General features: G+C 34.5%; 1 protein-coding gene and 1 pseudogene across 1 annotated transcript; both read right to left on the bottom strand.

The window, feature by feature from the left end:
• Positions 1-50,058: 50,058 nt before the first annotated feature.
• LOC129502274 (V-type proton ATPase subunit E 1-like) lies at positions 50,059-64,921 on the bottom strand. The gene is given in 4 exon segments (XM_055313806.1): positions 50,059-50,785; positions 57,636-57,696; positions 60,070-60,169; positions 64,886-64,921. Coding segments are annotated over 4 exon segments (924 nt in total).
• Positions 64,922-69,798: 4,877 nt separating this feature from the next.
• Positions 69,799-242,543, bottom strand: LOC129502275 (TAR DNA-binding protein 43-like; annotated as a pseudogene).
• Between the last annotated feature and the right edge of the window lie 7,960 nt (positions 242,544-250,503).

Raw genomic sequence — 250,503 nt, forward strand, 5'->3', positions numbered from 1 at the left:
GTCTTAAAGTCTGTCTTCTTCCACTGTTACAGAACTCCCACCTCCCATTGATTAATGCATTAATTTTCTATTGCTGCTGTTACAAATCCATATACTTAGTATCTTACAACAACACAAATTTATTCCTCATATAGTTCTGGAGTATGGATGGCCAACATCACTTAAAATCAGGTTTTTATGGAAAGACTCTAAGAAGACTACTGTTTTCTTGCCATTTTAAGATTCTTATGGCCCCATGGATCTCTTGGCTTATCGCCCTTTCTCCATGTCACTATAGCCTCTTCTGTCATCTCATCTCCTACTGACACTCTGTTCCTTCTCACCCTTATATAAAGACCGCTTTCATTATATTAGGGCCATCTGGAAAATTCAGAATGATCTTCTGATCTCAAAATCTTTAACTTAATCATTTCTGCAACTATGATTTGCAATATAAGGGTACATTTACATGTTCCAGGGATTAGGACATAGACATCTTGAGGAGGGGCATTATTCAGCCTAAGACAGTGTTTCATAGCATACCTCTTCCTATTCTATCACTTTAAAGATTACTGGGTCCTTATGTTTATGGTGTGTATCTTAATTAGATTATTTGGTATATTTTAACATGATATTATTGTGATATATTTTTAATATACAACTTAATTTTCATGTTCTATTATTATACTTGTTTTGTGTTATTTTTTTCTTCTTTGCTTTTTTTAGGAATACTTGTTTTTATTACTCTCTTTTCCTTCTATAGCGTGTTAACATTCTTCATAGCTCATTTAGTGATTATCTAGAAATTATGACATGCCCCATTTAGTTGCTAAAGTCTAAAATCAATGAAGATATCAAACATTTATTGAAAAGTACATGATCTTAGAACACATTAACTCCATTTTTTCCTAAAGCTGCATGTTATTTTATGTATTTTTTATTTCTATTCATATTTTAGCCTCGACAAAAACTTATTTTATATAGTCTATAACAATTTATATTTTGTGAATATCCACTCTGTCTCTTTATAGTCATTGCTCTCTATATTTCCATCTGATATTGTTTTCCTTTCCTCTCTGTTTTTTCAACTGCAGATTTGCGACTGAGTAATTCCATTTAGGGCTAGAAAATATTTTTAATTTTGCTTCATCTCTAAAAGATGGGTTTCTGCTCATATGGCTTCTGTGTGGGCACTTATTTCCATTCAGCAGTTTGATGACATTGTACTACCGTCTTCTGCCTTTAGATCTATATTTGAGTAATCAATCATCAGTTTCATCATGGCTTTTAAAAATAATATGATTTTATTTCCTGGATTTCTTATAAGATTTCTCTTAATTAGATTTATTATTATGTGCCTTGGGGTAGTTTTCCTTTGTATTTATTCAGTTGGTTTAAAAAAAAAAAAACTCTCCTAAAATCAGTTACTTATTGTGTTTTCAGTGTTTGAATATTCTGAGCTTTTACCTCTTATTATTCATTTCCCGTCAGATTCACTATCTTCTCTTCTTCTTGAACTCCAGATATATGATTTTATACATTCTTAGTATGGTAGTTAAGAACAAAGACTTAGCAATCATGTGTATTGAATTTGAGCCTGGGCTCTTCACTTACTAGTTCTGATAGTAAATAATCAATCATTCACCTGTCAGTTTCCTCATTTTTAAATGGAAGATCATGATTCCACTCACACTATTTGCTGAGTAAATATTAAATGAGAAATATGTGTAAAGTATTTATGACATACCTTTTGTTTCTTGTATAGCATACTTTCCTATTGTTTTCGGTATACCAAATAGGCTAAGAATAAAATAAATTGTTCTAATGCATCTTTTCATTTGGTGCCTTCTTTTTATTCTTTGTTCTGTGGAACACATGGTTACATTATCATTGCACTTTATCTGAACTGCTGGTCAAATACCTCAATATAAATTAACCTTTTTCTAAGAAGTGAGCTTATAAACTATGATTACACTTGCCAGACTTTACTTATCAGTGCAATAAGTCAAAGCAGGAAATCAGAAAAATACTGGGAAATTATAAAAAGGCTATCAGAGAGTGCATTTTGCAATGGTCCAGTGCATTTTCTCTACCCAATTTTGCTGACTGTTGGTCTGAAGGATCCTTAGGCACTTAATAGGCAAGACCAATTAACCACTACTATCAACGACAAGAGGATTTAAACAAAGCTGCTATAGAATAATACTATTATTGAATACTACTATAAAAACTGCACAAAATAACAATTAATAATTAGGGGTATTGTTTATTTCTATATTTATATTAACGAATTCATTTTGTATTCATATCAAATAACTCATTTAAAAATGTATGTTTGCTAAATTCAACTAAAAATTAGTATCTCTGATTAAATATGTGTATGATTATTATCTTTCAAAAACGAATATACTCTTTTAATTCCATGACTACTATTTTAGTCATTAAGCTATATATTCATTTTACATGTCTGTAAATAAAAACTGGTGTAGCATTTCTATTTTGGTGTTGCAGTGATAATTGGAGTGTAATGGAAAGATATATATATATATATATATATATATATATACACACACACACTAAGTTATCTATTGATTCTCTACAGATTTTAAAAAACATTTGCTTCTCCCTATTCTGTGTCTAATTTTTTTTATTTATTTATTTTTATTTATGATAGTCACAGAGAGAATGAGAGAGAGAGAGAGGCAGAGACATACGCAGAGAGAGAAGCAGGCTCCATGCACCGGGAGCCTGACGTGGGATTCGATCCCGGGTCTTCAGGATCGCACCCTGGGCCAAAGGCAGGCGCTAAACCACTGCGCCACCCAGGGATCCCTATTCTGTGTCTAAGTATAAAAACATACATAAGAATTTTGACATAAAGTATATTGCTTAGATTACCTTTGAAAAATAACTTTTTATGTGTTTTCCTTTCTAGTGACCATCAAAAATTTCAAAAAGGAAAAAAAAAGTTTTCAAAAAAATATGCATGGTGGATTTTATATATTTAAAACCAAATAAACAAACAGAATACCTCTGGGAGTAATCTCCCTAGATAGATTACTATAAGAGCACAAGAAAAACAAGCAGTTTTCAGCCAAGTATTTTGCTTTGATTAAAATGTCTTCTTCTGTCAGAGAGAATTACCAGCCAATATCACTGATGAACATTGGTGCAAATCCTCAACAAAATACTAGCAAACCAAAGCCAACAATATGTTAAAAAATCATTCACCACAATCAAGTGGGAGTTATTCCTGGTTTACAAAGGTAGTTCGATATTCACAAATTAATCAATTTGATACATTACATCAATAAAAGAAAGTTGTAAGAATCAGATGGTCATTCAATAGACACAGAAAAAAACATTTGAGCAAGTACAAAATTCATTCATGATAAAAACCCTTGCCAACAAAGTAGGGTTGGAGGAAATACCCCAACATAATAAAGGCCATATGTGAAAAATCCACAGCTAACATCATCCCTACTGGGAAAAAAAACTGAGAGCTTTTCGTCGAAGGTCAGGAATAAGACAAGGATGTACACTCTCAGCACTTTCATTTAACATAGTACTAGAAGTCCTAACCACAGCAATCACAGGAATCAGATAACAAAAAGAAATAAAATGTATCCAAATCAGCAAGGAAGAAGTATAACTTACACTATTTGTAGATAAAATGATACTATATACAGAAAACCCAAAAGGTTTCACAAAAAACTGCTAGAACTGAAAAATGAATTCAGTAAAGTTGCAGAATACATCAGTGTACAAAAATGTTTTGCATTTCTATACACTAATAATGAAGCAGCAGAAAGAGAAATTAAGAAAACAATCCCATTTACAATGGCACCAAAAATAAGATATCTAGAAATAAACCTAACCAAAAAGGTGAAAGACTTATACTCTGAAAAGTATAAAACACTGATGAAAGAAATTGAAGATGACACAAAGAAATGGAAAGACATTCCATGCTTATGGACTGGAAGAATAAATATTGTTAAAATGTACCAGTCAAAGCAATCTATAGATGTAATTAATGTAATCCCTATCAATATATCAACAGCGTTTTGGACAGAACTAGAACAAACAATCCTAAAACTTGTATGAAACCACAAAACACTCGAAATAGCCAAAACAGCTGTGAAAAAGAAAAGAATAGCTGAATGCATCACAATTCTGGACTTTAATTTATATTACAAAGCTGTCGTCATCAAGACAGTATGGTACTGGAACAAAAATAGGACGATAGACAGAATAGAAAACTCAGAAGAGAACCCAGAATTACATAATCAGTAGTCTTTGAAAAAAGAAAGAATACCCAATGAGAAAAAGTTTTGTTAATGGTACTGAGAAAACTGGACAGCAACATGCAAAAGAATGACTTTTTTTTTCATTTATAAGATTCTTTTACACTATACAGAAAAGTAAATTCAAAATGGATTGAACACCTAAATGTGAAACTATAAAAGTTTCACTCAAGAAGAGATCATAGGCAGTAACATCTCTAACATCAGCCATAGCAACTTTTTTTCTAGATTGGTCCCCTGATGCAAGGGAAACAAAAACAAAAGTAAACTGTTGGGAATACATCAAAATAAAATACTTCTGCACAACAAAGGAAACAATCAACAAAACTAACAGAAAACCTGCGTTTGGAAGAAGGTATTTGCAAATGAGGTATTTGATAAAGGGTCAGTATCTAAAATATATAAATAACTTATAAAACTCAACAGTAAAAAACAAACAAAAATCCAGTTTAATAATGGGCAGAAGACATGAATAGACATTTCTTCAAAAAAGACATCCAGATTGCCAACAGACACATGAAAAGATGCTCATCATGACTTATCACCAGGGAAATGCAACTCAAATGAGATATCAATGCAAATAAAAAATGAGATATCATCATCTCACCTGTCAAAATGGCTAAAATAAAAAACACAAGAAACAACAAGTGCTGGCAAGGATGTGGAGAAAAAGGAACCCTTGTGCACTGTTGGCAAGAATGAGAAGTGGTGCAGACACTGTGGAACAGAGTACGGAGGTTCCTCAGAAAGTTAAAAATAGAACTGCCCTATGATCCAGCAATTGACTACTGGGTATTTACCTAAGGAACACAAAAACATTAATTCAAAGGGAGACATGCATCCCTATGTTTATAGCAGCATTATTTACAACAGCCAAGATATGGAAAAAGCCCAAGTGTCCATCAATTGATGAATGGATAAAGATATTATATATTATATATAGTGGGTAATATATAATATACATATAATTATATTATATGTAATATATTATATATAATTATATATAATATATATATAGCAGCTAGTAAGTCTATTTGACTTTTGTGTCAACTTAAAATAGCCAGCTTTACTTCAACAGTAATAAAATTATATTATAGAAAACATAATTCTATTTTATTCATCAATGTTCAGAAACTGCAGAAAAAGTAAGGTACTTTCTATGTAAGCTAGGCTTATCTTGTGTTTTTATTTTAATTATAGTATAGTTAACATACAGTGTTGTCTTAGTTTTGGGTGTACAATATAGTGATTTGGCAATCCCATACATTATCCAGTGCTCATGACTACAGGTGCACCCCATCACCTATTTAACCCATCCCCCCACTATCTCCTCTCTGGTAACCATCAATTTCTGCTCTATTGTTAAGAGTCTGTTTCTTGGCTTCAATCTCTCTCTCTCTCTCTCTCTCTCTCTCTCTTTTTTATCTGCTCATTTGTTTTGTTTCTTAAATTCTACATATGAGTAAAATCATGTGGTATTTGTTTTTCTCTGACTGACTTAATTGATTTAGCATTACACTGTTTAGCGCTAGCCATCTCATCGCAAATCTCAAGATTTTATTCTTTTTTATGGCTGAATAATATTCCATTCCATATTCCAATATTCCATTATATACCTATATATAATACCTGATATATATATATATATATATATATATATATATATATATATATATACACATACCACATCTTCTTCTTTAACCATTCATCTATCAGTGGACACTTGGTCCTTGGTCTGGTTCTATGTTTGGTGACTGCAAGTAATCCTACAACAAACACAGGGAAGCATACATATTTTTCAATAGATATTTTTGAATTCTTTGGGTAAATAGTAGTAGAATCACTGGATCACATCATGGTATCTCTACTTTTAATTTTTTGAAAAACTTCTCTAGTGTTTTCCACAGTGGCTACACCAATTTGCATTCCCCACTAAAAATGCAAGATACTTTCTCTTGCTCCACATCTTTGCCAATACTTATTGACTCTTGTGTGTTTTATTTTAGCCATTCTGACAGGTGTGAAGTGATATTTCACAGTACTTTTGATTTACATTCTCTAATGATGACTTACGCTGAGCAACGTCTCTCTAGATATATCTCCCAAGATAAGGGAAACAAAAGTAAAAATAAACTACTGGGACTTCATCAAAATAAAAAGCTTATGCACAACAAAAGAAACAATCAACAAAACTAAATTTCAACCTACTGAATGGAAGAAGATATTTGCAAATGACATATCTGATAAAGGGTTAGTATCTAAAATATATAAAGTACTTATACAAATAAATCCCCTCAAAAAACAAACAATTATGGGGATCCCTGGGTGGCTCAGCAGTTTAGCGCCTGCCTTTGGCCCAGGGTGTAATCCTGGAGTCCCGGGATCGAGTCCCACATCGGGCTCCCTGCATGAGGCCTGCTTCTCCCTCTGCCTGTGTCTCTACTTCTCTCTCTCTGTGTGTATCTCTTATGAATAAATAAATAAAATATTTAAAAAAATAAAAATAAAAAAAACAAACAATTCAATTTAAAATGGGCAGAAGAAACAGAGACATTCCTCCAAAGAAGATGTCTAGATGGCCAACACACACACAAAAAAATGCTCAAAATCACTCACCATCAGAGAGTCTTAAAATTCTTAATATCTATTATTTCATTGAATTTGGATTCAACAATTCTTAGATTACCATTGAGGCTGGGCATTTATTTATATGTTTAATTTTCCCTGTCTTTTTATGTGGGAAAAAGTGGTTTCTGTTTTTTTTCTCATTTTCATTTGGATTATTGACATTTTTTTCTAACCTAAATTTTATTATTTAATTTTTTATTAAATAAATTATCTCCTTTATAATTTTATGAATTGAAAATATTTCCCGTGTTAGCATTTGAGTTTATATTTTGGTAAGCATTTTATAATATATATAAGTTTAATATTGTGAGAAAAGGATAGGAAAATATATCCTACTCCTAAGAAATAATCGTATCATTTTCACCTTACATTCTATATTTTTAGATTCAAAATGAATTTATTCAAGTTCATGAACTTGCTAAGCATTTATTAAATTAGAATATTCTATGCTATCATTTCTAATTTGGATATCAGCATATTAGATATATTTTCTCATGAAAATTATTTTGTAACATTTATAGGTTTCATTAAATTATTCCACTACACTCTATAGAGATGGAATGTGAATATGTTGGCCGCCATCCATGAGGCACTTTAAAGTATAATATACTCAACCTTTTTCTTCCATTTTTATTATTAAGCTATTTATAATGAGTAACATATAGCCCTATAACTTAATTGTATAACTTAATTGAGTAACATATAACCCTATAACTTAATTTTCATTGAAAAATGTTTACATGATGCTAATAATTCACTATGACTCAGAATGTAACAAATATATTTGAGAGGATTTTTAAGGTAACAACTGTGCTAGCTCCTCGAAAAAATATTGAGTTTTCTAAGAAACAAAAAATTCTGATGATGCTTTATCTAAACTATCTGAAATAGCTTTTGTTAAACTCCTGATTAGTATGCCCATTAGCTGACCTCCATTATATGAAAAAAAAGGAGAAAACAAACAAAAAAACCCCACAATATTCAATCAGTTATTTGAAATATCCTAGCTTAGCCACCTTTTGAGGTACAGTAATTTTTATTCTTCTCAACAGACTGTTACCTAAAAATGCATTGGAAAACCACTATTTAGGTCTGGAAAAGTAAAACTGAAAAAAACCTTAAGTAAAGAAATTTTCTTTTTTTCAGCTTTATATATATATGTGTGTGTATATATACACACACACACACATATATATATCATATATCATATCTCAATATAACAATTATATATCTCATATACACACATTATATGTATTATACAAATATGATATACGCATTAGATCCCCCAAGCTGCCTCATCTTATGATTAGAAGTTTATACCCTTTGACCAACATCTCATTTCCTCCACCCACCCCCAAGCTCTTGATAAACAGCATTCCAGTCTCACTGATTTGAGTTCAGCTTGTTAGATTCTATATATAAGTGATACTATACAATATTTGCCTTTCTCTATCTGCTTAATACACTTAGCTTAATATCCTCAAGGTCCATTCATGCTGTTGAAAATAGTAGGATAGGCAAGAGATTTTCTAGTATTTTAATCCCCACATCTAGACCATGTGAGCCCACAAATATTTGTCAGAATAATGAATGAATGCTTACTTACCTCAAGTGACTTCTTTATTATAAGTTCTTTTATGAAACTTCTTAAGAAAATAATATCTCTATCTTCTGGAGAGGAGGTACCTTAAAAAGTTAGGAGATTGACCAATTGATAGATAGATAAATGATAGACAGATATAGATGAGTACAAGAAGCAAACATCTTTGTGGTTTATAAATGGAAGGAAAGTCCATGAAGAGTTGAATATAAAACATTACAGCTCACAAAATAGAAAATTATTGTGGTCCAAAATAGTAATCCTAATAAAGGATCTGTGAACTTGTTTCCATCTTGGTAGAGATAATTACTCTTCCATGCTTAAATTTGGATATGAAGTGGCTCATAATTTTAAGTAAAAGCAGTAACTACAAAATCCAAGACTAGATGTTGGCTCTTTGTTTATATAAGCCTGGAAATGAAATCTTTGTACAATTCAGAGCCCAGAGCCTTGCTGCTTGTGAGACTAGCTAAAAACTGTGAACAATAAAAAGTCAACTCCTAGACAATGTTTATACCCTATATGAACAAACATCTCTGGAAGAAGATCCTAGAAGACAGTGAACTTTCACGTAAAAATTTCAAAACACACAAGAAAGGTAAGCACTTATAGACATACACACACACACATGCATAAACAGGTCAAACAAAATAGGGGGAGAAAAAATTAGATTACCTTAAAAAATGAAAAACATTCTAATTCTATAAGGAACTGCCAAGTATAAAGAACTGTAGAGATAGTTCTCAAAAGGAATAATTTAGGGTTTTCCCTCCCAAATATCAAGTCATTAAGTATGGTGATAATTTGTTACACTGTAATAAGTAATTTATACACAAAGATTCCAGTCCTTGTTCTAAATTATACCTCTTAATCATGATTCTGGTTCACTAGTAGCTCAATGTTCCTGGATGAAGTTATTTGATTTAAATTTCATTTCTCTTTATACAACTGTTATATTTAAAATGGATTCTAGGGGGGCTGGGTGGCTCAGTCAGTTAAGTGCCTGCCTTCAGCTCAGGTCATGATCCCAGGGTCCTGGGATGGAATTCTGGGTTGGGCTCCCTGCTCAATGGGAAGTCTTCTTCTCCCTGTGCCTCTCATTACTTGTGTACTTTCTCTCTCTCTCCCTCTCTCACTCTTTCTCTCTCTCTCATAAATAAATAAAATATTTTAAAAAAAAGTGACTTCCAAATAAAAAAAATGGAAATCAGTACACTATATCCTTTCTTGTGGCCAATAAAATTTTTTTGTAAGATTTTACTTATTTATTTGAAAGAAAGAGAAAGAGCAGTGTGCACAAAGAGGGGAGAGGGGCAGATGGAGAGAGAGAAGCAGAATCCCTACTGAACAGGGAGCCTAAGGCAGGCCTGGGTCCCAAGACCCCGAGATCATGACCTGAACTGAAGGCAGATGCTTAACCGACTCATCCACCCTGGCACCTTGGACAAAAGAACTTTATGACGTCTTAATGGAATTGACCTTAAATAATTAATGACATTTTGAAATAACCATGTAAAATATTTTTTATTTAATAAAAATTCACCTGGTTGCAATTATTTCTAAAGAAGCAGTGCAGTCCCACTTCAAAAGACAATTCTTTCCTAACTGCTTTTCGTTTATATAAATCACAATTTCCCAAATAATAAAATGATTTTTCTAAGTCATAAAATGGTACACCATCTTGCCAATAGTTATATCAATGTCTTATTATATTTTGCATATGAAAGAAATTTCTTAGGTTTCTATTTCTGTTGATATCCACCATAATTAAAAGTGTATTTTAATTCAAGCTAGGACGTAATTTTGAATTAATAAAAAGTAAAGAGAAAGTAATGCAGTAACAAAACATGCATATATATTATGCTTAAATACTTCCATATGTTATTTACTAATCCTTGTTTATGAGTTATTTTTAAAGCTACATATGCCATAAATACTTTTAGACTCTGAAACATTAACCATGTTTTGTTATAATTCTTATAACTAAATATTGTAGACTGACTATACAAACATCCAGCATGTAGCATGATTTCTCAGTTGTTCCCATTTTGGTGACTAGAGAGGTGTTATTATTTATTAATATGTCCCTACAGCCTCTGTTAATACCAATGTATGAATTTGTGAGCTCCATATTTGATATCTGGGTAATACAGGAATAAAAATAGTTTCTGTGTAAGTTAAACCTTTGTCTTGGCAGTATTGGGATGGAGATCTTACCAAAGAATTAAACACCTCTAGTCTCTGCAGTGATGACCAGTCCTCAATAATCTATAATAAAAAAACGGGAATATTGAGGAGGAAACCTATATCTATTTCAAGCTTATATCTACTTCTAATAAGTCAATAATATGAATTCTTAAAAGCTCATCTTATTATATTTCACTAATTATTTTAATTATTTTAAAAAATGTGGTTACCTGCCTGAGACCAAGATTTCCAAACACTTACCTTAAAAGAGGAACAGAATTACAAATTGCATTTGTTTATATGGAACAATCTATAAAGATAGAAATAACTGCAAACAACAACAACAAAAACAAAAACAAAATCATAAAAACAGAAGGACAAAAGTGCTTGGGTAGTCAACCAGTTAAATGAATGATTTCCTAAATTTAACACTAAAATGTTTTATTTGTATTTATTTATTTTTAAGATTTTATTTATTTATTAGAGAGAGAGAGAGCATGTACAGAGGGAGGAGCAGAGGGAGGGGGACAAGCAGACTGCATGCTGAGTACAGAGCCTGACTTGAGGCTAGATCTCAGGACCCCAAGATCATGATGTCAGCTGAAATCAAGAGTTGGAAGCCTAACTGACTGAGATTTCCAGGTATCCCTAAATGTTTTATTTTTAATCAATGCAACTCCTTGTTGTGAAAGAATATTTTTTATGCTGCTAGAAGTACCCATGTTACAATTTATATTTTATGGAAATAAACTGCTTGTTCTTAAAAATATATAAAAGTAGGTAGTCTAAAATAGTGTTTGGTCTTTTTCATTAGATCCATAGATGATATAGTTGAAGAATAATAAATGATAGATAGATGATAGATAGGTAGATGATGATGATGATAGATGATAGATAGGTAGGTAGGTAGATAGATAGATGATAGATGATAGATAGATAGATAGATAGATAGATAGATAGATAGATAATCAGGGTGCCTGCATAATTTATCATTAAGTATAAGAAACATTATCTTTAAAAATCTCTCAGACTATTTTTAGTTTTATTTTTTAATTCTAAAATTGTGTGAATAAGATGGCAGACCTTGGTGAAAACTGGTCTTCTTTGAATAGCCATAGCATTTCAAAGAGTTGAAAAAACCTCTTCCAAAAAAATGTGGCCATTCAAACTTTCCCTCTTCATCCCAGTGACAAACTGGGAACATCCATCTGACAATGCTGTCTTTTTGTTCTCCATAATGCTGGTTACAATTCACTTCAGAAAGACATGAAGAACTTCCTTCGCAATAGCTGCAGTGAGAGAGGGTTGTGCCTTTTATCTGTCTTTTTTTTTTTTTTTGCAAGATAAATGGAGCAGGTGTAGAGGAATTAATGAAGCAACTGCCAAATTGCAGGGGTCATTGGTGTGTTGAAAGCTATAAATTAGCCAGGTCTTGTGGGAAATTACCCTCTACCTCTATTGAGGTTCTGCCATTTCTAAATTCAAGTTCAAGACAAGAGAAAAAGCAATTTGAAAGTGGAAAAGGAAAAGTGCAAAAAAAAAAAGTGCTAGTTAGGTCTCATTATTCAGGGTGAAACTAAGTGAAAACCGCATACTAGAATATCTCTAAATATTAACTTTACAGTGAACTCTAACAGCATAAATAGAGTTAAATTTCATTTATTCTATTTAAGAAAATATAATTTGTGCTTTATTAAACCCATATTTCTATTGGTAGGAGCAATTTAAAAGTACTAGGAGTACTACATACACCAGGGCTCACAAAGATATCGATTTGTTGAACTCATATTAAATTCAGTGTTTTTCAGGGAACTGTTATAAGACTAATGATTAAAAGGAATTTGAATTAAATATGAAATCACAGGTTGTATTTCACTCAGTTTCTGCCTCAGACTCTGACTTTCTTATTGTTAAATGAAACATCAAAGACAAAGTGTTTTATTTTTAAAATGCATTTGCTATAATAGGATAAAAGCTAAAAGGAAAAAAAATTGAAAATTTTTTGAAATAGTCTTAAAATTTCATTAATATTGTTTCAAAGTTACAAAGAAGCAAAACACGACTCTAATGTAGTTGTGATGCAAGGAAAATAACTTGGCTTGTACAACAGGCAGACTTGCAAATTATGTTAATTCTTAATATCCTGCTCTCAAAAGAATCTACATTTTACTTAGAATGTACGTAAGTCCTTGTAAAGTTCTTTTAAAATGTAATATTATACAAAACAGGCAAAGATAGAAAATAGTTTTGTCTGGAAAATGAAGCAAAAAGTAGAAAAAAATATGTATATATCCAATGTGTCTTTATTTAGATGTCAGACATGTATAGCTTGATAATTATTTTTCTTAATTAACGTCACACTACCCTTGTCCATGAAAGCTTGCTCTACTTTTCTTTTGTTATTTATTTACTGTTGTCCACATTACCATTTCTCTTTCCTCCAAAGTATATGCTTCAATGTGTTCAATAAGCATTTTAGAATATATCTGTATCATTATAAAATATATAGGATTTTTAATTTTAGTTTACAATGTTGGAAGACATTTTTCATTTTTTTCTGTTTTTTCCCACCCAGCATTTTTATATGGTGTTATGTAATTTACCCAGCATTATACAATGTATGTACCATTATGTACTCCAACCATGTTGCACTTCCTATAAATTAATTGCTTATAATTGTTGAAATGTTGGGCAATGTTTTGTGTGCATTAATCACATTGTACCTATACTTCCTCCTACCTTGAGGATGCACATTGTTTCCAATAATCAATTGCATATAACTACATAAAAGGTAAATCACCAGAAATGTTCCTTATGGACCAGAGCAAGCATTTTCGTTCATATATGTGAATATTTGCCTTAGTTCATTACATTCTTCTGAGGGTGACCTCAGGAATGTCTATATTGTTCTACAGACTTGCAAGCAATATATTGGACAATTGTTTCCCAAAATAGCAATGGATTTATTCACTTTACAGATTTCCCCACTAATGAATTTCCTGTTCATTAACTATCCCTAATTCTTTAATATTTACTTTAAGTATACTGAGGACAACTTTTGTAGTCTAGAGATAAATTCATTTTCAGATTTAGATGGTGTAGGTGTAAATCTCTTCTCATACTGTTATCTTTCCCTTACTCGGGAGAGTTGTTTGCTGAACAGAAATTCTTAATTTGTATGCATGTAGTCAATTCATAATTCTGCTTATTTAGATGTCCAAGAATGAATTTATCCTTTTCCAACTGGTGTGTGGTATCATTTTTATCGTATTACAATTTCTTATATGTACATGCTTCTAGTACTAAGCTTTCAAAACAGGTTTGTTTGTTAATGTCACTGTCAGGATTATATTGTTTTTACTATGACCTTGTGATAACCTCATTTCATCATTATAAAACCTGACTTACATACAACCACATCTATCTTACCACAAAGCACTATTTTCATAATATAAGCCTGAAAAATCCCAATTCATGTCCACAGTAGGACAGCCCAATGTGGGTGGTAAAGCAAGCATTAATCCTCTTTGATAGTCTTACTTTGAATCTAGAAACTCTAACACCAATTATTCCCTTGCTGATGCTTATCAACCCTACTGTATTTCTGTAGTCACTTTCTTTTTTGTTTCCTAATTCACACTCTTCTCTTCAAATGCCTGCTCCTTGAATCTTTCTCTCCAAGTGACATTGCTTTCACTGACAAAATTAAAAGAAGTAGAGAAAAAAAAAAGTTGCACATGACCTCACCAGCCTTCTATTATCACAGACTTATTTGTTGAATTACACTCATTTTCTCAGATTTGGATATTCCTGCTCATCAAGATGTCATCCTCAGTTCCTGTCTCTTCTAGTGCTCATGCAGGTGATTTAAAGTATCATTTACATGCTGGGGCACCTGGGTGGTTTAGTAGGCTAAGCATGTGACTCTTGATTTTGGCTCAGGTCATGATCTCAGGGTCATAGGATCCAGACCCTCCAGGGCTCTGCACACAGTGGAAAGTCTGCTTATGGATTTTCTCCCTCTCCCTTCCCCTGCTCATGTGCTTGCTCTCTCTCTCTCTCTCTCTCTCTCTCCCTCTCTTTCTGTCTCTGTCGGTCTCTCTGTCTCTCTTAAATAAATAAATAAATCTTTAAAAAATAAAGGATAATTTATTTACTGGCTACTCCCTGATTTAAAGAGCTGCCCAGGTTGCTTTCGTCTCTGCAGATATGCACATCCAAGTGTCTTTCTCAATAATCTCCATTTAGACAAAATGTCAAAAGTGGAAGTCTCCTTCTTCCCACAGAAGCCAGCTCCATCAGCATTCTTTGCAGAAAACCACACTTTTATTCAGTCAGTAACTGTTAGAGTGATTAACAAAACTCATTCCTTCTCAATAATTTGTCCTAATTTCTATTGTGGTAGATGAGAACATGTTATCCATTCTAGCCATTAGCATGTGTGTAACATTGATGTATGTTATAGTAAGTCCTTGACTGAAAATAAATACCACTTAGATTCATCTGTACCCCTTTGTGCTCTGGTGGCTGGTGTGGAGACAATCCCAGACCATGTGTAAGAGGCAGAGGAATATTATGGAAGGAGCTGGGATCCCTACTTTATTGCTGGGATGATATTCTCCTGATCAAAAAAATTCACGGTAGATTGATGGAGCACCTGGGTGGTGCCATGGGTTAAGCATCCAGCTCTTGGTCTGGGCTCAGGTCATGATCTCTGGGTTATGAGATCGAGCTCTGTGTGGGCTCTACACACAGTGCAGAGTTTGCATAAGAATCTCTCTCCCGGGGATCCCTGGGTGGCGCAGCGGTTTGGCGCTTGCCTTTGGCCCAGGGCGCTATCCTGGAGACCCGGGATCGAGTCCCACGTCAGGCTCCCAGTGCATGGAGCCTGCTTCTCCCTCTGCCTGTGTCTCTGCCTCTCTCTCTCTCACTGTGTGACTATCATAAATAAATAAAAATTTAAAAAAAAAAAAGAATCTCTCTCCCTCCCTCTCTGCCCCTCCTCCCACCCTTTACTCCTCCACCTGTGGGCACGCTCTCTCTCTCTCTCACTTTATAAAATAAATAAATAAAACCTCTAAAAATACACAGAAGATTGATATGTGTGCAGGAAATGTACAAGTGCTAAGTCTTTCACATTTTAAGAGTTTATTTGTTCAGAAAATAAAATGATAATAAGCCTAAATATCTTGAACCATTTGAAATCTTCATATTGCATATTTGTTCATCAACTGCATTTGTAATTTGACCATCTTTTCAATATCTCTGTTGCAGTCTTTTATCCTGTTCTAAGTCCCTGTCATCTCCTAACACGATTGTAACATTAGCTGTAGAAATATTTCCCTTGGAAACACATTTACATCTTTGTCTACTGTCATTTTGTTTTAAAATGATCCTGCTAAAACTTAAATCAGATAATGCCACACTATTGCTCAAAACCATACAGTGGATTCCCTTCTGAGAATAGCAACATAGATTTATATGCACTTTCTCTTCTTCATTACCTCTTTGATCTGTCCTTCCACTTTTTCATCCCCCCCACTCCACTGGCTACTTTGTAGGTCCTCAATGTGTCAAGTGAAGTCACATATTTTACTTTTACTTTAGCTATTCCTTCTGCTTGAAAGGCTTTTAACCCAAGATATATGCAAAGTTTTCTCATTCCATTCATCCAGGCACTTGTTCAAATCATTTGGACAAGCATATAACAATGCATTTGTCTCTTTTATTTTTGTGATTTCCATTTCATGACAAATAACCTGTTTTTAGTTTTATGCACTTATAAACAATGCATGTCTGTGAGTATATTTGAAACTCTTCCAATACAGTATTTACCTAAGTTATATATCTTGTGTTAGGATTGAATTGCTGAGTCATGCGATACGAGATGGTTAAAATATGCCGGGTGGTACTAATTTATAGAACCACTAACAGTGGACAAATGTTACAGGAGGTCGAAAGCCCGCAGAACCTAAAGTTGTCCAATTTTACTTTTTTATTTTTAATTATTTTCTAATAATTTAATGAATGGGTTTTAATTTTCAGTGCCTTGAGGGACACCTGGGTAGCTCAGCGGTTAAGTGTCTGCCTTCAAGCCCAGGATGTGATCCTGGAGACCTGAGATTGAGTCCCATATCCGGCTTCTTGCATGGAGCCTGCTTCTCCCTCTGCCTCTGCCTGTGTCTCTGCTTCTCTCTGTGTGTGTCTCTTGTGAATAAATAAATAAAATCTTAAAAAAAAAATGTTAGTGTCTTGATCACTAACACATTTGGACAACTTTTTCACACTTTTATGGACCATTTGCCACAATCTGTTTATTAGCTATCTATTCAAATCTTTATTTTCTTCTGTGATTTTCTTCTTTTCTTTTTTTTTTTCTGGATTATATGACTTACTTTTTTATTAGTTCCTTATGCATTGTATCAGTTAAAAATATTTCCCTTCAAACTGACGAGTCTTTCACAATTTTTTCCCTTTCTTGTAGTAATGCATGTTAATGATCATAAGTACTTAGGTTATCAATTTGTATATTTTTCAGTTTTTGTACTCTGATTAAAATTTTTAAGGTACTCCATTTTGATCTGATGGTTATGTTGAAAATAACAATAATATGGAGCAAGAATCAAATATCTTGTTAAAACCACATAGGAGTAGTTTAGAATACCTTCTTTTTTATTTTTGAACAGTCTCATGAAGGGTTTATTACATTTATCAGCATAACATTTATAATATCTTTTATCTTTAAATTTCTTCAGCAACTTTAAATGTGCCATATTCTCATCCTCAATGTTTAAGAATATTTTTCCAGTGTCTCTTCCTTCCCATCATTTCTCTTAAGACGACAGTGATCGTGTTATTGTTGCTTATTTGAGAAAAATGTATTTTTAAGTTTTAGCTATTTTTATGATTTTTTAAAAAAATCTTTGATTTTCAGGAATTTTGTTAAGATATACCAAAGTGTGACTTTCTTTGGATTTATCCTGTAGTAGGTTCACTCATATTGAATTAGTTGTTTTTCACATGTTTTACTTAATCATGTCTTTGAATTTTCACTGGCATTTCTACTCTTTTTTTTTCTATTGTATTTTTTCTCTTGTTTCTTCAGTATTTATTTATTTATTTATTTATTTATTTATTTATTTATTTATTTATATTTATAGTGTGCTAATTATGTTTTTGTGTGTTGACTTGATGTTAATTCTGTACCTTTAGCTTAATTTCAGACATTGAATTTTCCCAATCTAGAATATGGTTATGATTATTTTTAAAATGTCAAATTTTTTCATGATTCTTTTATCTATTTTAGTCACAATTTCATATCTCTTTTTCACTGTATTAGGCACAGTTTATCCATTTTTTTCTGCTAAGTCAAAATTCTTGACCATTTTCACATTTTCTGTTATTGTTAATTTTCTCGAAAACATCTGTCATATTTTGTTCTATTCTAATGTCAATTTTTATGGTATGCTAAACCGTATATTTAAAGTCAATGTAGAGAATCTACATCTTGTGTTCTTTCACCAGGGAAGATTCTCTCACTTCTCTGTTATGCCAATAGTGCAAGTATATCCTTTCGATCCAAACACAGACAGTAATGGATGGAAACTTGAGGATATTTGGCATATGTCTGCTTCATTTCTTTTCCTTGAGCATGTGCTCTTAGGACTTTTGATTGAGACTTTATCTGGTTTTTGTGGCCTCACTCCTGAAAGACGTTACAATAAATATTCATCTTAATTCTTAAACATTTCCCCAGTTTCTGTTTCCAGTCTCCTACCCAGTGTAGAACAAATCTCTAGAATACATCTGGAGGCAAAGACTAGCTATATGCTTTGTTCCTTGAGCATAGTGAAAATGCAGGGAATTTTACTCTGCCTTCAAAAAGACTGAAACTCACTTTAAGTTGCTGGCTCCTTGAGCATTCCCAGAACTCAAATATTTTGTGGAGGGATATAGGCATAGAGTTGATCATCCTCAAGGGTTAAGGTTTCGGTTACCAAAAAAAAATTGTTTTTGTTTCCTCCAGCACTCTTTGTCTGCCTTTGACGACCTCAATCCTTCCCTGAAGCCCAGAATTAGATGAGGCATCCAGCTTAATAAACAAAATAAAAACAATGCTAGTGAACATCAGCTTAACTCAGATAGACTCTAATGTCTCTTGAGTGAGGTAATAATTCTTAAGATAAAATAAAATAAAATATTAATATGCTGTGAAACCAATACCAATTCAACTAAAATAGTACTTGGATAAATGGAAATTATTATTAAATTTCCTCTCAGTTTGACTCAGGATTTGGCACTAAATTAATTAATACTAATTTTAAATATGTATTTTTCTTATTTTGATATTTAGTGATCAGTGACTATGGGCTGCTAATATCCGTATTCTCTTTCTGATTAACAAATATAAAGCAAAATGCTTTAATTTCATTCTCCTCTTGTCAGTACACTTACAATTGTTATTTTAATTTTAGTTTAATTTTCTTAAACATCAAAATGATTCCTACTGTAAATTTACAAACTGGTTATTTATGATCCCTGGACAATCTACTTCCTATATTTCTTCTTCAATCTGACCTTTCACATGAAATAACTTTCCTTGTTTATTTTATTTCATTATTTAACTCACTAATGAATTTATTTTTACTTAATGATTTTGTTGACAGCAAACTCTTCCTGTGATAAAAATGTCTATTTTTGTAATATTATTAAAATATGTTTATATTGAAAACAAATTCTAACTAGGAATTTTTGTACTGTTATTACAGAAAACAAAATTCCACTGTTTTCTGGATTTTATTTTTGATTTTGAGAAGTTAGTAATAATTTATCTTTAAACATAAACTTTTTTTTCATCTTTAACAACCTTCTATACTCTTTTATAGTCACTTTAAACCTTTATATAGGTACCTTTGATTACCTTATTTGAGATTTATATCTCGTGTATTTAAATTGAAGTTTTTCATCTGCTCTGAAGCATTTTTTCTTCTAGGGTTGCCTCCTTCCCATTATTTCAATCTCCTTTCTGTAAGTCCAAAAAGACATATGTTAGACTTTTTTTTACTATCTCATTCCTTATGAGCTTCCATTTATATATCCTTTGCCTCGTGTCTTAGAAGCAATTTGGGTAATGTCTTTATTTTCATTCCTGGATCTCTTAAGACCTCTTTATCATTCTTGATTATGAAATTGAATTTTTTAAATATTTGTATTTTATGAGGTAAAATGTATACATTGTAAACGTACAAATCTTAAGTGTAAAATTAAATAAGTTGAAGTAAATCTATGCACTCATTTATGCACAACCATAATCAAGATGCCAACCTCTTTTATCATCTGAAAATCCCCTTTATGTGTTTGTCAGTGATTCTTTACCCTCCATACACAAACATAATCTCATTTTTGGCTATGAACTAACTTGACCAATTTCTAAATTATCTAATAATTAATTTAAATTGTCTTTTTTTATTAAGTAATTTTAAATTAATGCAAGTATGGTCAGATGACCTTGGCTTAATTATTCTGTTGTTATTTTATCTATTATTTTGTAATATAATTTATAATTTTCAAATTTAGTATTTTCTGCTTCACATTACCATATCTGAACATTTTATTTTATTTTATTATTTTTTTAGATTTTATTTATTTATTTATTCATAAGAGACACACAGAGAGAGACAGAGACATGCAGAGGGAGACTTCCTATGGGAGCCTGATAGGGACTCAGTCCCAATCGCAATCTGAGCCAAAGACAGATGCTTAATCACTGAGCCACTGAGCCACTCAGGTGTCCCTATATCTGAACATTTTGAATCATGACTACTTTTTACTTCTATTCTGTTTGGTTATTTTATTTATTTATTTATTTATTTATTATTTATTTATTTATTTATTTATTTATTTATTTATTTATTTATTATAGGTAGCCAGTATATATGTCTAGTAATATTTCTCCAAGAAGATATATTGCCGTGGAGTTGGTAACTGGTACTTACTATGTGCCCAAGGGCAGAAGCTAAAATCTAGACTATAGCTTGTGGCTCTTCCCTCTCTACTGAATGTGTTGTATTGAGGTGGTAGGGTGTGCAATTCAGACTACAAGATTCTTTTTTTTTTTTTTTAAGATTTTTTATTTATTTATTCCTGAGACAAACAGAGAGAGAGGTAGAGATACAGGCAGAGGGAGAAGCAGGCTCTATGCAGGGAGCCCGATGAGGGACTCGATCCTGGGTCTCCAAGATCACGCCCTGAGCTGAAGGGCATGAGCTCAACCACTGAGCCACCGAGGCATCCCCAGAGCACAGGCTTCTGATGTTAGTCAGGGCTCCATACTCTTTTTTTTTGTTGTTCCCAGACATTCGAAAGTGTTATCCTTTACTTGAGAGTCTCTACCGGTAGCACTAAGACCCTTTTCCTTTCCAAAAGTTCTCACTTTAATATTCTAATCTTTAAGATTTGAAGGCAGAAATAAAAGAAATGCTTAGAGGTCATCTGAGTGGCTCATGTTGGTTAACTGTCTACCTTCATTTCAGGTCATGATCACAGGGTCCTGGGATTGAGTCCTGCATCGGGTTCCCTGCTTCGCAGGGTGTCTGCTTCTCCCTCTCCCTCTGTCTGCTGCTTCCTCTGCTTCTGCTCTCTCTCTGTCTCTCTCAAATAAATAAAAAATAAATAAATAAATAAATAAATAATAAATACATTCTGAAGAAGAAAGAAGAAGAAGAAGAAGAAGAAGAAGAAGAAGAAGAAGAAGAAGAAGAAGAAGAAGAAGGAGAAGAAGAAGGCTTAAGTTCTATTAGGCATTACCAAATCTCCTATGCACCCTTTACCCCCAGAAGGGCCCAAGTCCCTAGAGCTCTGCCTTTATTTCTCCCTTAAACTAGGCTTGGGCAGGCAAATATTTTTACTATCTGTACTTACTCCCTGGATCTCAACCCTTACCTGTCCCAGAGTCTTTCAAACTTACCCTACCACTACCCCAGTGCCATTTGTTTTAATTAGCCATAAGAAAGTCATAAGAAGGTTCTCAATTATTTTTCAGATCTTTGTAATTTTGATTTCCCAGACTTAGGTTAAGGAGGAAAAGCCAGCAACCTATGTTAGTCTGCCAGTGTCAGAAATGATTTAAATCATATTTATGTAGCAAATTATATACTATTTACCATAGAACATGAAAATAGTAAGTTTGATATGGCTTTGTAAATGTTTTAATTCTAAATCTCAGAGAATCAATAGATGTCCGTGATAACTAGTAAATGGAGAAGAAATTTCATTTAGAAACTTTATTCTCTATCATTTTTTAAATGAGTAATGCAAACCAGCTATGAAGACCTAAGTTTTCAATAACTTTGCAAAAAGGGGTAATTGTACTAAGTCTAAATGTACTAAGAATATATAATTCACTACTACGTCTGTATTCATTTTAAAAATGACTAGTAATTCTAAAATATATTTCTAAGTGGTTCTTTATGTTTACTTCATGTTAACTTTCCATGTAATTTTACATTAATTACATTATTCAATAGTGACTTCCCTAGTGAATTATGTTTCACAAAGTATCAATTCCAAAATAGTTGTTTTTTGAATTAATAAATACCAAAAAATAACTTTTGCCATTATTCTCCAAATGTGAGAAGATTCAGTGAAATAATTGCACTACAAAATAATGACTGAGAGACACCTAGGTAGCTCAGTCAATTAAGTGTCTGCCTTCAGCTCAGGTCATGATCCCAGCATCAGGCTCCCTACTTAACGGAAAGTTTGCTTCTCCCTCTTCTGCTGTTCCCCCTGCTTGTCCGCTCTCTCTCTGACAAATAAATAAATAAAATCTTTAAAAAAGATAATGACTGCAACTTTGTTTTTCATGTCCTAAAGTAAGTTTTTTAATCTGTTTCTTAGTAATTTAGTTATTCTGGAGATTTAAACATCACCTCTGAATATTCTAAGACTTATTTGTTTAGGTTTTATAGCAGTGTCCGTAATTGTTTCATGGTTTGCATATTTTCATATTTAAATATAATTCTCTATTATTTTTATCTAAAATTGGAAGTATCCAAGCAGCAACACTCTTTATAGAGAATGATCCCTGAGAGAATTTTACTGATTGAGTTTTGTTTTAAAAAGATGAGATATACTAAGATTTCAGTTCTATATTATTTTCTTGTTGAAGAAACTTTCCTTACTCAATGATGCAGAAAATATTTAGTATTCTCTCAAATTCATAGACTCCTGTTGAGTTATAAATAAATTGGATCTATCCTAGAAGATTAATATTCATATTTTTATTTTTCATAAATGTGCTTTTCTTATTAATCTCTTCATTTCAGCAGATATCTCCATGAATACTAAGTTGACAGCTTTTGTCTTGATAATATTTATAGCTGCTAATGATAGGTCAGGATGGAGTATCCCTAACAAAATAAACTAATGAAAGAGTTCTCAAAAGTATATGATTCTGACACAAGTATTAAAAAAAAAAAAAAGGGAAGTGCTACAGAAGGGGGGGTGTAGGAAATACTGTGTTACAGTGAAGTAAATTTCTTTCTGCATTTGTTAATAGATATGTCACATTTTCAATTGAAAATGTCTGTTTTGAGTGTTCTAAACTTCTTTACAATACCTCATAAGTCTAGTTCTAATACATACTTTGAGAAATGCTAATACGATGGCAATGAAAAATTTCAGGAAAATGTGGTCTTTACCATAATAAAGAAGGAAAATATTAAAGACAAACACAGTGAAATATCTTGATATAAAGAGTATTTTCTGTTCTGAAATGTGGACAGCAAATAAGAAGCCTTAATTCTGATATTAGTGTGTCACTCTTTAGGGATAAAATCGTGAGTCACACTGATAGTTAATCTGGGCCATGAGGAATATATACACACACACACACATATATATATATACACATATATATACATCTATATATACACACACATATATATAGTAACTATAATAAATATATTAGGTTACATTTGTCTAGTCTTTTTTTATGTACTTGTCTGCTTAAGAACCCTATAGGAATGCTAAATAAAGATTCCCAAAGTCTATTTCTTTACATTTTGCTTGAGAACACCTGGGTAGAGTTGAAGCATTTGTACTTTTAAATTTCTACGTTATTTGAGTGACCAACAAATTTGAGAACTAATGGTACAAGTCAAGAGTAAAGAAAAATACAGCTCCAAGGTCAAATCTGGGCCACAGTCATTTTATTTTATTATTTTATTTTATTTTATTTTATTTTATTTTATTTTATTTATTTATTTTATTAATTTATTTTATTTTTAAGATTTTATTTATTTATTCATGAGAGAGAGAGAGAGGAGAGAGAGAGACAGGCAGAGGGAGAAGCAGGCTCCAACGCAGGGAGCCCAATGTGGGACTCCATCCCGGAACTCCAGGATCACGCCCTGGGCTGAAGGCAGGCGCTAAACCGCTGAGCCACCCACCACCCAGGGATCCCCCACAATCTATTTTAGGTAAGAATGATTTTCATTGCTAAGGTACTATATAAAAAATAAATACATGAAACAGAAGAGTATGTGACAGACTATACATAGCTGGCAAAACTTAAAATATTTATTCTCTGGCCCATTACAGAAAGTTTTCTGGCCTCTTGTCCAGATCTTTTTTTTTTTTTTTAATAATAGCTTTGCTGAAATATAATTTACATACCACAAATTCGCTCTTTTAAAGTACACACGATGGTATTCAGTATATTCACAGAATTGTGTAATCGTCACTACTGGCTAATTTTAGAATATTTTCACAGCCTCGAAAAAAAATCTCCTCCTCATTGGCAGTCATTCCCCATTCTTACCTTTATCCATCCCCAGGCAATCACTAATCTACTTTCTGAGTCTATCAATTGGTCTATTCTGGACATTTCATATAAATGGAATGGCACCACATGTATACTCGTGTGACTGGCTTCTTTCAATTAGCCTAATGTTTTCAAGTTCCATTCATGTTGTAGAATATATCACTATTTCATTTCTTTTATTATTAAGTACTATTCCATGGTATTGGCGTGTTATATTTTGCTGATTCATTTTTCAGTGTATGGACATTTGGATTGTTTCCACAATTTTTGGCAATTTTAATAGTGCAGCTATAAACATTCTTGTACAACATTTTGTGTGGACATATGTTTTCAATTTGATAGAATGTATATATATATATGAGTGGAATTGTCAAATCATCTGATAACTGTATATTTAGCATTTCGTGAAACTATCAAACTGCTTTCCAGAGTGACTGCACTATTTTACCATCTCTTTCACAATGTATTATGATTCCAATTTTCCACATTGTTCTAAATATTCATTATTTTCTGTCTTTTTAATTTTGCCATCCTAGTGGATATGAAGTGGTCTCTCAGGATTTTGAATTTATTTTCCATAAGACTAATGTTGTTGAATTTTTTTTTCATGTGCTTATTTGCCATTTGTATTATCTTCTTTGATGATGTGTCTATTCAAATATTTTGCCCATTTTTATTTTTTTGCCTATTTTTAAAATTAAGTTTTATTTCTTTATTTTTGAGTCATTCATTATATATTCTAGATACAAGTGCTTTGTCAAATATATAATTTCTAAATATTTTCTCCCATTTTGTGTGAACTGTCTTCTCATTTTCTTGATGGTGTCCTTGTAGGATAAAAGCTTTAAATCCAATGAAGGTTAATTTATCTCTTTTTTATTTGTGTTTTTGGTGTAATATCTAAATGATCATTGTTTTATCCTTTACTATTTTTTTTCTTCTAAGATTTTATAGTTTTAACTCCCACATTTAGGTCTACACTACATTTTGAATAAATTTTGCGTATGGTATGAAGTAAAGTTTTAGTTTCTTTTTTTTTTTTTTTTTTTTTGCATGAAGATTTGCTGGCACCATTTGTGATTTCAATCATTTTAAAGAAATGAAAAGCTACCACCTGGTGCTGTTACATTTCAATACTCATGAAAAATTTTGTGTATAAACACATTTTCTGATTTAGCATAAATAGCAGTCATCAATCTAGATAAGTTAGTATATTTCATAGTCATTGAGTCAGAAATATCACATAGCAAACCCACAACTGATAATGCACAAATATTTCCCATAACAAACTCACTTAGGAGTTTCTCTGCTGTGACTAATTCTAAACAAAAACAAAAATGCATTAATAGGAATGTATCAAAGTTATTGTATTTATATATGCCAAAGTTACATATCACAGTAGGGATGCCTAAAACTGTGGCAGCTGTTGTGTATATATTAAAGGTAAACTTCAACTTCTTTAATAAAAATAATAGAACTCCAAAGGAAACAACAAGAAAAATGAACATATTCAATTTGGGCAAGGACAAAAAAAAAACAAAAACACTTGATGTAAGTAAGCTATGCTATTGTAGCCATGTTCTCATTCTTCCTTTTGATCCATCACAAATAATTTGATATATTTCTACTGTAGATCACTTTCACCTATTTGAAATGTCTTGTTATTGCTTGTGGTTCATTAAGGAGCTTATATTCTATGCAAATATAGTTTGTGTTAGTTTATCTTAGACTAATTTGAGAGTTTGAGTTTGCTAGTGAATACAGGATACAATCACTTCACAGCACCAACTGTAATGGTTTGAATTGCAACATATTTATATATATATATAAATATATATATTAATATATATAAAATATATATAATATGTAACACATATATAAAGATATATATAATATATAAAATATATATAAATGGTTTGAACTGTAACATTATATGCATATAAAGAATGCATTATGTATATATATAGATATAGATATATAAAGAATGTAAGGGCTTTTATTTGCTGTCTAATGCCAGCTTTTATTATTTTCCTGTAGTTTATTAAGAACTTATAAAAAAGCATTTTGAAACCCCACTGTGTGAAGTTATCACTTTTTTGAAGGTAAACATTTGAAAGATTTCATAAATGTTAGTTTGACACAATTTCTCTTGCAGTGAAAAAACTCACTCTCATGGTGGTAATATCATAATTTCAATTTAGTGATTCCATTTCATGTATCATGAAAACAAAGGTTAAATAATGCAATAATTTTCAAAATAACCTAGTGAGTTATTAATATATTAATTATAACAAGCAGAATATACCATAGGTCCAAGGTTATAGAGTGAAAGGGAAATCAGGTTGTGAACTGAGGTTGTCAGAATCCAAATTCTTAATTCCTACATCAGAAGCTGATAGTGGAAAAAAAAAAGATGATAGTGAAAAGTCAAAATGTATAACTTCATTTAACCAGAAGGAGCTCATTTATTTTGTACTCTATATAGCAAGGGTTTTAAAAGTGGGTTTTTTCTTCTATTTCATTTTCCAATTTCTTTTTTTTTAAGATTATATTTATTTATGAGACAGAGAGAGAGAGAGAGAGTGCATGAGTGCATGAAAAGAGAGAGCAGCAGAGGAAGAGGGTGAAGTAGGCTTCCTGCTGAGCAGGAAGCAGGATTGGGGGCTTGATCCCAAGATTCTGGGATCTTGACTTGAACAGAAAGCTCAACTGACTAAGCCACCCAGGTGCCCCTCATTTTCCAATTTCTAATTAAAAAAACTTTGCATCTTCACTTAATCACAATCATCAGTGTTACTGAAGAATGATCTCTCTATGGTCATTTGTATTCAAGCTTTGGAATAAACTTAATGCCAGAATATGCCATCACCTGAGGTATGCTCCAGATAAACGCTGTAAGAGAGGAACAGGGTTGGAGCCTGAGCTCAGGGAAAATGCCTTGGGAACTGCTATTTAGACTGCACACATACCAAGGCAGCAACAAAGAATGTGAGAAGAATGAGGGAAAAGGAGCCTCTGCCATGCCATCCAGCTAAATACCAGTTGGGTAAAACACAAATCATCCATGCATAACAAACAAAAAATCTTATAAAATTCTAAAAAGAACAAAAGAGGAGAATATCAATGGAAGATCATTTTTAGAAAAGGAAAATTAAAATAAATAGTATGGAAAAATACTGTTTCTCATGTTTTATCTTTGAAGTGTCATGAAAACAGATCTCAAAATGTATCAACAGAATGAATGTCACTGATGTAAATTTTCAAGTGGTATAAAATAATAATTATCATTCCCATTTTTATTCTATGGCATTATCCTTAGCACACATATTGCTGTGCAATATTCTAGTCCTGTTCCTATGCATCAGCTATGATGCATCTATTTATGATCTTTATAAATAGATCCATGTGTGTGTGTACCTTAATATCTACAATTTCACTGTTGATAGTTCCTTTCAATTTTTTAATTGCTTAAAAATGGTAATGAATATTTTATCTATATACATGCAGTCATGCTGTTTTTCATAGATTATTTTTTTTAAGATTTTATTTATTTATTTTAGAGAAAGCAAACAGAAGGGTGGTGCAGGAAGGGGCAGAGGGAGAGGGAGAAGTAGACTCCCCACTGAGCAGGAAGCCTAATGGGGAGGGAATGGGAGGGGCTTAATTCCAGGACTCTGAGATCATGACAGGTGCCGAGGACAGATGCTTAATCAACTGGGCCACCCAGGCACCCCTGTTTTTCTTAGATTCCTAAAAGGGATTAATTTAGAATGAGATTTCTGTGTTCTCATTGTCATTAATTCAATTGCCAAATCTGTGTCGTAGGATTTTTGAAATGTTTGATTATATTGTGCTCTAGAAAATTAGGACATCTAAATGAAAAGAAAAACACTATTTTATTTTTTTTAAGATTTTATTTATTAATTTGAGAGAGAGCATGCATGAGCAAGGGAGGAGAGGCAGAGGAAGAAGGATAAGCTGACTCCCCACTGAGCAGGAAGTCCTCTGCAGGGCTTCATCCCAGGACCCTGAGATCATGATGTGAGCAAAAATCAAGAGTGGAAGGCTTAGCCAACTGAACTACCCAGGTTCCCTGAGAACACTACTTTAAAAGTTTTCTAACCTCTGTGATTAATGAAACAAAAGTGATTTCACTTTTCAAATTGAAACACAAATAAAGCCATGTATTAATCCAAATGTGTAATACTGCATGTTCTCTGTGATTATGACATGAGGTATATGGCTGTTTGTGTCTGTGTGCACGTGTATGTGTATATGTGAACAAAAAGAAAATCACTTTGATAATTGGGGCACATGATTTTTTCTTCAGAGACTTAATATATCATCTATTCCCAAATACTATATTTGTTCTATTGCAAGTGTTTCCTACAAAATGAAATATCATTTTGAAGTCAAAAATAAAAGTTAATTTGGAATCAATAACAATAGAACAATCACTTTGCTTGACCAAATACCTTTTTAGAATTAATGTTAGAATTTCATTGGACACTTAGTTAGTCAGGGTCAGGATCCTCAGTAAGAATATGGGGAACCAAGACAGCTAAGATAAAACCATACTAGCGTCCTCTTTTATAATTTAGATGAGACTGCATTAGCACCCTGTCTAGCAGCAACTACAGTCATGACTTTTGCAAAACATTCCAAAACAAAACAGTTAACCATAGGGTGGCTCAGCAGTTGAGTATCTGCCTTTGACTCAGGGCGTGATCCTGGAGTCTCTGGATCCAGTCCCACATCGGGCTCCTTGTATGGAGCCTGCTTCTCCCTCTGCCTCTGTCTCTGCCCCACTCTCTGTGTCTCTCATGAATAAATAAATAAAATCTTAAAAAAAAAAAACAGTTAACCATAAAACACTGGTCACTATCACAAGTTTAGGCAGTTAGTCTCCATTTATCAGTGCAAAAGACCATCAGCACAATAACCCGCTAGGTATACTGGGGCATGGTCCAAGCCCTGATTAGCACACCTTAGTAGCCAATCCAGAGGGGACTCACACTTAGGATGCTCAAGACAGTTCTACAAAAGAACTTATAAAAAAAAACCCATCTTTGAATGTCAAAATGGCAATGCTCTGGGGGCTCCTCTGTCTCTCAGAGCTTTGTACTAACACTCAATAAACTTTGCTCTGCTGCTCACTGCTCTTTGTCTGGTCTACCTCTTCATTCTTCCAAGTAGGGTGATCAAGAATGCCAGGGATTAAGGGAACAAAAATCCTGTAACATTAGCATATAGCAAGAATAAATGTCATCCTTTCTGAGCAGAAAATTTCTACCTTCTGTTCTTGTCTTTTCTTAGATCAAGTATACATGATAAATAGACATTCATTTATACTGAAATAAAAATAGCATAATTATCTATTCTTTTTCTGCAGCCAAACTGGAGAAGATATTGATAATGCCATACTTACCCAGCTATCTTTAAGTGATGTCTTGTATTATTAAATGTTTGATTTAGTTAAATAAGTCGAGTGGTTTTCTCTTGATGTTCCTTTCCAGATACTGGCATTAAAATGTGAGAAAATTATTCTGTAGAGGTTTATAAAATGAATCTAAAACTTCTTAAATTCAATTTAAGAAAGGAAAGGATTAAAGTGTGGTTTATTTAAGTCTCAGCACATTTGAAAATAAAATTAACAAATTCATATTTGCATTTGGATACTTCACTTGACTTTCAAAAAAATAAAAACATAGTGCTTCCAAAGTTACAAACTTCATGTAAAGAGTAGCAATTTGTGAAAGTAAAAACTCCTAAGGTAAAATTAATCATGACCTCAGAAAAACCAAGTCTCACTGATAAGGACTGAGATTGCTGAAGGCAGATACACAGTTGTGAGGTAGGGCCAACCCTCCAGAGATATATGTACAAAAGTGACTCTTTTTCTAAAGATTAACAGATATAGTCATATGGCTCCCTGATACAAGCTAAAGGAAGTCAGCTGGGAGAATTATGGAGAAACTTCTTCACTAACTAAAAATAAAAGGTATACAAGTCTTTTTTCTTTGCTGTATGCAATTCTTTTTTTTTTTAAGATTTTATTTAATTATTTATGAGAGACACAGAGAGAGGCAGAGACAGAAGCAGGCTCCATGCAGGGAGCCCGACATGGGACTGGATCCCAGGTCTCCAGGATCACGCCCTGGGCTGAAGGCGGCGCTAAACTGCTGGCCCACCGGGGCTGCCCTGCTCTATGCAATTCTATATTCACACAGTGACTGGGAATACAGTCACCATATAACAATTAAGTGAAGGACAAGAAAATATGGCATTTTCTTTCCCCAATGGTTGAGTCTGGTTTATAGTTTTGCTTTCTTAGCTAAAAATAATTCATTCATTTCTAGGGAGTTATGGCCTAAAGCTTTCCAAGTAACCATGCTAGATACAGCTTAATACCCCAAATATTCTTTGTGTAGTCAAACAGTGACAAGGGTGTGATGGGTTACTGCTTTCTAAATCATTAGCTTTTTTATATGAAGAGGAAAAATATTATGTAAAGAGTGGAAATATGATAAGAGATAATAAGTTGTTTGGAATACATAATAACTTTTTAAATAGAAGAACAGATAGGAATGCTTGTAGTAGAATGTTCTTTTATAGGAACATATGAATATTTCTGATACCATACTCTTTTATTATTAAATACCAAGTAATTCAATTATGAATTTATATGCATTTCATCTGAAGAGTCTTTAAAAGATCTAAAAATACACATGTCATATTTAGTTCTTGAATTGTTTGTACTACATTTGGTTGATGTACTTTCAGAATTATTAATAAGAAATATAACTGACACATTTTTAGCACATACTAAATCAAAAAGGGTCAGTCCATACTAGATAGTCATTACCAAGTTTTTCTCAATTTTATTATTACTATAAGTCTCAAGTGCTGATTGCTTTGACTTGTGGAAGACAGAACACTATATAATAGCATTTTCAAGATATGAAAATCAAATAAAAAGTTAAATCCAATTTGAAAATAAAGAATAGCACATTAGTCTTAGTATTGATAAGATATTTGTTGCACATTTGATGGATACCTGGCTTAATTTTTTTTTTCTTTAAACACATAATTTCTCTGTAAAGTAGTCAATAAAATTTTGGGAAGTCCTATAACAATCAGAAAATTTTTCAATCAAGAAAAATACCTATGGCAATAATAAAAATATATTTGGTTAGATGATAAGTAAATATTTGTACTCTTTTATAATTATTACAAGTATATTAATGTATGTTTTAAATATGTGAAGAATAATCTAAAAGCATTTCTCAAGATGCTTAGGCATGAAAAGGAAAAAATATTTGCCACAGGTGATGATTTTCTTTCTTGATATACTTCCTTCAGTTGATTTGCACTATACTGTGTACATTTTTCTGTTCCTTCTCAGTCTTTTTTTGTGGCTCTTCCTCACATCATTGACCACATAACACCCAAGTGCTCCGAAGAACAGTTCGCCAAACTCTCTCATTTCTATCTACTCTCGCTCCATTGATGATTTTACCACATCTAGAGGCTTTAATTACTCTCCACACATGACAATTTCCAAATTTATCTCTATTGTATGCTACTCATGTATCTCACTGTCTACTCAATATTTTCATTTCAATACATAGTTGCCAACTCAGCAAATCCAACTCACTTTCTCAGGACAGTTACTTCTCTTCTCCTGGTTTCCCTCACCTCAGTTAATCAAACTTCAATTGTTCTAGTTTGTTAGGCTAAAATATTAGAGTTATCATTGACTCCTTTCTCCCCCATCTAAAATGCAATGGTTCCAGTAATCTTCTTGAGACTATCTATGATAGACAGAATTGTTCATAATACTATTACAGTATTAAGATAAAATTAGTATGTTAGTCACAGCTCCCACTGTGACTGTATTTGGAGACAAGATCTTTTGGGAGACACGTAAGATTAAATAAGGTGATGAGCATGGAGCTTTCATCTGGTAAGTGTGATATAACAAGAAGAAGAGACACCAGAGAATAGCAAGAGAGTGGAGCTCGATCTCTCTCTCTCTCTCTGACTCTGCATGTATGTGTGTGTGTGTGTGTGTGTGTGTGTGTGTGTGTGTGTAGCAGCACAGAAAGAAGGTCAGAGAGAAGAAAGCTATCTATAAGTTAGGAAGAGAGCCTTACCAGCCTTAAACTTTTGTCCTCCAGAAGTGTAAGAAAACAGATGTCCATTGCTAAAGCCACCTATCACAGTCTGAGATATTGTGTTATGGCAGCCCGAACAGACTAACACATTATTTTTTACAAATCTCACCATTTGTTACCTCTTTGTCTGCCTCTAGTCCACCCTATGCCGCTATCATCTCTTGCCTGTATTATTGCAGTTACCTCACATCTGGTCTCTCTACTCTGTTTTACCATAGTATCCACAATTGTACCTGAAAGTGGAAGTTGCTCTGGTTCATGCTCTCCCACTGCTTTCAAAATAAGAGTATCAGCCAAAGTTCTTAAACTAATTTGGCCTCCTTTTGCTTCTGGGAACTCAGGTACTACTACTGCCTACATCACTCATGCTGTCTTAGTCAAATGGCCTCATAATAGATCCTTGAATATGCCAGCTGTCCTCCTACATCTGGGCTTTGCATCAGTTGCTCCATTTTGGGGGAGAAATCTTCCTGAAATTATCCATGAGGGTTTTCCTCCAACTGTCTTTCAATCTTTGTTCAAACAGCACTTTTTCCCTGAGATCTTACCTGACACTCTTTTGGTTTGACCTCTCCCCACACTCACTGTTACTCCCTCTATCTTTTTCCTGCTTCTCTCTCCCTCCATAGCACTTACTCCTATCTAGGGCACTATACATATTACTTATTTGCTTCTTTACTGTAAATTGTATGTTTCCCCCTCCCCCATTAGAATGTAAAGTCTATCAGTGATAGTTTCTCTATCTCTGCCATAACAAAGTACCACAAAATTATCAACTTAAAACAACACTAATTTATGATCTCAGTTTCAATAGAGCAGAGGTCCAGGCACAGCATAGCTCAGCTGGGTTCTAGTTCAGAGTTTTACTGAGCTGACACCAAGGTGTTGGTAGGGCTGCATTTTTGTTTTTTGTTTTTTGTTTTGGTTTCCTGGTTTGCTGTTTCTGAGGGCTCTGGGGAAGAATAGGTTTCTAAACACATTCAGGTTGTTGGCAGGTTTCAGCTTAATGGGTTTGTCAGACTGAGGTTCTTTTTCTTGGCTCAGCAGAGAGTGAGTCTCCACTTGTCAAAGCCACCCACCTACTCTGACTCATTGCCACTTTCATCTTCCACGCCATTATGGATGGTTGGATTTTCATCATACTTCTATTCTTTTTTTTTAATAAAGATTTTATTTATTTATTCATGAGAGATAGAGTGAAAGGCAGAGACTTAGACAGAGGGAGAAGCAGACCCCATGCAGAATCCTGATGTGGGACTTGATCCTGGGACCCGGGGATCACGCCCTGAGCCAAAGGCAGACGCTCAACCCCTGAGCCACCCAGGGGTCACTATACTTCTATTCTTTCTGACCTCTCTTTCTACTTCCTATTTCCTACTTCAAACCAGAGAAAATTCTCTGCTTTTAAGAGTTTATGTGATTAGTGAGACAATCCCCCAATAATAGGGGATAATCTCCCCGATCTAAGATCCATAACTTTAATCACATCTGCAAAGTCCCTTTTGCCCTGCAGTGTAACATATTAAGAAGTTCTAAGGACTTTAAAAAAAAAAAAAAAAAAGGAGAAGATCTAAGGACTAATCTCTGGACACATTTGAAGGCCATCCTTCTGCCTCGCTCAGCTTATCGATTTCAAAGTATGTGCATATACCTTTCTTTCACAATGCCTGGTGGTGTTTCAGTGCAAATTAATATGCATTTGACAAATTGTTGAAGAGTCAACTCTTGAAAAATCTTCAGTTTAACATTGAGAGATCAATTTAACATATTCTGGTAGTGCCTAAAATAACATTGAAAACTAAATAGCTACATTCTTTCTAACTTGCTACCCAAATATTTTTGATTCATTTTAGTGCTATCATTTGTCTTAGAAGTTCCAAGAATTATAAGTAAATTTAGTGTTTGGCATTGTTTTCCAAGGAATTTATAATCTAGTATAAGGCATAAAGTAAGATAAGAAATAACTATGAAACAATAGTGATATAACATGTCATGCAGAGATTTATGTATTTTGCATATTATGAGAACATATGGTCACAATGATGGGAAGAATTTGAGAAAGTTTTATCAAGAACTGTGACTTGAAGAATTAATATAATTTCAATAACATGTGATACCTAGACAAGATACCAATAAAATACAACAAGCATGTAGACACAAGAAAGGACATTGTTTGAGGGACAATAAGCAGAATCTGTGATTATTTTTCTTCTGAAAATAAATGACATAAATGGAGACAGAAAAAAAGGGAAGACTGGAAATGATCACATTAATAACATCAATTTGTTGAGTATCTATGAAGACCATGCACTCTTCAATGAACAGGTTACACAATGGGGAACCAAAATAAGATCCAATGGGTGGAAACAAAAAGAAACAAATGTATATATGTTAATGGCAAGTGTTATATAGAAAAAAATAAATCCTGGCAAAAAAGTTGGCAGTATCAGAACTGTTGTGCTAGTTTATTTAGGGTGATTAGGGAAGGAATTTCAAAGAACAAACCATTTAAAGGTATATCTGAAGCAATGTGAAAGACTAAACCATGCTGGTCCCTGAAGGAATGGCCTTCCAGGGGAAGAAAGAGAATGTGCTTAGGTCTGAGATAAGATGGGTCAGGAGCAGGTTAATTTATTTGAGAACCAAAAAAGGTTCATATTCCAGGAACATATGTTGGTGAGAAGAGAGGCAGGAGATGCTCTCATAAAGACATCTGCAGCCTTGTGATGAAGAGCCTTGACTGAAAGAGAGAAGAATTCTGATGAGTTTTATAAATGGGTTACCACTGAGTCACATAGAAATGATTTGGAGCTATCTTTTAAGATGACTGTGAAAACAATAAACAGTGTGAAGTTGAGCTGGAAGAGATCACCAGCAGAAGACATGTTAGAGGCCTACTATAATAATCTGATGGAAAAGCAGATTATTATAATAATCTGATGGAAAAGCAGATTACATTTGTACTGCAGACCTGGTAAAGTGAAGCAGAACAGGACATGAGACAGGTTAAAAAAAATAAAATTAAAAAATTAAAAAAAAAGAAGATAGGAAGAAACAAGAATAAAATCTGGTACGTAATTTCCAAAATTAAGTAAAATAGAAGTAAATTAGGATTGAGCCCTCATTAAAAATATGTGAATTGCAGTTTGGATGTTGTATCTGACACCACTTAGGGAATACCTCGGATTTTTGCCTGTATCCCAACTCTCCTTGGCTTGATTCATACAGAAGCAGCTGCAGCAACAAACTCACTTTAGCACCTACAAAATCTACCACCTGACAATGTTGCTTATCTTCTTGAACCTCCCCCCCTTAAGACCCCTGTCCTGAGATGGCGACTTCAATCATCTCCTACTCTCTTCATTAAATGAATTAAAAAGTAAATTAACTATTAGAACACCAACCTCATACCACAGATGATTTGAAAGGTGTATATAGAAAAAAATAAAAGTAAATGAAGAGCAGAACAAGGCACAGATTAGGAGTCACATACCTGAAGAGACAGAGGTAGAGATTAGGATGGATATGGATGAGTTCCATATTTGAGTCTTAGTCCACTGGAAGCCTAAGTGAAAAATACTAATAAAATCAATAACATTATTATTATTGTTCTTAGAGTAAGAACTCTATGTTCCTCTGAGGAAACTAAGCTTTCCTGTAATTATTTCTGTTTTTTTTTTTTATGGGCCTATTCATCTGTGATAATGAATGGTATAATATGCAGTGGCCTCAACCACATTCCCTCAACAAATTTAACTGTGGGTCTTAGAATCTAATCTTTACAGGTCTTTTGAAGAAAGATGAGACTATGATACAAATGTCAAACAGATAAATTTGGAGGATAGGAGTCAAGGAAAGTAAACAAATAATCTACCATAATGCTGATATAAAATCCAAAAGCAAATAGTAAATAACATGAAAGTTTGCAGCTCTCTGATACTCCAGCTTATTCCTTTCTAGGGAATGGATTGACTATAAGGGATCAATATGACGTTTGCTATTGGCAGGTTGGGCATGCAACATTTGGTCTAGTTTTTTTTTAAGATTTTATTTATTTTTTTTAAAGATTTTATTTATTTATTTATTTATTTATTTATTTATTTATTTATTTATTTATTTATGAGAGACATACTGAGAGAGAGGGGCAGAGACACAGGCAGAAGGAGAAGCAGGCTCCATGCAGGGACCCCGATGGGGGACTCAACCCCGGGACTCCAGGCCACGCCCTGGGTCGAAGGCAGTCGCTAAACTGCTGAACCACCCAGGGATGCCCAACATTTGGTCTAGTTTAGGGAGATCTGAGAGGATGTTAGGAATACCAAAAATTCTTGTGTAAAATCATATTTCATTTTTTGGAGGACTGATAGACAATCCTACTCAAATACATCTGCTTTCATATTGGTAAATTTGTCCTCACCCAACATTATTGGGTCCTTTTTCAAGGACACCTAAAATCCATTCTCACAAATATTTCTTACATCTGTAGACATAAACTAGCGAGATTATCAATTTGTTTGTCTATTTCTATGCTTATCATTTTTTTTTTGCTTTGTAATCCTTTTCTCTGGGCTCGTTTTTCCTCTTGCTAATATACATCCTTCAGTATTTCTTCTACTTAGTGCTGGGAGTGGTTCGTTTTTTACTGTTTTTATGTTGGAGTTTATTTTAATATTTCTTTTATAATTGCCAAGTTTTGATATTTCTTATTATTAATGTCCATTAGTATTCCTACAACACAAATAGATCTGAATTTTGTTTTTATAGTCTTTTTTAAGACTTTGTTGATTTATTCATGAGAGACACATAGGCAGAGGGAGAGCAGGCTCTGTGTTGGGCAGGGAGCCTGATGCAGGGCTCAATCCCAGGACCCCGAGATCACACCCGGAGCAAGGCAGACACTCAACCACTGAGCCACTCAGGCATACCTAGTTTTTATAATCTTAATTGAGAATGTATCCTTTCTCTAAAACAACACTTTCACACCAATTTTAGTTCTTATTAACTAACAAATCAAATTAGAACAATCTTTGACCGTAAATTCAGAAAACTAGTTACTTTAAGCACCCACCCAATCTTTTTTTTTTATTTAAAGGAAGTTAAATTTTGATTTCCAGACAGATATGTTTTTTTTTATTTTATTTATTTACTTATTTTAGAAAGAGAGAGAGAGAGCAGGGGAGGGGCAGAGGAAGAGGGAAAGAGAAAATCTTAAGCAGGTTCAATGCCCAGCACAGAGCCTGATGTGGGTGCTCAATCTCATGACCCCTGTAATCATGACCTGAGCCAAAATCCAGAATCAGACACTTAACTGACTAAGCCATTCAGGCACCCAAATATTTTTTCTTTTTTTCTATCATTGCAATGTATTTGAAAATAGGGGTGAGGTTAAAAGCATAAACTCACAAAATTCATTCTGTGCTGTAAGTGTATTGCTAATACACTAATATTCTTGTACACTCTCCAACATGATGCTGCTAAAAAGAGCTCAATATTTTCTTTTTGCAATGTTTTATCATTTTATTCAATATCAAAGATAATATTTTTAAATGATTGGAAAATAAACATATTTTAAAGATGAAGATTTCAAACGGAAATATGTAAGGGGAATGCTTTGTTTAGGGGAGTGATTTCCTACCATGCAATTTCATTCAATATTAATGCCAAGACATTCCCTTCTACACTGCTTTTTCTCTTTTGTGTGTCAAGTACTTAAACGTTTCATTTGGCAAGTGTGAGTATTTGAGTGACTAGGTTATTAAAATGTATATGAACTTATGACAGTTCAAATGGGTTTCATCCAGGTTCTGGGGCATTGACAGACATTATTATGGTAGAAAATTTAAAATCAAATTACTGGAAACTATTGATGGAAGGTTTATACCCCACAGCTAACAGGGGTTTAATGATAGACCATTACTTATATTTTAGGGCGCTGTCCATACAAGGTGCTTATAGGATTTTAGATATAGTCTTCTTGTCGCTGGTTCTAACCTCCAGGGTCAAACCTCATCCTCTCCTTCCTAAGTGTACCTAAGAAGCTCTTCATTTATCTCCCAGGAACCAAGAAGTCTAGCTCATTTTATATTATAATTTTAATTCTGACTATGACAAAAATTCAATGCCTATTTCTTTTAGTTCTTTCCTTTTGATTCTCAGGAATTTCTTTTGCAAAGAATTTCTTTTGCAAAGAAATCAAAATTATAAACAGCGATTGTTTTAGCTTGAATGATTTGTCTTCAGTAATGTGAACATCACTGACTGATTTGCTCTAACTCAAGAGTCCATATTTGTCCCTCCATGCCAAGCTATTTTTTTTGCCTCAAGCTATATGGTCTGTAAAAGATGACAGTTTAATATCTCAAGTTGTAATCTATCTTCACAATTATTTTGAATATATAATATTCATAACATGCAGCTTCTATTTTATATATAAACTCTATGGATGATTAAGAAGTTTTGTTATATACTTCTCATTCTTCCTGTAGAAGATGAAACTCTCATCAGTGACTTAGAGACTGAAATTCTGAATATAGCATAAATATGCATTTTACAAACAATGGAGTAAATTTCAAAAATCAAAGTGAGAGTGCTCTTACGTAGTCATTTAACTTATCACACTGCATAAACTACAACTAAAGCATAGATATAGAACATCTTTTCTTTAAAATTAGATCAAATGCATCAGCATTTTTGCAGATTCAGCAAAGATGCTAGCATTTACTAGACTCAGCTGATAAGCCACATGCAGCTACTTTACATTTTGGAGGATTTCCAATATCACTACTAACCTAAATGACATTTGAGGTGGTGGCACTTAATGAGGTACATGCAATAGAGTACTTAACTCATGACATCTACCAGGCAGAAAATATTTTATTAGCTGATCTTGTTCTATGAATATAAATTGATTTTCCCCCATGGTTAGGAAAATTGGCTCTTCAACTATACTTAAAGGTAGAGTTAACTGGGTCCATCTAGCAAATTAGAGTAGGTTTCTTTGCATAAATGACGGCATAAATGGGAAAGGGTACTTAAGTCTAGTGATCTTTGTCCCTAGCCATCATGTTTATCGATTGCCCTACATTTAGGTCAGGAAGAAAGGTCTTACCTTACAGTTTGTAGAGACCCTAGAGTTTAATTACTTTGCTGCAAAGCATTAGGTAATTCTTTTTTGTTTGATAAATGAATTCCTTAAATGTCAGGGTTTTAGTGCTAATAGACTAGGACCTCGAAAAAATATTTTTTTCTTCCAAGATTCTTATTTCTGAATTACACTGTCTTTGATCTATAAATGCAAATAGTTTTTAGTTGTTGTTATAATTACCGATGTTGAGCATACACTGGAGGCCTAAGGCTGTATCAGTCAAAATGAAAGTGGTAAAAGAAGTGTGAAGTTGTTCCATTTTATGAAAAACTACCCAACAAAGGAGGAGAGATAGAGATAAAGGGAGATATGTAAACAGAGAGAAGAAAGGAGAGAGAAAGAAATGTTGAACATAGATAATTAAAATCCTACAATAAAGGTTTAAGAACAATAGGTCTTCACAAAAGAGAAATTTTCACATTTATTTATAAAGAGGAAATATTATCAGATGAAATTTGACTTAAGTTCAATGTTTAAAGATATATAGGATTAGCTTAATTGGAAAAGAAAAAGGAAGGGTATCTAGTTTACTACAGTATATAAACATCATGACACATAAAAAAATTTATGGAACAGAAATGAAAGTAACCTGACTGATGTGAAGCCACTCTGAGACATGGTACTGCTAGATTTGTCAACTATCTTACACTTTGTGGAACTCTGTATTTGAAGACAGACATAGAAAATGTAATCTCTACATTTTGTCTACAGAATAGTCACAGAAGTCTAGAAATTATGTTTTATGAGGAATGAACAGAAAATGAAGTCATGCTTATGAAAAATGTTTTTAAGAGTATATTTACCAGTTGTTTCTATACATTAATTTTTAGTTATAATATTGACGGTTTGCCTGGAAAGGGGAGATCAAGAAGAAATATAAAACTTGTCTGTTAACATGGGAAGAGCTGTCATTTAAGAGAGATTGGAATATTGTGAATCATGTCAAAGTGCAAAGCCAAAACACTGGATAGAAATTACAAGTAACTTAAGTCTAGCAAAATAGTAAGTGGTTCCCATAGAATCAACCATTAGAAATAGCATAATGATAACAAAATAATGTCCTATTTCTGAATATATTTAAACAAAAAGTGAATGATCTTTGGCAACAGGTACTATAGAAGTAATCCCTGCATTATTTTAGATAGCATCTAGGATCCTTCCTCTAAAAAATCTACTATTTTATAAGTATTTACTGGGTTAAGTGAAGTCAAATTGCAGAAATTTGGGGGAAAAATATTGAAAATTTCATTCTTGATGCTATCGCCACAAAAAAATATAAATTTTGTTAAAAAAAATTTAATGTATTTATAGTGATTAAGAGAATATTAATCTGGTAGTAAAATGAAAAATTGCAAAGAAATCAAACTTGGAAATCCTTACTAAATTCTTCCGAAAGATGTATTGATTACATAACTCTGTTTGTGGGGTGTCTTGCTTTAGAGTTAAGAAATGTTCTTCATCTACCTGGAGTCTCATGTTCAAAGTATTGGTTTGATCTTCAGACTATTTCCCCTTGTGGTTGCAAAATTTCACATCAAGACCTGACAATATTGGGGTGAAAATGGCACGTTTCTAGTGTGGTTCTAAGAGCTAGAAGATCTCTTTTAGGAGACACACCACCGGGGCACCTGGGTGGCTCAGTGAATTAAGCATCTGCCTTTGTCTCAGGTCATGATCCTGGGGTCCTGGGATTGACCTGTGTTGGGCTCCCTGTTCAGTGGGGAGCCTGTTTCTCCCTCTCCTCCCTGCTTTTGCTCTCTGTCCCTAACTCTCAAATACATAAATGTAATCTTAAAAAAAAAAAAGGAGAAATACTACCCTCTAGAAGACCTCCATTACATCTTATTGTCCAGAAATTGATAAGATGCCATCAACTATTCACCTTCAAGGGAGTAAGCCTACCAAGATTGACTTCAATTACAAGGACTATTCATGAATCATATGTATATAATGCAGATGCTGGAACAAATTCAACTTTACCAGTAAGATAAAAGGAGAAGATGGCTGCCATATACACAATATATGATGATAATTTGTCTCTAACTAATGAGTAAATCACATATATTTCTTTTGCATTCTATGACTGAAGATAGTTTCTTGCTTAGCCAAAGCTCTCAGAATAAAAAATACAAGAATTGTGAAACAGAACAACACTTAAATTTATTACTGCTATAGTCAAAGCAATTTTCCTTGGCAAATGAAAACTAAAAATAAACACACTGTAATGTGCTCATGATTCTGTCCTCTTTCTAAATGTTAGCGAGAGAGAAATTCCATAATTCACGATGTTTCTGCCTACATGGAAAAGTAGACACAATGCACATGTGTGCAGACTCCCACACATATATGTGTGCAACACACACTGATTCACAAATACTTAATTATCCAACAATTGGCCAACTCTCTGACTTGCTTTGTTATATGTGGCATCCAGGCTATGAATAAAAAGAAATTATAGTTGGCTGAAGTGCCTATAGTTAAATATGTTAGGTATACCACAGAATGTGCTTACCTTTGCAATTTATACTTCCCTAATTATAGAATATGCAAAAGCAGAGAAAAAATTGCTTGCTCATTAAAGAGTTTGATATGCTGATCTATTAAGAAAATTACAAATTTATTATACTCTTAGTTTACATGTGCTTCAGTGTGGTCCAAGTGATGGATTTTGAGCATTAGACATCTATCATTATTGTTTTACTTTTAGGCTGGCAATACCCATTAAAATATGTAATTATGTCACTTTCAATGACAAGTTACAGTGCAATTTTGTTTAGATAGAATTCCTAATATGATTACTGTGATTTTCCTTCTTACTGTTTCCCCACTATATAAAGTCTCCTTCAATTACAAGGTAGTATTTAGTAATCTCACAGTTTTATTCTATGCCAACCTGTAAAATTCAAATTAATTTTTTGTTCTTATGTGTATGTTTTAAGTTCTTACTGATTTGAATCCATCACAGATCCCAACATGTTCTTATATTTTATACTTTAGTATTTTTCTGTATTTATATCTACAGTGATAACTGAGTGTTACGGATGGTTTTAAAATATAATGAATAACTATAGAAAATTAAATTTCATTCTCTAGTTGAGTAATCTGTGTACTAAAATATTTTTCATCCAGAGTATTTATTTAAATATGGAGATATCAGAGAATCTGGGCCAGGTCCAGATTAGTGAAGCTTGAAGCTTATATACTTTGAGGAGACATTCTTTAAGGAAAAAGAATTCAAAATTACAAAACTAAAATTTTATATGAAAGCAAAAATTATTTAGATTCATAAATAAAAACAATAAGTTACTATAATCTACCAAAAATGCTTTCATAAAAATGCTTCCTGATTGCAACCAGCTTTCTTTCACTACTTAGAATATTCTACAACTGTAAGCAAAACCTCGTTATCACACAAATTTTTGACATTTGAGACTATGACACCTAAGTTTCTTTTCCTTCTTGGTATGTCTCCTGTGATAGTAAAGTCTAAAATAATCAAAATTTTAAATTTGAAAAGATAAAACTTATTCATTTCCATTTTGGATAAATGGAATTTTATTGTATATTCAAATGGAAATGTATTTCAGCAAATATACTAAAGAAATATACCAGAAGAGAGTAGCTCTAAAGTAATTAAATTTGTTATTTAAATCCTTCTAACTTTTATTTTTCGACGTTTGTACTTAATAGTCTTTTTGATTTCTATCTATAATTTTTTAAAATAAAAATAATCACATACTTATTCTCTAATTCTTGTTAGCATATTGCCTTTGATTCCAATTAAATAAACTTTAAAGAATGTATTAAATAATAATTTAAGATTTTGCTTTCCCATGGTGCTTAACACAATAAATAAAAGTCTGGAATTGTCTGTTACAGCTAAGACCAGGACAATGATAGTATTTTTATTTTCTCAATAGAAAGCTAAATGAGTAACTTCTTCATTTTGACCAGAATTTTAATGTCATAATATACATGCATATTTTAATATTGAATGTTATTAGAGTATGTAAAAAATTTTGATACATGCTATGAATATGCTTGCACATTATATTAATTCAAGGAGTCAGGTAAAATAGATAATTATTGTGGCGATATTCCTGGTTGTCTCAGTCAGTTCAGCATCTGTCTTTGGCTCAGGTTATGATCCCAGAGTCCTAGGTTTGAGCCCCACATTTGGATCCCTGCCCAGTGGGAACCCTGCTTCTCCATCTCCCTCTGCCACTCTTTGCTTTTACTCTGTTTCTCTCAAATAAATAAAATCTTTAAAAAGAAAAAAAAATAGATAGTTAAAGGGGCACCTGTCTGGCTCAGTCAGAAGAACATGTAACTCTTGATCTTGGCGTGGTGAGTTCCAGCCCCATGTTGGTGGAAAAAATTATCGGAAATAAATAAGTAAATACACTTCTAAAAGTATTTTAAAATAATTATATCTTAAAAGTGGCATTTACGGCAAATCTTTTATAACAACACTTTTTGAGAGTTAAGAATTAATAACACAGAATTTCACTTTGGTGCAATTATTTTTAGAGAAATTTTTTTTCTGTAATTCGCTTTTACTTTAAGCCAACTATGGCAGTCTAGTATGCCAGCCAGCTATGAATGAGCAGTCAAAAAGCACTATGAAAAAATTAGCATTTAATTTTTAAAGCATGTTAAAACATTTTAATTATTATTATATAACAATTATAACTGGGTTGACATTTTTATATGTAATATACATTATTTATATTATATAAATTAACACATTTTAAATATATGTTAATATATATTTTAATACTTTATTTAATGTGTTTAAACTTATATATAAAGTTTTAAAGATTGATTTATTGATTGATTGATTGATTGATTTTAGAGAAAAAGATAGAGCCAGCAGGGCAAGGGGCAGAGGGAGAGGGTGAGAGACAGAATCTCTAGCACACTTCCTGCTAAGTAGGGAACTTGACTCAGGGCTTGATCTTACCACCCTACAATCATGACCTGAGCTGAAATCAAGAGTTGGACACTTAACCAATTGAGCCACTCAGGCACCCTTATATAATACAATTTTAAATAAAAATGGAGAGAACTACAAAAATATTTAAATATGTAGATCTTGCGAACTCTGTTCCTATTCAGATATCATGTTGGATTTACCATTCAATAACACGAAAGAGAAATGTCAAGATCTGACTTAATTACGGACTCAAGTTTGTAGGTATATGCCACATCCTAGAAAAACTATTTATTCTAGAATAATAATGATAACCTTTTACTTATGAAAGTAATTATTTTTTACCATAGAGGCAATTATTCTTGAAAAATTTGAAAATATTGGGATCCCTGGGTGGCGCAGCAGTTTGGCGCCTGCCTTTGGCCCAGGGCGCGATCCTGGAGACCCGTGATCGAATCCCACGTCGGGCTCCCGGTGCATGGAGCCTGCTTCTCCCTCTGCCTGTGTCTCTGCCTCTCTCTCTCTGTGACTATCATAAATAAATAAAAATTAAAAAAAAAAAGAAAAATTTGAAAATATTAAAGAAAAAAACTGTTAGGTTCTTAAATTTTTACCTTAATTTAATTTTTATTTACCTAGTAAATCTTGACTGTGTTTTCATAATGTCTAACAAATAGCATGTCTTTGAAAAAGTACATAGTCTAGAAAAAAAAAAAAAGAAACAAAGAACTGAAGAAATTCTACTCTTCACAAAATACAAATAATGTCCCTAGGGAAACATTTTGTCTCCCGAAGAAAGCAATTCGTGCCATTTTTACATATAAAGCATATGTTTTATGTTTAATTTATTATTAACTTCTTAAAGTAGTATAGTATAAATAGTATTTATAAATCAAATGATTTAATATACATGCTGTAACTATTAGAAAATAGCTATTGTATTTTTAATATATGTCGAAAGTCTGAAAAAGAATCCAAATGTAAAGAAAAGGAAAAACTAATAAAAACAATGTGTGTTTTTATTTTCTTTTTCAGTTTCTGTATTAGTTTGCTAGGTCTGCCGTAATGAAGTGCCACAAAAGAGTGGCTTAAAGAACAGAAAGTCACTGCCTCACAATTCTGGAGGCTCAGAGTCCAAAATGAAGGTATTTACTGCTTCATTCTAAGGGCTGGAGGGGAGGGGGAGAATCTATTCCAAGCTTCTCTTCTTAGCTTATAGATGGTCTCCCCCCTGTGCCCCCATAGCCTTCCCTCTATGATGCATGTCTGTCTATATCCAAATCTCCCCTTTTTATAAAGACATCACTCATGCTGAATTAGTACCCACCCTAGTGACCTCACTTTAACTTGATTACATCTGTAAGTACTCTCTGCAAATAAGATCACATTCTGAGGAACTGTGGATGAAGCATCTAACATACTTTGGGGGTTGGAGAGGGTTCCTTTACATAAATAAAGTATATAAAAATAGTTAAATATTTAGACCATGTTTATGTGTGTGTATGGTAAAACATAAAATTTATCTTAACATTTATTTGGTGCAAATTGGTACATACACATATTCACGCACACATACATAAACTCATACCTGAGTGTGCATTGATATGGTTAATCAAAGACTTGTCAGGAAAACATGGTTTGTAGAAAGAACAAGCTAAATCATTGAGTGAAGTGAATACTATTCAGAAGTTCAAAGTATTACTGAAATGAACATTATGTTAGGATAAGATGGCCTAATAGATTTCAGTGGAAAGCTTCCCATTTTAGAAATTATATTATATTAAAAAATAATCCTGTTAAGTCTAAAATCTATTAGATTTATTACTGTAGGTGATTTTAAAAGTTTTACCACAATGAACTTGACAACTATATAGACTAGAATTATTAGAAGTATAAAACAGTATTATATCTGATCTGTCCAATTCATCTACATCATATACCATTTGATTTTAGTAATATTATTTCAAATATATTTCAGGCAAAGTCATTTTTGAATTAAGTCATAATTCTTTGACTCACAAATCATGGAATTAAATAGTCTGCTCTATTTCTTTAGGGGTAAAAAGAAGCAAGTATGTCTATAAGATGGGAAAGCCTAAAGTTAACGTATTTGTAAGCATTATGAGAACAATATAAATTTTACTGAAATTATAATATGAGCTAAATAAAACATGGTTTCAAATGTTCATTGGTATATTTACAGTAATTACACAATTTCATTTCCCTTTAGAGATTGTAATACTTGAGTTAAAACAGTATCACTTTTTAAAATATACAATCCAAAAAACATAGATGTTATTTATCAAAATAATTGTCAGCAATATAAACATTTTAAGTGTAATTAGGTTTTACATAAATTCAATTCTTCCTTTTTCCATGAATCAGCACCATCTCATTTGATTCTCTACATTTCTAACTGTAAGTACAGAATAGTGGATTGTGGACATATTCTCTATTACTTCAAGCTATCAAGTCCAAGCCTGGGTATAAAGTAGAAGCCTTATTCCCAGCACCACATGGGAATAACCTGGAGCCTGTAACAAGGTACCATAAGCAAAGGTTTTGTTCTTGAGTCTTAACATGTAGCCAGAGCTACAGACTTCTGTTTGACCTCTAATTCAAGAATCCATTTCCTACTATGCACTTTTGTAATGCACCTGCCAAGAAATCTCTGTGTTAAATACAGACATGAGGAAATAATCAGGTAAGTATAGAATGTGAGGCATTTAACAGGAAAACTAGCCTGGACCCTTCAAAAATTCCAGGTCACGAAAAAATTTTTAAAATGTGCAACTCCTCTATATTTAGAGGGAAAATAGCAAAGCAAACTATTGTCGTGCAAGAATTTTATTTGTGCCCTTAAGAGAACATTTAAAAATAAGACATTTTGTAGTAATTTGAAAATAAGGCTTATATAATTCATAATTTTATTAAATGGGTGTTAAATATGCTAATATTATGTGGTTATATAGAAAAATGCTATTTCCCTTATGAATTATATATCAAAGTTTGAATGATGAAGTGTCAGATGTCTTTAATTTCCTTTAAATGACTCAGGAAAAAAAAGGAAACATATTTACACAGACATGGAGAGATGGAAATGCGATAAAATAATAGCAATTAACTTATGTAAAAAGATTACTAAAGTTGTACTATTCCTTTTGTTGTTAACATTTTTTAAAAAAGATTTTACTTTTGAGAGAGAGAGAGAGAGCATGCCAGTATGAGGGGAAGGGCAGAGGAAGAGCATAAGGAAGAGAAACAGAATCTCTAGCAGACTCCACACTGAACACAGAGCCCAGTGCAGGCCTTAATCTCACAACCCTGAGGTTATGAGCTGAGCCAAAACCAAGAGTCAGATGCTTAATCAACTAAACCACCCAGGCACTCCTAAGCTTTTACTTAAATTCCAGTTAGTTAACATACAGTGTAATATTAATTTCCAGGTGTGCAATATAGTGATTCAAAACTTCCATATAAGACTTGATGCTGATCATAGCAAGTGCACTGCTTAATCCACATTGTCTATTTCACCCATTCCCCCATCCACCTCCCTCTGGTAACCATAATTTTGTTCTCTATAGTTAAGAGTCTGTTTCTTAGTTTGTCTCCTTCTCTCTCTTTTTTTCCCTTTGTGCATTTGTTTTGTTTCTTAAATTCCACATATGAGTGAAATCATATAGTATTTGTCTTTCTCTGACTGATTTACTTCACTTAGTACAATACTCTCTAGTTCCATCCATGTCATTACAAATGGGAAGATTCCTTCTTTTTATTGCTTAGTAATATTAATAGTAATATTATATATATAATATTAATAGTAATATTATATATATATATATATATATATATATATATATATTTCTTTATCATTCATCAGTCTATGCACACTTGGGCTGTTTCCATAATTTGGTTATTGTAGATAATGCTGCTATAAACTTCAGGATATGTGTATCCCTTTGAATTTGTATTTTGGCATTCTTTGGGTATCTAGTAGTGTCATTGCTGGATTGTAGGACAGTTCTATTATTAACTTTTTAAGGAATCGCCATACTGTGTTCCACAGTGGCCACACCACTTCCCATTGCCACCAATAGTGCAATGAGGGTTCCCTGTTCTCCACTTCCTTGCCAACACCTGTTGTTTCCTGTATTGTTGATTTTAGCCATTATGACATGTATGAGGTGCTATCTCATCATAGTTTTTATTTTTATTTCCTTGATTATCAGTGATGTTGAGCATCTTTTCATGTGTCTGTTGGCCATCTGGATGTCTTCTTTGGAAAAAAATATACATTCATGTCTTCTACTCATTTTTTATATTAGATTATTTATTTTGGGGGTGTTGAGTTTTATAAGTTCTTTCTTTTTGTTTCCATGTAAACCTTTTGTTTTAATAAATAAGACATATTCATGGCTTAGGTTTTAAATCACATTTACAGATGAGGAACACTTTTAGGCCCAAATAGGTTAGCGGTGAATCAACTACTGCCGGGAAGAATGCACTTTTTTGTGTGTGTGTGCAATTTTTAAAAACATCATAAGTTGAAATATCAAATCTGCACAGCGCTGTCCTTTCACAGAAGGCAAGAAACTGCCAGCACATCATGTTGGAGGCCGTCCTCGGTGCTGTAGGCTATGAAAGTGGACCTCCTTCAGGGTCTGGTTGATGTGGAAGTAAGGGCCTTGGCACAGTGCGGACTGCTCGGGAACAGGCTGAAGAGTGTGAGGGCTGGACCCAGCAGCCGTGTGGTTCAAGCTGCTCTCCGGCCCGCCTGCCCTGTCCGGGCTGTTGATGCTGCTGCTCCCACCACTATCACTGCTTGAAGACTCTGTATCCCAGGAATCATGAAAGACAGGGTTTCTACCACTCCTTTTGGTCTGCATTTTAAGCGTAAGAGCAGAGACTTCATGTCAGAGAACACTGTACACATCATGTCTAGGCTCAAGAACTGGAAGCAGAGGACTGGAGGAAGAGCGGAGACTTGGTGAAGCTACTGTGACCACCATCTGATAACCTCATCTCCATGCTACAAAAGCCAATGAAAGTTGTGCTACTTTTAGATAAGCTAAGAAGGAGCTTTCCTGATTATATGAAGTGAAACTTTCTCATATTATTAACAATTAGGATAAGGGCATTAGCTACACAGAGTATCCACTGACAAATACAGACGATGAGAACGGCGAAGAGGAAGCCACACAGATGTCTCATTTCTTCAAATATCAGAAACTTCCACGCCACAGCAGGAGAGAAGTGGATGAACTCTACCTCTCCTAAAGGTTTAGTCCAAAAGCTTCCTGTTGGCATTTGCACCAAATAAGGCTCCCCGTACTTCTGGCATCATCTGTTGGGCTATGAGGTCCAGCAAGCTTTCTAGAGTATTGGAAACCTTTGTTTTATGATCCCCAATATAGATCTCCACTCCACCAGCTATTTCCTCAGGCAGGTAGGATTCCTGATCAATTTGGACATCAACATCTTTTTGGGTGGCAATTTTGTACATAGGAATCGCTTTTTGCACTGCAGTCTTTACCAGAGGGAAATCCTGTTTCCTACAATGAACAATCATTTGGGGCTCCAACAATTGGTACAAACCCTGGAGGACCAGTCCATCCAGCAGCACTTGGTACCTGGTTGTATTTTTTACCACTTTGCTGAGTCTCTGTTTTGCTTCATTTAGTATGTCTGTAATAAGGTCATCTATTGCTCTGAGGACTTTGAGCCTTGCTTGATTCATCAAATTAGACATCTGAATTTTCTTCTGCTGCTCAATCTGCTTTTCTTTCTTCTCATAGTATTCCATAATCTTCAGTCTTTGGGTTTGCACAAGACGACCTTTCTCAATGTTGAACTCTTCCTCTGCCTTTGCACCTATTTCCTCTGCTTCCTCGTTGGCTTCTTGTTCAATAAAAGCCATCATATGTTTAATCTGCTTCTACTTGTCGGCATCAGCTGAGGGCCATGGAGAAAGCTGTGCTAGGCCGGAAGGCCACTGGCTCAAGCGTGGTCTGGAAGGTGGCAATGGAAGGCTATAAGTTCTTTATATATTTTGGATACTAATCCTTTTTCAGATATGTCATTTGCAAGGATCTTCTACCATTCTGTAGGTTGTCTTTTAGCTTTGTTTTTTACTTCACTGTACATAAGCTTTTTATTTTGATGAAGTCCTAATAGTTTGTTTTTGCTTTTGTTTTATACTTTCATGTTAGAGTTGTGATACTCTAAACTCTGTCTTCCTAAACATTGAAAATACAACAATTTCCACAGAGTGGATTTACACATGAAAATTGGGACATTACAGTTTTTGTGAGAACTGAAATATAGAGTATTTACAAATCATAACCAAGCAACACAAGTAGTTTGCTCCCATCCTGGCTTGAGAAACTTATAAAACCATGAGCATATTTAAATAAACTATTAAACACAATCCAAGGTGAAATGAAAAAAGACTTAAAAGTACCTAATCAAAAATTATAAACTAAATTTGAATTGAAATGGCACACTTTACTAATGAGATAAAACATTGTGTTAAAAAAAAAAAGCATTGTGTTATTTTAACTTCTTTATCCATAGTAATGCAAACTAGGTAGTAAAAGCAAAAATATTCAATTGTATATTTGATTATTTTTAACTGAGGAAATTGGTGGGTGGGTGGTAAAAAATTATACCAATTGCTACACTACATCAATAAGATATTATGTTAAAAGTTATAAAATTAAACATAGATACCGGAAGTGTAGGAATTTTTTTTAATTCTTTATTCTTAATTACATTTTCACTATGTGTACTCAAATATCATACTGAGTTGGTTGGCAGTTTAGCTTTATATTATGCGTTTTAAAATGACATCTAGTTTGCACTGAAGTTCCAAGTGGATGAAGAGAAAATGAGAAATAAATGAATGCTCACATTTTTAGGCAATCATGATAATTCTATTTCAATTGTTGCACAAATAACTGAAGTTAAATTCATCCTAAAATTTGGATTGGAGATGTCAAATATCATTTAGAAAATAAATTACACAAAGACCATCTCTCTCTCTCTCTCTGTTTCTCTCTTTCTCTCCCCTTCATCTCTGTCTCATACAGACACATACAAACACCAGAATTTATGCAATGGTGATAGAACATGGAGCATAAAGAAACATAGTTTACATTGTACTGTGATTTTTTGCGACTTCAGTTTGAAATGTATTTACTGAATACAGTGTATCCCTTTCTGGCATATTTTCAATATTTTCTTATTGAATTAATAGTTTGATATCTTTCTATCCTATATAAGAGCATGCAATGCACACTGAGTTCAGTTTCATTCATGTGACTTAGCATTCCCTAATTCTTTTAAACATTAAATATAGAGTAGAAAGCAAATTTCTTCTACATGCAATTCCATACTACATCCTCCATTTGTCCCAGTTGATTTCTTAGTGGTTTCTATCCAACACAGTCTCAAGCCATAAATTTGGGAATTCTTGTGATTAGAGTACAGCGTGGTATGAGATTATTTAAGCCACAGCTGCAAATGTTCTACCTTTCCAAGCTATTTGCAGTTGGTGTAAATATTGTAAAATGGTCCAAGTTGCTTTGTAGAAGTCACTGTCTGTATACAGAGGAGACAGAAAATTAATTACATTTACGGAGACTTCATTAAACTTTATTTCAACTTCTGGTCAAGCAAATCCTCATAAAACGTTAAAGCCTTCATTCTTTTCCTCAATTATCAGGCAAATCACAGGATAGAATAAATTATCTGAAAATCTGAGTTTTCTACTCATTTTCTATGCTGAGTTATGGGACTCAGCATAGAAAATGAGTGATAAAGAAGTGATAAAGAAGAAAATGCAGGAATAATTCAAGATGGCAAAATTAGTATACAATAATTATCCATCTGATTATAGAATAACTGTTAAATCTTGAGTTCTTGAGAGTGAGATCAAATAAGAGAGATCACCAAGAAATCCAAAGTAAGTGAAATTTGAGAAGAATCTTATTGAAGAAGTAGTAAGATTTTTGTAGATAAAGAGGAGCAAGGGATTCCTGGGTGGCTCAGTGGTTTAGCGCTTGCCTTCAGCCCAGGGCGTGATCCTGGAGTCCCGGGATCAAGTCCCACATCGGGGTCCCTGCATGGAGCCTGCTTCTCCCTCTGCCTGTGTCTCTGCCTCTCCCTCTGTGTCTCTCATGAATAAATAAACTAAATCTAAAAAAAAAAAAAAGGAGCAAATGGTATACTGGGTCAAGAAACAAATGAGCAAAATCAAAATAGTAGGGATGAATATGAGATAAAGAGAGAACAGTAGGATTTCTTCCTGACAACACTGGAGGGTCTTGTATAGAAATATTGTAATTTGAGTTTTACTGTAAATTAATATGAAAGGTATAATATGAAATTAACATGAAATATGTACCAACTTTGTCAATGATGATGATCAGAAAGGGGCCTTTGCATAAAATTAGTTAATTATTAATAGCTTTCTTCACTGAACTGAGGTATTTTTAGAAATAAGTAACCTCTATTTGCCTTCATATACCCAGCAAAAACATAATGTGTGAGGCAAGATAAACAGTGAATAGGGAATGAAATAAAAAAGGGATGAATTAATAAATAAATGAAAAGGCAAATAAATGCTTGAAATAAAACACTTTAGACTATTCTGATAGCAGTAGGATTTTTAATAATTCTGAAAACTGCTTAAGTGTGTGGAAAGAAAATACAAATTTAAACTACCCTTGGAAATTAGATATATATAAATCAATGATGTGACAACTTCATAAAGATCCTAAGATGCACCATGGTCATTTCTAAACTTTTAAGATTTAGTGAGTGGATAACAGTTCCAAGTTTATTTTAGTATAGAGCTTTCTATTGTGCCTTAGCATTCTGTACTTTTTCTTAAAAGTACCATTTTGAGTAGATTCTTATTTTTCCTTTTTTTGTATTATTTTTTTTTGGAGTTCGATTTGCTAACATATAGTATAACACCTAGTGCTCATCCCATCAAGGGCCCCCCCCATTAGTGCCCGTCACCCAGTCACCTCGTACCCCTGCCCTTCCACTACCCCTTGTTCGTTTCCCAGAGTTAGGGGTCTCTCATGTTCTGTCACCCTCTCTGATATTTCCCACTCATTTTTTGAGTAGATTCTTAAAATATTTAAGATAATTATCAGTTTTTTCTGATGTTTGAAAATACCATGGTGTATAACATCATAATGTGACAAAGAGTGTTAAACCCAGAATTGAATACAATAACACTGGAAATTATACCGTCACTGAACACTTCTTTGTATTTTCTTTGTCCCTAAGGGAAGAAATGAAAAATGCATTCAGATTGCTTTATTTAAATCAAATTAGAATATAATTATAGTTTTGAAACATTGGGTTTGTTGTTAGAGAATCACAGAAAAGTAGTAGGAGAAAATAATAATTAGTTCCTTCAATGCACATAAGATCTTTGTAAAATGAAACAAACATTATATAAAATTCTGTATGTTCTCTTAAGCAAGCAAAGTCTGAGAAGCCTCCAATGCTGAATACATAAAAAACAATGGATGTTGCAATATCTACCATTGTATAGATTTAGTTTCTGAGGCTTGTTACACTACTCATTACAAAACAAGTCAAGCAGCATATCCTTTACTGATTCTTTGTGAGCAAGAATATACAAATTAAATATCCAATAAAATAAATAGTAAATATTCACATTTATGCACCTGTATTTAAGATTGATCTTTGAAGATATGATTGAAGGTAGAAGTTAGGTCACCTCACACTGAATTTGTGTGTTTTCAACCAGTGCTTATTGTAATTTTCATTTTTCTATCTAAATCAAAGTAATCCAAATCTTTGGTAAATGATTGCAGAATTTGATGCATATGTGATATTTTAGAATAACTATGTTATATGCATATTTGTGGAATTGAGGCATCAGTGTAGATTTGGGAATACAGGCACACACATATATACATATACACACATGTGTCTTGCCCTGGCTTTGTCTCTTGAGAGAACCTAAAAGCAGCAATTGTCCAAAAGCTTTGAGTCTACCTACTGCTTACATCTTAGCTTCTATATGCCATTTTCCACAAACAGGAGAGCGAGGATGTGCTATATATATATATATATATATATATATATATATATATAGAGAGAGAGAGAGAGAGAGAGAGAGAGAGAAATATATTGAAAGGACACAGAAGCTAGCACTAGGCAAAATGAAGATGATTTGAGTTTTAAGATAAATGATTGAGGCAACAAATTGTAACCCATTGAATAAAATAAAAAGCAATGTGTCCATGAAGATATAAATATGTGGAAACTTTTGTAAAGAAAATCACATTTATGTAGTTTCAAACTATTTCTATATAAAAATAATTATTTTAGAAAGAAAAAAAAATAGTGACTTTACAATGAAAAATCCTAGCAGACATTACTATGCTTCAGTGATCTAAATGAACATCAAAAGCAATGGAACAATTTGAAATTGTATGCTACCTGGTAGAATGTATTCAGAAGAATTCAATGTCACTTGTAGGATATTCATGCAAGGATGCATAACCCGAAACTACCTATAAAGAAGCACTACTTAAGGTATCATCTGTAAGAAAAGAATTGAGACATAGAATAATTAAATCGTCTAAGTCATGAGAATCAAGATAAAGTTAAGGAACTCATGAAGGATTGACTTTGTTTTCAAGATATTATCATTAAAATTGTCAAACTAGACAGAAATTTGTAGATTATATAGTAATAATCTGTTAATGCCATTTTTTTGTCTTTGATGATTATGTCATGTAGGTGATTATATTATACAGGCAATTGTCCTTTCAGACAGAAAAGTTATAGTAATTTATTTGAGGCATCAGATCTGCAACTTATTTTCAAATGTTTAGGAAAAAAACAGTTCTTTGTACTGTAATTCTAAGTTTTTGTAGTTTGTATCTATTTAAGAAGTACCACTATTTTATCTTTAAATCATTTGTCAGCTTTTGAAGCTCTATGATTTTGGAGTCTTAGTGTTACCAAGAAGCTATGAAAGACAGATGGGTCAACCTCCACTTGTCTTTCAGAAAATGATACCCACCAAATAATCAAAAGCCGGGGAGAGTCATGTGCAAGGAATGAGATAAACTAAAAGTAGATTGTAGCTTACGGACATTGTAAAGTTCTTTTGAACAACACCAAATTGGATTAAGTGGATCAGCCATTCATTCTATTTCACAGAGTAAAAAGAGAACTCTCTTTTGTGCAAGATAAGAACATCTAGATCCTTAGCAATTCTTTTACACACTATTTCCAGAACAAACATGAGTCAAGAAAATATGACTAAAGAGCTTGAAAAAAAAAAAGACAAAAGAAGCATTTATAGAAATGATCTAGTTATTGACGTTAGCAGATAAGGCTAATACATATGATTAATTTGCAAACAAAATAAGAAATGAACAAATAAGTGGAAGAATGATAGATTTTAGCAGATAAATAGAATCTACATAAGAGAATTAATAGTAAAACATGTCATTTAAAAATAGATTAGGCCTTGCAGGTTAAAAATTATCAAATTGGAGGACAGATCACTGGAAGATTATCAAAGTGAAAAAACTGAGAAGAATATATATTAAAAATAAAATTTTAGAGTATAAAAAACATCCAAAATCTTGAAAATTTTACAGTGGGTATAATAGATTTCCAGAAGGAGAAAACAGAGAAAATGAGAAAGAAGCACTATTTAAAGAGATAATGACCAACAGTATCCAAAACGAGTAAGAGCAACAATCTGCAAAATCAAGAACTTTGTGAAACTCAAGTATGTTAAATTTTCCCATGTGAAAATTTCTACTTTCATGGTATTTGCACTTTATGTATTTAAAAAGCCTGAAAAATAGGAGTTCCTTCACAAACACGAGGTCCATTTAGAAAAATAAACCAACATAATTAAATTTTACTAAAAATGTACGACAGTTAAATTTTAAACATTGTTCAACAAAAGCCAAATAATCATTCCTAAACTTTTAAGTTGTTTATTCAATGTATTTACACAAATCCTTGTTTAAAAAAAAAAATTCAACAAGATGGGATACCTGGGTGGCTCAGTGGTTGGGCATCTGTCTTTCGCTCAGGGCGTGATCCCAGAGTTCCGGGATCGAGTCCCACTTCGAGCTCCCTGCATGGAGCCTGCTTCTCCCTTTGCCTATGTCTCTGCCTCTCTCTCTGTATCTCTCATGAATAAATAAATAAAATTAAAAAAAAATTCAACAAAATGTCATTAGTTACATTTAATGTACATAATATATTCTCTGCGATATGGCAAAACATTGTTTTATTTTAAAGATTAAACAAATTATGTGATATTAATTGAATTTTATAGGAAGAAAGTTTAAGATTCTATATATTTATACATATTAATATTTGAAGCTAAAATGTTTATCACATTTAGTATATATCATAGCTCTAAAATTGGTTTAAATTTTTAAAATAATATCAGTTTATGTTTAATAATATTTAAATATGAAATTTTCTTCATTCTTAATAATAAACATAATGGGCAAGGGAAAGATGGTAATTGCTGAAAGCTATTTGGCACCATTTGGCACTTAAATTCTGGGTGGGTTAAATGTTAAAATGCTAGGTACCCAGAGTACCAAGAATAGACTTCTCAGTTATTACTTTCTGCTCTGAAATTTATTGAGGTCTTTAATAAACACATATGTGAAAGAAACTTGCTTAGTATAAGAAAACCAATATCAAGTATTCTAAAAAAGAGTTTCCCACTTTGGGAGGATGGACAATCTTTATTGTGGGACCATCTGTGCATTGCAAGATGTTTGGCAGCATCCCTGACCTCTCCTATTTATATCTTAGTCTCACTTGTCCGCAGACCTAATTGTGACAATCAAAACATCCCCAAATATGACATAGCCAAATGTCCCTTGAAGAAAAAAAAATCATTCCAGATTTGAAAGCTGCTGTTCCAAAATAAGAAATTTTCTAAAAATAAAGGTGTTGGTATGCCCTAAAGATCTCCTGATAGGCACATAGTTCTCACAGATTTGGGCCCTTTTATTATTAACTACTTGCTTACACAGTTATCTAGTATTCAAATATTATTTGTGAGACTTAATCTACTGAGGTACACAACCATATCCAAACCAAGATTCTAATTTCCTTGCTAATTTGTAACTGTGGCTAGTGAGATATACCTCTGCTTCGTAAGCAATGTTTGACTTTAATGTTGAATAAGATATTGCAGCCTTCATAGAATGAAAGAAGTAATGATTTACAAACAGCTATTTATAAAATGGCATTATAGACTTTTTCAACAGAAAAGATGTAGCAAAGTTATTGCTTTTTCATTTTTTAATATTTTTTCTGTTGCCTTCTTCAAAATATTATAAAGAGAAAATGAATTCCAGAAGAAATTACTTGTATTTTTAACTAAGTTATTTGGATAAAATTTGCGTATTACCAATTTTGTTTTAAGGTTTTATGCTAGGTATTTGATATGCAGAAGTGAATATCTATATACTATCTACTGGTCTATTATTGTCTATTATTTGTTCCCACATACAAAAAGTATACCGGTTTCTGTTTTTTTTTTTTTTTCAATGTAGCTCTAGCTCTTGACAAAAAGTAGAGTTTTTATTTTTGCAGGGGAATGAAATTGTAAAATCACTAAATAGTACCTTAAAGTGTGGTTATTTATATATTTATAAGAAAGGGTACTAGAAAATCTAATGAGCTAACAATATACTTCCTTTTGTAAAAATTTGAGAACTCTCAGCACCCTAGCAAGGATAAACAATGGCTTTCATACAAGCAAATTTGAATTTTTAGATTGCAACACAAAATTTTAAGATGTACCTTTTATAACTAGAAAAATATGACATCAAAATTGCTTTACATATAATGTGATAAATAAGATTGCACATATGGCTACACTTAGAAAAAGTAAGGTTTTCCATATTTTCCTCTTTGTTTTTAGCTCAATGCCTTCATATGATTACATACATATTGTAACAGTTATGAATGTAGATATGTGCTCTTCAGAAATATTTGTTATACTGAGGGATTTGTTATACAGCTATATAGCCTACAACTTTTAAACTATATTTTCTGCAAGGGGAACAATATCTCATAGAACAGGATTTGGCAAACTTTTTTTGGGGGGGGCGGTGGGGACTTTTTTGTAAAGGGTCAAGTATGGCTTATTTTAGGCTTTGCTAGCCACACATCTCTGTTTCAACTACTCAATTCTGTCATTTTAGCAGAAAATCAGCCATGGACTAGACATAAGCAAACAAGTGTGGCTCTGTTTTCAATACAAATATATAAAAACAAGCAGTAGGCAGGATTTGTCCACAGATCGTCCTTTGTCCACCCCTGTAACAAATTATTGTGCGTACTTAACCTATACACATTTTTGCTGTTAATAGGGCGATGTTCCTCTTTCCTGGTGGACGGGTTAAGTCATTTCCTACATCTTATGTAATATGAAATAGATGCTTCAATTAATAAATTAAATAGTGTTATCATGTCTTTTAGAATGCAGCCAATATTGTCATTAGGGAACTCTCTTTTTTAGTGAATTTTTTCAATTTTAACACAGTAAAACTACTACATAAATATGAAAATATTTTCTTTTATAAAAATATTATTTGTTATAGAAATGTGTACTTATTACTACCAATTATAGCTCAAAGGTAATTAGAAAATACTATAGATACAAATGGCATTAAAAAATTAGAGTCAGCCAAGGAGACTCTAAGTTACTGAACCTTAAATACATGTTGCTACCCTAGGAATATGGAATTGAAGATAAGTTTGCTAAGGGGGAAAGGTCTTTTGGCACCAAAACTTATGGCTGCTTCAGAGCTTGCCTGGGCATAAAGAAGTATATTTTCATAATATACTTCAAAAAAGAGAGAGAGACAATATTATTACCAGTTAAAGAAACATATTTTTTTAATATTTTCCTATTTTTAGTGACAATAGAGAAACACTCACAAGAATCTTATTTATGGTTTTACATATTACATTTTTCTCCACCTTTCTATCAACTTGAAATGCAAATGTTGATTTGCTTTTGGCTTTTTCTAATCCTTTCAGAAACAATTTAAAAATTATCTGTTTATATCTGGCTTGAACATACTTCTTATTGAAAATAAACTTTTTATGTTAACAGAGCGAATAAATGATAATTCTACTAAAATCTCAATGGCTACAGGTGATAAGTTCTTTTTCAGTTTCTCTGCTCACACTGAGTACCACCTACTTCCCAACCTTGGTATCCCATGCAATTTACCTTTCTTCTTTTCTTTATAACTTTTGGTCTTAGCACTATGAAAGATATCTACTCTGAAAATGTTATGAAATTTTTCAAATGTCTTCTCAGTTTTTGCTCCCTGAAACACCATTATATTAAAAGGTTAACAAATAGAAGAGATTAGAATTCGTTTTGGTTTTTTTTTTTTTAAGATCTTATTTATTTATTCATGACAGAAAGAGAGAGAGAGAGAGAGAGAGAGAGAGAGGCAGAGAGAGAGAGAGAGAGAGAGAGAGAGAGAGAGACAGAGAGGAAGAAGCAGGCTCCATGCAGGGAGCCTGACGTGGGACTCGATCCTGGGTCTCCAGGATCACACCCCCAGGTGAAGGTGGCGCTAAACCGCTGGGCCACTGGCGCTGCCAGAGATTAGAATTCATTCACATTCTCAACCTTCCTATCCCAAATAGGAAGGTGAACACCTACTTTTAACATAAAACTCTATTCTCTGAACTATTACTTAAAAAGCTCAGTGTTTACAGTATACAATAATTTTTCATGTCATTTTTTCATGCTATTTATATAGAGCACACTTTTTTATTTATTTTATTTATTTTTTATAAATTTATTTTTTATTGGTGTTCAATTTGTCAACATATACAATAACACCCAGTGCTCATCCCATCGAATGCCCACCTCAGTGCCCATCACCTAGTGCCCCCCCCCCCCGCCCATCTCCCCTTCCACCACCCTAGAGCACACTTTTCTTTAACCTTTTCCATCATGTGTTGAAATTACTTATAATTTTTGGCCTCAATTTTATCCTAATTATTTTCTCTTCATAAGAAACTCTCCATTGTCAAATTTAACAACAAATGTCTTATTATACTCCCATTAGTGACTGAAATTCATCAAGCTATATATGCAGTATACATGTGCTTTGGCATAGACACATTATACTTCAATAAAGTTTTAAAAACGCATCATGACTGTAGTTTAGGCCTACCAGAAAAATATCCCCTAGAATAGAGAATCAACACCATTCACCTTAAAGGCTGTACAGTTGTCCAAGTTAAACCATTTTATAAATGACATGCATAGATTACAGAATCATATCTCATCATTTATCATTGATGACTCTGCGGATATCAGTTTATATTTAATTATTATCACTCACAAAATTGAAAACATATCAAGGGCATTGCTGCTTATTTTGCAGAGTTGAACTATTTATCTTAACATTTAAGTTTGAGAAATTCTGTAGCTGACATGTAAAGATCATTTCATGCAGTCTAAAGAGAAGCCTCAAATAGTTTAGGATTTTTTTGGCTGAATGATTGAAAGGGGATTATTAGAATTTTTCAAAATTAGAGACAGATCCCAGGTAAATACAGTGTACTTGATGTTGGCAGAGGCCTCTTACCAATTAGAACAGCTAAAAACATGAGGTGACTGCCACATGAACTATTTTATTGCAACATAAATAATTGCACATAATAAAAAAGAAATATTACCAAAGTCTGTCACCTTCATCCCCAGTGACACTGCCCCAAGGCAACACATTTCACCTTTCTGTTTATTGGTTCATCTGTTGATTCTATGTCACATTATATTATATATATTAACTCCATTTCTTGATTTGTCAATTTACTTTCAATTAACTCCCTACTGTGAAAAAAAAGGAATAAATAAACCCTTTTTCCCCTTCTTAAATATCTCTGTAGGGTTATTCTTCATTTCTTCTATTGATTACTTTCATATTATACATAAAATATTTATGGCCCTTTCTCTTAACTGCAAGCAGTTTATTTTGGCTTCTATTTAAGTTGGATAAAGAAATATGTACTATTAAACTTTTGTCAGCGTCTAATACCCTTTTTTACTTTTCAAATTCCAGCTTTTCTACTTTGCTAATTCTTCTAGTTTTTTGTTTGTTTGTTTGTTTGTTTGTTTGTTTGTTTGTTTTTTTAATTTAGGTTGGCAAGGTGTATACCTGTTATATAAAAGTGTTAACATGCTGGTCTCATGCTGTGTTTATGCGTTAAGTGTAGACATTAAAAACAAGGAGAGGATAAAATTATGAACACCCTCTGTATTACTAAAACAACTACTGTGATTAAACCTATACAGAAGTAGACATAGTAAAACCCCCTGTGCTCTTTGATGCAAATAGGAATAATTTCCAAATGTCAAGGACAGATCCTCATCCACCATTGTTACATTCCATATATTGTTAAAAATAATCCATATTTTATTTTGCTTTATGATTGCACCATGATTCTTGAACAGTTTTACCTGAAATTTCTAATTGTTTTTTTTTTGTTGTTGTTGTTGTTGAAAGAAGAATCACATGTCATTACCATATTTCTAACAATTTCTTAACAATATCCTAGGTTTGATGAAATTTGGTTGCTGTACCAATGATCAAAACAACTGTCATTTTTTGTTAAAAAGCAGAAATTTATTTCTGTTTAACTAATAATCTGCTCTTTTAAAAAACAAAGCTGGTATGTCATCTTCATGTTTTAGGCTATTTTTATCTTGATTCTCTTCCAACCTCATCATTAGGTTTGCATCTTGCAGTCTAAAAGATCTGTACCAGCTACTAGTATGTTCCAGCCAGTGGGAGGGGAAAAGTGAGGAAGAGGAGGGTATGAGCCTTGCCTTTCAACTATAGCACCAAGAAATTGCATATGTATTGTACTTTAGTAATTCAGGGTTAATCTGTGCAAGATGCTATAGCTCTTCTCATCTGTAAAATTCAAATAGTGATAGTACATACTTTCTATGGATGTGGTGATTATCCAATGAGCTACCATTTATAAAGCACTTGGAATAATACCTGACAGAGTAAAATAATAAGCACAGTAAAATTATTTACTACTATTACTACTTATTTTGTTACTTATTGACCAGAAACTAATTATATGGCCAGAGTTTGTTGCAGGGAAGCTAATATAATTTTTTCCTTCACTATCATGCGCTGAGGTAAACTTTTATTGTTATAAGAGAAAAAGAGAAGACATTAGAAGGGACAATAACAAGGTCTGTGATATGTTCCATTAATTAAAAATAACAACATACCTATTCTTTTCTTGATGTTTTTCCCTAGACTTGGGATGCCTTGTTCTGATGTAGAGTCATTCCTCCTAAGGCCTTCCTTTCCTGATACTACCATATTCTATCACTTTGTGTAATCTTATTTCTTGGATTTGTTTTCCCTTTGGTAGACTATATTCTTTTCTTTCTCTCAACCTCTTTGTGTCAGAAAGAACAAATAACACATGGTCTTAGTCCATTCAATTTGCTCTAACAAAAATGCTATAGATTGGGTAACTTACAAACAATAGAGATTTATTTCTCACATCTTTGGAAGCTGAGAAGTCCCAAGATCAATGTGCCAGCATGGTAGCATTTTCGTGAGAACCCTCTTCCTAGTTTATAGCTGGTAACTTCCCACACTGTCCCCATATGGTGGAAGGGACAGGGATCTCCATGGGGTCTCTTTTGTAAAGGCACTAATCCCATCATGAGGGCTCCACACTTTTGACCTTATCACCTCCCTAAGAGCCCACTCCCTGATACCTGCATATGTGGGAGTTACAATTTTAATATGAATTTGAGGGGACCCAAACATTCACACCATAGCATATACCAAATTTTAATTGCTTATATCTAAAAATGCCTTACTTCCGTTCTCAAGTCTTAAGTAATTGCCTTGTAGAATACTAATTTTAGTTCAATATCATGTTTTCATCAAAAATTTCAAAGATTTCATTCCATTGCTTTCTAAAAGCTAGTTTTTTTTTAAGATTTTATTTATTTATTCATGATAGTCACACACACAGAGAGAGAGAGAGAGAGAGGCAGAAACACAGGCCACCCAGGGATCCCCCTAAAAGTTAGTCTTAATGGTGAAAAAAAAGTCTAATAGAATACTTGAGCTTTATCTTTTACAGATAAACTATTATTTTTAAAAAAACATTTTATGTCTGATGTTCTAAATTTTCAGAAAAAATGTATTTAAATATCTATCTTTTTTATGATTCATGCTGTTTAGAACTGAGTGAGATCTTTCAGTCTGAAAATTTGTACTTTTTTTTTCCACTCAGGGATTTTTTTTTTACTGTTTCTTTGATTATTTCTTTCATTTTTCTTTGTTGTCTTTTTCTGGATCATCTATTAGAAAATTTATTAACTTCATAGATATCTGTCCCTATACACTTTATTTTGAAAAGTTTTTTCAAGCATTGTCAATTTTTTTTTTTCTTTCCCTTTACTTTACATGGTGAGAAATTTCCTAGGGTCCTTCCAGACTTTCAAGCAGATATTTTACTGTCACAATCCTACCTTAAATTCCAAAATTGCTGCCACGGTCTCTGATTATCCTTTCATCAGAGTAAAGTGTTCTCTAGATGCTCTCTTCATGAGTCTGTCTAAAATACTAATTAAAACTATCTATTTAACTTATCTGTTTCCTGGATTATTTTAGGTATCTCTAAAATTACTTTAGCGTTGCTGACTTTCCTCATATGCATGAATTTCTTATATCTTTCATATTTAAAAATGAAAACCTGCTTTTTGGCTTAAATTTGATGGCTTGTTTAATTACATGTGCTTGCTTGGATCGCTCTTTCACATAAAATTCTGTTACACATTTGGCCCCTTCCCTGAAGATACAACTTGACTTTTACTTCTGTGAGACATGCCAGCTGACTGGTTTCACTTTAGGTTATATGGGCCCAGAATACAGCCTCATGTTCTCTCCACTTCCCATTTGTGTTCCCCAAAGAAATATAACTTAATTCTAAAGTGCCCATACACACACTAGGTGTTCAGTGGCACCCAAGTTCATTACCTGCTTGAACATGTAGGCCAGTGTCATTGCTGCCATTCTTTCTGTCATTACTTAGAAATGTAACCTATTTCTACTTATTAGATTTGCTGACTCCAAGATTGCAGCGTTTCCAGGTTTCAACATGGAAGAAATAATTCCACCTCCATGGACTTGTCTAATTCCTGGTTTCTGTTGTGGTTAACGATGCTATTGGCATATCATTCCGTGTGAAATCAAACCTTAGACTTTTCAGAAAAGAATCAAAGTCCCTGGTCCATTGTATCCTACTTCTCACAAAAGTCTAAAAATTGCTTTTGACTATTTTTGTGTACTTTGGATTTTAGAGAGGGGAAGAAATAAATACATTTCATTGGGTTTCCATGTCAAACTTGAAGAGACTATTTGAAAGCTATGGAGATTTCCAATAATGGCCTTGAAACACAAAGAACATTTTTCAGTATTATAATGTGAATGCAGTCGATGGCACTGGAAGCAAATGCTCCAAACCATCTTTGAAACAGAGTAGCATAAAATCCTCCTAAGGGAAAAAAAATTATCTAATGAGAAATATTGTCAAAAATACTTATATTGTTTAACTAGGCAAAATATAAGGTTTGTTAAATCTTCGGGGGAGAATGGAATTAAATGCTAAGTCATTTATTTGGTTCAAGAGATTACATAATTTACTTGAAGTAGATAGATATGAGTCTTCCAAGTTCTCAAGAGCTTAAAGCTCTCAAATAAATCACATGTACCTAGTGGGTAATGACAAAGATTGCTATGAAAAGCCTCATATCAATCACATATACCCAGTGGGTGATAGCATACACAGCTATGAAAAGAATAAAGTCGAATAAACTACAGAGTTTGAAAAACATAAGATTTTCCCATGAATAGCTTTTTTACTTAAACTCTAAATTTATGTTTCTTCATCTAGAAAAAAAAAGAATAAAAATTTTCCCTTTGAAGGACTTTTAAAAGGATTATAAGGAATGTTACAGCTAGTTGATATTTTACCTAATAGATACTCAGTAATGTTGAAAACAAAAAATGATATTAAAAATTGAATTAGAATTATCTAAGTTTTCTCTGTTCCCTGAATGATCTCTAATCCCTCGAAGATCAGCTACTTATCTTGTTATTTATGGATTTATATTATACACAGACTAGTGACTATATATTAGTCCAGAATCGTAACTTCTCAGCAATGTGGAAATCCTGATTTTAAAAAATGGAACAGTAAAGAGAAAAAAAATGAGCACAAAGATATGAACAGTTCTCCTGTTAAAGTATCCCTACTGTGTAGTATCTGACCCTCAAAAATACTCTGATTAAGTCTACCTTTTCACTAAGAGGTGTACCCATCTACAAAAGGTACATCTTTCTAACATCTATGACTATTCAACATATTTCAATTACTTTATAAAGTGTTTTGTATTTTATCATTTCCTTCTTACGATATGCTATAACATTTTCCTTATTTCAAATATGTATATAATGAAACTGAAGATGGAGATAATATGCCTATTATCATGTAGCTCATTGTGAAGCCAGAAGTTTATCCCCCTGTTAAAAGCTGAACTGTGTTCCCCCAAATTCATGTGTTTATATCCTAGCCTCCAGCACCTCAGAATGTGACTGTATTTGGAGACAGGGTTTTTAAGGTGGTAATTAAGTTAAAATGAGGTAATTAGAGTGGGCCTTAATGCAATGGCTAGAATCTTTATCAGAAGAGCAAAGTAATTCATAGACAAAAGAGGTAAAATCTTATGAAGATAGAGACAAAAGGCAGCCATCTATAAGCCAGAGAGTGAGACTTCAGAATAAGCATACTGTCAACACTCTGAGTTTGGACTTGTAGTCTACAGAATCGTGAGAAAATAAATTTTTATTGTTTAAGTCACTTGGTATGTGTGATCTTTTATTATGGCAGCCCTAGCAACCTAGTATACCAAGACCGGACCATGTGATCACAAGTTCATAACCTTGGTGCTCACAACCTGCTCATAAGCAAAACTTAATAGATATTTATAAGGAAATATAGATAATTTGCACATTATTAATAAATTATTTTCTATACAGATAAAATGAATTAATTGTATATATTACAAATAAACATAACTAGATCCTTCCAGTGATGATTAATTTTATGTATTCACTTGACAATGCTAAGGAAAGCCCAGATAGCTGGTAAAATCTTTTTACTGAAGTTTGTCTGAGAGGATATCTCCTAAAGAGATTAACATTTGAATCTATATATGCAGTAAAGAAGATCCCCTTCACCAATGTGGGCAGGCATCAGCCAATCCATGGAGGGTCTCAATGAAACTAAACGGCATAGGAGGGATGAGTTTGCTCTTTGCTTAAGCTGGGACATTCAGCTTCTCCTGTCCTCTCATTTCCTGGTTCTCAGGTCTTCAGACTCAGACAGGGACAGACACTGTTCACCATCTGCTTAGTCTCAGGTCTTGAACTCAATTCGAATTACATCACCAGCTTCCCTGGTTCTCCAGTTTGAGATAGCCAACCTTGGGACTCCTTAGCCTCCATAATCGTGAAAAGCAATTACTATAGCAAGTCTTCTCTTATGTGTATCTCTATATATTTTGTAGGTTCTATTTCTTTGAGAACCCTGACTAATGTGGATACCAAATCTCCTGTCTTACATAGAGTTCTTAAGTAAAAGTAGAATAAATAAAATGGCACCAGAAATATAGGAACTATTAGCAGGAGTTCTTATCTGCTGGTGAGATAACATGATTTTTCTATTATCATCATATTTTCTATATTCTCTAGTGTTTTTAATTGAAATCTATTAATTTTTTATTTTAATTTTAATTTTTTTGAGAGGGGAGGAGTGGTAGAGGGAGATAGAGAATCTCTCAACTCTGAGATCATGACCTGAGCTGAAATCAAGAGTTGGATACTCAACCAATTGAATCACCCAGATGCCCCTATTTCTTTTTAAAATGCATATTAAATATTATCTGTAGCATTTACTCCAATAATTATTGATTACATTATTAGAATGTACCTGGCAGATGCTGGGTGGAGAAAATGAGAATAGAACACACTGACTGGTAAAGCATAATCATCACAAATAAATCCAGTATGATTCGTTTCACTAAATCTTTAATGGTCACTTTTTACTATTGCTTTTTCTTTTTCTTGTTAATCATCAATGATAGTTACCCACCTCTATCATGATCAACATTTCCTTTTAAAGGAGAATTCCAGAATTTCCCTCTTCATGTCTACTTCCAATTCCATGTGGGTAGAGGCGGGGACACTATTCAACTCTTACTGCAAAGTTCAGGTGAACAGGAGTCTAACCATTTCACCAGTGCTGTTGACCATGGTTCTGGATTATTCAAAAACTGGTTGGGTGCGAGTGCAGTGACACTCTAGACATGTCAAGGAACTTGTGAGGCTGAGTTACCTGATAGTGTCCCATGCTTGAGCCTCAGCAATAACATGCTTTTGGTTGACATGCTCAGTTATATTGGCTTTACTTGGGGTGCATGGGTCAAGAAAAGTTTCACAGGGCAGGTAAGTTATGCCCCAAACAGCCTCTATCTCTGAAGACTCAAACTCTTATTTTAGAATAAATAAGATAAAGCCACACTTTCCCATCTTCCTGGTGACTACTTCTTTGTGGGCACTGTACTCTCATGTACTTACCACTACCTCTTTAGAGAGGAGTTCTAAAAACCCACTGATATGTTCAGGGCTTGGGTTTGCAACCTCAGAACATTTTTAGTATGTGCTTTGTCTTTTTCCTGAGGGCTGGAGATGCCTCCTGGCCAAAAATACACATGAACAAAGAAGGATCACTCAAGTCTTCCTTCACAGAGCACCCACTCTGCTCTACATTGGTCGTTGTTTTGAGTAACATCAGAAGGACTAGTTTATTAGCTTTGGCTGGACAACCAACATAATCTCTACCTTAATATTCTGCTACAAAGAGACAGATACCTGGCTTCAGGTTAACTATTCAGAGTGACTATACATTTAAGAGCCAGCACTACACATTCTAGCACTTTCCTTTTTTTCTCCTCAATCCTCTTTATTCATCCCTCGTTCTTGTATATTTCTACTTGCTCCATCTTCATCATTAGGACTCCATGATTTATTTTCTTTTCCTACCTCTTTGTCTCTCACAACAAAGCAAAAATAAAACAGCAAAATTGTGATAGATATTTTTATTATCATTGATCAAATTATATAAGTGCTAATGGTATAAAAAGGTGGGGAGAAGAAAAATTTAACTTCTATCTAATTAGGTAAAGGAAACTACTTTAAAACTACTACATTTTCCTTGTTCTTTAACCCTACTTCATTTCCCTGATGTCTCTGTTTGCAAATGCTTGTAGCAGGAAATATATGCTATATATTTTTCTCTGTTTCCTTTCCTTTCCCTTTTCTTTATTACTGCAGGTTGTTCATTGACTCCATTGACAAACAGAAATTACGTCTTTTGAACAAAAGGCCCGGCCCCAGAGGAAGGCATGAGAACAGATATATAAAGCGAATGTCTGGGGAAAAGGGAGAAGAGAGGAAGATTTGTGCATCTTAACAGCAGAGAGGATCCACACCTTATTTGTAGGCATCTATATCCAGAGCCTGCAGCCAAACTCTTGAAGAGGAAACACTATCTGGCTTTCACTGAAAAACAGAGCCTGAGGCAGAGAGCCTATTTGCAAACAAATCGCAGAGTGTACTGCCCAGGAGATAGGAATGAGGGATAAAAGAAGTGAGACAGAGAAAGAGAGAGAGCACATACAAACAATGCGTCACCAAATTGGGGCCAGTTTAGCATCATAACACAACCCAATGCTGTAACATTTGGGGACATCTCCCGAAATGCTGCTTGGAACTAGTACATTTTAAAACAGGCCATTGCTGGTGAAAGAGGGGAAAGGAAGATTGAGCAGTTAATCTGCCATTTCTTTCCTATCTTTGAGCTCAATGTAGCTATAGGATGTAACTCTGTAGGCCCCACAAACACACAGTTCAGGCCTGGGTTTTCCAGCACTTTTGAGCAGCCGTTGGGTAAAGACAGAGCCATCTGGGGGAATTCCTGTCGGTCTCCTCATCAGTGGTTTAAGGTGGCATGGGGGCAGTCTTGGACTGTGGTGGAGGCTGCAGCGGTTGGCATCCAGAGCTTCTTTTATTCTTTGAGTAGAACAGATCAATAGAACAGCTCCAATAAGGAAGCAAGGTAAGTGGCCAAAGCCCAGAACTGTGGCATGATCTGGTGGAAATCCAAGAAGATCTGAAGTAAGCTTTTCTTTACTAGTTTGGTAATAGAAGTCTTTGAGCAAGAAATTAGTTATTACTGTGTTTCCAGTTTTTGAATTTCCTATCCGCTACAGAGAAGGGTCTTATCTGAGCTTCTGCATAAACAAACCCACAATTAAAGACTGATGATACAGGTGACAGTTCATGCCCATATATATTTATAGTGCTCATAATTTTGTTGATATGGAGACATGAAATGGACTCTCAGGAATCACTGCTCAGAAACATCAGAAGACCTTGATGAGACAGAAATTCAAAGTACTACAAAATGATGTTAAAACTAAACAAAACAGCAACCTGGGGGAATGACAGAAGCAATAAAGAAACGGTCAGTGAATTTTTCTGTTTGGGGAAGAATTTGTTTGTTTAATGAAACGTATTTTCCTGACTTTCCAGAATATCTAGAAAAGGAATTATATATGTAATTATCTTTAAGGACCCTGTTTTCAATTCTAATTTTCTTTTTTTTTCCTTTTTAAAGGTTTTTATTTATTCATTCATGAGAGACAGAGAGAGAGAGAGAGAGAGAGAGAAGGGCAGAGACACAGGTAGAGGGAGAAGCAGGCTCCATGCAGGGAGCCCGAAGTGGGACTCGATCCCAGGACTCCAGGATCACGCCCTGGGCTGAAGGCAGGCACTAAACCGCTGAGCCAAACAGGGATCCCCCAATTCTAATTTTTTTAAAGAAACAAATAATTACAAAGAAAACCAGTCTCTTCTTACAGTTAAAAAAAAATGTAAGCTAATAAAGGACAATTTCACCTCTTGGTCCTTTCCAACATCTAAAGTTGAAGGAAGTTGTAGAAGTGAAGTTGTGGGCTTGTCTCTCAAATTAGAGACTAGAGTCAGAGGCCACATCAGTATTCGTAGGACATTTAGAAACTTATCACAGAATGTAGCCCTCAACCATCAGCCCTACTTCCATGCCCTCCCCTATAGTCTCTGACTCTGGACTTTGTAACCTGCTAGATATGTGATATGACATTAAGAGAATCCATAGGAAGAACTGAGGTCAAAATACATAAGATTTAGAGATATAAATGAAGCTGAATTGAAGAAAAGTTAAATTACAATTTTGCACAGCTGACTTTGTTGACTGACAATATCTCTCCCTCCCTCTCTCTCACTCTCTCCATACTCTGTAAATATAGTAAGCTAGAATACACTAGACAATATAGCACAAAATATAAAGTCATAACTCATTTTTAAACTTTATTCAGTAAACATTTACCAATATTATTAATTACATAAAAAGTATACATAAGTACTGTATTAAGATATATAAATGCTACATGTTGCACTTTTTTATACTTCTGTTAATAGCTTTTTTTAGTTTTTTTTTTTTTTTTTTTTTTTTTTTTTTTTTTGAAGAGAGGGCACATATGAGCTTGCCACAGAGAGGGGAAGGGGCAGATGAGGAAGGAGATACACAAGGAGACACTGAGCAGAGCATGGAGCCCAACATGGGGCTCGATCTCATGTTCCTGAGATCATGACCCGAGCCAAAACCAAGAGTCTAAGGCTTAACCGACTCAGGTGCCCCTGCATTTCTGTTAATGTGCATCTTATTCTATAAACTCTGAGAAAATCTCTGATTACTCTCTGAGGAAGCATTTCTAAAATAAGTTTACTTGTAAAATTGTCAAAGATTCTTGGGGTCTTGTAAAATTTTCCTCCAGAAAAGTCACAACAACTTAGAACCACTCTAGCAGTGTATTGGAGTTCTTGTTTTATTCCAACTCTTCATTGGAATGATTTTTAAAACGTGTGGTAGGGAAAACAAGATATGGTATTGTTATCAATTCTTATTAATTTCATTTTTTGATCGCCAGTGACCCTGAACATGTCTCGATACACAAACTAGTTATTTGCATTTCTTCTTTTTGAAATCCTGTTTATTCACCATGAGGGTTTTTTTGTTTTTGTTTTTTATTTTAGTGCATCCCTTTTACTTTCTGATTTTCAAATGCATTTCATGGCATAAAAGAGGGGATTGATTTGGTCAAGCACTATAGCAGTAAACCATGATGATTGGGAGCCCAGAGTATACGGTCATTTCAGAAAGCTACGCTTCCTAATTTACTGCTGATTAGTTTGGTGAGCTTAGATAAGGTACTTATCATCTTTAGATTTTAGTTTCCTCCTCTATAAAAATGGAAAATATATACTGGAAATGGAAATATATACTTCCTAGTGTTTTGTGATTTAAATGACATAATATATCCAAGATAATTAGCATGTACTGGCACATTATGTATGTTGAATAAAGGTTAACCATTTTAATTAGAGGAAAGACAGTTGGCACTTCTGCCAAAATAAGAATTTGAATTTCAATCTGAATGTTAGATTCTGAAAGCAAAATCTAATTAATATATTTTTAAATGGTATTGATATGTCAAACCAAAATAGGAACAATTTTGTTTTAAAATAACTTATAAAATATATAATAAACAGATCAGTGAATCCATTGTCATAAAAAAGAAGTGGTTTTGATATTGCAGGCCCATCAGATTAAAGAAAAAACTCCCTACTATGACATTATTGAAACTTTTTGAAGCTACATTACTGGGCACATTACTTGATCTCACAGTATTTTGGCTGTTATTTCCTCATGTTTGTAGTATGTCACATGAGGAAGTGAATAGACCTTTACAATTATTCAGGCTTTTAAAACACATTTATAAATATAGATGTGAAAGTTGTATCCTTTAGGCTTCCCTTGATGGAAGTAATATAAATGCTTAACAAATAATGAATATGAAAATGGCCTACCTTAAAGCATAGGACATGTGGTAATGCCCTTAACAACATGCCCGGAGATGGGCTCTCCTGTGGTGTTCTAGTGGTTCAACAATGCCCTCTAGGACTCAAGTCTTTCATCCTGCTTCTCTGCCATCTTAGACTTGCCTCTGATGATGGCAAGAGATCAGCTACAATTCCAAGCTCAGGTCCACATCAAATAGTAGCCAAAGCAGGAAAGAACGCAAAGGGAATTAAAGAGTCCTCTCTCCCTTTAAGTCTCCCTAATACCAGGAAGAATAGTGTTTCCCTATAATTCCTCCTTTTACCCTTTCTCTTACATTCCTTTGCCAGTATTAGATCACACGTCAACCTTTTGACTGATTAAGGAGCATCAATTTATCTGAAGGAGTTTAAACCAATCATAATCCATACCCTGAGACCATCCACATGGCTGCATGAACAAAGCTGATCCCTGAAATAAAGGAAAAGGGGGAAGCTGGGTAAATGTCTCTTGTATCTGTAGCATTTTAACTTACAGAGATGCCTGAGTGACAACAGAGGGATGTCACTGCCATTGAAGGAAGAATGTATTATATTTGCCAAGAGAAATTGGTGTGTCATACCATGTAGGGCCATATGGGAAGCACCACTTTGGGTCAGGGGATAGAGGGTTGGGAAAAATGGCCCAGAACCTTTATTGTGTTTTCCATGGGAAAGACAAGGCAGGGCAGGGAAATAGTGTAGAATTGCTTTTTTGAATACTGTTGATGGGTTTTCAGCCATACTGAAATCTTTAGTTGTTTGTTACTTGGCACGGGGTTGATTTAGGGCAGGGAAATATGTGAGGGCTCAGTATGTGAGAGTTAGAGAAAGGACATGGTTAGGGATATGGACCATGGACATAGTTGGTTTGCATAAGAAAGATGCATTCCCAGAAGTTGTTCATTATCTTCAGAGTTAGCGTGCTCTGGAAGTAGCAGTCTCTCCCAGGCCATCTTCCATTCTCAAGATATCAAAGCATCATAAAGAAAATTTAAGAAAATAAAAGATGAATAAGCAACCAAACTAAAATAATTAATACGTGAAATGTATCAAACATGGATCGTATGTGTTTCCTCACTTAATTCCCATATAGAATGGTTATAAAAGCCTCATATTTATTTTGACACTCATATATGTTCAAAGTCACAGTTAGTGATTGGTGAAGATTGGATTTCAAATCATTCCAGCTCCCGACCACCAGTACTTAATTAGGACTTTAGTATTTTTCAAGAGTTCAACTTTTCACTCAGACAGTTCTAAAATAATGGAAGAAAATGGTTACAAAATGACATATATCATCTCAATGATAATTTACCAAACAAGCAAACACACACACACACACAAAACCTCTTAGACTTAAAAAAAATAAAATAAAAAAATAAAACTTGCACTGAATATTTAGCTCTGAAGAAATGTGGAAAAGACACAGTAATGTACTTAAGGGAAGACAGTTTGAAGCACTAGAAATCAAATGATTATTTCTTTGCCCCACCTGAATGTAGAATAAGCTTTTAAAATATGAAGCGTGGGACACCTGGATAGCTCAGCAGTTGGGCACCTGCATTCAGCTCATGTCGTGATCCCAGGATTTGGGATCCAGCCCTGTGAGGAACCTGCTTCTCCCTCTGCCTATGTCTCTGCCTCTCTCTCTCAGTCTGTGTATCTCATGAAAAAATAAATAAATCTTTAAATAAAATAAAATACGAATATGCTTTAATGCCAAATGATAATATTTTATTACAGAGCAAAAAAGATATATGTTCTATTACACACTATGGTTAGATCTGTAAAGCTTTTAAAATTATATTAAAAAAATCACTACCACTGGCTACTAATTTCTCAGGTTCTCTCCTTCTCTGGTGCAATATGGGATGTCCTTTGCAGCAATATCATGACCAGATCAAAAAGTACAGCAGAAGCCTTAGGTGATGAGACTCTCTGCTTTTGAACCAGAACATGGCATATTTTTTTTTCCCTAACAACAAGGAAGCTGATCCAAGGTATCTGAGCAGATTTTGTCAGGATTTTCTTTTTCATTCTCCCTGTGGGTAGTAGCTTTGAAACTTACTTGGAGTCACAAAGGCTGTGTGCTATAGTGGAAAGAATATGGTCGTTGAACTCTACTTAAAGTGCATTTAAAGACTTGTTCCATTTCTTGACCCAGAGGCATTTGGCGGGGGGAGTGGGGGTTCAATATATCTGAGCCTCTGTTTCCATAGCTGTAGAGTGCCCTGCACTGGGGACAGGAGTGGGATGAACATTACTTATGAGAAAATTTGAAGCATTAAAGAGTTAACCTATAAAAACTACCTGGCACAGAGTACGGACACCTTAAAACATTAGCTTCCTGCTGGAGTTTTTCTTCAATAGGTTAGGAGATCTTCCAAGCCTATCCAAGTGCTATCCCCTGGTTGATCATTCTCTGAAGCTCTGAAGTTCTCAGAAGCACTTCCTCTCTCCCGTCCTCCTCTCCCCTTCCTTGTTTCCCATTTTACTCCCCTTCCAACTTATTTGTAGGATTTCAAGTCTTCACTAACCCCAGGACACTTCTAAATAAATAAATAAATAAATAAATAAATAAACAAACAAACAAACAAACACAGAGATCAGATCTTCATGATTATTTCCTGAAGGAATCCTCTTATGTGTCAGGATACTTTAGAAATTTAGAGCTCATCTTAAAGGTAAGCTTTACCCGGGCAGCCCGGGTGGCTCAGTGGTTTAGCGCTTGCCTTCAGCCTAGGGTGTGATCCTGGAGACATGGCATCGAGTCCCACGTTGGGCTCCCTGCATGGAGCCTGCCTCTCCCTCTGCCTTTCTCTCTCTCTCTCCTCTCTCTCTGTGTGTGTCTCTCATGAATAAATAAATAAAATCTTAAAAAAAAAAAAAAAAGGTAAGCTTTACCCATTTGGTCAGTTTCTTCTCCAGGATAGATCCTTCCTGTCTGCCAGCTTCTTTTCTCTATTCATTCCTTTTGATGTGGCCTCTTGCAACACTGGAATAACAATAATGACCTCAAAGTATTTACCTCCTCTATTGTTAGTCTGAAGGTCATCTCAAGAACTTGGTTATCTAAGGAGAGACTGAGAGAGAGAGGTAAGACATTATTTTCCTATAAAGATCCTTATATAGTACTTATGATTCATTAAAGCATATTTGAAGACATGTTCTCAGGCACACTTTTCCACTTTTTTTAGTGTCATACAAGTGAATAATTATGAGGGCAGGCATTTTATCCTAAGTGTTCAGAACTTAATGCTGTGGATGTCTTGTAGGGGAAGTTGACAACCTTCCTTCTGGAAGTCAGGTCAGGAGTTGGGGAGGCTAAAGATGAATACAGAGGAGGCAAAGAGTTGCAGGTGCAACTGCTGCCTCACAGCAATCATGTGAGCCATAAGCAATAGTATCTGTGAGGTGCAAAAGTGCCTGCCTGAATTTCTAAGTGTGAAACATGAAATGACTACCATTTCACTTCTGACTCAAAAGATCTCTTGTAGTCTATCATATCCAAAAATATAGAGAGAAGGGAATTCCGAGCAACATGGTTCAGCCAAGCTTAGTTGTAACATTTCACAAAGCCACCAGAACAATTATCTCCAAAGCCTCCCTAGGGCACCCTTTTTATTCTCTACCTCACCCAAAAGTAATCATTGTCCTAACTTCTAATGCCATAAATTAATAGTGCCTATTTTGGATTTTATATAAGTGGATTCATGCAGTATACACTTCTTTTTTGTATTTTGGGGTTTTTTTTTTGTTTGCTTTTTGTATGCTTGTTTTACTCATTGTATGTTTATTAGATTCATATATAGTATTGTCTTTAGTTGCTGATAGTTATTTCTCATTGCTGTAGAGAATTACATTGTGTGACTGTGTCACAGCTGATTTGTTCTTTCCACTGTCAGTGGGCATTTGGGTAAGCTTCTGTTTGTGTCTATTTTGAATAATGGTTCTATTAACTTTTTTTTTTTTTTTTTTGGCAGCATGTGTATTTCAGTCCAGTTAATACTTAGGAGAGGAAGTGAAGGATCACATGGTATGCACATACATAACTTCAGTAGATACTGCCAAATAATTTCCAAAAATAGTATTCAAATTCAAATTAGGGTCCCAATTGCTCCATATCCTTGCAAAAGATTCAGTGGTATATGCCTTCTGACTTTTTAGTCATTGTTGTGAATATGTAATGGTAATATATTGTTGTGGTTTTAATTTCTATTTTCATAATGATTACATTGGATATATTTTCACATTTCATTGCCCATTCTGATATTCTATTTTCTAAAGCCCCTGTTCAAATATTTTGCTTTTTTTGGAGGAGAGATATCTTGATCTAGCTTTCTTTTATCAAGTTGTAGTTCCTTATATATATTTGAGATATGAGTTGTTTGAATACATATGTTTACATAAATCATCTACCACTCTGGGTTGCCTATTTGTCCTCTTAATAAACGTGCATGGTTTTTCGATTTATATAATAAGAAACTCTAAGTGAAATATGAGATCAAACACTTAGACCATAATTTATAGGAATTATGCCTTAATCAGATATATTAAAGAAAATATCTGTTAATCTAGATTGACACATTCACATTTACATGTATAAGAAATTAATACAGCTGCACAATTATAATTTATTTTATAAAAAAATCAGTTATAATATTTTAAATGTGCCTAAAATTACGGTTAAATGGTGGTTTTAAAATGTGGAGTGAGGGGACGTATGGGTGGCTCAGTGGTTGAGCATCTGCCTTCTCCTGGTATGGTCCCAGGGCACATCAGGCTCCCCTCAAGGGGCCTGCTTCTCCTTCTGCCTATATTTCTGCCTCTCTCTGTGTGTCTCTCATGAATAAATAAATAAAATCCTAAAAAAAAAAATACAATGCAGAGTGAAAGTAGAGTCTTAAATCATTTAGAAAAAAACATAGTAACAGTTTCAATGAAAATTATCAGGTAACTATAAAATTTTTTAAAATGCTGTTTTGAGTGGAGCATAATTATAAAATAAATAGTGTCTCATGGTATTAAAATAAAAAATGATACATTCAATTAGCCTTTGACAACATAGATAAAGCCACCCAGGTTATTGATAGGAGAAACCAAGTAACATTTAAATCTGCTTCCATTTATCCAAGCTTTTACTTCTTTTCTTACTCATAAATTTTATAATCCTATTCTCTGTCTTTCCCTATTCCTTCATCATCCATTCTCTTATTTAGGTAAAAGTATCTCAGGATTTCTGCTGGCCTAAAGGAATATCCATTACTTAAACAAGCTTCATCAGGCACTTAGTATAAAACTCTATTAGCTTTAACACGGCACATGGCAATTAGCCCAGGGCAGTTTCCTCCAATTCAGTGCCTATGAATACCTAGTGACTTAACTTCAGTATTGTAAAAGCACCAAGGCTTTTACATTCCACCAATAGAATAAAGCTGACAGTTCATAAAAGCCATCTCTCGCTTTTTCCAGTTATTTTTCTGCTTAATGATGATCTCCATGATCTAATTACCTTTCCTTTGCATTCTAATCTAGTACTTGAAGACGAAAATAAGAATGTAGACTGTTTCTTATGGTTACTTTCCTATAGGTTGAGTATTTTAAATGTGTTTCAAGCATGAACCTGCTGCATGTCCTCAAAGACTTAATTTCCCTTTATTGTGGCTCAGTGGTTGAGACTGTGAAGACTGTTGCAGAAAAGACTGTTGTTAACTTTCCCAAATAAAACAATAATATTTTTTAAAATGTCCTATCTGTATTGAAACCAGTGGGAAAATTACCAAAAATGTCCTCTTGGAGAAGAAAACCATATCCATCAACAAACTCATCTATCAATGTTTCCATTTACAAAATTAGGAAAATCCAAAGTGACCTGGGTAACAGAAGAGTTTAATTCGATAAATTAAATGAGTTACCCAAGTTATGTATAACCTAGTGGAGTTACTGCTGATTAAGCCAACACATATATTGATGACAGATTAGGATATCACTTATGTTCATAACTTGGGTACAATCTGGGTATATTGTTTGTTCCTTAAAGTATTATTTGTCCAATGAAACTATCAAAATTGTACCTCTAAATACAGCTCAGTTTTAGAGTCATAAAAAGCCTCAAAGAAGTAGCACCTTCCAAACCTCAAAGGATATGTGACCCCTCCACACTTGCCTTACCCAAACCACTCGAACCTACTTATGGTCCCTGCCTCAGAGTTAGTGCGTCCACACTCCCATTTGCCATAGTTGAAAGAGTAAAAGATCTCTAAAGAATTGAGTAGGCAAGAGCAATCTCACTTCACCCTTATTCACAGCTACATCCCCCTCTGTTCAGCAGTGTCCATCCAGTGATAGTCAAAGGTATTAAATATAGATTATTAATCATAAAAAAACTCCAACTTGCTACTAGTCAGTTAAGTAACAAAGAGGTGCTGTTTCATAATTTCCAGATTATCCAGATCCAATAATCTAATTTCCCTTCTCCAGACAAAATAGATCAAGTGACCTCTCCAGTGTCAGCCATTTGTTGGTAATCCATCTGAGAGAAATACCTGAGTATTGTTTGTTTGTTTCTTAAATACTCTTGTGGATAAGGAGTGACTACTTTCCCTGGCGTCATGATCCAATTGTGCATCCTCCTTCCATTTTCCATCACATTCCCTTTATTTCACTTTCTACTTATTTTAATCTATATCTTTCTTCCCCCAGTTGAGTACCTGGTTGAGATATATTCAGCAGGCAGTAGTAGCACTGCTCACACTAAGACTTTTTCCTTCACCCAATGTCCAGCATGATGTCATAATATTCAATAGGTAAAAATTACAAGAAAGTTCCTGCCACTGGGTAATGGAGCCACTTCACAACTAGCTTACTTTTTTAGCATTAGAGTGTAAAGTTAGATCCACCCCTAAAGTTTTATTTGCAATACATGCAGTCAAATGCAAGGGTGTATTTATCATGCCTTATAAAGTAATGCCTCCATGGCTAGCACTAGATACAAAGGAGTGAAAGAAAAAACAAAACTTGTGAGATAAGAAAGAAATGGATATGGGTTTTATTAACTCCCACCTCATCATTCCCACTTTCCAACTCTAGTCACAGTTCCAGTAAAGTTTCCCCTATAGTACTGGTCATATGAAACCTGAGATATACTGTTTCTTTCATTCATCAATTTAAATCCCTTTCCTCTTCTGTTTTAATTAACAGACGTTTTATTTGCATATTACAGTTTTTAGCATACCACGGATTCGTGGGTGATACAAATACGACATGTCCATATATGACATTTTATGGCCCAATTTTTTTCCAGTTGCAAAAAAAAACCTGTCAACGTACAGTATACAACCTATAAGCAAAGACATTTTCAGAGAGACAAAACTGAAAGAAGATATCTCTAGTAAACTGGTGTAAGAACTGCTTCATAAAGTTCTATAAGCTTTAAAAATAAATCAAATAGATACAAGTAATAAACACCAGAAAAACTAAATAAGTTAGTAAATACAATTGATTTGTGTTCTTGATCTGTAGTATTTAACCAAGGTTAAGTACAATTTTGCCTTCCTACTTCTAGAGGACATTTGGATACCTGGAAACATTTATTTATTTTTTTAATGCTCGCATTTGGAAACATTTGTGTATATTTTAATGTCTGTAAGCAGGTGCTACTGGCACCTAATGAGTAGAGACTAGGGATGATGGATGATGCTAACCATCCTGCGATTTACAAGACAGCCCTTTCCTCATCAAAAAGTCATCCAGTTCATAATGTTAGTGGTACTGGAGTTCAGAAACCCTAATATATATATTATATAATTAAATCTCCTTAAAGACTATTTATTATTGAAAGCAAATAAATGTACATTTTATAGTAGTTATAGAACTAAAAATATATTAAAACAGGATATAAAAGGTAGAAAGGCAATCTCTCAGTGATAGATTGTCATAAAATTCTTAAAACAATCATGAAGTGATAGAATTCTTTTGTACATAGATCCAATTATATAGAAGGATGTTGAAATTCCTAAAGGAACTATCATAAAAATATTGCAAAGAGTCTTAACCTAAAAGAGTCATTAGAAAAGAGAGTCATTAAAAGTGTTGAAATAGAGCGGCATCTGGGTGGCTCAGTTGGTTAAGTATTGGTGTTGGTTCAGGTCATGATCTGTTCAAGCCCCACATCCGGCTCCATGCTCAGTAAGGAGTCTGCTTGAGATTCTCTCCCTCTGCCCACCCCCTACCTCTTGCACTCACTGTCTGTCTCTTTCAAATATGTAAAATCTAAAATAAAATCAACTTAAGAAAATCAGGAGAGAAGTAATGAAGAAAGAGAGTGAGTGGGCCACATAGAAATCAAATAACAAGAAGTGAACTTAAATCAAAACATATCAATAACTACACTGAGTGTAAACAAACAAAAAAATCCAACTAAAGGGCAGATTTCCCAGACTTCATAAAAAAAGTAGTCTGTATGTATTATTTTTAAAGGAAAGAGGAAAGAAGGAAGGAAGAGAAAGAAAGAGAAAGAAAGAAAAGAAAAGAAAGAAAGAGAAAGAAAGAAAGAAGAAATAAAGAAAGAAAGAAAGAAAGAAAGAAAGAAAGATAAACAAAGAAAAGAAACAAAGAGAAAAGGAAAAGAAGGAGGGGTGCTTGGGTGGCTCAGTGGTTGAGTATCTACCTTTGACTCAGGTCACGATCCAGGGTCCTGGGATCAAGTTCCACATCAGGTTCCCTGAAGGGTTCCTGCTTCTCCCTCTGCCTATAACTCTGCCTGTGTGTGTGTGTGTCTCATGAATAAATAAGTAAAATCTTTAAAAAAAAAAAAAAAGAAAGAAAGGATGAAGGAAAAAAGAATCACAACTGACTCCTAAACACACAAATAGGTTGAAATTAAAAACAAAAAAATGACTTACATGTAAAAATTACCAGTAAGAATATTGGCTTGGTCATGCTGATATTAGAGAAAATAGATTTCAAGACAAGATAAATTACTAGAAATAAAAATAAATTAATGATGTAAAAGATCAACTGATCAAAAAAATACAAAATACTATGTATATGCACCCAATAACAAAGCTTTTGAGTATATAAAACAAAATTGATGGATTTTAATTCTCCGTGCAATGAATTAATAAAGTAAACATGAAGTAGATAAAGATATGAAATATTTGAACAACACTATCAACCAACTTGACTTAATAAACATATAGAGAAGACTACACCCAGCAAAAGAAGAATACAAATCCTTATGTTGGAAAACATTTGGGAAATATGGAATAATAGAAGACTTCAGAAAGAATAAGGATAAGGCTATGCCATGAAAGTCTAGATTTCATGAAAGTTTCAAATATTCTCCTGGTAAAGACCTATCTTTCAAATCTATTGGAAGAATGAGGTTAATTTATAAGAGCCACGTTAATAAATTATATCAGAAGACCTTGACATCAGTCGAGTATCACATAAAGTAAATTGATATAAATTAGTTAACGGGATAGAACATGTTTGAGATTTTTAGAAGATATATAGAAAAACTGAAGTGAATGTGTATTAACAAATTTAAATAAAAAATTGACTAGAATTTTTTTATGCTTCTTTTAATTATCTAATTCTTTGAAAATAAATTTATTATATATTGCTTTTGAATACTTATAGGCAAAAAAAGATTTTTTTTTCCTTAGGAAGAGGTCATATAGGTGATAAGCAAGCCTTTGCTGATGTTTTATCAATGTTATATTAAAAATTTAGAATGTATGATTTATTAGGCTTAACCATCATTAAAATAATTGTGATATTTCTAATTTAGTTTATATATTTGATCACTTTTGAATAAATACATAAATTATTTGAAAAACATAAATACATAAAAACTAAAAAATGTATTTTTTTTAAAGAAAGGAATCATCATGGAATGGCAACATTTAATTTTATTAATGGCAATACATACATGAAAAATTAAAGGACTGTTTCTATGGAGTATTAAATTTTCTACTCTTTGATATGAGAGATATAATAAATCTTAAAACTTAAGTAGTGGCAATAAGATAAGAAAATTTTTTGAGGTCAATTATTTTTCAATTAAAATGAAGCTGTGAAGAAACATGAATGACAGAGAAAATTTCCTCTCTGTACTTTATTGAATGTATACCTGTCAATAATAAAAAGAGAGATTTTATCACCGATTTTATCAGAAAACATTGTACTATGCATAAATCTCTCCATGATTGTTATTTGTAATCTTCAAAATTATTACTTAAACTAATTTGGCTTATAAACACTTAAGAAAAGTAGTAAAGCACTCACATTCACAACAAATATTGACATGTGTAAAGTAAGTCTATGTTTTGTCTATTTTTTCAAATATTTATTTATTTGAGAGAAAGAGAGTATGACTGGGAGGAGCAGACAGAGAGGTAGAAAGAATCTGAAGCAGACACCACATTGAGCATAGAGCTGAACGTGGGGCTTGATCCCATGAGACTGAGATCATGACCTGAGCTAAAACCAAGAGTCTGATGCTTAACTAACTCTATCACCCAAGGTGCCCCTCTATTTTGTTTATTTTATAGCATCCTTCTGAACGATTTTGTTATACAGTCATAGAAACAGTTTAATAAGTCTGGAAGAAATTTTAGAAAGTATACAGTCCAATCCTTTTATATTAATTTTTTGAACAGAGTAAACTGAGTTTCTAGAGAAGATTAAGTGACTTGCCCAAGGCCAGAAAGCTAAATCAGGCAGAGCAAAGAGTCATATGCAATTGTTAAAGTGCTGGGGATGATAATACCAACAGGGCAAAATAGATTATTCCTGACTTTGCTTGTTCTCATATGAAGAAAAACTAGCAACTATTTACAAATAAGACACTACTAAAAGATTCCTAGAATATGGGAGTGAGGCTGATATGCCCTCCTGTTTCACAAAGGCCAAGATAGACTATATTAAAGGGAGAAGAGAAGCAGCTACATGTTGACTGCATTGCTTCTCCCCAACCTAGCACTGTACCACATGGAGAGGTCTCCCCTGAACCTCCAGATCCTCTGGTGGCAAAAGGGAACTCCAGGGGGACAACCAGCACCCCTACCATTAGGATCACTTTGTGGGACTTCCTACTCTGATATTGCACCATAGGGATTACAGGGAAATCTGCAAGGCTCAACCACTGGGAATTTGTGATGGAAGAGCAGGAAAGGGTTTGCAATAATTAGCACACAGGTCTTGGAAGACCACATTCATACATGCAGTGCCAAAGTAGTAATCCCAACCAGAGGTTTGCTCATCTAAAAAACCAAATTAACAGGATACTATGAGCAGAGAACTCAGTGGGATACACATCTGCTTAATTTGCATTCTCAAACAAGGATTCTTGCTGGACTTAAAGCCTAGTTTGCTCACACCCTGAAAAGATGCTATGTCACAGTCTGACCCTGACCCACTATGAAGTATCCTCCATGATCATCCTCAGAGCAAAGCCAGTGCCAAGCATGGAGGATTCCTATGCTATGCATAGGCAGGGTGATTAACTCATAGCTGAAGCTGAGAGTAACTGCTGGCACCTCTCACCAGAAAGCTTGTTAGGAAATCAAAATTGAGAATACTCTAGAGTAGGCCTTCCCCTTCCCACTCTGGCAAGTTTGCTGAGACATAGTCACACCACTGTAAAGAGCATCTTCCAGCCCCATCTGAGGAGGACTGGCAACAACCCCTGGAAGCTGTGTGGTTCGATGGCACTCAAGGTAACAGAAGGACAAGCAGAGTCAAGAGTTTGTAAGGCAAAGCCAATTACCTTGTTTGGCTAGGGAGCTTGGAATGTGGATAAGCTTAAGATAACAAAGAATTTCACCAGTTTTGACGTTGCTTTTTCTGCTGCACCCAGGCAGGGAATCCAATTCGTAGCTCAACTCATCACTGAGTATGGCCTTCAGACTGTCCACTCAGACAACCTAACCAGAACATACAGGAAACTTCATAGCCTATTCGATAGTCCTACGTAGAGTGGACTTCAACAGAGAGCATAGCCTATGTATTCCCCCATCTACAGAGCAAAGTCGATGGCCTCATCTGACCAGGAAATCCAGTGCATACCCTTGACTGATTCATGTTCCCAGATGACAGGATATACTGCCCTTAGGTCCTGTCCTGCTGCCCTGCCATGGCACTACAGCCAATTCATATCACTATTTATCTCTGAATGTAATGCCCAGTGCTGATCATGTAGTAAGCCTGACCAGACAATCCAGTATCCATGGAGCCCATCTACAGCAGTCCTATCCAAATGTTCTCTACTAGAGACATAGATCCCCATACTCATCCTTAGAGCTCAAACAGTTCCCTTGTCCCAAAATAGACTATAATAGTAGTTTGCCCAAGGGCATTACTGGAAGACACACCCAGAAATCAAACTGATTTTACTAATGAAGAATGGTCTCTCCAAAGCAAATCTACAAGGTTTGGAAGAGGAGTCCAATTACTAACTGTCCATATAGCAATATAAAAAAACAAGGATCACAAAAAATCAGGTAAATATGAGGCCACCAAAGGAAACTAATAAAATTCCAATAAGTGACCCTAAGTAGAGTTCTCTGAATTGTCAAAGAATTTAGAACAATATTCTTAAGGAAGTTTAATGGATTACAAGAAAGCACAGACAGACAAATAAAACTAAGAAAACAATGCATGAACAAAATGAGAAATTTGACAAGGAAATAGTAACCATTTAAAAAATAAAAAGAAACGTAGAATTAAAAAAATACAATAATTAAGCTGAAGAATTCAGTAAAGAGTGTCAGAAGTAGGCTTGACCATGCAGAAAAATGAATCAACAACCTGGAGGATAAAACACTTGAAATTACCCAGTCTGAGAAGCAAAAGAGAAAAAGAAAATGAGCAAATAAAATCTATGGCAATTATGGTACATAATGATAAGAAACAATATTCACATTATGGGAATTCCAGATGGAGAAAAGGAAGAGAAAGGGACAGAAAGTATATTCAAACTAATAATGGTTTGTAATTTCCCAAACACTGGGCACCTGAGTGGCTCACTCAGTTAAGTGTCTGACTCAATCTCAGCTCAGCTCTTGACCTCAGGATTGTGAGTTCAAGCTCCACACTGCACTGGGCATGGATCCTAGTTAAAAAAAAAACAAAACAAAAACTTCCCAAACCTGGCGAGAGAAATGGACATCCAGATCCATGAGGCCTAAAGTATTCCAAATAGGTTAGACCCCAATAGGGCTAAACAGAGACACATTATAATTAAAATGTCAAAACTCAAAGACAAAGAAAGAATTTTAAGAGCAGTGAGAGAAAAGGAAGAAATTACATGCAAGGGAACTCCCATAAGATTAGCAAGGAATTTCTCAACAAGAACTTTTCAGGTCAGGAGAAAATGGGATAATATATTCAAAATATTGGAAAAAAACCCTGTTAACCAAAAATTCTATATTTGGCAAGGCTGTTGTTCAGAAACCAAGGAGGAATTAAGACCTTCCTGAACAAACACAAGCTAGGAGAATTCATTTCCAAGAGTCCTAACTTACAAGAAATATTAAAGAGAGCTCTTTGAGTGGAAATAAAAGAATGTTAGTTAATGTCATATAAACATTAAAAAGTAGCATAAATCTCACTGGCAATGGTAAATATATAGTCATAGTTAGATCCTGCATTATTATAGTGGTGCATAATTCACCTATGCCTATACTTTAGTAGTTAAAATGACATAGCAAAAATAACCACAACTACAATAATCTGTTATTAGTTACACAATATAAAAATAAATTTAAATTGTAACAGCAATAACACAAAATGTGAGGGGGTAGGGAGAAGTGGAAATGAAAAAAGTTTGTGTGTTCTATGGAAGTTAAGTTTTATAAGCTTAAGATATTTTATGTAAGCCTCACAGTATTCACCAAAAAAGAAGACAATAAAGAAGTTAAAGCATGCTGATACTAAAAGATATCAAAACATCACACACACACAAAACAAAAACAAAACAAAAACAAAAACAAAAAAAAAAACATTGCAGCAGGAGGAGAAACAAGGAACAAAAGAGCTACAAAACATCCAGAGAACAGTGAACAATATGGAAACAGTAAGACCTTACCTATTAATGTAAACAAATTAAATTATCCAATTAAAAGACTAAGAAGTGCTGAAAGAATAAAAAAAAAAAAAAAACAAGATCCAACAATATGCTGTCTACAAGAGACTAACTTTAGCCTTAAAGATACACATAGACAGAGTGAAGGAATGGGAAAAGCCATTTGAAGCAAATGGTGGCCAAAAAATCAGGGGTAGCTTATTTTAAACAAAATAGATTTTAAAATGAAAATGATAAAAAGAAACAAAAGAGATCATTATATAACAATAAAGGGGTTCCACACATTAAGAAGATATAAAAATTATAAGTATTTATGCATCCATCAGCAAAGTACCTAAATACATAATACAATACCACACCAAGTATCTTCTCTGACCAAAATGGTGAGAAACTGGAAATCAAGAAGAAGAAAATTGGAAAATTCACAAACACATGAAAATTAAATGACACTCTTCTAAACAACTAATAGATCAAAGAAGAATTTTTTTTTTTAAAATTTTTATTTATTTAGATAGTCACACAGAATGAGAGAGAGAGGCAGAGACACAGGCAGAGGGAGAAGCAGGCTCCATGCACCGGGAGCCGGACGTGGGATTCGATCCCAGTTCTCCAGGATCACGCCCTGGGCCAAAGGCAGGCGCCAAACCGCTGCGCCACCCAGGGATCCCGATCAAAGAAGAATTTAAAAAGAAATAAAAAAGATCCTTGAGACAAATGCAAATGGAAGCATAATATACCAGAACTTATGGGTCAAAGCAATTCTAAAATGAGAGTTCATTGGTGTAAACACCAACATTAAGAAGCAAGAAATATCCCAAATAAACAACCTAACTGTATAGCTTAAGAAACAAGAAAAGGAATTACTGATCCCAAAGATAGCAGAAGGATGGAAATAATAAAGATTAGAAGAAAGATAAATGAAATAGAGAACAGAAAAACACTAAAAATGATTAGCAAAGATTTGTTTTTTTTAAAAGATAAACAAAATTGACAAACTTATCTAGACTAACCAGAATAAAAAGAGAAAGGACCCAAGTTAATAGTTTTATTGAAAAACTATATATTGATATATATAGTGGAATATTATTCAGTCATAAAAAAATGAGAAAATCCCACTATATATATCAATATGGATGAACACTGAGACATTATGCTGAGTAAAAAAAAGTCAGAGAATGACAAATAACATATGTTATTTGTCTCAGAACAGGTATAAACTTCCTGTTATAAGTGAGTAGTAGAGATGTAATGAATAAGATGATTAAAATAGCTATCACTGTTGTAGAATATATTGAAAAGTTGTAAAAAAAAAAAAAAGAAAAGTTGTTAAGAGAGTAAATCCTAAAAAATTCTCACCTATGTGAGAAGATAGATGTTAGGTGACCCTCTTGTGGTAATCATTTCACAAAATACATACATGAAACGATCATGCTGTATGCCATAAACTTACACCATGATGTATGTCAATTATTTTTCAGTAAAACTGAGCAAAAAAAAAATTGAAATATAAAAAATAATTGTTGAATCAGGAAAAAAACGACTAACTTCTTCTGTGCTGTGCAAAGGACTGAATGAATTTTATGGGCATGCATGACTTATTTTCAATCTGGCAATTTTGTCATAAAATTCAACAATATTGTCAGCACCAAGTTGTTACAGATTTCACATAGTATGATGATCACAGTTCATTAATAATTTATTTCCATTATGAATTTAAAATACAATTAAACATTGATAGCCATTATCAGTACTAAACACATGGTATATGCATTTATGCTGGTAAAGTCAGCATCTGAGCTCTACTGATGATAAAAGGGAAAAGAACAAGCAAAGTGAAAAGTTGACATCCTTGTGCTGATGAAAATATTACATTATAGAGCTGGCTGGATATCTGAAAGTTACAGACCTAGAATTCTGCTTCTGAGTGAAACAGCAGCTGGCGGAGGAATAGTGGACAAAGAGAATGATGAATGAAATCGAGGTTTGATGTGGAGTGGAATATGGGGAACAAACATTGTAGTGCTTTTGTGGAAGGCTTTATTTCCTTTCAGGTTTTTTTTTTTTTTTTAAGTGAACACTACTTGAGAATGCTACGTACACTTTTCTGTCCTTTCCACTATATTGCTTTCTTTACTTTTTTCTTTCATTTATTTTCAGTGAGATTCAGCCCCACCTCATAGGACAGTGTCCAAGTGGAACATTTACTTATACAGAAAAGGAAGGTTGTAAGAAATGGGAAAAAAGATATTTCCTGTGCTTTGATCATTTCACTTGCACAACACAGAGAAAACACTTAGGTAAATATTATGTATTTTATTCAAAATATACTTTTCTAAGAAATTGTGTATAATCATTTTGGAATTATTATTTTCATGATTATTTTACGATAACTTTCAAAGTTTGTGATAATGCAACAAATATAGAATTAGTGTCAAAGTGCTTGGATTTGATTTAGACTTCCATCATTACCTTAGATGAAATTCAGATAAAGAAAAACTAAAAAATATAAGGTTTCTATTTGATATTCTATTATTTAACAATTTCTAACAAATTCTTTTGTGAAAAGTATGTTTTACATGTATCCATTTTCTTTGGACTTCAAGTGTTGTAAAAAAAATTTAATAAATTGGGATCCCTGGGTGGCGCAGCAGTTTGGCGCCTGCCTTTGGCCCAGGGCGCGATCCTGGAGACCCGGGATCGAATCCCACGTCGGGCTCCCGGTGTATGGAGCCTACTTCTCCCTCTGCCTGTGTCTCTGCCTCTCTCTCTCTCTGTGACTATCATAAATAAATAAAAAATTAAAAAAAAATTAAAAAAAATTTTAATAAATTAAGGGCATAAAATAATCTGAAGTTTTTATCAAAGTTAATCACTGGTCTTACTTCAGAAAACAGTTTGATTAGTCTCCATATTTTAGGCTACATGATATATTATCAGCCCTATACTCTAGCAGTTATAATATGACTTTGACTACAATATGACAAAATAACAAGACAGAACTGCAGCAAGAAACATCAAGTCCACATGTTCCTGTATTTGATCAAAAAGTAACCAGCATCAGCAGGCCTGGAGTTTGACAGCACTAGGCAAGTGGTATTCAGAAAGGACATTAGTACAAGGCTAAGTGGGTAGAATGCAATTCACATCTCACTTACATATTAAAATTTTAATCAAGTATTGTTTTATCAATTGAAATATAGATCACTAGAAAATTTTAATGATATAATGATCTATATTTTAGAGGTATTTATTATATTGAAATTTAGTCTTCATTTTACAATACCTCAGAAATTATCTAATTTTGCATCACTATCTACTTAAAAAAATAAAACTGTAGGTTAGATCTATTATTATTATCCAGTCTATTCATCCAGAAGTACTTCTAACATTAAATAAACAAACTTCTTTTACATTCCATTCTTAGAAAAGTTTTCTAAACTTATGGTTGTTGCATTATCTCAAAATTTCATGAATGTTCATGGAATAACTATTGATAAGAAACAATTTAATTGTATGTAAAAGAAAGGAGGTAGCACTGCACTAGTTTTAATGTATCTAGAGATGGATGGCGAAACAAAGGGAACGGAGTATCATCAGGAAAATCTCTGGTGGTGAAATCATTTGATGAAGCATTTCAGGTAGTTCTTGACAGTTTTGTGACTATATAAATGCTATCTCTTGGCACAAATATGCCACCAAAACCTTACCAGAAAGGGGCAGGGAGTTCTGACCTACTTATTTACCTAACAATTACTCCATTTTTAACCTTCTCTGTTCCTTTAAAAAAAGAAAAACACTTTTTAAACCGTAAGAGGCTGGAGTTTCAAATGGAGAGGTGGTGAAGTGGATATTTTCCTCCTAGATATTTCATTACAACTGTAAATGTATATATATATATATATATACACAATTACCTTATAGATATTGTGTTTTCCTGTAAAAAAAAAAGAGTGTCAGTCTTTCCAACTTGTATGGAAAGACTTTTGTTTTCATGGCCATCCTCTACTCTTCCTATTGTACAAAAATGGATGACTTATTTGAGTAACTGTTACAGTTGAAAGGTTTTAAACTGGCATTATCTGGAAATAGCAAATATTTAGAATGCCAGATGTGTTCTAAAATGTAGGTAAATTTCATCATGACCAAGAAGACACAAAGGACTTTGTAAAAGTGATTCTTTTTTTTTTTTTTAAGATTTTATTTATTTATGCACATGAGACATAGAGAATGAGAGGCAGAGACACAGGCAGAGGGAGAAGCAGACTCCATGCAGGAAGCCTGACGTGCGACTGGATCCTGGGTCTCCAGGATCCCACCCTAGGCTGAAGGCAGGGCTAAACCACTGAGCCACCGGGGTTGCCCAAAAGTGATTCTTTTTGGTTTGAATTAATATTATCAATTCTACTGCTAATCAATTTTCTTTAATACAGTTTGCAAAAAGATCATTCATCATTTTCCACTGGAATATTAAAGGGCAAGGCAATTTGTTATTAATAAATAACATAGTGCATGTTATATTTTATGTTTAATAAATATGATAAAGAAAATAAAAATAATTACTGATAATTTATTTTATTATTTTTCAAAATAAATATTTGGTAATTAAATACATATTTCATATAAAAATAATGTTCTGTTTCTTGGTATTATACAAGCATGCTGCCATCAAGTTTAATTTGTTTTCAGACATGCCTCCCTAAAGATGTAATGAAATAGAATAGAGTTCCATACAAGTTGTCATTATGTTTATGACTCTTCAGTAGATCTTACCTTTTAATAGAAAATAAAAAAACAGACTTTAAAAGTAAAGAATGTGTATGTGTGTACACATATATACATTCATATAATATGCTAAAATGTATATGTATAAATCAATATATTAACTTTTTTTTTCCTGTTAAGATTTTCCAAAATCTAATCAAGAATTGACTTTAAGGGGCACCTGGTGGCTCAGTGGTTAAACATCTATCTTTGGCTCAGTTCATGATCCTGGAGTCCCAGGATCGAGTCCCACTTTGAGTTCCTAACAGGAAGCCTGTGTCTCTCTCTGCCTATGTCTCTGCCTCTCTCTCTGTGTCTCTATTGAATAATTAAATGCAATCTTAAAAAAAAAAAAAAAGAGGAGGAGGGAGGGGCAAGATGGTGGAAGAGTAGGGTCCCCAAACAACCTGTCCCCAAAAAATTACCTAGATAACCTTCAAATCATCCTGAAAATCTACGAATTCGGCCTGAGATGTAAAGAGAGACCAGCTGGAATGCTACAGTGAGAAGAGTCCGCGCTTCTATCAAGGTAGGAAGACGGGGAAAAAGAAATAAAGGAACAAAAGGCCTCCGAGGGGGAGGGGCCCCGCGAGGAGCTGGGCTGAGGCCGGGGCGAGTGTCCCCAGGACAGGAGAGCCCCGTCCCGGAGGAGCAGGAGCTGCACCAACCTTCCCGGGCGGGCGGAAAGGGGCTCGCAGGGAGTTGGAGCAGGACCCAGGAGGGCGGGGATGCCCTCGGGCTCCCGGGGACACTAACAGACACCTGCGCCCCGGGAGAGTGCGCCGAGCTCCCTAAGGGCTGCAGCGCGCACGGCGGGACCGACCGGAGCAGCTCGGAGGGGCTCGGGCGGCGGCTCCGCGGAGGGGGCTGCGGGGCGGGAGCGCGAATCCACCAGCGCAGGCCCCGGAGCACAGGGCGCCGGGACACAGCCCAGGATCCGGCCTCCCCCGGGACAGGCAGAGGCCGGGAGGGCCCAGGACAGCGAGGACGCTCCTGCCCCGAGCTGAGCAGATCAGCGGCCCCGCCCCGGAGCCTCCAGGCCCTGCGGACGGAGAGCCGAGAGCCCCGAGCCCCGTAGTTCCTGCGGAGGCTGAATCCAGGCTTCCAGAGTTGCCATAGCAACTGCTGCTGTTCCTCCTGGGGCCCCACGGGGTAAACAACCCCCGCTGAGCCCGGCAGCAGGCAGGGGCAGAGCAGCTCCCCCAAGTGCTAACACCTGAAAATCAGCACAGCAGGCCCCTCCCCCAGAAGACCAGCTGGACGGACCAGTGATACTCCCCCGTGTTCCAATACAACTTGTTTTTGGCCACTCTGCACTGAGCAAAATGACTAGAAGGAAAACCTCACCTCAAAAGAAAGAATCAGAAACAGCCCTCTCTCCCACAGAGTTACAAAATCTGGATTACACTTCAATGTCAGAAAGCCAATTCAGAAGCACTATTCTACAGCTACTGGTGGCTCTAGAAAAAAGCATTAAGGACTCACGAGACTTCATGACTGCAGAATTTAGATCCAATCAGGCAGAAATTAAAAATCAATTGAATGAGATGCAATCCAAACTAGAAGTCCTAACAACGAGGGTTAACGAGGTGGAAGAACGAGTGAGTGACATAGAAGACAAGTTAATGGCAAAGAGGGAAACTGAGGAAAAAAGAGACAGACAATTAAAAGACCATGAAGACAGATTAAGGGAAATAAATGACAGCCTAAGGAAGAAAAACCTACGTTTAATTGGGGTTCCCGAGGGCGCCGAAAGGGACAGAGGGCCAGAATATGTATTTGAACAAATCCTAGCTGAAAACTTTCCCAATCTGGGAAGGGAAACAGGCATTCAGATCCAGGAAATAGAGAGATCCCCCCCCCCCTAAAATCAATAAAAACCGTTGAACACCTCGACATCTAATAGTGAAGCTTGCAAATTCCAAAGATAAAGAGAAGATGCTTAAAGCAGCAAGAGACAAGAAGTCCCTGACTTTCATGGGGAGGAATATTAGGGTAACAGCAGACCTCTCCACAGAGACGTGGCAGGCCAGAAAGGGCTGGCAGGATATATTCAGGGTCCTAAATGAGAAGAACATGCAACCAAGAATACTTTATCCAGCAAGGCTCTCATTCAAAATGGAAGGAGAGATAAAGAGCTTCCAAGACAGGCAGGAACTGAAAGAATATGTGACCTCCAAACCAGCTCTGCAAGAAATTTTAAGGGGGACTCTTAAAACTCCCCTTTAAGAAGAAGTTCAGTGGAACAATCCACAAAAACAAGGGCTAAATAGATATCATGATGACACTAAACTCATATCTGTCAATAGTAACTCTGAACGTGAACGGGCTTAATGACCCCATCAAAAGGCGCAGGGTTTCAGACTGGATAAAAAAGCAGGACCCATCTATTTGCTGTCTACAAGAGACTCATTTTAGACAAAAGCACACCTACAACCTGAAAATAAAAGGTTGGAGAACCATTTACCATTCAAATGGTTCTCAAAATATACCCTAAAAACTATAGAACACTTCTGAAAGAAATTGAGGAAGACACAAAGAGATGGAAAAATATTCCATGCTCATGGATTGGCAGAAGTAATATTGTGAAAATGTCAATGTTACCCAGGGCAATTTACACGTTTAATGCAATCCCTATCAAAATACCATGGACTTTCTTCAGAGACTTAGAACAAATTATTTTAAGATTTGTGTGGAATCAGAAAAGACCCCGAACAGCCAGGGGAATTTTAAAAAAAGAAAACCATATCTGGGGGCATCACAATGCCAGATTTCAGGTTGTACTACAAAGCTGTGGTCATCAAGACAGTGTGGTACTGGCACAAAAACAGACACATAGATCAATGGAACAGAATAGAGAACCCAGAAGTGGACCCTGAACTTTATGGTCAACTAATATTCGATAAAGGAGGAAAGACGATCCACTGGAAGAAAGACAGTCTCTTCAATAAATGGTGCTGGGAAAATTGGACATCCACATGCAGAAGAATGAAACTGGACCACTCTCTTGCACCATACACAAAGATAAACTCAAAATGGATGAAAGATATAAATGTGAGACAGTAACTTCTTGCAAGATACATCCACGAAAGCAAAAGAAACAAAAGCAAAAATGAACTATTGGGACTTCATCAAGATAAGAAGCTTTTGCACAGCAAAGGATACAGTCAACAAAACTCAAAGACAACCTACAGAATGGGAGAAGATATTTGCAAATGACGTATCAGATAAAGGGCTAGTTTCCAAGATCTATAAAGAACTTATTAAACTCAACAGCAAAGAAACACAAAATCCAATCATGAAATGGGCAAAAGACATGAAGAGAAATCTCACAGAGGAAGACATAGACATGGCCAACATGCAGATGAGAAAATGCTCTGCATCACTTGCCATTAGGGAAATACAGATCAAAACCACAATGAGATACCACCTCACACCAGTGAGAATGGGGAAAATTAACAAGGCAGGAAACAACAAATGTTGGAGAGGATGTGGAGAAAGGGGAACCCTCTTACACTGTTGGTGGGAATGTGAACTGGTGCAGCCACTCTGGAAAACTGTGTGGAGGTTCCTCAAAGAATTAAAAATAGACCTGCCCTATGACCCAGCAATTGCACTGTTAGGGATTTACCCCAAAGATTCAGACGCAATGAAACGCCGGGACACCTGCACCCCGATGTTTCTAGCAGCCATGTCCACAATAGCCAAACTGTGGAGGGAGCCTCGGTGTCCATCGAAAGATGAATGGATAAAGAAGATGTGGTTTATGTATACAATGGAATATTCCTCAGCCATTAGAAACGACAAATACCCACCATTTGCTTCAACGATGGAACTGGAGGGTATTATGCTGAGTGAAGTAAGTCAATCGGAGAAGGACAAACAGTGTATGTTCTCATTCATTTGGGGAATATGAATAATAGTGAAAGGGAATATAAGGGAAGGGAGAAGAAATGTGTGAGAAATATCAGAAAGGGAGACAGAACATACAGACTTCTAACTCTGGGAAATGAACTAGGGGTGGTGGAGGGGGAGGAGGGCGGGGGGTGGGGGTGAATGGGTGACGGGCACTGAGGGGGACACTTGACGGGATGAGCACTGGGTGTTATTCTGTATGTTGGTAAATTGAACACCAATAAAAATTAATTTATAAAAAAAAGAGAGAAAGAGAGAAAGTAATAAAGAAAAGAATTTAAAGGCCAGTATGAAGATTTTTGTTAATGTGAAAATTTTTATTTTTTTGTGTTTTATTTAGCTAGGCATTTGTTAAACACGCAAAGTCATGCTGAATATCAGTAGGATGAACTGCCTAAAATACAGATAGCAGCATTTTCAATATGGCATGTTGTAGTAATATTATGTCTTTGAGACAGAAACCACAGAGTTGATTTTCAGTTTATTTCCAAATTCCAATCTAACTAGAGTGATAAGCAGTGTCTGGAATTAAAGAGAACACTTATTCAAAATTATCCAACACTATGTATATAAGTATACACACATACATACGTGAATATATGCATGTGTTTACATTTTAACTCCATCAGAAATTTGATTTCATGTTTTTCACAATTTTCAGATAATATACATCTAAAAAATTAGAAAAACAACAACATTGACTAAAAAGTGTAAACATTAAGATAAATAAATTCAACTAATAATTCCAGGAAATAGAAAATTAGCAATTGAAAACAAATCCAACATGGTACAAAAAAGAGGACACACTTGGGGTCAAATAGATCAGAGCTAGAGTTCTGTTCTTATATGTACAAATAAGTGATTATGTGTGAGTTATTTAACCTCCTGGATTCTCAGTTTTCTCATTTAAAAAATATACATTATATTGGGGATCCCTGGGTGGCTCAGCGGTTTAGTGCCTGCCTGCCTTTGGCCCAGGGCGTGATCCTGGAGTCCCAGGATTGAGTCCCACGTCGGGCTCCCTACATGGAGCCTGCTTCTCCCTCTACCTGTGTCTCTGCCCCTCTCTCTCTCAATCTCTCTTGCTATGTCTATCATGAATAAATAATAAATAAATCTTTTAAAAAATAATAATAATAAATATACATTATAAAAGCCTTTTTCAGAGTTGATGAAGGAATGTAAATCTTAAATGACGGATGACAGATATGGATATTTATATTTATAGCCTTTAGCTAAGAATTTAGAACATAAGTGCTCAGCACATGGTTGTTACATTTATTATTATTAAATTTCTTACTTTTATTCTTTTGTTACTCAGAAGTAAGACATTAACTAGTATCCATTATGAAACATTTATTAAGTATCTACTACATTTGTCAACAGATCAGCTTCTTACCATAGCTATAAAGTCAGTAGGTCATGGTCCTCAAATTCCAAATATTCCCACTGGGTATTGTATGAGAGTGATTGATGAATCACTAAATTCTACACTTGAAACTGATATTACACTGTATGTTAACAAGCTAGAATTTAAATAAAAACTTGGAACTACAAGAAAAAAAATCCAAATGCTCCCAGGTCAATATTTTACAATTCACCAAATTGCAAATGTTCTCTTATTTATTATTCTAATTGAGAGACTATCTGTAGTACACTTATAATTTCAATTTTAAATCATTAAAATGCAAATATTTTGCATTACAAATGAACATTATTTTATCTATGAATACATAGAAGATATTAGTTATGATTTATGGACTTCTATTTTCCATTTTGTTATTGAAAAGAAGCATGAGACACTAGTGAATGTGGCTTTGTCTAAAAATATGTTTTTCAAGTTGCTGTATGAATAAGTCACTGTTATTAACTATTTAAAGTTTTGTTGGCTCTTTCTATTGGGTGTTTGAGCTTTCCTGACTGATAGGAAAGTATACAATGATGCTAAATGAGAGAACTAAATTATAAAATTTGAATTAAAAGGTGTTTCATTTTATTTTAATTTTCTTTCAAGTTAAAAAAATTTTCTTTCAAGTTAATTCTGATTTATGATTTTTTCTTCTATAATTTGTTCAAGCAGCTTTTGTTAAACTCCAATCTAATTATAGTAATCAATCACCAAACTTTAGTAGGAGAAATTGTATAGTTATGCTCTCAAATGACAGTTTATATGTCAAATTATTTATATATGCATTGTATAAGAAATTGGAAAATTTTAATTAATGTGACTGTATTTAGGTTCCAGAGCTCCTTTGAATTAGGATTGACATTTAAATCTAAATCCTATACCATATGGAATGTTCAATAATATATTTTTAAGATTTTTATTTATTTATTTGAGACAGTGAGAGAGCAGGAGCAGGAGTAGGGACAGAGGGAGCTGGAAAAGTAGATGCCCTGCTGAGCAGGGAGCCTAATGCAGGGCTCCATCCCAGGATCCTGGGATCATGACCTGAGCTGAAGGCTGATGCCCAACAACTGAGCCACCCAGGTGGCCCTGGAATGCTCAATAATTTAAAAATAATCCATTTACTTTTAGTTCTTCTGTGAAAGTTCTGTCCTTAGGATAGGTAGGTAAACTCAATAAAAGAATTATAATTCTTCCTTTTATGCATTTTCACTACAAATAGTCAATGTTTCTTATTTAGTATTTAACAGAGGTATTGTGGTAGTTGTGTTTTAAGAGGATAAAAGAGAAGGAAATCCTGAATGGCTATCGTAAAAGACTGCTAAAACGTATGACATTAAAATGGGATCTCATGCAGACCTGAAAAGATTCCAAGTATTTCCTACTATCCTTAAATCTGTTGCTAATATCTGGGATCATTTTCTTATGTTTGTTTGCTCTTTTAACAAGGTAGAAGCAGCAATTGCTGAAAAGAGACACAGGCAAAGCAAGTGAATACTTGGCATAGACTCTCTACAAAAGAGCAAAAACATCAGAACTTCATATAGATTGAAAATAATTTAAAGCCAGAAAAAAGGGACTCAAACCATTTAATGTGACCTGGGGAAAAATACTTTGTGCAGGAAATTTAACAAATCACTAGAGGGAAAAAAAAATAGAAGGAAAATATTCCAAGACTGACAGAAATTTAGTTGAGTTACTCACTACCTTTGGGCTACAGAAAAATGAATAGAAATTTCAAATGTATCTGAGAGAATAAAATTGCATTAGATATGAGAGAATGAAAAAAAGGAAAATTATTGACAATTTGGTGAAATTTGACAATGCTAAGCATAATAAAGATATTTTTAAAACAATTTATTTATTTATTTGAGAGAGAGCAGCATGCAGGTATGCATGCATATGAGAGCATAGAAGGAGAAGTAGGCTCCCTGCTGAGCAGAGTCAGAAGAAGGGCTAGATCCCAGTACCCTGAGATCATGACATAAGCCGTGAGCCGAAGGCAGATGCTTAACCAACTGAGCCACCCAGGTACCCCAATAAAGATTTTTAAAATATATAATGAAATAAAAAATTTTAAAGTTGCCTGGCATATAAAAAATGTAAAGAACCCAGTCTAGAGGGGAAAAAAGAGATAATAAAGTTCCTTGCAATTGCTTAAACTTGGAAACATTTTAAATTAAACAAAAATTCAATTAAATGAGTTAAAGATTAGATAATAAAAAAGTGATTGGCATGAAAGAGACTAGTGGTTTTAGAAAACAAAGTAAGAACTAAAACACTCATTATAGGAAAATAAATCAGATTGAAAAGTTTAAGGTAATCTCAATAAATTTAAAGAAAAAAATAAGAGTGGGAAGAACTCAAAAAAAAGAAAATTATTTTAAGGTTGAATACATAAAATTTCTTGTGATGACAAGAGATCTGCAAGCGCAGATCAAAATAACATTCAACATTTGTCTAAATACATAAACATAAATTCAATAATGCAGAAACAAACAGGTTCATATAGAACTTCAACAGCAAGACTTTTCTTGTAGAGTTCAAATAAGTTTTTAATAATGCAGATAAAGAAAAGATTTTATATGGTTGAAGCTGGTGGAGGCAAAAATAAGCATGGCCTTGGATTTCTTTTTAGCTGCTTTCAAAGTTCCAAGACAGCAGAACCATGCTCACAACATTCTGGAGGAGAAGAGCATAAACCAAAACTATCATATTCAGCTAACGCTTAAATAATTATGTTATAACCAAACATCTTCAAGTACAGAATAACTCAAACATGGAAGGGGGGACCCTTGAACATAATTTAACCAATTAACTGAAGTATTACAATTTTTAATGTTCTAAGTTTCTATTCCAATAATTGTGCATCAGCATATTACTCATGTATTATTGCATGAGAAATCACCCCAGGTGTAACAGCTTAAAAATATCACATATGTATGTTCTCATAGTTTCAGTGTGTCAAAATATTGGGTATGGGCTTATCTGGGTTCTCTGTTTTAGGGTTTCTTACAGGCTGAAGTCAAGGTACTGGCTAGAGTTGTCATCTCAATCTCTGGGAATAGATCCATCTGAGCTCACTCACATGGTTTTGACAAGAATTAATCCCTCATAGACTGTTGGACCAAGCTCCTCAGTTCCTTGCTGATTGCTGGCTATAGTCCATCTTCAATTCCTTAACACATGGGCCTCTCTAACATGGCACCTTGCTTAATCAGAGTAGACAAGGATAGAGTAAAAGAGAGATTGTCCGCAAGAGAGCAAGGGTACAAGCATGAGAAGTCACAGTCTTTTATGATCTAATCTCAGATGTTACATCCTATCACTTTTGATGTATTTTATTTGTTTGGAGCAAGTTACTACGTCCAATCCACCCATAAAGTGAGACTATTACTCAAGCAAGAGAATACTGTAAGTTGAATGATTGGGAGATGTTTTAAAAGCAGCTGGCCACAATGTTTGTTTCTGATTAACCATTCCATTGAGAACTATTAGAAATGCTAATCAAATATTAAAACAAAATCCTTGGGATCCCTGGGTGGCGCAGCGGTTTGGCGTCTGCCTTTGGCCCAGGGCGCGATCCTGGAGACCCGGGATCGAATCCCACGTCGGGCTCCCGGTGCATGGAGCCTGCTTCTCCCTCTGCCTGTGTCTCTGCCTCTCTCTCTCTCTGTATGACTATCGTAAATAAATAAATAAAAAATAAAAAATAAAAAAAAAATAAAACAAAATCCTTTTGAGGGCATTGGAGAACTCTTAAGGCATCAAAGAGTTGTAGAACCAAGATTCCAGATAGTTGAGTTCAATATTTGGCACAATTTTTATCCTCAAGTCTTTTTACTCAAAATGGGAGCTGAGGAAAGAAAAACTAACCAGAGTGAAAGAACTGGAGAAAATATATTGGATTTCAGGCACTGCCTATGAAGAAGGACCTTGTTACATATCCTAGGCTGTTAGTCTGAATATCACAAAACTATATCTTAGGAGTAAGAGATTATCACATTTAGAATGGCTCAACATAATAAAATTAAAGGATTTTAAATGGCATACTAATAGGGTGGAAAGAAAAGCTCTGCAAGAAAAGTGAAAGCAAATTTGCAAGAGAGGAATAAAATTGGAAAATCAGGTAAAAGCATTTTGATTACAACACAGGTTACTTTCCCTCAGTCAAAATGTTTAACTGCCATTTAGAAGATCTAAACTTACTCTAAAACTTATAAACTGGAAATACAAACCAAATTAATCACCTAAGAAATATAAATGCCAAAAATATAATTAGAATGAAATTCTTCATATAAAAAAATCTGAAGTATAGTAAATCCACAACACATTCTGATAAACTGAGAAATGTATATTATTGTAGTTCATTATGACAGAAATTCACTTACATAATATTTCAGAGTAAATTTCAATTTAATAATTTTCTTCCATAAAGCCCTAATTATTGTTTGAATTGTTTTTTACATTGATGTAAGTTGTGCTTATATATTCAGATTGTAACTGCTTCACCACATAGACCTGCATATATTGCATATCTAAACAAAGTGGAAATACATTATAAAATATGTAATTATGCTACAATATCTTTTGCAAAATACATATGACACTTCCAAAGAAACAGGCTGAGTATATTAGTCAGTGTGCCATTAAACACTTCATACAATTCAAAACTGTGTGAAAATTACATAATTAAACCTATAATTATACCATTCAGGGCCATTCAATATTCATCTTGCCATCTACACTGATGAGAGAGAAAAGGAATATGTTCTGTTCAAAAGAAAAACCAGTATCTTAATGTTAACATCAATGCTAATTCTCGATGGTATCTTATAGATATTTCTGAATTATCAGTTTATATTTCTTCCACATAGAATAAATCATATATATTAAATTTGCACACATAAGGAACAACCACCTGGCAAACATTCATCCATTTTCACAAGAAATGCAATCTTTTTCAAGTACCTTCTCCAGTGATTTCTTCAATTCTAAAAAAGATCCTTATCTATTTAACATATTATCAGTATTGATTCACATCAACTGAGCTGCAGTGAACTCCACACCGGAGCTATTCTCATCTTCCACTGATTACTTCATGCTACGTCTGAAATTGTCAAGTCTGCCCATTTAGCTCCATGATGCTTTTCTCCAAGACTAGATATAAACCACTTCTTCCATCCCTTAATTCCTGAAAACTCAGCCAGCAATAGATTGATTATAAATTAAAAACAGATGAGCCAGCAAATGGCCAAAATAATTAGGAATAAATTATAAAATATCATCTTAAGTGAATAAAAAGTAATTAGTGTTGGAGCTATTATGTTATAGTTGACATAACCAATATCAGAGCCAATTGCTGAACTCACCATATGGAATTTGTGGAGTTCCTCACAAAGCAATGTGGTCCAGGTTACCTGCCTTTTATTCCCAAATACAGGAGAAAATTCCTCCCTCAACCAAAGACCTGCTGCTTTTCTCTATCTGAAGTCTGAATCATTGATGGGGGAACATACAGTTTCTCAGGTAAAAATCACAATACACTCTCCCGATCCCTGCCACCTCAGAATGAATCTTATCTGTGTCTCAGAAATAATAATTCCTTAGACTGCAGGGCATCTTCCACAAGCTGGTTTATTCATACTTACACAACATTTGCTGAAAACCAGCAATTTAATCCCACACTTCTCCCATGTTCCATTGCAATGTTGTTTCTCATGTCATATGGAGAAAAACTCAGAGTTGCAATCCTTTCTCACACTGAATGGACTCCCAATTTACTGTGAGCAAGCTCTTCTACAACAATGCAAGTCCTTCCCAAGAAACATAATGCTCGCTAGTCTACATCCTCAATTGGGAGGAGTTAGCAAAATACAAAATAAAACAAAACAAAAAACCTTCTTTTTCTCTAACTCACAAAGGAAGTAGTTGGCAATATATCCAATTTAAAATAAAAGCAAAAAAAAAAAAACAAATTTGATTAATCTCCTTATTTTTTGACCTACATTAAATTTTCTTAGCCTTTAGTATCTAATAGAGATTATATAAGTTACAAGAGTGCCTCAGTAGCTTCCTGGAACAGAACTGTTTAGAAATAAGGCTACTGGTAAGTCAATGTTCCAATTAGCTATGATCCCATTTTGGATAGAGACTCTTAAGGAATTTTAAGGAAGAAGTCATCACTAGAGATTTAATATGTGAATTATCCTTACAGTGTTACACAGTAGATCATTTCCTATTAAATTAGCCTTTGTATTGTTACAAAGGAGAAAGAATATTCCTTAGGTAAAGATCTGAATGATAAACAGGGAGATAAAGGGGGTTGGGCATTTTCTTCATAATGGGAAATAATTTGTCAAGGAAGAAGCTGTGACTATGGAAAGAGGTTATGTTGAATGTGCCTGAATTAGTCAAAATTTTCAAGTTTGTCTTTCAATATGTAGGGGGAAAATGCTCCTTGTGAATTTAGGATAAAATGAGAAAATGATTGCCTCACTTGGAGAAGCTTCATTTTTCATAATTTTTTTCTTCAGCTTTTTAGCTAATGCAGGTTAGCTTTTTCAATATTCTTTGAGTTTACAGTATCTATACGTGTCTTTTTTAAGATTTTATTTATTTATTCATGAGAGACAGAGAGAGGCAGAGACACAGGCAGAGGGAGAAGCAGGCTCCATGCAGGGAGCCGGATGTGGGACTTGATCATGGGGACTCCAGGATCACACCCTGAGCTGAAGGCAGAAGCTCAACCACTGAGCCACCTAGGTGTACCATACATGGGTCTTTAGTAGGAGATTCCCCACTCTGGTGTTCATAAACTAGATTAGGAATATCCGGTTATTTTACCTATAGGCCATTAATTTATTCTATGTCTTGCTTTCCTTTGTTTTGAGGTTTTTTGAAATGCTCAGCCAGGGGCTGGAAATCCAGCAATGGGGCTGTTATCCATTCCATTGTTTGCTTGCCTACTAAATCCCCTATTGTAGTATAAAGTCCATTCATAAAAAGTGCAGGGAAAGTGGGTCACATTTGCTTAAGCATAGACTTTTGACTGTTGTCTACTTTATCTATCCTTAAAATCTCCACTGGTTCCATTCTTTGTTTGCTTAGAATAAGGGTCTTCCAACTACACCCATTGGCTTTCTTTGTGAACAAAGTTTTATAGAGATATGGCCATGCCCATTCATTTGTTTTGTTGGTGTCTGCTTTCTCTCTACCACAGCAGAGTTTAGTAGCTATAACAAAGACCATTTGATCCACAAAGCCTAAATAATTTACAATCTGGCCCCTTATGGAATAAGTTTACTGACTGCTGAGTTACAGAACTGAATTATACACTAACCTAGTTTCACAGAAAAGACCTTAGGTACAGCCTTGAAAAAAATCTTTTCTAACATCTATGATTTTTCTAAAATCTTCTGGTTTTCTATACAATGCAATGTGAGGTCTCTTGACAAATGATCAAGTTATTCCTGCTCTTGTCTTTCTCATTTAATCATTTGTATCTGAGACTCCAATGACATACAAAGTAATGGATCCATAGCTGGAGACCTGGTATTGTATTCTTTTTTAATTTTTATTTATTTATTTTTTTTAGTATTGTATTTTTAGACTATTCTGAATTTCTATCGTATCTAATCTTTGGAACGTCTTTCACAAAGGCTATTAGTTGAGATTAGGGCTTTAATACTTTCTGAGGGACTTTCCCTGTTCTGGGGGTGTTTTGCTTCAATAGATAATGGAGATTCAGGTCTTTTTGGTCATCCAGGAGAGAACACAGGCAGGCCAAAATGAAAAGAGCAAAGAGAAATAAAGGAGCATCACATGGAGGAATAGAAATAGTAATTTACATTCCTAGTGACTACTTTGAAGAATTTTTGATATTAACATTTTTCCCATTTTAAGGGCTATAGGTTTTTAACATTTTTTTATTTGCTTTGGACAATGAATCTTTTAAGAAATTAATTGGGGGATCTGTAATATTTTTGGAAATTGCTTTATACCAAAGCAGATACAAAGACAATTGGCTATTTGGCTCTCTTTTTATTCTAAAATGACCTTCAAATAGGAAAAATGTTAATATCAAAAATTCTTCAAAACAGTCACTAGGAATATAAATTACCATTGGTGAAATCATGATATATAGAATGAAGAATACAGAAATGTGGATAATAATGTGAATATATATACTGAGCAGAAGCACAAGGCTATACACCCAGAAACTGAATCAAATCTCTGAGAATTTGGCAATAGTTGGTTCCAAGTTTTGTTTATGATTTGGGTTCCCAAACTAACAGCTAGTTGTCTTGAATCCCAAACACAGCAATCTCTGAATTTCAGGAGATGGAAACTATGCAGAAGAGATGTTTCCCAGAATCAGATTCCTACCAACAAGACAATATAACATTGAGGAATATTTTTGTAATTCTGATATGGGATTCAAAGCAAAATGCTGCAGTGATTCTGACCTGAGGGGACCTCCTGAACACACTGGTCTTTGAAGCTATGCTCTAGATAAATTTCTTACTGTTTTCATCCATCCTGCTTCTGATGAACTTGTTCTGATAGATTCAGGACAAAGATAGCAAGGAAAACACAAAAGCAGGGTTGTGAGCAATGAGGCAGGTTTCCACCAAGAATTAAAATACATAAATTGTTAAGATAATAACAGAATTCCTATAAAGTATTTTTTATTCTTAAAAATAAAAGTGAACTTTACTTTGGAGGGCCTCAACAAAAAAGTGCTAGAGACCAGAGCCAACAATGCAAGATGTATTTCTTTACTGTGACTAGGGAGATTCCTGAGTGGTAGGTTCAAAAACTTCAGAAGAGTGTGGTGTTTCTGAAATGGAATTTAGGCAAAGAGGTTTCCATTAGTTCTCGCTGGAAATTCAAATTATTGATGACTGTCTCCGTAAAAAGGCTCTTTTATCCCCATCCCCACAGATAATTAAAAAAAAAAAAAGCCTGTGAATCCATTGGTGTTACTATAGTTAGTATTATCAATATAGTATGTGAGACCACTACCTTGACAGATTCTTAGTAGGATCTTCATAAAGGGAGGTCAACATTAGGATATTCATAAAGTTTTCCGGACTTACCTTGAAGCGGAGTCTTCCAATGTAGAAGTCTGATTGAGATTAGATATATAAAAGATATAATAGCTTAACAAGGGCAGCCACAGCAAGATAAGCATTTTGAAGTGGAACAAAGAATGAACATTCATTTTTATGAGATTAGATGGGCACTTCCTCATTTGGAGAAGAGGGCTTTAACCCATATGAGAACTAGGGGATAATCTAAAGTTCAGATAAAGAGAGTTTCAGGAAGTTCTTGAACCAAATAATAGTTATTTGCAACTTTATTTTCTTGGACATGAAAGTGATATCAAGGCTTACAGTTGAATAGTACTCATATTAATTTGAATGGTGTTACTTTGTAATTCAATTATGCTATGTGACCAAATATATATTCTTATGTATCAACTGGACATACATGACTTAAGTAAGCAAATACTTAGAAAATATATTTGAAAGATAGAGACATACCTGAACAACAAGGGTAGTTACATCTTTGGCAACAAAGATGGTGGTCAGAAGGAAATTGTTTTTATCTTTATTTTTTGAAATTTGTACGTTGGTAATATTTATATTTTGAATGTGTAAATATACAATATATTTTAAAGGTATATTATTCAGATGTATTATTCCTTTGCAGTGTCCTATAGGAAGTTGCAATTCAACTATGCACTTAGTAGATTTTTTAATTAAATAATTTAGTGCTTTGCAGAACTCATTCTCCCCATAAGTTATTTAGAATTAAGATCTAAACTTAATTGTCTAAAATCTATGTGACTAAGACAAAATTTAAAAAAATAATAAAGCATATTCAAAATCCAAAAGCAACACAAATGCTGGTGAATGATTAGATATAATATAAACATATTCAAAAACAAAATTTAATGTTTACATATCATGTGGGATATGAATTTGGTTTTTCTTAACAAAGTAGGCAAAATAACGGCACCTTAATTTCGTAATCTCTTTCAGTGACCCAAATGAGTTCAGAGAAATTTTGGGTTGTTTCCTACTATGTTATATTAACAGTATTATATATACCTCTAAATATATGTCTGTGTGTATAATCTGTATGTTTTTATTTTGATATATGTTTTAATATATAGGCGTTTTAGTATTAATAAAGCTTTATATGTGTATTAGTTTGCTAGGGCTGCCATAACAAATCACCAGACTAAATGGCTTAAACAACAAGAATTTATTTTGGGGATTCTAGAGGACAGAAGTTCAAGACTAAGGTGCTAGAAGGAAGGTTGGTTTCTCTGAGGTCTCACTAGTTGGTATGCAAATGACCACATTCACTATCTTTTCCTCTCTGTGTACTACTAATTCCTGGTGTCATCTATGTCCTAATGTCCTCTTCTAAGGGCATTAGTCAGATCAGGTTAGGACTCACCCTAAAGACCTTATTTTAACTAAATAATTTTTTAAGGGTGTATCTTCAAATACACATGTGTTGGTGGTTAGAGCTTCAATATATGAATTTGGGGGGAAACATAATTCAGTCCACAATAATATGAAATTAAAAAAAATACTGATTAAACTATAGGTAAAATAAAATTTTATTCACTTCACATAATTACAAAATACGGGAAACATATGAAGAAATAAAATGATCTATAATCTAATACTTTAATATAGCTACTCAAATTCCAACACAGTAAAATAGCTGTAGATGAATATGACATACTTAATGACTTGTACTATTGCATCTTGCAGTTATATAAATAGTGCCCCAAAGTTAATTTGGAGGTAATTTATGCTTACTATTACATATGTCACTTCATATCATATGTCTAATTATGGTATGTCACTATTACATGTCACTTCATACCATGTCTTTGTCTATATTTGATATCATTTTTCTATTATCAATTTTCAATTGGCTAATCAACTTTTTAGAAAGATTGTACAATTCATACTCATGTCAGCATTGCAGGCATGCCTATCTTTCATATTGGGGGTATTGTGTCTCTTGCAAGGAGCAAGAAAGTAAGAATGATACAGTTCATATCAAGAATTCAAGAGGGATGGTTTTGTGGGGATCACAAGGAAATCAATAAAAAGCTTGAAACAATCATAAGGATGGCAAAACAAGGCATCATGGAGAAATGGATCCTCTTTTAGCATAGAAAACACTCTATCAGTCTCTTCATTGTCTGAGCTCAATGATGGGCTTCTGCTGGACTTACTTCACTGTGCTCTCAGAAGCTCCTCCATACTATATGTACTGGTTTCTCAGCCTACATCACCTGACCTCTCTCTCTCCCCTTTCTAAAACTGCCTATCTTCTACCTCAGGGCTTCCTCTGCAGTATTCCTAAATACCTGTGAGGTACCAGGAATGGTTTTTTTGTTGATCTTTCTATCTTCTTTTAATATGGATCTCAGCTTTGCCTTACTCTGTCATTTATGTGGGTCCCAAATTCTGAGGGAAGATCTAAAGCAGTCTGCCAGTTAACAACCTACTACAATTTCCCTTACGGGGAGAATTTCCATACCAGTTTACCTTATAATGACAAGATAGCTAAAAAAGCAGCTACCTGTGGTGTAGGCAACTCCTCTTCTTCTCTTCCAATGAAGTGTTTCTAAGTTTACAGGTAAAGTACCATAAAGCATGTTGCCCATTATTGACACATTGAGGGTTATTTCAAATGTATAGAAAATGTAAAGCATACTATGACAAACTCTCATGGATTCATCATCCAGAATTCACACATTTAATGATTTTTTGTCATATTTGCTTTAAATACATGTTACTTAATTTAACAACAACAACAAAAAAAAAAAACAGATAGAGCTCAATCTCTAACATTTTATTCCATTCCTTTCACTTCCTGAATATGATATATAATGTAAACATGGTAAATATTCATCTGGTAAAAAATAAAGGTACCAAAGAATGCCAACTGTAGAAACCTATTTAGCTAAACACTATTGGACCAGTTCTGTAGTTGAACTAAATTAGCATCTGCAAAAAAAGAGAGTCATCTCACCAGACACCGAATCTGCTTGCTCCTTGATCTTGGACTTCCCAGCCCCCAGAATAGTGAGAAACAAATGTTTGTTGTTAAAACCACCCATTACGTGGTATTTGATTATAGCAGTCTGGACTTATTGAGACAGTGTCTGTATATAATATAGTTTTTAAAATAATGATACCTGAAGTTGGGCTGACATGACTAGAATTACAGTTCCAGCAGAAACTGTTAGAGTTTTTCCTTTTATTTTTTTTAAGATTTATTCATCTATTTTAGAGATGAAAGGGTTTCTTCTGTAGACTCTCAAAAAGGAATGTAGTCAAATTCTTAACTGTAACCCATTGAGACTGATTTTGGACTTCTGACCTCCAAAATGATAAGCAAATAAATTTATGTTGCTTTAAGCCACTACGTTTATAGTAATTTATTAGACCAACAGTGGAAACTAATACAATTTTTATTTTATTTTTCATATTACCTTGAGTACTTGAAATATATTTTTCTCTAATACCAAGCATGCCTATGTACACACATGAGGAAATGAAATACCAAGTGTCATTGCTATGTATTCTTTTCTTTCATTCTTCTCTTACATATAATTTGTTTTGTAAATTTTCTACTACATTTCTGAAAGTAGAATTTTTTTTCACTATTCCTTTGATGAAAACCATATGCAGAGGAACACTACAGAGTTGGGGAGTAAAACAAAACATTTTACTGAAACTTAGAAATTGAATAGTATAATGACCTAAGCTATAATTATTATTTAAAAGGATTGTGCTTTCTGTGAAATAAATATTGCAACCAGACACTGGCTCTAAAACTTAAGTTGGGAAGCTAATAATATTTTTGTTTTTAAAAAGGTTCTTACTTATTAACTGAGGATAGAAACAGTAATTTTTTAAAAATTTTATTTATTAATGAGAGACACAGAGAGAGAGAGAAGAGAGAGAGAGACAGAGACACAGGCAGAGGGAGAAGCAGGCTCCATGCAGGGAGCCTGATGTGGACTCGATCCCGGGTCTCCAAGATCATGCCCTGGGCAGAATGCAGGTGCTAAATCACTGAGCCACCCAGGGATCCCCAGAAACAGCAAACTTTATATGTAGTTTACACAACTGTTTTTCAATTATATTTAGATAGTCCTCCCAGTATTAGAAAATAACAAATTTCTAACAATGTTTCTCGATTTAATTATTTGTTTACATAATTCCTAAATAACTTATAAATTTAAAAAAGGAAAACTGAAATTGTTAATTGAAAACATATGCCCTAAAAATAAGATCCTAGCATATTCTCATGATTTCTAGCCTAGTATTTTCAATTCATCAAGCACCAAGGGATGACATGAAATTTATGTATATTCACTGATATACAATCAATATGATCTTGGAGAATTCCAAGAAAGTATATTAGTTTAAATAAATGTTTGAATTACCTGGACTTATCTTCTAGATCACCTATCCCCAAATATATTTCTACAGAAGATTAATCTTTGACATGCTTTTCAAAAAAAGTTTTCCTTGGTCAGTTTAGTTAATGAAAGGTACATACTGTATGACCTTCCCTACTTACAAAGCAGGGTAACATTTTAAAAGCTCTGAAATACCTTCAATAAGGAAAAATTTTTTGGCTTCTTTTTTCGATCTAATGTTCCAAAAAATGTACTTAACTACAAAATCTTTTTGCTGTGCAACATTTATTAATATCTTAAACCTAAAGCTTTCTGAAAAAAGGCTTCCCAAGGTACCATTTACCAAAGACATTCAAATTTAAATAGTACCCTTTGGAAGATGTTTGCCAAAACTCTCTCATATATAAAGAAACAAGTCGTTTCTTTGATAGTTTTAATTAGCACATGGGATATGTAAGGTTTTCCTAGATTTGTAATATTAACTATTGTGAAGTCTTTTATAGAATAACCTACAACAATAATAGACAATTTTGAATTCTTTCAACTGTCAAGAATTATGTTAAGTTCTTTTTGTGTGTGTGCGTTAAGTTCTTTAAATGAAATAATATATGTAATCCTCATAACACATAGTGCTGAATATTATCATTTCCAATATTTAGAAGAAAAAAATGAGAAAACAGAAAGGTTAAGTAAATCGACAAGTCATATAACAAGGGAGTAGCAGAGCTGAGATTCAAAGCCAGGCAGCTTGCTCCAAAGCCAGTGTTTTTAATCACAGCACGATGCTGGCACTTACCATGAGAGCCTGTGCTAGACTTTCCTGATTTTCCCTCCATCTCTATTCATTTGTAGCTTTAGCTTTCCAGTGGCTTCTAGGATCTCAGTGAAGAGGAAACTTACTTTTGCTTCAAAAGCTTAAGACACTTTGCAAACTTTCTGACATATGCCAGCAACAGGGCAGTAATCAATACAAATTCTTGAGCCAGAGTCAACAGAATAAATTTTTCAAAGGTTAGGCTAACATTGTTTCCAGAAGTAGTATTCTAGCATTCCAATATTTTATGAACATGGTGCCAATAAAAGTTTTTCATTTTAGATAAGATGAAATAAGAGAAATATCACACTATTTCATCTTCTTTGATATTTACAGTAACTTTATTTAATCTAGCATATTCCAAATTTATTTGAAGAAAAAATACCTTCTTCATGGCACATCTATTAAAATCTTAAAGAACAGTGTTACAACAACCCTAAGTTTGGTAAAAGTGAGTTATGGCCAGTAATATCCTAGTGTTTAAAAACTGGCTGTCCAAGACAAGAAGGAAAGGAAGGAAGGAAGGAAGGAAGGAAGGAAGGAAGGAAGGAAGGAAGTCAGGGAGGGAAGGAGTGGGATGAGGAGGGAGTGGAAGAAAGAACAAAAGTAAGTAAAAAAGAAAGAAAGAAAGACAGACTCCCAATCTGTGGGATACTAAGTACACAGAAAAAAAACCAAAAACTTGCCTTGGTAAATGAGGAATAAATATTTAGCTCTAGACCAAACACTGTCTCTGGTCCCGCTTAATAATACTTAAAAGCAAGACCAGGAAAAATAAAACTTTCCACATAATTTAATTAGGACTCAGAAGAAAGATCAAAAATGCTTGTGGGAATAAAAATGTATTCTTCATACAACTAAGGAAATTGTCCAATGCCAGGGATCCCATTAAAACCTAAAAGGCTTGCATTAAGGCAGGAAAATATGACCAACCCAGAACAGACAGATGCTAAAATTAGTATAAAAATAAATAAAATAGTAACTATAATTACACTGCATATTTTCAAAAAGTTAAAGAGATAATGGAACATATACTAAAAGACTCATCTCAAACTTCTAGATATAATGTGTCAAATGAGAAATACACTGAAAGAGTTTAATGACAGATTAAATATTACAGAACAAAAGTTTAGTGAATTTGAAGATAAAGCAATAGGAAATATACAAAATGAAACAGAAAAAGAAGAGGGAAAAATCACAGTAGTGAACATTGGGTCAGCCTCAAGCTTCCCTATGCACCAATAGTTCTAATTTCCAAAGAATAAGTGGAAGGATAGAGGGAGAAATGGAAAATATTGGGAAAAAAACTAAACATATATAACTATTATAGAATTATATATTATATTGAGCATGGATATTGCTCAATAAAACCCAAGCACAAGAACATTTTAAGAATAAATAAAATGACAGCAAGGCACATTATCATGAATTTGCTCAAAACCAGTAATAATGTGAAAATCTTTTATAAAGTTAAAGGAAAAAATATTATGTACAGAGAAACAAATAAGAATGACAGCAAGATTTTTTTTGTAGAAATTAGCAAACTGATTTTAAAATATATTTAGAAAAGCAAAGTATCTTGAAAAGCCAAAACAACTTTGAAATAAAGCATATTTAAGAGATAAACACTACAGTATTTCAAATAAGACAGTGTGGTATTGTCATAAAGGTAGAAAAAAATAGATTAATGAAACAGAATAAAGATTCTGTCTGTTCAACAAATGTACAGGAGAATTTAACCACAAGGGGAAAACTGAACTTCAAATCTTATAACATGTAAAAAAGAAAAATCAATTCATGGGGCAAATTGTTGGCTCAGTCAGTTAAGCTACTGACTTGATTTCAGCTCTTGTCATGATCTCAGGGTCCTGGGATTGAGCCCCATGTTCTCTGGTTTCATCAGCAGGGAGTCTGTTTCTCTCCAACTCCCTTTCATTATGCCCATCTCCTGACTCACATTTCTCTCTCTCAGATAAATAAATCTCAGAAAGAAAAAAAAGAAAATTTCAAATCAAGAGAACTATGTACCTAAATTTAAAATTGTATCCTATGCAATGTGTAGAAATAAAAGAGAAAATCCTTGCATTCTTGAATTATCAAAGATTAATCAGATATAATACAAAATATGATATCCCTAAGAACTGATAAATTAGAATTCATTAAAATTAAAATCTTCACTTTCTGGAACATACTCTTAGGACGTTGAATACACAAGACAAAGATAATATTTGCAAATACTATATCTGGTAAAGGACTTGTGTCAAAATGTATATATAACTGTCAAAACTCATTAAGAAAGCACATACCCTATTTAAAAACATGGGCAAATAATTGTACAGTCACTTCACCAAAAAAGATGCGCAGATAACAAATGAGAACATGAATAATACTCATCATCATTTATGAAATAAAATTTAAAACCACAGTGAGACACTACTGCACATTTATTAGAATCAGTAAAATTAAAAAGGCTGGCCATGCCAAGTGTTGATGATGATGCCAAGTGAGGAAATAGAATTCTCATAACTGCTGATAAAAGAGTACTGGAAAACACTTGGATAAATTTTTAAAACATTAATTATACATATGATACAGTCATTCAATTTCCAAATGTTTATTGAAGATAAATGTATACATTTCTTAAATAATGCTCTACAAATGGTCATAGTATCTTTGTTTATAATTGAATAGGTAACCAGTGCATGAATAAACAGAATGAGGCATATCTAAATAATACAATACTCTGTAGTGATTAAAATATATGAATTATTGATATACAAACCACAAAAATACATCTCAAAATAATTGTTGAATGAAAAAAGTCAGACAAAAATAGTTTATACCTACCTTATCATCTTATTTACATAATTTTCTAGAAAATTTAAACTGATTTCTAGTGTCAAAAAGCAAAACAATAGCTACCTAGGAATGGCAGGACCATGGAAAGAGGGACTACCAAGAGACATAAAGAAAATTTAGGGGTGATCAACAGGTATACTATCTTTGTTGTGTTGATGATTACACAGCTGTATACATATGCCAAAACTTACAAAACTGTACACTTTAAATATGTGAGACACATTGTATATTAATTATACCCCAATAAAGTAATTTCTTATAAGTTATAAATGAAGGTGGGATGATCCCCTCAATATTTCTACCGAACTTAAATGAAAACAGGTCAGTCAAAATTCTATCATCTATTACAACATTATTATCAAACAAGCAAGAAAGAGTCACATACCTTCTTTTGTATGTGTAATGTGGGTCTAGTGGTCTGTCCATTTATGTCTTCTAAGCACACTGTACAGAAAATGTTCACTTAGGAACAGCAACAAAAGAGCGCCTGGGTATCTCAGTGGTTAAGCATCTGCCTTTGGCTCAGGTTGTGATCCCAGGGTCCTGGGACTGAATACCACATCAAGCTCCCTGTAGGGAGCCTGCTTCTTCCTCTGCCTCTGTCTCCACCTCCTGTGTGTCTCTCATGAATAAACAAATAAAACCTTTAAAAAAAAAGAACAACAACAAAAAGCTAATATTTTTGAGACAGAATTCAACTATTTTTCTTGCTATCATCAGACAACCAACTAATCCGAGTCCATGAGTAGGCATGGGAATATTCAGAGATTATGCCCACTAGAGCCTCAAGTGACAGCTAGCGCCTAAAGGCTTACTAGATTCCTTTCCTCCTCATGCCAAAGAGAAAACTATCCTAAAATAATCCATTTGAATAATCTATTTTACTCAATGCTAATATCAATAGGAGCTCATTTCCTACGTCCATTATGTCAGCAAGTCACTATTTTCAGCCATGGAAATTGATTAATAAATTTCATTAAAATATTTAGCAATGTCTCTGGCGTTAATGATAAAGGAAGACACCACCACTGGTGTCTGGTCATCTTGATTTCAGTGTTGCTGACATAGATCTGAAGTAGAAATACCCAATCAAGATCACTTCCTACACAGAAAGTAGAGCAAACTATTTTCTTAATCATACCACCAGTCTAAATGAAGGTGTATTCAAATAAAAATAATAACTTCAGCAGGGATTTGTTTTCATTTATGTAGCACATCACCTTATTCCAATATTTCATTCACCAAATATATATTTGGTACCAATCATAAGGCCCTGTGGTACTAACAACTAAAGATTTGGTTGTAGATAACATTAAAAAAAAGTAGAAAATACACTATAATTTTCACCAAGCTTCAATGATGGTAAGAATTATCTAGAGTATTTGACAATGTAATTTCCTTACCACCTCCACCTCCTTTTTAAGTCAGTTTGGGAAAGTTCTGGGGAATTTTTATTTTAAAAAAATTTTTAAGTAGGCTCCATGCCCGATTTGGGGCTTCAACTCACTACTCTGAGATGAAGTGTTGCATGTTCTATGAACTTAGCCAGCCACTGGCTCCTGGAGAAGTTTTAAGACATCTTTTAGATGATTTTTATTATTGGGGAAGTTTAGAAAAAACTGCAGAAGTGTTTGATACCACAAGTTCCTCTTCAATAGAAAAACTATAATAATTATTTCTCATGAGAATAAAACCTCAGGCTGGTTACTCATTCTTAGTATTTTAATTTATTGTCTATTTGCTCTGGGTTTTCTTACACATACTGAAAATAAGGCATACAAAGATAATCACTTTTAACTCTATATTCCATGTACATCATTTTCATGCCACATTTTACAATGACTCTTGAATTTATAATTTTCTTTAACCACCAGTCTCACTGAAAAAGGTCTCAAGCTAGTTTTCTAAGAAAATCATGTCTGGAGAAAGTACTAAGCATTTGGCTCTCTTAATATCTATTCCACTTTTCTTCAAGTCTGGGATTTTAGAAAGATAAAAATTACCTTTCCCAATTTTCCTTTTTCTTGATGTTCTGTACCAAAATTAGGGTTTTTTGTTTTTGTTTTTCTATCTTGTATTTTTTCTATCTTCTATTATACTTTTTAACTATTTTCTATCTAAGTTAGAAGTGAAATAAAAGCAACCTTCCTCCTATTTTTTATTACTCTCAAGCAGTATGTGCAATGAGAGTATTCGTATGAATCTGCGGCACTGAGACTTAGTATTCCAGGTCATGGGCATCAAGTGTCAGTAGTGGTAAACGAGATTGACTGAAACAACAGCTTTTCATCCAAGCATCCGCAGAACCAAGAATTAGTAGATTACATTCTTAAACAATTCTCATATCAAGAGGTGGGGTTTGTATTTCCTTTACTTGAATCTGGGATAGCTTGTGCCTTCAACTATTGTGGCAAAAATTATCTCAAAACTGTTGTGAACCTACCATTTAAGGGGACTGGGAGTTGTTGCTACATTCTTTTTTAGAGCGCCAGGTCACAGTAGAGAAAGTGCACTCCCTTGCCATGCTGTAAGGAAGCACAAAGCAATGTGGAGACACAGAAGCAGGTATCTGGGCATTTCCCAACTGTTCCAGCTCCCAGCTTTCATCATACCAGCAGTAAAACAGATACTATGAAGCAGAAATGAGTATTACTTGCTGTTGCTTTTTCTAAATCTCTGTCTCATGGGATTGTGAACTATAATAATATACATTATTGTCATAGGCCACAAAGATTTAGGGTGGTCTGTTATATAGTTTACCATAACATAATTTAGTGCTGGAACTAATGTGATACTATAACACCATCTGAAGTTGTATAGCACTGGTTTTGGAACTGGGTGGTAGGCCCACACAGAAAGTTCTTGAGAAAATTGTTTTTTTTCAGAAACACTTTGAGACACTTAATGAGAACTTGAAGAATAATGATGAAAATGTTAGTTGAGGCTGTTGAAAAGGCTTTTATTGTGGCAAAAGTTTTGGCAAAAACATTGCTGGTGTTAATATGGAAAATAGCAAACCTAATAAACTCATGGATTTGCATGAGTATATTTCTTTTGTTGTGTTGTGTTTTGTTTTGGGCAATGGGTAAATTTCTAAGCAGAATGTAGAAAAGCCAATTGGCTACTTCATGCTTCCTATGATAAAACACAGGCTGATAAATAAGAACTAAAAGGGACCTGTTCACTTTTTAAGAAAAATCTGGAAGAAATATTTCTGACTCAAGACTTGGTGGGATCAAAACTAAAACCATCCTATTCTTTATTTTCTCTACTTAAAAAAAAAACTCTCAAAGAAATAACAGATGGGGGTCCTTAGGACAAATATAAATTGTATGGTATTTCAAGATGTCAGTGTAAAACTCCCAGGGGTATAACAGTAAGACACTCTGTTGATAACTTAGAAAGATTTAAGGCAGTGCTTCATTGAAGCTTTCAGTTACACAAAAGGTATCCTAAGGGTTTTATGAGCACTCCTCATGGACCAGGACTTTCTGGGTACAAAAATAAAACTAGTTTTCATCTCAAGTTTCTTTTAGAGGAATGTTCTCAAAATTAGAAAGATCTTCAAGATAGAGAAGAAATATAAAAAGCTGTCAAAAAAAAGGTCTCAGGCTAAAGATAAAGCCAAGGGTATGATTGCAAATCCTTAATTAGGACCTCATAGACAATTTGAGAGAAGAAATCTTTTAAATAGTTTTAGAATGTGTCTCACAGGCATATTTTTAAAATAACAGAGCTTCTAAGAACCAAGAATTGAAGTCCTCCAGCAGCCTTAGCCCAAAGTAGAGAAGTATCTGTCTCAGAGATTTGGGAGCATAGTACATTGTAATGCAGTGTAACCAGTAAGTTTCATTAGAAACCTCCAAGATTTTAAGATAATTGTACAGGTGTAGTCTTCCCAGTTGAGAATAAGAAACAGAGACAGTTCAGTGAAAAGAAGGCTTTGGATCTCCAAAACCTAATGCAGGAAGCAAGCTGAGAAAGCTATTCAGTTGTAAACATAGTGCATTTCTTATGGAAAAGGTAGAATGATCCAGAAGGTAACCAGAAGAACACAGGTGGCAGAGCTAGGAATAACCGATGATCATTCTTAGGAAGCAGGATTGGCATTAACTAATTAATCAATTATAACATGTGTCTTACTGGAATTCAGAAATTCCATGATGATTATTATGTGTATCCTCTCTCCTGTGCTGTTGAATAAATTGTCTATGGAAATTGTCTTGTGCTGTCTCAGTATAGTACATTGGAGTTATGTATGAGACCAGTGGAGAAAACTTTTCTAGGTGGTGATCTTTAGATTGAGAAGAAATGTAATTGAAAAGTTGTTGCCATAAAATGCACCCAAGGATCTGTACTGTACTTGGTTCAGATAGTGACATGCTGGAACTTGAGCCTGTGCCAAATGCTATAATAAGATGAGATTTTGCATATGTGAAAAATGTAAATAATTTGTGGCTGGGGGTAAATTCTGCTGGATAGATGATTGTTGATATTTATCTAACAGTCCTTCCCTTGGAAGCTGGGGTTTATGCACCATCTCTTTTAATCTAGGCTGTCCTTTAAAAAAAAAATCTTTTTTTTAATTATTTATTTATGATAGTCATACAGAGAGAAGAGAGAGAGGCAGAGAGAGAAGAAGGCTCCATGCACTGGGAACCTGACAGTGGGATTCAATCCCGGGTCTCCAAGATCGCGCCCTGGGCCAAAGGCAGGTGCCAAACTGCTGCGCCACCCAGGGATCCCCTAATCTAGGCTGTCCTATGATGGCTTTGACCAATAGTGTACAATGAAGTGATGCTATACCTCTTCCAAACAGAGATTTTAAAAGAAAATTTTCCCACTTTTTTGGAGCCTTGAGCTGTCATGAAAGATGTATGATTAACCAGAAGGCTTCATAGTCAGAGGAAGCTTAAGGCAGCCACATAAAGCATAAGAAAGTGAGAAATTGAAAGATAGAGATAGATCTAGTGGGTCTCCAGAGTTTCAGCCTTGGACTGTGTGAGTGATCTTACCTGAGACCCCTTCATGAGACGCGTGAAATAGAAGCAAGCCATCCTTGCTCTGCCCATTCTGAATTCTTGATGCACAGCATACTGAGATATAATAATGTTTTTCCCTACTGCAAGGACTGAATATGTGTTTCCCAAAAAATTTATTTGTTGAAATCCTGTCAAGGTAATAATATTAGGAGGTGGGGGTCTTTGGGAGGTGATTAGATCATGAAAGTGGAGCCCTTATGAATGGGATTAGTACTCTTATAAAGGGGAGCCCTAAGAGCTCTCTTCCCCTCTTTCTACCAGTTGAGAATATAATCAGAAGACAGCAGTCTGCAATCTAGAAGAGAGCTCTGATCAGAATCTGACTATAATGATGACCAGATCTGAAACTTAAAGCCTCCATAACTGTGAGAAACAAATTTCAATTGTTCGTAAGTCACCTGTCTGTGGTGCTGTTACAGCTACCCAAACTAAGAGTTACTAAGTCTTGAGTTAGTTGCTACATATCAATAGATAATGTTGATTCTGATGCCTACTTCCAGTTTAAGTACTGAAGTCCTTTAATTTAATAAATCCCTTAAAATTACAGTATGATTTTAGTTTCCTATGCCACATCCCGACTGAAACAACTTCCCAAATCTTTTCTCACTGAAAATAAAACCTTTTCTAAGTAACAGTAATTTTAATGCCTATTCAGTAATGAGTGTTATTTATATATTGGCTGAGTATCACTAGAAAATCTGTGGCATTGACTGAATTGTGCTCCCCTGCAAATTCATATGTTGAAACCCTAATCCTCAGTACCCCAAAATGTGACTGTAGTTGAAAATAGGGCCAGAGAGGTAATCAAGGTAAAGTGAGATCTTCTGGGTGGACCCTAATCCAATACGACTGTTATCCTTTTAAGAGTTTGGAGACTGGGGATCCCTGGGTGGCGCAGTGGTTTAGCGCCTGCCTTTGGCCCAGGGCGCGATCCTGGAGACCCGGGCTCGAATCCCACATCGGGCTCCGGGTGCATGGAGCCTGCTTCTCCCTCTCCCTCTGCCTATGTCTCTCTCTCTCTCTCTCCGTGACTATCATAAATAAATAAAAATTAAAAAAAAAAGAGTTTGGAGACTGGGATACAAATGCAACACAGAGGAAAACTCATATGAAGACAAAGAGAAAAGACAGCCATCTATAGGCCAAAAAGAGAGACCTCAGAATGAAATCAACCCTGCTGAAACTTTGTTCTCAAACTTCTGGTTTCTGGAATTGTGAGAAAATAAATTTGTTGTTCAAGCCACTTAGTCTATGGTATTTATTATGGGAGCCCTAAGTAGGCTAATAAAATCTATTTCTCCAGAAATGAGTAATGCATATGAACTTTTGTACAGCATTTCATACTGTTTACTTTACTACTTAGGCAGATCAAGTATCTCAGGACCCAATACCCATGATTGGCAATCACTCCAATATCTATTAATTATTTAAACACTAATCTCTTCTCCAGAAGTTTATCTATCTATTATCTATCTATCTATCTATCTATCTATCTATCTATCTATCTATCATCTATCTATCTAATCTCTGTATCAATCTGATCTATGTATGTGTATGTGCATACTTGCATATATATACACTTAAGCCAGGATATGAAGAAAAAGAGGCCCTTATTATTTCTCAATCTGTTGTAGTTTCTGCTCTTGTTCTTTCTTTGCCCAGTCCCTTTGAAAGCAGAAAAGTCAACTTCCTTTCTTCTGAGTTAAGACACATTAATCAATGTTGATGCTTCAAAGCTTAGAATCTATAAGATACCTGAGGTCAATCTTCCCAGGCACCAAATAAAGTTATTCTAATGATGTGTCTAGAGTGGACTCCATTTTCTCTGACCACCAACCTGTCCTTATACCCCATTCTTTGGATGGAAGCTGAGGTGATGGTCTAGTTAGGGGTGATGATAATACATACAAGAAAACAGATGTAGGTCAAGAGAAAGTCCTTGTTAGCTTCTACTCTCAAGGCACCAAGCCCCTGACTTCTGGTAGGATTTAGGTTAGGTCCTTACCTTGACCTAACCATAGAAAATAAAGATATTTTGCTTGCTTTTAAGTTCTTGGAATTTATCTTTTTTTTTTTTTCCACTTGGAAAAACAAATGATCATAACTGTGTCCTCACAGGTAAGTAAAGGAAATGCTTTGTTACAGAAACTGTCTGGCCACCATCTTCAAGAAATGATGATAGAGTAGGTACAGGATACAAATTCACCTCTGGCCATTTTAAATCACCTACAAAATCAAACAAATACAAAATACTTTTTCAAAAGGAATCTCATTATAACAATTATTAAAAAATTAGTATAAAACTGTATTACTCTGGTAGATTTATTTTATTTCAAAACTGAACCACTTCCTAGTTAATATTGGCCATCACCTCTGTATTCTCTAGCCATACTGCGTAGCTATAGAGCACTCTTTCTGGGAAAGGTTCATCTCTGCATTACTCTGTCCTCTGAATATCTTCAAAATGTGGTCTTCATCTTTTCAGCTCACAGAATCTATGGAGTTAGTTGCACATGTACTGACTCTTCTCATGCTATATATAGCTTGGAAACTCTCTCGGGGTTGTAATCTGGGACAACTGGGCAGTTTACCTGTTTGTTTGTTTGTTTCTTCTCTCTCAAATATCACTTTTGTTTCTTGATGTCTGCTGTTACGAAGACATCTGTTTTATATATTTTATCTTTGTTATTACTTTAGGCAAGTGAGTAAATTAGGTTCTTATTCCTCCATGTTGGTCAGAAACAACAACTCCCTCTTTTATCACTAAGTAGGAAGATCACCTTATATAATCATCATGTATACTTAATGTACCATGTGACAGTAAGACATATATGACACACTTCTGTGATTTAAAAAGAAATTTCATCATCTAAACATGGTCGGATAAACCAAGGGTCATATAAACAAAACTACTACAAAATAAAAAACGAAACTAATTGAAAACCTCTTGACTAATATATCTCAGATAAGAAGAACAGTATGGATAAAATATGATGTTATTATCATCATTATTTTAGTATCATTTTAGTTTCAATTACTTTCACTCACGTTCTCAAATAAATTTGGAAAAATAAATCAGTGTTTGGGGAAAAACAGGTATTTTAATGTGATCTAATGAAGTGAATGAGGAGGTGAAAGTTTCAATTATGGCTGCTGATTCTGTAGGGCATGTGCTTCCCAGTAACCACCTTATCTGTCTATCCTAGAGAATCACTCCTCCCGATAGTGGCTGAGAAAATTAAACCAGATTATGTAAGGGAGCCACAAGTAACCTATATGGTCTTTGAGATGAACCATTCTAATAATTATTCTAAGCCATGGAAATGTGATTGTCACAATGATGTGGGTGGGTTGGTAGGTGCTGCCAGTATTTAATATCCAGGGTCTTGAGATGGCTAAGCATTCTGCAATTTGCCACAGTCCCACAGAATGCCAGAAGCTTACCTATTAAAAAATTAAAAAGCAAAAGACCACTTTCTTTCTTTCCTTGGTTTAGTTTAGAAATGTCTAGCCAAACAGGAAGTCTGACACTTGAAACAGCCCTCAGCCACCTCTTCACAGGTTACATTCAGGTATATAATAAATTTTTCTTCTAAGGCTAGGAAGTAAAGAGTGAATGATAAAGCAGATATTCTGTGATGTTCAGGATAAGTAAAGGTTACAAGTAAACTGTTATCATTTGCTATATTGTCTGGCATCCTCCTGATAGACACTGGGAAAATAGGAGAAAACCAATGGGTTAAGGATCATGTAAAGAAAAGAAGTCCTGAGTGCCCTGTTAATCTTTTGTTCTTTTAATTTCGGCAACAATGTCCTACCTTTTTATTTTCTTTTAATTGAAAGTCAAGGCTGTTTCCTCGTTCACAAAGTGCAATATCTAGGCAGAAGGGAAAATGCTGCTAATTAGCACTAGCACAAGATTTTTATCTCTGTGATTTTTTTTTAAATCATGTTTTTTATTGAGTCTTTCTGAGCTCTGTATCTCTGCATCAAAGAAAAGACCTGCCTCAAGGCTGACTCTCCATTCCCTCTTCACTACTTTATCCTGGAGCCAACTAGCAGAACAGCTTTCAAAGGTTGTGGATAGCAGGATAAAAGCAAATAGAAGTGGTGCAGCCCTGTCAACCACAGGACTGCAATCTCCTCCAGCCCTCTTACAAAGTGAAGCTGTTAATTGACATCTACCAGCATGATCTGTTTGACTTATTTCCAATAACTTAACGTTACACATTTTCAGGAGGAGATGTAAGTTGACCTTCACTGTCTTCCAAAATTTTTTGCACCTGGAAGGCATCCTTTCCTTTTATTTTACAATGGTAGTGTATGTTTGCCTCTATTTTTAATATTTCTATGGTTATGTCAATTATGATCAGGTGAAGTAAAAGAATAATATACCTATACTCAAGTCCTAAATTTATCAGGAGATAAGAAATAGTGCATTTTAGGTGATCATAAAGTAACAAAGAAATGGTGAGCGACGTATCCATCACGTCAAGATTTTACAAGTTTCTAAATATCTACTAACATATGCTCTCTTTCTCGATCTCCACCCTCCTTTTTTTCTTTCAAATTTATAATTTCCTTATACATTTGTATATGGGATTTTCTTCAGCATAATACAGTGGAGATACATGGGCCATTGCTTCCTGGATCAACAGAAATGTACATCTTATTCTAACAGGGAACAGTATAATTTTCTTAATCATTTAAAAACTCAGCCTAAAATAGAACTGAGAATAGACTCTGATAAACTACCCATATCATATAAACTATATTTTTGGGAAACTTTAACAATTCTAATTTCCCTATCTTTGTATATCCCAAGTGAAAACCAAGGTTTTATTTTTTCCTCTTTTAAGTAAAGTTGTATTCATTAATCAAAAATATTATCTAGGTTTTATTCTGATTCAATTCAATTTTTCTGATTCTGATTTTATTCTGATTCTGATTCAATCAGTCTCCCAGCCTCTGTGTCTCCTCCTTGAAACTGAGGAAACTTTCAGAGTTTTGCCTGCCATGAATATTGACAGAGGACATTAGATTCTCCCTCTGTACCCCTCCCTGTGCTAACCTTGACACCTCTCTCTCTCTCTCTCTTTCTTGCTCACGCACCAAGTTATACTTGATCACTTAGGAAATGAATAAGTTCTTCTAGATGCAGTTTTTCTCAACTAGGTATGGGATATAATTAAACAGTAATATCCTAAGGCATACATTGTATGTGCTATCCTTGAGAGAATTGAGTAAATAGTCACGGAAATCATTTCCATCAGACCTTTCAAAATAAAGTACTATATCAACCCCATACCTATTTGGAAGCTTATCCTTCGAGAGTCTTGTCTTTCAGGTTTCAGCCTTTTGAACATGAACAATTTGCTGAAGCGGGTAGATGATGATGATGACCTTGTCTCTGACTAATCCAAACTATCAGTTCTTTGCTGTTTTTCACTGGGCCCTGTAAGGCTGGACCTTCTCTGCTTCTGATAGAAGGAGATTATTTTTTATTTGATCCTTTTTTACTTTTATTCTAAACTTCAATGTAAAAATTCTATGAGGTATGTCAAATCTTATTCTTGATATGTTAATGAAAACATACAAAACTCTGGGAAAATTTCTCTGAAAATGTATTTCAAGCCAAGATCATCTTCTGGCTCTGGCCTCAAATACTCTGTCACAAGATGAGTACTGGTTCCTTTTTTCTCTTTGCATTTTTGTTCCTACCAATTTTAATCATTCCTGAGGCAGACAGATGTTTCAGAAGGCAAAACAGAAATAGAGGAATGAGAGATAAAAGTATATTGATATTTTTTTCACATCTGAACCCAGTTATTCTCATGTAGAAAATTACTTTGTCTTTGAACTATTCATTCATGTGGTACAAATGTTGATGTATGACCCCATGAATTTGAATATACACCTTTCAGATTACTCAACTGAGCTTTGTTGAATCATCTGTCCAAGATACCAAGGTCCTTGGTTCTGAGGTCGCATATAACCCCTAATGCTTGGGAATAAAGAATTTCTAACAGTCATCTTGATTTCTTTACATATAAAAACTACTATTCCTGCAGGCATTCAAATACGTTTACTCCATTCTCTGGTCCAGGTCATGCAAAACCAGTTGTAACACTCTTCAAATCACATTTATAAGCTTTAACTGTGTCCTTCAGGAGCAATCTGGCAATAGCTTTACTTTATCAGTCATTTCTTAAGCTGAGGAGAGTTTAACAAGCAGCTTTGCTTTGCCTAATAAGAAGCTCAGGGCTAAATAAAATATTCAAGAACAACATTCGAATTGTTTAGTTTACTGGTTAATTAAAGGTAAAAAGAATTTAGTGTTTTACCAATGTGACATAGCCATGGCTTCAATTATAAGTCAGAACACAGTTTTTGTAAGCTAGCAAATTATAAGTCATTAAAAATATAAAGGATAAAAATATAAAGGAAAATCACATGCTGTGTTTTATTGTTAGTTGCCTTCCTACCTGCATTATTCTGTTGTTACTTATTTCTATGGAACAACAGCACTTTAATGGCTAACAATGAAAATGTTTTTTGCTTTTCTTCTAATAATCTCTGAAACCAAAAAAGGTGAGCTCTTATAGGAAAAGTAAATCTTATTTTAGAAACTTCATAAGGATATTTTATGAACAATCCTAAATTCTCAGTGTTTCATGTAGAGAATTAGAAAAAGAATTGAGGTAGAAAAGTAGAATAACTTAAACTGAAACTATTAAAACTAATTTAATTAGAAATTATTTTTTTTGGTCCCTGATGTACACTTACATTTCTAATGATGTATGATTTTATAATTTGTATTCATGAAAAATATCCCTATTCCAATTAAGATGCAAGTAAATTCTTGAATAGAGAATTAGACTTGTGGGTTTGTTGTTATAATAAGTAATTTAAATTCTGCAAATCTGTGTGAGTTTCTCTTTTGTCCAGTTCTGCGTGGGAAAATTTTCACTTTAAGTCTTGAAATAAAAAATAGGGAAGTTTACCATGATTATGTTTACAACCTACTGGCTTGTTTCTTTCACTCCTTTAGCAACTGTCCAAATACAACATTATAATGCAACAAGTCTGCAATTTTTGATGCTGCCAAAGGTCCCCATCATTGGTGACAATCAGATGGAATACCATCTGGTAAAAATATTCTATTGTTGAAAGTATCTTTAATGCCATGCCACACTTTATGTATAAGGTAAATGCATCATCATCCTTTCAGTGCTGTACCTTAAGATGATTACCTTAAACAGTTGAGTATCCTCTCTTAAATTTTATAGTCCCAAACACTATATGTATATAAAAGTACACAAATGGTTAGCTCCATTAGGCATTTTTCTAAAGATTTTATTTATTTATTCATGAGAGACACAGAGAAAGGCAGAAACATAGGCAAGGGAGAAGCAGACTCCCTGCAGGGAACCGGCTACGGGACTTGATCCCAGGAACCTAGGATCACACCCTCCATGAGCTGAAGGCAGAGGCTCAGCCACTGGGCCACCCAAGGGTCCCAATCCATGAGACTTTTAACTCACTTTGTAAACTTATGTTTTCTTCAAGATTGTGTACTACATGATTAGTAACTTAATTATAGGCAACTTGTGTGTAATAAACATTCCAAAAAAAGGTAAAGGAAATTGATTCTGTCAGGGAACAGGAATTTCTTTTCTTTTCAATGTCCTTCTAGTAGGAATAAAAACCAAATTGAAATGACACAGATTAACAGGAAAAATCAGATCTATTAGTGTATGTTTGGGGAAGCCACAGACTTGAATATTCCATAATTGGGCAAAATGATATATATATATATATGGGCAAAAGACATGGATAGACATATATATGTGTGTTTATATATATATATCTGATGATATATATGATATATGATATATATCAATATATATATCATCCTGAACTAAGGAAAAGGGGATAGAGGTCTGGGGCTTCAGAAGAAAGAAATGCAATTTACAGGAAGATGAAAAGTGTAAATTTTTGGTGAATAAATGTTTTCTGGGCCACTCAGAAACATGGGGATGAAGAGAGGACTTTGATCAAAGTGGCCTTGTTAGGTGCCTCTGGTCTACCTACCTAGTTCATATCATAATATGGTAATAGCTCTCTTCCTGAAGTAAGTCCTCTATCTAAATTCCTTTTAGTCAGGAGGAGGTGAAAAGTTTTCTTGAATCTACTAGATTTTGACTGCTTTATAACTCACAATAGTCTTTATGCCAAAGTTATCCCTCTCGGGCAGCCCTGGTGGTGCAGTGGTTTAGCATCGCCTGCAGCCCGGGGTGTGATCCTAGAGACTCAGGATGAGTCCCACGTAGGGCTCCCTGCATGGAGCCTGCTTCTCCCTCTGCCTGTGTCTCTGCCTCTCTCTGTGTGTGTCTCTCATGAAGTTATCCCTCTTGAGGCCATCTGACATTGGTCTCTACACTTTCTCACTGGAAGTGGTTACAAATATTATCAAAGATTGTGAAAAAGAAGAATTCAACAAAGTTTCAGGATATAAAATCAATGAACAGAAATGTTATATTTCTATACATTAATATGAAGAAACAGAAAGACAAATCAAGGACTTGATCTCATTTGCAATTGCACCCAAAACCATAAGATATCTAGGAATAAACTTAAGAAGTAAAAGATTGTACTCTGAAGACTATATAGAACACTTTTGATAGAAATTGAAGATGACAAAAAAATGGAAAAACATTACATGCTCAAGGATTGGAAGAACAAAAGGATTATTAAAATGTCTATACTGGGATCCCTGGGTGGCACAGCGGTTTAGCGCCTGCCTTTGGCCCGGGGCGCGATCCCGGAGACCCGGGATCGAATCCCACGTCGGGCTCCCGGTGCATGGAGCCTGCTTCTCCCTCTGCCTGTGTCTCTGCCTCTCTGTCTCTCTCTGTGTGACTATCATAAATAAATAAAAATAAAAAAAAATTTAAAATGTCTATACTACTCAAAGCAATCTACACATTTAATGTAAACCCTATCGAAATACCATTGGCATTTTCACAGAGCTAGAACAAATAATCCTAAAATTTGTATGGAACTACAAAAGACCCTAAATATCCAAAGCAATCTTGAAAAAGAAAACCAAAGCTGGAGGGATCACAATTCTAGACTTCAAGATTATATTCCTTCAAGTTGTAGTCATCCAGACAGTATGGTACTGGCATTAAAACAGACACACAGGTTTAGGAACAGAATAGAGAGCCCAGAAATAGACCCACAACTATATGGTCAACTAATCTTCAACAAAGCAGGAAAGAATATCCAATGGAAAAATGGCAGTCTCCTCAATGATGTTGGGAAAACTGGAAAACAACAGGCAGAAGAATTAAACTGGACCACTTTCCTACACCAGATAGAAAAATAAATTCAAAATAGATGAAAGACCTAAATGGGAGACAGGAAACCAGCAAAACCCTAGAGGAGAAAACAGGCAGCAACCTCTTTGACATCAGCTGTAGCAACTTCTTACTAGATACATCATCAGAAGCAAGGGAGGGAATAGCAAAAATGAACTACTAGGACTTCATTAAGATAAAAATCTTCTGCACAGTGAAGGAAACAATCAACAAAACTAAAAGACAGCCTATGGAATGGGAAAAGGTATTTGCAAATGACAAAGCTGAGATGGGGTTAGTATCCAAAATATATAAGAACTTATCAAACTCAACACCCAAAAAACAAATAGCGCAGTTAAGTAATGGGCAAAAGACATGAATAGACATTTTTTTCAAAGAAGATATCCAGATGGCTAATAGACACATGAAAAGATGCTCGACATCACTCATCATCAGGGAAATACAAATCAAAACCATGATGAGATACCACCTCACATGTGTAAGAATGACTAAAATAACACGGGAAATAACAGATGTTGGTGAGGCTGTGGAGAAAGGGAAACTCTCTCACACTGTTAGTGGGAATGCAAACTGGTGCAGTCACCCTGGAAAACAGTATGGAGGTTCTTCAAAAAGTTAAAGATAGAACTACCAATCATCACAATGGGGTGATATTCCAGTGGAGGAGGTAAAGTGCTACTGATGGGGACAGGAACACCAACACAGAAAAGAAGTCCATCCGTCTTCCCTTATCCTATATCCTATTTTCTCCCTACTGCCCTACAGATATAATCTAGCAGGCTGGAAAAGGAATTGGGAAAATGTGCTTTGCAGAGTCCTCTTTCCAGTATCACAGATCGTGACGTAGAAGGATAAATTTGGAGCAGGGAGACCAACACACTGCTGGTTTCCCATTACAGGAAAAAAGCAACAAACTAAACAAAGATATAGCAATATGGTTCTAGTTTCATCTGTCTTAATGTATTACTACACTAAGTATTAACTCTATTAACGAATTAATGACACCATTAAAATTATTCTTACCTTTTCCTCTCCCAATATTATTTCTTTTTTTTTTATTTTTTATTTATTTATGATAGTCACACACAGAGAGAGAGAGAGAGGCAGAGACATAGGCAGAGGGAGAAGCAGGCTTCATGCACCGGGAGCCTGATGTGGGATTCGATCCCGGGTCTCCAGGATCGCGCCCTGGGCCAAAGGCAGGCACCAAACCGCTGCGCCACCCAGGGATCCCCCAATATTATTTCTCTAACACATTTGTCATGGCACTTATTTCAGCTTTTTATCTTTGTTGCTTTTTTTAAATATTGGGACATGTGAATTTTATGTGTATATGACCTGAGTGCCCATAAGTTTTCATGGTATGTAACAAAAATAAAGTGATGCAACATTAGTCTAGGAATATTAGCATCTCCACATCCCACATGTTCCCTAAGAATTAAAGTTACATGCTTAGACTTTTATTCTTTCAAACACTGCAGAAGTACCTGTGAGGTCCTTTTCATGTGCTAACATGTACTGTTTGTAGCCACTCCAAACTCTTTCTTCACTACATGGTTCTGTGGAGAGGAAAAAGTTTTCCTCAACCCTTTTAGGGTCCCTTACTGGGTCTTAAAATTAAACTGACAAAGACTGATTAACAGGAGAAAAACAAGCAAGTTCATTCAACATAAGTTTTGCATATCACAGAGCCTTCATAAGGAAATGAAGACCCAAAGAAACATATCTGAGTGCTTTTATGCTAGGTTGACCAAGAGTGGACAGTTGTGGAAACATGACAGTCTAAGGAATTCGAAGTTAAGTGGAGTAAATGGGGGAAACTTAGCAAAGTCCTGTTCAGATTCTTCCTGGCATCCTTTTGTCTTCAGAGATAAGGATATATCTCTCATTTGAACGTTTTGTGACCTCATTCAGGGAAGAAAGGCAGGGACTTTGCGCTGTTTTCTCAAACTCCCTCAGCTTAAAATATTCAATATGGCAAGATGCCATATTTTGGGGGTGGTGTGTCCTGAACCCCACCAGTTTCAATCTGTTATGTGGTGTCTATAACTCAACATATATCCAGCCACTGGCTTTTGATCAGGGTGCCACTGCAACTGGCAAACTTTTGCCAATGGCCACAAAGGGAATATGTTCACCTCTGTGTTACAGCCAGTAATGGGTGAGGGGGTGGGCAGGGAAGACCATAGGAGTTTTAGGACTCTGAAGTATAGAATTTAGTGAAATGGTTCCCTCTTGCACTTAGCGGAAGTTAGAAGGTGGTTGAATCAAGCCTGTGTGCATCTAACAACCGTCTCACTTTTAGCACTGACTGGTCTCCCTCAAACACATAGGGATATTTGGATCATGTAGCTGAATATGACTGGTTGTATGGATATATTCCCTGTGACTTTCAGGCCTGAGGAATAACAGGGATAAAGCAATTAGCTAACTGTGGGAAGAATCAGACAAATTAGAAAGAAAAAAATTCCACAGAAAAATAGGATCACATTCTTCAGTAAATCAAAGCAACCTGAAGAAAAAAACCTAAAGAAGATTAAAACAAAGAAATTAAAAAGCCTAAGAACCCAGTCACAAAACCTAGTATGGAATTGTAGTCTAGTTTGAACAAGCTGAAGAAGATAGATATATGGGGAGTCAGTGGAGGAGGAAAAATATAAATGTAATCCAAATAATACATCTCACTAAGAGATTCTTACTAATGTTACTGGTTTTGAAAATATTTCAGTATGAAAACTATTTTTAAGAAAATAATTTTGGATCATTACTGGAGAAGACTTATTTATAATTTACTTTAAAGTGCTTCACCTTAGTATGAAATGTAATATTTACTTGACTTAAATGACACCTTTGGTATGATGGATTGTCCCTATCAAGGATACACACCCCAGTTCTGGCACCCTGCAGGGACTGGCTAAGATAGAAACATCTGCTTTCTAAATCTCAGGAAATATAGGAAGCTTACTAATTAACATTAAAAATTTCAAAAAATGGGATTTAATTGATCAATGTTGAGGCTTAGCATTCACAAAATGGATGTTAGAAATGTGTTTTCAACTGAGAAAATTGGAAATATTCAAGATATATTGATTAACAGAAATCTTCTAGATGCCTTTCTCACTCTTTCTCAAAAAAAAAAAAAAAGTAAATTTTGTAGCTTGTATACTCAGCATAGAACCTGAGACTTGATTCCTGAAAAGTCAGTGGCTAACCAATGATTCAGAAGATTCTTGTGCAAGTATGCAGTTATTAAGTCATACATCCTACCACTAGAATGCTGCCTTGATAACTTCGGTGAAACTGTTGTAAGGAAAGTCAAATCATCTAAGTGGACAGAGATTTGAGACTTCCATGACCTTAGCAAACATCATGTAGGAACTACTACTACTGCTTGTAATTATGTGCCAGATTTTGATCTAAAAGATGCTTTTGTTAAAACCTACTAGTGGATTTATTGGGGGCTGGCTTAACGACTGGCAGCTACTTTTTTTTTAAAGATTTTATTTATTTATTCATGAGAGACACACACAGAGAGAGAGAAAGTGAGAGGCAGAGACACAGGCAGAGGGAGAAGCAGGCTCCATGCAGGAAGCCCGACGTGGGACTCGATCCTGGATCGCCAGGATCACACCCCAGGCTGCAGGCGGAGCTAAACCAATGCGCCACCGGGGCTGCCCTGGCAGCTACTTTTGTATTTAAAAAAAGAACATAAGATGTGCCTGACATAACTGATTAAATTTATTTTGCTTGCATCATAACAGGCATCTCATTTAAATTTAATAACTACTAAAAAATAAAAATAAAATAAATTTAATAACTACTGTATCTCAGAGCAGTTTTGTATCCTATTACGAATACTGTGTATTCAATTTAAAACATGAATAAACTATTCACTAATATGTATCCTTTTTTTTCTCTTCTCTTTTCAGATTTCTTACTTCTCTACTTACATTACCTTAATTTTTATATCTCAGTATAAAATGAACTGATTTTTGCTCCTATCACTGCCAGTAACGCAAACCAATTCTTACTAATGATTTCCTGGTAAACAAAGTCAGCAATATGCTTTTAGTACTTGATTTATCTCACTTTTTAAAAGCACTAATAATTTGATACTTTGATATTTGATTAATACAGTCAGTTTCTTAATTTTTTTCTTTTCTTCCCTTAAACTTCCTTCAATCTTTCTTGATCTCTGATTTGTTTTCTAACCAGCTAGGGGTTATTTCTCAATATTTTCCAGTTTTTGCATGATTTTTCATATTCTATTCACACTCCATGGCCAATCTCACCCACCCCAATGACATCAATTACATAATCACAAATGAATTTCAAGTGTATGTTTTAAGACTGACCAATTCCTCCTAAACCCAGGTACAGACAGTAAGTTATAACACCCCAAGAGGATATCCACAGATGCCTCAACTACAAAATATTTACAATTGAATTTCCCTTTGCCTTAATACTCATCTTCATTACCTGTAGCACATCTTATGTCAGATGCTGATATCTTATCACTTACTGGTATTTAAAAAATAAAATACATAATGGGGATAAAATATAATAGCATTTGGCATTTAGTTGCTTTATACCATTTCTCTTCAGTCACATAGATGATACATGTTTAAGATGTGGAAATGTTTTCTTTAAACTTACTCAACAACATAGACAAACTTCTGAAGGAAGAACTCAGCAGACACTTCATTTTACAGAGTTTTACATACACTTTTAATTTTCTTTTCTTTGTTCAAATTTTAGACTAAATAGCCTCAGGCTATAGATATGCTCCTGGACTAAGGATAGATAATGAGTTAGTCACAATGCTGTTCAACTCTGGAATTATGTGTTCCAAGACACAAAGCAATTTGTTTTCCATATATAAGTGCAAATTACAATATCCACCTAGTGGAGGCTCTAATATAGAACCCAAATAGCCTTTGGGGACTAAAATAATTTTTCCCCTAGCTGCAGAGAATGCTGCTAGCTAAGAACTCTCAGCTGCCATCATTCTTTAGAAATTGCCTTAAGTTAAAGACAGCCATCAGACCTAGGTTCATACCCTTTACATAAGGGCAGCCTGCATCCTCACCCACATTCAGAAAAACTCTGAAGAGCTAGCTCAATTTCTGAGCTTCCTGAAGGATCACCTGAAGCCTCTGTTAAGACTACATCAGACCTCAGTTTCTCCCTCTCCAGATCCTGCTTCCTTCTTTTACCCACAGGCATGGATCCCAAAATTATTCTAACAAACTTCCTGCATGCTAATCTTCATGTAAGATCTGCTTCTTAAGGAAAACCTACCAAGCAATAATTGGTTCTCTGAGTGGTTCAAGAAAGAAGTCCCTAAGATGGGATTTTGAAGCTGGGAGTTGGATCACCAACTTCTGATCACTTTTAACTAGAGAACACAGAAGCTGAAAATAATGATGATATAGATAGCTGTTTATTATTGATTTTCTTCATGGTTCACAAAACTTAAAATATTTGCTATCGTCTACTTCTTGACAGAAAAAAGTTTGCTGATGCCTGTGCTAATGCCAACATCTAGCATTAGGTCACAGTACAACCCAGCACTGGAGCTGCTTAAGGAGAGGAAAGAAGACTATATCCATGTACCAAAGGAGCTGCAGAACTTAGCCACCACATATTTGTAGGAGCTGAGAGCTGGAAGATCCTGGATCAAAGGAGCCTTTGAAAGACTTCCAAACCCTAACAATGGCTATTAGTCTTTGTGCTTCCTTTGCATTAACTTTCTACTGTTGCTATAACAACTTATCACAAACTTAGGGTGTTAATGCAACAAAAATTTATTATCTTATAGTAAGTTTTACAGACTCAAAATCAAGGAGTTGACTGTGCTGCAATACTTTCTGGATGATTAGGGAAGAGTACATGTCCTTTCCTTTTCCAACTTCTAGAGACTGCTCACATTCCTTGGTTCATGGCCTTTTCCCTCCATCTTCCAAGCCAGCCGTGTCACATCTTTCTAACCCTGTAACCTATGACACCTTCTCCAGACCAGGGAGGAGTATTCTGTACTCGTGTTAAAATTGGGCCCAGCAGGATAATCTGAGAAAATTTACCCATCCCAGGGTCCTTAATCACTTCTGCAAAACCCTTTTTGCAAAATATTGCAACATATTCACCAATTCCAGAGATTCGAACATGGACATCTCTGAGGACCCATTTTCTACCTACCATATCCTTCCTCGTGTTGGAAGCTGTAAAATGTAGTCACTTGTCCCTTACCTCAGAGATAATATATAGGTATGACTCAGATCACTAAAAAATTTCACTAATGTGGCAGAGCTCTAAATATAATTGGACCAGATACACTCATTTGGTCAAAGTGCCAATGATTTGCAACTCTGATAGGACATATGTACTTTAGAAAACGAGAGGAAAATAAAATGTAGTTTCAAAGCTAGGGTACTGGCAGGGCAGTGCTTTATTATCAATGAACGAAGGAAGATAAATTTATCTTCCAGGCTTGGTTCATTAATGAGAATGGGTGAGTTCAGTATTCACATTAGAAAAGTAAGTAGGGACGCCTGGGTGGCTCAGTGGTTGAGCATCTGCCTTCAGCTCAGGGTGTGATCCTGGAGTCCCAGGATCGAGTCCCACATCGGGCTCCCCACAGGGAGACTGCTTCTCCTCCCTCTTTCTATGTCTCTGCTTCTCTCTCTGTATCTTTCATAAATAAATAAAATATTTTTTTAACATTAGAAAAGTAAGTAAAACGAGGCTGTTGTATAGCCTCATTCAGCTGTGGTCATAAAGAAAGCAGTGAGGAAGGGGAGGGGTTCTCTCAACAGGCAAAGCATTTGGTGGTATACATGACAATCTAATCTGGGTTGAAAGAAAAGTGGCCAGGTGCTGGTCCTGCTATAGCTGGAAAAGCCTGCTGTGTTGCAGCCTATGACTCCTGCTGAATAAAAATAAAACTATGTAAATTAACTGAGGACTCTGAAAAGTTTAAGTAAAATTGGGCAGATTATGAATGGGGTGAATTTCCAGATATATATATTTCCCATTTTAGCTTCCATAACTTTGTTGTAAGAGTGGGCTCCAGTCATATTGGTGCTTAGGGAAGCAGCAGTATAGAGGGCTAAAACACTACAGTTCTGAACTGGATAAGAAAAAGAGCTCCCTGTTGGCTAAAGAGTAAAAGGGCAGGGATCCTAAAGGGGCAAGATGGAGAAGGGAGTTCCTTAATTCTGGATACAAACCCACATGTCAAGTACATCCCTGAACAGTGCAACAGACAGACACCAAAACAACAGGGTCAAACCTCGGAGAATTGAACTAATATATAATCACTATCCAAGTCTCAGACTTATCTCTGAGTGGCACACATAGAAGACCAACACAAATCAAAATAGTAAAGGCTTGGGGTGCCTGAGTGGCACAGTAGGTTAGGTGTCTGACTCTTGGTTACAGCTCAGGTCATTATCTCGGGGTTCTGGGAATGAGGACCTGGGACCGTTCCCCCCCAACTCCCCTCTAAAATCAATCAACCAACCAATAAACCAATCAATCTTAAAAAAGAATAGCAAAGTCTCAGGGAATTAAATATGATTTAAACAATGGCCAAAGTTACAATTAATCCCTGAATAACACATGCACATGAGAAATCTAAAGCAGCATAGCTAAGATTCTGAAAACAGAGCTGATAATGGAACTATCACTCGTAGAAGACAAGATAGAACTTGTGGTCAAATTCTAACTGGATTCATAGACTAAAAAGAACAAAAACGGGGCAGCTTGGGTGACTCAGCGGTTTAGTGCTGCCTTCAGCCCAGGGCCTGATCCTGGAGACCCCGGATCGAGTCCCACGTAGTGCTCCCTGCATGGAGCCTGCTTCTCCCTCTGCCTGTGTCTCTGCCCCTCTCTCTGTGTGTGTGTCTCTCTTGAATAAATACATAAATAAAATCTTTAAAAAAACCCACAAAAACAACAATAAACATTCTTCAGGCTATTGTGACAGGACCCAGAATGTACACAAAATAATATTCAAAATGTTTAAAATATCTAAAATTCAATCCTGAAACATTAGACAAAGAACCAGAAAAATTTGATCAAAGCTATAAGAAATGACAACTGACATAGGCCAAACACAAGATGGCTCAGCTATTGGAATTATCTGTTAAATTCTTTAAAGCAACTGTTATATTTTGTCACATATAAAGGTAAACATACTTGGAATTTTGGAACTGAAAAAAAATACAATAGTTGAAATTTAAAAAAATGAAATGGGCTTACTACAAAAAATTAGAGGAAAAGAAATAAATGGGTTATTTGAAAATAGATAAATAGCATTACCTAAACTGAGGAACAGTTTGATATTGATATATGGGACAGTATCAAATGGTCTAACATAAATGTGTCATTGGCAACCAGGAAAGAAGAAAGTGACTGAGCCAGGAACAAATGTTTGAAGAACTAGTTGCCAAAAACTTGAAAATTTGGCTTCATGACCATATCTTCTCATGTAAATTAGTGATTTAATTAAATGAAAAAATGGAAATTACTAGAAACATGTTCTTTTTAAAATTATTACCATGTATTCATGCATTGAACTGAATAGTCTTAGCATCCTGGACAAAATCAATTGACTGTAAATGTGAGAGTTTATTTCTATATTTTCAATCTATTCCAGTGATCTACATTTCTGTCCTTAGGCCACTAACACATTGTCTTATTTTCATATCATTGTATTAAATTTTGAAATCAAGAAGTATGAGTCCTTCAACTTTGTTCTCTTTTGAAGTTGTTTTATTCATTCTGGGTCCCTTGGATATTCATATGAATATTAGGATCAAATTGTCAATTTCTGTAAAGAAGTCAGCAGATATTTTGATAGGGATTGTGTATTGTATATTAAATTGGAAAATACTGCCATCTTAACAGCATTAAGCTTTCTTAGCAATTAACGTGGCATATTTTTCCATTTAATTAGGTCATGTTTAATTTAATAATGGTTTGTAGTTTTCAGAATACAAGTTTTGCACTTCTTTTACAAATTTATTCCTAGGTATTTTATTCTTATTGATGATATTGAAAATGGAATTGTTTAACTAATTTCATTTTTGGTCTGTATAGTACCAGTATATAGAAATACAAGTGAATTTTGTAAATTAATAATGTATTTTGCAATTTCAGTGAACTAATTAATTCTAATAGCTTTTGAGTGGATTCTTTATGATTTGATATGAACATGTCATCAGCAAATAGGGATAGTTCTATTTCTTTCTAATTTGGAAACTTACTAATATCATTTTCTTGCTTCTTTTACTTTGTCATACAATAATATCCGTTGTCTACATATACCATAGTTAATCCATTTATTACCCACTAAAGGATTCTTGGTTGCTTCCAAGTTTTGGAAAATATGAAGAAAGCTTCTGTAAACATCCATGTGCAGGTTTTTATGTAGACCTAACTTTTCAGCTCTGGGTAAATACCAAGGAACATTATTGCTGTATTATATGGCAAGAGCATTTTCAGTCTTTTAAGAAACTGCCAAATAGACTTCAAAGTAACTGCACCATTTTTCATTCCTTTCAGCAAAGAATGGGAGTTCCTATTGCTTCTTATCCTTTTGCTATTCTAATATGTGTGTGCAGATATCTCATTTTTTTCTTTAATTGGCATTTCTCTAATAACACATGACATGAAGCATTTTTTCTAGTGTTTATTTACCATTTGTGTATCTTCTTTGGTAAGGGGTCTGCTAAGGCCTTTGGGCAATTTTTTAATCTGGGATTGCATATTTTCTTATTGCTGTATTTTAAGAGTTTTTGTTCTTTTGGAAAAGGAATTCTTGGCCAGAGTTTTTGCAAATATTTTCTCTCAATCTGTGACAAGTTCTTCTCATTCTCTTGATGTTGTTTTCGCAGGACAAAGGTTTTAATTTTGCTAATGTTTAGCTTATCAAATATTTCTTTCATGGATCATGATGTTGCATCTAAAAATTGCCTAAAGTCATCTAAATTTTCTCCTATGTTGTTACCTAAAATAGAAGTTTACCTTAAAGATAAAAGTATGTTATCTTCTAAAACTTCAAAAAGAATTTTTTATCTTATATTTATGTCTGTGATTCTTTTGAGTTATTTTTGTGATGGCTGTAAGATCTGTGTCTAGATTTATTTTCTTGCACGTGGATGTCCAGTTGTTCCAACACTGTTTGTTGAAGAATCTGTACTTTCTCCATTGTAAAATAGGCTTTGTTCCTTTGTCAGAGAACAGTTGATTAAATTCACATGGGTCTATTTCTGGGTTCTCTGTTCTGTTCCATTGATCTATTCTTTCACCAAAACCACATGGACTTGATTAATATAATTTTATATTGTCTTGAAGTTGACAGTCCTCCACCTTTCTTCTCCTTTAATATATGTTGGCTATTATGGGTCTTTTTCTACTCTATATAAACTCCAGAATCAGTTTTTTTTTTTCAGAATCAGTTTTTAATATATACAAAACACTTGCTGGGATTTTGATTGGGACTGCATTAATATATAGATCAGTTTCAGAAAAACTGAAATCTTGAAAATATTGAGTCTTCCTATACATGAACATGGACTATGTCTTCATTTACTTAGTTCTTTCATTTCATTCATTAGAGTTTTGTACTTTTCTTCAGATAGATCTTGTATACATTTTTATTACATCTATATCTCAGTATTTCTACGTCAATGGTGCCAATGTATACGATATTGTGTTTTAATCTCAAATGCTACTTGCTCATTGCTGGTATGTAGGAAAGTGGTTGACTTTTGTACATTACCATGTATCCTACAATTTTTTTAATAATCACTTACTAGTTCCAGGAGAGTTTAGGTGATTATTTCAGATTTTGTACATATATGATTATGTGATCTGTGGACAAAGAGTTTTATTTTGTCTCCATTAACCTTTACGTTTTAAAATATTCTTTTCTTGACTAATTGTATTAGTTAGGACTTCCAGGATGTAGCTAAAAGAGAGTAGTGAAGGGCACCTGGGTGGCTCAGCTGATTAAGCAGCTACCTTTGGCTCAGGTCATGATCACAGTGTCCTGGGATTGAGCCCCACATGGAGCTCCCTGTGAGTGAGGAGCCTGCTTCTCCCTCTCCCTCTTCCCCTCCTCCCTGCTTGTACTCTCTCTCTCTCTCTCTTAAAAAGTGAGAAAATTGAAACCTTTTCACTAAGATCAGGAACAAATGTCCCCTCTCACCATTCCTTTTCTTTCTTTTTTTATAGATTTTATTTAAGTGTGATGTTACCTATAGGTTTTATACAGATATTCTTTATCAAAATGGTAAAATCTTCTATTCCTAGTTTACTGAGAGTTTTTATCATGAATGGGTGTCAGAATCATAATCTTTTGTCTGGGGACATTTTCACAATATGCTTAAAGTGCTATTACAATGAAAAAGCAGAAAATGAATGTTGGAATACCAGCAGACTGTGTTATCTATCACAGAACTCAAAATTGGTCATCATTTCTGTTCTATTTTACATTCCATAAGTACTTTTATTTATGGTATCTTTTTGAATATAGAGTAAATTTGATAAATTATTACTATGTAAAGACTAATTTATTAAACCTCAAAAAGACAATGACCTGCACAAGGTCCACATATATGCTCTAGTCCTTTGATCTTTTAAAATGTGTTACTTCCCTCTTAGTTAATTAAAATACATATTAAGAAATTCCATAAATGCTATATGAAGTTTGAAACCAAATAATGAATGTGGAGAATATAAAAGTTCATTGTTTGCCCTTAATCTACCACAGTGTCATTTACTGGGCAAGCACTAAGTATTAGCAAACAACTAAATTCCCAGTATTATAGGAATGAATGAGTCAGAATTATTTCTTTGATCTAGGTCTTTTTCCTTATTTATTTATTTATTTATTTATTTATTTATTTATTTATTTATTTATTATAGTCACTCAGAGGGAGAGAGAGAGAAGCAGAGACACAGGCAGAGGGAGAAGCAGGCTCCATGCACCAGGAGCCCGACGTGGGACTCGATCCCGGGTCTCCAGGATCGCGCCCTGGGCCTAAGGCAGGCGCCAAACCGCTGCGCCACCCAAGGATCCCTGATCTAGGTCTTTTTCATCAGGAATCTTATGAAATTCAGGGCTCCTGTAATAATAACAACGGTATATCCTGAATAGTATGTCCTATTTTTTTAAGATTTTATTTATTTATTCATGAGAGACACAGAGAGAGTGCAGAGACATAGGCAGAGGGAGAAGCAGGCCCCTCCCAGGAAGCCCGATGCAGGACTTCATCCAGAGACCTGAGATTACACCATGAGCCAAAGGCAGATGCTCAACCACTGAGTCAGCTACTGATCAATCTATAATGAAAATAAAAACTATTATTTTTTCCCAAGATTTTATATAAAAATATATATAAATATGCCTCAGGTAAATGAAACTTAACTGACTTTTCTAAGATTACATAGAAAGTGAGGTTTAGATCCCTAATTGGAATCTTTAATGTGCAGTGGCCTATTGGTACTATGACCCAAAATCATTTTTAAACTTAGAGACTCAGATAGCTTAGTGTGAATTCCAGAAAAATAAGGTTATTATTTATTGGATTGGCTGGAGACTAGGATGGTCCAGATAATCACAAATTGTTTAAAAATGGCATAAGTTCCAAGCAACATGCAAATAATAGCTGGTCTTAAAGAATTAGTTATATATGTGTGTATTAAAGCAAAGAAAATTTCATCTTTTAAGAACAAAAAGCATTATGGTCTACCAGAACTATTCAAAAAAAACGATGAAAATTGGTAATCACTACATTTTATTTTGCAGACTTTATGGTGTGGGAATCGATAGAGGGTAAATTTAAAATATATGGTAAAAGTTGTTAAATGTGTTTCAGTTTACTCTAATGTTTGAAAACATTTACCAACCCTCTAGTAACTATAATCAATGTTTGCTTTTTCACTCTTTTTTATTCTCCTTCAAGAATATATCTTTGGAAGAAAACCCAGCAATAGCATAAACACTTGACTTGAATACTTTTCTCCTTACATTTACAGAAGCCCTACTGGGAAAGCAGAGTAAAACTGAGATCATACATAATACATAGATCCTAGAGCATAATCCTGATAATGCTAAATAAATCACAAAACTAAAAAAATCTATTTTTTTTTAGTCATCCATAATATCAGAAAATTCTGTCACATTGACCTTAAGGTTATTTCCATAAATTATTTTAATTTTTCCATCAATATATTTCATTCATAAACTCTCCTATAATGGATAAATGGAAAACATGCTAATATCTGGAGGAAGAATACATATCCTGTACTTGTGTTTTGTTTTTGTTTGACTTCCTTTGTTGAAACTTTTGGATATTAGATTTAAAAATATCTTACTCTATTACTTTAGGATACTATATTACCTATTTTTTGTAGGCTTATTACTACTTGCTTGATATGTAGGAGGCATTTTTTAACATCACAAATATGATCCATAAAATGAGTATCCTGGAATATATGCTTATTTTTATAACATTGAAATTACACCTATGTGATGACACACAAAAAATATAGTTCTTTATTAATAGTGCTTCATTTTTTAAAGTCTTTTACTTTTTGGTAAGAAATTATTTAATTCTTTCTCTTTTTCCTCTGGCAATGAAAAGATGTCCTTTGTTCACGTATGCTCTTGTGCAACTTCCAGATAAATATTTTTTTAGGAGGTGGAGATTTCTGCTATTGCTGATAACCAGGCACTAACTACAGTGAGGAATAGAGCCCATGAGTGGAAAACTGTGAAAGCTTGATATAATTTCACAGAAAATATTGTTATCAAAAGAACAAAGTTATCCACATGTGATCAGCTGCCTAGGCACTTACTGGGTGGGGGGGGTAAGAGAAACAATAAAAGAAAGGGGGCACTCATAGCAACAAAAATGTCTTATGGTCATAAGTTCTAAGGACAGAGGGAAAATGAATGTATATAAAGTGCAATTTTCAAAGATTATCACATTAACATATACACACACATCACCTAAAATTACTTCATTACTGCATTTGAGTCTGAACTCTGGTCTATAAGTGTTTCTGGTAGAGTTGATTTCAACCGTATATGCTTTGGTAATCTAGCACTTTGATAAAATAAAAGTGTTCCCTTTGTATGGACTAAAAATCTAAGAAAACTCCAAATTAAATCTAGATGTAAGATTATAAATCATACCCATGTTCTCACAGATTTGTGTGAATTTGGAAATTGCCTGTGAATATTTGTTTTTAAAGTGTTTGTAATATCTACCAAAATTTAAGATTTGGTCTGATTGCATTTTAAATTAAATTGAGTAATTGTTTTGGATTTGGGATTTTACATTGAAAGACATAACAGCTTTAAATTTACTATATTACCATGTTTAAGAGAATTGAATTTGCATTTACAAAATGGATAAGTTTAGTTGATTACATTGAAATTGGTTGTTTAAATGCTTGAGAAGGATTGATTTGTTTGTTTCTGGCACTGAAAGTTTTAAGATTATTAAATTCATTACATTTAAAATATAACTTAAATCTCTTAAAGAAACATTAATTATGTTTTTATAATTTAGCTCTTTTTTTATTCTTGAGTTGATCCTTGAAATAGATTAACAGCTAAAGCCAAATATAACTAGTATGGGGTTTGAGGGTTTTTTTTTTTCCCTTTAAAATGTTAATTCAATAAAATAATATTAACAAACACCTACATAAGGACATGAAGTTTCTTTTTGAGATGATGAGATGTTCTAAACTTTTCTGTGATGATGGCTGCACATATCTGCAAATATTCCTTAAAACATTAATTGTACATTTTAAGTGTGTGAATTTTTGTCTCAGTAAGACTGCTAAAAAAACAAGTTGACATAGTCTTTTTTGCTCAAGATTCATCTCTCAGTCACTAAAATTTTTCATCTCATGTGACTAACCATGAATTTTTCTTTTTTTTTTTTTAATTTTTCTTTTGAGAAATTATCAGTGGTAGAAATGTAGGCAGTTCTCACTTTCCCATTTTAAAAATGTATTTAATTTTCAAAAAAGTTTTAAATGCCACCTTGTACATAAATTATTGCACCATCTCATTATCCCTCAGAATAAATTCCAATAATTATTTAAGTGCTTGAAAATTTTTAAGAATTTAAGCTTTTGATTGCTTTCTTAAATTTTCCTGTAGCAACTCATACTTTTATCTTTAGTGTATTATAGTCCACACCTTACCATACCCAGCTACACAAAGGGTTTTAATTATTAAAAAAAAACTAACTAATTCCATTGTGAAGATTTAATATCTCATTATCACTATTGTTTTAATATAGATTGATTGAGAACTTGTAAGGATAGCAATTTTTTTTTTATGTATAACTGTATCAGTCAATCTAGTTCCAGTCAGGAAAAGGAAACCATGGAGTAATATGATCAGAAAAAAATTAATAAAGAATTACTAACTATAATAGGTGATTAGCATAATGAGGGTTTAACTTCCACAAAGTAAGACTTCTAAATACAGGATAGCAGATACAAGAAGAACCATTTCCTCTTGGGCTGAGATAAAGCACAACCTCACTCAGTCCCGCTCACAACACAGGGCTGAGATCTAGACTTAGAGAGGGCTTTGTCATGGCAAAAAGTGCATTACTGATGGAGCTTGCTAGAAATCTGCCCTTCAGGGAGCCAAGGAGACCTGTTCTCTGGCAGATGCCTCACTAGAGGCACTCTGATACAAACCTGCCCTAAGGATTCTGAAAAAAGATATTGGCTCCTTAGTGCTTCTGGGCACTGAGGACTATAGGAATTAGGTACTAGAAATCTTATAAGTGCTGCAGGATGAGTGCTGAGGATGCCATGTGTGCCAGCAGAGCCCAACAAGCAATCATACCACAACCAGGAAGCAAAATGTTTTTTCCTGCAATGTTGCTCCAATACCCTCTACTGGCAAAGCTTTAATGGAAGATGGCAAAAGGAAAACATCAAAAACAGTCCAGATCCATTTTCACAGAGGAGGTACAGAGGGTGAATTTGGAGTTAGGAAGAAAGAGAAGGACAAACACTACACTGTTTTTAATGTTTATATTGAGAATTGTACATTCATTTACATTTAAAATGTTTCTATCAGAAGGTGAATTTTGTACTGATTTTAAGATATTTCATCATAATTGTTGAAAATGATTAGAATTTGTAATATATCTTTCCATTTGTGTTGAATTTTTATTTACTCCCTATCTTAACTTTTATGCAAGAAACTTATTCATGTTTTTCTCTGTTATACTATTAAAACATTTCACCATATTGAATGGCTTATATATTTATCTTTTTATTTTTACAATATTTTGTTATTTTACACTTAGTAATTTTAATCCCTTTGGAAATTATTTTATCATATCATATTGGGATATTTTATTGCTGGCATCCATTGAGGCCCTAAAGCCACTTGCATCAATGTGGGCTGTACTTTGTTCCACTAAACATCTTGTTTTAAATTTCCCTCAGGAAGAGAGATTCATTCAATAGAATTCATAAAGAGGGATTCCAAGAATCACATGAAGAAATGGAAGTAAGGACAAAAACTGAACTGAAGATATAGTGATATGTAGTGCAAATCTCCCTGCAAAAAGAAAGGATTTCCTTCTTCATTCTAGAGCAGCTGAAATACTATCCCAGACAGTCCTCAGGTGTCAGGATTCTTCAGAAAAATCCTGCAGCTTTATACAGCTATCTCACTCAATTCAGAGATGACTACTTGTATCAGGACTCCTTTGCCCAAGGCAGTCCTAGAAGCAACTGACCAGTACTTATCTTTTCCAAACAGTTGTTACCTTCTCCACTTCTTAATATAATGGAGAATATAACCAACATTAATTAGCTAAAAAAAAGACCTTTAACTTTACAATTATTATATCAATAACCGCTGAAATATTTATTTACACATTGATAAATTTAGCCAATGCAAGTCCCCTTAAAATGTCCATTAGTGAGAGTAAGAAATCTCAGAATCTATACATACCATACCCCACCAATACAAGGACTAGCTTTGTTCATGAATCCTTATGTTTTTGTTTGTTTGTTTCTTGGCAATCAGTTATTTGAAATGTGTAATAATCCATCACAGAATTTCTGCTATGGTAAATTCATGAATATCATGTTATTTGAGAAAACATAATCAGAAGGATTATGTTTTTGTTTGTGTGTTTTTCTTGTAACATATATATTTAAAATTCAATAGAAAACCAATTTATCAAAATTGAACTCCCATTTTTTTTAGCTTGCAAGAACATTAAGAAATCAGAATCTCAGACTATTTCGAATGAACAAGCTTCTACTCAACAACAGAAACTATCAACAAAATGAAACGGCAACTAATGGAGAAGATATTTGTGAACCCCATATCTAATAAGGGGTTAATATGAAAATATATTAAAAACATCATACAATTCAATAGAGAAAAAGAACCAATTAAGTAATGGGCAAACACCTCAATAGACATTTTTCCAAAGAAGACATACAAATGGCCAATAAGTACATGAAAATATGCACAACATCATTAATCACTAGGAAAATGCAAATCAAAATCATGACGACAGATCATCTCACATTTGTTAGAATGGCTATTATCAAAAAGACAAAAAATAACAAATCCTGGTGAGGATGTAAAGAAAAAAGAGCCCTTGTACATTGTTGGTGGGAATGAAAACAGTATAGAGGTTCCTCAAAAATTTAAAATAGAACTTCCATATGATCCAGCAATTCTACTTATGGGTATATATCTGAAGGAAATGAAATTACTATCTAAAAGAGATATTTGTACTGTCATGTTCATTCCAGCATTATTCACAATGGCCAAGGTATGGAAAACAATCAAAGTGTTAACTGATGGATGAATACATAGAGAAAATGTATATGTATATGTATTTATGTATATATACATATATGTATGTACATGCATGTATACACACAAAATGGGATTTTATTCAGACAAAAAAGAAGGAAATCTTGTCATTCATGGCAACATGGACATACCTGAAAGGCATTATGCTAAGTGAAATAAACTAGACAGAGGGAAAAAAATACTATAGGATCTCACTTATATGTGAAATCTAAACAAACTAAACTCATTGAAGCAGAGAGTAGAATGGTGGTTGCCAGTGGCTAAGGAGTGGGAGAAACAGGGAAAGGTTTTAAAAGGCTACAAACTTTCAGTTATAAGATAAATAAGGTTGAGGAAATAATGTATAACCCGGTTACTACAGATGACAATTCTGTCTTATATGACTGAAATTTGCTAAGAGAGTAGAAATTAAATGTTCTAATACACAAAAAGTAAATATATGAAGAGATGGATGTTCTAACTTGATGGGGAGAATCAATATTTCCACAATATATATGCATACCAAATCATCACATTTTACACTTTATATATCTTAGAATTTTGTCAACTATACCTCAACAAAGCTGAAAAAAAGGAAGTCAGAGCTTCACAAATATAGCATTTGGAAGGTTCCCCATCCTCATAAAGACCTCTCATAACTGTAGCAGTTTGTGTTTAAATGCTTAAATATCAAGTTGATATCTTTGCACATTCACAGCCCCAGTGGGATAGGGCTTGGCACATAGAAAAACAAAGTTGTAACATGAAATCTTGCAATAAAAATTTTCTATCATTGTGCTAGAAAATAATGCTATGACAATAATATTATGTCAGCAATGAGCATCCCAATTATTATTGAGATAATTATATAATATAATAACAATTATTTATAAATTATAGTTATAAATAATTGGATAATTATTTCAAAATAAATATATCTGTGATCTTTTTCCCAAAGATTCTAATTTAGTTTTCTGGTTCTCTAGCAATGAGGAGCTACTACACCAATTGTAAGACTAGCTCATTGAATAAAAAGATACTAGGAAGCTACAAATGGATAACCTTTCATTTAATGTAAATTTTCTGATTATTACCTATACTGAACAATATTATATTAGCTAATCATCTGAAGTCATTAGAACATTTCATCCTTTGCCTATTTCCTTCTCTTCTCCCTCCTTTAAAAAAAATATTTATTTATTTATTTATTATTTATTTATTTATTTATTTGAGAAAGGGAAAGAGAGCACTCGAGGGGGTGGGGGGTGGCAGACAGAGAATCTTAAACAGGCTCCATATTCAGTGCAGAGCGTGATGTGGGCTTGATCTCACAACCCTGAGATCATGACCTGAGCTGAAACTGAGAGTCAGATGCTTAACTGACTGAGCCACTCAGGTGCCCCTCCTCCCTATCCTTAAACATGCATCCCAAACACTGCTTTTTTCTGCAGCTTTCCCCTAATCTCTGGAAGGTAGCATCCTTCCTCATTGTGCTCCAAAATACATTACTAACAATTCTATTATAGCACTTAAAACATTATGTGGCAATGATTTGTTTATAGTATGTCTAACCCACTGGATTATCAGTTTTCAGGGCAGTAATCAAGTTTGTAAACATATCACTAAGCAGTAGCAATAGAAATTGCTTTATAAAATTGGTTAAAATAAATATGGGTGATGACATCCAAGCTGCAATAGGATCACAACAATTCAATGTCATGGCACTCTGATTTTCAGATAATACCAGTTTCACTTCCTTGTGTTGGTTTTTGGCAGCAATAGCACTTGAAGGGCAATTTTGAGAAAACTCAACTAATATTCTTGGCAGATATTTAACCTTATGAAAGGAAATCACTTACCCAGGGCTTTAGTATTTTTATTTCAGTGACATTTAAAATGGAAATGAGTCCATTTTCTTTTCAGATTTTATTTTTTTATTTTTTTTTTAAAGATTTTTTTTAATTTTTATTTATTTATGATAGGCACACAGTGAGAGAGAGAGAGGCAGAGACACAGGCAGAGGGAGAAGCAGGCTCCATGCACCGGGAGCCCGACGTGGGATTCGATCCCGGGTCTCCAGGATCGTGCCCTGGGCCAAAGGCAGGCGCCAAACCGCTGCGCCACCCAGGGATCCCTTCTTTTCAGATTTTAAAATATGTTTTGGTTCAAAATTAAACCCATTCAGTGAATTAATCAACTAGCATAAAATCAGAATATAAGAGAATTGAAAAAGCAGAGGTTTTTTTTTTTTTAGTGAGGCTCTTGTATTTGATACATTCTATATTCTATGTTGATTATACCAATAGTTAAAAACATTGCAATTGATATTCAATAAAATCATTATTTCTAGTACATAGCGAACATTTAACTATTTCTATTTCTCTATGCAGAAAATATAATTTAGATTCAATATATATTTTTACTTTTAATCATTCCAGGAAAATTAGTTATTCTAAAATATTTTAAATTTTATTTATAGATTTTGGCATTAATAATAGCTTTTAAATCTTACTGTATTTTTGTGTTATTATGATACTGAAAATGTTTATAGGAATGAAATGAAAATAAAATGTAAAAAGAATTAATCTCTAAAGTATCTATAGTTACTTTTTTTTTGGTTTGTTTATAAAGCCTTTGGGGCACCTGTGGCTCAACTGGTTAGGCATCAGACTTGGTTTCAGCCCAGCTCATGATCTAGGAGTCCTGGGACTGAGCTCCATGTAGGGCTCCTCACTCAGCAAGGAGTCTGCTTGGGATTCTCCCTCTCTCCCTCTGCCCCTCCTGCTTATTCTCTCTCTCTCTCATTCCAAAATAAAAATAAAAAATAAAAAAAAAGGTTTTGTTCATCTTGATCAGGTAAAGGATAAACTCTCTCTCTTTTTTTTTAAAGATTTTATTTATTTATTCATGAGAGACCAAGAGAGAAAGGTAAAGACATAGGCAGAGGGAGAAGCAGACTGCCCATGGGGAGCCTGATGTGGGACTCGATCCCAGGACCCCAGGATCACGCCCTGAGCCAAAGGCAGATGCTCAACCACTGAGCCACCCAGACACCCTAGGTAAAGGATAATCTCAATGTCAATTTGCTACCTAATCATCAATTTCAATTTAACAGATTCACTACCCTAAAGACACTGCAGCTACAGACTTTGACAACATAACTTAAAATGAAAATCTCCCTTGTTCTGTAAAATTGTATGCTGAAAGAATAAATAGTTCCCTGAAATAACCAACATTAGTACCTGGTGTAGGTTTTAGGTCAAATAACAAAACCAGGAGCAAAACAAGGCCAACTACATTGTAACTTGATAGCCAGTAAGTACAAACATTGAAAGATCCAGGCACCAAATGTGAGCATGTATGCCAATCCTAGAGACTAATGTGTAACCACAGAAACAAAACCTAAAAACCTTAAATCCATCATGTACACTTAATGTAAAATTCAAAGCTTGAATTTACCCAGGAAATGCTCCAATATCTAGAGCTGAAACTGCTCTTTGATGCACCAGGGAGATCTGTTGTAATGACTCAGTCACTTAGATTTGTGTTAATATGCATAAAATTTAAAGTATACTTTTTTCCTGCTACTCCTTCCTATGTTTGAATATGTGTATGCTTCACTACTCAGCTCATGCACTAATGCATCAAAAATGATGAAATTTACTACTATGACTTTTTCTAAGAACTCACACTAATGTTGGAAGCAAAGGCAAAAGAAAAATTAAATTCCCTTACTACTTACAGCCTATTCACAAGTCCTTGAAACAGGCAGAGTGACCTTCCTCTAGGGACTCAGGTGCCTCAATGTTAATACTTTGCTAAGGGCAAAAGGCAATCTTAGCTCAACTGCCAGGATCCTGTACATGTACTTTAACATATAAAAATTTCTTTGGATGCTTCCTTTATCTCCCCCTCACCCCAGATACATGTTGGCAGTCATCCTCCATGCATATGACCCACCAATATACTTCTGAAGGGTCTCATGACTAAGATTTTATTAGACAGTGATAAAAGGCCTTTTTCTAAGAATAGCTAGCTCCCTCAAGGTCCTGGAAACCTTGCTTCCAAAATTCATTCGAGACTTACACAATCCTTAACCCCCTCCCAACTTGAAAGTATATAATGGGCCACACCTCATGACCCCAGTGCAGGTTTTTCTGCCCATGCCTGTCCCATGCTTCAACAAAATCACATTTTTGCACCAAAGATGTCTTAAGAGTTCTTTCTTGGCCCTTGGGTGGGCCCCACCACTTCAAAACACATTAATAATTAACACCCAAGATACCTTCCTATGAATGTCCTAAACATTTTGTTTAGCTTGGTGTTTGCTGTACCATAATACCAACAGAATACACCTAATTTCCTCAGCCACTGCTTCAAATATCTGTACCTAATTTTTGCTCAAATTTTAACAACCTCATACCTATCTGCCAAAATCCTTGTTAAAATGTAACTATTTTTGGTACCCTTAATCTGTAACTCCTACACACACTTTAATAGTGCCTTTTCCTTGAGAATATCTGGACATTTTTATCAAGAGAACAATTAAAGCCATGGTATTATGATTAGCCGAAGCTCTTTCTAGCAGACCACTGATTAAGTCTGATTTAGCATTTCATAACAAATGGCTTTCCAGAGGCAGGAACAAAGTAGTGTTTTCTATTCATGAAAGGAGCTAACAACATTCTTTGTGCTAAAAAGGTTCACTTCAAAATATAATCCAGAAGATTCGAAGTCTGCTAGAAACCTTTCACTAATGACAACACTATGACAAGGTCTCCAGATACACAGTGAAGAAACATTAATATGGTGGACACCTCAGTTAACAGAACACATCTAACAAAAATGGGCAACAGGGTGACGCTATAGCTAGTTATTTATAAAGGGCTATAGTTTCTCCATATGGGTCCATACTCCCTACAAAATAAATTTGCCTTAGATATTGCTTATTTAAAATTACATTTTTATAGGGGGAGCCTGAGTGGCTCAGTCAGTTAAGTATCTGCCTTCAGCTCAGGTCATGATCCCAGGGTCCTGGGATTGCATCCCACATGGAGCCTTGCATCAGGCTCCCTGCTCAGTAGGGAGTCTGCACCTTTCTCTCTCCTGCCCCTTCCCCGACTCATGCTTGCTCTCCCTCTCCTTTCATAAATAAATAAAATGTTTGTAAATAAATAAATAAATAAAATTCTATTTTTACAGAAGTATTTAGTACCTGACACAGAAAAATGCTCATATAAGGAAGCATGTATTTGAGGTTTAACATAAAATCATACAAACAAAATTTGTATAAACAAATCCAAATTGAGTCATAACACAGATAACTAAAGACAAAGTAAAAACAAAGACCACTAATGGACCATTAGACACAGCTGAGTCTTTGTTTTTTTTAAGATTTTATTTATTTATTCATGAGAGACACACAGAAAGAAACAGAGACATAGACGAGGGAGAAGCAGGCTCCCTGTGGAAAGCCTGATGCAGGACTGGATCCCAGGACTCTGGGGTCAAGACCTGTGCCAAAGGCAAATGCTCAACCGTTGAGCTACCCAGGTGCCCCACAGCTGTGTCTTGTACACTACAAAGTCTTTTACAAAATAATGATGTTACATCAACAAAAGACCAATCTTCCATGTCATCCTGCAAGATGGGAGACTTCAGAAGTCTCCTCCTGTTTTCTCCAAAGTCCTCCTGGTAATTGTTTTGGGTGATTGCCACCCTCTCAAGATACCCTGACATAAGTGTTCCGTTGGCCACTGGAGTCTACGTATCTCTGTCCTTATTCATAGTTCCCGTAGTTTTATGCAGTAAAATCACAGCCGTCATAGCCACTATAGTTCTGATCACCATCATAACCACTATTGCAATTTCCATATTCTTGGTCATAATAGTTTTTAAATCCTTTGTTCCAGTTTTGGCCCTGAACTGTTTTGGTCTACAACCTCTAGGATCACCCTGTCCACCAACTGCAGTACTTCTTCCACCTTCTTATTGTTGCTGTTGCTGCCTATCTACCTCTTTGGGTTGTGAAACTTTGATTTCACACTTCATAGGACCAATTTTATGAGATCTGCATTTATTTATTATTTATTTATTTATTTATTTATTTATTTATTTATTTCAAGTTTTTATTTAAATTCTAGTTATTTAACATATAGTGTAATATTGTTTCACAAGTAGAATTTGGTGATTCATCACATACATATAATAACCAGTGGTCAGATGATATCTCCTAACAATATCTTTACGGGCTCTTCATTTGTACATGTGATAAAACAAAATTATCTTCTCTTGTTTTTGTATCCAAGGAAAGTTCAATATTTCAATCTCTCCAAAGTCTCCTCAATATTCTTTAATTGTTCTTTAGAACAATTGTGGGTTCAATCTACCCACAAAAACCTCTTTTTGGGGGGTTCTTTTCTTTGGGGGGTGTCTATCAATTTGCCATCTAGTTTGTGTTGTTTTCATTCCAAAATCTTATCAACATAAACAGCATCTTTGCAAAGCATAAATCCAAATTCTCTTGATCTTCCAGTCCCTGGATCTATTTTAATTGTACAGCCTACAAATTCCCAGATCAAAATGAATATTCAGTCAGATCTTTCTTGCTTGTATCCCAGCTCAAGCCTCCAATAAATATTAACCTGGCTCAAGCAACTGTTCTACATTTCTCATAACACTGCACTGAAAACTCAGAAAACCAAAGGTACCAACATTTTCAAGCAAAAGAAACAAAGCAAAACGAGTCATTTTTCCCAACTGAGGTTTTTCCTCGAGTATATTCTTTGGGATTTTCAGTTTATCCCTCTATCTCCAGAGAACTGTGATGTGAAATCTCAAAATATATAATTCATATCTCTAGAGAGTAATATACATTAAGTTGATAAATGTTTAACAATAAGCTTGGTAAACAACAACAACAACAAAAAACCCAGATTGTACCATTTGCCCATTGCTATGGTCTTAATATCAATCCTCCCCACCACCATGATCACTTTTTAAGGTAATAATGAGATGTTAAGCTGAGTGCAAAATTCAGAAGAGGTGTGTTGTAGTACACTATTATTTATTTCTCCCATATAGATGAAATAGATAAAATAACATCAAGAGCATGTACGATAACACAGTAAAATAATTATGATGTAGTTTTTAAGATTTATTAACCTTTAAAAATAATTCATGCAAGTTTATGTAATTTAACTTTCAAGAACAGCTGTATTTAACAACCAACTTGTAAGACTAGCTCTCATTATCCAGCACATGCTGGATCTAGCATACCGCTGGTAGTAGATGTGTTTCATATCTTTTGCTAGTTGACATTAAATATCTGAAATAACATAGATTATTCTCAGTTTTAGTGATTGAGAATTTTGAAAACAAATGAAAATTGATTTAAATACTTATTACCTTTCTTTAAATTGACAAAAGAAAAAGCAGTGTCTAAAAAAAAAAACAGTATCTAGAATTATATGACCCTTCCTCTACATTGTCCATTTCATTTATGTTACTTTTATGTAAACCTCTTTATGAATTCCTTTTCTTAAATGTACAATTTATGAAATGAAAAGATAATGGAAGCAGGGGATTCCACTGCTAATTTTAACCACTAATTTTAGCTCAGATAAAACTTGCCTTGGCAGTTGCCTCTCACCTGTCTCATTTGTGGATATGGAAATGAGGAGGCCAAAAGTCAGGGACCTTTCTTGGAGAAAATACATTGTTGAGTTCAAGACAAAAGACACAGTGATGTAAGTACTCAAAGTTTTAAAACTTTGACAGTGGAGTGATATTTCTTGATTCATTTAAGATCACATTTTTTTAAAAAGGTTTTATTTATTTGAAAGAGACAGACAGAGATAAGGAGAGAGAGTTTGAGCTGGAAAGAGAGAGAGAGCAGACTCCTTACTGAACAGGGAGCCTGACTCAGGGCTCAGCCTCAGGTCCCGGGATCATGATCTGAGCTGAAGGCAGACACTTAACTGACTGAGCCACCCAGGTGCCCCTAAGGTCACATTCTAAGATTCATTCTAAGATTACAGTATAGTCGGTCTGCTTCTTTCTTTGGAAATTTCCTATGAGCCCTTATGTTCCACCTTGGCTCATTCTCTTGGCCATCTCTGGTCAAACCAGCAATGGACACCTTTCCAACTTGGTTCACTGTCCTATATTTCCCTGAGTTTGCAATTAGAATCAATTAGCCAGTTCAACAAGGCTGGAATTATAATGCATAACCTCAGTATTGATATAGACAAATATATTTGTGATGGGGCCTAGAGAAGCAAAGAAAATTATTTTTTCTTTCTTTCTTTCTTTTTTTTTCTTTCTTTCTTTCTTTTTTTTTTTTTTTTAGATTTTATCTATTTATTCATGAGAGACACAGAGAGAAGGCAGAGACATAGGCAGAGGGAGAAGCAGGCTCCGTGCAGGGAGCCCAATGTGGGACTCAATCCCCAAACTGTGGGATCGTGCCCTGAACGGAAGGCAGACACTCAATCACTGAGCCACCAGGTGTCCCGCAAAGAAAATTCTAGAAGGGAAAATAAATAAAGAAATAAGTAGGAAAACAGGGAGAAAAGAGAAAGGTCAAGTGCTTTAGAGTGCTTGGTTCCAGTTTTCTCCCTAAATTACCAAGTATCCCTGCTTTAAGCTTCTATGAAGCATATTAAGTTGGTTCTGTTATATAATTTTAAAAGCATTAAATAGCATATAAGGTTTAAGAGTATCTGTATTTCAGGGTCTATTCATGTCAAAATGAACTACAATATCATGGATCTCTACAGATCCATTATACTACTCACATGTATGCATTTCAGCATACTTCCCCTATCCAGGTACAAGAATTTTTAAACAAGATAAGAAACATAATAGACTTTTAAATACACAGATTAGCTGTATTTTGGGGAGGAGTAGGAAACAAGGGAGTACCCTGTGTATACTCTAGAAATAAATACTTCCAGGCTCTCAAGATTACTCCTTGTGCTTTCCAGTCAGTATTTAGCAAGTGAGTCAGTTAATTAACACTTATCAATTATAGGCTGACAGTTAATGCAGAGGAGTCCGAATGCAGAACATCATCCCTACCCTGTATGCAATCAGTTAAGTCTTGGGAGAGAGTCACAAACACATGCAAAAAGAGTTTATAATAATAATAAACATAGCTCTTGATTCTTATTCTCCATGGGTCATGCTATTCTTTTCCATTTTCAAATCCATTATTCTTTTCTATTTAAGGTATCTGTGCATTAAGGCTAATATCCTTGAGGAGATAAAAGCCAAATGCCAAAGCAGATTTGATCATAAGTTAGGCAGATGGTGGTGATTTGATTAGGAATTTGTGCACTGAGTTGTCACCTGCGATCTCTGCAGGACTTTTTATCTTTCCTCTTGTGTAGTTTGACCAGTTGTGTTGAATGGTAATTCAAAAAATATAGTTTGGTCAATACTGTAGTAATATAGAACTTCTGATTTTTAAAATTCAATCTTCGTTTTTCTTGTCTTCTCAACAAATTTATTGGTCACTTTCTTTCTTTCTTAGTTTCCACCACAGTATAATTCTTATAGAATAATTTACACTTATCTACCATGCTGCCATCTGCCTTTTTAGAGGAAAACCCTTTAATGCTTATCTGCTGAGAGTTATGAAATTACACCGATGATAACATGTACATCAATCTATTATCTGTAGGTATTCTCTATAAAGGAGAATGTGAAAATAAAATAATGAAGAAAATGATATATTGTACCTTACGGACTTGAGATTTCCATAAAGAAATGGGTTAAATAAGAACTTAGTAAGTTAAAAGGCAATATAGAAAATTCTTATTTTTATACAATTGCTTACTGAATCCTTAACCTGACTTAAAAAAACCATATTAGCATATATTTGAGAAAGCATATTTGTAATTGATTCTACATTCTAGAAAATAATTTGCAGATACTGTAACTTAAATGGAACAGATAAATTATAGCAACAATTCAAAAAATTTATAATGGATAAATGTATGATAAATTAATGTTCATTTTCTTATATATCTATAGCTTAATTATTATACCCTATATTTTAATAATTTCCAAATAAGAATTTTCATTGTTACAATTGACATAGCTGGTGCTTGCCTCCAATCTAAGATTATGATATTAATTATACTTTTGGAACATATTCTTGCTCATATGACTATCTCTGTTTCAAGGTGCTGTCTTCTAAAACTAATGTGGCCTCTTAGTTAGAAGAACAATGCTCATTGGGTTCCTAAAATATCTTAGCATCCTACCAAAATGTTGCACTCATAATCTCTACAGAGCACAGGAATACTTCCTAAGCATTTTCTCCATCCTTGATGTATTATCAAATTGAACCGGGACGCCTGGGTGGCTTAAGCGGTTGAGCACTTGCCTTGGGCCCAGGACGTGATCCTGTGTTTTGCCTTTCTTTATTGAGAAGGAATATCTTATGAAGTGTAGAGTCAAAAACCGGTGTATTAGCTCTGCATTGCAACGTAATAATACTGCCATAAATTTAGAAGCTTAAAATAACACCTGTTTTTTGTTTCATGCTTTCTGCAGGTCAGGAGTCTTATCTTTGTTTAGATATATACTCTGCTTTAGGACCTTAAACAAGCAGTCACAGTGATGGCCAAGTCTGCAATCTGCAGTCTCTTATAAATTCTGATTGGGGAGAAACCTACTTCTAAACACATGTGAAAAAAATAAAAATAAAAATAAACACGTGATTGTTTACAAAATTCACTTCTTTTTGAGCTAGTGGACTGAGATCCAACTTTTCTTGCTGATTTTTGGCCACCCTCAGTTCCTTGCCTTTTTTTTTTTAAGATTTTATTTATTTATTCATTAGAATACACAGAGAGGGGAGAGAGAGAGAGAGAGAGAGAGAGAGAGAGAGAGAGAGACAGGCAGAGGGAGAAGCAGGCTCCATGCAGGGAGCCTGACATGGGACTCTACCCCGGGTCCCCAGGATCACGCCCTGGGCTGAAGGCGGTACTAAACCGCTGAGCCACCAGGCTGCCCAATTCCTTGCCTTTTGATATGGATATAGCAACTTGCTTCTTCCAGACCAGCAAGGAAGAGTTTCTTCCCAGTATGGGTATTGCAGTTACATGCAACATAATCATGTACATGTAATAACATATACGCTATCGCCTTTGCCATATTCTATTGTATTGAAGCAAGTCACAACCCTGCCACACTCAAGAGGAAGTGGTAGCATAAAGATGTGACTACCAGGAGGCAGGAATCATAGGTTCCACCTTAGACTCTGTCTCCTAAAGAACTTCATTCCCAAAAAGCTAATTGAAAATCTCTTTGTCCATATCACCTTCGCCTCAAATTTGTCAACCTCTTCTTCTAGGTTTCTTAGCAGGCTTCAGTCTAGGAAGTTCCCATGCATGTCTGGACAAGATGGCATTGCCTGAAAGTTCACACATCTGACCTCTGGAACATCTTACAAATTGGGTTAATTCCTGTGAATATATTGTTCTACACATGTACTTATTTTTATTCTAGTTACTCTCTGAATGAGAGAATGGGACTCTGAAAAAGTCCCAGAAGATAATACTAAAACAATAAAATATAAACAGTGTTAGTTGCATGTTTATTGAATAGAAACTATGTGACCTGACTTCTCTGCACACTGGGGACACCTTGAAGTCCCGGCTTCTCACACTATGTTGGAAAAAGACCATAAACAGAACAAATAAGTCAGTTATGTTTTATATTAGAAGGGAATGCATTTTAGAAGAAAATTAAAGTAGATATCAGAACCTATCTATGGTGACAGAACCAAACTATATTGAGTATATCTTCCTCATCAGATATTACTTCAGTGACTTACACTTTTCAGCTAAAATGCTTTTTTTTTTTTTTCCCATTTGGGGAACAGATGTGAGCCATCTGTTTTTAATCAAAAATCCATATTAAATTACACCTTTAATTCTAGTGATAAGTAGGAAAACATCTTAAATATAATTTGACTTGTGTATATGATTTCTTCATTAGATTTACCTCCTTTTAAATATGTCAAAACCTCATTATCTAGAATGCTGATGATGTAATGAAGAGATTAAGACTCTGTATGCTGTATAAACTATGAAGAGCTACTGGAGCAAATCTGAATTACACAAGCATGTGTTGAGAGGATCATTAAGTAATTTGGTCCATTTAACATTATATCCCCATGCGACTGTTCCATATTTTGATACTTTGAAGCTTTGAAGCAACTTTTGAGTTTATTATTCATTGATCTCACTTTTGTCTGCATATATCCCTCAAGAGTCAGGGGTAAAAGCTCAGAAGTTTTTTCTAATCCATGTAATCTTTAAACAAAGATTTAAAAGATAAAAAACAAAGATAAAGGTAATGCTTTTGTATGATGTAGAGAGTCTTATATTCTCTCCTATTTTTATGGGCAAATTCATGGCCATGGAGAGAGAATTTATCCTAAATGATTGAAAGCTTTTCCGTCAAGGAGGTAATTTACCTTCTATTATCAGACAGACTAGACTTGTACAGCCCCTTATCTCAAAAATGTCTTCATCATTTAAGACCTAATGGAGGGAGATTCCTCTCCCCACTCATTGGATGTAATGTCAGTAAAGCTCTGCACTAGCATAATTCCAGGAGACACAGAGTGAAAAAAAAATATAGAGAAAGCAGATTAGTGCAGCTGTGATAATCCTCCTTTTGGTAGTATATGCTTCCCTCTGGAGAAAACACTATTGTCCTTTCAATGTTACCTCTATATTCTGGCTTTTTGGAGATATCCACAGTCTATATCACAGCCCTGATCTTGGCCTCAGAGACTCAGATCTTTCCAAATCACAGTCAAAGATTCTTAGTAGGGTTTTATCCATAAGAGATGCAAACTTAAATTCTATCAAAACACATATTTTTTTTCTTTTGCTTTCATTTAAAAAAAATCATGTTAACAACACAGCATATTCTAAAATGTTCAAAGCACTGATTTTAGATAAAAACCTAAGTTGAAAGAGGTGACTTTAGGATTGGAGCAGTAAAAACTGTAACAGTTTCAGATGTGTAGCTAGTCAGGATCCAACCCAATTTGTTCACTATCAGGCATCAGATGCAGTACCAGAAGAAACCCTGCATGGTGTCATGGCCCAACAAAGCAGGCAGACAATAAATTGACTTCCTTTATAGGCAAGAAAATTGGGATGCCAATGCCCAAGGATCAGACAGGCAGGCTAACAACATTAGTTATGATGAGTGGGGGATTAAGAGTGGTGTCGGTTATGGAATTGTTGCTCCTCATGCTGCCAAATATGAGAGAAGTTGTCAGACAATGAGCCCACAGGCCAGAGAATATCAGACTTCCAAATGCTTCCTAAATAGATAAAGGTTACTTGAAATCTTGTCAAATCTGACATGTGTTCCTATCTGATGCAGTTTATGGAGAACTAGATAACACACAACTCACTGAAAGATAAGAAATAACAATGCAAATGGCAGGAAAAAGTCCCAGAAGATAATACTAAAACAATAAAATATAAACAGTGTTAGTTGCATGTTTATTGAATAGAAACTATGTGACCTGACTTCTCTGCACACTGGGGACACCTCGAAGTCCCGGCTTCTCACACTATGTTGGAAAAAGACCATAAACAGAACAAATAAGTCAGTTATGTTTTATATTAGAAGGGAATGCATTTTAGAAGAAAATTAAAGTAGATAAAGATAATAGCTAGATAATTTGTATTTGTAGGGCATAGAGATGGGACTGAAATTTTAAATAGAGCTGTAGGCTAGGCCTTCTTGACAAAGTAACATTTGAGTACCTTGGTATAAAGACAGTGACAGAATGATCAAAACAGCCAGGTTTCTGGGAGTAGAGTGTAACAGGTCAAAGGAGCAGCACTTACAAATGTCCCGAGATGAGCACATGCCTGGAGAGGGAATATTAAGTACAGAGTCTCTGCAGTGAGATCCCACGTGGTGGAAGAGGCCAGTGTGGTTGGGGGAGAATGAGCAAGTTGATGAGTTAGAGGAATAAGGTCAGAGATACAAGAGAGAGAATAGATCATCGTGGCCCTCTTAAGCCATTGTCAGAACTGAGTGCTTATTGTCTGAGAAATGAGAAAACACTGAAGCACTCCAGAAGAAAAGGGAAATGATGTGACTTATGTTTTAACAATCTCACTCCAGCTGCTATATGGGGTGATTTTTTTTTTCTTTTCAGAGCCTCTCTAAACTTTCTACATTTTTCATATTATAGTTTATAACTGAAATTAAACTTTTTTTTCCCCTTAGGACTACTGCCAGGGGCTGAAACAAAAATCTCATCATTTGGCGGTGGGGGGTGGGGGTGGGGGTAACAACAGTGCTCTGATAGAAAGATGTGACCATAGTAAAGCATTATCATTATTAAGTAACAGCAGCACTCCTACAAAAAGATAGGGTCTATGGCAGGGGTCAAGTAAATGTTACCTAAGTTTTTGGGGGGGATATATTATACATCACCTGCTGGCAGCAGTGTGGTAGTAATTATTCAAATTATAAATAATCTTTTGCAGAGAAGATAAAGAACAGGATATGGCCTCCACCTACTGCCTGAAAAAGGAAAATTTTCAGAGATACTCATCACACTCCTCCAACAGTTTTGAAAGTCAGAATACCCCTCAAGTAATTGTTTTGCTTCTTTTATTGTTGTTGTTCTGGAAAGCAGATGGAAGTCATAGACTGTGACCAGTCCATTGTTCTGAAGCAAGATCCTTCAGAAACTTTCATATTCCTACCCAGAATGCAGATTATCTATAACAACAAAACAGGACTGCCTGGGATGCTTGCAAATTACCTAGGAGAAGTCTCCCTCCAACTAAAATTATCTTTGCTTTCTTTTGAGGTTTCCATACTAACAAAAATAAATCCAGTATTTCATTGCCTCATATTAGTTGAATATCTTGGCAAAGCCATGATTTCTGTCCTACCCAAGTTGTCAATGTTCTTGTTGGATAGTAAGCCCATCTGTGGGTCATTATATAACTAAAAATAAATCAACCAACCACCTGGTAAATAAAAGGGGCTCCAATTGAAATAGTAATGACAGTATGCATGAACTAAAAATCATAATTAATTCTCTTCTGTGTAACTGAGGTCTATTCAAGAAAAAATGTAAAAACATTAAAAGTTAATAAAATCCATTTGATTGGCCTCAGCTATTTGGTGTACTGGACCTTCTTCATTATCATGATTAAAGGAATCTAAAAGAGCCCCAGCCAGTATTCATTAATTAAGAAAAAAGGAAAAATCTTAATTACAATAAAATTCATTTTGAAAATCAAGTTTTTTATTCTGAAGTTTTATTTATTAGAATGTTTTCAAAGATGGCAGAGAGTTCCTGACAAAATGAAAGCAATCACTTGTTTTTCAGGATTATATTTCCCCTGAATATGCTAATTTTTAAAGTCAGTCAGGAATTAGGTAGCCCTGGTTTTCAATAAATAAGAAATTCAAACCTGTCAAAGACAGTTATAAATTGTTAATTAATGTTAATTGAGTAAATTGACTAGCATTAATTGACTAAATTAAGTGTGAGTTTTTGAAATAATAAAGATTATACTTTTTCATCTCCACTCCAATCCTATATGGGTGTAGTTATAGAGTCTAATCAAGTTTCACATGTCACCCTCATTGGGGATTTCTGAAAAAATTGCATGTCTGGGAAAGTTATAATTTGTGTGATTAAGAAATGGAATATGAGGAGGAGGAGGGGCAAGATGGCGGAGGAGTAGGGTCCCCAAATCATCCTGTCTCCCAACAAATTACCTAGATAACCTTCAAACCATCCTGAGAAATCTACGAATTCGCCTGAGATGTAAGAGAGACAGCTGGATCGCTACAGTGAGAAGGTTCGCGCTTCTATAAGGTAGGAAGACGGGGGAAAGAGAAATAAAGGAACAAAAGGCTCCGAGGGGGAGGCCCGCGAGGAGGCCGGGTGAGGCCGGGGCGAGTGTCCCAGGACAGGAGAGCCCCAGTCCGGGAGGAGCAGGAGCTGCACAACCTTCCAGGGCGGGCGCAAGGGGCTCGCAGGGAGTTGGAGCAGGAACCAGGAGAGCGGGGATGCCCTAGGGCTCCCTGGGACATAACAGACACCTGCGCCCGGAGAGTGCGCGTGCTCCCTATGGGCTGCAGCGCGCACGGGGGGCCGGAGCAGCTCGGAAGGGGCTCGGGAGCGGATCGGGAGGTGGAGCTGCGGGGCGGGAGCGCAATCCAACAACACTAGGGCCCGGGTGCACAGGGCGCCGGGAACACAGGCCCAGGATCCGCGCTCCCCACGGGGACAGGCAGAGGCGGAGGGCCCAGGACAGCAAGGAGCTCCTGCCCCGAAGCTGAGCAGACCCAGCGGGCCCCGCCCCGGGCGCTCAGGCCCTGCGGCGGAGAGCCGAGAGCCCCGAGCCCCATAGTTCCTGCGGAGGCTGAATCCATGCTTCCAGAGTTGCCATAGCAACTGCAGATGATCCTCCTGAGACCTCACGGGTAAACAACCCCCGCTGAGCCCTGCAGCAGGCAGGGCAGAGCAGCTAACACAAGTGCTAACACATGAAAATCAGCGCAACAGGCCCCTCCCCAGCGAAGGACCAGTGGACGGACAGTTCCAGGGGAAGTCAAGGGGACTTAAACTCTACAGAAAGACTCCCGTGTTTTTTTTTTTTTTTCTTTTCTTTTCTCTTTTCTTTTTGATTTCTGATTGCTGCCCCACCCCTTTTTTTTTCACCTTTCTTTCTTTTTCTTTCCTTTTTCTTCTCTTCTTTCCTTTTATTTTCTTTTTCTGTTGTTCCTTTTTCTCTTTTATTTCCTTCTCGCTCTTTCTCTCATTGTTCCCAATACAACTTGTTTTGGGCCACTCCGCATGAGCAAAATGACTAGAAGGAAACCTCACCTCAAAAGAAAGAATCAGAAACAGCCCTCTCTCCCACAGAGCTACAAAATCTGGATTACAATTCAATGTCAGAAAGCCAATTCAGAAGCACTATTATACAGTATGGTGGTCTAGAAAAAAAGCATTAAGACTCACGAGACTCATGACTGCAGGGAATTATATCCAACTCAGCAGAAATTAATAATCAACTGAATGAGATGCAATCCAAACTTGAAGTCCTAACGGCGAGGGTTAAACGAGTGGCAAGAAGAGTGAGTGACTTAGAAGAACAAGTTAATGGCAAGAGGAAACTGAGGAAAAAAGAGATAAACAATTAAAGAACATGGAAGACGAATTAAGGGAAATAAATGACACTCTAAGGAAGAAAATCTACGGTTTATTGGGGTTCCGAGGGCGCCGAAAGGGGTCAGTGGGCCAGGAAGATGTTTTGAAACAAAAATCCTAGCTGAAAAACTTTCCCAATTGGAAGGGGAAACAGCATTCAGATCCAGGGAAATAGAGAGATCCCCCCTAAAAATCAATAAAAAACCGTTCAACACCTCGACATCTAATAGTGAAGCTTGCATATTCCAAAGATAAAGAGAAGATCCTTAAAGCAGCAAGAGACAAGAGTCCTGACTTTCATGGGGAGAATATTAGGGGTACAAGCAGACTTCCACAGAGACTGGCAGGACAGAAAGGGCTGGCAGGATATATTCAGGGGTCCTAAATGAGAAGAACATGCAACCAAGATACTTTATCCAGCAGGCTTCATTCAAAAGTGGAAGGAGAGATAAAGAGCTTCCCAAGACAGGCAGGAACTGAAAGAATATGTGACATTAACCCAGCTCTGCAAGAAATTTTATGGGGGATCTTAAAAATTCCCCTTTAAGAAGATAGTTCAGTGGAACAATCCACAAAAAAACAAGGACTAAATAGTATATCATGATGACACTAAAATCATATCTGTCAATCATAACTCTGAACGTGAACGGGCTTTAATGACCCCATCAAAAGGCGCAGGGTTTCAGACTGGATAAAAAAGCAGGGACCCATCTATTTGCTGTCTACAAGAGGACTCATTTTAGACAGAAGGACCTACAACTGAAAATTAAAAGGTTGGAGAACCATTTTACCATTCAAATGGTTCTCAAAAGAAAGCAGGGATTTGCCATCCTTATATCAGATAACTAAATTCACTCCGAAGACAGTAGTGAGAGACGAAGGAGGGGGACACTATATCATACTTAAAGGAATCTATCCACAAGAGGACTTAACATCCTCATTTATATTGCCCCGAATGGGGGAGCTGCAAATACTTAAACGCATTATTACCAATGTAAAGAAATACTTTGATAATAATACACTTTATACTTGGTGACTTCAAACTAGCTCTTCTACCTTGATAGGTCTCTAAACACAACATCTCCAAAGAAACGAGAGCTTTAAATGTTACAATGGAACAGATAGATTTCACAGATATCTACGAACTTTACATCAAACTCAATGAATACACATTCTTCTCAAGTGCACATGGAACTTTTCCATGAATAGACCAATACTGGGTCACAAATCGGGTCTGAAACGATACCAAAAGATTGGGGATGTCCCTGCATATTCTCAGACCCATAAGCCTTGAATTTGAATCAAAATCACAAGAAGAAGTTTGGAAAGGACCTCAAACACGTAGGAGGTTAAGGACCATCTGCTAAAGATAACGGGTCAACAAGGAAATTAAGGAAGATTAAACAGATTCATGGAAATAATGAGATGAAGATTACAACTGTTCAAATCTTTGGATGCTGCAAAATCAGTCCTGAGGGGAAAACATCGCAATAAAGCATCATTCAAAAACTGGAAAAGAACTCAATACAAAAGCTAACCGTACAACTTAAGGAGCTAGTGAAGAAGCAGCAATCGGACCCGATCGCCCAGCAGAAGAAGAGAGTAATAAAAATTCGGAGCAGAACTCAACGAAATTGGAGACCGAAGAATTGTGGAACAGATCATAGACCAGGAGTTGGTTCTTTGAAAGAATTAATAAGATAGATAAACCATTAGCCAACCTTATTTAAAAAGAAGAGAGAGAAGACTCAAAATTTAATAAAATCATGAATGAGATGGAGAGATCACTACAACACCAACGGAAAATACAAACGATTTTAAAAAACATATTATGAACAGCTCTACGCCAATAAATTAGGCAATCTAGAAGAAATGGAGCATTCCTGGAAAGCCACAAATACCAAAACTGGGCAGGAGGAATAGAAACTGAACAGGCCAATAACCAGGGAGAAATTGAAGCATGTCATCAAAAACCTCCCAAGACCCAAGAGTCCAGGGCCAGATGGTTCCCAGGGAATTCTATCAAACGTTTAAAGAAGAATATCATACCTATTTACTAAAGTGTTGGAACAGATAGAAATAGATGGAGTACTTCAAAACTCATTTCTATGAGGCCGCATCACCTTAATTCCAAAAAAACAGACAAAGCCCCACCAACAAAGGAGGATACAGACCAATATCCCTGATGAACATGGATGCAAAAATTCTCACAAAGTACTAGCCAATAGGATCAAACAACACTTTAAGAAATTATTCACCTATGACAAAGTAGATTTATCCCCGGATGCAAGGCTGGTTCAACACTCGTAAAAACAATCAATGTGTTTTTCATTCATCATATCTAGCAGAGAAAAACAAGAACCCATATGATCCTCTCATTAGATGCAGAGAACGCCATTTGACAAATACAGCATCATTCCTGATCAAAACTCTCAGAGGTGGGATAGAGGGAACTTTCCCTCGTTATCTTAAAAGCCATCTACGTAAAGCCAACAGCATATATCATTTCTCAATGGGGAAGCACTGGGAGCTTTCCCTAGATCAGAACCTGAAAGAGGTTGTCCACTCTCACCATGACTCATTCACACTTAGTATTGGAAGTCCTAGCTCAGCAATCTGACATCAAAAAGACATTAAAGGCATTCAAATGGCAAAGAAGAAGTCACACTCTCCCTCTTCGCCCGTGAAATGATACTCTACATAGAAAACCCAAAAGCCCTCACCCCAAGATTGCTAGACTCATACAGCAAATTTTGCAGTGTGGGACTGGATACAAAATCAATGCCCAGAAATCATTGGGCATTCCTATACACTAACATGAGACGGAAGAAAGAGAAATTAGGAGTCAATTCCCATTTACAATTGCACCAAATGCATAAGATACCTAGGAATAAACCTATCCAAAGAGGTAAAGGAATCTATACCCTAAATACTATAGAACATTCTGATTGAATTGAGGAAGACACAAAGAGATGAAAAATATTCCATGCTCATGGATGGCAGAATTAATATTGTGAAACATGTCAATGCTACCCAGGGCAATTTACCCGTTCAATGCAATCCCTATCAAAATACCATGAATTTTTTCAGCGACTTAGAAACAAATTATTTAAGATTTGTGTGGAATCAGAAAAGACCCCGAATAGCAGGGAATTTTAAAAAAGAAAACCTAGCTGGGGCATCACAAAATGCCAGATTTCAGGGTTGTACTACAAAAGCTGTGGTCATCAAGACAGTGTGGTACTGGCACAAAAACAGGACACATAGACCATGGACAGAATAGAGAATCAGAAATTGGACCCTGTACTTTATGGTCAACTATATTCGACAAAGGGAGGAAAGACGATCCACTGGAAAAAAGACAGTCTCTTCAATTAATATGGGTGCTGGAAATTGGTCATCACATGCAGAAGAATGAAACTAGACCACTCTCTTGCACCGTACAAAAGATAAACACAAAATGGATGAAAGATTTAAAAGTGAGACAAGGACTCCATCAAATCCTAGAGGAGGAACACAGGCAACACCCTTTTTGAACTTGGCACGTAACTTCTTGCAAGATACATCACGAAAACAAAGAAACAAAGCAAAATGAACTATTGGGACTTCATCAAGCCCTTAAGAAGCTTTTGCACGAAAAGGATACAGTCAACAAAAACTGCAAAGACAACCTACAGATGGGAAGAAAGAATTTGGCAAATAACATATCAGATAAAAGGGCTAGTTTCCAAAATCTATAAAGAACTTATTAAACTCAACACCAAAGAAACAACAATCCAATCATGGAAATGGGCAAAAGACATGAAGAGAAAATCTCCACAGAGGTAAGACATAGACATGGCCAACATGCACATGAGAAATGCTCTGATCAACTTGGCCTCAGGATAAATACAAATCAAATAACCCACATTGGAGATACCACATCACAACCAGTGAGAATGGGGAAAATTAATAAGGCAGGAAAAACAAATGTTGGAGAGGATTGCGGAGAAAGGGAACCCTCTTACACTGTGGTGGAATGTTGAACTGGCTGCAGCCACTCTGGAAACACTGTGTGGAGGTTCCTCAAAGAATTAAAAATAGACCTGCCTATGCTCAGCAATTGCCTGTTAGGATTTACCCTGAAGATTCCGATGCAATGAAAACGCGGGGCACCTGCACCCCGTGTTTCTAGCAGCCATGTTCCACCAAATAGCCAACTGTGGAAGGAGCCTCGGTGCCATGAAAGATGAATGGATAAAAGAAGATGTGGTTTATGTATTACAATGGAATATTACTCAGCATTAGAAACAACAATACCCCCATTGCTTCAACGTGGATGGAACTGGTGGGGTATTATGCTGGTGAAGTAAGTCAATGGAGAAGGACAAACTGTGTATGTTCTCACTCATTTGGGGAATATGAATAATAGTGAAGGGAGAATATAGGGGAAGGGAGAAGAAATGTGTCGGGAGATATCAGAAAGGGGACACAGACCATATTGACTTCTTAACTCTGGGAAAATGAATTGGGGTGGTGGAAGAGGAGCGAGGGCGGGGGGTGGGGTGAATGGGTGACGGGCACGGAGGGGGACACTTGACGGGCTGAGCACTGGGTGTTATTCTGGATGTTGGTAATTTGAACACCAATAAAAATTAATTTATAAAAAAAAAAATACAAAAAAAAAAGAATGAAATGAGTATCCAGTTTGTGATTTTAAGGGCACTGTCATGAGAGAGTAAAGTAACATATTTCCAGTAGTTAGCAAGTTAATTCCCTCAAGAATTTACTCATCTGCTGGTATTACTAAACACTTTCCTGTTCAGAAAACTAAAGCACTTGAGGCAAAACGAATGAAGCCCCTATTTTCAGCAGAGAAAGGCTCACAAGCAAATCTCATGTGGCCTATTGCTTCTGATTTAATAACCCTGTGGGTGATGGGCAAGTTTGCCAGGCCTCCCATGGAAGGTTATGAGAACAGAAAGGGAATCCCTCTAAAATGATTTGTTTCTTCATAGACTGCCCTGCTTTGGTATGCAGTCAACATGTTCTAAAGATGTTTTAAGATTTAATTAAAGAATGAATAACTGAAAATGGAGTCCAATGAACATGCAAATCATGTTCTGAGACCAGTCAGTAATGCTTGCCAATTGTCAGCTGCTACTTTTTTTTTTCCAACTTTACTGAAGCTGAGGAAGATTCTAAGATATTTAAGTGATGATTTGATAAACGCCTACTTTGTGAAAGGACTCCTGCCACCGAGATAACATATCCATCACCTCACATATTTTCCCTTCCTTTTTCTTTGTTGTTGTTATTGAGAACATTTAAGCACTAACTCTTAGCAAATTTCAATTATATGAAATTTATGGTATGAACAGCGTTACCAACTAGAGTCATCATGTTATAGATTAAACCCTCAGGACTAATTTATTTTATAACTAAAAGTTGATGCCCTTTCTCCAACTTTTCCTTTTGTCCCCTACACCCAGCCCCTTGGCAACCACTTCTACCCATCCCTCTGTCAGCATCACTGGAAAAATGCATAGATTGTCAAATGATGCTTCCTTCATGAAAAAAGGTGGCAAATTGGGTAATGGAGTAAGTGTTGTTACTTCTCATTTACTATATATTTATTTTAAAAAAACAGAACTCATTTGTTTATTTTTTGATGGATATTAGGTCTTAAGTGTCCATGTACCTTAAACCCATATGAGGAGAGTGTGGAAGAGTGGCATAAACTGTCATTTCAGCCTCATTTCTCTAGCCACTATCTCTAAAGGAATGGATTATATACAGAAGAAAAGATTTTTTGGTTGATAGGGAACTGAGTTATATCCTCACAATAATTTACACATGTATACCATATATGTTCTTCTAGAGAACCCTCCAAAATCTTTGTGGAAACTATATTAATCTGAGCATACTTCATCCTGCTGAAATCCCTGGACTGCTTGGAGAGGAGAACATGGCTTTTCATCCAAATTATGAACACTACTTACATTTTATATTGCTAAAATTTTACTAGGAAGCGAGCAACTCCGTTGGGTAGCTTGGGTGGTGAAAAAGGGGAAAATCAAAGAAATTCTATCAATACAAAGGATGTTATTTCTCATTTAGCACCTAGTTTAAAAGGTTTTATAAATGTTTTTCTCATTACTTTTACATAGTTCATATCTCCTGTTTCCTTTTATAATGACAGGACATTTCTATTTTTTTCTATCTCTACCTATCGATCATCTAATCTATGTATTTTTGTATCTCTATCTATCATCTATCTCCAATATCTTTCTCAGAGAAAAACTGAGAGAGAGAGAGAGAGAGAGAGAGAGAGAGAGAGAGAGAGGAAACAGACTACTTTGAGGCAGGGCAAAAAAGAGAAAAGAAAGCTTACTTGCTTACTTATCTGTCAACCTTTGGTCTCAGTCATGATGGAGCCATTGCTGCCCCAAGTTTTCTTTTCTGAGCATCCTAGAGAATTTGTCTCTCCTTAAACCAAATATCTGCCTAGAAATGCTCTTCCTTAGTTGGTTGTTTTTATTGTTTTGCTCTAAATATGAGGAAATACCCTTCTTTTTGCCATGCCCTAAGAAAATTGTCTCTTCTCATGAGTCAGTAAATAATTTCAGTTGTGGCTAGATAGAAGCTATTCCAAAGAGTTAAGTAACAAGACCTTTTATTTTATATCTAAAAGATAGTTATCTGATATAACCACCCTAATTTCTTAGCCTTCTACTCTTTAAATAACTTGTTTTTTAATTCTTTTTTTCAGAAATATTAACAGTGAGGAAGCTTTTACTCCCTCAGTAATTCCACCTCCTCCTAATCTTTGAAGACACACCCCCAGAGAGGTTCATTCACAGTTGAACACAGAAGACATTGCCTATTACTGTTTAGCCTCAGGCCCAGTGAACAGCTGCACTTCTCTATACCTGACATGATTGACACTGAGGATTTCATCCCTAGCATTATTTTCTTTTTCAGAGCACTGATAATCAGCATCTTTTATTTCTCTAATCAAAACAAAATAACAAAGCATACAAAACTTTATTATAATATGGGATAAGATGTAAAAACTAAAAAAAAAAAAAATCTCACGATTTTATTTCTTCCCATTGATGTAACATACTTAAATAATTTCTTGAGAATGACTTAGGTGTTGCATATTATGCTACTCTAGGGACAGTCATTAAGTCCATCACTTTTCCTCTTTTTTTTTTAAGATTTTATTTATTTATTCATGAAATACACAGAGAGGCAGAGACATAGGCAGAGGGAGAAGCAGGCTCCTTGCCGGAAGCCCCATATGGGACTTGATCCCAGGACCCCAGGATCATGCTTTGACCCAAAGGGAGATGCTCAACCTCAACCTCTGAGCCACCCAGGAGTCCCATGTCCATCACTTTTCCTCATGAAGGAAGGATCCTCACAGAGCAGATGGCAGTACAGCCGTAAGCAGTAAAACAAGATTTTCCAAAGTTCTTTTACTATCTCCTCTCCTTACATCCTCCTTACTCTTTAAACCAAGTATTTTCATTCAAATTGTTTTAATTTAAAAAGGCCTAAGTCAGATATTAAGCAATGACAAAGCACAATTACCCTTTTTGCTTATTTTTCTATAATGATCCCATGATCCTAATTATTTTTCTTCAGTCTTGAAAGGGTCACCTCTATTTCTGCTACTGTAAACATGGTTGTGTTATGGTGCCCTAGACTTTTGAGTTATAACTTACTTTTATGTGATCTCCAAATTGACCTAAATGCTTTCTGGGGAGAATTCTTTAGAACAATGTGAAAACAAGAAGGTACTTGCTTTGTAGAAAGTGTTTGAGTAGGAAAATATAAGAAAATTCAATGATGTTTAAAGATGAGGATGCAAATAACCTATTCAACATTTTCCTCTATCAGGTTCTACAATGAAAATAGATACTTAAGAAATGTTATTAATAACAAGGACATTAAAACATAGTATATTTAAGCATGTATCAGTAGTTTATTACTTTTTTTGGAAAAATATATCCAAAATATAGTATTTTTTAGATGAAATAGCACTTGATATATCTTTCTCAGATTGAGTTGGTTCCTAGATTTACTAGTACATCAACTATAGTCAGTGATTAAAAGGAAGAAGCTAAAATTAAGTGCATGCAGGTCTAAAGGGAGTCATGTAACATTAACCCTTCAGTAGGTGGATAAAATTACAAATTATAGTCTTCAAGGGAGGAGTTGTCTTTGTATTTAATTTGAGCAAATGCTTATATCTAGAGTTTCTACTGGAAACAGTGTCTTATGTTACCATTCATTGCTAAGCAGAATATTCTACAAGTCAACAGATGACAGAATCATGGGTCCCAGTGGTTCAACCCATAAAAGTCAAAAATACTATCAAAACCAAAGCTGAGGGGATCCCTGGGTGGCTCAGTGATTTAGCACCTGCCTTTGGCCTAGGGCATGATCCTGGAGTCCGGGGATCGAGTCCCAAGTCAGGGTCCCTACATGGAGCCTGCTTCTCCCTCTGCCTATATGTCTGCCTCTCTCTCTCTCTCTCTCTCCCTCTCTCTCTGTCTCTCTCAAATAAAATCTTAAAAACAAACAAACAAAAAAACAAACCAAAACAAAACAAAAAAAACAAATTGACAGGCAGCCTGGGTGGTTCAGCGGTTTAGCATCGCCTTCAGCCTAGGGTGTGGTCCTGGAGACCCGGGATCGAGTCCCATGTCAGGCTCCCTGCATGGAGCCCACTTCTCTTTCTCTCTCTCTCTCTCTCATGAATAAATAAATCGAATCTTAAAAAAAAAAAAGTTGACAAGGAACAGGATTCAGTTTTTTTTAAAAGGAGGCTGGAAACAACTAGCCCATCTTATGAGATGCCTTATGAGGGATCGGGCCAACCTTGTGCTTGAATAGCATGTACTGCAAAGTAGAAAGAATAAAAGAAATGGAAGCCTAGCCTGATGGCATACCAGGGGGAGGAAAAACATCAAACCTTAGAGATGTCAGAGGAATGATGACAATCAAGACATGGCTATGGGAATGTACTATATCTAGAAGTCATTTGGATATCATTTTATTTATTTTTTATTCCTTTATTTTTAATCTTTTTTTTTTTTTGAGAGAGAGAGAGAGAGAGAACATGCACACATGTGGGGGGAAGGGCCGAGGGAGAGAGAGAAGACAGACTGGCCCAGGGCTGGATCCACCTAGGGCTGGATCCCATTACTCTGAGATCATGACCTAAGCCAAAATTAAGAGTCAGGTGCATAATTGACTAAGCCACTCAGGTGTCCTTGGATATTATTTAAATATCCATTGAAGTTTATATCTATGAGTACGAAAAAAAAAATGCAAAGTTTTCTTCGGTTAGGAAAAATACCTTTATATATTTTAAAAGCCAATTGTGTGTTCAACCTTCAAGTTGCAAATAAGAGTTAGAAGAAAGAATTAGGGGTCCCTGGGTGGCTCAATTGGTTAAAGGTTGGACTCTTGATTTCAGCTCAGGTCATGATCTCAAGGTTGTGAGATCAATCCATGTCATGCTCCACACGCAGCAGGGAGTCTGCTTGAGATTGTCTCTCTCTCCCTCTCCCTCTGCTCCTCCTGCTGCTTGCTCTCTCTCTAAAATAAATAAATGAATCTTTAAAAGAAAAAGAAGAACAAAGAGAATTGGACAATCTAAGCCTTAAGAACAATTATCTTTCAAAGTCTTAAACCTATTCAGAAAAGTCTCAGTAAGACATCCTGGGAAGACGAAAAACACTCTGGGTGTCTGTTGCTCTGGTTTCAGAGCTGGTCAAAATCTCTGCTTGTAATATCTTGTTAAATTGGATAGGAATTGCCTTCCTTGAATGAGTAAGGCTCTTTCAACATTGGGATGATTTAGAATTAAGTTTGTACATCATTAACAAATAAAAATCATTGTATTCATATCTGTAAGTTAGAAAACTGTGCATATTTGATATTTTATACTCCTTTAATGTTTAAAAGAATTATGCCTATTAAAGAATCAATCATGTAGCTCCAATTTTTTTCAAAGAATTGATTTAAACTCCTATCATCAATGAAAAGATAATGCACCAAGATAACAATTTGGTGCATGTTTCTGGGGTGAAGGTGTATCTGTTTGTTTTTTTTTTTAAAGATGTATTTATCTTATTTATTTATGATAGACATAGAGAGAGAGAGAGAGAGAGAGAGAGAGAGAGGCAGAGACACAGGAGGAGGGAGAAGCAGGCTCCATGCTGGGAGCCCGATGTGGGACTCGATCCCGGGACTCCAGGATCGCGCCCTGGGCCAAAGGCAGGCGCTAAACCAATGAGCAACCCAGGGATCCCCCTGAAGGTATATCTGAAAAACAAATATGTTTCTGGCATCTAGCTGGAGGGCTAGATCAGTTTTCTGATAATTTTCTGATAGCTTTTGGCATCATATAATAGTAGAAATGAATCTGCTGTTATGATAAAATATCAAGGCCTGGAAAAGGCAAATTTCTAACCCCCCCCCCACACACACACACATTATTTTTTTTTATTTTTTTTTTTTTTATTTATGATAGTCACAGAGAGAGAGAGAGAGGCAGAGACACAGGCAGAGGGAGAAGCAGGCTCCATGCACCGGGAGCCCGACGTGGGATTTGATCCCGGGTCTCCAGGATCGCGCCCTGGGCCAAAGGCAGGCGCCAAACCGCTGCGCCACCCAGGGATCCCACACACACATATTTAAACACTGTCTTCATGTGTCTCTTCAAAACCTGTCTTTAGTTCAATGAAATGAAAAAAGCCTAGCATCCCATATAAATCTCTCAATTATTATTTCTGGTTAGATTAAAGTGAAATACAAACTAGAGAAAGAATTCCTATAAAGAAAATAGCTCTGAATGATTTTTGGATTTTTATCTATATATTTTATAACCCTTTTTAAAATGTCTATTTAATGCTCTTGAGTTGATTTCTCTTATTTTTTGCATCAGTCTACCTTCTTTTAGCTTAGTATGCTAATATATTCTTTCTTACTCTTTCAAAAATATTTGAAGTATGTTTTATCTTGCACTGCTAATTTGATAAATAGAAAGATTGAAAAATTAATTTATTAGTTATGCAAATTATTAGTAATAAGTGGCTGATAATTACTGTCTTTCCCCTAAATTCATTTTCTTGAATTTTTCATTCACACACAAATAGAGGGAGAAGAAAGAGACAGAGATTTCTCTTTAGGTTCTTCTATCAAGCACAGAAATCAGTGTTCATGATTCCAAGTAGTAAGCTAGTCAAATAGTAAGAGCCTAGATGTCATTCCGAATGTCTCTCTTTTTTCCATCCTTTTGATAATGTTTTCATGCTAAATCAACAAAATACAACTCAACACAATGAAAATGAAAAAAAAAGCACACTTGATATACAAATAGAAGCCATAATTACTCATTTGCTACATATACCAGTCAGTTGTAAAATCTCACTGTAAAGAAATTATTTTTAAACTAATATATAAGCTGGTGTTTATCAACATTAGAATCTATATGTTCAGTAGGAATAATACTTATGAAACTCAGAAGACTACATAGGCTTTATCTCATTTTTTGATGACATAATTGTGATATATGAAAAACAAGTATTTTCTCCATACCAATGATAAGAAAACAAAGGTACAAAACCAGAATGTTTTGTCCAAGTGACTAATGAAGTAATTACACAATGAGAAATTCTCATCATAACTTGTGCCCTCTGTATACTTCATCTAAATAAAATAATATTTACAAGTACCATTTATGGATTATTTTTTCTACCCTGCCCTGCGCAGTGCACTTTATATGAACCATCTTATTAAATTTTCACAAAAACTGTATAAGAGAATTACTGCTCCCATCTTCATTTTATTGATGATAAACTGAGTACTGAAGAATGATATATGTCATGCGAAGTCAATAGCAGTCATAAGTGCAAAGCCATCAGTCAAGCCAGGCATTCCAATGTCAAAACCTCTTGATTTTATATGCTGAATTGTGTTGCCCTCCAAATACAGATGTTGATACCCTAAACTCCAATGTAACTATATTTGGAGAAACGACCTTTAAGGAGACAATTAATGTTAAATAAAGTCATAAGGGTGGGGACCTAATTCAAGAGGATGGTGTCTTTGTAAGAAGAGGAAGAAACATAGGAGGGCAGGTGCATGGAAGGTACCTATGCATGTGAGACACAATGAAAAGCTGGTCTTACCAGAAACCAACCCTTTTACACCCTGATCTTGGACTTGCAGCCTGCAGAGCTGCGAAAAACTAAATTTCTTTTTTTAAAAGACATCCGGTCTGTAGTATTCTTTTAGGGCAGCATGAACAGACTCATACAATGGCATCTGGTTTGATGATTTGGTGCCACGTCTTCTGATTTTGGTCCTTCTTGGGCTAAATTTAAGATATATATTCTTATCAGTAAGCAGTTACCTTCACACTACTGATTCTTCTTCCTCCTCTTTTTCTTTCATTTTTTAAAATTTTTTATTATTGTAAGCTAATGGAAGACTTAAAGGTTATTGATGATTTGTGCTGTTGCAATGAGTTGGGAAGAAATTCTTATTTTTTGTTTATTGAACCGAAAAGAAATTATGTTATGAAAGACATGCTTTCCTTTGGCTATCTGTGTTTTTTTTTTTTTTAATTTTTATTTATTTATGATAGTCACAGAGAGAGAGAGAGAGAGAGAGAGAGAGGCAGAGACACAGGCAGAGGGAGAAGCAGGCTCCATGCACCGGGAGCCTGACGTGGGATTCGATCCCGGGTCTCCAGGATCGCGCCCTGGGCCAAAGGCAGGCGCCAAACCGCTGCGCCACCCAGGGATCCCGCTATCTGTGTTTCTACTCTGGTATTATATATTAAGGGTCTTCCCTACCATTGGTCATACCTCAAAGAGCAGTATTAGCTGCAGCAAATGTCACAAGAGACGTACTGACAATGAAACAGGCAGTCAGAATATAATGGCTCAAACCAGAGAATGCTAATGGCTAAACTGTTACTATTAATTGTGTAAATGCTTAATTTGCCCACAATTTCAAATAATATTTATGTTTCTACTCCTCTGCCCAGCCATATGCATATATAACTGTACATATGTGTGTTTGTGGGCATAAGCATTCTGGGTTTCCATTACTATCACTAAATATTTCTTTGGGGGGCTGTGAGGGCAAAAACATGAGCTTGATTTCTTTAGACCCTCAAAAGGCCATTCTCAATTTTATATCTCTGAGTGGTCCAATGCACAGTCATAAGATTAATGCGCTGCAGTTCTCAGGATCCTTCTAGTGAAACTGACTCTCTGGATGCGTATTATTTATGGATTTTATGTTACCTCCTTAAATGAGAAAGAGAGGGAAAGGACTTGAGAACTTGTAAACTAAAATCAATAGAGATAATAGCCTCTCACACTGAGAAGGTTGGGATGTCTCTGTTTATTTCATAAATGTTCTTGTGGATTAGACATACTCTTTCTCACTAAATGACTTCATGCTTTCCTCGCATTTCTTCCTTCTTTTTCTTTTTCCTCGCATTCCTTCTTTTTCTGCTCCACCATATTTCATTTTCTTTCTCTGCTTTTTTATCTCCCACACAGAAAATCATTTTGGATTTCATGATTACTTGACTAAATAAAGTCACTGACACAGGCCACAGGAGGAAGCAGGAACCCATTTATTTCACAGTGTGATAGTGATAGTTCAATATTCAGAAGAGAGCAATAAGAGCATGTATGGAAGTTTTTTTCATGCATGATCATTATTTGAAAGATTTCGTCCCTAATGGCATCTTGTTTTAGGGCTTTGTAAAATAGTATTACATAAACTGATGTCTAGAGATATGTCTGTAAAATATATACATATATTTTAAAAAACTGATTATTTATATGGAGCAGAGTTCAATATAATCAGCAATTTAAAAAAAAAATCCAAAAGGATTGAATAACTGAAGGTATTTCCTTGGCATTCCTGTGTCTATGTTAAAGTTAGACTATATTCTTAAAGATGTATTTAACTATTATAAATGTTCTCTATAAATTATGACTTTGCTTTAAGATATGATATAAAAGAAACCTTGATGCTTCTTTTTCCTTTATGGTCAAAGCCATAAAGAACATAAAATTCATTCTGACACTTTTATTGGCCACATATTTTTTTCTCCTATCAAATTAAATAGTTGTATTAAATCTGTACAAAATCTCAATGTTTTTATATTTATTTATTCAGACTTTTCTACAGCATTTTAAGTTCTCAGGACACTTCACTGGTGTAGGGATCAGAGAAATATTGTTTTCAGGAAATATTGGCAACTTATAATTTAATCTAAATTTTCTAATGAGCATGGATTGAGGGTAATGACTAGTGGCAATTGTGACCTCTCATACTATGTAACTACCTCAAGACCAATGATAAATATTCATCCAATCCACTTTATGGAGATGTTCAACATGTCGCTAATTATGCTGATAAATTAAGGAATGGAAACTTTCGTGTTTGTATTGTCCTTTATGCTGGTGATCATGAATATCTTAGTAGGAATGGAAATTTCATTTTATAGTCACATTCAACTTACAGTATATAATGCAGGACTATTCATTGATCAGGACAAAGAAATTAGCAAATATTATTTCACACTATAGAGAAGAAAATAACCATTGCATTCTTGAATTTTCCATCTTTGTAACTACTAGTATTAGCATAGAATATTTAACCACCAGCAATCCATTAATTAGATACTACACAACATGCTTTGCTTTATTGATCCCCATTGTGTCAAAGAAAACTACAGTACAAACATAATTTTAAAATCCTCTAAATGCACAGATCATCTCCACTTTCTTCAAAATAATGCTGGTTCTATCAATATCAGTGAATTGAGTATTAAACAAGAGGATACAAAATCTCCAGTTGTTGTCTTTTCTGTTAATTATTATTTAAATTTAACTTCTGCATTTCATTTTCATTATCACGATAAAAGGGTTTTATATGACTTATTCTTACCATGAGTTTCAGATTAAATTAATTTTGTCTATGAGTTCCAATTTTCACATGATTTTAGTTAAATATATACTATTTTAATAGATGTAACTATTTTGGTTAGTTTTTTACTAATATAGGAAAATAATGATTTTCATTTGTGACATAAAATATGATATTAAAGATAATTTTATACTTAATATGTGATACATGTCCTCAATTATAGTTTTTGGCTAACCTATGGAAGTCCTTTGAATATCTGCCACTTATACCTGAAGTTGTCCCAATGTGCTCCATCAAAAGATTACTGTTGGGGTGGGGAGCAGGCATATATTCATAAACATATTCGTTGCTAAAATAATAGCAAATAGCTTATTGTATAAAATTGGAGGGGTCCAGATTTTTCCTAGTTTAACCTATTGATATATAAAATATCAAAACCTTTTTCATCTCATTTCATTTTTAGGGACAAAACATGGTTCTCTTCCATTCATTAAGAATTCTAATTTGTGGCAGAAAGGGAAAATTCTTTAATGTGAGTACGTCTCAGGTGACTAATGAGATAATTGTAGTACCATTAATAACCAAAGTGCTGGTGAAACATGGTTTCATTATTTTTTTTTCTTTACAGTATAGAGACTGATAAAGAAGGGATAACAATTGACATGCAAAAGAGGGAATTCTGCAATAGAGTGAAGTTGACCAAGGGGAGTAAAAGGTCAAATTTGACCTAAGAAAAACTTAGGTCAAATGATTGAAGTGTTAAAAATCATGAACATAAAATTACTTTTTCCCATTGACATAGTAGAAAGGCTTGATGAGAAAAAGCAAAAATTATGAAAAAAAAAAAAACCCTACATGATGAAAGGTAATGTCTTTAGGATTATCTTTGTTATTGACCTATAAATGTGCTAACCAAGTTGTTTTTCAGTGTTAAGCTGCCATTCTATACCCTGGACTGAAGGGGCCTTTTTGGTGCTGAAGCCAGGACTCTGCAATCCTGTTTCTACTTTGCCTGTAGCCTTTCTATTAGTTTCTGCCGAGGAGTGCCAGAGGAAGATTTAAGGACAGAAGAGGAAGGAGAGAGTTACTTATCTTTCAGGAACTAACTTAATGTTCATTAACTTAGATGTTTACTTTTTTCTTATATCTTCCATAACCCCCATACATGGCTGAGGTAGCTCCACATCCATTTGCCATGGTACCTGCTGAACACTTACTATAATACTTATCATTCTGTGTAGAGGTACCTATTTACTTACCTATTTTATTTACTTACTTTCTCTTCAGAACAGTAAGTTCTTTGAAGTTCTTTGAAGAACTGGACCAGCTCTTACTCATTGGAATTTGTACATTAGTATTACTGTCATATACTAGGTACTCAATAAATAAGTATTGCATAAATAAATAAATGAAGATTTTTGAGATGGGTTTTTTTTTTCCAGAATTATGGTTGTTAGATTTAACAAATAAAAATGATATATCTCTCATTTAAATTTGATTTTCAGGGATCCCTGGGTGGCGCAGCGGTTTGGCGCCTGCCTTTGGCCCAGGGCACGATCCTGGAGACCCGGGATCGAATCCCATGTCGGGCTCCCGGTGCATGGAGCCTGCTTCTCCCTCTGCCTGTGTCTCTGCCTCTCTCTCTCTCTCTGTGACTATCATAAATAAATAAAGAAAAAAAATATTTAAAAAAAATTTTGATTTTCAGTAAAATAATGGATAATTAAATTAGTATACTATGTCTCAAATATTGCATTGCTAAAATAATATTCATTATTTATCTGGAATTCATATTTAACTGGGTGTCCCATATTTTTGGGGCTACTGTAGTCTGAATGAAATATTTCCATTTCAACAATGACTACTGATTGAATGAATTCTGAAGAAAACAATCTTATGACTGCATATAGAACAGCATTTTTTCTCTGTAACTTTGGTTTGAATATTCAGACAGTATTTTTCAGGACAAGATGTAGATAAATATCTGTGATATTGGTCCATTTTATCATTTTAAAAAAAATAATGAAACCATGTTTCACCAGCACTTTGGTTATTAATGGTACTACAATTATCTCATTAGTCACCTGAGACGTACTCACATTAAAGAATTTTCCCTTTCTGAGTTGTTGATTAAATGGACAAAAGTGACTTTTAGATGGTTTTTACAATAGTATGTATATACTGAAATAGTATGTTTACATACAGATAGATGTATTCATTTACATTTGTGCTGGCTATGAAAATCATGAGACTGTTTATTATGTTATTTGATGGATGGAGCATGCTAATTGCCATAATAGGTAGACTTAATTCCTTAGATTTGAGATTAATGTTTTCCTAATAACAATGAAACATACATCATCTCCCAGCAGAACATGTCTGGATGTCTATTGATAGGCCCTATAGTATGACTACCTAGGCAAATACCACTCTGAAGGTCATTGTTTGAAAATTATACTGTTCCAGGCAGATCAATGTCAATCCATCCTGAACTAGTCATCAAGTTTCTAACACACTGTGGTCTTGGAATATAAATATCCCAAACACAGTTTTTGACAGCTAATAATTGCTTAATAAATGATGGTTTCCTTTCCCAGTATATGTGAATCCATTTCATAAAAAAAAATGAAAAGATTGTTTTAGAAGAAACTTCTGGGTTCTGGAAGGCCAGACTTTTAGTATCACATCCTCTGCAATTAACCTAATATGTTATGGGGATTTGATAGGATGCTGAAGCACACGCTGTTTTTTCTTAAAACAAAAATGCAGTTTTCCCAAACCCTCAATATATACTCTGGAAACTTTTGGTACATCAATGTTTTTTATTAAACTTGTTTCACTTAGGAGCTTGAGTAAGCCCATAAATTAAATTGTCTATGTTGTTTACAATTTTAAGACTCATTATTATGACTACAAATGCTCATGTATTCTGACTTCAAGTTTTGTGGCCTGAGAAACTGAATGAATAGAGCTACCATTGGATGAGATACATGGGAATAGGCAAAGATGGAGCAGATTTTGACAGGAGGTGGGGTAAGAAGGAGATTAGGAATTTAGTTCTGAACATTCTAACTTTGATATGTCCATCAGCCATCCAAAAGGAGATGTTAAATGGGCAGTCAAAAATCAGTCTGGAATGCATAACATAAAGTAGGACTAGAATTACATCTGAGAATCATCTCAATATAGATGCTATTTAAAGCCATACAACTTGAGGAAATCCCCAAGAGGAAAGAGGTAAATAAAAAAGATGATGGGACCTAGGACTGAGCTTTGAGTCATTCATCCAAACTTCCACCCCAGCTTTATTGAGGAATAATTGACAAATATAATTGCATATGTCGAAAGTGTACAATATGATGATTTGATACACACATAAATTGTGGAATGATTACCAAGATCAAGATAATTAACATATCCATTAACTCACATCATTAACACTTTTTTGTCACTTAATCAAATTTAAAAGTAAGGGAGAAAAAGAGAAAGCAGCAAATGTGACTGAGAAACAGTCAAAGTGAGATAATAAGAGTAAAAAGTATAGTATTTTAGAATATAACAGACCAGAGTCTAATTATATAAGCACCAGACATACCTAATTTGAGAAGCATTCTACACAATATTGACAAAATATGCCTCAAAATCTCAATCTCATGAAAAATAAGAAAAGATTTGAAAAACTGTCATAAACTAGAGGAGACAAGGGACAGTACAATTAAATGCAAATATTCTGGACTGGATTTGACAGCAGAAAAAGGACATTAATGGAAAAACTGGTGAAATCTGAATAAATTATGGGGTCTAGTCTAAAAAATCTTCTTAAAGATGAATACTAGAATACTAGAATAATATAACAAATTGATGATCTGAGTAATATGTCAATTCTTGGATTGTCATGGTAGGTACATTGGTTTCAACTAACTATATGAATATTGATGTAGGACATGTCTGTATTACTTGGCAAACATCAAATGACAACTATACCATTTTTTAACAATGGCTTGAGATGAAGGTCTTTGTTCTAGTCTTTAATAGTCAGTTATAGGGATCCCTGGGTGGCGCAGCAGTTTGGCGCCTGCCTTTGGCCCAGGGTGCAATCCTGGAGACCCGGGATCGAATCCCACGTCGGGCTCCCAGTGCATGGAGCCTGCTTCTCCCTCTGCCTGTGTCTCTGCCTCTCTCTCTCTCTCTCTCTCTCTTTCTGACTATCATAAAATAAATAAAAATTTAAAAAAAAATAAAAAAAATAGTCAGTTATAAAAATACAAATATATCCCAAGGCTCTCACTGTCGAGCCAGAGGTGCATTCGCTTTCTCTCTGTATTTTTAGTTAGTTTTTAATTGTCCTAAAGTGATCATAGAAGTGATGAAAGTGTAAATATTCTACCGGTTTTCAATTTTACATCTAATTACACCTCAGATTTTTTAATATACATATTGTACCTAGAGCCCTGTGTGGTTAGAAGGTATCTCCTGATTACATGCAGAAAGATTATGAATTGCCTATATCTTTATTTGGCAATGAAACAAACCCTTTCTAATATTTTTAGAAATTATAGATATGTAAAGTTCACACACTGTATTTTATATACTTGTATTTACAGAGACAGTGTATATATGAATAAAAGCAAAAAGTGCTTTATCTGTATTTGTGTGTTTAAGCCTTTTTGAAAAAAACTTTTTTTGATTCAAGTTAGCATAATATGTGAAATGCTCCAGTGCACTTTTTCACTTTATTCTTCTACAGAGTTATTTTTATGATAGGATGCTATTAAATAGTTATAAATCTTTTCCCTTTAGCTTGGGTATGGTTGACTACTCTTTGCCAATCACATGTCAAGAGTAGGCAGTCTGGTTCAAAGGGGCAGTCAAGAGGCAAGAGATTTAAATATATGTAGGTTCAACTGGCATTTATTAGTAACTCCTTTTGAGACTTGAGAAAAGGCAAAAAGGCCTTTGCTTTCTTTTAAACACACACACACACACACATACACAACACACATACACATTCTCTTATGTATATTGCTGTCATTTTTGTATGCCTTGGATAAAAAAAAAAGTTTAGAATATCATTTCTCCCCCTCTACTAATACAAATCTTGAAGCGCATTTACTGTTGAGACCATGAAAGTAATAGCTGTTTCAGAAGAGATTACACAAGCCTTCTGGAGACTGAAACTCTCTTGTCATGAAGTAAAAAGGAGTGGGGTGGAATAAATAAAGGCTGAGAAATTTTGTTTTGTTTTGCTTCTGGAATTCTGAATTGTAGACCAAATTTAATGACTGTAAACCAGCCTTGGCATTAGATCATTCTGTTCTGTGGGTATGCATGTCAGGTTCCTAACCTCAGTCCATGGCTTGAATAATCATTTTACTTGTTCAGAAAGTTTATTTATTTATTTTCTACAATGCCTAGATGGCCAGAATGTGGTTTGGTATGCTGTTGTGCCTACCATATTTTCAGCAAGTCACCCTCTATCAAAGCATTCACGTAGAGGTGTTTTCTTTTGTTGTATATCACTTCCCACCTGGTGGCTAGACATTCATGTCAAAAGTATACTGAGCTATAAAGAGAGGAAACACAGAAAGTAGTCCCAAGCCTGTTAGCTGCCAAGATAATCCAATTTCTTTGATAGACTCTTAAGGAAATCTGAGTCTCCAAAATTGGTGTAGATTAAAAAAGACAAGTAAAAGGCAGTCTGTGGCAAAACAAGGTTTATAACAAAACATAATGGAGTAATTCAGAGTTAGAACACAGTTAAAAAGAACATAGTCTAATTCCTTTTTACCTCATTTCAAACTGCAGTCTTGCATCTGTTGCTTGTTAGAAAATAAAACAATCTATAGCTAGTCATTTAGGAAGGCGTGAATCAAATGAATCTGTACTTTAGTGGAGCTCTAGTACCTTGTTAATCACAAAAAGAAACAGATACAATATGTTTTCTTTCATTTTTGATTAAGAAATAACAAATAGGCTTATATTTCAAAAAACTTCTTTAAATCCCAAAGAGGAAGATTACATCTGAGTTTTGATATTTAATATGGGTTAGGCTCTAGGAAGAATGCATTAAGTTTAAAAAAAAGTTAAACTTCTAAAAATTTCAAAACACTTTATAAGGATTATCAGATCAGAATAATTACTACATGGTACAAAAATATAAATAATGTCCAGGCACATAAATGATTTAAATTATAGGGCTTTTTGCATAAATACACTGAATTATATATAATATTTAGTCTGCTGGTACTTTAAGAACATGGTAGGGATCATTGTGCTATGTTCTAATGCCACTTATCTCTTTTATTCATGCTGAGTGTAAAACCAGCTTAGACAACACTCTTCATTAGTGTTAAAGCATAATTGTTAATGAAATTGGATGTTTTCTGTATAAAGGAAGGTTAACATATTTTCTTGGTTGTGGAATATTTAGATTAACAACAGATTTGTAATTATATTAAATTAAGTGGATGATTTATCCAATGAATTATCTGCATAGATAGCCATGGGAGCTTAAGTAGTAAATTTAGACACAGTTACAAGAGTTGCCAGCTGAGATCATTGGATGCAGTGTTAGCTACTAATTTTTGTCATTTAGCTGGCTCTTTTATCTGTAACTACATTACATCAATTACAAGTGACCTTGGAAATATATCCATTTAATTATAATGTGTGTTCTTCCAGAAACCTTAAACATTTTCTCAAGTTTGTCATGTCTGTAGGCATAGTTTATACTAAAAGTATCATCAATAAACTGGAAAACACTGCATCTCTGTTCATTATTTCCTGCTTTTCAGTGCTTAAAACATAGATGATAGATAGATGATAGATAGATAGATAGATAGATAGATAGATAGATAGATAGCTTTAACCCGCATTGTACTATGATCTAATTTGTTCATTTTAAGAGATCATTATATTCTATCAGGGTGCAGGGCTCCCCTTTCCCTAATAAGTAACTCCAATTTAAAAGCAGAAATGTTTTAGTGCTCTCTAGAAAATATTAATTATTCATAACATTGTTCTAGCAGGGCATTTTGGTAGGCTATAACAGCAAATCTATGGCTCACCATTCATAGAAAATCCAGAACTACGAACAATTCTTTCTATCTCTGTAAAAACAGTACACTAGAACATGGGTGCATTCTATTTCAATCCTGATTGATTAAACTATTGAATTTGCCTCTCTTTTGTAAAATGTAGAGACTTCTCAACCTCTACTTGGCTTAGTTTCTTTACTTATAGGAAGGGAATAAAAACTATAAGAAAAAAAAAAGCTACTGCAAGGGCAGAATGAAATTTTAAATTTTAAAAAGTCCTTACTATAGAGTATAGGCTCAATTAACACTAATCTCTATTAAATTTATATTTTGGAGCTACTTCAGCATATTGAAAAGCTATTTTAACTAGATATGAAGCATTCTCCTGCATTCTTACTTTAAATATATCACTTAAATTCTTACAGTCTGAGTTTCATCACTTGAGGAACTATAAACTTTAAACTCTAGGTTAGACTAGAAATAAAAGAATAGTGCCTGTTGTAAATTCTCACATTTTGTAAATCAAAAATAAAGTCAGCACTGAGAAATCCCAAAGCAATCATCATTTTCTTTTCATAATCTTAAAGTCTGGTGTTTGTTTGTTGGAAATGCTTTTGTTATGACTGCTTAAAGCTAAAGAGATAATTTTAAAAATATTCTTGTGCCTCATATCCCAAGATGATGAAGTCCACTGTCTTATAGTTAATAATTGAATCTCATTTCTGGTTTACATCTCTGTTGTGAAATGTATGTCTACATTATATTTCTCTAGTTTCTCACTCTAGAATGTTCTCTTTCTTTTGTGACTAATTTTAAGCAGAAAATTCTTGGTTGATATCACATTCCCCAGTGTCTAATAAAGTATTGTGACTACTTGTGGACTTATTGATCAAATACTCTTAATTCAATCAGCTCTGAATATATTTAGAGTTTTACTTGTGTTCTAATTCCCTACAATAAGCTCTAGTTTCCACTCTCCAGTTAATCTAGTACATTGGGTCAGTCAACATATTTCTATATATCACTAAATTTTGGTAATTTGGGAATATTTTAAAATACATCATTACATGCAAAATATGATGTTTGACAACTAAATAGAAACGGAGATAAAGACAATTGCATTTCATTTAACAAATATTTTGGACACCAAAAAAACTTAAGAGAACCATATATCATACAGATTACAAATATTTATATATTCTAAGATTAAAAAATACTTGTTGAAATACAGTAGACATCTCAGTAATTTGTTATGTGGAAAATAGGCGTAACATTCACTCATCTGTCTAATGTCTATTTTATTAATAGAGCTAAGCACAGTAGGTTGGGACAAGCTCTCATTCTGGGTTTTTTTCATCTTACATAAATATAAAACCAACTCATCTTAATCAGCCTTGCCTGTGTTGACATGGTGTTTAATAACTCAAACAAGAAGAAAGCAATTTATATATTATTTTTTTGAAAATTAATTTCTCATTCTTTTAGGGCCAAAAATGAAGTCTCACTTCTAATCCTGCTGGTGTACTCATCTAAATATTATAAAATAAGAAACACTTTGTATTATCAAAGGTTAGAAATTGCTTCATAACTGAATCACATGTTCATTCAATAAGAAGTGTTTCAATCCAGAGCACATGGTTTTGGGTAGTAGTAAGTATGAAGTAAAAGAAAAAGAATCTGCATTGTGTGTGCTTATTCCAGTTTGAGTATTTTTACAGAGAATGCTCTATTATGGTTTCTGTTCTCTGATTAGGAAGCCAGTCTTTTCGGTTCAAAAGCCCCCTGTGAATTGAGAGTGCAAGAAAAGCATATACTGGTGAAGTGACTTGCCGGACCATTGAAGTTCAATTTAAGCATGGAAGGCATCTCTGGGGAGAGCAGGGCTTCTCTAGTCTGTGAAGATATCTATATATGCTGAGCTGGTAGGAGGTACCAGGAAGTGGTGGCGGAACCACAGGGCATCTTTGATTCACAATAAGATACTGCTTCTTTTAGAATGAAAAGTCACCTGTTGTTTGTCAAAAGGTACTACTTACTGATTACTGCTTTACATATTAATGCAAAGAACCCTCGGATGTAGTCTCCTGTGCAGCTGCTGAAAGTCAGTCTTTCACCTGTCTCCAATAGGGCAAACTTTAAAAAAATGTTTTGTACAGCCAGGAGAGAATGCTTCTTTCTTTAAAGAAATCAGAGCCGTCTGCTGGGGGCAATAAAGAGGGAGGGTATAGGCAGTATTGAGTTGCTTATTGCCAAGCACAGAAAAATGCTAATAAGATCCATGCTGAGAAAAGCTCTCACTCATCAGGGTGCATCATTGCAGACATTAAGCTGTGGCTGTGAATTGCTGTTAGCCAAAACTGGAGAAAGGCTAAGGAGAACTGTGCCAAGAAGTATCTCCAGTCACCCTGTGAATTGCTGTCTGGGGGCATGAGGTTTACTATATTGTTTTTGAAATAATTTGCATAGCAAAAATTATCTGGCTAACTTGTTAAATATATCAGTGCATAGTCAATATATATGACATATATTTGCTAAGTTATTTGCTGAGAAATATAAAATGGTAAAAAAATAATTACATACTTTAATAATAAAATGGATAAGTGCAGACACATTATATACATACATCATAATCTAGTGTTTGCTCTGCTAGGTTCTGAATCTCAATAAATGAGATTAATATGAGACCAAAGAAAATCTGAACAGAGCCATTAATTGACTTTTCAAAGGAAATTTTATGTAAGAGCATAAAAAAAAATCCATCCCCCCTCATTGTTTGACAGTATGGCAACATATATCAGCCAAAACTGTGGCAATTTACAAACAGATAAACCCTCAATCTTTCTTATGAGAAATGAAACAATAAAATGGAGTATCCCATTCAAGTGATGACTGAATACTGATAATTGTGTGATTCTTCCTATTTTAACACTGCCGCTTGGCTTATGCATTTCTGCTTAAGTGCGCGTGTAAGAGAGCACAAGAGGATCAATGAAAAGTTGGAGGAAGTTCAGCACAGGGATTTCCTGATGTTGCTTAAGAAGCCCAGGTTAAGATGTGCTAATGAGCACAGTTCATTTTAATTGCCAATAACTATTGGGGTTATCTGATATACATGAAAAATATTTTCCCCATTCTACATAAAATCATGATGTAACATATTCCTACTAGTGCAGTTGATGAAGTTTTGGAATATAGGTGAGGTCCAGAGCCTACAATCAAGAAAGAATTCTTGAGACGTCTTTGGTGCAAAATGGTGGTTTTATTAAAGTGGGGGGACAGGACCCATGGGCAGGAAGAGCTGCTGCCTCGGGCCTGTGAGGGGTGGCTGATTATATGCCCAGAAGTTGGGAGATGCAAACAAAAGGGAGATTTCAAAAGGATTTTCACATGCTAAGGAAGACCTGCAAGATACTAGAGGCCTTGCCATTGTTAAGTTAAAGATTGCTTTCCCTCTAACAAGTCATTAAAATTAAGACAATTGGAAACTTCCTGAAGAATGTCACACATATCCCACCCTGGGTGGGATCATTTATGGGATATCAGCTGTGCTTTGTGCAGCTAGCCCTGTTCTGTCATCATAGTCAGGTATAAATTTAGGGTAGTAAAACTTCAGGAAATTTGAATTCTATTCTCTGTTCTTTTGCTAATTAGCTTCCCTTGGGACAATGACTTCACTTGCATGCATCTCACTTTAAAAAATATATATATAAGGGTTTGTACCATTCATAAAAATTTCAGACCTATATGTGGACTCTATGCATAGTCAGGGAATTAAGTTTCTCTCTCACTCATTTGATAGTTCAGAAATAGAAAGAGCCCTCTAAGATTTTTCAGTGTGCATGCCTGTGTGTAAGACAGAGAGAGAGAGAGAGAGAGATCTGTATACATCTTATGTGTGAGCATTTCCTGTTAATGTTGAGTTTTTTAGTTCTCAGTTACATTCCTTTCCTTTGTGTTTCCCATTACGATTTAAAAACCTGCCCTGGAGTTAGACAGGAAATGCATTTTTTTTTGTTTTTTTTTTTTTTTGTTTTTTTTTTCAGGGACAAATTTTAACTTCTAGTACTCCATCCAAAATTTAACTAATCTACTCAAAACCATAGGTCTGCATGCTTACAAAAGAAAAACTTCACTGGGCACATTGTTAAACATGGCAAATGAGACCTTACAGAGGACTACTGCACTAGGGCAGAGAGAATGAAGTCAACCTCACTGAAGTAAAAGGCTGGGCTTTTATAAAAGTCTGGAATGACCAAACAGATAGGCAAAGGGGGAAAAATAAAAGAGAGAGAGAGAGAGGTAAACCAAGAAACAGATTCTTAACTATAAAGAACAAACTGATGGTTACCAGAGGGGAGTTGTGCGAGGGGATGCAGATTAAGGCAGGCACTTGATGTGAGGAGCACCCAGTGTTGCATGGAGGTGTTGAATCACTATATATATAGTACACATGAAACTAACATTACATTGTATGTTAACAAACTGAAAATTTAAATAAAAGATTAAAAGGATAAATTTGTGGTTTCTAACCTGCAAAAAATAAAAAAAAAAAAAATTAAAACCTGGGATGAGCTAATGGAGAAGTAGTAGACAACTTCATGAAGGTGGATGGTCATATGATTAGCCATATATGTTTGCTGATTGTCACATATTTAGTGAGGTTCCTACCCTCCCACAGAGGCTGGGGAACCAGGGGTTCTATCTTTCTCAATGGTCACATTTCAAGGGGATTGCCCTTGGGTCACTGAGAAAAATGTTCCTATGATGAAGAAGATTTGCATCTCAGAAGGACAGAGAAAGAATATACAACTGTATGTTTTCTACAGTAAATGTTCTAAGAAAAGGGAGTCCAGAGGCCTAAAGTGAGGAAGAAGCCTATCTAAGTTTAGTCAAGCTGAGGGGAACATCTTGGTCACACCACAGGTAGGAACCTGGCTTAAATGGTAATTAAACTCAGGTAACAAAGGAAAAAACTCTCATCCAATCCTCCCACCCCCACCACCTCACAGGCTGATTATGGTAAGTGAGGAAGACCAGAAGAAGATAGCTACCACACTGAGAGTTCTTCTATCAAATCTCTTAACATAAAAATCACTCTTTATCTTGTGGAGAGATCTATGTGAAGGAATATGTAAAGAAAAGAGATGAAAAGTGTTCTGAAAAACTGCTTTAATTTGAGGAACATACAAAGTCCCCATAGCATTAAAAAATACATAAAAACTTGGGCACTACCATTTATTTTTAGTTTCTAACCATAATCAAAGAACATACAGGATCTATATAAAATAGATGTTCAGCATCTTTGGTTCTTAATCATATTTCTATATCTGTTTCTATTGAGTTTTTACTTCACTGTGGATAATCTTTTTCTTCTTTGTATATTGGGTGATTATTTTATTGGATGCTGGACTCTTGTATACATTTAAATATTTTAGTATAATATCTGGGACACAATTACATTTATTGGAAATAGTGCAATCAATTTGAAATTTGCTTTTGAAGGTTTTCTAAGATGGCACCACAAAAGCCTTGAATTTAAGGCTAATTTGGTGCTTTACTGAGGCAATATTTTTCTGAGGGTTCAACTGGTCACTTGAAGAGATCCTTTTATATGAGTGTGGTCTTTAGTGATTTTTACACCTATCCTCTGTGTATTCTTTTTCTGTTAATCTATCTATCTATCTATCTATCTATCTATCTATCTATCATCTATCTATCATCTATCTATCTATCATCTATCTATCTTATCTATCTATCTATCTATATATTTATTTATTTATGAGAGACACAGAGAGAGGTAGAGACATAGGCAGAAAGGGAGGCAGGCTCCCTGTGGTGAATGCAAGACTCGATCCCAGGATCCCAGGATCATGAGCTGAGTTGAAGGCAGATGCTCAGCCATTGAGCCACCCAGGTGCTCCCTATGTGGTCCTACTTATGCTTCCATGCAGACAAAGACTCAAGGGACATTTGTACAGATCTAAAAATTATTTTTCTTTGTGCAATTCTTCCTTTCAGGTAGTTGCTTCCCTGTACTCTGAAGTCTGTGTCCTCACCTCACCGAGATCCCTGCGATGATTCTCGAGTTTCCTCTCCTGTGCTGTGGCTGAGAAACTCTTCATGTAGTGAATTGGACATGTGCATTCACTTGGTTTATTTCTCTTCTCTCAGAGATCATTGTCTTGAGCTGTCTCTAACCCAATGATTGAAAGCCACTTTTTCATGGATTTTGTATGTTGCTTTAGTTATTTAATATGGAAAGGTAAATTTTGTCCTGTTACTTTGTCATGACTAAATCTCATCATTAGCATTTCATGTAGCATGTGTGAGTTTATATAGAGAGTGGGATGTGAAAGAAAAGTTAGTAAGAGTGAATCTAGTAGAAGCAATAAAGACAGTCTGTCAGGCGGTTCCCCTATGATTTGACTTGGATTGATGAAACATTTGAACTATACAAAATAACACTGGCCACACTTTGTTACACAGAACATGTGCCTTGAAAAACTTGCGATGTTTAGGTGGAGACCAGATTTTCAAATAAGCATTGGAAATGATGCCTTCTAAATTTCATTTTTGAGAAATCATAGGCACTTGGGTCTTTACTATCTACGTGACCTATATCATTTAATCTATCTCTACTCAGAGGCTCATATTTTAAATAGCAATGATAATTGTACCTTCTTCATCAGGTTGCTCTAAAGATTAATTTCACAAATTTAAAAATCTTAGAACTTTGCATGGCACACAGTAAGTTCTATATAGTGTTAGCAATATTTAGTAATCTGGTAGGTCCTGCAGTAAACTCATATAAACACATATAGCTGTTGAGACTATTGTAATAGTCAAATGTACCTATGAATGAAAGATTTTCCCCTCAGAATATGTACTATCAATTAAAAAATTAAAAAAAGAATATATAGTATCAATTGTCTTCTAAAACCATCTGCCTTGAGGAGCATTGATACCAAGGAAAAGAAAGACTGCAATATTTATCTGGTTATTCTATATAAATATTACTTTTCACAGCCACATTTTTGTTAGGTATGGATAAAGGTTTTGTTCTCAATGAGATACCAATATGGAGTTCTCTGAAAGTCTCTATGAGGCCTGGACAGGACTCATATATTTGACACCTCACCCTTGGAGTGTTTTGTAACCTCATATTTAATGGTATCCTAGTAGGCAAATTTCTACTGGTATAGATATTTGATTAAGTGTCATTCTGCAAAAATTTTCCTCTAAACAAAAGACAAAATTTAGATATCTTTGTCGTTGCCTCAAAGTTGATGCGGTGCATCAGCTATGTGTTCCATGATCTCAAGTAAATGTGTGAGTTAGATCCATGCCAGATGGATTATGGTTAGAATATTTCTCCTTGATGTGGTGAATTTTGCTGGGCTTTAACTATTAGAAGATGTCAGGGCTTACAGTTTGACTGTATCAAGACACAGATGATTATTTAATAGTCAGGACACAGAAGGGATATGGCCCAATAGATGTTTTAATTGTATTTAGGACAATTCAGCAGGGACTTTTGCTTCATCTGGTCAACATGTGGACAGATGATTGAGATATTTCTAATTACTAAGCTCAGTGAAGACATTCTGCTACAGAGAGAAAGGAGTGATGTGAAGGCAGAACTTAGGACTTAACTCTGAGCCATTGTGACTGGGAATAACTGTAATTCCCACTAACTGTTCTGCATGAGACCTAGAATCACATGGAATTTTGCATTTTTGTTTTACTCTGTACAATAAGGCTATCCAAGGGCACCAAGAAAAAAAAAGTTTATAATGTAGGTTAATATTAATAATTATGTTGGGGTGTTGGAATATTCCTTTTCACTTAACTTAATTGAGTTTTCTGGTACATTCTGGTAATTTGAATTACAAAAATCAGGCTATATTTAAAGAAACATCACTGGAAATTTTTTAATGTTGAGGAAAATGGCGATTTAATTTTTAGTCAGAGAGCACCAGCTTCACACATAACCTCCAAACAAATCTGTATACATTTGCACTGAGAAACTTAATACGTTCACTTAGATTAGTCTGAGTTCTTAAATTACTTTTGACATTCTATATTAATTTTAATCATTTTCCTCAGTGATTGAAATGCAATCATTTAATCTTATGTAATTTCCATGCTTATGAGGTCCTTGGGGAAATTTTGTATATGAATATCAGTCATTTCATTAGAAACACACACCTAAAATGTTAGTTGTGAGCTCCTAGCAGTACTTTACCTTTTCTTTTCCATGGTCTTAAAGAAACTATGTAGTTCTACTAGAGTATTAAACATGCAGTTAAGTTGGTATATAACTTCTACTCTCTGTGCGCTATTATTGATATTAACATAATTTCAAAACTGTGGTGGGCTCCCTAAAGAAATATCTCCAGGCCTTTCTAGAACACCTCCTAAGTTGTAGTGATCATCTTGCCGCAGTGGTAACTAGTTATGTAGCATACAGTAGAGGCAACTATGGAATGCACTAAGCTACTATGAATGCATAATAACTTAAAATATGAAAGAAAGGGAAAAAGTAACCAATTATTTTTAATTGTATTTGATTTTTAGATTGACAAAAACAAACATAATTTTGCTTTATTTTTGATAATATAAGATAGCCATAATGTCAGGAAATGCAGCTATTTATATATATAAGCAAATATATTTTATTAGTATAATATAAATTTATCACAATTATTAAATATGAAATGTAAATTCAATATATACATATAAATAGTATCTATACTGATTTATATATTACCTTTAAATATTAGAAAATATGGTTTATCGATATTATAACACAGTACATCAATATGTTATACATTCTGTAATGTTATTAGTAACACATAATTCAATGCATGTATTGCATCTGAGCAATACAGTGTATGCATTTGTGATGTGTACCCTTAGATAATTTATGTATCTGATTTTCACTGTATAAACACGTGCCTGCCTCATAATCAAGGGATTTCAAGTTAACTACAAAAATCCTAATATGTTTTTAGAATTTAAGCTAATCATTATTTTAACTTACTTTAAAAAAAACTTTAAAAAATACATTGAAACAATTACTAGGTCAATTTCATAGATGACATTTAAAGCCTATTTTAAAACATTTTGGTAATTTTCAGCAAATTACTAAGATTTCTATGATAGTAACATTATGAACATCAAATGCATTATTCACTATGAGATTAATAATCCTGTCCTTGCCAAAAGGAATTCAGTGTTAAAATACTCTTATGTCAGAGCAATAAAAATACTTATTTATAATATTTCATTTTATGAATTACCTAAGATAGTTATCTTCTAGATAAAACCAAGTTTTTCCAGTATAACATATCTTTATTGCTTTTTGGCCATCCAATACGTGGTTCCCTCACCTCTACTTCTGCTAATAGGAATTTAGAAATCTTACTTTCTCCATAATTAATCCATAAATTTTCGGTGGAGGTGGGGATCTTTCTCTCAATTCCTGACAAATAGGTTTTACTTTTTAATCCCATGACCACAGTGATTATGGCCTGTTTTTTTGATTCAATCAGAACAAAAGGATTCAGTAAGATTCTTGATGAAAACTCTGGGCAAGAGACCCTTTTTGTTTTCTCTAATATACTACACATAAATATTGTAAGGGCTGAAGCTGAGTAGACTATTTTTACCTGATAACAAAACTACAAGAGTAGAAGGCATTGCTGAGAGATAGAAACTGATTCATGATCTCAAAACTGAGCCATGAATACAGCTATGATTTTTGTCAACCTAGCCAATAAAATGTTTAATTTATGTGAAAATAACTTTCATTTTTGTCCAGGCCAATTTATATTAGTTTTTGTTTGGTAAGCAAAAAGTGGAATCTAACACCTTGGTTGGACTTACCATCCCCTTATACAACTTCCGGCTCAGGGCATCATACCTGGGATTAGCCGCTATTGGAAGAAAGATCAATGTCTACTGTGAATTGGGCCCCTAAGTAGAGTGGTCAACAATTATGGGTTGAAAACTAGAGCTTAGACAATTAGCTTCCATAGATTGTTGAATTGATACTTAAAAGTAAAAAAATACCACTTGAAGTGTGAGTCAGAGAACAAGTCCATACACATATTCTAAGTAACAGTAATTACGGAGTGTGAGAATTGAAATCTTTCAACCTGGTAAATATGCCATGTCCTGCTTTCCTGTGATCTGCCCTGATCATGGTTCTTGTTCTTCACAGGAACAGATTTCAGCTTTTTCTCTGTATGGCAACATAAACTTCCATTTGTTAAGGTAATTTAAACAACTTACTTCAGGGGACAAAAACAGCCTGATGATTATATTTTATCTTGTTTGATTCCATGAGGATTTATAATTTCCAGACATATTTTATCATTGAAATAATATCTGTACCTTTATTACTGAAATAATATTTATACCTTTATTTTTCATAATTTTATTGCTCCAACTCTAAGATTATTTGGGCATGTGGTGATAGTTATATGAATGTCAGTCTTTTGTCAAAACTCATGAACATATATACTAAAAAGGGAAAATTAAGTTTTAATGAGTGTAAATTATCCCTAAACAGAATATCTATGTCTGTAAAAATTGCACAGATAGCCATAATCATCATGGTCATCATCATCATCATCATCTTCCTAATTCCCCTCCAGTTATAGCATGAAGTGTGGATGTAGATAGGTATCAATGATGTAAACATAAGCATAATACTCATAATTGTTGAAGCTGGGTCATGGGAACACAGAGGCTCATTATAATGCTAGTTAAATTTATATATAATTTTTTCTATAATAAACGTAAAAAAAAAAACCCTTAGGTGTGTGCGTGCACACACACACACACACACACACACACACACAGTCACCAAATGAAAATACTTGGACTTTGCATGAGAAATTATTAAAGCTAGAAAGATGCCAATCCTGAGTATTTGCTTAATATCCTCTAGATTATGTGTCTAAGCTAAATTAGTCTAAAATACTCCAATCTCAAGTAATATACCTATGAGGGATGATGCAAGCTTATATTTTAAGCAATGGCATAAAAATATCTAAAAAGAAACTACTTTTATGTGTCTAAGGAAAAAGTAGAAACATAACAGAAGGGTGAAAGTTCATGAGAATTTAGAAGTCAAATTTCTGTGACTGGGGCCTAATTCTATCACTTCTCAGCTGTGAGAGCTTATGGAAGTAATTTAACCTCTCTGAGGCTGGTTTCTTCAGTAAAATGTCAATGAAAGCACTTGCCTCATTAGACTGAGGAACAATTGGAATAATGCATGTGCAAGCTATTTGTAAAACTGAAATTGTGGTTATTATTCACTCCTATTTTGTGTCTTAGAAACTTTTTTTTGAAAAGAAATGCATAAGCAGCAACTCACTTATTCTGCGATTTGTAAAGAATTCAAAATGTTGGAAAGTGTCATCTTTTTCATGAGTATTTTTCTTTTTGATTTTATAGTTCACAGACAGCAGCAGTCAGTTACTACCCTAGTTCCAAATGCTTTAATAAAGTCATTCCGTATGCTCAGAACAAATAACAACCGGAATTGAGAAATAAATTGTTGAATAAAATATGGCAGAGCACAAAGTATTTCATAAAGGTACATAGACTGCATTCTCCAATACATCAATCTATTTATTTCGCTGAGAATGCATAAGAGAATAGTTTCCTTTATAAAACATGCACATACATCATTGATTTTGTAAATTGTATTTCTTACTAAGGAATAGATTATAGATAGCTTTGATGGAGATAGCTGTGATGTTAAAAGACAGATGAACTTAGCATTACAACACTTAGGCCAAGATCTTTAATTTTCTATTTGCTAAGTATTTGACCTTGAATATTCACCTATTTCTTAGAGCATTGGCTCCCTGATATTCAGAAAAGTAATTATAGTTGCTACTTTAACACCTGTTACTCCAAAAGTTGTGATGAACATTTCATTAATAAGTGTATCTCTTCTATATTTTATTGAATTTAATAAATACTAAATGCATTAATGAAAAGCTCAGTTTCGTTTTAGTCTTCTTTAGAAATGACTTCATTTTAATCTGAAAATAATCAAATATTTTGATAAATTATATCAAGTTCTATCAAAGACATTGTTTATCACAAAGGATAGATAAATTGAATCGTGGTTAAGTCTCCATCATCTGTGCCTGTAAAACTTAAATTTTTTTCTAGTTTTAAAATAAAACTATATTTATTGAGCAAACTTTTGTTGAAAAATGACTTTAATTTCCTATTCAACATTCAGCCCATATTTCAACAAACCCCAAGCTATAGTGTTTGTAAAATTAAAATGCATATAAAAAAGTATATATAGGGGTGCCTGGGTAGTTCAGTGGTTGAGTGTCTACCTTCAGCTCAGGTCGTGATCCCAGGGTCCTGGGATCAAGTTCCACATCAGGCTCCCAGCAGGGAGCCTGCTTCTCACTCTGCCTATGTCTCTGCCTCTCTCTCTGTGTCTTTCATGAATAAATAAATAAAATATATTTTTTAAAAGTATATATAAATATATGTGTTTATATGTACTTATACATATAGAATAGGTATGTATAAATGGCTTTGTCTGACATTATTATATAGTTTCTCATATGTAAACAAGTCACTTGACCTATGTGATATTAAAAGGCACCTTCAGGAAATATATTCTCTCTCTTTTTTTATTGTAGTCTTATAATAATCTACTACTTTTATTTTATTTATTTTAAGATTTTCTTTATTTATTCATGAGCGACACACAGAGAGAGAGAGGCAGAGACACAAGCAGAGGGAGAAGCAGGCTCCATGCAGGGAGCCCGATGTGGAACTTGATCCTGGGAACTTGATCCCAGGATCACAACCTGAGCCAAAGGCAGAAGCTTAACCACTGAGCCACCAAGGTGCCCATAATCTACTACTTTTAACACTATCCCAACTTATCCAATAAAATCTATAACCTTAATTTTTAAGGTAAATTATGTTTTATTTCAAATTAATACTAGTATCAGAAATGTAAAATCATGTTACCACAAAATGTGTAGTATAAAGTTGCTAGTGTAGAAGTGGCATGAAAGCTACCTACCACTCATTCCATCTATATCTGCCCCTCTCAGTTTGGTGTTTCCCTGTAGATTGAGAAAGCTGACACCATGCTGATCTTATTTATTTCCTCTATACAACAAATCATATTGGTAATAAAAATGGAAATAGATATATAATTTTTTTTTATAAGTAGCCATAAAGACACAAGATGGCAGTACTAGTCTTTATTAGTTCTGGAAATATGACAATACATTTGAAATTTTAATACATTTCCCCTGTTTTTAGTCTCAGTATTTGTAAAGAAGCTTTTGCCTACATGTATAAACTTTCATCAGTTTTATGGAATTAAAAAATAATTATAAGGGGAGGATACTATCTATCATCTATCTGTGTCTGCTGGCAGCTACTGCATTTAGTAGAAGTACTTTGTCTTTAAAGACTTCAGTTTCCTCATCCATATAATGAACATGTTGATCTTGATAACCTTTAAGTTTCTTCCACCTTAGGGGCACTTCTAAGAGAACCCAAATCACATTCACAAGGACTCCACTTTTATAATCTTATTACTTCCCAAAGGTCCTATCTCCAAATAAACATCTCATTGGAGATTAGGATTTGACATATGAATTTTGAGGGGACATTAACATTCAGTCTCTAACGTTTTCCATTCCTTTGTTTTTAATCTCAGTTAAAAATTGAGATCCCTCCACCTTTTCTGTAACCTAGCAAATCACTATAGGAAAACTCCCCTATGGCACTATGGCTACAATGCATGTATCCACCTAAGCCAAGCAGATAAGGCTGAAGGACAGTCTGACCTAGTCTTTGTGTAAGACCTGCAATCCACCCAGTAATATGGCAAAATAGCTAGCCTTGTGAAGAGTCATCACAAGGCCGTTTCCCATTCACTTAATCTTGTGAGAAGCTCCTTCAAAGTGGTTTCCATTCATCTCCTGGTTCCCATGAGCCATGAAACTTCACCTCATCCTCTTTAGGGTAAAGCTGATAACCTGCAGTGTAGAAGCAGCATGACAGCTACCAGCATTCATTCCAGCTATATTTGTCCCTCCCAGTTTGGTGTTGCCTTGTGAATTCAGAAAGCTGATACCATGTCAGTCTGACTTATTTCCTCTCAATCTCTTTGAGCTCATTGTGTTCTTACTGGCCAAATCTATGTAAATATGACAAGCCACCCTGGAAGCTCCAGTATTTTCTGCTTTGTAGGGACTACTTGACTACTTCCAAAGGAAGTATCGTATTAAGGAATCCAAACACTTTAAGGACTCCATGAGATTTTATATAATAGAAAAAAAAAACCCTAAAAATTTAGTAACATACACTCTTATTTTTATTTTCTCTTTAAATCATCCATGATAATGATTCTGTGGTATTTTCCTCTTTGGAGAAGACAAAATCCTGTACCATATTAAAACTTTTATTTGATCTTCTTGTTACTGCTAGACGACATTGTATTTTCTGTCTTCATTTTGCTAGAATGCTTTTGAAACCATAGTAGCCACCGTTTTCATGATCTCTTTACCTACTTCTACCCTTAAACCCTTCACCATAAATTCTGTAGCCACATTTTGATGAAAACATACTTTTTTATAATTTCAGGAGTTCTGTCACAAATGAGTTATCTCAGTATTCATACTATATAAACTGCAGTGTATTTTACTTGGTCCAGATTTATAAAAGCTCCTTATATGTATTTAATGACATTCTAATTGCCTTAAAATCTTCTCCTACTTTCCACTAGTTTCTTTTCCTTTTTGAATTTCTTCAGTTGTAAGATTTAATTCTTATTCCTTCAGTTTCTTTCTCATGCACTACACTTCAAAGATATTCCTATCTTCCAAAATCATTTCCAGAAGTGTATAATATGTACCTTGCTGCAAATAGTACATCAAGTATATGTAATTATTGTGCAAAGTGGTCTTTGTAGTTGACCGTAAAAGAGGGGATTTTTGCTTCTGGCCAAGAGAGGAACAGGAACAAACCTTACCCACTTGCCTGAAATAACAACAAAGACAAAATATGTAAAACAGATGTCTACACAATTCCAGATATTAAGCAAGAAGACCGTGATATTTGAGAAACTGAGAAAAAACAAACATATACTGCATGATTGTCCCAGATTATAATCTTGAGAGAATTTACAGGCTATAGCATGAGGAGGGTGAATGAAAGTAAAACCCCATAGATCCTCTGAATTGAGAAGATGGAAATCACATTTTGAGAACAAGAAAACTAGACATCAGAGGATAGAGAATTCAGACTTTTACAGAAGAAGCTCTATAACTATGTAGAGGCTGATCCTCAAGAGTTCACAAAAATACTCACTAATCAGTGAATATGTGTGAAGGAACTACCTGAGGGTAAAAAAGCAAACATCAGAAAGGATTAAAGAAATATTACCTGAAACACAGCTCTGGGAACAATGTCAGTCACAATGGCATGGAAAATCCTCTTAATTTATGGGCATTTGGGTAGAATAGTCTGATATATCTTGTTTTAGGAATAGGGGAAAAATAGTCCTAGACTAAATGCAACTCTGGTCTTGCCTAACAAATTTTAAATGTAACACCTAAGTAGACAAAGCTATCTCTAAAAACATTAACTGTAGCCAAAACTCATGTAGGGATACAAAAATATCTGGCATTCAAAGGCAAAATTCACAATATCTAGCATTGGTAAAAAAATTAGCAGGCATGAAAAGAAGCTGAAAAATATGACTCATAATTATGAGGAAAATAAGCAATTAAGTCTGAGAACTGACAGAAGGTTAAAATTAGTAGAACAATCATTAAGATGGTTATTGTAAATGTATTCTATATGTTCCAAAGCTAGAAAGAGATGCAAAAAGTGCAAAAAGAAAAGAAAAAGAAAAGACAGTCAATATTGAATTTATAGAGATGAAAACTACAATGTCTAAGATGAAACATGCACAGGATAGATATAATGGCATATTCTACACTGAAGAAGTAAAAATTAGTTAAGAACTAAAGATTAGTGAACTTGAAATCACATCAACAAACACTATTCAAAATGAAATATAAGAGAAATAGATATTAAAAATGAAAATCTTTAAGCTTATATGAAAATTTCAAGGATCCAAATATGCATGTAATGGAGTCAGTGAAGGAAAGAGGACAGAAACAATACTTAATGAAATTGTGACTGAAAACTTTTCATAATTACCTATATTACTATCCATAATAAACTCGTAAATCTAAAAAGGCTAATGAAAACCATTTAATATTTTAAAAGGGCAAAATAGTTGAATAGAAACTTCATGAAAGGCAGTATATGGAATGCAAATAGACACATGAAAAAATGCTAAGTATCACTAGTCTTTAAGAAAATGCAAATCAAAATCACAATGTGATAACACTAGACATCTATTCAATTGATTAAAATGAAAAGATCTGACCATATTACATGATGCAGAGATTGTGGAGCAACTGAATTCTCTCATACCCCTGGTAAACAATAGAATGATATATCCACTTCAGAAAACAGTGTGGTAGTTTCTTTAAAAAGTCAATATTCATATACTACATGCTCCTGGCATTCTACTACTATGTATTTATCCAAGAGAAGTGATAACCTATGTCCATACAACACTTCTTCACAAACTTTCATGCTTACAGAAGCTTTATTTTTTATGGCCAAAAGCAAAAACAATCCAAAGGTACATTATTGGGTCAATGGATAAACTTATTTTGGTGCATTGGTACAATATGATTCGACTTGGTAATAATAAGAAATCAGCTTGATCTAAGTGCAAGTATGGCTGAATTTTTTTTAAGGTTTTTTATTTATTTAAGAGAGACACACACAGAGAGAGAGGCAGAGATATAGACAGAAGGAGAAGCAGGCTCCATTCAAGGAGTCTGATGTGGGACTTGATCCTGGGTCTCAGGATCACTCCCTGAGCTGAAGGCAGAAGCTCAACCGCTGAGCCACCCACGCGGCCCAACAAATATGGATGAATCTTAAAATAATTATGTTGAGTGAAAAAAGATTTAAAAAGAATATAGATCATATGATTACATTTATATAACTTCTGGATAATTTTATTTAATGATTCCTGCAGAAATAGATCAGTGCTCACTTGAGGAGTGAAGGGGATGGGATTAGGAACAGAAGAGAGAAAATGCAAGAGGAATGAGAAAGCTTATGCAATTGACGGATATGTTTACCAACCAGACTTGTACTGGTTTCAACTGTAAAAATTTAGAAATTACATATTTTAAAGATGAGAGGTTTTATGTTAATTATACCTCAACACAGCTATAAAAAAAGAGTTTAAAATCTCCTTTTTGTCCTCTGACTGAAAAATTACTTTTAAAATTTCTGGAGGGAAATAGCACAGATAATGGCAAAAAAATAGCACAGAAACTCACTGCCAGGTTTTCTTTCAATTGACAATCATTGGCATTGACTTCACATAACCTGAAATACTCACAACCGTTAATGAGCACATTTATTCAACCATACTAAGAAACAGATTCTTAACTATAGAGAGCAAACTTAATAATTAAGTTACTGAAAAATGTCTTATTCTTTACATTTTTTTATTTTTTAAATATTTTTTCTTTATTTATTTATGATAGTCACACAGAGAGAGAGAGAGAGAGAGAGAGAGAGAGAGGGCAGAGACACAGGCAGAGGGAGAAGCAGGCTCCATGCACCGGGAGCCCGACGTGGGACTCGATCCCGGGTCTCCAGGATCGTGCCCTGGGCAAAAGGCAGGCACCAAACCGCTGCGCCACCCAGGGATCCCTATTCTTTACATTTTAATAAAATGGCATTATAGTTAAAGTTGTGAAATAATTTAAATATTTCAAAAGTATGGTTTCATTTTTTAAGTTGGTCAGAGAAAGACAAATACCAGGTGATTTCGCCCATATGTGGAATTTAAGAAACCAAACAAGCAAAAGGAAAGAGAAGAGAGAGAGGGAGGCAAACCAAGAAACATCTTAATATAGAACAAACTGATGGTTACCTGGGGGAAGGTGAGGGGTGGGGAATGGTTTGAAACAGGTGATGGGGATTAAGGAGGGCACTTGTTCTATGAGCACTGAATGTTATATAGAAGTATTTGACTCACTATATTGTACACCTGAAACTAATATTACACTGTATGTTAACTAAATGGAATTTAAATAAAAACTTAAAACTCAAAATGTATCACAAATATACCATGTGCCATGTGGGGATAACAAGAAAAAACAAAATGCAGTGCAGTAGTCCCCCCTTATTGCTATTTCATTTCCCACAGTTTGTTACCCATGGTCAATCACAGTCCTCGAGCAGATGATTCTCCATCTGATGTATTCTCAGAAGTCAGTAGTTGCTTCACGCTACGTCACAGTACCTACATCATTTGCCTCACTTCATCTCATCACGTAGATATTTTAGCACCTCACATCACCATAAGAAAGGTGACATCTGTACAATAAGGTATTTTGAGAGAAGGAAAGAGACCACATTCACGTAACTATTATTATAGTAATACTGTAATTCTTATTTTTAAAATTATTGATATTAATTTCTACTGTGCTTAATTTATAAATTAAATTTTATCATAGGTAGGTATGCATAAGAAAAATCATAGTATACCTAGGATTAGGTACTATCTGTGGCTTCAGGCATCTATTTGGGGCCTTGAAATATATCCCTCCGGAAAAGCAGGGACTGCTGAAAAGATTGTTCTTTTTTTTTTTTTTTTTTTTTTTTGAAAAGATTATTCTAACAGAGCTCACCACCACATTGTTTCACCAGAGCCAGGTCTGATTGCTACTCAGAGTTCTTCTCCTTCTTCCTTTCCGTTATATACCTACTAATACTCTTCTTTTTCTTGCCATCTAGCCATGCCATTTTCACCTTTGATTTTCTTCTTTTCCTTGTGATTTATTTGTAAGCCCAACTAATTAATTCTTGCTACTACTCTGCTTCCCAGAGTCTAAATTCAAGACCCTCCTTAGGAAAGATGGGGTTAGTTAGTGATGATTTGTGATTTTCAAATTACACATTGACCAAGTCAAATTCAAGTTAGAGAAATAAAGAAATCATAAGCTATATTTCACTCTCCTTTCCTTTTTTAAAAGATTTTATTTTTATTCATAAGAGACACAGGGAGAGGCAAGACATAATGTGGTAGTGTGAGAAGGAGATTCTGATATGAGATTCGATCCCAAGATCCAGGGATCAAAGGCCAAAGGCAGACACTCAACCACTAAGCCACCCAGGTGCCCCTCTCTCTCCTTTCCTTTATCCAAAACTTCATTCCTAACAATTTGGGTCATTTTAAATTACACTAACTTGTACTTTTAGGGGGCATGAAGAATAGAAAATATTTTATACCTATACAGTGTGAGTGTGTCTGAAAGAGAGAGACAGAGACGGAGATAGAGAGAGAAAGAGACAGAGATCCTGTCCTAAACCATCCTCAAAAACTTTATCAGGTAAGAACGATTATTTTTCCCATTTTACACAGGAAGAAACTGAGGCATGGGGAGGTTAAGTAAATTACCTAGACTGAAGAGATCCAGGCTGTCTGGCTTCAGAGCATGTACATTTGTGGAAAGTAAAGAGAAGAAAAGACCTGATGTACAATAATCCAGAAATTCAGAACTGTGGGAACAGATCTGTAAGACACCCCTTATTTTCTTATGTCCTGGACTTAAGGACTCTACTTAAAGAATTATTTTCCAGATCGGTTTGGTATTTGCAGTTCCACCATCTAGGAGAAAGAAGAGTGAGAAGAGTAACTGAGAGGAAAACAAGCCAGTGTTAATTTCTGAAATTGTTATTTAATTCCAAATGTTAATTCTAAAGATGATTAAAGATAATAGGACAAAAAATATGTGTTTGAGTGCAAACGGCTGCTTATGTATTCTTCAAACACAAAAGCAAAAGAACAGTGATTTTCAGAAAGCCAACAAACAAATTTGGTTTCTGGCCAATTTAAAAATAAACAGAGAACACTGATGTGAAAAATCCTTACCCCTTTCAGAAAGAAGTACCCCTTTGTTTTAGGAAGTATCATTATTGAGCAAAATAAGATAATAAACATCCCTGCCCAGAACCTGGGAGAAATAATTAAAACTTCTGATTAGCATGGGTTTTTTTTTTTTTTTTTTTTTTGTATCAAGGTTGTTAAAGTCAATTAAGTGGTGAGTAGAGTTAAATGACCCTGATTGAATGGAAACCTTGAAAAAGTATGAATTATTTTTTTTTTAAGAAAGTCATCATAATTCTCTGACTTGCAGGTACTTTCTCTTTAGGCAGCCTGCCAAAGCTCTCTCCTGCCAATGAAAGTAAGCTGTGTGTGCTACTTTTTGATGGTATTGCCCATGATAAACCTTAAATGGTACAGGAGTTCATTTCAGATAGAGATCTGGAGCTAACTTATCCAACTTATCTGGTCAGAAAATCTTGCTGTAAATCTTTCAAAAACAAGATGACTTGTGAGATTTTTAGTAATCCTGGATTGTGTCTGGGGAGAAAATGTGACAGGAGTAGTTGTCTCTACGGCTTCAGTTAAGACCAGGAAATACATGACCCAGGCAAATTTAAACCCACGTTTAGAATAAGAATCCCAAATTTCCCCCAGAGTCCACAGTGGAAGGAAGAATTAAAAATGTGCATGCTTAGTAAAATTAAATTTTATTTACCTCTAGGAGTTTCCAAATTTATCAAATCCACTGCATCTGGTATTAGAATTTAAAGACTAAAACAGAAATAATTAATATCCAATATGACATTTTCAAAATCAAAATCTGATAGCCAGTCTTATTTTCTGGAGGAGATAAATAAATGGTAGTGTATATCTCAAAAGTGTTATCTGACCATTCTAGCTATCTAGATGAGCTAAAACTGTTTAAAAAAAAAAACAGGAGGGGGGGGGCGTCCAGATGGCTCATCGGTTGAGTGTCTGTCTTTGGCTCAGGGCATGAACCCAGCGTTCTGGGCTCGAGTCCCGCATCAGGCTCCCTGCGAGGAGCTTGCTTCTCCCTCTGCCTGTGTCTCTGCCTGTCTCACTCTTGTGAATAAATAAATTAAAAAAAAAAAAAGCAGCGGTATTCTCAAAATCTAATGCTGAGGCAAAATTTTTTTAATAAATTGGACTTAGTTTGCATTCTTTTTTTTCTTTTGCATAACAGTCACTGGGCATAACAGACTTTTAAAGGAGATTTAAGGGAGATATTAAAAAATCGGGCATTTTAAAAATACTGGATAATGTTAATAGTTGGCTATAAAATGTTTAAATTCCTTGGAGATAATATTAAAAGATACCAAAACACAGCCTTGCTAACATAGACGGCCTCCCATACCCAGAGAAAAGCAAAAAACTTCCAAGTACCTTTTTCAGCCCTTAGATTTATTATATAATTATGAAGAAGTAATCCTCCTCCTGCCACTCTCATCTTGAGAGATTTCAGGCAAAACACTAAATCTCTCTTGACCTCAATTTAGCCATCTATAAAATGAGGGGGCAGGAGCAGATTATCTCTGTGTCTTGTAACTATAAAATTATACGTTCTATATTATTTCTCCATTTTTTCTTTCAGTTCCCCCTACTGAAGTGAAGACCTTAAAAATATGTGTAGTACTTACTCTATGCCAGGCCACTTAAAATTATTCGTGGAAGTAGACACAATAAAGTTCTGAGCTATTTTAAAATTCAATTTTATAGATAAGGATACTGAAGTCCAATAAGTTTAATATCTAGCCCAGCTTAATGCAGATTAATAAGAATATAACAGCAATTTAGTCTTAGGTTGCCTTGAATGCAAATCTCATATACTTCCACTGACTATACCATACACATCCTAGTACATAACATTTAATATATTTGGTGGTTTTTTTTTTTTTTTTGCTTGTTTTAACGATTTATTCATTTATTCATGAGAGACAAAGAGGCAGAGACATAGGCAGACGGAGAAGCAGGCTCCTCGCGGGGAGCCTGATGCGGGACTCGAGCCCAGATCCCGGGGTCACACCTCAGCCAAGGCAGATGCCTAACTGCTAAGCCACCTAGGCATCCCTGTATTTGGTATTTTAAATGTGCTTTTCAACTATTGATCAAATGTGCTTTGTAATTATGTCCTTTGAGTCAAATATACTAGAGAATTTTTTTAACAAGTTTCAATGATGTTTATTTGATACACATTTACCACCACAATTTGATACTTTATAGTTGGAAGAAAGGGCTAGAGAATTTTTTTAAAAGATTTTATTTATTTATTCATGAGAGACAGAGACAGAGAGAGAGAGAGAGAGAGAGAGAGAGAGAGAGAGAGACACAGGCAGAGGCAGAAGCAGGCTCCATGCAGGGACTTGATCCTGGGAACTCCAGGATAGCGCCCTGAGCCAAAGGCAGGCGCTAAACCGCTGAGCCACCCAGGGTCTTTGTGTAGGACTATTAAAGAACATAAGGTTTGTTTACAGAAAAAAAAAAATATATATATATATACCATGCCTCTGATAAATCAAGAAGAAATAATTGAAAATAGATTTAGCAGCCCAATCCAATCATACCCTCCAAAGCACAAAGGTTTACTTCTGAAAGAAGCTAAGTGTCAAGTTTCAAGAAAAATGATGGGGTAAAAACTATAACTCTTCATATTATCTAAGAGCATAAACTTGTTAAAGGTCTTAAAGAGAAAGTTCAAAAATATTGAAATGAGGGCTGCCTGGCTGGCTCAGTCCATAGAGCATGTGATTTTTCATCTCAGCGGTTGTGAGTTCAAGCCCCATGTTGAGTGTAGAGATAACTTAAAAAAACTTTTTAAAGTTGAAATTTAAAAATAATTTTATAATAATAGCATTATATTGAAACATAAGAAAATGGTGCTTTTGTCCCATCGTGACAATAGAAGATCAGGTGATGGATGAATTAAATTAAATTATCATTATCCAATATTATTGGTGTCCCTGGAAGAAATATTTTTGGTGAGATAAGGAGAACAGATAGATACTAATTTTTTTTTTTTTTTTTAAGGAAGGAGAGATTGAATCTAAGGATTATATACATTTAGCATTTTAAATAAGATTTCTTAGGGAATATAAACTATCTCTTGCCTTCCTATACATTTATCTGTCCATGTGGCATACTTTAAACTCACACATATATACATATACATACACATTTTAGTAATCATTATTAGACACTTTTAGAGAGAGTTTAATTATTTTGTCCTAAAACTTTAATTTACATTTAATTTCTATATATTCAATTAATGATTTAACAATTATTTCCTTGATTAAAAATTACACATGCTCACTGTAGAAGATAGACTGCAGACAGGAAGTTACCATTGTTAATATTTCTTTTCCAACCACATGTATCAATTAACTCCTGAAACAATTGTGCTAGTAGGAAACCATTCTGAATCACAGTGGTTTGAAACAAAAACTCATTTGGTCATTTTTCTTCAGGTTAGCTGAACATAGCTGCTCTAGACTGAGCAGAGACAGACTCAATTATAATTAACTATAGGTCTGGTTTAGCTGACATGTCTTTCATCCACCTTGGTCTATCTGATTATACAATGCATGTCCTCATCATTGTGGCAGAAGCATAAGATGAACTGAAGGGAAACATAGGATTCCTTTAAGGAAATTGCACATTATCATTTCCATCCATAATCTATTGAGCAAAGTAAGACTAAGCCCTACATCTATTTTTTCCCAATATAAATCTTAGAAAGTTAGTTTAGTAAGAACTTCGTTTTATCAAGATTAATGCAGCTAAAATTTCTAAGCAAAATTTTTTATTGAATTCAAGGAAAATGTTTTACAGTTCCCATTTATAAATCTTTTGATTGTAAGATAAACTAGTTTGCATTTATATTTTACTACTCAGTAGACAAAACTTAATAAATTATTTCAATAGTCTGCCCTTTCGTTGTAAAGAGACTGTCATACATGTAATTAAATATGAGAATGAAATATCATCACCTTACAAAATTTAATAATTAAATAATCTTTCTATGGAAGCAAGTATCATAAGCGGTTTGGTTTTATTAGTAGTAATGTTAACTTTAAATATGTGAAGTCATTTGTGCTTGTCTCCATGATACAAACTATAGCTCTTAAGGGTCTTCAAAATTTATCTCTTAGCTCATATATATCTATCCTTTAGGTTTTTTAGAGTTTGACTGACTGAAATAAATAACTTTGATATGACTAGAAATTCAGTTCTGCATGTAGTTATCAACTAAGATTTTTAAGACAGTACTTTGTATTGTAGGACAAATGAAAAGTTATCTAGATGGAAATTTCTATATATTGAAAATGTGTGTGGTGGTGATTATTCCTTCATTTTCAAATAACTTGGACTTTATATCCTATGATCAAATATTTTACTGTTTGCTTTACTAACAGGTCTAGAGGTTGGAAGCCCAAGATCAAGATGCCAGCATAGTCAGGTGAGGGCCTTCTTGTGAATCTCAGACTTTTTAGTTATAACCTCACATGGCAATAGGAGGGCTAGGAGTTCTGAAGGGTCTTTTTACAAGAGCATTAATCTCATTCATGAAGGCTTCACACTCATGACCTTTCTTTTTTATTTCCCCTTAATGATTTGTTTATTTACTTGAGAGAGAGAAGGTGAGAAAGTAGGGGAAGGAAGAGGGAGAGACTCTTAAGCAGACTCCCTGCTGAGCGTGGTGCCAGAAGCAGAGTGCTAACTCCTAACTGTGAGATCATGAACCAGTTTAAACCAAAAATCTGATGATCAACCAGCTGAGCCACCCAAGTGCCCCGCTAAAGGCCCTATTTTCCATAGGCATCAGGATTTCAACATTACGTTGGCATCAGAATTTCAACATACTAATTTGGGAGGACACAAACTTTTGAACCATAGCAAATGTATACTTAAAATCTCTTATTGGTGACACTTTTCACTGCAGTCTTCCACTGTAGGACAGAAAGCTTGCTCAGATATATTTCTTCATCCTTTGGTGGGCAGTGCAACTCACAGAAAATCGTTTAGTGGGAGAAAAAAAAGTGTTCTCTGAGTTATACGAGAAAAAGTAAAGTAGACCAGGAAAATCTTATGAATTGTTTATAATCAATAAAAGTAATGGCCTATATTAATCCATTCTTGAGTTAGACAATCTATGTGACAACCGGTGGTTTTATCAGGAGAAAGCCATATGTATATTAAACTCTGAAGCTTTATTACACTAATGTCATAGATTATGGATTCCATAATTCAAATTATGGAATTGCTTTGATACAAGTCTAGTCTTAATGATGTCTAAGTTCACACTGACATCTACCTGATGTCACAACTACCTGAAATTTTTTTTTAAGATTTTATTTATTTATTCATGAGAGACACAGAGAGATAGAGAGAGAGAGGCAGAGACACAGGCAGAGGCAGAAGCAGGCTCCATGCAGGGAACCTGACATGGGATTGATCCTGGGGTCCCCAGGATCAGGCCTTGGGCTGAGGTGGTGCTAAGCTACTGAGCCACCTGGGCTGCCCAACTACCTGAAATTTTAATGTCAGCTCATGATCTATATGCTTTCTTGTGGTGTGTGCAAGTTTCTGTAATATTTTTTATTATTTTTTTTAAATTTAAATGTTGTTAGTTAACATAGGGTACAATATTGGTTTCTGGAGTAGAATTCAGTGATTCATCACTGACATACAACACCCAGGGCTCATCACAATAGCCCTCCTTAATACCCATTTAGCCTATCCCCCACCCACCTCTGTCTATCATCCTTCAGTTTGTTCTCTATCTTAAGAGTCACTTGTGGCTGTTTCTCTCTCTCTTATTTTTCTTTTCCCCCTTCCCATATGTTCATCTGTTTTCTTCCTGGCATTATACTAATGAGTGAGATTGTATGGTATTTGTCTCTTTCTGACTTATTTCACTTAGCATAATACACTGTAGCTCCATCCATGTCTTTGCAAATGGCAAGATTCATTCTTTTTGATGGCTGAGTAATATTCCAGTGTGTGTGTGTGTGTGTGTGTGTGTGTGTGTGTGTATCACATCTTCTTTATCCATTCTCTATAATTTGGCTCTCCTTGATAATGCTGCTATAAACATCGTGGTGCATATATGCCTTCAAATCTGTATTTTTGTATCCATTGGGTGAATACCTAGCAATGCAATTACTGGATCATATGGTAGTTCTATTATTAATATTTTGAGGATTCTCTATATACTGTTCTCCAGAGTAACCACTATGGTGCACCAGTTTGCATTCCCACCAACTTCACAAGATAGTTTCCTTTTCTCCACATCCTCACAAACACCTATTGTTTCCTGTGTAGTTAACGTTAGCCACTCTGAGAGGTGTGAGGTGATATCTTCTTGTAGTTTTGATTTCTATTTCCCTGATGATGAGTGATGTTGAGCATCTTTGCATGCTTCTGTTAGCCATCTGGATGGCTTCTTTGGAAAAATATCTATTCATGTCTTCTGATCACTTCTTAGCTGGGTTATTTGTTTTTTGGGTGTTGAGTTTGATAAATTTTTTTATAGATTTTGGATACCAACCCTTTATATGGCATTTGTATATTTCTTTTAAGATTCTTTTGTCAGAGGAATCAAATAAGGTTATTGTGATTTTTAGTCTAGTTGATTTGGTTCATTAGCTGCATGATATATTTAAATGGGAGTTATAAAAAGTTGTATTTCAAATGAAATATTCAATGCAAAGATGTGCTTTTACTATCAATTAGGAGACAACCTAATATGTTTCTAATTTCTATTTCATATGTTCTGAATGATGAATGTCTTTTTCTGCTTATTTTAATGTCTTTTAGACAGTGCTTTGCAAAATTTCTTTAAGGAAATCAAAACAATTATCCAAATCTATATGAATAGTTTCTGAGGCTTCTCTTTTGTCAGTCTGATATTCTCATTTTCACTATAATTTTGCTTCAAACCACTAAATATTTTCCCCAAAGATATCCTTCATTTTATCTTTTTATATGAAAAATTCTTCTCCGTGCTAGTATTGTCAAATAAAAAAAATGGTAAGAAAGCAAAATGCTCTAAAATTACTTCATTATTCTTTTAACTCTTCTGTTTACTGTGTCAAAGTGATAAACATAGTCAGAAAACTCTTTTCTTAGGTGGTCCCTGAAACAATCACAAATGAATTATTCAATCTTTCTTATTTTTTTTCCTCTCTTCTTATTTACCTTTTCTTTTCTTCTCCCTAAATCAGAACTTTTTCAGTGTTCTGCATTGACGGTCACTTAACATGGCCTCAACATATATAATGAGATTTTTGGATTCAATTTTCTTTTATTTACTTAATTTTCATACACCCATTGTGAGAAGTGATGATTAGTTTTCAACTCTTGCCAAGATAATATAATTTAGAAATTTACCTTTAAGTTTATTGACAACTATTTATAGTTTCCATTGGCTGTAGGAGCAGTATGAACATTAATATTTTAAAGACAATAAATGTAGGGAGGATAGTTTTCTTTCTTTCTTTCTTTCTTTCTTTCTTTCTTTTTAGGATAGATATTTTTAAAGTTTTTGTTTTTTGGGTTTTTGTTTTGTTTTGTTTTGTTTTTTTTTAAGAGATAGTGAGAGTATGAGCAGCGGGAGGGGCAGAGGGAGAGGAAGCGAGAGAATCTCCAACAGGCTCCAGGCTCATCACAGACTGGATGTGGGGCTCAATCTCACAACCCTGAGGTCATGATGTGAGCTTAAATCAAAGTTGGACCCTTACCAGACTGAGCCACCCAGGTGCCCCAGGATGATAGATGTTTTTAGCCTAAAGGTGACACAGAAAGACAGAGAATCTCCATCATTCCCTTCTCAAATTTTAAATTCCTTATTCCCTTTAAAAGTATAGTTATGTTTCTTAAGGCAAGTAAATAGCAGTCAATTATAATCTTTTAATAAAATTATGCCTAAATTAAATGTAAAAAGCGTAGCTTCCCATACCTTAAATGACACTAATCTCATATATTATATACAACCCTTTGTGTCTTACATAAATACATATGATGTCCTCCATTGATCTCCAACTCCTAGGATTAATGCCTTTTGCAATCCCTTCTTTAATACGGGCTAAAGCCAGTAGTTTGCTTCTGGTCAATATATCACAGCAGAAATGAAAGGTTACCACTTCCATGATCAGGCTGTACAGGAATAAATTTCTTTTGTGGTGTATGCTATTTGATCCTAGGGATGTATGCTCAAAGATATTTGCTGGCTCATTCCCATGAAGATTCTTTCCCTGCTCCTATTAGGGGATGGTTATATACAATTTAATAGTGAAACTAACAAGAATGAATAGATGCTTACTCATTCTACTATAAAATAGAATCCTAGTTTGTCAATAACTCCCAGACCTGAGTCTGTCCACAGTCCAAGAGATTATCATAGAGGAAGGTTTTTTTTTTTAATGTAGTCTTCCTATAAGCAACTGAAACAATTTCTAAGTTTGCTATCAGTAAAGGAAAATATTCAGACATGCAGTGATCTTTAGAATAGTAGATGTTTATTATGATAGATTCTAGGGGTCCCCATCTGTTAGTGAAGATGTAAATGATAATTGGTATGTTATCCATATCTGCTTCATGGTGGGCCCAGGGTACCTAAAACTAAAATAATCCCATGATATTTTCTCTAACCTGGAGGGTATTTGGAATGGATAATTTTGCAACAGGACACCACTCCTCTCGGCTCTCCACCCCCCCCCCTTGGTGGTGCCCTGACTTTTGTAGTGTGTATTTTATGGTAGGAGAAAAAATAAAAGGACCAAAGCCCAGTAAATTCCCTTCCTCTAAAAAGTAATCAATAAAAATAATTGTCTCTTCTAGAGGATTAAAGAGATTATCAACTCAAACACTTGCAAGAAGTACTGATATGGATTTCTATTTCCTCCTCTTATTTTTAAATTTGTCAGTTTGCTCAGGAAGCTGACCCATTCCAGTCCTCATCTTAGCTGACCTTTCAGCAGTTTTTATCATAGTTCATATTCCTTCATCCTTGAAACAGTATTTTCTTATGTTTTCCCAAATCCTGTACTTCTTTTTCCTTCTACATCCTACATTGTTCCCTCTTATCTTTTTCTGTTTCCTCATTGCTTCTCAATCCTCTGATTTTTTAAATAAATTTATTTTTTATTGGTGTTCAATTTGTCAACATACAGAATAACACCCAGTCCTCATCCCGTCAAGTGCCCAACTCAGTGCCTCTGATTTTTGACTAGGCTTTGTTCTACCACTTCCTGCTTCCTCCATCAAAACTCCATCTTCCGATGTTTCATCCCACTTGATGGCTTTAATTGACATCCACATGTTGATGACTCCCAAATTTATAACTTCAGGCCACCCCCTTCCTCTAAATTCTAGGGGGTATACTTGCCTACTACACACCTTCACTTAGACATCCAATTTGCAACTCAAAATTCTCATGCCCAACAGTGAACTCTTGATCTTCACTATCACCACTCCAAACCTGTGCTTTCTCAGTGTTCTCTCCAGTTAAGGATGACAAATTCATCCTTCCCCTTTACTCATTTACTCATGGAAATACCTTGGAATTCTTGGCTTCATTTTTCCTCTCATATACTATATCCAAAGTGTCAGTTAATATCTTGGCTCTGACCTAAATACACCAAAGTATTTTCTGAATCCAGCTGCCTTTCTCTGCTCCACTATCACCCTGATCCCAGATCACCCAGAAAGATGATCTTCATCTTTCAGCTGGAGTTTCTGAGACTCCTAACTGGTTTCACTGTTTCTAATCTTTCTTACCCCTCCTCAGCCTCTAAAGTCTATTTGCAACAGAGAAGTGAGAATAATCTTTTTTCAAAAAATCCAGCAGATTTTGCCTTCCACTTCAGGGTCTTATTTATTGATTGTCTATCTCTTCAACACAACTCTCCTGCTTACATTTTTTAGTCCATTGATCACTTTCTCTAAAATAGCCATTCCCACTCCAATATTGCCTGTCTTCCCACTCTACATTTTTCCCTAGCAATGATTAACATCTGTCACACAATATGTTTTATTTATTCTATTTTCTATGTTCCTATGCTAGAATGAATAAGAACCATATCCTTCTATGATTATCATACAGAAATGTCTATGAACAAAATACATAACTTTTTTGACAAATGCCTAGGAAAGGATGGTGTCAGCCAAGTTCATCCAAAGGCGTTAAGTAGCAGCATCTATGTAGCCAGGCCGTGGTCAGTGTTTGGGGTCAGGGGTAAATATTATCTTTAAGTATTATAGGTAATACTAAGTATTATATTTGTATTATTTAGTTGTTTAAAACCCATACTTAGGGGCACCTATGTGGCTCAGTGGGTTAAACATCTGCTGTGGCTCAGATCATGATCTCAGGGTCCTGAGACTGAACCCTGCATCGGGCTCCCTGCTTGGTGGGGAGTCTGCTTCTCTCATCCCCTCTGCCCCTCCTCCTGCTCATACTCTCTCCTGTGGAAGTTCTCTCTCTAATAAATAAATAAAATCTTAAAAAAAACCCACAAAAACCCATACTTGGAACTATGGCTAGCATAGAATACAACAATTTTGTTGAACACATTATTACAATTTAAAATAATTTGAGGGCAGCCCGGGTGGCTCAGCGGTTTAGTGCCGCCTTCAGCCCAAGGGTACGATCCTGGAGACCTGAGATCGAGTCCCATGTCAGGCTCCCTGCATGGAGCCTGCTTCTCCCTCTGCCTGTGTCTCTGCCCCCCCCCCATGTCTCTCATGAATAAATAAATTGAAAAAAAAATCTTTAAATAAAAAAATAAAATAATTTGAATTTTAAAAATGAATTTATAATGATGAATTTCCCAAAAAAGAGCAGAAATATTGCTGATTTTATTCTAAATCTTCCTTGATTTCTGAGGAATATGAGTGCTATATGCCCTGTTATAAAACTTCAGTCTGTATCTTGTAAAGAAAAAAATGTATATTAGCAACATAGTTATTTTTGAAGATTTTATGCTGTATAGTTTTATTTCCTAGTGCTCAACTCTGCTCCTTTTTCCCTCTTGGATCAACTATTACAATTGTTTTTAAAGCAATGTTGAAAACCTGTGGAGTACTAAGCGTTTTTCTCAAGTTAGAGGTAAGATTGTCTATTTTATCAGCCAGTGCCAGTCCCAGTTGCTATGAGATATATTTCAAAGCTGATGTAAGCCTATGTATATGCTAACTGAAAAACTGTATTTGCCTTTTTCTCAAATGGAATTTTTCTGAGTTTAAAATGAACTAATTTTAAATATCCTGCCTAGATACAATTTCAAAGATGCATACTTATTACCCTCATGTGAAAATGGAAAGCAAAAGCATGCAGAGGATACAAAAGTGTTATCTTTTCAGTTACTTTTTCATTCTTTTTTTTACCTTTTTAAGAAATGATTCCCTGTGTTTATACAGAAAAAGTGAATATCCAAACACAGTAAGATTCAGTAAGATGCATAAAATGATTCTAGGCATTCAACATCTGTCTCTTTGTAGGCTTTCAAAATAATTATGTAGGTATCTGCAGCATTGCTTTTCATTTGGTAGGTTTTCTTCAAATTTGGCTACGGTGCACTGAGTTTTTTTACCAGATGGCCATTTGTTAGTGACTCAGTAAAATGTTGATTTAGAAAAAATGTTTGTCAATGCATAGTTAATGCCATAAATACAAATTTCAGTGTTGCATAACATGTGATATAAGCTGAAATTTGTATATGATATAGAATTTTAAAAATAATCAGCAATTCTTAATTTTTTATTATTCTGTTGGGAAAGTTAAATGTTATATAGACATAAATTAGGATAATTCTGTTAACTGTGAAACAAATTGGACCTTGTAATTTAGAAGAAGAGTCAAGATATAAATTCAAATATCCTATAATCTATGTATCTGTATCTATATCCATATAAATTGTTTATCTAAATATTCTATGACCCGAATTGAATATAATTATCCCTCCTTTGGTGCAAATAGATGTTTGACTTCAGGTAGGTATATAAGTTGAAATTAGCTAGGCTTTACTGTAAAAATCTCATTTAAATCTCATGATTTAAGTAAGTTTATTTTTTTGCTCATTCTACATGTCTTGTATGTGTCATCAGGGATTCTTCATTAATGTGGCTAGATTTAGCAAATAAAAATAAAGGGTACTCAGATATTAAAATTCAGATGAACAATGAATGCCTTTGTAGTATAAATATATCCCATGAAATAGGATCTATTTCTATAGGATCCCAAATTGTATAAATACATGATATACTTCTAACTTTGTCATTGATGTTATCTGAAAATCAAATTTTACTAGGCATTCGGCATTTTATCTGACAACTCTACCTTGAGAATCAGGCTAACACAACAGCAACAATCTCAGATATTGCTAGTTTTAGCAGGGGAAAGGGAATCTTGGAGTTTCCAGATTGGAAGGCAAATGTCAGATCTCTCAATCTCATCACATTTTCTTTTTCTTGTGCCATTACAGACTATCCAGGAGAGTGTTAATATTTTTTTCCCATCTCTTATTTTACATAAATTAATTCAATCTCCAGGAGTCCTCCACAGGTTTACAACCAGTATGTGATAATAGTCTTTGGGAGAGTACATTGAGAAGAACATGCTTCAATATAATTGTATTTTATTTTTTTTATTAAAAATGAAAAAGTATTTTTTTTCTATCTCAGTAAGTATGGTTAAGAAAGATATAAAGCTTTTGGTCATATCTATGTGATTATATGCTATATTAGTTAAAGGGAATTTTTGAAATTACATAATTATACCAAATGTCTATTAAGTTTAAGAATGAAAGAAAATAAAATAGGATGGATAGACATCTTGGCTAATAAGAAGAAACACTGCTGGAATAATTCAATTGTGCATACTTTTTAAAACTGTTACTGATAACTATTTTTTTTAAGAAGCAGTGTCCCTATGTCTATTTTTATTTAGAACAAGTCTTGGGTTAGAAAGATTTAGAGCATCTGTTGTTCCATTATTTCAATATTTCTTAAGAAATATAGCTTGATATTGAATATATATTGTCACTCTCTCCCATAAGGGAAATATCAAATTATGAATTTATAATAAATAGCTACTTGAAGTTAATAACATACATTATCTATACATTCTAATTGTAGAGCAGATTAGGCTAATTTCAATGATGGATATTTTGATTGACTATGGGAGACTGTATTAAAGAAATTTTTTAAAATATTCAAATGTGATTGATTCTGAATGTCTTTTTTAGTTTGGGATGTTGAAATACTGGTGTGCATGAAGAATGCAAGTGATGTAGATAAATAGGATGAGTTAACCAACATTCCAAGAATGTTTTAAACTATGTCTGTAATTTGTTCTTTCATTGGAAACACATCCATTGATGTTTCTATTTACTTGTTTTTGCATGGAAATGGAGAATTTATCTTATGGCTCAAAGAACTTTCTATCACTGAATTTGGAATTTCTATGGGCCTTTTTAGTTTTCAGGGTGCTTTGGCATTATTGAGTATTACTAAGTGGGGTGATAAGGATTTGAGACTTTGCTATAGGATCTGAAGATATCTGTTATCTTTGTGGGTAGTAATTTTTGTATTATTAATTTTGTTGGAAAAAAAAGAAGGGACGATTGTGGAACATATGCTTAGTCCATTTGTACTGCTATAACAAAATGCCACAGACTGGATAGCCTGTAAACAAAAGAAATTTCTCTCTCACAGTTCTAGAGGCTAGAAAATCCAAGATCAAGGCAGCTGCAGATGTGGCATATGGTCAGGGCCTGCTTCCTGATTCATAGACAGTGTCTTTTTGCTGTGTCCTCACATGACAGAAGGGGAGATAGACATCTCTTGGGCCTCTTTCATAAGGGCATTAATCCCATTTATACATCAATCTCCTTAAAAATCCCACCTCCAAATACCATCCCACTGGGTATTAGGTCTCAACATGTGAATTCTGGGGAGTTAAAAACATTCAGTTTATAGCAATCTCTTACGTAAATATACCAGTATTGTTAATAGCAATTATTTACATGTTAGGGCTATGTTTGACTTTCAAAACCTTATTGTTAGTATTAAAACATCTCTAAATCAAATGCAAGCTTTAATATACATATATATTCTTTGATTTCTTAACATCATATTATGCTTATCATAAAATAAAACAATTTACCAGAAACTATGTGATTTGATTATATTCTTATTGTAGTATATAATCTCATATTATTATCATTATTGACATCATCAACATTGTGGGAATCAAGGCTGTGGAAAATCAAGAAAAAGTTGCACAGAAGTTCTACCAATGAAAGAACTCTCTCTATAGCTACATCCCCGTCTTATACAAACCATGAGCAGTTGTTAAGATTAAATTGTTAAGGGTAGCAATTAAATATACATAACATCAAATAAGTACTAACTAGTATTTTCCCCTTCCATTTTCTCCATCCTAGCATTTTTACTGGCAACCATAGAAAGGATTTGTGCCATATTAGACTTAAGAAAAGAGGAAGGATAATTTACACAAACTTGAGATGCCATCTAGAATAATTACACTTACTTTATTATAACAGAGAATAAAAGTATTTAAATAAATATATTTTATCAATTCATTTGACATGTGTATTTCTATGGTTAATATTGTAATGTACTGGCAGCTGATGACAGCTTAAAAGTGTTCTAGAATGCCATTCTAGCTTGCATGATTTTGTACATGTTTTATAACAGCATTCCAAAATGCTCCCCACCAGAAGAAATGGCATTAAAAACTTAAAAAACTTTACCACCCATAATCTTTACCACAAATCTGAGAAATACAAATCATAAAAGGATGTGGTCTCTATTTATAGATTAGTAAATCAAAACCAAGAGACAGGCTGGAAGCCTTGTTCAAAAAAGTAACATTATTTAATAAGAGAATGATCATTAAAATAGTCATGTCTAATGTGATTTCCACTTTAATAAATTATGCCTTTTCATTTCTCAGGTAAAAGATAAATCTTTGACTTCAATTTGTTTCATCTTTCAGCCACTTTTCATGGAAACTCAGTTTGGGCCTGTCAATAAGTAAGCCAAGATTTAAGGTTCTAAATACTCAACAGAGATGTAATGTCTGTGACTAGGGATGACAAAACCTCCCCAAAGGCTCAGGTCTTATCATCTCCAAGCAATCACCTGGAATAAAAGGCATTATACACACCCCTTGGAGCTGTGACAATTTGTTTAAATCACAGAATTTGTTATCATCAAAGAACAGTTCAAGAAAAAATATGAATAATACTTTAAAAAATTCTAGTTATACAAAATATAAAAACATATAATAATTTCCAAATGTTGAGAACTTAATCCAAGTAATATTTCTTAATGTGCCTTTCCTTTCTTATTCATTTCCTTATGCCTTTTACCTCCTCAAGGTATTTCTCCTTCCTAAATATCATGAACATGTAACTACTGCCGTAGTTCCCCCTTATCTGTGAGGACTATGTCCCAGGACCCCAGGGGATGCTAGAAACCGTGGACAGTACTGTACCCAATATATGCCATGTTTTTCCTAGACATACATACCTGTGATAAAGTTTAGTTTATAAATTAAGCACAATGAGAGATGAACTAATGAAAAAAATACAACGTACTGTAATAAAAGCTGCATAATGTGGTCTCTCTCTAAATATCCTACTGTACTGTACTCATCCTTCTTCTTGTGGTGATGTGAGATAATAAAATGCCTACATGATGAGACTAAGTGAGATGAATGACATAGGCATTGTAATGCAGCATTCTGGCACTATATCAGGAGGATCATCTGCTTCCGGACCACAGCTGACTATGGGAAACTGAAGTCATGGAAAGTGAAATGTTAGATCTGAGAGAACAACTGTACTTCTTAATCCTATGCCTTTTATCATTTAATGACTGTTTCTACCTGAAGTTTTGTTTGCTTTGCTATAGTCCCCTGATTCTCCTGTATTAAAACCTGCCAACCATTATTGGAAATGAAAGATCTATCTTGGAAGCACCTGGGAGCAGCTAAGGAATGGAAATGAGCAGGTAAATAGAAACCCCATATAGAATTCAGACAGTATGAAGGGAGAAACAGGAGCAGTGGAAGGAGAATCACTAGAATTTTCATGCATTAGTAGTTAATACCTTTTATCTTGTTCATGATCATTTATGCTCCTCATCTTTCAAATTTATATGTTTAGTTCAGATTACCATTTCTCTGCCACAATGTCAATCTATCTATTTTTCCATTGGGGTATAATAAAATGTTCAAAGTGAACATCATGAAATACTCCTTCAACACCAATCTTATCTTCTCATCACTTTCTATTTTCCATGGAAACCACCAGTGACATCCTGTTGTACAATCCAGATTGCAATATTCACTTTTGATATCTCACCAACTCCAACACCCATGTTTATCTCCCCTCATGTCCTGTCAATTTAATGTCCATATCTCTTCAGGACATCCATTTTCTCAATATTTACCATTACCACCCTAAGTACCACCATCTCATTTAAATTATAGATTATCTTCCCAGTTGATTTTTTTTTCTGAATCACTATTAGCTCCTCCTAGTATATTATCCATGTTTCTTCAAGGGTGAACTTCTTTAAAAGAGTAAGATATTTCAATGGTTTCTCATTTTATTAAGATAAATAATTTTAACAAGGTCTCCAGTGCCAAGTGATCTAATTCTTGTCCACCTCTGCCACATGATTCTGTGCTTCCTTTACCTTTTGATCCCTACAATCTAGTAAGGAATAAGGTTCTTTGGAGTTACAAGCTCTCTTTTTTCATTTTTCTAGAAGGCATTTTAATTCCTTCTGTTACAGGATCATTATCTACCAGGTTTCTTCTGTCAGGAATGCTCTCACTTATTCATTCTCATTAAAATTAGGAAATCTAAAGGCAGATAAGAGTTAGTTGAGCCAGATGAAGTAGTTAAACATATGCTCAAGTTATTGACTGAAAGGAACTAGTGGCTTTGAGACTTTCTTAACCTAGAATTATGATAAGAGCAATTTTCATATAAATAGAGAAATGACTGTTGTATTTAAGTATAACGGATTCTCTATCAAATAATTTTTCTGATGCTCTAAAAATGAGAAAATAGAGGAAAGAGGCTCAATTTGATAGAGAAAATATTTAATTTGTAGAAAATGTTTTTAAAAGCCATTTCATTTGTTAAAATAAAAATATCAAATGAACTATCCATATAATTCAGGCAATGTATATTCTTTCATTTTTCCAGAAAATTATTGTAAACTATTCTCTGCTAAAACAATTACCTGAAACATAATTTTAGTTATATTTTAGAGTTCATATGAAAACTCTTGGAGTTATTCTACAAGGACATATTCAAATTTAGTTCCAGGGATGAGCATATTTGGTTTCAGTTGTATTTTAGAAAAAGGGGAGGATCCCTGGGTGGTGCAGCGGTTTGGCGCCTGCCTTTGGCCCAGGGCGCGATCCTGGAGACCCGGGATCGAATCCCACGTCGGGCTCCCGGTGCATGGAGCCTGCTTCTCCCTCTGCCTGTGTCTCTGCCTCTCTCTCTCTCTCTGTGACTATCATAAATAAATAAAAATTAAAAAAAAAGAACCTCATCTCATTTAAAGAAAAAAAGAAAAAGGGGATTGGTTAGATGACCTATAGAGACCCTTCAAGCTCTATAATTTTATGAGTTAGTTTCTTCCTTCTTCATGAAATTCAATCAATTTAACTTACAGTTCTAGTCACAGGAATAAGAAACATGAAGTCTAGGGTCTTTGGAAAGGGCTTTGCTATTGACCAAATTTTTGACCCTTGGCAAATTGTTAAGTTCTCTTTCTCTGCTTTCTTTAAATAGCACTTTCCAAAAGTACTCTTTAGGGCTGTTTGAAGTATCAATTAGATAACATATAAAAGGCACTATAGTAATGTTAATTGTCTTCTAATGAGTGAAGGAAAGTTTGTGTTTCCCTCTTCCAAAGCATGACTATTTTTTTCTTTATTTTGCAAAAGCACAGTAAAAAATATATATATAAGTTTAAATAAGAGTTATTCAAGAAAAGTGTAACTACTGTCAATATATGCAAAGCAGTATGCTAGATACTAGGGGCCTTGTTTCAAATAAGTATTCTGATTGACTGTCTTTTGGGTTTACATCTCAGTGAAGGATATTACAATTAGGGTTCCATAAAGGACAATGTGAATGAAGGGCTTCAGGTAGCAAAGAATATGTTCAAATAAAAGAAGACCCTGTGACTAAAATACAAACAGCAAAGAGAGAACATGTGTGGGATGAAAAGTGGTCTTCAATTTTTCTTTGAATGCATACATCTTTTAAAACTATTAAGTATCCATCCATATTGCATAAATATTTACTTACTTAAACTGGTTACTGTCTAAGTACAAGCACTAGTAGTGTATGTTATCAAAATATACTCACATAATAAAATTTAATACAATGAAACAAAATATTTTTTTTTATTTTTTTATGATAGTCACGGGGCGGGGGGCAGAGACATAGGCAGAGGGAGAAGCAGGCTCCATGCACCGGGAGCCCGACGTGGGATTCAATCCCGGGTCTCCAGGATCGCGCCCTGGGCCAAAGGCAGGCGCCAAACCGCTGCGCCACCCAGGGATCCCAATGAAACAAAATAAAGGAGACAGTAGGAACTTGTGTGTTAAATGTGCATAACACTAAATTTAATATATTTTTCAATTTAAAAAGTATAGAGAAGCTTAATCTTTTTCTTCCAGCCCTAGATGGATTATCTTTGTTCCCTTTTGTAGCATATACTCTACTAGAGAGATCAGCTGGAAAGAGCAAGGAGGAGAGAGGTCATGCAGATCTTTCTAATCCAAGGAACAATTGTAGCTTTATTTCATTTGCAATAGAAACCTCAGTGAAAGTTTTAAAATGCTGAAATAAGGAAATTGATTTGCATTTTCAAAGTTAAAATGCTGATTCCTATGAATGAAACAAAAATTAAGTTTAAGACCGGAGAAAGGAAAATAGTTTGATAGCTATTGCAGAAGTTTAGTTAAGGAAACTTCAAGTTGGCCATAAAAATGGAGAGAAGTGAAAAAAAAGTCACCAATAGAGAAGGTAAAAGAGTCAGGAATTGATGATATATGTGATGTTCATAATATATGGGGAGAAGTAAAATGGGTTTGAAAATTGTTGAATATTTGTGCTGTTGCTTAATTTTTTTAAAAAGCAGGAAATACTAGGCCAGAGTCACTTTCCTAGAATAAGATACAGTGAAGAGAGAATATTAGCTCTGTTTTGCACATGTTAATTTTGGGATGCTAATTAAAAATCCTCATGCAGCTCTCCAGCATAAATAGATAAATGGATCTGAAGATGCAAATTTGAACCAACAGGGCTTCTGGACAAAGATGAAAATGCACATCAAAACTAAAATGAGACACCACCTCACAGCTGTTAGGATGGCTGATATCAGAAAGACAAGAGATAACAGATGCTGGCAAGGATGTGGATACAAGGAATCCTTGCACACACTTAGTGGGATGCAAACTGGTACACATCTTTTTCATTTTTACCCAAATTTTCTAGAAAGTTATTGTTTTTGGTTTTTATCATATATGTGATTGGATCTGAAAGATTTAGATTAATTTTATATTTTTATGTTTAAGGAGAAAGTATAAATGTTAAGGCCCCAATAGTTCAGAGGTGCTGTGCCTTAAATCCAACCCAAAGGCTAGGAAACTGCAAGGAATACTATAATCCATGTCCATAAACTGTCTCATGCTGACCTAATTTTTCCTTGTGCATTCTCTATGATAAAGCATGTAATTACTCCTTTTTAATTAATATTTTATAGTTAAAATAAGTCTTACAATATAAGCTATATAAGTTTGTAGTAAAAATAGGAGAAATTTGAATAAATATAAATAAATATATAAAATATAGAACATATATTTATATAAATAAATAATTATAAATGATTAAAATATTTACAAAAATTAATCCATGATTTTTCCCAGGACTCAATCCATTAGTTTTTGCATTTACTTAAATAACCACAGAGGAGGCAATCTCCTAGTATTACATCTCACTAATTGACAGATCAAAGTTTGACTTCTCTGGCTCCGAGGTAGACCAATATCCCACTCTCCTTTTTCTCCTTGGTCCATGTGGAATACTGTGTGACTCATCTGGTCGATATAGTATGATAAGCGGTATGTGACATTTCAACATCTCAGGTGGAGAAGGAAGCTTCGTGATTCTTCAGTCTGTTTCCTCAGGTAGAGGCATTGTGTTGAGAATAAACAGCCATAATATTAAGGCCCCCATGTTCACTGAGTCACTGCATGCAAGATTGGTGTTCTAGAGAATTGGCATGAGTCAGAAACTAATTTTACAGTGTTAATCCAGGTTAGTCAGAAGATTGTTGCCTCTCCTGGGATTGAGACATTTTCTGAATCAATATCCTTCTCATCTTAGTGATATTTCTCTTTAGCCTCTAATACAATTGAATGCATCTGTACTTCTTTTTAAAAGAATATTTTCCAGATTCACTCTTGTACAGTTCACAAATAGAAAATGTAAACATTTACAGTGTACAATGTGATGATTTGGCATACATATACACTGAAATCATTACCACAATAAAACTATTTAACATATCCATCACTTCATAGAGTTATCTGTGTGTGGGGGTGGTGGTACTATATGACCTATTCTCTTAGCACATTTCAAAGTCAGTATTATTACCTATTACCACTATGTTGTTACACTGAATCCCCAGAACTTACTCATCATTTCCTATAATTTCATTCTTTGACTAAAATCTCATTTCTTCCTCCTTCCAGTCCTTGGCAACCACCATTTTGCTCTCTGCTTCTGTGAGTTTGACTTTCTTAGATTCCACTTATAAGTTAGATCATGCAATATTTGTCTTTCTGTGTTTTATTTATTTCACTTAGCATAACGTCCTCCAGCTTCTTCCATGTTGTTGCAAATGGTAAGATTTCTTTCTTTTCAAAGGCTGAATAATAATTCCAAAAATTAAATTCCCTTAACTTACTTCTATTTGATGATAATGCTATTTCATGGTGAGATAATGGAAACGTGTAAAGAGAGAACTTTCTTGCACTCAGGTGTAGAAAGAACCAATGGTCCCCAGATGCCACTAATCAAGGGACTATAGCACTGGGTTCTTCTGTTTTTTTTCTGCCATAACACTAAAAACGTAAACAGGTAGCAGGCCTCTGCATAGGATTCCTCAGCAGTGACTTTTGTGGAATGTGGTGTGAGGCTGATTACCTGATGACAGAACAGGTTTTACTGGTTGTGGGTTCACCATTGGATAGTGGCAGATTGTAACCCTGTATCAGCCCAGATCATTGGAATAGCAGCCATAACTATGATGACAAAGAAGTATTTCAGCCTGTTACAGTGGGGATAGGAAACAGGGATGTCTCCCCAAAGGGTTTTTTTTTTTTTTCACCTAAAATTTGTATACTTGGGAGAGGAAATTTAATCTACAGTATATGCCATTATGTAAATATGGTATTAGGTATAAAGATTAATTAGGATGAGAAACATTTAAATATTACCAATTGTTTTAGAAAAGTGACAAATACTATAAACATCACAATCCATGAAAATAAAACTTATTAACTGCCTACAGTATTTTTTCTACTTTTTGCTATATATTCATGGATTACCAACAATCATGCAATAATTTTAAAATATATTCTATAGAAAGGATAGGTCACTCATGGTTGACCAAATTATACTTTTAATTTATCACTTGTAAAAGGCAACTTCAGATTTATTTATTATTCTGATTTTTTCCCCTTCATATCTATTCATCCAAATTTTAGGATTATTTTAAAAATATATTTTAGAAGGTCCTCAAGTTTTATTTTGTTTTGTTTTGTTTTAGTTTTTTTTTAAAAAATTAAGTAATCTCTACACCCACATAGGGTTCAAACTCATGACCGCGAGAGCAGGAGTCACATGATCTTCTGAGTGAGCCAATCAGGTACCCCTGGTATTATTATTTTTTATTTAGAAAGAAAACCTCTGTCAAAATAATGCTTTATGGGATCTGTAAGACGTGTAAGAATTTTCCAAAGACTAGTTTTTTTGTGTCATTCTTTCAATTTTTTTTTTCTCCTCTACTACTATAGATGTGGTTATCATTACATTCTAGGTAAAGGTTCTGGAGGGCATGTTCACACTGTGTTATTATCTCTAGTCCTGCACATTTACCAGCACAGAAGACCGAAAAGTATTGTTGGAGGATATTATAATGGTATGGCTACAGTGTGAGAGAGCAAATAAGTATAAAGAAGAGAAATCTAGAGGGAAGTCACTGCAAAATCATATATGTATATCTCACCAAACTCAACTAAATATATCTTCCCCTCAGCCAGATCCCAACAATCACCTTGACCAGCATAAGCACCACTGCATAGAATGGAGAGGAGACAATAGGGGCCGAGAGAAGGGAAGGAGGGGGAGAAAAGAAAGATATGATTACATTAGTCAAGTTCTCCAGAGAAACAGAGCCAACAGACAACACACACACACACACACACACACACACACACAGGTGAGTAGTATTTAAGAGATTTATTCTAAGGAACTGGCTCACATGTTTGTGGGGCTGGTAAGTCTGAAATTTGTAAGACAGTCCAGTAGGCTGGGAAGGGTTTAATGCTGCAGTCTTGAGGCAGAATTTCTTCTGGAAACCTCAGTTTTCATTCATAAGGCCTTCAACTGACTGAATAAGTCCCATCTATATTTTGGAGACAATCTCTTTACTTAAAGTGAACTGACTGTAGATGATAACCACATATATGAAATAGCTTCATGTCATACCTGGAATTCTGTTGATTAAGTAAAGGGGTACTGTAGACTAGACAGGTGGACACATTAAAGTAATTTATGTGTGCGAAATTCCCAAAAGTGAGTAACAACACGGACACATTGCTAGTACCTTAACAATAAATCCATGACTATCTCATAAATTTTTCAGAATAGAAAATGCAGAAAAGTAGTGGTTACTATTTCACTGGGAATCACTTGGAGATAAAGTTTCAGAACATATCTCATGATGTGCTTTTGTAAGGGGGCCTGATAGTGAAACGACTTGTTGGGAAAACAGGTGCCTTTGCAGAGGATGATTCTAGACTTAATCCTTCATCTTTTAGAAACTGAAACTATATTCACCTTAAGAGCAGCACTTATGCAGGGCATTGATCTTAGAAATGACTTGGTAGTGACTTAGTTAAGGAGTCTCTTTATTTGGAAAAGCTTCTGCAAATAACCATTGGAAAAAATGTGGCTTAGTTAAGGAGCCCCTTTATTGGAAAAGGCCTCTATGAATAGCCATTGGAAAAATAACAAAGGACATGGCCCTAAGACCTTGAGTCACTGGAAATGACAGCATTCTGACACCTGGCATTGTGTCTCATCTTCTATTTGTTCAATGCCAAAGTCATTTCACAGCTTAAACTTTCAATTAAAAATAAAAATTATTTTCTAAAAATAGTTGAGATTCTGGAAAGATGACTGTAATGAGAAGATTGAATGCATCATTATGATACTGAAGAATCCATGGGAGTGCAGGGAGGCTCAGTGAGAAAAAGGTAGGAGAGAGAACCAATAACAGCAGAAGTGAGGGAGAAAATACATATTTTAACAAAAACAAAATTTGTAGTAGGCAAACTAACTTTAGGGCTGTTAAAAGAGGAATTGATTTTTATAAGGCACAAAATCCTCACAGAGAAGAGAAAAAGTTGTTAAATATCAATTTACATTAGATAAGAGTTTTGTAATATAGTACAAAAAAAGAACTCTGAGACTTTATTCTGTTACTGTAGCTAGCTTATGCTGTAGAAGAAAGAAAAGAAATCAAATGTATTTATTTAATCCTTTTTGTCACTAACACCCAGGGTGAAGAATTCATTTGTAGCTTTTTTTGGTGCTGAGTTGCATCTTAGAACTTCACATATATTAAAGAGAAATGTAATGCCTTTTGATCCTAAGACTTCAGGATATAGTTCACTTCTACTTATGAAAAAGGATGGTTTCTGCATAATTAATATGTCATAGAAATTGTCTAAGAATCTATCAGTTATCAAAATTAAGATTTTTTTACTATTTTTGTTCATAGAAGATATCTATTTACATTTTTAAAATTTTTATGTGATTCATGTTTCCTTTCACATTGAGATACAGAAGGTAGATAAGTCCTCATAATTCCAATATATTTTTAGAAACATTTAGGAGATTGTATTATATCCGCAAAAGAAAATACTTTCCTTGAAGCTGTCATTGGGCTAATAACTTTTTAGTCAAGTAATGATTAGCTATAGAATCAAATATATTGTTTATATTGTGCCTTTAAACTTTTCTACTCTTGAAAAGGTAGATAAGAGAGTATAAAATGGAAGAAAACTTACTGAAAAGATATAGCATATTAATAATTGCATCATTTATACTTAATAAAATTTCAGAAAACTGGATCATTAATGGAGACTCAAAAAGGATGAGTGAAGAATACACTACAATATGGATGAACCTTAAAAACACTAAAGAAAAGAAGCTAGACATAAATGGCTACATATTGTATGGTTCACTTTCTTTTTTTTTTTTTTTTTAAGGTTTTATTTATTAATTTGACCTAGAGGGGGAGAGAGAGAGAGCACAAGCAGGGGGAACAGCAGAGGAAGTAGGAGAAGCAGACTCCCTGCTGAGCAGGGAGCCCACCATAGAGCTGGATCCCAGGACCACAGGATCTTGACCTGAGCAGAAGGCAAATGTTCCTACCAGACTGAATCATCCAGAAGTCCCTGTGTGGTTCAATTTCTATGCAAAGTATATAATAGGAAACTCTATACAGACAAAAAGATTGTTTCCACTATCTTTGTTGCAAGAGAAGAGAGACATGAAAGACCAATGCCAGCAAGTACATGCTTCTTCATGGAAGTGACACATATATGTACTCATAATCCGCATATAAGGTCTATTTCATAGCAAGTAATACAGACATGCCTACACTTGAGGAGGTGAGACAGTGCAGGTCCCCCATATTCTCAGAAGGAGACCCAGATATCTTGATGAAAGGTACTAGGTTCTAAAATAATGTACTTTAAAAAAGGTTACATTTTAAACTATGATGATGTGTTACTTAAAGTTTATTTTATTTAAAAATACAGTTCTATCAAGAAAGAAAAAAGAAAAATAATTACTGATAATCAGATTATATAACATCTTAAGAATAAAAAACAATTTTTTAAGGTCTCTCAATCATCTAACTCTACATTTATCATGATTTGTAGCATGCAGTGAAAAAGGCTGGAAAATAAACATAAATATAAACAAATTGGTTATTTCCCAGTTACAAATAACACTCTATTCATATACTTTTCTAGACTCTTTCCATACATTTCCTAAAATATATATTTATGATAAGCAATTAAACACCGTTAATTTTAATGTGATTAGTGTTTCTGAATTGCATATCATTTTTTGGCTCTTTATTTACTCTCCTAGTATTTTGATCCCATAAATGATATTTTGTTATCAATATTAATGATAATAAAGGACAGAATTACCATAGTGTCTTCTTAAATAATATACATGAAATTGTAGTAATAATAGAGTGAAAAATTTTATGGCCAAATAACAGTGAGGTTCAGTGTAGATACATATGTTATCTATGTCTTAAATATAATGGATACTTGTGTTCCTTCACCTAATTTGAAATAATGTTATTTTCTGATACAAAGCAGCAAATAGCAGAGGACAGAGCAGTAAACAGGATTAGAAGGGGAAAGGACCTATGCCAGAACCTAGAAGGAGAGAGTTCTATGGAAGAGATCACCTGAGAAATGTAGTGTTAATTCTGTCTAGAGACAGTCAGTCCATCATTGTGTTGGGTCATGGATGGACTCAGAAGAATAAGTACACTTACATTACCATGCTCCCTTGTCCTATCTCCTTCTGGGATTTCCATTGGCTGAAACCTTCTGGTAGCAAAAGCTCATGGGTGCCTTTTGAAGTTGTCACATGGGTCAGGCTTCAAGACTTTGATAAGAGGTTAAGATGGGGAAGTGAATCAAGAAGGCAAACAGAAGTTATCTGGAAAATGTAGAATCACCAACTTATACTTGGAGGAAACCTACTGCAAACATTTCTTAAATTTCTTGGTTTTATTTTTTTTTAACGTAAGGAAAAAGGAATAAGTAATTTTTTAAGGCAATAGTGGCTAGAAAATCTATTTAAAATGATAGTGTATTAGTTAGGAATTATAAATTTTCTTCTATGAAAAATTATTTTGGAATGAAAAATATGAAAAGTGATGACAGATGCATCATGTATACAAATATTTACAGAAAAACTCCATAATTTTTCTTTTTTGCCTGTAAATTCAAAGTGTGGGAAGCACAAATCTAATCTGTACATTGAAAAGAGATAAATGTGAAAAGACAAATAATCCTTTTCCTCTGATAAATTACAAGCAATTAAAACTTTTAGAGACAATTTCTTTATATATAGAAGATGTGCAAAATTTACTTTGTCCAATTAAATAAATAGGCACAATTTAAGGGATGACTTTAGAGAACAGAAGACATAGATTAACTAACCATTTAGATAGTTTAAATGTGGAAAACAATGCACTTACTTTGCATGTAGATTGTAATTTGCTTCATTGCATGCATTAATTGTGGCAAAGATTGCTTGCTGAACTGCACAGATTTATGTCCCCTTTCTGTTGTGCACAGTTGAGGGAGCTGTCCACCTGCCAGGCACTGCATTTCCCAGCTCCCAGTGACACGATGATATCACTGTACACTGGGTAGTAGACAGGAATCCTGTGCATGTCATTGAGGGGCTCAGGGGGTGACTGCACAATTCTCCAAAATTTCACTTTTTCTAGTCAAACAACTAAATGCAGGGGGCTATGAGGACCTGGGCCATTGTGGGGCCACTAAATGGTAAAAACTTCAGTCCAGAGCCCTCACTTAGTGAAGAGGAGTCCAGGAGGGCCACTTGACGAGAAATATTAGCATTTTACTAATCACGGGAAAGAAAAAAAATTCTGTGTTAACGCACTGAGACTTCAGAGTTGTTTGTTTCAGTAGCCAATGGCAATTACCCAGTCTAAAAACGTGATATTAATCAAAAGAGGAAAATGAAAATAAAAATAAATCAAAATGAAAATTAAAATAAAAAAGGGGTTAGAAGCAATTCTGGACATAATCAGTGTGTTATGTTAGTGTTAATGTTTATAATATATACCATATATAATATTTACATTAATATAATACATGGTATGTATACTTTATATATAATAAAATGCACAACAAATCTTGTCTTCTGTGCACAGTCTGTTAAAAATCATTCAACAAGTTTGATTTCTTTCTTTCAGCAATTGTATTTTATACTCTAAAATGTACATATGATTCTATTTTTATAGATTAAATTTTTTTCTATTAAAATTTCCAGCTTTTCATCATTTTTGACTACCCTATATTATATGTAGCAAATTAATAAGACTTTGTTTGTACTCATGTCACTATTAGGATTATTATTCTGTTTGTGTTCATTACTAGTCACCTTTTACTTGCCTTTCTGCATGTCTGTTTATTTTTTTAAAAGAACCACAGCGCCTTCACAAAGTCTATTTTGCCAAAGAGGGCTTTCCCTTTCCCTTAGAGGAAGACGGTGTAAAGAGTTGATCTCAAATTAGACAGAGATTGAATTGGTTCATCTCTGTAATCATTTAGATGGTTTAAAAGTGCAGTCTCCATAAGATTCAATCTACTCCTGGTCCATCTCTGTTCTTGAGGTATGTTCTTAGGACATTTCAATCTTAGGATTGAGACCCTGGCAGATCTTTTTTTCCTTAGCCCTGAAAACATGGGAGATTTTGACCTGCAGAAATTTTATGTTTAGCACTCCAGTGTCCTGATTCCTCTTGCTTCTAAGTATTTCAGATATGTGGAAAAGAAAATTAACTATGTTTTGAGGCAGGCCTCATTTCTCTGGTGAGACTCGTGCTAAGTACTACATAATCATTGCAGTTATTACTTGGCTTACTCGTAAATAAAACCACCAGCTAGCAGCCTGAGATTCAGAATTTGTGCTTAGGGGAAAACTGGCTGGACCGGGGTATTTTCAAGTTATCTGTTCCTTACATCAGCCCTGTAAAGTTTCAAGAGAATGACAGTTTTTACTTTCAGTCGAGTTCCTCAGCATGGGCCAAGTCTGACATAGAGCCAAGCCCCTCCTTGGTCCCAGCTTATAATTAGCAAATGTCACCAAGAAGAAAATAGTCAGTGATAGGATAATCAGCTCACCTGCAAAGAGTCTCCCCATTTCTGGAATTCCAATTCTATTCATTATTGCTTCCACTGCTCCTTTTATCTATAAAATGATGATTCTTACAATAGACCGAGCTTTTCTAATTGTTACAGTGGAACTGTTAAAGTTGTCATGTTCTTCCCAATATGAATATGAATATATGAATTAAATGCGTTATGAAGTTCATGTCCATGAATTAAATGTATTCTGAAGGTCATAGATATATTAATAGAAATTGTATGACTATAATAGCTTCTGATGTGTTTCATTGATTCTAATCTTAATGAACCCCATGTTAGAGTTACACTTTCCCAGAAAAAGAAGGGATGGTCCTTTAAAATATAAATACATTTATGGTGTATCTCCAACCTTTCTAATGGTTTCTGTGCACATTTAAATAAACCCAAGTCTCTAGGAGACATTACACTACATGATTCCTGACTGGTATTCTGACTTTTTAATTTCTAGAGGTTCGAACAGGAATGTCATATCTTTAAAATAGGTTCCCATCTTTAGGTTTTCCTATTATGACACCTATTACCCACGATTATGATGCTTCACCCACTCTCTGCAACCTTGCTGAACGCATAAAGACCATATTTCTTATGCTTGAAAATCTCAAGCTTATTTTCATCTTAATTCTTTATCACTTGCTCATACTTTGCCTAGAACTGTTGAACTGGTAAGCTAATTCCTCACCATTTAAGAATTCAATCAAATGCCACTTCCACAGAGAAGCCTCCCCTGAATACCTTACTTAAATTAGCCTCTTCCATCATGCTCAACTGCATATTATTTTATTTCCTTTATAACACTCAACCCTATATGAAATTATCTTTTGCATTTGTCCATTCTCTACAGCATACTTCCAAAATGTAAGGAAGACTATAATAAACTTTACTGTACCATTTTATTTTGTCATTTGTCAAATTATTTTGATATGTATTTAAGGTAGATTAACTTTATATCAAAGTTCATTTTGTCTTTGTCTTTGACTCATTTTTAGGGAAATATTTTTACCAAGAACCTCTATACTGTGTTCCATAGTGGCTGTACCACTATGCATTGTCCCCAACAGTGCAAGGGGGTTCTCCCTTTTTCCAGATCCTTGCCAATATCTGTTGTTTCTTGTATTATTGATTTTGGCCATTCTGACAGGTATGAGGTGTTTTGATTTGTATTCTCCTGGTAATCAGTGCTGTTGAGCAAACTTTCATATGTCTGTTGGCCATCTGGTTGCCTTCTTTGGAAAAATATACATTCGTGTCTTCTGCTCATTTTTTAAATTTGATTATTTGTGTTTTGGGTGTTGGGTTTTTAAGTTCTTTATGGTTTTTTTAGATATTAATTCTTTATCAGATACATCATTTGCAAAGATCTTCTCCCATTCTGTAGGTTGCCTTTTAGTTTTGTTCACTGTTTCCTTCACTGTGCAGAAGGTTTTTATTTTGATGAAGTCCCAATAGTTCATTTTTGCTTTTGTTTACCTTGCCTCAGGAGACATATCTAGAAGGAAGGTGCTACCGCCAATGTCAAAAGGATTGTGTCCTCCTCTAGGATTTTAATGGCTTTCTGTCTCACATTTAGGTCTTCAATCCATTTTGAGCTTACTTTTGTGTATGGTGTAAGAAAGTGGTCCAGTCACATTCTTTTACATGTTGTTTTTCAGTTTTTCCAACCACCATTTGTTGAAGAGACTTTTTTCCACGGGAAATTTTTTTGCTTTGTTGAAGATTAATTGATGATATAGCTGTGGATTCATATCTGGGTTTTCTGTTCCATTGATCTTATATGTCTGTTTTTGTGTCACTACCATACTGTTTTGATCACTACAGCTTTGTAATATAAGTTGAAGTCTGTAATTGTTATGCTTCCAACTTTGCTTTTATTTTTCAAGGTTCTTTGGCTATTTGAGGTCTTTTGTGGTTCCATATAAATTTTAGGGTTGTCTGTTCTAGTCTGTGAAAAATGCTGTCAGTGTTTTGATAGGCATTACATTAAATGTGTAGACTGCTTAGAAATGAATTATTTCCTTAGCAGATTAGATGAATACCAAAAAGTTGATTTAATTTTAATTGTATTTATTACCAAGGTTTATTATTCATTAGTAAGGCCAAAAATTGACATATGCAGGGTTTTTTTTTAACATTTTATTTATTTATTCGTGAGAGACACACACACAGAGATAGAGAGAGAGGCTACTCCAGGATCATGCCCTGAGCCGAAGGCAGTTGCTCAACCCCTGAGCCACTCAGGCATCCCGACATATGCAGTTTTTATCCAAAAGTTGATTCATGAGTGATACATATATAATATTTATCCTCGCTTTTTTCTTTCTTACTTCACGTCATCATTATGACTTCTAAGAAATTCCCTAACAGGGCAGAAATTTGTGTGTTCTGTCGATATGAAAAGTACTCATCACAAAATTAAAAAAAAATTCTGACTTTACCCCTGTCCAACTTTCACATCTTCTAGATAGAAATTTGATGCAGCTGATGTATTTGCATTAATAACATCTGCTGATTTCATCATTAAATTCCACCCACTGCTTAATGCCTGGAGCTTCAAAAAGGAGAATCAGCTAAAAGAGTCTCAAATTAAAGAAAAAAAAATTAAAGCTTTGAAAACACGTGTTACCACCTATAATCTTACATAGTGGGAAAAATCACAGCCCCTAGCCATACATGGAAAATACATCACATTCCTTAATGGTGGAGGAAATTTAAATCAAAGGAAATTATTGGAGGAAAGTTAAGTCTATGCTGTGTTGTTGGGTCAAATGAAGACTAAGAGAATGAAGTAATCAGTATCATAAATGTGATGTTGAAGGTCTGAAAAGAGGTCTCATTTCAAAATAATTATACGTTCAACTATGCATAACATAAGGTAATTTGTAAGTAAGGAATATGCATTTAAACAGTAAATGCAGGTAATATAATTAAACATATATATCACACATATATGGAAATGAGTCTTTTAGCATACTTTTAGTATGTGAAGATTAAAACAAAGAGTACAATAGGAGTGATATAAATAGGTAATCATAGACATTTTATTGTAAGGATATCCACACATATTCTTGTGATGAGAACTTTTAAGATCTACTCTCTTTTTTTTTCCATTTTATAAAACAAGTTAATATGCATTAGATGAAGAGCCACCTCTATTTAGATGTCAAGGTTGTGGTTTAGGGGGATTTTCTAAGTGAGATTCTTTTGCTATATGCTTGGCCAAATCTCTGCTTTGTCCTCATTTACAGTTTACTAAGATTCCTTTTGTCCAGTAAGATATTATTTTCACTTTCAGAATTCATAGCTCCATTTTGTTGATTTCAACATTTCCTCCCCACCATTCTGCCCAGTAGCATCCTTCATAACACTACTTAAACCTTATTGGTTAAGTGGCACATAACTCCTCCTCATTAAGAGTTTGAAACTTAAGAACTGAATAGATATCATGATGACACTAAACTCATATCTGTCAATAGTAACTCTGAACGTGAATGGGCTTAATGACCCCATCAAAAGGCGCAGGGTTTCAGGCTGGATAAAAAAGCAGGACCCATCTATTTGCTGTCTACAAGAGACTCATTTTAGACAGAAGGACACCTACAACCTGAAAATAAAAGGTTGGAGAACCATTTACCATTCAAATGGTTCTCAAAATATACCCTAAAAACTATAGAACACTTCTGAAAGAAATTGAGGAAGACACAAAGAGATGGAAAAATATTCCATGCTCATGGATTGGCAGAATTAATATTGTGAAAATGTCAATGTTACCCAGGGCAATTTACACGTATAATGCAATCCCTATCAAAATACCATGGACTTTCTTCAGAGACTTAGAACAAATTATTTTAAGATTTGTGTGGAATCAGAAAAGACCCCAAACAGCCAGGGGAATTTTAAAAAAAGAAAACCATATCTGGGGGCATCACAATGCCAGATTTCAGGTTGTACTACAAAGCTGTGTTCATCAAGACAGTGTGGTACTGGCACAAAAACAGACATATAGATCAATGGAATAGAACAGAGAACCCAGAAGTGGACCCTGAACTTTATGGTCAACTAATATACGATAAAGGAGGAAAGACTATCCACTGGAAGAAAGACAGTCTCTTCAATAAATGGTGCTGGGAAAATTGGACATCCACATGCAGAAGAATGAAACTGGACCACTCTCTTGCACCATACACAAAGATAAACTCAAAATAGATGAAAGATCTAAATGTGAGACAAGATTCCATCAAAATCCCAGAGGAGAACTCAGGCAACACCCTTTTTGAACTTGGCCACAGTAACCGGAGAAGGACAAACAGTGTATGTTCTCATTCATTTGGAGAATATGAATAATAGTGAAAGGGAATATAAGGGAAGGGAGAAGAAATGTGTGAGAAATATCAGAAAGGGAGACAGAACATAAAGACTTCTAACTCTGGGAAATGAACTAGGGGTGGTGGAGGGGGAGGAGGGCGGGGGGTGGGGGTGAATGGGTGATGGGCACTGAGGGGTACACCTGACGGGATGAGCACTGGGTGTTATTCTGTATGTTGGTAAATTGAACACCAATAAAAATTAATTTATAAAAAAAAAAAAAGAGTTTGAAACTTTCTCCAGAATTTGAAAATGTTTAATAAGTATATAATAAGTCACAGATTATTTTTAGACTCCAAAAAATGCTAATATGCTAAATTTCTAATTTTCCAACTGTAAATTAAAATTATTAGGTGATAGCTTCATCAGAATGAAATATATATATATATATGTTATGTGTGTGTATTATTGTATTAGGACCCTAATTTCTAATAATGCTATTGAATTTTTAAAAATGACTTTTTATCTGAATACTATGTAATTTAAATTGTTGTCTGATACATATAGGCTTCATAGAGTGTTAAGACACATATCCTGATTCATCAACCAAAATTTTATTCAGGATCTGAAATCAATGGCAGGCTTAATGCTTTTTAAAATAGATAGCACTGTTTTAATTAAAAATGTCAGCAATGTAATTACTCCTTAAGCAAAAGGCCACAGAGAGGAAAATTGGATGATACTTAAATTGAGCATATGAGAAAATTAATTTGCGTTAAAAAAGTAGCAATTAGACATTTCCATGGGAGCATGAGAGATCACAATTTTGTCTTTTACTCCTTTGCAAAGTAGAATTTTTTGAATTTGTTTATTTTTAAAGGGAAATCAAACCTACAGAAGTATGGAAAGTAGTACTAGTTGCAAAACCCAAAAATGCATGCTATCTTAAAATATTTCTAGGATATTTCATATTGCACTTAACCCTTTCAGTCTTTTGTTTGTTTATTCCCAAAATAAATTACTGAAACTAAAATTTTAAACCCCCTCAAGTCTAAAATGCTGAAATATCAATAAAGATTTTGTGAAATATCTATATATATTTTTACTAACATATGTACTGTTTGGTATCTAAGCAGATTGATCATTTGTTTAGTCAGCAAGAAGAAACCGTTGTCTTTCCTCTAAATACTTCCTCTAAATACAAATACTTTGTACACAGATTTTTTTCATTTCAGTATCCTTTTATAATTCATATTTTTAAAAATCTCAAAATAAGTAATTGTCTATTTACATATAATCCTGACTTTAAAACCTCAAAGACGGCATACTGAATTTACCTAATTGAAGTAATTTGGTTAATCGTAATTGTTGCATTATAATTTTATAAATACAAAGGAGGTAGGCCTTATTCTCTACTTAGATACAGTCTGCAGTGAGTCTTTATATTTACTAAGATTATTCTCTATCTTGTCTTTCAATGCTTATTTTGTTTCTCTTTTCCAGTTAAAACTGTTCCTATAACTGGTAGATGGATGATATACATGGGTATCCAGCAGATTTAAAGTACTCTATCACCTTACTGACTGTAGGTCATAATCACAATCACCTTTTCTTATCCTTCACCTGGGCTGGATTTCATACCACAAGGAAGAAAGTAATGATATCTATTTTCTACTTATTTAGTTACCAAGGATTGCTCACACTCTTTCCAAAATCTTATTTTATTCCATCACTTCTAGAGAAAAGTAGGGCTATACCATGTAAGCTAAAATGTTCATGTGCCAGTTGTGCCAAATTTTACTAAAGATATGTAAAGAATTATGTTATAAAACATTAAAATAATGAAATAAAGCCTTTCTTCATAAAATGGAATATCCATACACATTTAATGGGATCTGACTGAAGCCATTATATTCTTATTGCAGAAGTACAAAGTTTAAGTGTCATTAATCATTCAGGTATTGTTTTCTTATCTTCATACCTTAATACATTTCTTGGTTTTAGCATCCCTAAATTTTCTACTCTTTCAAGTCAGTCTAACCTCATCAAAAAGCTATTTTTCTTCTAAAAATACCTACCATTCTCCTAAGTATTTATGATATAATATTATTTTGAAACTCATTTTTTAAAAAAGATATTCTCAGATTATATTTTTTCTTTATTCGTTTTAATTTAAATTCCAGTTAATTAATATATAGTGTAATATTAGTTTAAAGTGTAGAATTAAGTGATTCATCATTTACAAAAACACCTAGTACTCACCACAAGTGTCCTCCTTAAAACCCATCACCTATTTAAGGCATTCCCCCCAATGACCTCCCCTCCAGCAACCCTATAGTTAAGAGTCTCTTTTCTGGTTTGCTTCTCTTTTCCCCCTATGTTTTGTTTCTTAAATACCATATATAATGAAATCATGTGGTATTTGTCTTTCTCTGAGTTATTTCACTTAGCATAATACTCTGTAGCTCCATCCACATCATTGCAAATGGTAAGATTTCATTCTTTTTTATGGCTGAGTAATATTCCATTGTATTTATAAGTTATATATACACTGTTATATATACAATGTTATATATACAAGGTTTTATACACATATATATGTATATATATTGTCCTTTCCTCAGATATTATTCAACTGTAATATCTCCTCTTGGAATCAAATGGATTAAAATTTAAGGGGATAAGAGTGATAATATGATGATATCTTGTTAATATAAGAGTATTTCTATACTATATTTCCTTTCCATGGCAGCCCTGTTTATGGATTTTCCAGGTGGCATTCATCCTCTTCCACCAGCAATTAAATCTTAAAGGAAATGCATAACAAATATAAGGTTTTCTCAAAATTTTTAGCGTTGTTTTTCATTTGAAATACCTTTAAATTTAATTCCTTAAATTTTTTACTTTTAAAAATATGACTTAATTCCTTTTTTTTTCCTAGAAGAGAGAGAATGAAGTACTGAAATTTTATGGTTTTTTTCTTGTTTGTTTTTGCATTAGGTCAAATGTGAATGTCTGAAGAATCTCTCAGCAGGACCAATAAGTATATGGCTGACATAGAAATATATGTCTGTAACTGATAAAAGTGGCATAAACTGAAGTTTAGGATTGCTAATTTAAAGAATATATGGGAGAAATGAAAAAAAAGTAATTGGGAGTGAATATGTAGTGTGGTCATAGAGAACTTGAAGAGGTACAATTGATAACAGGACTCACCAGTGATAGAATAGTCAGAGAAAGATGATTCAGTGAAGCATTGGAGAAAGAATGATCAGAAAAACTGAAGTAAAACCTTGATGCCTTGGAGTCATAAAAAGAAAGATGACAAAATCACAATGTAGAAAGACATGCCAATGGTATAAAATGCTTCAGAGATTAAATAATAATTAAAATGTATCCATTTGATTGAGCAATCAGTAGGTTTCCGGGGGTCACATTTATGAGTCATTCAATGGAATGGTAAAAAAAAATGGATGCTAAAATACAGTAAGTGAAGAAAGCTGATGAGGTGAGAACTGATTATAAATTATACTTTGGATTATAAATTATACTTTGGATAACCTCCCCTGGAAAACTAAATGGAGGCAAGGAAATAGCAGAGTAAGTACTAGAGGAAGGAGGGGGTATACTGAGGTTTTTTTTTTTTTTTTTTTTTTTTTCAGCCTCATGGCAACTATACTTTATCTATTCAGGAGGAAGCATCACTCCTGACAAAGAAAAGTAGGTCTTTGCCTGCAAAGACAATCATGTAGAGGAGTAGGTCAAAGTTTTGACATAGTTACCTGGTAAAATTATGACCTAAAATCAATTACACAGAACTGATAGCAAGAATAAAGTATAAAATAAGTTGTGTATAAGACTCATGTCTGGACTCTGACCTGATACATTTCCCTGTGTATACTTACTTGCATACTAAATTTTACAACTCTAAATAAAATGCAAATGTCATACCTCAGCTGTGCTGAAGCCTCCTCAGTAGGGTGCCTGTGCCATAGTGGTGGCCAAAACCCAAAGTCATACTGGAGTTGCATCATTTTAGCATCCCCTCGGGGAGGAGGCAGTTTCAACATTTGCACTTGGTATTGGATGAGCAATAAAGAGACATGAAAGCCTGGGGCTCTTTGACTACAAAAGACCATGTATTTATTCCAACTCAGAGTGACCATGTTGTCTTGAAGAATGGTTGCAGCAGGCTAGACTGATATCCATGAGAGAAAGGCCATTAAGACTATGAGACTTGAAGCACAAGGATTTGTCATGCCACTGCTGGCATAAAAACTGAAGCAGCCACATTATGTGGAATATAGAAATTGTAGAGACAGCCAATTTTGTTGCTTATATTTACAATGGCTAGTTAGTGACTATTTTAGAAGCTCTTCTTGTACAAGTAAGTGATTTTTTTTTTCATACTTTATAAACAAAAGACTAAATCTTCATGGGAAAATTGGGTGATTGTTAAACTGCCCTGGATCTACAATTATGGTCATTCATGCTTCAAAGGAAGAAGGATAGAAACTTTTAAAACATGTATCACAAGCTAGTTGACTTGGATTTGGTGTTTTCTTGAAGCATTTGTGGTCACTGTGACTTTGATAGTAATCTTTGTGGTAGTACTTCCTCTAAATGTATGGATATTTATATAACAATATGCTTACTCGTAATTGGAGCATTTTCAGAATCCCATTTTAAAGGTACAGATAGTGTTATTAAATACATTTTTGTGGGAAAGTTTGTATGGGACATCCCTTGGCTCGGATTCTTCTGCTTAGCTTTATAGTCTATGTAAGCACAAAGGTCAATTATATCTAAATAGGGCCCTGAATATAGTCAAACCTTCTATAGTGATTCTATTATATTAGGTATTCTTTATAACTTCAGTTTTAACTAGTTTAGCTCTTCTTTCCAAGGACTGTTAAGATTGTGCCTGTTAATGGTACTTTTAGTGCTTATCTCATCATTTCATGGGAAAACAATATAATATTGTTGTGCCTCTTTTTAAATATTTTATTTATTTATTCATGACCGATGCAGAAAGATAGGCAGAGACACAGGCAGAGGGAGAAGCAGGCTCCCCGTGGAGAACCTGATCCTGGGACTCAGGGAACAGGACCTGAGTCAAAGGCAGATGCTCAACCACTGAGCCACCCAGGTGCCCCTATAATGTGCCTTTAAAGATGTCAGCTTTTCTCTACCAAATCAGCCTATGTCTTTTCAAAAAGTTAAAAAAAAATAATGAATGACAATCTCTTAATACGTATGCAATTCTTCATAATAATGAAGAAAACTTAACTGGTGTAATTTAATAGCAAACTGGAAAAAATCCCCTAGAGAAATGGAAATCTGATAGCTTCATGAGAAAAAAAATATTTAAAAGGCTAATCTGTAATTCTGCTACTAAATTAATTTGAATATCAAATGTGTCTGAAAAAGGATTTTCCTTGTGTTAAGCAGAATTTTAAGATGTCCCTCATGACCTTTACCTCTAGGTGTTAGCCCCATGATTATGTCATGTTACACGGCAAAAGATGTTGCAGATGTAGGTAAGATTACTAAGGAGTTGACTATAAAATAGGGAAATTATTCAACTGGTGCTAATCTCATCACATGACCCCTTTGCAAGCAGAAAGTTTTCTCACTGCTGGAAGAAGATGAAGTCAGAGATCTGAAGAACAAGAAAGATTTACCCTGCTATTTCCAGCTTCAAAATGGCGGGAGCATATTAAAAGAAATGCAGGTGACATTTAGAAACTGAAAGCAGATCCTGGCTGACAGCCTGATATGGAACAGGGGCTTCAATCCTAAAATGACAAGAAACTGAATTCAGCCAACAACCCAAGTAAGATTGAAAGATAATTCTTCCTCAGAGTCTCCAGATAAGAATTCAGCATCTTGACTCAACATTTTGACTTTGGTCTTGGGATAACTAAGCAGAGACCCAGCTGAGCATGTCTGTACTTCTCATCAACAGAAACTGTGAGATAATAAAACGATGTTGTTTCAGGCCATGAAGTTTAAGGTAATTTGTTACTCAGCAATAAAAAAAAAAAAAAAAAAAAAAAAAAAAAAAAACAAAAACCTGAAACAGTCCCCAACAACATTTTTTAAAGACAATTATATTATTTTCTAATTTAAAACAAAAACAGGGCAGCCCGGGTGGCTCAGCAGTTTAGCACCGCCTTCAACCCAGGGCCTGATCCTAGAGACCTGGGATTGAGTCCCACATTGGGCTCCTTGCAGGGAGCCTGCTTCTCCCTCTGCCTGTGTCTCTGCCTCTCTCTCTCTCTCTCTTTCTCTCTCTCTCTCTCTCTGTGTCATGAATAAGTGAATAAAATCTTTAAAAAAAATTAAAAAATAAAACAAAAACAATTGCTTCTTTTATAATTACACCATAATAGGTCACAAAAATGACCTAAGGGTATGATTAATTTCTATATCTTTTAGCATTCTATTCTAGAGATATTTTAAATGTTGACTCCTTTACCAAGAAATAAATACACTAATGACAATTTAAAGGATGAACAAATACTTGATTTCCTCATCGGTGAAATAACAATTGTGTAAGATAGAAATGCACTAGTATGCTAGACCTCTTCACCAGAGAATTTGCATTTTATCTGCTATTAAGACTGAAGGAAAAAAATGAATATCCATTGGTCTATGTGATAGACTGTATTATTTCTCCAAATTATTTCTATTCTGCCCAACCTTGTCATGGTTTCCTTGTGGGTTCATTGCACTTACATACACCTCATTGACTAAACCTGAGGCTTACTTTGGCAGATGGAAAGAAATCAGAAGTAACAGTGGATCAAGTTGTGAAATAAAGCCATAAGAGGCATAACCAGTTTCCCTCACTCCTTTTAGAGCTTTTGCCACCTGCTATGATGAAGCAGGCCCCAGGTGAGTATGGCAACTTCAGCCTGGATTTTACCTTCAGCAGTGGTCCAACAATGAAGGTATACGGAGGTGACTTGGACTCACACCAAAGTTTGGAGTTCAGCCTAGCCTAGAAGTACCTAGTTGACTGCAGATAAGATAAACTTCATCTCAACCAACATGCAAACTTCTAAGTATGATATAAATGCTTGCTCCTTTTGTGAGTTTCTGTAATACAGAATTATGTTTTTTGTTTGTTTGTTTGTTTTAGATTCCACTTATAAGTAGAATCATATGGTATTTGTCTTTCTCAGTCTCACTTATTTCACTTAGCATAATACCCTCTAGGTCCATCTATGTTTTTTATTTTTTTAAAGATTTTATTTATTTATTTGTTCATGAGAGACACACAGAGTGGCAGAGATATAGGCCGAGGGAGAAGCAGGCTTCCTCTGTGGAAAGCCCGATGCAGGACTTGATCTCTGGACCTGGGTTCACTCCCTGAGCTGAAGGCAGACACTCAACCAATGAGCCACCCAGCCACCCTAGGTCCATTCATCTTGTTGAAAATGGCACAATATCATCATTTTTACGGCTGTATAATATTCCATTTACATATATAAATATGAATATATGTATGTCACATACCTCATTTCTTCCTTATCCATTTATCTATTGATGGACACTAACATACAAAAAGCAGAATCAGACCTATAAATACAAAGAACAAGCTGATGTTCACCAGATGGGAGAAAGGTGGGAGGTTGGGCAACTGCTGAAGGAGAGAGGGAGATTCAGATTTCCAGTTATTGAATGAATACATCTCAGGAATAAAAAGCACAGCAAAAGGATCACAGACAGTGATACTGTAATAGCAATATAACATGCAGCCATACTTGTGGTGAATATATTATGTGTAAATTTGTCAAGGTACTAAATTGTACACATGAAACTGTGTAACATCATGTGTCAAATATACTCATAAGAAAATATAATAAAAAATTTGAGCAGTACAGTCTAATACCAGATATAATTTATGAAAAATATAATGGTTTGGGTATGGGAGAAGTATTATCAATTTTCTTATTGTAACAATAGGAATTATACTACTTTTAGAGTTTAACCCTGACCTAAAGGGAGAACGTTAACAACTGAAGGCCCCATTTTAGTTTCCATTTTGATATTAACTCCCTTTGATTTAGTTTCCTTTCAATAATGTATAATAGAAGTATAACCTTAGAGATAATTATTAGTCCAGAATGTTTTATAAGTGTTACAACATTATTCATATTGAAAGCATAAATTTATTTTCTCTTCTTTGAGGTTGATGGTTTTAGTCATTATCACTTTCTTTAAGGGAAAAGATATCTGTTTTGTCCTCAAAATAATCATGGTAAACAATTATGTTATATTAAATTATCCATAAATACTGAGTGACTGAAACAAATACAACTCACTCAGCAAGTAAGTACATTTCTTGGCCATTAAAAACCATTCTTGAAGATTGACTGTAATTATAATACATTACTATTTTAATAATAATAATGATACACAAAATTACTTTATTAATGATAAATATATTTGAATTCAAATAACAAATCATTTTTCCCTATTTTGACTATGCAGCATTATGAAAAAATAGAAAGGAACTTTAGTAATAGAGCTATCTTGTGCCAACACAGAGAATTATCTTTAAAAATCAAAGCTTATGCTCTGCCTCATTGCCCAAGTAATCAATTTCATAGTGTGACTATTTAGTCATCTTTATAGATGAAGGTAATACAGGGGAAAGGTTTAGAAATATATTATTAAGTCTACTTAAGAAAAATACATTTTAGAGTTTAGCACTTAAGCTAAAAATTTTATAATGCCTAATGGGAAACAAAGTGCACTAAAGACTAAGTGGAGAGAATGGATGTTCAATTTTGGCAATAGAGAAAAAATAGATAAGCATATTTAAGGAAAACTAAAGTCCAGCCAAAAAAGTCATACTTATTTCATACTCCAGTCTTTCTGTGAAACTTTTCTGTGATGGTAAATAAGTCCATGACATGCTGCTCTTAAACATAGCAAACAAAAAGAGTTTACTGTAATATTTAAGATATGTGGCACTAATTGGAACTATTTTGTAATATTGAGCATATACAAATATAAAAGTATAAACTTTTCACATATCATTGAAAATAAAAAATAGAAGAACTTATGAAAATACATGAGGAGAGTGGAAAATTCTTATAGTATACAAAATGTAATATACATACAGTAATGAAGCAGTAAAGTTATTCTAGAGGTATTTCAGAAAAAATATTTTAAATATATCATGATTGATATTAAAATTTTAAGATTATATTAAGAGAAAACAATGCTTTATTTTTTTAAGTTTTTTTTTTTAATTTATTCATTTGAGAGAGAGAGAGCTTGACCAAGCGCATGAGCAGAAAGGAGGGTTAGAGGGAGAGGAAGAAGCAGACTCCTTGGTGAGCAGGGTGCGTGACGTGGAGCTGGATTCTAGACCCCAGGAATATGATCTGAGCCAAAGACAGGTTGCTTAACGGTGTAACTGACTGTGCCACTCAGGTGCCCCAATGCTTTCCTTTAAAATATCATAAAATGTAAATGATTTTGTGAAAAGATCTTTTTGAAACGCTAGTTTCTATAAATTCGCAAAAAATTGAGTAGGAATACAGATTTACTTATACAATTTAAAATATTTAATCTTTCAATGTTCACACTGTTAGAGAAAAGTTTCAAAAGAATTATATATGTGCAAATATTTATGTATGTAAACACATACTTATCTGTCCGGTTAAAAAATCTTTAAGCATTTTAATCAATATTTTCATTGACCAAAATTAAATCAATAATTCAAAGTTTTTCTTATTTAGTTATTAAAGTCATAACAGAATATTCTAAAATGTAATCGGTTTTCTTTCATCCTTTTGATCCAAAAATCATGGTTGACTTTTTTTATTTAATAGAATTTAGAGAATTCAAGAAGACAACTTCATAAGCAAACTAAGGTTTTTATTTACAAGTATTATATAAAGTCCTATCTCAGAGAAATTTCTTGGCTCATAAATAAAAACATGTTCTCAAAATGTGAAAAATCACAACCTTAGCATTTCTCTTATAGGTATGGAACAATTTATAACTTCCTATTTTTTATTCTTTCTTTAATTATACATTTATTATTTTGCCTACTTCAGAGTGCAAAATTTGTCTCTAGCTCTTCTAATCACATTGTAGTAGGTATAAACTAACTGGATAATCAGTATATCATGCCATCTAATAAAAGCTTCCAAATTTCAGAAAAGTTGTGAGTAGCATCTCTCGGATGTCTCATTATACATGATATAACAGAAAGCTTAGGGTATGAATGAGGAAAACAAGTTGGCATACTTCTTCTCAGCTTTTTTTAAACAAAAATAGATAGTTTTGTTTTCCAGGGATTTCAGAAAATGTCAAAAATGATTTTGTTTCATTTATTCACAAATTGTAGAAATCTAGAAATCATTATGTTTAAAATTTTTGACCCAAGGATTAAAGAGCTTTAATTTTAAGGTAGGCTTAACATTTTAGAAAGGAACAAGTTTTGTTATCTCTTAACTCACCTAATTAAGCCCACTTTCATCTAATTGATAGTTGGTTTTCTCTGGAGAAATATGCTCTAAATCAACAAATTTCTAAAGCCCTTTTATGTATATTTCAAATTCCAATACGATAAAAAAAAATCTTTTAGAAAATATCCTGGGATGTTTGTTGTGTTTGTTGTGATGAGATATAGAGACACAGGTAGCTCTAAGTTCCCTAGCAGAATAAGTTAATTTTATTTTGTGTAATTTTTAAAAAAGATTTTATTTAATAATTCATGAGAGACACATAGAGAGAAAGAGAAATAGAGAGACAGAGACATAGGTAGAGGGAGAAGCAGGCTCCATGCAGGGAGCCTGATGTGGGACTCAATCCCAGGACCCCGGGACCACGCCCTGAGCCAAAGGCAGATGCTCAACCGCTGAGCCATCCAGGCATCCCTATTTTGTATAATGAAAAGTAAATCACTTTAGGAGCTTAATAGTCATATCTAATGCTCTGTTGCAGGGCAGACATAGCTTTGCATGTGTTTGCATATATTTGGGGTAGCACTCCATTTAGAAAGCCATTTGTAACTAAGAAATGGTTTTTTTAGAACCATAAGAAAACCATTATTTCTCTAATATGCAAGCACATTCCAGGAGATACGTTATTGTTTAAGGTTTTATTGGAATTAGGCATTACCAATGTAATATAGTAAAACAATTAAGAGCAATATTATATACCATAAAGCATTAAGAGAACTGGAGATTATTTTTAAGGTAGAAAAGATTTCATATAGGGTATATAAATTGAACCATAATTTCATAGATAAGAGGGATTTGGAAAAGTGAAGAAGATAAAGAACATTCTAGATAACAGCATACTCTAGTATAAATGGAAAAAGGTTTGATATGTGAATAAAATGACATGAATAAAAATTTGAAAGCCCTAATACCACCAAAGCAAAGAAAATACATTATATTGGCTGGTAGTAAGTTCTAGTGGAAAGTGGTAGATTTGTAATTTGTACTTACCATTCTTCCTTTTTTCTGGTAATAATACCCTTTTGTGGGAAGAGTTAGTACATTGTCTCTACTTGATACAAGGAAGAAGAAGTGAGCCAGATCTAGCCAAATATCCTAGTTTTCTGGACAGAGTGATTTATTCATAGAAAAGTGAACACAAATATGTCAATCAGATTCCCTGGTATGGTTTTTGAATCTCAGAAAGAAAGAATTGGTGAGATTTCTCGAGATAGATACAGTTTTGGAAAGATCAATTTGCCACCCGGCTTGGCCTTATTTGGCACCTTTAATATTTCCATCTAAATTTGTTTAAATCTAGACCGTTGCATGAAAAAAGAACTAAAATCAAAGAAAATGGAGTCTAGAGGTAGAGAAAAAGAGAAAACAATGGATACTATCATTTTAGCATTTGAACTTATCCTTGCCTGACTTTTCAATTATATAAGACAAAAAAAATTTCCTTCTTATTTTTTCCCCTTATTTCTTTAACAAGCAATTAAAAGAAGTAGGTTTTAAACTGGGAATGGTTATAAATATAGCCAAAAATTTGGTCATG

Source organism: Nyctereutes procyonoides, unplaced genomic scaffold, assembly GCF_905146905.1.
Source record: "Nyctereutes procyonoides isolate TBG_1078 unplaced genomic scaffold, NYPRO_anot_genome, whole genome shotgun sequence".
NCBI lineage: Eukaryota > Metazoa > Chordata > Mammalia > Carnivora > Canidae > Nyctereutes > Nyctereutes procyonoides.